Below are 288,358 nucleotides of genomic sequence, written 5' to 3' on the forward strand. Positions count from 1 at the left end.
AAATGTGCCTTAGCAACCATATTTCATAAAAGCACAACAATTATTCTCAGCAAAAACAAGACCCCAGAACAACTCCAACACTTAGCAGATCATACCTTATTTTATTAAACATATAAATACACATTTCAACAGGGAAATAAACACAGTACAGGAGAAATATCTATATAAAAAGTTGGATTAGAGAGATGTAAATGAGGGTCCATGAGAAGTTCTTGTTGTTTGACTTAAGTTACTGCAGATTGCTCGGCATCAGACTTCGCATTCTGCACATCTTGTATGGGTGAACATGACGATCAAACATTTCATAACACCCAGTTTGTACAGATATCATGGGGGACCAAACTGGTCTACTGTTGATCGAGGAGAATGGAGACCGGGTCACATCACCACAGGAACCATAATCACCCAACACTACTGTGTCTGGGTGTGTTAGTTACCACAACAATACTGAGGAGGAGGAGCCAGTAATCCACACAGCAGGAAACACTCATTATGGGACCACCCTCCATTCCCACCTTGTTAAAAACACAGAACTGGAAAATCACCAACCAAAACTCATGCAGTTGACAACAAACGTTCCCCTTAATAGAACACATGAGTTAATGAATGAGGTGGTGATATGAACACCCCAAGAGGAACCACCGTTGAGTTTCTAATGTCCATCTGAAAAGATCCATGGATTTAGAACCAGAACAGACCACATGGCAGCACAGTGGAGCAGTGTCCCTTCTTTCTGGTGACATTGACAAGGGTCCACATTGGCCAGGTGGCATCTGGCCAATGCTACACGACTGTCCATATTGTACATTATAAAATCATCCTCACAAAGGTCACAGCTTGACAAATGTGATTTGACATGTATTCAACCAGAGGGATCGTAAAATATGATTGTCTGAGTGAAGACGTGGCAGGCAGGCATAATATTAAAGCATCATTTATTGAGGGCATGAATGAATGTGACATTATTTCAGATAAAGTACTTCTCTGTATACAAACTTCAACCTGTTCAGACTCCTATTCCTCTTTATTGTGATAATTATAATGAGAATGATGGGGTGAAATGGCTACCTTTCCATCTGTCACCATTGATAGATTTGCAAATGTTCTGACATGGGCTGTTGTATGAAGAGCTCACCTATAAGTAAGACTCTGGGTTATGAAGCATTGTTCATCAGTACACTGAATCTCATATGTAAACATTGCCTGAACAATCATTTAGTAAATATTTGCAACCCGTACTAAATTCATATTCTATAGTTGACAAGACACTCAATTCATCATCAGTCAATCAGCCACTATTCTAACGGAGGGAATTACACACGTTTTGAGCACTAGGAGAGATTCTGCTAATCTGACCCATTGAAACCGACTGTTTCTGCAGGGAATACATTCGGCCTCTCCTATTTAACCAGAGGTAGAACCAGTTGATCTTCTGCTAGAGGTTGTGTAGTAAATCACTGAGTTGGCCTCCACTTCCCATAGAAACCTGAAGAGGTAGCCTACTGATGGCTCACACCCATCTATGTTAGTCAAAACATTTGCAAACCAGATTAAGTTCAGTGTTGACAGATAACTTCTGAGATCTCAATCTCGTCCCCAGCCAGGTTACGGAGTTCAACGCTTTTGCACTTTGTTTCTGCTGAGCCTTTATTTACAATGGAGTTTAGAAGATGTTTCCATAATTGTCACTGAAAACCAGTTTACATTATCAGTCAAAAACGTTTATTAGGCAAGTCAGCGCGGGAACAAATTCTTATTTACAATGACTGACCTGCCCTGGCCAAACTAACCCGACGATGCTGGGCCAATTGTGCGCCACCCTATGGGACTCCCAATCACGGCCGGTTGTAATACAGCCTGGAATCAAACCAGGGTCGATAGTGACGCCTCTAGAACTGAGATGCAGTGCGCCCTGGAGTTTGACATCCATAGGTAGAAAATGTTCCCAAATACAAGGATAAAAATGTATCAGCCTTTAAACTGGCTTCAGGCTTCCATCAAATGATTGCATACTTTGCTGTATCTCAACACAAACTGAATTACAGTATTAACATTTCTTTACACATCTCCTTAAAACACTTCTGATGTAAAGGTCAGGTTTCAGATATCTTAAACCAAAGCTTCGGAGTCCACATACTGAAGAGCCCACTTCCCTCCAGACAACAGCATGCAGTGGAGCCACTTTGAGTCAGGTTTCACTAAGCTACATAGTACTTACAAAATAACATTTTAAAAGGGATACATGGCTACATGAAACTTGACAAAATGGCTACAGTGTTTCTCCATGATCTGTACTATACAGATCCCCATACCACAAACAATATTGAAAAATGTTTTTTTCTGGGCCATAAGATCAGCCGAGAACACAAACCATCATCATTTGTGTTGCAGTCCCATTTGATTTTGTCTGCTGGTTATTGTGAAATCCCTGGTCCACATCTCTGGAGCGTTATTGAACCCCAAAGGGAGAAAGTTTTGAAAAACAGCCAATAATCAAGCACTTTAACCCAGATCACATGGCTCCCTATCCCTAAGTGCTCTGCTGGGTCAGGGCTCAACTAGCATTGACAAGAAAACTGCCTTTCCCAGAGTCCTTGGGGGGGTTAGAGACTCCACCCCCTTCGATCCATATTCCACTTCCTCATATTGTTATTAATTAGTTCTCTCCCGGTTCTTCCCAGGCTTTGATGAGTTGTAATGAAGAGAAGAGAGCAGAGACAGGCGTCCTCCAAAGAAGGAGAACGTCATTTAGAAAAAACAGAAGAAAGGAAGGAAAACAACAGTGGCGTGTATTTTCCCCTTGGCCAACAAGACCCTTCAATCCTGACACCCAACCCACCTAGTAGATTCATTAGGCTGCACATAGCCCAGCCCAGCCACAGCCCCACCCTATCCTCCCCAGCCCCCTCCTTCCCACACCTGGGTAGAGTCTCATCTCTGGCCATGCAGGACCGATACAACAGGGGTCTGCTGGGCGCTGCCGGGCTGGGACACAGGGGGCCACATGGGGGTCTGGTGCATGTGGTGGTGGTGCTGGTAGCTGGTACTGGTGCATGTGGTGGCCTGTGGGCGAGGAGGGGGCAGCCAGACAGGCTGGTGGTTGGGGGTGATGAGGCCCAGAAGGATCCGAAGCCAGCTGTGGAGGAGGGGGGAGCAGGCCATGGACACCTGGGTGGGACCTCCGCCTCCGGAGCTCCCGAGCAGTCTGACGTCCTCAGCTTGGAGAACATGGTGATGGTGTCGGGAAGTTAGGCGGCGTGGCTGGGGTGTTTCTTGGAGTGCACATCTGGAAAACAGAAGACACGTGGGGTTTAAAATGAGTGACTTACATTGAGTTGAATGCAAACACTTCATTTTAACATTCTGTCCCAATGATTTGGTCCCCATGGGGTGCTTCCATTGCTGCTGCCTGCTGTGAACTCTATGTACCAATAGAAGGCATGATTGGTGAGTTCATAAAACAAATAGCCTAGATTAGTTAGTTACTGTTGTGGGAGGCAGTTCACTTGTAGACTTGGGCATTGTGTGCAGTACAACTGCTGAACATTGTGACGACAAGGTTTCTAAACACTGCAGCCACCTACATCCATTCACTGTGGTAAACATGGCAGCTTAACATGCTGTGCAGTTGCACAAAATGTCAGATGTCCCCACTGAGGCCATGAATGGCTTTATAATTTGTAAGACTGAGTGTGGTGCCTCAGGATAGAAACACCCCCACCACCAACAGGGATCAGGTAGCAGGCTAGCAGCCATTACAGGACAGAGGACTTCTTAGCATTGCAGCAGGAGGTCAGGGCTGTTTTATTTCTAACACACAGCCACGGCCCTGCTGACATGAGGTCACGCAGCACCGAAATGTGGATCTAATAGTATGAAAGAGGTGTCTAAAGTTGAAAAGGTAAATTGATTCGGTCACCAAACCAGATTATAGCCTGGGACAGGCATGGTCATAGCTAGCTAAGATACTAGACATTTTGAAAGTGGAGGGAGAAGAGTGTAGTGCAGCATACAGTATAGTATTGAGTATCGTGAGAAGTGAGGCACAGTCTTAGTGTTGATGTGAGGTGACTGGTCTGTCAGAGTGAGCAGCAGCTGCTCCAGTTAGGAGATGGACAAGCATGGTTTCAGTCTGTCTAGGTCTGTGATGGTTGACCACACTGAAACTGCCCCTCCTGCAGGACCCAAGATGGTGGTCCATACAGGGGGTTTCCTGTTTTTCTTGGGAGAGACGTGACTGAGTTCATGCTTTAAGCTGTGAATTATTCAACTTGTTTGTTATGGAAATTAATAGTAAAGGAGAGATATTCAAATATGAGTTATCTAGTCAAGTGATCAAATTTAGCTATAAAGCAATGAAGTCGACTCAGAAGCACTACAGCTGCTTAGACTGTCCAGATGCAGCTGTACGGCTATAAGGCTTGGTCCTAGTGAAGCAGTGAGTAGGTAGACAGCAATAACAATAACAACCGTATGCTGGGCAGTGTTGAGCTACAGTGCTGTGCTGGGAGGGTGAGGCTAGGGCCTTGTCTAGCATGTTTGGCTGAGAGGAAGGGCAGGTCTGGACTGGACCCCATCTGCCGCCACGTTACACAAAACACATACACACATTCACAAGGGAGTTTTGAACACCACATACTTTCAAGTTACAACTGTTGCGATATCATCCTTAATGTTTACAATAGTGGTACAGCTAGTAATAGTATTAGTGGTAGTGGTGATAATAGTAGTGGTAGTGGTGTTAATAGTAGTGGTGATAATAGTAGTGGTAGTGGTGTTAATAGTAGTGGTGATAATAGCAGTGGTAGTGGTGATAATAGTAGTGGTAGTAGTAGTGGTGATAATAGTAGTGGTAGTGGTGTTAATAGTAGTGGTGATAATAGCAGTAGGTAGTGGTGATAATAGTAGTGGTAGTGGTAGTGGTGATAATAGTAGTGAAGTAGTAGGGATGATAATAGTAGTAGGTGATAATAGTAGTGGTGATAATAGTAGTGGTAGTGGTGTTAATAGTAGTAGGTGATAATAGTAGTGGTAGTGGTGATAATAGTAGTGGTAGTGGTATTGGTGATAATAGTAGTAGGTGATAATAGTAGTAGGTGATAATAGTAGTAGTGGTAATAGTAGTAGTGGTAATAGTAGTGGTAGGGATAATAGTAGTAGTGGTAATAATAGTAGTAGTAGTGATAATAGTAGTAGGGGTAGGGATAATAGTAGTGGTGATAATAGTAGTGTAATGGTGATAATAGTAGTGGTGGTATTAATAGTAGTGATAATAGTAGTAGTGGTAGTGATAATAGTAGTGTAATGGTGATAATAGTAATGGTAATAATAGTAGTAGTGGTAGGGATAATAGTAGTAGTAGTAGTAGTAGTAGTGGTAGGGATAATAGTAGTGGTAAGGATAATAGTAGAGGTGGTAATAATAATAGTGGTAGGGATAATAGTAGTGGTGGTAATAATAAGTGGTAGTGGTAGTGATAATAGTAGTAGTAGTGGTAGTGATAATAGTAGTAATAGTAGTGGTGGTATTAATAGTAGTATTAATAGTAGTGGTGATAATAGTAGTGATAATAGTGGTAGTAGTGGTAGTAGTAGTAGTAGTAGTAGTAGTAGTAGTAGTAGTAGGGATAATAGTAGTGGTAGTGATAATAGTAGTGGTAGTAGGGGTAATAGTAGTGCTAGTGATAATAGTAGTGGTAGTGATAATAGTAGTAGTAGTAGTAGTAGTAGTAGGGATAATAGTAGTGGTAGTGATAATAGTAGTGGTAGTGATAATAGTAGTGGTAGGGATAATAGTAGTGGTAGTGATAATAGTAGTGGTAGTAGGGATAATAGTAGTGATAGTAGTAGTAGTAGTGATAATAGTAGCAGGAGTGATAATAGTATTAGTAGGGATAATAGTAGTGGTAGTGATGGTAATAGTAGTGGTAGGGATAATAGTAGTAGTAGTAGGGTAATAGTAGTGGTAGTGATAATAGTAGTAGTAGTAGCGATAATAGTAGTGGTAGTGATAATAGTAGTAGGGATAATAGTAGTGGTAGTGATAATAGTAGTGGTGGTAGTGATAATAGTAGTAGTAGTGATAATAGTAGTAGTAGCGGTGATAATAGTAGTAGTGGTAGGGATGATAGTAGTAGTAGTAGTAGTAGGGATAATAGTAGTGGTAGTGATAATAGTAATGGTAGTGATAGTAGGGATAATAGTAGTGGTAGTGATAATAGTAGTAGTAGGTAGTAGTAGTAGTAGGGATAATAGTAGTGGTAGTGATAATAGTAGTGGTAGTGATAATAGTAGCAGTAGTAGTAGGGATAATAGTAGTGATAGTGATAATAGTAGTGGTAGTGATGCTAATAATAGTAGTAGTAGTAGTGATAATAGTAGTAGGTAGTGATAGTAGTGGTAGTAGTGATAATAGTAGTGGTAGTGATAGTAGTGGTAGTAGTGATAATAGTAGTGGTAGTGATATTAGTAGTAGTAGGGATAATAGTAGTGGTAGTGATATTAGTGGTAGTCGTGATAATAGTAGTGGTAGTGATAATAGTAGTGATTGTAGTAGTATGATAATAATAGTGGTGGTAATAGTTGTGGTAGCAGTTTAATTAGTTTATAGGAAGGTCCTAGTAAAGGAGTAAATCATTATATTTGGCCAGGCTATGGGCTCAAACCAGAACTTCTCCTACAGTATTTATGGTTACTTGTTTTGTCATCAGAAGGGGCAGGGTAGAGCTTGTACTGCCCCACAGCAACACAAACAGTTACATCCCTCATGGGCTCACACATCAGAGGGGAAATAGGTGATATGACAAATGTCATGTGCTACCATGTGCTACCACAACCACTACTACCACCACAACAACTACATCTACTACGACTACCACCACAACTACTACGACTACCACCACCACCACAACCACCACCCCTACTACCACCACCACCACAGTGCACTACCCACTTTCCATTAATTACATTATGTACAGAGTAATGAAAAGAAACAATGTAATTAAATCGATATAGGAATGTCATCCTCTCTAGGACTTACTTATTATGACTTGTCGCTGTACTCGCCTTACGGCGAGGATAGCTGTGCTACAAGCCCAGCTTCAAGACGCAATCGTTAGGCAAGGGTAATTTCAGTGTAGGAAAGGATGAAACAGCGTCTGTGCCACCAGTAAGTAAAGATAGTAGTATAAATCCCCTGGCACAGTCCCCGCAGCCGGACAACTTTCTCACGGTTTCTGGAAGGAAATGCTGTAGGAAAGCTCAACCAGCCGACAGAAACTTTCAACCGGTTTTCCCCATTAAGCAGCGGGTCGGAGTCAGAGGCCGAGTCTTCTCTGGTCTCTACTCCTCCCGTTACGGGGTCTGAGACGCCGAAGCTTCCCACCATTAGCTCTGACAAATTGAAAACTCTAGTCATTGGCGACTCCATTACCCGCAGTATTAGACTTAAAACGAATCATCCAGCGATCATACACTGTTTACCAGGGGGCAGGGCTACCAATGTTAAGGCTAATCTGAAGATGGTGCTGGCTAAAGCTAAAACTGGCGAATGCAGAGAGTATAGAGATATTGTTATCCACGTCGGCACCAACGATGTTAGGATGAAACAGTCAGAGATCACATAGCTTCTGCGTGCATGTCAGCTAGAAAGATGTGTCGGCATCGAGTAATTGTCTCTGGCCCCCTCCCAGTTAGGGGAGTGATGAGCTCTACAGCAGAGTCTCACAACTCAATCGCTGGTTGAAAACTGTTTTCTGCCCCTCCCAAAAGATAGAATTTGTAGATAACTGGCCCTCTTTCTGGGACTCACCCACAAACAGGACCAAGCCTGACCTGCTGAGGAGTGATGGACTCCATCCCTAGCTTCGGAGGGGTGCTCTCATCTTATCTACCAACATAGACAGGGCTCTAACTCCTCTAGCTCCACAATGAAATAGGGTGCAGGCCAGGCAGCAGGTTGTTAGCCAGCCTGCCAGCATAGTGGAGTCTGCCACTAGCTTTAGTCAGTGTAGTCAGCTCAGCTATCACCATTGAGACCGTGTCTGTGCCTCGACCTAGGTTGGGCAAAACTAAACATGGCGGTGTTCGCCTTAGCAATCTCACTAGGATAAAGACCACCTCCATTCCTGTCATTACTGAAAGAGATCATGATACCTCACATCTCAAAATAGGGCTACTTAATGTTAGATCCCTTACTTCAAAGGCAATTATAGTCCAATGAGCAGGATCACTGATCATAATCTTGATGTGATTGGACTGACTGAAACATAGCTTAAACCTGATGAATTTACTGTTTTAAATGATGCCTCACCTCCTAGCTACACTAGTGACCATATCCCCCGTGCATCCCCGCAAAGGCGGAGGTGTTGCTAACATTTACGATAGCAAATTTCAAATTACAAAAAAAAAAAAAAAAAAGATGTTTTCGTCTTTTGAGCTTCTAGTCATGAAATCTATGCAGCCTACTCAATCACTTTTTATAGCTACTGTTTACAGGCCTCTGGGCCATATACAGCGTTTCTCAATAGGTTCCTAATTCCCTATCGGACCTTGTAGTCATAGCAGATAATATTCTAATCTTTGGTGACTTTAATATTCCATGGGAAAAGTCCACAGACCCACTCAAAAGGCTTTTGGGCCATCATCGACTCAGTGGGTTTTTGTCAACATGTCTCTGGACCCACTCACTGTCACAGTCATACGCTGGACCTGGTTTTGTCCCCATGGAATAAATGTTGTGGATCTTAATGTTTTTCCTCATAATCCCCTGGACTATCGGACCACCATTTTATTACGTTTACAGGTGCAACAAATAATCTGCTCAGACCCCAACCAAGGACCATCAAAAGTCGTGCTATAAATTCACAGACAACACAAAGATTCCTTGATGCCCTTCCAGACTCCCTCTGCCCCCAAGGACGAGAGGACAAAAATCAGTTAACCACCTAACTAGGGATCTCAATTTAACCTTGCGCAATACCCTAGATGCAGTTGCACCGCTAAAAACTAAAAACATTTCTCATAAGAAACTAGCTCCCTGGTACACAGAAAATACCCGAGCTCTGAAGCAAGCTTCAGAAAGGTAGGCACGAAATGGCACCACACCAAACTGGAAGTCTTCCGACTAGCTTGGAGCGGTACGTGCAGTATCGAAAGAGCCCTCACTGCTGCTTTCGATCATCCTATTTTCTAGCAGTGGGGAAAATAAGAACAATCCAAAATTCCTTTTTGATGCTGTCAGCAAAGCTAACTAAAAAGCAGCATTCCCCAGAGGATGACTTTCACTTTAGCAGTGATAAATTCATTAACTTTTTGAGGGAAAAGATTATGATTATTAGAAAGCAAATTACGGACTCCTCTTTAAACCTGTATTCCTCCAAACCTCAGTTGTCTGAGTCTGCACAACTCTGCCAGGACCTAGGATCCAGAGACACGCTCAAGTGTTTTAGTACTATATCTCGACACAATGATGAAAATAATCATGGCCTCTAAACCTTCAAGCTGCATACTGGACCCTATTCCAACTAAACTACTGAAAGAGCTGCTTCCTGTGTGGCCCTCCTATGTTGAACATAATAAATGTCTCTCTATCCACTGGATGTGTACCAAACTCACTAAAAGTGGCAGTAATAAAGCCTCTCTTGAAAAAGCCAAACCTTGACCCAGAAAATATAAAAACTATCGGCCTATATCGAATCTTCCATTCCTCTCAAACATTTTAGAAGGCTGTTGCGCAGCAACTCACACTGCCTTCCTGAAGACAAACTATGTATACAAAAAATGCTTCAGTCTGGTTTTAGGCCATCATAGCACTGAGACGGCACTTGTGAAGGTGGTAAATGACATTTAATGGCATCGGACCCGAGGCTCTGCATCTGTCCTCGTGCTCCTAGACCTTAGTGCTGCTTTTGATACCATCGATCACCACATTCTTTTGGAGATTGGAAACCCAAAGTGGTCTACACGGACATGTTCTGGCCTGGTTGAGATCTTATCTGTCGGAAAGATATCAGTTTGTCTCTGTGAATGGTTTGTCCTCCTGACAAATCAACTGTAAATTTCGGTGTTCCTCAAGGTTCTGTTTTAGGACCACTATTGTTTTCACTATACATTTTTACCTCTTAGAGGATGTTATTCGAAAACATAATGTTAACTCACTGCTATGCGGATGACACACAGCTGTACATTTCAATGAAACATGGTGAAGCCCAAAATTGCCCTCGCTAGAACATGTATTTCAGACATAAGGAAGTGGATGGCTGCAAGCGTTCTACTATTAAACTCGGACAAAAACAGAGATGCTTGTTCTAGGTCCCAGAAACAAAAGAGATCTTCTGTTGAATCTGACAATTAATCTTAATGGTTGTACAGTCGTCTCAAATAAAACTGTGAAGGACCTCGGCGTTACTCTGGACCCTGATCTCTCTTTTGAAGAACATATCAAGACCATTTCGAGGACAGCTTTTTTCCATCTATATTGCAAAAATCAGAAACTTTCTGTCAAAAAAATGATGCAGAAAAATGAATCCATGCTTTGTCACTTCTAGGTTAGACTACTGCAATGCTCTATTTTCCATTACCCCGGATAAAGCACTAAATAAACTTCAGTTAGTGCAAAATGGCTGCTAGAATCCTGACTAGAACCAAATTTTTTTATCATATTACTCAGTGCTAGCCTCTCTACACTGGCTTCCTGTCAAAGCAAGGGCTGATTTCAGGTTTTTACTGCTAACCTACAAGCATTACATGGGCTTGATCCTACCTATCTCTCTGATTTGGTCCTGCCGTACATACCTACACGTACGCTACGGTCACAAGACGCAGGCCTCTAATTGTCCCTAGAATTTCTAAGCAAACAGCTGGAGGCAGGGCTTTCTCCCTATAGAGCTCTATTTTTATGGAACGGTCTGCCTACCCATGTCAGAAGGCAAACTCGGTCTCAACCTTTAAGTCTTTACTGAAGACTCATCTCTTCAGTGGGTCATATGATTGAGTGTAGTCTGGCCCAGGAGTGGGAAGGTGAACGGAAAGGCTCTGGAGCAGAACCGCCCTTGCTGTCTCTGCCTGGCAGTTCCCCTCTTTCCACTGGGATTCTCTGCCTCTAACCCTATTACAGGGGCTGAGTCACTGGCTTACTGGGGCTCTCTCATGCCGTCCCTGCAGGGGGTGCGTCACCTGAGTGGGTTGATTCACTGTTGTGGTCATCCTGTCTGGGTTGGCACCCCTCCATAGGTTGTGCCGTGGCGGAAGATCTTTGTGGGCTATACTCAGCCTTGTCTCAGGATGGTAAGTTGGTGGTTGAAGATATCCCTCTAGTGGTGTGGGGGCTGTGCTTTGGCAAAGTGGGTGGGGTTATATCCTTCCTGTTTGGCCCTGTCCGGTGTCCTCAGATGGGGCCACAGTGTCTCCCCTGACCCCTCCTGTCTCAGCCTCCAGTATTTATGCTGCAGTAGTTTGTGTCGGGGGGCTAGGGTCCCAGTTTGTTATATCTGGAGTACTTCACCTGTCCTATTCGGTGTCCTGTGTGAATCTAAGTGTGTTTTCTCTAATTTCTCTCCTTCTTTCTTTTCTCTCTCGGAGGACCTGAGCCCTAGGACCATGCCCCAGGACTACCTGACATGACTCCTTGCTGTCCCCAGTCCACCTGGCCATGCTGCTGCTCCAGTTTCAACTGTTCTGCCTTACTATTATTTGACCATGCTGGTCATTTATGAACATTTGAACATCTTGGCCATGTTCTGTTATAATCTCCACCCGGCACAGCCAGAAAGAGGACTGGCCACCCCATAGCCTGGTTCCTCTCTAGGTTTCATCTCTAGGTTTTGGCCTTTCTAGGGAGTTTTTTTCTAGCCACCGTGCTTCTACACCTGCATTGCTTGCTGTTTGGGGTTTTAGGCTGGGTTTCTGTACAGCACTTTGAGATATCAGCTGATGTACGAAGGGCTATATAAATACATTTGATTTGATTTGTTCTCAGGTCAAGTACTAGGCCTAATTAAATAAATGAAAACCCAGCCCCATGTTTACAACAAGCAATGCAACCCTGGATGTCAAGTGGTTGTGGAAATGTGACCCTTCGGTGTAGGTTTAAGGCTATAGAGTCCTTTACATATACACATCTTTGTTCTCCCTGTATAGTCAATAGTGTTTGATTGAGGGCAGTGTTGTGTACATTATTGTTGCTACACGGAGCTCTATCTTCCCCACACCCACTGTTTCCCCTGTGGCTCCCCCAGGCCCCAAGGAGTGCAGGGCAACCTAGAAGAGAGGGGGGGAAGGACTAACACCCACAATACATGGAGATGGCTTGCAGCTGCTGATGATTGCCTCGTCCTCTCTCGCTCTATCCTTTAACAGCCCTTCCTCCTCCTCTGTAGCAGATAGCTCTCTTACATCACTCCTCCTCCCAGCATGCACATGCCCGCCTCACACAAACACACTTGTACACATACACCCTCACCCTCCAGCGGTATGATGTAATGGCTGCACCGAAAATAATAACAAACCCTGGCCCCCGCCACTCACACACCTCTCCTCTCGCTCAAGCTCGAACATACTCCTCCCACCCAAGAGGAAGGGAAAAAGAGAGAGAAAACCAAAAAGTGTTGTAGCAGCAGAGCAGCAACAGACAGATGATAAGGGGATGGCTGGGTTCAGTGTACACGTCAACACTGCATGCTCACAGCACAGCCTCCATGTGGTAAACGTACATTACATTTCCAGCTCGCCGCTCCAGGGCTTTTACTGGTCAGTTGAAGCAGAAATGGTTTCATGCACGGACCACATGATCACTATAGCCGTTGGGAATAGCATTGCGTAAATTGGCTTGAGCCAGGAGGGGCCAGCCTTGTGCCATTGCTATCATTGCGGTTAAATTAGCTGTGGGACCCAGCTACTTGGCTGTGCCTGACAACCAGGTTGGCATAACAATGCATATTTTCATGCAATACATGTTGAAGGAAAAGGTTTCAAAAATATTGTGTAGGGTTTAAGAATTCATGATATGAAACATATGTTGCACTAAAAGCATGGTGCCGGTCCATGTGGCAGTATATCTTAAGTAAGTTTACCTAAAAGGCAGTGTTGAAAACCAATAAGCACCGTGGAGTAGTATAGCAGGATGTAGACTTTACTACTCAGGAGTAATAACTCCAGTGATGTCCTCTGCCAGACACAGCTGTATTACTATGCCCATGGCTCTAGTCCTGTCCTGTTGGTGAATCTGTCCCTCTGTCTGTCTGACTGAAAGAGGAGGAGCAGACTGGCCTGGTTACTGACGCTGCAGCCATGCCCCGTATTAGCTCTGACCACACTGACAGAATGTAATACATGCCGTAAGCCCCTTTTTTTTTTTAAGGGAACAAAATGCACTTACCATCTGGTGGTGGTGACTAGGGATGTTGGCCTCCTGGAAAAGGAGCTTAAGGCTGTCTGTGGAGGGAGAGAGGAGAGACAGAACGAGGGAAGAGAGGAAATTGTCTGTGAGAACATTGTGAGCACTTGAACCGTCATTCTTGTTAAGATGGGCATTTGACCTTTGAGTGTTCAAGTACTCGCATTATTTTTTCTGAATATTCGGGAAAAAATACTTTTTAGAACTAAAGGCCCACACTGGAAAAAATGTGTGCAGTTAGCTATGCCAACAGTGCGCAACAAAGCGTAAATTTATCAGAACCAGTAAAGATAACAAATCCTAATTGCTAAATTGCCTCATATATATACACTGAGTGTACAAAAAAATTAAGAACACTTTTTCTAATATTGAGTTGCGAATGACCCCCCACCCCCATTTGCCCTCAGAACAGCCTCAATTCGTCGGGGCATGGACTCTACTAGGTGTGGAAAGTGTTCACAGAATATGGCCCATGTCTCCAATGCTTCCCCACAGTTGTGTCCAGTTGGCTGGATGTCCTTTGGGTGGTAGACTATTCTTGATACACAGAAAACTGTTGAACATGTAAAAACCCACCAGCGTTGCAGTTCTTGACACAAACCATCTCAATTGTCTCCGGGCTTTAAAAAAAACGTATTTAACATGCCTCCTCCCCTTCCTCTACACTGATTGAAGTGGATTTAACAGGTGACATCAATTAGGGATCATAGCGTTCACCTGGATTCATCTGGTCAGAGCTGGTGTTCATAATGTTTTGTACACTCAGTGTATATTGAATCAATTTAAAAAAAAAGTGCTATTTAAGATACATTTACTGAACCTGTAATATCAAGTGGTTGTATTATATATTGGAACTCAATCTTCAAAAAGGTAGTAACCTCCACAGTGTGGCACTTTCTTGTAGAAGCATATAGCTGTGCAATGGCATAGCCTTGTTTTGTTAATTTAGCAGACAAGACTTTTATTTCCCGAGCCCTTATCAGTCAAGACACATCTATTTTATAGTAGCAGTTAAGAGCATTGGGCCAGTAACCGAAAGGTTGCTGGTTTGAATCCCGAGCTGACTTGGTGAGAAAATAAATCTGTCGATGTAACCAAGAGCAAGACACTTAAGCCTAATTGCTCTGGATAAGAGCATCTGCTAAATGACTCAAATGTAATATAACAGAATCAAATAGAACCGAATAGTGCAAAGTGATGCACATCTGATCATTTAAAGAGTTACAAACCAAAATATGTATTTTTTTCTTTTGATATAGACTGTTGTCTAGTTTATTCTGCCTGTTCTTTGGAATTTTCTAAATGGAATAACAATTCCACTTTGAACACTGCAATGGGATGAATTATGACCATGACATCTGTTTGGTAGGCCTAGGCTTAATGATGCTGGTGAAAATACGCTCGGTCTTTCTCAAACTAATGCTGTAGCATATTTCAGAGTAGAATCTGAAATATGTTTATGGGGGGTATATTTAGCCAAGGCTAACCAATCCTAAAATGGCACTAGCAGTTCAAAGTGGGGTCACGTTACACTAGTTACCACAGCCACAAGGTCAGGCTTTCGAGTGGGGCCGAGTGGCACTGCATCTCAGTGCTAGAGGGTCACTACAGACCATGGTTCGATTCCAGAGCTGTATCACAACCGGCGTGATTGGGAGTCCCATTGGGCAGCGCACAATTGGCACAACGTCGTCGGGTAAGGCCGTCATTGTAAATAAGAATTTGTTCTTAACTGACTTGCCTAGTTAAATAAAAAATAAACTATGCCTGTTTCTACAACGTCTCTTCTTAAAATCAGATTTTAACACCTTATGCCTAACCTTAAGACCAAAAAGCGATTTTTTGTTTTCATGAATTGTTCAGTACAGTCAATTTTGACTTTGTGGTAACTAGTGACAACCGCAATGCAGCATATTAAAGCGGAAAATGACGCGGTTATTACAAAATTGCAGCGCATTGTTGGAACACATATTTCCCTACTTCAGTTTTATCACAAATTCAAAATGGATTGGTTGACTGATGTCATTTGGCAAGGAATGTAGCTTGTGTATCCCATCAGTTAGATCTGTTTTTATAGACGTTTATTTCTGTAGGCCTAACGGGAGCTTGTGTGTGCACCAGTCACGCCGTGTCTAGAGGAGCAGGTCAGAACACAACTGAGTGAGTGAGACAAGGAGGGTAAAGGGAATTTAGGAGCAGAACTTTGTAATGCTTGGCTTGGTTTATTTTTTGTTGTGTTACGCAAATGAACAAATCTAACAGAGTCAACAAAAAAATGGACCAAATAGTTTTACAGTATAAAAAAAGTATAATCTCTGGTTAAATATTGAGTTTTGACGTCCGTTCAGTACTCATGCCCATCTTAGTTTGCAGACCACAAAACAGTAGTTACACATTTCACCTTCCAATCCGCTCACCGTGGAGAGTCTGACCCCATCCCCCTCTGCTAACATCGGCCTATGGGTCAGTTGGTACAAGTAGATCACATGACTCTGGGGTTAAAACTATTATCCTCCACTGTCTAAAACAGGGTTTGTAAACCACGCGGAGAGATAGGCAGTGGCAGACAGGCTAATGACTTAGTGAGAATGTACACACTACACAAGCTTGTTTAAAATTATAATTAGCATGGAAAAGAAAATCGCTAGTAGTCTAGTACTGTTCCTTTACCTAAAACTAGTGTTTACAACTCAGTGATATGTAAACAGTTTAGGCTATATAAACTACCGTGAATAGGGTATGTGCTATTTTCTCAGAGACAATTCACATAGGCCACAATAAAACCTTGTTTGTGACAGCCTTCTTCTGACGGGCTATGAGGAAACACAATGTAAACAAGCAGTCCTACTTTCAGTTGCTGCCCTTGAACACAAACAAGGAAATCCATAGGCTACTTCTATTGTTTCACTCTGTTGTGAACACAAAGGCCAGCCTGGTAAGGACACCATGGGCCGGAAACAAAAATACACTCATACCAAAACATATCCTTAGTAGTTTATCAGATTTTATTGCAAGATACCGGTTTTATGATTCACGTAGTCTGACTGGCCCATGATTCATGTTCTTTTTTAAGAGGTGGAAAATTGACAAATGCTGTGTCATTCCTTCGTATACAAATCGCCTCATATGAATGTGTCTTAGTAACTGAATTAAAATAATTACATGCAGCCTACTACTAAAATGACAGCATGTCTAGCTAAACCTTAGTCCCTTGCCTAGCCTCCATTTCCTTTCACTAGAATCTCTCTTTGCAAACACTTCAATGAATGTGTGGTTTCCCCTCACGGCTGAAGTCGACCCCTCCCCCACAAACCATGCTCTGTGGTTGTTTGACAACAGCAGCAGTAGTGCAGGAATGTCTGCTGCTCAACGTGACACACATATCAACATGAATGTGCTGCACTGCCATTGTCTACCAGGCTGCTGGGATCACACTGTTATTTGTCTATTTATGTTAAGTGTGTTTCTGTGTACATCAAGACCAATCAACAACGGTTCCGTTTCACACACAAATAATGTAGGTTACAAACACACAGTGCAACACCATATCTAAAAGCATTGACATAAAGGTTCAGTACTACTCATGGGCTTTAAGTGAGAGCATCCATTACCTGACGGAGCAGAAAACCTAGCAATGGAGCAGAGAACCTAGCAGTGGAGCAGAGAACCTAGCAATGGAGCAGAGAACCTAGCAATGGAGCAGAGAAGAGTCATGACAGTGTTGCTTATGTAACATGACTGACAGAACACTGCAATGAAGCCCAGCACTAGGCCTATATAAAAAAGCATAATAATTGAACAGGTGTCTAAATGAGGGCACAGCAAACAATACCAAAAACATATTTTAAAAAACAGCCTGAAATAGGATAAAATAGGTGAACACAAAAAATACTTAGGGTGATACAGAATAAAAGTCCATTAATACTTGGTGGTAACAGGGATAATGAGGCTGAGTGGGGGCTGTGCCCTGAAGGTGAGAGTACCCAACATGCCCATGGACACAGCCTGCCCTGCAGTGAACCATAGTAACAGGGATACAGCCTGCTCTGCAGCCATGAGCAGTTAGGGGCTGTCTGCAGCCATGAGCAGACAGACGACAGACGACACAGCCTGCTCTGTAGCCAGGAGCCATGAGTAGACACGACGACACAGCCTGCTCTGTAGCCAGGAGCCAGTAGACATGACACAGCCTGCTCTGTAGCCAGGAGCCATGAGTGAGCCTGCTCAGCCAGGAGCCGCGACGACACAGCCTGCTCTGCAGCCAGGAGCCATGAGTAGATATGACGACACAGCCTGCTCTGTAGCCAGGAGCCATGGCAGACATGACGACACAGCCTGCTCTGCAGCCAGGAGCCATGAGTAGACATGACGACACAGCCTGCTCTGCAGCCAGGAGCCATGAGTGGACACAGCCTGCTCTGCAGCCAGGAGTAGACACAACGACACAGCCTGCTCTGCAGCCAGGAGCCATGTAGACACGACGACACAGCCTGCTCTGTAGCCAGGGAGCCATGAGTAGACATGACGACACAGCTGCTCTGCAGCCAGGGAGTAAGACGACGACACAGCCTTCTTAGCCAGGAGCCATGGCTAACAGCCTGCTTTAGCCAGGAGCCATGAGTAGCCAGGTGAGAGGGACATTATACTGATATCATAGAAAGATGACTAGCCACAAAGACAATCAATTAACCAATAAAGGCTAACATTTTGAGATTGTATTATACATAAATATTTTATATAGAGACTCTACATATACACATACAGTATATACAATATATACACAGAGCACTAAACATTAGGAACATCTTCCTAATATTGAGTTGCACCCCTTTTCCTCAGAATAGCCTCAATTCATTGGGACATGGACTCTACAAGGTGTCGAAAGCATTCCACAGGGATACTGGTCCATGTTGACTCCAATGCTTCCTACAGTTGTGTCAAGTTAGCTGGATGTCCTTTGGGTGGTGGACCATTCTTGATACACACGGAAAACTGTTGAGGATGAAAAACAGCAGCATTGCAGTTTTGACACACTCAAACTGGTGCGCCTGGCACCTACTACCATATCCCCATTCAAAGGCACTTAAATATTTTGTCTGGCCCATTCACCCTCTGAATGGCACAATGTCTCCACTTGTCTCAAGGCTTAAAAATCCTTCTTTAACCTGTCTCCTCCACTTCATCTACACTGATTGAAGTGGATTTAACAAGTAACATTAATAAGGAATCATAGCTTTTACCTGGTCAGTCTATGGAAAGAGCAGGTGTTCCTAATGTTTTGACCCTCCACTCCTTAGCCAAAAGCATCTGGGAGAGCTCAGCCCAGCCATCAGCAACTAGCCCTTTGACCTTGAGCCGGACAGGTTTCACAGAGGAGGTTAAGTTGTCTCTGCAATGCATCTGCTCCAATCAAGCTACAGGCTGACTCTGCTCTCAGAAGCCTGGGAGGAGATGAGCAGCCTCCTCAGCCCCTTCAAACCACCTGGCCTTGACACTTCTGCCTAGCACTAACAAAAGCTTGGCCATTAGACAGAGCAGGGTGTGTTTGGGGAAACCATCTGAAAGCAGAGGCCTGAAGCCTCAGATCTTCTCAGCATCTCTCTGTTGTCCATACTTAGGGCCTTTGTTGAATATTTCAAACCAGTGGCCTTGCATACTTTTTCATTATACATTACTCTAGGGTGTGCTTCAACATGAACTGGATGTTTCTTTCATATCATGTAGTGAATTATGTATTCACTAAAAAAGGTATGTTACTATTACGCTCATTCAAATGACAATTCCACCTTGCTGCTCTGGCTGAAACCATGATTGAAAGGGTCACGCTGTGTGTCAGCTTAGAAGAAACGCCTGTTCATACGGTGTGCATGGACTAGGGTACTGGATATGAACAACTGGAAGGATAAGGCACCGTAATCTGCCTAAAGATAGATATCCCCTATGAATACTCCTGGACAAGAGTAGGGTCAATCCAGGAGCTGTGTCACCTTTCCTAACCTTGTTCAACAAGCAATCATAAACACAATGTTCTTTAAATGTGTGTTGTGAGTGTGTTTATTGGTGCACTACTCTTACGCAGCCAAATATGGAAAGTAATAACTAGTAGCAGCTTGTTCCAAAATGGGAAGTGTGTATTGACTGGCCATAAGTCATACCTGTTGGGAATGAGGTATGGTGCTGTGCTAGCTGTGTAACATACATGCTATTACACTAAAATAGCCTAAACATTTTCAGAGCAGCGGCAATATTCAAAAAACAAAGGCAACGTTTGAGACAACTTTTACTTACTACAACAATGGGGTCTGGACAGGAAGAGCCTCTGCGTGTTTGGTGGTGTCAAGTCAGAATGTAAACAAAGTTAACCTTATGGATTCAAAAACCTCAAGGTATTTTCTTTTTCTGGACACACCTCAGACGCTCTGGATGGCCAGTTAGTTAGTTATCAAAAGCCGGGTTTGCATTATTACTGTATCTAGCTAAATTAGACGTTCGAGATTGATTATGTTCAAATGGCATTGAAAGAAATCAGATCACTATCAACTGCAACCATGGCTAGTTAGATAATGCAAATTGATATTGAATAGGGTCAAATGAAAACCTAACATAAAATAACCAACGTAGCCAATACATATTTCAAAACAATAACGTTAGCAGCATCGATTTCCCATCTAGTTAACGTTAACTGTGTGAACAGTCAAAGTAGAAATTTGGCAAACACCGCATTTCCCTAATGTTAGACCACAGGTCTTCCGGATTTATCCGTCGTATGACTGGGTTTATTTACATGGTTGTAAAAAATCGCCATTCTCTAATTTCGAGAACTTCTCATTATTTGCCTTTGTTAGCTAGCTAAAGTGGCTAGTTAGCTGCATCGCTATGAAACCAACATATAAACACACATCGCATACCTCGAATTGCCAGTGAGCCGCTTGAAGAAGCTGTTTTCGCTTGATCAGCAGCACAACCAGCAGTCAAACAAAACTGGTTGATCATCACTTGATGCCTGAGTTCGTCCATATTCACCGACATAACCGCTCTTCACCCCACCTCAGTTATTTTATCGTTGAAACTCAGAAAACAAAGCCTCCTTTTTTCTTCGAAATTTCGAATACAATCGCTCAAACCTGATCCTCCTTACCGCTCTACCTCGCCTTCAGTAACAACAAATATGTCCATGTCATCACCAACAACAAAGCCAAGCACAACAGCTGATTGGATAAACAAGTCAACAAGATTGTACGGGCTGGTACACCATTGGCTATCACGCGAGCCAGCAAGCCGTTGGAGTAAAGCAATTGCAGCGTACATATATTCATGGATTGGATAACAGAGGGTGAGTAAATCACACCTATTGGCTTATTTCTATAAGAAGGTATGAGGGTCGTTCAATAATTGGTTAATTTAGAGATAACGTATTGAAAAGGTCCAGGTTTGGTATTTATATTGTAAATATTTACAGCAACGTTATGATGGCTGTCTTTGTGCCAGACCAAACAGTCAGAGACATATTGTACTGGTTACAATATAGGCACGTTTCAAATGCTGTACATTTGATCATAATAATAGTCATTAGTCGATAATATAACAGCTTATGGACGGTGAGCAAAGCCTACTGTTCATACTTATTTTTGAAAATACATCGATAATAATAAATGTGCTGTGCTTTCGGCGAGTCTCTGAATAGCTGATACTATGTTATGAGACAGCATATACAGAAGAAAAGTGTATTAATTTCTGGCTGCATTGGTGATCAAACACGTTCCGTGTGTTATTCTCTGATTATCTCTGAGTACTATCCACTAGGCAGTGGGACGTCAAACTCCCTCCCTGCAAGACTGAATAATTCAGCTGAGGTGTAGCTATACAGTATATTAAAGGTGAAAGCGTGACAGAGAAGACTATCTATTATGTATTGTAGGTGGGTGTTACCTGGATAATGTGAATTTTATGGTGTATATTAATAATTAGATTGGAGACTACACACACAACTCTTCAAACAGTCAATTATTACAATATTAATTGTGTTTCAAAATCTATCATCTGAAATCGGGTTGTAAATAGGGGCCCCAAAGGTTCCCAGAGGATTTCAAATCCCACCTTTCCTCTATTCTTTCAGACTTTTTCCGGCATAGCAACATAGCACTCCATCATTTACTTTAATACTTTGTCTGTGTATTTTAAATAGGCTCCCAAATTACATGCATTTTGGCCCATTTATTTTGAGACTGATGAGTAAATTCACTTAAATAATAACATTTGGAATGAGGCTTTCGGAAACATGTTCTTTCCGATGGAAAGATAGCTCTGGGAATAGTGACTTCATGTTCCAGAATGGTCTAATGAACTATTCAAGGAAAGAATTTATGAGATTTTTGTTGGTCAGTTATGAGCATCTGTTGGGTGTTTATCGTGATGACTTTCAACAAATGACTTATTCTGTTAATTCTGCACCACACTGAGGGGGGTTATTTTAATAGGCAATTTGCTTCAGCAAATAAATCATTACACTAGAAGGTCATGGGACTTTTTTTATTAAAACTTGAAACAAAACATACAGAAGATAAGGACATAAGGACATTTCTGCCATTTTTGACATTACACAACCAGAAAGTGAAAGTCACTCTGTTGTTTAATTTTCATGAAACAACAAGTCATACATTGTGACCATCAAGCTTCAAGGTTACCCATGTTTTATCTTTTGGGGATAATAATTTGAAACCAAAAACAACATTTCCTCTCAAAATGGGCAGCATACAACATTATCCACACAAAAAAGCTCAATACTTGACGCTTGCTTTAAATGGTCAGACCAAATGATCTGGGCTCAATGTGAGAGGTCAGTCAGTTCAAAATACTGAAAAGTAGGTTACTGCTGAATGGCCACCTATCTGTTCTTATGCTGCATATTTTGTCCCCTTAAAGCTTATCTGGACAAAAATGCCTGTTTTAAATGGGTGATATATTCTGTATAACTGTATATTACTCACACTGCAGGAGACATAACCTAAATTGTTATTGTCTCATGCAGATCACCATCTGCTTTCAGATACCAGGCTCTCCCAAAACACAGAGTAAAGGAGGTGGAGCCATACTTTCATTGGTCAATGATTAACATGATCTTTGACAGAGTGGACTTTGTTTTCAGAGATATCAGGATGTCTTGCTTTTTTTTTCTTGCCCACGTGTTGACCTCCATCTTGTTTCCACCACCAACCTGAGCTGTGACTCACGAGTATGTCACCATCTTCCTTTTTTGGTCGCTGTCAGAGCTATGAATGCAGGTTCAGTGTAAGTAGCACACAGCCAGGGTTCCTGGGAAAAGGCCCTTCACTATAGCTTTGGGGGCCCACTGGAAACAGTGAATAAACTCTGTGTATAACAGGCAGGGGTTTTGATGAATATATATACAGTACCAGTCAAATGTTTGGACACATCTACTCATTCAAGGGTTTTTTTCTTTATTTTTTAAACTATTTTCTACATTGTAGAATAATAGGGAAGACATCAAAATGATGAAATAACACATATGGAATCATGTAGTACCAAAACATATATTTTATGTTCTTCAAAGTAGCCACTGCTTGCCTTGGATGACAGCTTCGCATACTCTGACATTATGTGTAACCTTTTATTTAACTAGTCAAGTCAGTTAAGAACAATTTCCTTATTTACAATGACGGCCTACTCCCGGACAACGCTGGGCCAATTGTGCTAACCTTATGGGACTCCCCAACCATGGCCAGATGTGATGCAGCCTGTATTTGGCACACTAGTTAATTTAAATGAATTCCAGATGACTACCTCATGAAGCTGGTTGAAAATGCCAAGAGTGTGCAAAGCTGTCATCAAGGCAAAGGTTTACATTGAAGAATCTCAAATATAAAATATATTTTGATTTGTTCAAACACTTTTGGTTACTACATGTAATATGTGTTATTTCATAGTTTTGATGTCTTGTACTATTATTCTACAATGTAGAAAATAGTTTTAAAAATAAAGAAAAAAACCCCTGAATGAGTAGGTGTGTCCAAACTTTTGTCTGGTAGAGTATCTATAGTATAGTAGATTGACTTCGAAAGTATTCAGTCCCCTTGACTTTTCCACATTGTGTTATGTTATGGCCTTATTCTAAAATTGTTTATATTGTGTTTTTCCCCTTTATCAATCTACACACAACACCCAAATGATAAAGAAAAAACAGGTTTTCAGAAATGTTTGCCAATTTATAAAAAAAAATAAAAATGGAAATATCACATTTACATAAGTATTCTACCCGTTACTCAGTACTTTGTACAAGCTTGGCACATCTGTATTTGGGGAGTTTCTCCCATTCTTCTCTGAAGATCCGTCAAGCTCTGTCAGGTGGGATGGCGAGCATTGCTGCACAGCTATTTTCAGGTCTCTCCAGAGATGTTCGATCGGGTTCAAGTCCGGGCTTTGGCTAGGCCACTCAAGGACATTCAGAGATTTGTCCTGAAGCCACTCCTGCGTTGTCTTGGCTGTGTGCTTAGGTTGCTGTCCATGCTTCACCGTATGAATGGTTCCAGGTTTCTTCCAGACATGGCGCTTGGCATTCAGGCCAAAGAGTTCAATCTTGGTTTCATCAGACCAGATAATCTTGTTTTCATTGTCTGAGAGTCTTTAGGTGCCTTTGGCAAAACCCAAGCGGGCTGATATGTGTATTTTACTGAGGAGTGGCTTCCATCTGGCCACTCTACCCATAAAGGCCTGATTGGTGGAGTGTTGCAGTGATGCTTGTCCTGCTGGAAGGTTCTCCCATCTGCAACAAAGGAACAATAGCTTTGGGTTCTTGGTCACCTCCCTGACCAAGGCCCTTCTCCCCCGATGGCTCAGTTTGGCAGGGTAGCCAGCTCCAGGAAAAGTCTTGGTGGTTCCAAACTTCTTCCATTTAAGAATGATGGGAGGCCAATGTGTTCTTGGGGACCTTCAATGCTGCAGACATTTTTGGTACCCCTTCCCAGATCTGTGCCTCTGACATAATCCTGTCTCGAGCTCTACGGACAATTCCTTCGACTCTCATGTCTGTTTTTGCTCTGACATGCACTGTCAACTGTGGGACCTTGTATAGACAGTACGCAGTGCCATTCCAAATCATGTCCAATCAATTTAATTTTACCAAAGGTGGACTCTAATCGTTGTAGAAACATCTCAAGGATGATCAATGGAAACAGGATGCACCTGAGCTCACCACGATTCTCCTAGAAAAGTTCTGAAAACTTATTGTAAACAAGGTATTTTGCTTTTAGATTTAATAGATTTGCAAACATTCTAAAAACCTGTTTTCATTTTTGTCGTTATGGGTATTGTGTGTAGATTGCTGATGTTTTAAAAACGTTTTAATCCATTTTAGAAAACGGCTGTAACACATTTTTTGTTGGGGGAAAGTCAAGGTTCTGAATACTTTCCGAGGGCACTGCATTTGTGTGTATAATATTTTGTTTCAAATATTTTGTTTTAGAATATTTTTTCAGAACACAAATTATTACACTACAAAAACTATATTTGAGGATTTAAAGAAAGTACACATCAAACTATTTAATAAGAAATGTCATATTTGTTCAAAAATCACCATTGGGCTGTTGTCCTCTTGAGAAAAGAGCCACCCGTAATCTTCTATGATCTAGCGCCATCTCCTGTCAATGGAAAGGCATTGTCACAAACCCTAACTTTGCCTGAATAAAGTTCGAGGAGAGAAGTTTATTTTTGTGATGTGATGCAAGTCATTCTTATACAGGGGATTAAACATTCAATATTCAGATGTTGATCATGTTTGAGTAAGGAAACATTTCTAAAACCTGTATGAATTCAAAATCGGTGGCCTATGCATATTTATTGTGTGTGTTCCTGTCCGCGGTGTTGGTCAAGTTTACTAAACTCATATGCATCAGGTTTAGTTTCCCAATAATTCACTTTTTTTACATAGTTTATCTTGTTTGAGTTGATGATTGATGATAGCAACAAAGACTGTAGTTGTGCTGAGGTCTGTTGGCATTCCCCAGCTTTGTCCAGCCGTGACCCCAAGCCAATGTCATTGGTGTCTAATCTCTGTCCCTTCCCTATTTCCCAGACAGCCTCAACTCATCTCCCTGTCAGCATTACTGTGATTGGCTGCTCGCTTTTTCTGACCTCTGACTTCTCATGGTGGGCAGGAGGGCCGGGGCTGGTTCAGAGTCTGACATGAACAATCAGGTCTGGTCAGAACACCAGCCCTACAGGGCGCAACAATGGGCCGTGGATTTACGGTTGAGTGGCAAAAGGGCTGACTGATACTAAGCAGAAAGTACTCAGAGAACTGGCCCTGATCCTATCCTCCATCACTCTCTCTCTCACTCTCTTTGTCAGACTGATCTTCGCTGATTGGTCTGTTGTTTTTCCTTGTCTGCCCTCCCAAAACTTGGAGAGTGCGAAAAGCACAAGAGTTTTTCCCTTGGTGTAGGCTACATGTATGGTAAAATGTCTAATCTGTGATTGATTCATTTAGTAGTAGTCATGTAGTCATTTTTACCATATTACGACAACAAGTTACAACGATGGAGGATTATAAAATCGTAACTGGTTATGATTGAATGAATTAGCACCCTGCGATAGGGTCCTGGAACTTGATGTACCTTTGGACATCCAGGAGGGTGTGCGTCTGTGAAGGAATGTACTTTTGTTAATAAGACAGAAAAGGAAAAAAAGAGAAACAAAAAGGTTTGGCCCCTTGGACGCTCTATTAGTGTGGCTGAGTGGTTTCCTGAGACTCTTGACAAAAGCAACTGTAAAGCAAATAAAGGCTTCCTCATCTCTTGAGTTCTGTCCCCACTCAGAGCTGGATGTCTGCTTTTTTGTTTATATTTTTTTGACAACTTTGTCACATTTACAGAACTGGGGTTAACACTCCAAAATGTCTTATCTTCAATGCCAACACCACTCAGAGTTTACTCTCTGCTCCCCATTGCCTTTCTCTGCAAAGTTTAGGATGAACAATTCATGTACAATTTTGGGGACAAAACCCCCAGATTTTTTATTTCCAGAATTCACTTCCAAAGGTTGTCGCAAAGTGCATTGTCTGCAAGGTATTGGGTTAAATAACCTACTCAAATTAATATAAATATATTGTATTATTATACCAACTCAATCTGCTTGAACATTTAGATAATGTCTATTTATGCTTTTATGTCAAAACCGTTCCATTCAACACATTTAGTACATTTCCATTTTCCATTTTAAACTCATCTGATGGGATAAAAGATCAAGCTGATTTGTAGAAAATAAATAAAATACAAAAACCTATCAGTCCTTCCAACTCCTTTGGGACACCAGACTGGGATTTACTTGCGTGACGAACAAACCTGAGTGAGACTGATTAAAAATGAAGCACTATAGCAACAACCAAGCCAATAGTCGAACGGGAAGCTGTTTACAAGGGGGTACTGTTTCTATGGTTGCCGGACAAACCTCCCGTACCAGGTATTAAACTGCCCCGGAGAGATCCTTAGCCGCTGCCACCGTTATAAAGACCTTGCTTTTGAGACGTTGGGTTGAACAAGCGCGCATCAGAGCGCCAAAGACATCTCGGAGGTATTTTTTCATACATTTTCAACAAAGTGCAAATCCTCAAGGCTAAAGTGAGATTAATAATTTATCAATTGGCCATTTGGATTGTAAGGTATTTTCTCAGCATTATATCAGATCAAGGTAAGTTTGTCATGTTTTTACATTATTTTAATTAAAAAAATTAAAACATATTAGAATTAAGTAGGTTATCATTAAATTGTAGCAAATTATTATTGATATCTTGCCATAAATATACAAAGTTGTTAATTGTAACTATTGTAAGGTTTTGTTGTTAAATTTAAGTTAAATTAAATTACTAGCTAGCTATAAGCATCTTCATATTTTTTTAAATAATTGAAACACTTAAATTAAATCATCTCAAATATCTGATTTGGCACAATTCATTCATTTGTCAATAGCCTACTCTATTTGATCACGTTTTGAGTCGTTTATCATAAATTCACTCTACATATATAAGTTTATAACTGTGCCTTTGTCTCAGCATTTGTGTGGAGAGTCCCGTTTTATGGCTATAAGCTATTACGTGTAGATAGGTAGGCTAGACTGCGCTCCAATCACTTTTCACAAAAGTTCTATGACCTCCAGACAGTCAACATCGGAACAAGTAAGAATAAACATTGCAGGTCTTTCGCACATAATGTCATTAATAACAATCTTTATTCTGGGATTACAAACCCATGCACTCCTTTTGTTAAGCAGTTTCTAATCAAATATCAACATTTGAAAGATCTCAACTACATGCAGCTATTGTTCCTACAATTTGTTTCCCTACAAGTCACTGAATAGAACGTGCCATTACCACAGAGAGAAACTATTTCACTTACCCTGACATACCTCAAAGGGCTCTGTTTTCAAATAGGGCTATCATTGTCCTTTTCAGCTTTGTTCATGTCGGGTGTATATTTTCCTTGTCAGGCTGTTGTCTGGTGGTATAGGGGAGCTTTAGCCATCGGAGCGGAGGGAGGACCATGCTGTCTCTAAGCTGTGCAGACCCCTGGCCCGAGGGCTCGGTGGGGCTGGAGGAGGAAGTGGTGACTGCCGCTGCTCATTCTGAGGAGCTGGACCTGGACGACAGTTCAGCCTCTGCAGGCTCCAGCAGCACTGGGGTCTCTGACAACCTGGATGACAGCCTGACCAGCCTGCAGTGGCTGCAGGAGTTCTCTATTCTCAATGCCAATGGGCCTCAACAGGCTCCTCTCTCCACTCACCACCAGCCTCACTTCTTCGGCCATCAGCAGCTGGGCTCAGAGGCTCCCGCTTCCCTCTGGCTGGTGACCCTGCATCCATAGGGATGCCCTCACCCCAGGCAAGCCCACAGCAGCAGCCTATTGTAGGATGCAGTCCCTGTCAGCCCTCCCTAGCCTTGTGTCCCATGGTCACTGCCCCGATGAGGTGGACTACAAGACAAACCCTCATATCAAACCACCTTACTCCTACGCCACACTCATCTGTATGGCCATGCAGGCCAGCAAGAAGATCAAGATCACCCTCTCCTGCATCTACAAGTGGATCACTGACAACTTCTGCTACTTCCGCCATGCTGACCCCACCTGGCAGGTAAATGTTGCTAAAGTCACACCCACACACACACTTGAAAATGGCTCTAATAGTATGCTTTAGACTAGGTCCTGTGAGAGGCTCTCAGTCACGTTCGTAACTTGACTATGTCTCGAGCAGCCAGAGAGTGAGAGACAGAGAGAGAGAGTCCTCTTCAGCATCTGCCACAGAGGGTTATGTGTGTTTTGGAGTGGGGCCAAGATGCAGCTTTGCACAGTTTTTCTTTAACAGGAAAGAGTAAGAGCACAGTTTTTTCCAAAGTCTGTATATTGAGAGCCCTGGGCTGTCTGCCACACTCTGATCAAGCATTAGCAGCTATGGTTTATGGGAATTAAGGTCTCTCATGATACAAAGATGGCAGCAAATACTCCCGTAACTTACAAAGATTGTAGCAAATACTGCCTTGGACGTCCCCTTACTTGGCAGTAGGCATCTTGCTTAAGAAGAATTCATCCCCCCACAACACACATTTTAGTGTGTGTGTGTGTGTGTGTTTTTAAACCCATTACATTATTTTTCAGAAATAGCTCCCAGGTTTTCTGCTTGAGCAAGGAGAGGCAATGGGGGAGTATGGGGAGGGGCAGTATGGCATCAAAAGTGCAGATTCCCCATCAAAGGGAAGAAATTCCCTGGAAAAAGTGTCTGGATAAATGATTAATTAAGTCGTTAGCCATACTCCCCGGTTCCAGAAGTTATACTAATTTCCTGAGCATTCTGTTATTGTAAGCCAGTGCATGGGGCAGATAATATTTAACAAAGGTCAGTAGGTCACTCGTCTAGTGGGGGGGGGGCAGTGTTGAGCTCTGATAAGGCTGAATGCAAGAGTACACAAGCTAATATATTTGATGGACCAGGACTGAATGTGTACTGCCATGTCAATCCTGTCCCCCTCATGCGCTATTTCAGAACTCCATCCGGCACAACCTGTCTCTGAACAAGTGTTTCATCAAGGTTCCGCGGCAGAAGGATGAGCCAGGGAAGGGGGCTTCTGGAAGATCGATCCGCAGTACGCAGAGCGCCTCCTCAATGGGGCCTACAAGAAGAGGGGGATGCCCCTGTCCAGATCAACCCTGCCCTGCAGAACAGGCTTAGGGCCAACTCCCAACCCCTGCCCAGGGGCCTCTGCAACCCCACAGGCAGCCAGAGTGGGCTGTGTGTCAATCCAGAGGCTCAGCAGCTCTCAGAGAGTTTGAAGAGGCCACTGGAGCCGACCAGAACTGGGACCCCTGTCTGGCCGAAGGCACCATGCTGGGGCATGGCCCATGAGAAAGGGAGGCCCTGGACACAAGAGGAAACACACACTGGGCTCCAGGACTGCCATGGTCAAAGTCCCCTGGCGCTCCAGCTCTCCTTTGCTGTCTGTGGAGGAGTAGGGAACTGGGCTCCCTGAAGGGGAATTTTGACTGGGACGCCCTCCTGGATTCTGCGCTGAGCGGGAGCTGAGTCTGGACGGAGGGGGTCCACTGAGCCCCATCCCCCAGGAGGAGGACCTGATGGTGCGGGGGACCCACATCTGCCCCCTGGAGGCCCCCGGGACAGCAGACAGCAGCCACGTGCTGGCGGAGACCCAGAGGAGCAGCGGAGCAGACTTTGAGGAGACGTTCCTGGCCACAGCATTCCTGCAGAGCCCCTGGCCAGAGGAAGAGGAGCAGGGATCTACTCAACCTCCTGTGCAGCTCCACAGTCAACCTGGAGCAGCTCTTTGACCTGGGAGACTCGGAGGGGACCTCAGCAGTAAGATAGAGTATCTTCTCTAAAGACATGTTCTCCAATTCTTTGGCCTTCAAGACCGCTGACTATACTGTGATGATGACACTACTAGATTATTGTTTAAAAGAGAGGCACCATATGAACTAAATGGACCTTTTACACATACACATTTTTTAAGATTTCTAGATTATGTTTTTGAAATTGGTACAATAATGGATGACATCATTAATACCAACAGAGCAAAAATGCCACAATGAACTGCAGTATTCTAAATGATTACTGGACAAAACTATATCAAACCTACTGTTGGGACCATGACATTGATAATAGACATGATCAATAAGACTTCGCTCACAAAGAGAAACAAAAATATTCCTGTCTGAGGACAGGAAAACCACCAATATGTCTTTGTTTACAGTCTGAATATATATGTGGTATTAAATGGATTGCAGGTTGACATGGATAGAGGAATTGTCATCCAGGCACAAGGGTGAACAACAGAACATTGGAATTGACATTTTAGAAATTTACATTTATTTTGCATTAGATGAAATTACAAAGTAAGACTTTACAGTGACTGTACTCTTTGAAAGTTATGGACAGTTTCGAGATGCAAGGCCAATAGCAAATGATGAGTTGAGGTGTTGTACCTGACAGTGATGCAACGTTTTAGCTGCTTAAGAATAGTTGGTTTAGCATGCTGAATATTTCATAAAGGTTTAGATGAATCCACCTCACAGGGAATACTATTATTTGTTGTGAAGATCTTTGGAATGTATGCATCAGACTTCAGGAATTTCGGTCCTTAACTGAATTCTACTGAAATGCTGAATGATCTGACTTTTAACGATCTGTGGATGCATTTGGATGACATTCTGAAAATAGTGTCTATTTAATATCAATATACAATATCTGTAACTGAAGTGAAAGGGATACTATGATGATCAACGAAGAGATATTTGCCAAATTACTACTAATTAGAAGAGTTTTTAGACTTAAAATAGTTTTATGTCTGGGGTTTTCTATAATGACTACTTTCTGAATGCATTCTTTGAATAATGAGCTTTTCACTTTAAATGTATGCAGAACAATTTAAAACAGGTTGTTTTTAGCAAGCTTTAGATTGTCATATTATCAGCAGAGTGTAAATTTATATTTAATATTCATTAATTCAACAAATTTCAGTGAGTTAACCAGTTACAGAGAGCAGTAGAGGACAGATCTGGATGTCGTAAAGACAAGTTCATTCCAATGCAGAATAGCTCAAGGCAAGCTTCTCCTTTGCAAAGGTTTCAGTGGCTTGTCAATGAATACCCGACCTTCAGGTTAGATGTGCAAAGAACAACACTTGGGACCAGAAGACCAGCAGTGTTAGAGGCTGGGTTTTCACCAAGGAAAGCTGATGGAAGCCTATTGGTCAACAGAAGGACACAATGCAAAAAAGATGACATAAACAAGCAGGAATTACATTAACAAATGTTGAGTTATGAGATACTCTCTTGTTTTGTTTCAAGTCTACCTTTACCTGGAAATGGTTGTCTTTCCTCTGGTCTTACTAAACCAAATCACACGGTTTCAAGACATGAGTGAGTCTTAAAGGTCGATTTATGGGACAAAAAAACGGTACATTTTCAAACAGAAATGGGGTGTACCTTTGGTGGTTCGTCGAAGTGTCATTCTTGTCATGCATGCCGTGACCGATGTAGACAGTTTGTTAGCTAAGATACCCACTTTAGCTAGCCAGTAACTCCTCCAGTGTGTTGACGTCATTTCACAGGATTTGTGTTTGGAAAGAAGCTGTAGAGGTCGGTAAGAAATGGCCCTTCTGTAGCCAAATATCTTGTTCATAAATTGTGGTTGTGTTTTTAAGCATTAAATGACCTAGTATGATGGTGCATTGATCAGTTATACAGTTTAAAGCCGCTATTTTTCTGTTTTTACCCAAAGTCGACCTTTAACATGTATATTAAAATGTACTAATAGTCGTTATCTTGCAGAAGAACTACTCCTGGTTTATTAGTGTTGTAAATCCACCATGAAGTGTGAAAGTGCAATCAATGTACAGTGAGTGATACTTGGTCTATTTTTACATTACATTGAAGGTTAGTAATGCAGTGGACTTCGTCAGACCCAGTTCATGGTTTATTGTGGTACGGTATGGATACATCCTGATGGAAGGAAACTCCTCCTTTAAAAGTGAATTAACTACTACAATATTTTGTCAGTTATGTATTAGCTCTTCCAAAACACTGGTCATCCAAGTTGACCCTATTGGCATCATACCTCAAGATTTCTTTTTATGGAGATATGCATTCATACTCTGTTTATTTTTCTGTTTTTCCTTGACAATAAAAAAAACCTTCAAACTTGAATGAGTTTACATGAGTGCGGTGCTTTTGAAGATGTCTATCTGTCTTTCTGTCTTTTTATCTCTGTCTCTATTTTCTCTCTGTACATTCCTGATTCCACCCCATTAGTGTGTCTTCTGTGTGTGTTGGTGTGATTAACGCTTGCCTTTTCCTGCTCATCTCTTTTCGGGGGTGACTGGGCTCAGGCAGTGGATTGGGGTCTTTCTCTGGCTTTTGTCTGTGCTCAGTCAGACACTTGTCCCCCTCCCAGGGCTCTGCTCTGTGCTCGTCTCACTGGGTCAGTGTGGGGTCTAACAGGAACAAGTGTCCCACGCCTCCATATATCACTATCCTGTCTGTTCTGGACCACACCGTCTCTCTCTACTTCCGAGGATTAGCTAAGTACCACGTTCAGGGTACGAATGTTTCCCTGTGGCGTTTTCAAATTAAGCCCAGTGTATAGCTAGCATGTCATGGTGTCAAAGACTGAGACTGTCTTTACCACACAAATGCCTCATGAGGTAATCAGGAAAAAGTTGGAGCACACAGGTGAGAAATCCTATACCTCTGTATGGTGGACTGGACACCCAACCCTCCACGGGAAGGGTACGGTTCTCCATCTCCATCCGTAGTGCTCTCTGCTTGGGAAAGGAGAGCTGACAGTCTGAGTTAGCCTTCTCCCCCAGCCCAGCTCCACAGAGGCCCCCTGGACAGCAGTTATCACATGGTACATTTGTCTGTCCAGGTGGAGTGTAGGGTTCATAATTATAATGTGGCAGGCTGGTTAGATGAGAGGCTGTTGGTAACATGATGCAGCCATTCTTCCCCAACCCTGCTGATGGCTGCAGGTAAGGAGAGCTCCCTGGTGAAATGCTAACCCTCCCTGCCACTCGCTCGCTTGTCCCAACCCAGGAACGCTCCAAACTGAAAGTGCAAAAAGGCAACAACAGGAAAATGTGAATACCCAACGTATCTTAGGTGTAGAGATACATGTGCAAAGCTTCCATTTGTTTTATGTGATAAGCAAAAATGTAGTGAAAAACAAGTAGGAAAGGGAGAATATATATATATTTTTTATAAAAAAAGAAACATCCAGCTAGTTTAACAAGAGGACTCGACCCAGGAGGTCACAAACTGAAGAACATATCAGCCACTAGAACGAGGGCACCAGGGCGTTGCCTTCACAATGTATTTCTCCCCGTTGCCCCCACAACTCCATTGGTATTCAACCAGGCTGTGTACTGCAAAGGAGGAGCGAGCCGCTGATGGCTTGGGCAGCTCTACTCGTGAGTTCAGCTTATCCATCGGCTCCAGAAAAGAGGGAAAAAGGGAAAAGTGTTAAGAAGAGAGGGGGAATACATCTTTTTTATCACACGGCCAATGAAAGGCTGGTCTCCAGGGTAACTGCTGGTGCCATTGTTATGTAGACTGGAGGGAGAATGGGAGAGTGTATGTTACTGGTCCCTGCAAGGCCCAGGGAGGGGTTGATTAGGGTTGTGGACGGATGGCGTGGAAAGAGAGGGAGGTGGACAGCCCGCTCAGATTTATTATAGTGGCGGTGTAAATCTTTGTAAAAGTGCACTTACCTTACTAAAGTGAACCTCTACTCACACCCCCCTTCTGGGTGGGGAGGGGGTGGATTCACAGGGTCTGCCTTAAAACACTGCACTGTCTTGTTCGTTAACCCCCTTTTATACCCTGCCAGGGTATACTATGTATTGGAATAAGGCTCTTATGTTGTTCAGTCAAGTGAATGTCCTAGATAGTGCTCTGAATAGCCAATCATATGGGTAAAAATGATGCACTGTGCCATACACAGCACTGATAAGATAAGTGGATCACTACAGACCACTTTATTTTGTTCCGTTTGTTGCTAGTTTTTCATCTCTGTTCAGTGGGTGTGTGGAGGCGGAAGTAAAAATGTACCTTATCACATTTTCACTATGGTGCCTGAAAAATCAACAAGGTTACCTACCACACACCATACAACACATCAGAAAAGCCCTTAAGTTTTATGGTGTGTTTTTGTGTTGATTTTACTATGCTCTGAAACAACCTCTAGAAACACATATTTCAGTACAGGTTCACTGCTGTGAAATGATACAAAATACTGGTAAAAGAGGAATATGTCAAAGGTCAAATAGAATCAAAGTCAATATTAGGCTGATGACATATGTGTTTGATATGTTGAGGTCAGGCGAACACTGTGGATCATTGTGAGAGGGATGTGTGGTGGTGAGTGTATATTTGGTGTGACAGTGTGTGTTTGTGTTTTCCTGTGCTGCAGCAGTGTGGGTCGATGTCTCTTTGTCAGTGAGACACAGGCAGAGGGGTAATCTGACATCCATCAGTGGCTTAGTGAGCAATACACGCAGTGTGTAACCACAGGGAAACAATACCCAGGGAAACAGTGGGAGGGCCCAGCATTCATTACACAAGGCTGGGGAAGGTCTTTTGTAGGTGTTGAAGAAGACAGAATGAGACAGCAAATGATTGCAGTGACAAGGACATTTCTGGGGTTTTGCAGTAAACTTGAACTTTTTCCCCTAATGCTGAGAGAGGATGTTTCTAAGGGAGTTATCTTTCATAGAGGTTACTATTAGAGATAGAAAACCAGCCAGTCAGTTTAAGGGTGCCACGCTTTGCTGTTAGGAAGAGGGAACCAGTCGGTTGTACTAAAATGAATATGGGGGAAACAATAGCTGGCTCAAAGTGTATTTGTATTTATTATGGATCCTCATTAGCTGGTACCATGGCAGCAGCTACTCTTCCTGGAGTCCAGAAAAATTAAGGCAGTGGCCCAAAACATTACATTACACAACATATTAAGTGTCTACTACCACATATCTACAACACAAAATCCATGTGTATGTGTGTACAGTGCGTATGTTATCATGTGGGTGTGTATGCGTGTGTCTGTACCTGTGTCTCTTCACAGTCCCCGCTTCCATAAGGTGTATTTTTATCAGTTTTTCCAATCTGATTTTACTGCTTGCATGAGTTAATTGATGTGGAATAGAGTTCCATGTAGTCATGGCTCTGTAGTACTGGGACAGACCTCTACCCATCTTAGCTACTGTTACATCAATATGTTTTGACCACGACAGTTTACAATCCAGGATTACTCCAAGCAGTTTAGTCTCCTCAACTTCCACATTATTCATTACAATATTTAGTTAAGATTTAGGGTTTAGTGAATGATTTGTCCCAAAGACAATGCTTTATGTTTTTGAAATATCTAGCTTATTTCTTGACACCCATTCTGAAACTGACTGCAGCGCTTTTGTTAAGTGTTGCAGTGATTTCACTTGCTGTGGTAGCCTACGTATATAGTGTTGAGTCATCAGCATACATAGACACACAGGCTTTACACAGAGCCAGTGGCAGGTCATTAGTAAAGATTGAAAAAAGAAAGGGGCCTAGGCAGCTGCCCTGGGGAATGCCTGACTCTACCTAGATTATGTTGGAAAGGCTTTCATTTTGGGCTGCAATCCCGTTAACGGGATGATATGACAACAGCCAGTGAAGGTGCAGGGCGCCAAATTCAAAACAACAGAAATCTCATAATTAAAATTCCTCAAACATACATGTATTTTATACCGTTTTAAAGGTATTCTTGTTGTTAATCCCACCAGTGTCCGATTTCAAATAGGATTTGCGGTGAAAGCACCACAAACGATTGTTAGGTCACCACCAAGCCCAGAAAACACAGCCATTTTCCCAGCCAAAGAGAGGAGTCACAAAAACACAAATAGAGATAAAATGAATCACTAACCTTTGATGATCTTCATCAGATGACACTCATAGGACTTCATGTTACACAATACATGTATGTTTTGTTTGATAAAGTTCATATTTATATAAAAAAATCTGAGTTTACATTGGCGCGTTACATTCACTACTTCCAAAAACATCCAGTGATTTTGCATAGCCACATCGATTCAACAGAAATACTCATCATAAATGTAGATGATAATACAAGTTATACACATGGAATTATAGATATACCTGTCCTTAATGTAACCGCTGTGTCAGATTAAAAAAAAGCAAACCATGGCAATAATCTGAGATGTAGCTCAGAACAATCAAGTCAAAATAGACGCCATGTTGTAGTCAACATAAATCATAAATTACATGCTAAATATTCCCTTACCTTTGATGATTTTCATCAGAATGCACTCCAAGGAATCCCAGGTCCACAATAAATGCTTGATTTGTTCGATAATGTCCGTTATTTTTGTCCAATTAGCTACTTTTGTTAGCGCGTTTGGTATATATATCCAAACGCTCATTCTAGTCAGCGTTACGTTGGACAAAAACTTCAAAAAGTTATATTACAGGTCGAAGAAACATTTCAAACTAAGTACAGAATCAATCATTAGGATGTTTTTAACATTAATCTTCAATAAAGTTCCAACCGGAGTATTCCTTTGTGTCTTCAGGAGCCATGGAACACAGGTTATGTGTAATGCGCGTGACCAGAAAATGGCTGACTGTCAGACACCTGTTTCATTCTGCTGTCATTCAGTCCCAAAACACAGTAGAAGCCTCATTCAAATTTCTATAGACGGTTGACATCTAGTGGAAGCCCTGGGAAGTACAACATCATTAATATCTCAAGGGGATTTCAATGGGAACTGTGTTGAGTACATACCAGCCTCAGATTTCTCACTTCCTGTTTTGATTTCTCCCTCAGGTTTTGCCTGCCATATGAGTTCTGTTATACTCACAGACATCATTCAAACAGTTTTAGAAACTTCAGAGTGTTTTCTATCCAATACTACTAATAATATGCATATATTAGCAACTGAGACTGAGTAGCAGGCCATTTACTTTGGGCACCTTATTCAAGCTACTCAATACTGCCCCCAGCTATAAGAAGTTAAAGAACACCCTCTGTGTTCTGTTAGACAAGTAACTCTCGATCCACAATATGGTAGGGGATGTAAAGCCATAACACATCGTCAAAATCGTGTGTATAGGTGGCAGGGAAGTCAGGCGCAGGAGAGTCAAACGGAGTGTAAAATGGAGTCTTTTAATGAATGTCCACGTAACATGCTCCATAACACTAATAAGAATAGAATATAAACAAACATGGGTACAAGGACCCGTTGCGCACCTATACAATAAACACAACACGGACAATAAACAATCTCTGAAAAAAGGCATGAGGGGAAACAGAGGGTTAAATACTCAACAGGTAATTCATGGGATTGAAAACGGGTGTGTGGGAAGGCAAGACAAAACCAATGGAAAATGAAAAATTGATCAATGATGGCTAGAAGACCGGTGACGTCGACCGCCGAGCACTGCCCGAACAAGGAGAGGCAACGACCGGCAGAAGTAGTGACACACATACGTTTTTTTAGCAGAATATTATGATTGATAATGTCTAAAGCTGCACTGAAGCCTAACAAAACTGCTCCCACAACTTATTCTTTACTAGAGAGATCTAAGACAACAGCATAGCAAGGCAGCAACACATGACAACACAGCATAGTAGCAACACAACATGACAACAACATTTTAGCAACACAACATGGTAGCAGCAGAAAACATGTTACATTAGCTAAGTCATTTGTCTAAGTTCCGTACATGTTGAATGCCCTTCTCAATAAGTGTGCTGAAAATCTGTTGTTAATTTGTTTACTGTGAAATAGCATTGTATCTGGTCAAACAGCATTTTCCCTAAAAGTTTACTAAGGGTTGGTAACAGGCTGATTGGTTGGCTGATGATTTTGCTTCCCCTCCAGGCCTAAGGGCACACACTTTCCTGTAGGCTTAGATTGAAGAGATGGCAAATAGGTGTGGCAATATCGTCCGCTATCATCCTCAATCATTTCCATCCAAGTTGGCTTGTCATTGTTGATAGACAACAATATTTTTCACCTCTTCCACACTTACTTTACGGAATTCAAAATTACACCTGTCTTTCATAATTTGGTCAGTAATGCATGGATGCGTAGGTTCAGAATTTGTTGTTGCCATGTCATGCCTAAGTTTGCTAATCTTTCCAATGACAAATCACTATGGTAGTTTGCAATATCAGTGGGTTTTGTGATGAATGAGCCATCTGATTTAAGGAATGATGGAGCAGAGTTTGCCTTTTTGCCCAAAATGTCATAAGGTGCTCCAAAGCTTTTTACTATCATTCTTTATATAATTTATCTTTGTTTCATAGTACAGTTTCTTCTTCTTTGGTTCAGTTTAGGTCACACGATTTCTCAATTTACAGTACGTTTGCCAATCGGCTGTGCAACCAGACTTATTTGCCATTCCTTTTGCCTCAACCCTCTCAACCATCAAATGTTTCAATTCCTCATCAATCCACAGGGATTTAACAGTTTTTACAGTCATGCTTATTAGTAACCGGTGCATGCTTATTAGTATCTGGAATAAGTAATTTAATAAATGTGTCAAGTACAGCACCTAGTTGCTCCTCATTACAAACCACATTTTCAACATCGGAATAACTATAAAACTTATTGTATGACCTCTTATACACTATATTAGGCCCAGCCTTTAGAACTTTGGTTTTCCTAGATACTGTATGGCTACTATAAAGTGTATAAATGAATAATGTTAATAAACAAATGAAATTGCAATTAAAGTTCTGCATTAGGGTTAGCTGTACTAATCATTTTATAAATGTGCACCTGTCAAGAAGTGTTCCCTACTTGGACATAAGTGTTATGTGTCATGGTTCCTGTGTTTCCTAATTAGCATGTATGTTACGCTGTCCAGGTAACAGCCAGCAAGGTGAGTCACTCAGAAGAGAGAACAATAGTCCCGGAGATCTAGTCCCTCTGAAGCCGCTTAAAGCAGAATCAGTCTCAGTTTACACCTCTGTGTTCAACATCTCACATCATCGTTGTTCCCCCTTAGCAAGGAAGAAATGCATCTGACACGATGTGGCAAAAAATATACTGTGTAATGTTGGGAGGAATTAATGAATTGGTTGTAGCAGTGGAAGCTGGAGTGTGGGCATTCTATGGATTTCCCAGCAAGCCTTGCGGCAGTGATAAACAAAAGCACCCTGTCGGCCCTGAGCAGGTGACGCAGGGAGACGGAGAAGCCATTGTGGAGACAGACAATACAACAGCAGCGATGCACACCTTGGCCACATACCTCTGGAGGAAGTGACCAGGTCAACTGACACCTGATCATGCCGTACTCTAGAGAGAGCTCAGACTGTCCCTCCCTTGGGGGTGGAGGGGAGGGACATTTACTGAGAGGAACAAAAACAAACATAAACAAGGTCCATGGCAGCTGGGGGCAGGTTGAGCCGTATGCGTTCCTGGCAGCCGTGGCCGACCTTGGCCGGGCAAGCCCAGACCTGCCTCTCAATGCTGGGTGGGAGAAGCACCAAGCCGCTTGCAGGACTTGGCCTGACTCAATGAGAAAAGAAAATAACACTCTGGGCAAACAAGAGCATAGTAAGCTCTTTCCACCTCACTCCCTTTTTATTGATTCCTTTATTTATTTATTTCTCAACACTCATCGGATTCCAGCGAACAGCTTGGCTACTGCCCCCTTTTGCTTTTTACTACAGAGGATACTTTCTTTTTCTCTTATTCTACTCTTACTCACTCCTTTCCAGACTTTAATTTGATTTCTTTATTTCTTTGTTTTTCACAGTGGAGATGAGGCTTTGAAACGTTGCTGTTTTACATATCTTAGGGGCTCCACTCAATAGGTGAGCTGCCGTGGCGACAAAAGCCATAAAAGCCCCCAGGCCTGGTCGAAGCGTAGGACCCCTCACTGCTTGGCTCAGCCAGAGCTTTCTCTCAGCACCCCTCCACAACTCTGTCCCTCCATTCATTGGTGTTGCCTCTCACCCCCAGCAAAGAGCATGGCGGTTTGCATCGGGTGCATCCACTAAATGATTTGATCGGAGGAGACGTGGGATGGAGTGAAACAGAGACCTCCCTGGTCATTTCCCACACCACATTACAGCCCCAGTGTGAATGTCTGGGTCCCCCCCATCTGTCTCTCACTTTCTACCTCTCCGTTTTTTCCTCTCTCTCCGTTCTCCTCTCTCTGTCTAGGGGTGAAGATAGATGTAATTTCTTACCGAAATGACATCAAAGGGCTCCTTTAGGCTACCCGCGCACGTTCATTCTCTCGCAAAATATTTCTAGTCTCCAAACAGTTGTGAATAGAAAGAGACATCTGTTCCACAAAACACCACAAAGTGTAATGACATTTTGGTGATTGTCATTAGGCCAGAATTTATGCATCCACTACTGTCCTTGCGTGTTTCAGTGTCGGCCATTAATCTCTGCTGTGGCAAAATGTCAATATTCTTGTTGAACCACATCCCTTTTGAGCATAGGCCATACCACCCGTTTTGAAGTCCATTCGCGCATTTTTCATGCCTCTGACATGTGGTAGCCTAATGATAAATCATGGTGTAATAGCTACAGTTTTCTTGACATTTTGTTTTAATTATTGTGATAGGGTCATGTATTTTGCCAGGACGCAGTACTGGACTGTACCGCCTTACTTTCACCCCTGTCTTCCTCGCCATCTCTCTCTCATCGCTCTCTCTCTCTCCTCATCTCTGCTATTACTCATTTGCAGTGTGGGGTGTTATTGGGACTAGGTTGATTTGTGTGTGACGATGGGAATGCTTTATTACCTTACCGGCCAGAGCTTGTCAGGATTTCACATTCTTTTTTGTGCAGAATTATAGGATGTGTGTACTGTTCAAAACAGGTCAGAGGATACAAAATGAAGCATAACATAGGCCTACGTTTACTTTTAACTGCTGGCTTTAAGGTCATTAGTCAGTTGACAAACGGTGGTTGGCTTGATGTGTCAGCTGTGTAAAGGAGTTGATCAAACATTCAAACGGTGTGTGTTTGCGTGTGTGTCAGAATGCCGTTGCTACACCTGACTGGCTGCGGTAGATTGATCTGGCCAGCCACCTCTTGCTGCTGTCTTTAAAGCTTGGCCATGGGAGGGGCCAGGGTGTTTGCGTGAGTGATCTTTAGCCTCCTGTCAGGGATCAGAAAAACACTTATTAACTGAGAGGAATGCAAACAAGCGAGAGCTAGAGCTGGAACACAGGACAAGACATGGGATGGAGGAGTAGGAGGGGTGCCCCCATCTTGTAAACTCCTCACACAGGGATTCATCCAGAACATTCTAGAACAATGGAGTTCCACTGGGGAGTAGGTCCTAGAACACCGTGACCTTTTATATGTTACAGAATACAACATATTACACAGCATGTTGCTCTTACATAGTTTTAGTAAGTTGCATTTGTACTCTTTCTGTTACTCAGGTTAAAAGCATCTAATAATTGAATTCATGTGTCATATGTTATCACCTGACACAACTTCATTTACAAGGCCACGAAGGTATGTTCTCTTGCAAGGTACCCTGTAGACTGTTGAGAGAGGTGTGAGGGAGAATTGCCACCTGTTTTGTCTCTACATCCCTATAGTCACCATGTTATAACTTGTGAAAGTGGCTTGGGAGTAGAGCAGGCAGGGAAGGGCCATGGGTCGTGCAGTCAGTTTTACCACTGCCCTCAAGATCTGTTTGCAAACCATCCTGATTGCTGGATATGTATAGCCTATAAACAGACATCCTGAACTTTTCTTTCGTTTGAATGTGAACGTATGTTTTGGTGGACGGTAGTGAGGTTGGTACAAAGGTAGCCAGGCCTGTCAAAGGTAGTGGGGTTGGTACATTTGGTTTAGTATTTCATTGCAGGGGGCTGGATTATTTCCTACATTTTACTCGTTACATCTCCACAATTTTATTGGACTGGTAACTCAAGTAAATGAAATGTAAAAGGCCCAATGTACCATACCATAGTAAATACTGGATGTTGACTTTGTGTAAATTCCTCTGTCTGTATTTTGTCGTTACATTTGTCTATTGCTGGCAGCACCACATCACTAAGTCAAATTCCGGGTATGTTTAAATGGACTTGGTGAATAGAAGTGATTCTGATCCTAAAGAATTGTAATCTTCAATCTAAACATCTACTTCTCTTCACTGAACGCTATAACTTTGCAAGCAATAAGGATGACCTTTTATTATTATTATATTATTATTTTAGTGTGACCTCTGGCAGTCAGCCCCTCAGTGTTACAGTTACTGGGGTCCTTAGGGCAGGTTTTGCAAGTCAACAATCCACACAAAGCAGAAATACCCTGCTCTGGCCGATTGAGAATGCAAAGGCCCAATTCAGTGTGTTAAACAGCAGATTAAAGAGTCAGGCCAACTGAAAGGCCACAGCGCTACCCCAGACCCAGGAGTTAAGGACCCATGAATAATATGTGGAGACTCACACACAAAGGTACTGTGTCACTCACACCAGAGACGGGAATGTTGACGTCATGTCTCGCACGGGAATAGGTCAAGGTGTAAAACATGCTATGCCACGGTTGACTGAAACGTTTTATTACATGTTTGAAGTATGTCCACAAATATCTATAAGTGCAGCTCATTTTTGAGGATTTTTATTTTACTCCAGACTACAGATGTCATAGCAGCATTACGGAGCTTTAATAATCTGATACATATTGTTATATCAGAAGTCTTTACGCATGGGTGGTCTAGCTAGGCGAGAAGACACAGCATTGTCAGGTCTGGTAGTGGTCACCATGGGGATGGGCTAGACTTGGGGAGCTATCCGGCTTACTGGAAACGTGGTTTATTGTTGACTTTCAAGGAAGGGGAGGGGGCCTGCTTGTGGGGTGAGGGGTGGGAGGGGAGCATGGTCTCTTACTTCCTGGTAGTATGGATGTTTGCTCAGCGGGGCATTCTCTCATTGTCCATGCATCTAAATGCACCTCTCTCACCTCTCACGTCAGGTGTGATGACTCGTGGCTAGGCCTGTCAAAGGGCAAGTCGTAAGGAGGTTGCACATATAATACATGCACCCTTCCAAGAGCCCTTTCATTCACAACATTGGTAAACTATTTACATTACAAAGTGAGAAAATCAAAGGCATTTATCAATATGAATAAAAATAAGGTTATCACATATGAATTAAATTCCAGTGGTACTACGGCACAATAAGATTGTGTTTAACACTTGTCTATTTAGAGAATTGCAAGACATTTTTAGCCAGGTGATATCAAATGTTTTTTTTTTATCCTCATGCTTTGTTTATCAACTAAGCTGCAGGTCTGGGAGACTGTTTTCCCTGTGGCCTCATCACAGCAGATAAAAAGCCTTATTTCCCAGACTTCATTAGCATCAGTGATATAAGTGTATTGTGGCATTACTGAAATAAAAATGTAAAATGTTGTGCTTTGCTGCCCTCTTGTGAACTTCTCTCAAAAATGTACAGTTGCGTGCACCAGGACCCGGTCGTCACTAGTTAACACAGCCACAAAGTCAGAATTATTTTTATTTCACCTTTATTTAACCAGGTAGGCAAGTTGAGAACAAGTTCTCATTTATAATTGCGACCTGGCCAAGATAAAGCAAAGCAGTTCGACACATACAACAACACAGAGTTACACATGGAGTAAAACAAACATACAGTCAATAATACAGTATAAACAAGTATATATACAATGTGAGCAAATGAGGTGAGATAAGGGAGGTAAAGGCAAAAAAAGGCCATGGTGGCAAAGTAAATACAATATATCAAGTAAAACACTGGAATGGTAGATTTGCAGTGGAAGAATGTGCAAAGTAGAAATACAAATAATGGGGTGCAAAGGAGCAAAATAAATAAATTAAATAAATACAGTAGGGAAAGAGGTAGTTGTTTGGGCTAAATTGAAGATGGGCTATGTACAGGTGCAGTAATCTGTGAGCTGATCTGACAGTTGGTGCTTAAAGCTAGTGAGGGAGATAAGTGTTTCCAGTTTCAGAGATTTTTGTAGTTCGTTCCAGTCATTGGCAGCAGAGAACTGGAAGGAGAGGCGGCCAAAGAAAGAATTGGTTTTGGGGGTGACCAGAGAGATATACCTGCTGGAGCGTGTGCTACAGGTGGGAGATGCTATGGTGACCAGCGAGCTGAGATAAGGGGGGACTTTACCTAGCAGGGTCTTGTAGATGACATGGAGCCAGTGGGTTTGGCGACGAGTATGATGCGAGGGCCAGCCAACGAGAGCATACAGGTCGCAATGGTGGGTAGTATATGGGGCTTTTATGGCTAACCCCCGTCGATTTCTACAATTTATCTTGTTATAATCAGATTTTAAACCTAACCCCATGCCTAACGCTAACCTTAAATTAAGACCAAAAAAGAATGTTAGTTTAAATATTTTTTTTACGATACAGACAGTTTTAACTTTGTGGCTGTCTTGTGGAAACTGTAGGGTGATTTGACAGCAGTCTACCTAGCAAATATGGCTGACCAAAACAAAACATCAGCTAAAGTAGAATTCGGCAATGAATTACTAAAGTAAGTGCACAGTTTAAACGCCGTGTCTTTGAATAGGCACCGGGTTAATCGTTTCTTACATAATAGTTTTTGTCAAATAAGTTAGCTAATTTAGTAGTTTTGTTGTGAAATTAAAGCTGTTATAAACGTGTTAGCAGCTAGCTAGCTAACCCATTCATAGACGCTAATGTTAACTGCTACGGACAACGCTAGCTAGGCAATCTGAATGTGATTGTCCTGTCTTTATCAGCGCGGTCAAATATTTTTATGTTTTTCTAACCGAGCTAATTAAATGTAAGACCGGCATTTTTTTTTTTGGGGGGGGGGGGGATTTCTTACCATATATAGTGCGAAAGACGTGCAGCCAGTGCTGAGACCGAGTCAGTTCTTGCAACTTGTTGTGCTTCTGATTCAATGACAGCCCATCTGAGCTCTGTTCGAAGCCCGCACGCGCAGCCACAAGATCCCGGTGCGCGGGCAGAAGGATTTCATTCCCACAGGGTCGGATCAGCAAAGGGATAGGCTTCAGCAGAGTTTGGACGAGCACTGGAATCTAGTATCTGAGGAGCGAGTGGAGAGGTTGTGAGTAATGGATGGAGGAACCAAGGACGACTAGAGTGACAGCTACTAGTAGAATTAGATAGTGTATGTGTCATCAACTTTAGACTGTTGGTGTGGTTAGATGATTATACCTAGTCCATATGTATTTGCAGCTAAACAAACATTGGTATTACTGTGCTTTACAGCTGGTGGCATGACTGACTCCTTGTATGTTTTTGTGCCTAGGGGGAACCTGGTGAAGGCAGTGTGGATTCCCAGGGACATGATAGTGGGGCTGCAGTCACCAGCAGTGAGTAATGGTCCATCAGAGATACCGAAGGACCTTGTCATGACAAGCTCTCTGCCTCTGCTGATGTCTATTCGAACTCATCTAGAGCTCACCTCTCATTAACATTTAGTATAGGCTAATGTCTAAAGATTTCACATGAAAACTGACATTACATCCATTCTCTGTTCTGCTGTAGGGGAAGTTTTGGGAGACTATGGGGTTTTCTGCCCATGGTAAGCAATGTCTACATCCAGAAGAGGCTCTCTATCTAATGGAGTGTGTAAGTGCATGGGCTCAGCATTGCCAATAAACATGTTAATCAGGGAATTGTTATCAGCTCACACCATTCAGGTTATAATTATTCCTGGTCGGATTGTTGTTCACCAAATAAAGACATTTCCATTAGTTTGATACATGTGGATCCAAATAGGACAAACACAGTTTGTCATTTTTATCTTAGAATTGTTATCCCTTGTGATCCTCAAAATGAATAGGGAAACCTGCAAGTTTTCTACCAAGACCTGCCACTGTCCATCCAAGAGGGTTATGAGAGATTTCTATACTCAAAGACAATGAGTGTACAGCATTACCAGGTATGAGAAAAGACAATATAATACAATTCCAGCAAGTCTAAACTTATGATTTGATGTAACGGGATGATTTTATTTCTTCTAAAGGTTTTTGGCCATTTGAAGCGACTTGGTTATGTGGTGAACAGATTTGATCCCAGGTAATTGTCTCCCTCATGGACATGAACTAGTCTAGATTCTAAGGCCATTCCTTTCCTTTTCCTTAGTTGCATGCAAGCGACTGTATTTATGATCTGAGGATTGGTGTGGTTCCCTGTAGTTCTGTGCCATCGCAGTATGAGAGGCAGTTGAACCTGCCCCAGTCCCGAGACGGCTCAGGAAAACTTCGGAAGAGGAAACGCAGCCACAGCCCCACCTCCAGGTGAGTGAGCAGACACAGACATACCCAGTTTATATTTAAACATGGTTTAATCACTCAGTCAACCCACACACCTCAAAGCGATTACTGTCCAATGGGAAACCCTGCCTTTCTGCCTCTTTTAATGCGCTCCAGGCACACAGGAACACAGGAGGGCCCCACTTCTAAGAGAATGGAGGAGGAGAAAGACTGCAACAGAGAGGAAGAGGACAAGAATCCTGACTCTCTTCCAGATCTTTCAGCCCCAGACATTGACGAAATCCAGACAGCATCACACGTTGACCCCACCACTTCAACTGTGGGTGGCCAGGGCAGGAGCTGGTGGTCAAAGAAAGGCTCCCCAGACCCTGACTCTGAGCTGCCAGGTCAGCCCCAGAGGTCCCCTCGCTGGGACTTCAGCTCCATCCCTTTCCCAGACCTGGGCTCCAGATGCTGGCTCCCCAGCAGCCTGACCTCCCCAGACCCCTGCCTGCTGCCCGGGGCTGTGGGGTCAGTGGGGGCCTGCGATGTGGCCCCCTGGCTGCAGAGGCTCAATCTGCGTGAGGTGAGGATGTCCCGGCATGAGTGGGAGAGAGAGCGGGATAGGGACCGGTACCGGAGGGACATCAACCAGGACAGAGAGGTACGACGTTGCAGGAACTGGGCGGAGTACCAGGAGCTACAGGAGAGAAGGATTCAACGGAGCCGCAGAGATAGGCCAGCACACCTGTGGAAGGGGCCGGTCACACCCCTACATGACCCTGCACAGGTCACTTCAACTGGTAAAACTAATCTGGACTTCATTGCTGTCAATGACAAGTTCATATAAGTTCCAATATCTGTTTACTCTCTTCATTGTTACATTAACTCATTATCCCATGTGGTTTACCAAAGTTGGATTACATTTTTCATAAGCAGCATCTTGAATGGTTAAATGTCTAAATGGTTTGGACTTTTCTTCCTTCTCGGATGCAGGTGAGCTGCTGGATAAAATCAGTGTGATCAAATCCACACGGCTGCTGGAGGGAGCATCCAGGTATTCCTCTTTAGGATCTTATCACGAACCCTGAGTTGATTTTAGTATGACATGCTAGCTGAGTGTTCCATCCCGGTTAGTGGTAATTGTATCTCCCTGCTCATTCATCATACCATCTATTAAGATGAATGAAATTACAGTTAACGAAAATGCACGCTTAATCCAGTATAATCTAATGTATAGGATTTATTATACAGGAGACAAAATTAACTAATTCTACAGCTCAACGGCAGAGTCATGTCTTAAGTGTAAAACTAATAATGACTCAATAATCCATGCTTTCTGGGAATGCTGTACAATTTTTTGCATCTAAGTTTTTGTATATGGAGTAAAAATGTAGAAATAATAAGACGAGTGAAACCCTATACTGTGGGTTTGTTAAATATGATTAACATTATGTCCTAGGATGATATATACAATATGACATAGAGGTGCATTTTATATATTACATCTATTTCTATGCTGCCTGCCTTGTGTTTGACTTTGGGCTTTGTCTTCTCAGTTTGAAAGGTTCAGAGTAGTGGAGAATCTGTTTCAACATTTACCAACCCGACACGGTCGCTGAATTCAAGAAGAGCGCTCCTGGAAAACCCTATTCTCGCATGTGTGTGTGCAGGTAAACATCCCAAAACTGTCAGGGGGTGTTTGTATACTTTAAAATCAGTTTAAAAAATACACAAAAAAAGAATACCATTTTCAAAAGAGATGACACAAGACCACCTGCCATCAAAAGTAATCCTAAATGCACTATTATCAAATGCTACTGCACGCTGAATAATGTCTGCTGTCTTCTCCAAGTTTCGATGGTCCAGTGCCTGACTTGTGGACACTGAAATTGCTGGCTTTCCAGAGTGGGGACGTCCCGGTCACCTATGCAGTGGTGGACCACGGGGACATCTCCTACTCCTTCAAGGACTTCCAGATACCCACAGATGTGTCCTTCTGAGGGCCTGACCACAGTAAACAGTCACACGCCCTGGTTTAACTACTGCACCATGCCAGGGCTGCCTGCGGTGGATCTGAAACTCTGCAACTGGAACTAATGCCAAAGAAATGAACTAAACGTAATTCTCTTAGTGAATTGATGGACGGCAGTCCTCACACTGTTTGATGCTGTAGTATGCCTTCCTCCTGTGTTGCAGACTTCTATTCGTGGCATATGATCGTCTGCATCTGATTGAAGGTAACCTACATTGTCACCTCTCCAAACAATGTCACCATGTCTTATACCAAGCATGGTTTTGTAACGCCTCTGAAGATTTTGAACCGAATTGGCTCGGTTTTCTTCTGCCTTTATCTCATCACCACCATTGGTTTTCTGGTATTCATATACTGTATCACGAGTGGCTTCACTATGTATGCACTTGGTATAGATGCAGTATGTGTAGATCATACGTATATCTCAGCCCTTTATTTTTGTCTATCTGCCCATATTTTAGATCCAATCAGCTTTACTGACTGGCCTTTTGTTGTTGTTACTTGACTCCTGTTCTCTTGTTTTTGTTTCAAATTGCTTGTGAACTCTACAGATACAGGCCACCATTTATCTTCACATTGTCTTTGTGGTTGAGTTATTGTTGCATTGTTCTCATGGTTCTTCCTAACAAAACCAATCCCCCCGAACCCAAGTAGTGCCTACCATACACTTCTACCCATTACATAAAGAAAACAACGTTTATTCTACTTTTATGACATTCTGTCTGAAATCTATGGGACTAGTAAGCCTGTGTAAAATAACATTTTCTTTCTATTTCCTTTGTGTGGCCTAATCTGAAGATGTAAAGCACAGACTCTTCTCTCTTATATCAGTCCACAAACTCAGTGGTGTTAAAACATTGAGATGAGGTTACTGACCACAACCGGCTCCTCTCAGCTCTAACTTACCAGCAAACCCTGTACATCAGTCCTTCTGTGATGTGCAGTACAATAAATACACTGGATCTCCACCCTTCAGGATCACATTGTCTCTGTCAATAGGTTAGGAGATTTGATCCATAATAGAAGGACCCTTCCAAGTGCCTTTTGCATCCTTTTGTTATTTTAAGTAGAAATTGTGCACCAATATTGCATTTTAAAATGAAGTGCCCTTAATATAGACCACATGGAGAATTCATTTAATTTGAAGAAAGGCTTGCTAAGGTGCCAAAATGCAGTATCAACCCTGTGCTATTTCTAGGAAGATTTTAACCCACTTTAATCCCCAAATTGTTTTGTTGTTTCCACCATCGTTTTAAAGCCCTAGTTATTTTGTTGCTTTGACGAAGTCATTGCTGAAGATTATGATTTATTTTACATAACAGGTCAACCCTGTTGTGTGAACCGAACTCTCATTTTTTTTTTATTTTTTATTTGCCATCTTCTGGTGTTTTGTGGTGGAAAACTGAGCGGGTCAAACATAACACGCCAACCCTGTTACCCATAGACAGGCTAGAATAACACGTCAACCCTGTTACCCATAGACAGGCTAGAATAACACATCAACCCTGTTACCCATAGACAGGCTAGAATAACACGTCAACCCTGTTACCCATAGACAGGCTAGAATAACACGTCAACCCTGTTACCCATAGACAGGCTAGAATAACACGTCAACCCTGTTACCCATAGACAGGCTAGAATAACACGTCAACCCTGTTACCCATAGACAGGCTAGAATAACACGTCAACCCTGTTACCCATAGACAGGCTAGAATAACACGTCAACCCTGTTACCCATAGACAGGCTAGAATAACACGTCAACCCTGTTACCCATAGACAGGCTAGAATAACACGTCAACCCTGTTACCCATAGACAGGCTAGAATAACACGTCAACCCTGTTACCCATAGACAGGCTAGAATAACACGTCAACCCTGTTACCCATAGACAGGCTAGAATAACACGTCAACCCTGTTACCCATAGACAGGCTAGAATAACACGTCAACCCTGTTACCCATAGACAGGCTAGAATAACACGTCAACCCTGTTACCCATAGACAGGCTAGAATAACACGTCAACCCTGTTACCCATAGACAGGCTAGATTCTAGACAATTTTTTACAATTTCATTTTTGTGAAGCTTGCATTTAATTGCTACTCCCTGTTTCACCAAACACACTTCCATTCCCGTTGCATGGGGATTTATGGCTGATTTAAAAATACATATTAAACCCTGTTACAGTCCACGTTGTTACTTTATTTGGCCTTTAATAAGCACTTACTCTAGTAATTTATTTAACTTGTTTAGATGAGAACATGTTTTATGAAGTTGAACATGCTCTTTATGACAGATTGCTAAAAGGAGGTGAAATCAACAAAATAATTTGACTAAGTTACACTTCTCAAATGGCACTGAATTTGTGGAATGACCCAGAAGGTTTTGGCTTGAACACTCTGTACCTCTGACAATGGCCCTGAGTAAAGTCAACTAGCCATGTGATTGGGCCACACTCACATAATGTTCTCCAACACATATAAAACACAGCCCTCTCCCACTTGGACACCATTCTGCTGGACCTGTGAGCCTAAACATACAGCAATGAGCACTCTGTGGCTTCTGTGTTCACTCGCTCTAATGGGTGAGATCTCATTTTTGATTTCTCTCAGCTCCTCTTTCTCCTTGTTTGTCTTTGGCTTCTAAGAAAATAATACATTTTTGAAAATGGAACTTGTTTATGAGTCCCATATTCTACCACGTACGGATAACCCATCCATTGTACCACCATTTGTATCAGTTGTGATCCATGTCTTCTGTAATCTAAGATAGGGTTTACTCTCCTAAGCAGGTGGCGTCTCCACTATGGAGGACTGTTCCTATCATCGCCTTCAGGAACACTTTGGTCTGTCACAGAAAAATGAAAGTACAACAGGTCTGCGGCCTGTGGTGTACTGGACCAATGGTAAGTGTTTGTCTATAAACCCTCTGCCAACATTTTGTTGGGTGAGCTCTGCCCTGAACCTCTGCAACTGAGATATATATATATATATATACACACACACACACAGTGAGTAAACAGTATACAAATATGATATGTTGATATCAATATTATAGTATATCAACAATTAATATAAAGTATAATAATATATCAATCAATATAAATAATGATATCAATCTGATACCCAACTGTGCAGTTGATAACATGGCAACCATTGGTTGATGCAATGTAGTTGGTCTGGAACAAGACCTGTTTGATGCAACACTTGGAGGATCATCCATATAAATTGTCTTACAGGAGACACACATGCTGCGTGTATAAGGAGAGAAGTATTTTCATTTTTTTTCAGTAATATATGTATTATGACTACGTAATCTATACAGTGCCTTCAGAAAGTATTCACACCCCTTGACTTTCTACATTTTGTTGTGTTACAAAGTGGAATTAAAATGGATTTGTCATTTTTTTTGTCAACAATCTACACAAAATACTCTGTCAGTGGAAGAACAATTATAATATTGGTAAAAACTTTGAGAAAGAAAACACTAATATATCTTGGTTAGATACATATTCAACGCCTTGAGTTTAGAATCACCTTTGGCAGCGATTACAGCTGTGAGTCTTTCTTGGTAAGTTTAAGAGGTTTCCACGCCTGGATTGTGCAAAATTAGCCCATTTATTATTTTCAAAATCTTTCAAGCTCTGTCAAATTAGTTGTTGACCATTGCTAGACAACCATTTTCAGGTGTTGCCATAGATTTAAGTAGATTTCAGTCAAAACTGTAACTCAGCCACTTAGGAACATTCAGTGTCTTCTTGGCCTTGTGTTTTAGGTTATTGTCCTGCTGAAAGGTGAATTCATCTCCCAGTGTCTGGTGGAAAGCCGACTGAACCAGATTTTCCTCCAGGATTTTGCCTGTGCCTAGCTCCATTACGTTTATTTTGTTATCCTGAAAAACTCCCCAGTTTTTAACAACTACAAGCATACCCATAACATGATGCAGCCACTGCAATGCTTGAAAATATGGAGAGTGGTACTCAGTAATGTATTGGATTTGCCCCAAACATAACACTTTGTATTCAGGACAAAAAGTTAATTGCTTTGCCACATGGTTTGCAGTTCTATTTTAGTGCTTTGTTGTAAATCCCTGATCGGTTTCCTTGCTCTCTGGCAATTGAGTTAGGAAGGAGTTCATGCATTTTGTGAAAGTGTGATATGTGGTGCACTTATGTGTGTTATCTGGCAGTGTATTCCAGACATGGGAAGCTCTCACAGAGAAAGTGGATTTACTAAAGGTGCTTTTCCTTAAGGGAACTATACAGTCACCTCATGGCAGACCTGGTGGATCTGCTGCCATATGTATGGGTTTTCTATTTAAAAATAATACTGAGTGGCGGGGGAGCCAGACAATTTAGGATCTTGAATACAAGACATGCGTCAGTGTATTGCACAAGATTTTCCCAACTCAGGAGCTCATGCTTTCTAAGGATGTAACAGTAATGATGGCCATTAGGCTTCCTATCAAGCACTTTGAGAGCCTGTTTGTAGACAGACTGAATCGGTTTTAATGTTGTACAGCAAGCTTGGGCCCAACTAGCCAAGCAGTATGTTAAGTGGGGAAGTATCATAAATTTGAAGTACAGTTTTGCTACCTCTGTAGTCAAACAATTTCCTATAAATCGGAAATTAGCTAGGTTGAATTTGGTTATCTAAATTACTCTTGTCACATGCTTTTTAAAAGAGCGGTTGGAATCAAGTATGATGCCAAGGTACTTAAAATCAGATACCACCTGGAGCTTCTCCCCTGACACACAGACATCTGGCTCAGTAGCATCTGTTGCCCTCTTTGTGAAGAACATGCAAACAGTTTTTTTCACATTGAGATGCAAACATGAGTCACTGAGCCACTTTGTAACCTGGACCATTACAGTAGTGAGTTCTTGTGCAGCTTGTTGTTTGCTCTTTGCATGCACATATCACTATCATCAGCATACATTTGAACTTCAGACCCAGTACAGACAGAAGGAAGATCATTAATGTACAGGCTGAACAGGAGGGGCCCCAGTATTGACCCTTGGGGCATGCCCACATCATAGCTAAGAGTGGGCGACATCTCATTGCTCACTCTGACACACTGAGTTCTGCCTTCAAGGTATGATTTCATCCATCTCAAGGCATCGGGGGAAAAGTTGAACTTGGACAATTTTGTGATGAGAATCTCATGGTTAACAGTATCAAAAGCCTTCCTTAGGTCCAGAAACAAAGCCCCAACAACGCCCCCATTATCCATCTTGGACATCACATTTTCCAGAAAAAAGCAGTTGGCCGTTCCTGTGGAGTGTTTCGCTCTGAAGCCAAACTGCATGGAGTGTAATGTTTTGGTGGAAGGTGGCCTATACAACAGTCCTGCACCCCCCACAGCAAATTGCCCAAGCCTCCCCCATTTCTTCTTCACCCAAACAAATCCAGATAGCTGATGTTCTGAAAGAGCTGCAAAATCTGGACCCCTACAAATCAGCCGGGCTAGACAATCTGTACCCTCTCTTTCTAAAATGAATCGCCGCAATTGATGCAACTCCTATTACTAGCCTGTTCAACCTCTCCTTTGTATCGTCTGAAATCCCCAAAGATTGGAATTATGCCGCGGTCATCCCCCTCTTTAAAGGGGGAAACACTTAGACCCAAACTGTTACAGACCTATATCTATCCTACCCTGCCTTTCTAAGGTCTTCGAAGGCCAAATTAACAAACAGATCACCGACCATTTTGAATCCCGCCATACCTTCTCCACTATGCAATCTGGTTTCTGAGCTGGTCATGGGTGCACCTCAGCCACGCTCAAGGTCCTATACAATATCATAACCGCCGTCGATATAAGACAATACTGTGCAGCCGTATTCATCGACCTGGCCAAGGCTTTTGACTCTGTCAATCACCACATTCTTATCAGCAGACTCAAAAGCCTTGGTTTCACAAATGACTGCCTCGCCTGGTTCACCAACTACTTCTCAGACAAACTTCAGTGTGTCAAATCGGAGGACCTGTTGTCCGGACCTCTGGCAGATCTTATAACATCTGGATAGGTATTTTGCGTATCAGCTAACCACATCATGGTCGCGTTCCCCTGCTCACACGTTGTATGAAACAACCAATGGTTGCATGCCATTGCTACAACATATGATGTGGTTAGTTGATATGTAAAATGCCTATCCAGGTGTTGTAAGATCTGCAAGGAGTCAGCAATGCCTGGGCAGAGGAACACACCCAATATATTATAGCAATCTGGTGCCCAATCTCACGTAACCATTGGTTGATGCATGCAACGTCTGAGCAGGGCAACGCATCCAGTGCATACAAAAAAAGATGCCATTACTATAGCCAAAGCCAGTACAGTATTGTAATATTTGTGTTGTGGAGAAATGACCAGGCAGGAGACAGGAGTACAGTTAGTTTTCATTTAGTCAAAAACCCCTCGTGCTCTACAGTTCCCGGCACCCTAGTGCGCATGTGCATTTCCTATTAGGTGTTGTAACGTAACACTGCCGTAATACATTACTGCTTAGTAACAGCATAGTAACTAATATAAACAGATGTAGATCCCAGATACTACATGTATGAAGATAGAAATCCCTTACCATGCTTGATCAGACTTGTAGGCGATGTCATGGCGACATTAGCTGGCTAAACTCATGCCCAGAAACAAGTCATCAGGTCTAACCAATTATCTATATGAATCTTTATCTACATAAAGATTGATGATGCTATGTATTGGCCATTGAGAGGCTTTGAAGCCACCTGTCAGCCATATTGGCACTCCCCAATAGGAGCAGTCCTCCATAGGGATGAATGGAATTCTACAGTATTTACATTCAATGTTTCAAGGACAAAATTAAATGTTTTCAAGTATTTAACATTAGTCTTCTCTAAAAAGTATACATTAAGGACATTTATAAACAGTACCGATCGAAAGTTCGGCCACCTACTCATTCCATTTAAAAAAAACTATGTTCTACATTGTAGAATAATAGTGAAGACATCAGCACTATGGAATAACGCATGGAATCATGTAGTAACCAAAAAAGTGTTAAACAAATCTAAATATATTTTATATTTGAGATTCTTCAAAGTAGCCACACTTTGCCTTGATGACAGCTTGGCACACTTGGCATTCTCTCAACCAGCTTCACTTGGAATGCTTTTCCAACAGTCTTGAAGGAGTTCTCACATAAGCTGAGCACTTGTTGGCTGCATCTCAGTGCTAGAGGCATCACTACAGACCCTGGTTCGATTCCGGGCTGTATCACAACCGGCCGTGATTGGGAGTCCCATAAGGGGGTGCACAATTGGCCCAGCATTGTTAGGGTTTGGCTGAGGTAGGCCGTCATTGTAAATAGGAATTTGTCTAAACTGACTTGCCTAGTAAAATAAATAAATAAATATCAATAATATTCATGCAATTACAGAATACAGATACTCTTATACCTGAATCATGCCCTCTAGGAGGATATCTGTCTATGCTATTGTGTAGAACCATATTAAAGTCTCCCCCAAATATCAGCTTTGCAGTAGGAAAATGATCTTGGAGTGAATTTGTATTCTCTTTTAGGTCTTCCAAAAGTTTTTAAAATTTGCATTTCTTGAGTTATAACCATAAATATTACAAAGTAAGAACTGTTTACCAGCAGTTTCAATTACTAAAAATACCCAGTGACCTCTTGTATGAGTTTTAGTTGTTAATACAACAACAACAAATGCCCATGCTGAAGACGTCTATATCGGTCCACTAATACAGGACTAGTAAAAGCCCAGTGCACTAGTTTTGTGAAAACATTTGAACTAACTGTATTTTAGTGTTTACCAGCATTTGTAACCTGAGTCGGATAATTATCTGTACAAAACAGTTAATATGATAATACTTGTGGAATATAAAAATACTTGCTTGATATATGTTTTCCAGTTTATTTAAATACTTTGCAAATGCATCTTATTTCATACTTTTCCCACATGGGTATAGAACCCACAAATCTAGCATTGTAAGTGCCATGCTTTACCAACTGAGCCACATTATCACATAATCACAAACCACTTGATGTCTCAATGTACTCAATTACTGTATTGTGCATTGTTTTTCTTCATGGGGATGGGAAGTCTTCAGTTACAAACCTAGATGACCAGCTGTACAATACGGTAATGCGCATTTACATATGGATTTGTTGGCTCTTTCTATATTTCCAGAAGACCTTTGACACTGTAAGCCATACTGTTTTTTATACCCTCCACAAAATTTGGACATTTCTTTATTAACTCAATAAGAACTCTATACAATGGAAGTAATAGCGCTCTAAAACTTGCCAATGGTACATCACCTAAATTTGAAGTCAACAAAAGAGTGAGGCAAGGTTGCCCAATAGTCCATTCCTCTACCTCTTGACAGCTCAGTTTTTACATCTACTAGTATCCCAGAATTAATTTACAGGTATTAAGATAGATAGATGAAAGAGAAATTAAGATATCCCAATTGGCAGATGATACCACTATTTCTTTTAAACCATTTGGAAGTTTCTTTAGCCTTTGATGTAATCATAACTTTTTCAAAGATCTCATATTTAAATCTGAATTTGGAAAAAGTGTGACATTCTAGCATTGAAAGGTACTGATATCACTGAAGCTGGCAGTATTCCAATCAGACACAAACGTATTTAAGGATAAAAATGACAAAAGAAAAGGAGAGAAGAACAGTAATCTTTGCCCAGTTGTCTCAGCTATAAAAAAAAACAAGTTTAACTCATGGTTAGGCAGAGATTTGTCCATTCAAGGAAGAGTTTTGCTGACTAAGGCTTGTCTAGAGCCTCTTATGCGTTCTCTTGTCTTTATTTATTTTATTTTTATTTCACCTTTATTTAACCAGGTAGGCAAATTGAGAACAAGTTCTCATTTACAATTGCGACCTGGCCAAGATAAAGCAAAGCAGTTCGACAGATACAACGACACAGTTACCCATGGAGTAAAACAAACACAGTCAATAATACAGTATAAACAAGTCTATATACAATGTGAGCAAATGAGGTGAGATAAGGGAGGTAAAGGCAAAAAAGGCCATGGTGGTGGCAAAGTAAATACAATATATCAAGTAAAACACTGGAATGGTAGATTTGCAATGGAAGAATGTGCAAAGTAGAAATAAAAATAATGGGGTGCAAAGGAGCAAAATAAATAAATAAAATAAATACAGTAGGGAAAGAGGTAGCTGTTTGGGCTAAATTATAGGTGGGCTATGTACAGGTGCAGTAATCTGTGAGCTGCTCTGACAGTTGGTGCTTAAAGCTAGTGAGGGAGGTAAGTGTTTCCAGTTTCAGAGATTTTTGTAGTTCGTTCCAGTCATTGGCAGCAGAGAACTGGAAGGAGAGGCGGCCAAAGAAATAATTGGTTTTGGGGGGGACATGTTCTTACAAACAGTGTGTGAGGATGGTCTTAACATGTTGGACTTTACTACTTTTAACCAAGTCTTAAAAATGTATTGGATAAAGCATTACTTTAAAGACCCAAAAAGCTTTTGGTTTACAATACCAAATCTTACTTTCAATACATTTGGTGGTTTAAGTTTCGTTTTGCAGTGTCCTTATGCAGTTGAAAAATGTCCTGTTAAACTGGCTGATTTCCACAAACAAGTGCTTAATTGTTGGTCCCTTTTATACAAACATCACCCCCCCATAAGTATGTTATGGAATAGTCTTGTCATAAAATATAAAAGCAAGTCACTGTTGGACATCTGTACATGTACAATCACTTTTTGAGAATGTATCAGCTCCCTGTCTCACTAAAGGAATATGAAATGGTGTGAAAAGCAATACCAGATGGTGATCTAACACTTTTGAAACAAACTAGGGTCAATACAGATCCATCACTTGTAAATTCAACCATAGTAAATATGATCAGTTTCTCAATCATTGATCAAAATGTCAATAATTAATTCATTAGAGAAGCTTTTTATTTTATATAGCAAAATGTTGGTGGGACTTGCAATGTGTTGTAAATTGGCCAAAATAACTCATATTACCCCTCCAATGAAAGTATTTGTAAACATTATACATGTTGATGAGAAATGTCAATCTGGGACAGAATCACTTGGGCATTTGTATGTGTGTATGTGACTATGTTCTGGGTGTATCTTCGGCTGGACTTGGTAGGGACATCCATCTGCAAGTGATTGTCTTTTTGATTTTGATAGTCCAAGATTCTCCACTAGAAGTATGTGATGAATTTGATTGTAATTCTTGCTAAACATTACATCAATAAAATGCATTTTTTAAAGAACAAAATCCTATTTTAAGATTTAAATAATGACTTTGCTATGCTCAGTAAGAATAAGAAGGTAAGGAAATAAATTCATACTCGTTTAAGCTTTTCAAATAGATTTGTCTGTAAAAACCCTCTTTGTTTTTGTGTTTGTTTGTGATGTTTTGTGTTACCATTTTTAAGAAGGATGTATAGATTTTTGTAACACATTTGAATTTGTATCCTTCAAAATGTATGGAATTTCAACAAAATTATAATAATAAAAAATACTGAGGTACTGTAAGTCACTTCGGTATGGAAGTCTTTCCACAGAGTTTCTAAACCCAGAAGCGCAACATCGCGAGACTTCCGGGAACGCTTGAGAAACAGACGAGCCCAAGGTTCCGGGTTTGGAGAAGTCAATGAAAGAAGTGAACATTTTGTATTTTCTCGAAATCTAAAGGCACTACCTAACTTCGAGCCAATGTCTTACGTAGCTGAACTTATTACTCCAACCTCATGAGAGTGACAAACTGATACGTTTTCATTTTTGTCAATAAAGAACTTTATATACAAGGTTATATCAAAAAAGGTTGCTAGATTGAATCCCCGAGCTGACAAGGTAAAAATCGGTCGTTCTGTCCCTGAAAAAGCTAGTTGACCCACTGTTCCTAGGCCGTCATTGTAAATACGAATTTGTTTTTAACTGACTTGCCTAGTTAAAGGTTAAATACATAAATAAATGATTACATGCCTTTGATTTGACGGCTTGTACAAGCGCAGTACGGCGCGGAAGACCGTTAGACCCGAGGACATTTTCTATGCATGATCTTAGCTAACCAACTTCGCCATGACCACGCCTATATGTGTGATCGGGAATTTCAGTTTTAGCTGAAACAGGCGTCTCGAAATAGCTATGCATATTCATAGCATGACGAGTCTAGTTTATGCCGCATTCAAACACAACTGTGAACTGGAAAATACGAGGTCAAATCATGATGTCAGTGATCTTCAGGTCGGAGTTCTAGAAAGCGGCCCGAGTGATATATCAGTGATATAGAATCTAAACAGTGTGATGAACCCATCAAAGTTGAAGAGATGAGAGTCTATCAAACATCTAAAGAACAATAAATCACCAGGTGTTGATGGAATTACATCCGAATTTTACCAATTATTTTCTGAACAAGTAGCTCCCTTCCTATTTGAAGTCTTTTTTTTAGAGAGTATTAAAAACAATGTTCTCCCTCCTACAATGAGTCAGGGGTTAATAACACTGATACCTAAACCTAAAAAAGAAGTGCTGCTCATCGATAACTGGCATCCAATTTGTCTTCTTAATAATGATTATAAGATATTATCCTTACTACTTGCAAAAATAATTTTAAAAGTCCTGGATGCAATCATTGATGAAACACAGTCTGGCTTCACGAGGAACAGACATATTTCTAACAATGTCAGACTAGTATTAGACATACTTGACTACTCGACTAAATAACTTCATATTATTTTTTGATTTTTATAAAGCATTTGACACAGTAGATTTCAATTTCTCTTCCACTCCCTTGAGAGATTTGGCTTTGGGGATTAAGACTCTATGCAAATGGTAACAGCTCTATCAAATTGAAATATGGCACCTCACCTAGATTTGAGTTAAAGAGAGGAATTAGGCAAGGTTGTCCTATCTCTCCGTACCTGTTTTTATTAATCACCCAACTTCTTGCTAATTCTCCTCACCACGCGCTCTCACCACTGGTGTCCCCAGGGCTCTGTTCTAGGCCCTCTCTTATTCTCGCTATACACCAAGTCACTTGGCTCTGTCATAACCTCACATGGTCTCTCCTATCATTGCTATGCAGACGACACACAATTAATCTTCTCCTTTCCCCCTTCTGATGACCAGGTGGCGAATCGCATCTCTGCATGTCTGGCAGACATATCAGTGTGGATGACGGATCACCACCTCAAGCTGAACCTCAGCAAGACGGAGCTCCTCTTCCTCCCGGGGAAGGACTGCCGTTCCATGATCTCGCCATCACGGTTGACAACTCCATTGTGTCCTCCTCCCAGAGCGCTAAGAACCTTGGCGTGATCCTGGACAACACCCTGACGTTCTCAACTAACATCAAGGCGGTGTCCCGTTCCTGTAGGTTCATGCTCTACAACATCCGCAGAGTACGACCCTGCCTCACACAGGAAGCGGCGCAGGTCCTAATCCAGGCACTTGTCATCTCCCGTCTTGATTACTGCAACTCGCTGTTGGCTGGGCTCCCTGCCTGTGCCATTAAACCCCTACAACTCATCCAGAACGCCGCAGCCCGTCTGGTGTTCAACCTTCCCAAGTTCTCTCACGTCACCCCGCTCCTCCGCTCTCTCCACTGGCTTCCAGTTGATGGCTCGCATCCGCTACAAGACCATGGTGCTCGCCTACGGAGCTGTGAGAGGGAACGGCACCTCAGTACCTCCAGGCTCTGATCAGGCCCTACACCCAAACAAGGACACTGCGTTCATCCACCTCTCTGGCCTGCTCGCCTCCCTACCACTGAGGAAGTACAGTTCCCGCTCAGCCCAGTCAAAACTGTTCGCTGCTCTGGCCCCCAATGGTGGAACAAAACCCTCACGACGCCAGGACAGCGGAGTCAATCACCACCTTCCGGAGACACCTGAAACCCCACCTCTTCAAGGAATACCTAGGATAGGGTAAGTAAAGGGTAAGTAATCCTTCTCACCCCCCTTCTCACCCCCCAACAAGATTTAGATGCAAGTGGCTGTTCCACTGGTTGTCATAAGGTGTATGCACCAATTTGTAAGTCGCTCTGGATAAGAGCGTCTGCTAAATGACTTAAATGTAATGTAAATGTAATTCTTTAAATAATAGTCATGTACAAGTTATTTCCATAGCTGGTAAAGAAATTATTATAAGCCAGATGCCTGATGATACTACACTTTTTCTGAAAGATGCTAACCAAATTCCCATATCGATCAATGTGATACAATCCTTTTCCAAAGCGTCTGGTCTATATCTTAACATTAATAAATGTGAACTCATAGCTGTCAAAGATTGTGTGACACCTTCATATTATGGTATTCCAGTAAAAGAAGAACTTACATATTTAGGCATAACCATTACAAAGGATCAGAAGTCTAGAGGCTTACTACATTTTAACCCTCTTATTAAAAACCCCCAGAAGAAGCTAAATCAATGGCTACCGAGGGACTTATCTTTAATAACCAAGGTCAAAGGTATCTCTAGACTAACATATGGTGCTCTATCTTTATATCTTGACAGTAAAATAAGCAAGGAGAAAGACCAGATGCTTTTCAACTTTCTTTGGAGAAACCGTACCCATTACATTAGGAAAACTGTTGTAATGAACACTTATGAGAATGGTGGACTGAATTTTCTGGACTTTACTACTTTAAATAATACTTTTAAGATCAATTGGATAAATCAATTCCTAAGAAGACCCACTTCTATCTGGAATTTTATTCCTCATCATGTCTTCTATACTTTTGGTGGCCTTAACTTCATGTTGTTTTGCAATTATAATATTGACAAAGTTCCAGTGAAACTTTCTGCTTTTCATCGGCAGATTTTCTTGTCATGGTCCTTAATTTACAATGGATTAATTGATAATATCTGTTGGAAAAAAGTTTGGATGTTGCCACACACATACCTACTTGTTAACAAAATTAAGGAAGTTTCCTTTAAAATTATTCATAAATATTATCCTGCCAACCACTATATGAAGAAGGTTAAGGAAAACATCAACTCAAATTCCAACTTTTGTAATGACCACCCAGAAACAGTGTTGCATCTTTTTTGGGCATTATATGCATGTAAGAACTGTGGCAAGACATCAGTAGGTTTATAATTGAACACATTTATGAAGATTTTACACTATTGTGGAGAGATGTACTGTTTGGATTCTTTACATATGATAAAAATAAGCTGAAACATTTTTATGTAATTCATTTCATTATTCTTTTGGCCAAATTTCATATACACAAATGTAAATTTACAAACAGAAAACCACATTTTCGTACCCTACAAAAAGAAATTGAACTGTATTTTAAGACGGTTAAATGCTCTACTAACAAAAAAGCTGTTAGAATTTTAAGTATATGTGTGTCCCTTAAGGTCCTTGTGTAATTGTAATGTGATATTGTACCCCCTCGCTCGATTGTCCATTGTTTGTAATCTATTTATGCTTGTGTTCCCTCGTGCTTTATGTATTGATTTGTTGTTAATAAATAATAATAAAATAAAAGAAAGCGGCCCGAGTTCGAATTCAGAGTTAGATTACCGTTTCCCAGTCGGAGCTAGTTTTTTTCCCCAGGTTGCCAGTTCTTTGAACGCACGGAAGTCAGAGGTTTACGAGTTCCCAGTTGTTTTGAATGCGGCAGTAGCATATCTCTCCATTTAATACAGACATTTGACGTCAAATACAGTCATCAAATATAAAAAATATGATTACAATAATCACATGTATCCACCAATGCAAAGATAATAGGCCGCTAGACAGCCCACCGTGCCGCTTTATGGACACCGACTCAATCGTTAGGGTGGAGAGACCTGTATCTTGTCAGTATATCCAGAATCTTTCATTTGACTCACGGTGACGTTCCGAATTTTGTTGTCTCGTGACCTACTAAATACTAGATAAAGTCATAAACCCCTAAAATTGTTATTTTAAAAATATAATTTTAACCTTAGCCACAATGATAACCATAACCTTAAATTAAGACCAAAAGCACATGTTTGTTGTCATACATTTTCACGAAAAATTCATTACGCCAATTCTGTTGCAAAACATTTATTTAATGGCTGCAAACGGAACGAAACGGGGGAGGGACCTACCTTGATTTGTCCAATAGAAACTCTCGTTTTGCAACGGTTTGGCTAATAATTACACCCCTGTTGTGCACACAGCCACTGAATGTGCATGAGACAGAATGGACAAAACAAGTTTATTGGCGGAGGATGTTTCTTTTTTGCACGAGTTATTTATTATTGCCATTCGCTGTCTTGTTGGCTTGAAATTTAGCTTTCTGGTTTAGTTACCCTGAAAAAGATTCACTGAACGCAGGTGCGTGTTGTTTACATCTTACTTTGACTTTTTAAAATACTGTTGCAAGTGCTTGAAAACAATGTCTAGAGGTGATACACGTAGCTAGATAACCAGTTCAACGCTCATACTACATTTAGCTACAGTACACATTATGGTACTAGCTACAGTAACATTAACGTTAGACTGGAGAATGTGTCTAGACAGTGCTAGCTACTTACTGCTGTAGCTCAGTTAGGGCAGGTTGTTTAGCTAGCTAGCGTTAGCCAACTAACGTTACCTAGTGAGTGCAATACATTTATGCCATATAGCAGCAGATCTAATGGCCTTAGCCAACTACTCAAGACAATGCATCACTAGTGTGATGGCATGGAATAGTTATCAGTGCTAGCTAGCTATCTGCTCTCTCACAAGGTGTCCTGCATTTTTCCTGACGGCTGTCAGGAAGCTACAGTCAACTAGATTTGTATAAAAGCGGTATCTATGAAAGTGAAACATTTATATAATTGGTAGGACACAGTTTTGTGAATAATTTGATTTAGGATTTGCCATTACTGTATCTCCCAGGTTGTGATTTCCAGTATTGTTGCCCATCATGGCAGGAGGCATCACAGAGACCGGGGAGCTCTACTCCCCTTATGTGAGTATCACTATTAGACCCTGCTGTGTTATGCTCATTCTCCTGTTTCATGTCAGGTATTGGTGTGCATTATTTTTTATTTTACAGTCATTCCATATACGAATTTATACATAAGAACAACAACTTCCAGACACACACTAAAATGACTACATCTCATCTGCCCAGACCCGCATGCTCACACCCCCATCCCTAGTGCCTGTATTATTGTTTGCCATAGTGCCTGTATTATTGTTTGCCACTTGCCCTGAAATTGTATCAATTTGTTTGCTTTTCTCTGTCGGCCATGCTATTTCAATATTTACATAAATAATTAGATTTAAAAAAAGTGTTAACGATTGGTGTATTGATTTGATTTCCAAGTCTTCAGATAAAGTTTTTTGAAGATGAGTGTAAAACTAATAATGACTCAATAATCCATGCTTTCTGGGAATTATATAGTCTGGAAGTTGTTGGCTAGAAATTTGACTGTTATAGGTATTACAATGTAAATGTACTTTTAATCCTTCTGTCTGCATATTTCAAGACATGACATAGGGGGGTGTAGTGAGAGACCCAATGGGCTGGACAATTCTCTTCTCATCACTCAAGACATGACTCTGCCATTGTGCTGTAGGATTTGTGAATTTAGTCTCTCGTGGGTATAATATATTCTATATATTAGTTTCTACTGGATTAAGTGTAAATGTTAGTTAACTGTAATGTCATTAGATATGCTCCAACTTTCCCTCCATCTTGTTTCAACATATCTTTTTATTATGGTTGACAAATGAATAATGGATAGCAAATGCTGAAACATTATGTAGGCTAAATTAGTTCAAGTTACCTGCATGAGTCCAAAGTCTACACAATATGTGACAAAATCATTTAAAATAGTGATGTGCACCTACTCTCGTATATATTACATTTTTATCTCTAAAAATGTTCATGAATTCTGCCGCTTGAACAATCAGACTTTCAGATCATGCCTTTGTCCGCCTCTGCTTTGACCTTTGTAAAAGCATCCCTTGATCAAAGAGCTGGAAATTCAACACCTCCATGCTATCAAATGAAGCATTCCATACATTGGTCACTACATGGACAGACAACTACACACAATTATAATCACAGCCGCATATATTCTCCCCCAAGCAGACACATCGACGGCCCTAAACGGACTTTATTTGACTCTATGTAAACTGGAAACCACATCCCTAGGCTGCATTCATTGTAGCTGGGGATTTTAACAAGGCTAATCTGAAAACAAGACTCCCTAAATTCTATCAGCATATTGATTGTGTTACCAGGGCTTGTAAACCCCTGGATCATTGTTATTCTAACTTCCACAACGCATATAAGGCCGTCCCCCACCCCCCTTTTGGAAAAGCTGACCACGACTCCATTTTGTTGCTCCCAGCCTATAGACAGAGACTAAAACAGGAAGCTCCCGCGCTCAGGTCTGTTCAACACTGGTTCGACCAATCTGATTCCATGCTTCAAGATTGCTTCTATCACATGGATTGGGATATGTTCCACATTGCGTCAAACAACAACATTGACAAATACGCTGATACGGTTAGCGAGTTTATTAGCAAGTGCATAGACGATGTCGTAACCACCGCAACTATTAAAACTTTCCCAAACCAGAAACCGTGGATTGATGGCAGCATTCGTGTGAAACTGAAAGCGCAAACCACTGCTTTTAACCAGGGCAAGGTGACCGGAAACATGACCGAATACAAACAGTGTAGCTATTCTCTCCTCAAGGCAATCAAACAAGCTACGCGTCAGTATAGAGACAGTGGAGTCGCAATTCAATGGCTCAGACACAAGGTATGTGGCAGGGTCTACAGTCAATCACGGATTACAAAAGGAAAACCAGCCCTGTCACAGACCATGATGTCTTGCTCACAGACAGACTAAACAACTTCTTTTCTCGCTTTGAGGACAATACAGAGGACACGGCCCGCTTCCAAAACCTGTGGACTCTCCTTCACTGCAGCCGACGTGAGTAAAACATGTAAACGTGTTAACCCTCGCAAGGCTGCAGGCCCAGACGGCATCCCCAGCCGCGTCCTCAGAGCATGTGCAGACCAGCTGGCTGGTGTGTTTACGGACATATTCAATCAATCCTTATCCCAGTCTGCTGTTCCCACATGCTTCAAGAAGGCCACCATTGTTCCTGTTCCCAAGAAAGCTAAGGTAACTGAGCTAAACGACCACCCCGTAGCACTCACTTCCGTCATCATGAAGTTCTTTGAGAGACTAGTCAAGGACCATGTCACCCTGGGTCTCGACCCCGCCCTGTGCAACTGGGTACTCAACTTCCTGACGGGCCGTCCCCCAGGTGGTGAGGGTAGGTAACAACATCTCCACCCCGCTGATCCTCAACACTGGGGCCCCACACGGGTGCGTTCTGAGCCCTCTCCTGTGTACTCCCTGTTCACCCACGACTGCGTGGCCATGCACACCTCCAACTCAATCAACTCAATCATCAAGTTTGCAGACGACACTACAGTGGTAGGCTTGATTACCAACAACTACGAGACGGCCTACAGGGAGGAGGTGAGGGGCCTCGGAGTGTTGTGTCAGGAAAATAACCTCACACTCAACGTCAGATGATCATGGACTTCAGGAAACAGCAGAGGGAGCACCCCCCTATCCACATCGACGGGACAGTAGTGGAGAGGGTAGTAAGTCTTAAGTTCCTCGGCGTACACATTAAGGACAAACTGAATTGGTCCACCCACACAGACAGCGTGGTGTAGAAGGCGCAGCAGCGCCTCTTCAACCTTAGGAGGATGAAGAAATTCGGCTTGTCACCAAAAGCACTCACAAACTTAACTCCAGCCACTTTAATAATGGAAAAAATGATGTAAAAATGTATCACTAGCCACTTTAAACAATGCCACTTAATATAATGTTTACATACCCTACATTACTCATCTCATATATACAGTGCCTTGCGAAAGTATTCGGCCCCCTTGAACTTTGCGACCTTTTGCCACATTTCAGGCTTCAAACATAAAGATATAAAACTATTTTTTTGTGAAGAATCAATAACAAGTGGGACACAATCATGAAGTGGAACGACATTTATTGCATATTTCAAACTTTTTTAACCACTTAAGCCTAGGGCTCTATACTGCCCCCGTTGGAGAAAGTGCGTGCCCATAGTAAACTGAAAATATTTTTTCCCAAAATTTCTAATATATGCATATAAAAATTATTATTGAATAGAAAACACTCTAAAGTTTCTAAAACTGTTTAAATTATGTCTGTATGTAAAGCAGAACTCTCAGGGCAGCCTTTCTCCCAAACTCTCTCTTGTGAAGAGAAAAGTTGGGTCAACTTTGACGTCATCGCTCCCACCCTTCCCAGGCAGCTACCGATCCAGGAACAGTCTCTATCTCTTCAGCGCGATGCCTGCTTTCAAATGGCACGTTCATTGTGAGAATCCCACGAGCCCTCGACGTTTGGCGGGCGAAATTGCTCGTGTCCCTATGGAAAACAGGCACTCTATTGCGCGCGGCCGATTTGGAGTACGTTCTTTTCCATGATCCAGCATTTGAAGCCGGTTTGTCTGTTCGCGCTGATCTTTGTTCTACATGCTAAAAACATCATAAAGCTCGATTTTTCACATAGTTTGACCAGTTTAGTCGACATATAATATGTAAATTGGAAGTTTTGATGCGCAAGAGTGCTGGACCAGAAGTCATTTTGGATGCATTTCAGCCGAAGCTGTTAACATATGCTAATACAGAGACACACAACATGAAACCAAACAATGTATTGGGTAAGTATGACTCCTTCTACGTCTTCTGATGGAAGAACATCAAAGGTAAGGGAATATATATGTGGTTATTTTGGGTTTCTGTGGACTCCAAACGTAGAGGAGACATACTGCTAATATCTGAGCGCCGACTCATAGTATAGCCCAGTGAACGATGTCTGTAACGTTAAAAATAAATGTAATACAGCGGTTGCATTAAGAAGAAGTGCATCTTTGTAAATATATGTAGAACATGTATATTTAGTCATGTTTATTGCTTGTTATCTGACGTTATCTGTCGGAGCTATCATCATTTCTCCGGACATTTGAGTAGCATTTTTTGAAATGTCGTCATTGTAAACAGACATTTATGGATATAAATGGCATATTATTGAAAAAAAATTAAATGTACGGTGTAACATGTAATATTACTGTCATCTGATGAAGATTTTAAAAAGGTTAGTGAATTATTTATTTTTTAATCCTACTTTTAAATTTGATTTTTTTCTGGGACAAAATGGCCGCCGCTTGTCTTTTGTTTCGGTGGTGATCTAATATAAATATGTGCTATGTTTTCGCCGTAAAACATTTTAGAAATCTGACTTGCTGGGTAGATGAACAAGGTGTTTATCTTTCATTTGAGCTATTGGACTTGTTAATGTGTGGAGGTTAAATATTTCTAAGAATATTTTTTTGCATTGTGCGTTATGGTAATGAGCTTGAGCCGTAGTCACGATCCCGGATCCGGGATGGGGATCAAAAACGGAAAAATTGGGCGTGCAAAATTATTCAGCCCCCTTAAGTTAATACTTTGTAGCGCCACCTTTTGCTGCGATTACAGCTGTAAGTCGAGAGACTGAAATCCAACCCCGAAGCCAGCCGCACCAATGTGTCGGAGGAAACACCTCGCGGCCGGTTACGACAGAGCCTGGGCGCGAAGCCAGGGTCTCTGGTGGCACAGCTGGTGCTGCAGTACAGCGCCCTTAACCACTGCGCCACCCGGGAGGCCTTGAGACAGGTACTCTTTTGATAACATTCGCTGTCTTTTTGATATTATAGATCAAGTAAACGCATGAAAAACCCCTGTTCTGCTGGCTTCACTGGATGCTGAGAAAGCATCCAGTGGGCTCCCGAGTGGCGCAGTGGTCCAAGGCACTGCAACTCAGTGCTAGAAGCATCCAGGCTGTATCATCAAATCAAATGTATTTATATAGCCCTTCATACATCAGCTGATATCTCAAAGTGCTGTACAGAAACCCAGCCTAAAACCCCAAACCGCAAGCAATGCAGGTGTAGAAGCACGGTGGCTAGGAAAAACTCCCTAGAAAGCCCAAAACCTAGAGAGGAACCAGGCTATGTGGGGTGGCCAGTCCTCTTCTGGCTGTGCCGGGTGGAGATTATAACAGAACATGGCCAAGATGTTCAAATGTTCATAAATGACCAGCATGGTCCAATAATAATAAGGCAGAACAGTTGAAACTGGAGCAGCAGCACGGCCAGGTGGACTGGGGACAGCAAGGAGTCATCATGTCAGGTAGTCCTGAGGCATGGTCCTAGGGCTCAGGTCCTCTGAGAGAGAAAGAGAGAATTAGAGAGAGCACACTTAAATTCACACAGGGCACCGAATAGGACAGGAGAAGTACTCCAGATACAACAAACTGACCCTAGCCCCCGACACATAAACTACTGCACCATAGTGTGGTTCACAATTGGTCCAGAGTTGTTAGGGTTTGGCCGGGGTAGGCCGTCATTGTAAATTAGAATTTGTTCTTAACTGACTTGCCTAGTTAAAGAAAAGGTCAAATAAATTAAAAATAAACATTCGATAGGATGGAGTGAAGCTTTCTGTTCTCAGTCTTAGAAAAGTTGAATATGGGCCCAAACTTTATCAAATTGATGGTGGTGTCTACTAATGGTCTAAACTCTGAGAGATTTTCTTTGGGATGGGTTACAAGACAAGGATGCTCGCTGTCTCCTCTCTCTAAGTGGATGATGTCTTACACTACATATCCAACCCTGAGAAATTCCACCCTTCCATTTGAGACACAATTTCTCAGTACATCAAGTTTTCAGGATATAAGATCAATTTGAATAAATCCATTGTTTGCCCTCTCAATCTTACCGGCTCTATGGAGACACTCAGCCCGTTACAATGGAAGACACAGGCTTTCAATACCTTGGAATCTTTGTAACACCAGATCTGAATTGCCTTTTCAACTACTTCTCCTCGATCGAATCAAGAATCACCTCCGAACCTGGATCTCCATCCCAATTAGCTTAGTCAGAAGAATCAATGTTATCCATATCAACATCCTCCCTAGATTGAACTATTTATCTCCCTCACCAACTTTAAACATCTGGTATCTGAGCAGCTAACCGATCGCTGCAGCTGTACATAGTCCATCTGTAAATAGCCCACACAATTTACCTACCTCATCCACATACTGTTTTTATTTATCTACTTTTCTGCTCTTTTGCACACCAGTATATCTTCTTGCACATGACCATATGATCATTTATCACTCCAGTGTTAATATGCTAAATTGTAATTATTCGCCTACCTCCTCATGCCTTTTGCACACAATGTATATAGACTCTCTTTTTTTTCTACTGTGTTATTGACTTGTTTATCGTTTACTCCATGTGTAACTCTATTGTCTGTTCACACTGCTATGCTTTATCTTGGCCAGGTCGCAGTTGTAAATGAGAACTTGTTCTCAACTAGCCTACCTGGTTAAATAAAGGTGAAATAAATAAATAATTTATTTCAGATGCTGCCATGCTATCTCCCAGTTTCATTTTTCAAAGGTTTTTAAGAAAAGCACTTTTTTTGTTAATTAAAATAATATAAAATTGATCAGAAATGCAGTGTAGATATTGTTGTAAATTACTATGGCTGATTACTATTACTAATTATTACCAATGATTAATTACTAATGGATGACTTTTAATGGAATATCTACATAGGCGTACTGAGGCCCATTTATCAGCAACCATCATTCCTGTGTTCCAATGGTACGTTGTTAGCTAATCCAAGTTTATAATTTTAAAAGGCTAGTTGATCATTAGAAAACCCTTTTACAATTATGTTAGCGCAGCTGAAAACTGTTGTCCTGATTTAAAGAAGCAATAAAACTGGTCTTCTTTAGACTAGTTGAGTATCTGGAGTATCAGCATTTGTGGGTTTGATTACAGGCTCAAAATGGCTCTAACCAGAATATAAAGAGTAGGGTAAGGCCCCGGTGCACAACTGAGCAAGAGGACTACTACATTTGTCTAGTTTGAGAAACGGACACATCACAAGTCCTCAACTGGCAGCTTCATTAAATGGTCACCAACAAAACAGCAGTCTCAACGTCAACAGTGAAGAGGCATTTCCTGGATGCTGGCCTTCTAGGCAGAAAAAAAACAAGGACATTTCTAAGTGACCCAAAACATTTGAACGGTAGTGTATATGGGGCAATAAAAAAAACTTAGAATCAAGTTCTCCACTTCTATCAAAACCTGAATCTAAGGGTGGTCATGCCCTTCCCTGCCTTTAAATCAAATAGGATTTGTCACATGTGCCGAATACAGCAGGTGTAGTAAACCTTACAGTGAAATGCTTACTTATAAGCCCTTAACCAACAATGCACTTTTAAGAAAAATACCCCCCCCCCCAAAAAAATTTAAAAAAAATAAAATAAATAAAAATAAATAAATAAAAGTAACAAATAATCAAAGAGCAGCAGTAAAATAGTGAGGCTGTATACAGGGGGTACTGGTACAGTCAATGTGCGGGGGCACCGGTTAGTCGAGGTAATTGAGATATGTAGGTAGAGTTATTAAAGTGACTATGCATAGATAATAACAGAGTAGGAGCAGTGTAAAGGGTGGGGGGCAGTGAAAATAGTCTGGGTAGCCATTTGAGTAGATATGCAGGAGTCTTATGGCTGTTTAGAAGCCTTTTGGACCTAGACTTGGCACTCCGGTACCACTTGCCGTGCGGTAGCAGAGAAAACAGACTATGACTAGGGTGGCTGGAGTCTTCGACAATTTCCTTCCTCTGACACCGCCTGGTATAGAGGTCCTGGATGGCAGGAAGCTTGCCCCATTGATGTACTGGGCCGTAAGCACTACCCTTTGTAGTGCCTTGCAGTTGGAGGCTGAGCAGTTGCTATACCAGGCAGTGATGCAACTTGTCAGGATGCTCTCAATGGTGCAGCTGTAGAACTTTTTGAGGTTCTGAGGACCATTCCAAATATTTTTCACTCTCCTGAGGGTAGTGGTTTTGTCGTGCCCTCTTCATGACTGTCTTGGTGTGCTTGGACCATGTTAGTTTGTTGGTGATATGGATGCAAGGAACTTGAAGCTCTCAACCTGCTCCACTACAGCCCCTTTGATGAGAATGTTGGTGTGCTCGGTCCTCCTTTTCCTGTAGTCCACAATCATCTCCTTTGTGTTGATCACGTTGAGGGAGAGGTTGTTGTCCTTACGTTACACTGGCAGGTCTCTGACCTCCCTAAAGGCTGTCTCATTGTTGTCGGTAATCAGGCCTACCACAGTTGTGTGTCATCAGCAAACTTAATGATGGTTTTGGAGTCGTGCATGGCCGTGCAGTCATGAGTGAACAGGGAGTACAGGAGGGGACTGAGCATGCACCCCTGAGGGGCCCCTGTGTTGAGGATCAGCATGGCGGATGTGTTGTTACCTAATATTACCACCTGGGGGCGGCCCGTCAGGAAGTACAGGATCCAGTTGCAGAGGGTGGTGTTTAGTCCCAGGGTCCTTAGCTTAGAGATGAGCTTTGAGGGCACTATGGTTTTGAATGCTGAAGTCAATGAATAGCATTCTCACATAAGTGTTCCTTTTGTCCAGGTGTGAAAGGGCAGTGTGGAGTGCAATAGAGATTGCATCATCTGTTGGGGAGGTATGCCAATTGGAGTGGGTCTAGGGTTTCTGGGATAATGGTGATGATGTGAGTCATGACCAGCCTTTCAAAGCACTTCATGGCTACAGACCTGAGTTGCTACGGGTTGGTAGTCATTTAGGCAGGTTACTTTGGTGTTCTTGGGCACAGGGACGATGATGGTCTGCTTGAAACATGTTGGTATTACGGTCTCAGACAGGGAGAGATTGAAAATGTCAGTGAAGACACTTGCTAGTTGGTCAGCGCATGCTCAGAGTACACGTCCTTGTAATCTGTATGGCCCTGCGGCCTTGTGAATGTTGACCTGTTTAAAGGTCTTACTTACAACGGCTGTGAAGAGAGTGATCACACAGTCGTCTGGAACAGCTGATGCTCTCATGCATGTTTCAGTGTTCCTTGCCTCGAAGTGAGCATAGAAGTAATTTATCTCATCTGGTAGGTTCGTGTCACTGGACAGCTCGGCTGTGCTTCCCTTTTTATTCTAATAGTTTGCAAGCCCTGCCACGTCTGATGAGCGTTGGAGCCGGTGTAGTCCAATTCGATCTTAGTCCTGTATTGACGCTTTGCCTGTTTAATGGTTCGTCGGAGGACATTGTGTGATTTCTTATAAGCTTCCAGGTTAGAGTTCCACTCCTTGAAAGCAGAAGCTCTACCCTTAGCTCAGTGCGGATGTTGACTGGCTTCTGATTGGGGTATGTACGTACAGTCACTGTGGGGACGATGTTATCGATGCATTTATTGATGAAGCCAGTGACTGATGTGGTGTACTCCTCAATGTCATCTGAAGAATCCCGTAACATACTCCAGTCTGTGCTAGTTAAACAGTCCTGTAGTTTAGCATCTACTTCATCTGATCACTTTTTTATAGACTGAGCCACTGGTGCTTCCTGCTTGTAAGCAGGAATCAGGAGGTTAGAATTGTGGTCATATTTGCCAAATGAAGGGCAAGGGAGAGCTTTGTTCGCGTATCTGTGTGTGGATTAAAGGTTGTCTAGAGTTGTTTTTTCCCTCTCTGGTTGCACATTTAACATGCTGGTAGAAATGAGGTAAAATGGATTTAAGTTTACCTGCATTAAAGTCCCCGGCCACTAGGAGCGCCACCTCTGGATCAGCGTTTTCCTGTTTGCTTATGGGGGTACACAGCTCATTGAGTGCTGTCTTCGTGCCAGCATCGGTCTGTGGTGGTATGTAGACAGCTACAAAAAAATACAGATAGTGTGGTCTACAGCTTATCATGAGATACTCTACCTCAGGAAATCAAAACCGAGAGACTTCCTTAGATATCCTGCACCAGCTTTTGTTTACAAATATACATAGACCGCCACCCCATGTCTTACCAGAGGCTTCTGTTCTATCCTGCCGATACAGTGTATAACCCACCAGCTGTATGTTATTCATATCGTCGTTCGTCCACGACTAGGTGAAACACAAGATATTTGTTTTTAAAGTCCCGTCGATAGGACATGCAGTGCCTTGCGAAAGTATTCGGCCCCCTTGAACTTTGCGACCTTTTGCCACATTTCAGGCTTCAAACATAAAGATATAAAACTGTATTTTTTTGTGAAGAATCAACAACAAGTGGGACACAATCATGAAGTGGAACGACATTTATTGGATATTTCAAACTTTTTTAACAAATCAAAAACTGAAAAATTGGGCGTGCAAAATTATTCAGCCCCTTTACTTTCAGTGCAGCAAACTCTCTCCAGAAGTTCAGTGAGGATCTCTGAATGATCCAATGTTGACCTAAATGACTAATGATGATAAATACAATCCACCTGTGTGTAATCAAGTCTCCGTATAAATGCACCAGCACTGTGATAGTCTCAGAGGTCCGTTAAAAGTGCAGAGAGCATCATGAAGAACAAGGAACACACCAGGCATGTCCGAGATACTGTTGTGAAGAAGTTTAAAGCCGGATTTGGATGCAAAAGGATTTCCCAAGCTTTAAACATCCCAAGGAGCACTGTGCAAGCGATAATATTGAAATGGAAGGAGTATCAGACCACTGCAAATCTACCAAGACCTGGCCGTCCCTCTAAACTTTCAGCTCATACAAGGAGAAGACTGATCAGAGATGCAGCCAAGAGGCCCATGATCACTCGGAATGAACTGCAGAGATCTACAGCTGAGGTGGGAGACTGTCCATAGGACCACAATCAGTCGTATATTGCACAAATCTGGCCTTTATGGAAGAGTGGCAAGAAGAAAGCCTTTTCTTAAAGATATCCATAAAAAGTGTTGTTTAAAGTTTGACACAAGCCACCTGGGAGACACCAAACATGTGGAAGAAGGTGCTCTGGTCAGATGAAACCAAAATTGAACTTTTTGGCAACAATGCAAAACGTTATGTTTGGCGTAAAAGCAACACAGCTCATCACTCTGAACACACCATCCCCACTGTCAAACATGGTGGTGGCAGCATCATGGTTTGGGCATGCTTTTCTTCAGCAGGGACAGGGAAGATGGTTAAAATTGATGGGAAGATGGATGGAGCCAAATACAGGACCATTCTGGAAGAAAACCTGATGGAGTCTGCAAAAGACCTGAAGCTCGGACGGAGATTTGTCTTCCAACAAGACAATGATCCAAAACATAAAGCAAAATCTACAATGGAATGGTTCAAAAATAAACATATCCAGGTGTTAGAATGGCCAAGTCAAAGTCCAGACCTGAATCCAATCGAGAATCTGTGGAAAGAACTGAAAACTGCTGTTCACAAATGCTCTCCATCCAACCTCACTGAGCTCGAGCTGTTTTGCAAGGAGGAATGGGAAAAAATTTCAGTCTCTCGATGTGCAAAACTGATAGACATACCCCAAGCGACTTACAGCTGTAATCGCAGCAAAAGGTGGCGCTACAAAGTATTAACTTAAGGGGGCTGAATAATTTTGCACGCCCAATTTTTCAGTTTTTGATTTGTAAATTTTTTTCAATATGCAATAAATGTCATTCCACTTCATGATTGTCTCCCACTTGTTGTTGATTCTTCACAAAAAAAATACAGTTTTATATCTTTATGTTTGAAGCCTGAAATGTGGCAAAAGGTCGCAAAGTTCAAGGGGGCCGAATACTTTCGCAAGGCACTGTATGTGCTTTCAGTTTGTCCAAGTAATTATCCAGCAATTGTATGTTGGCCAATAGCAGGCAGATTAGCCACTCTTTGGCAGATCCTCACAAGGCACCCCGATCTCCTTCCGCGATACCTCTTCCGTCTCTTTCTCCTTCAAATGACGGGGATGAGGGCCTGTTCGGGTATCTGGAGTAAATCCCTCTCGTCCGACTCATTAAAGAAAAATTATTCATCCAATTCATGGTGAGTAATCACTGTTCTGATGTCCAGAAGCTCTTTTTGGTCATATGAGACAGTAGCAGCAACATTATCTACAATTTGTACTACTGGTCTGCCCAAATCAGCAACATGTTAACATGGATCACAAACAGACAAGACTCAATGTGGATTCAGATAGAGGTTCAATTTCCTCTAAACTCAATTGTATTCATTAATGACTTTAGTGAAGTGGGGAACATACCCAAAACTTTTGATTTACAACACCCTACTAACATGGAAGGACTGCAAGAAATACCTTGGCATTTCATCCCAGATATGCTCTCACTTGCCTATAGGAAACAACCCAGACTCGCCAAAGCCCAGAGTGATGGCAACTTTCATCTTTGGCATACTCTCAGGATCAGGACCTATTCAGACCTGTTTCATCAGAACGCAACTACACTGAAATCCCTTGAAGAGCTCTGCAGGGAATTTGATGTGCACATTTTTTGTTCTTGATATCTTCAAATTAGACACGTAATTTCCTCATTCACTTCCAAGGAGAGGTTTAGAGCTGATCACAATTAAGTTGAGCCCCTTCTTGCTACAGCACAATCCATAAAAGGCAAAAACTCCAATATCTATATATTCCTATACGAGAGTGTGGGTTCCTCTTTACTCTTAAAATAATCTGGGGAAAGGACCTTTGTCTGATTATCAGTCATAGTTGAGGTGTACCTATGATAAATTACAGGCCTCATATTTTTAAGTGGGAGAACTTGCGGGAGTGGAAGAACTTGCACAATTGGTGGCTGACTAAATACTTTTTTGCCCCACTGTATATGCATGTATTTTGGAGTTGTAGAGAGATCTGGTCATCTATACATACTACTGCATGTACAGTTTGATATGACCCCGTGTCTCTATCTTCTTAATGTTCAGCAGGACTTTGTTCTTCATCCAGACTGAGAGAATTTGTTTAAGACTCACATACTTTGCTATAAAATGTATTATCCTGCTGGGGGCTTCTAATTCTTCCCCTGCATTTTAAAACGTGGATTGACCAGATTGTTGACTTTCTTCCTCTTGAAAAGCTCACTTACGACCTCCGCAAGAGACATCCCAGGTTTGATAGACTCTGGTCTCCACTACTCAAACTGGACAGAGTGAATGGGGTGATTTAAGGAAGTGTGTGTGTGTGTGTATACAGGAAGTGTAAGTTGCTCTAAAGCTAATTCTTTAATTGTTGTCTCTGCTAAAGCTGGAAATGTCTACACGATTACTGATAGTGCTGCTGCAATTTGTTTGTTTGATATTTTATTCTGTAATTTGTCTGCCACATCTGTAAATATGGAATCTGTTTTGTTTGTTGATTTGAAAAACAATAACTTAATATCTTTAAGTTATACAATAGTGATGTAGAGCAGAAATGTTGCGGGGAGCACGTGCGGTGGTTACTCATCTAGTCAGGACACTGAAAATAGGAAGAAGGAATGCTTAGGCACTGAAAAAGGCTACCACTGATGAACTTTGACCTAAACCATAAATTCTGTTTAGCAATGCGTTATTGTGAGGCCTGTAGGTATGTCACAAGTTTCTGCAGGGACTGATATCAGCATGGTTGTGTCTGCTTCAGCTGTTTTAAGGCTAGTTGTCTTGTGGTTAAAGTGCCCTTTCTAGATGAAATATTAACTGACTGAAGGAATGGATAGGGATAAGGGCTTTTTAGTGATGTGACCTTCTGTTCACTGGTCTACCTATATGTCACGGTGTCAGCCCTACGTCTACTGCTAGATGGGACTGTAATAGTCCACAGCTGAGGACAGTGTTTGAATAAGATCAAGATAATGTCTTCAGTTGACCAGTGCGTTGCAACTTGGCAATGTGAGGTCAACATGTTTTTCTTTACACCGGTGCTAAACTGTCACATGATTTCCAGGGTTCAAACTTCACTCTCTTGACCAGAGTGGGGTGTTACGTTAAGTGAAGGGAGGATAATGTCCAGTAAACAGGAGCGACCAGACCTACTGGCCTTTTGTGGACCCCCAAGACAACGACACCCTCTAATAGAGCACTCCCTTCGTCTTACTTATTGTTCTGTGTCTTTGCAGGTGGGCTTGGTGTACATGTTTAATCTGATCGTGGGCACGGGGGCACTGACGATGCCCAAGGCCTTTGCCCAAGCAGGTTGGGCGGTCAGCCTGGCGCTCATCTCCTTCCTGGCGTTTATGAGGCGAGTTCCTTGTAGGCTCACTGCCTTTCCATTCATTTCCACAACTGTTGCCTTACATCCACTTCCCCAGCTCTCACTTTAGTTTAAGCACACCATAGCACAAGAGGAATTTACCATATTTAATCCTTATCGTCCACACCTAAGGTCCTCCCAGCCACCTAAGTGGAGAGTTATTGCCCTCCCTATCACATGGGATGCCACTGATGAGGCGTGTCAGTAATCTAGCAGGGAACAACCAGAGCAGGAGGAGTTGCAGATGAGTTGATGCAGCGTGTCAGTCAGCAGGAGGAAGTTGATGATGCAGGATGTGTTTCATTAGGGTAGTATGTGAGGAAAAAGGGGAGACAGTGGACACACAGAGATGCAGATCAGAGGCCAGTACTTTAGCTTTGTGATGTGGATTTAAACATACACTGTGCCTTTTAACAGTTTCATCTTTTTATATCGCTTTGTTTTTATATGATTGAGATCTAGAGATCCTGTTTTATCACCAAGGATAGTGTGCAGTTAGGCAAGGTCACAGACTACAACAAATACAACACAATGATATTATTTGACAGTTGTTGACAATGGGTCATACAATTCTACATTTGTATAAAATTGTTATGCTCAGTATATAATGTGTAGACTTTTCAGGGCTAGTTTTTGTCATCTGAATATATTTTTCTGAACCCACTTTGTTTCATTTTCATCAGTTACATGACCACTACGTTTGTGATCGAGGCCATGGCAGCGGCCAACGCTCAGCTGTGCTGGAAGAGGAGGGAGCAGGAAGAGGTGAGTTAGCACATATAAATAACCAACAGGTGGAAGTAATGAAGAAAGAGTGATAGTCGACACTCATACATACTGTCTTTTCCAGTGATCCCTACTCATCAAGTGAAGGCCCAGATTTGCTAGTTCACTACCCCCTTAAACCTCAACACCTTTATGTGAAGAATAACCTCAAGGCGGTCAATAGACCATTAAAGAATAATATGGGGAATGGAGCGCTTGCCACTCCCACAAATGTGTGATTAAACAAGCCCTGTAGTGTCCTCTACTGACTCACTGGGGGGGCAGTTTAGTTTTTAGTCATTGTTACTTTAGTCATTTTAAATAGTAAGGGAAAGTCCTCTCGTGCAGAGATTGATAGAGCTGGTGGAGTTCGTTTTCTTTTTTTACAGAAAAGCAGCAAGTCATTTTGCCTAATGCCGAAAGGTTTCCGCTGGAGGAGTTATGAGCGTAAGGACAATGGGTCTGGCTTTGACAGCGCCCCAAACCCCATGGCCTTGATTCATGGCTCACTTAGTCTTCCTCCAACATTTCCTCCCACATAATGGGAAGAAGGGAGGCACAGAGTGGGAATGTTTACCCTTGAACATTCTTTATTTCTTTCCGCTCGAATGAAGCACATAAAAAAAGTTAAGCAGTTCCTTTAAAGTCATATACTGGCTGACATTTTCTGAGAAAGTCCCATAAAAGTGTATTAGTTTGAATTTGGGGGGGACTGACTCTGCATCTCTCGGAAGTGACTGAGAAATAGGATAGATCTGCTCTTTTGACTCAGCCATCTGTCACTTTGATGTTAGATGCTTTGTTTCTGTTGCTGGCATATTCTGTTCCAGTGAGCCACCCACTTTTTAGTCTCTCCCACACCCTGCCCAACCAGCTGTAGCTGCTCTTGTTAATTCAACTGATAATGACATCCTCAATGTCGATTGTAATTGAGCATTAATTAATATAAATCTGTAGTGAATTTGGTAGATGAAGAGTTATGGGAGGGCGTCAGATAGGCGCTCATATCTATTGTATATGAGGGGAACAGCTCCCTCATCCTCCCCAGCATATCCCAGCTGTTCCAGACAATTTCCAGATGCTGCTCCCCTCCACGTCACATGTCCAGCAAATAAAACAGTGTTAATAGGTTGTAAACTGACTGTTGTAGGCACTGAGCAATAGGATTTGTAGATTAGGAGTGAAGTCAGTGTTGGGTGGAGGCAGGCTGGTTATCCTCTTTCCATCACCCTCATCTTCAGGTCCAAGACAGCGACTCCACCTCTGATTATTCAGATGATGATATCCGGGGACGATCAGAGCCAGAGATGAGGCCCATTTTGTCAGGCCGTGAGTATAGTGTTCCTCTCATCCCTCCCGAAGACTAGACACACTGCTAAGTTCGTGTTAAGAATGTGTTGAAAATAAGGTACACTACATGGCCAAAGGTATGTGGACATCTGCTCGTCGAACATCTCATTCCAAAATCATGGGCATTAATATGCAGTTGGTCCCCCCTTTGCTGCTATAATACCCTCCACTCTTTTGGGAAGGCTTTCCATTCAGCCATGAGCATTAGTGAGGTTGGATGTTGGGAGATTAGGCCTGACTCAGTCATTCCAATTAATCTCAAAGGTGTTTGATGGGGTTGAGGTCAGGCTCTGTGCAGGCGAGTCAAGTTCTTCCACACCGATCTCGACAAACCATTTCTGTATGGACCTTGCTTTGTGAATTTGGGGGGCATTGTCCTGCTGAAACAGGATTGGGCCTTCCCCAAACTATTGCCACAAAGTTGGAAGCACAGAATTGTCTAGGATTTTATTGTATGCTGTAGCATCAATATTTCCCTTCACTGGAACTAAGGGGCCTAGACTACTGAACCATGAAAAACAGCCCCAGACAATTATTTATCCTCCACCAAACTTTACAGTTGGCTCTATGCATTCGGGCAAGTAGCATTCTCCTGGCATCCGCCAAACCAAGATTCGTATGTCAGACTGCCAGATGGTGAAGTGTGATTCATCACTCTAGAGAACGCGTTTCCACTGCTGGAGAGTCCAATGTCGGCAAGCTTTACACCACTCCAGCCGACGCTTGGCATTGCTCATGATGATGTTATGCTTGTGTGCGGCTGCTCGACCATGGAAACCCATTTCATGAAGCTCCCAACTAACAGATATTGTGCTGACGTTGCTTCCAGAAGCTGTTTGGAACTCCGAAGTGAATGTTGCCACCAAGGACAGACTTTTTACGCGCTATGAGCTTCAGCATTCCTCGGTCCCATTCTGTGATCTTGTGTGGCCTACCACTTCGTGGCTGAGCCGTTGTTGCTCCTAGACGTATACCTCTGGCCATGTAGTGTATATATGAAAACATTGAGTCTTGTGGAGGATTCGGAATTCTCTTTTTTGTCGTCCCTCCTTTTTGAAGGTCTCAATTCTTAAGCATATGTTGATTGACATAATCAGATCAATCATACATTGTATGTATCCTCCATATGTCATTGGTTAATGTCAACGTTTTATAGAAGGAATGACATCAGAATGACTCCGATTGGAATGACTCACCACTGCATTCTCATGTCTATGCATTATCACAGAGCGAACAGGAGGAGGACACGTTGATCACTTTGACATTGTGGAGAGGGTAGAGATGGGTCAAATGGCCTCCATGTTCTTCAACAAAGGTAAGAGCCTATCCTCATTCAGTACTTTGAGGGGATATGATGAATCCACACACTGTTATTGAATGAAGTGCTGCTGATGCTGCTATGTGCAGGGCATGGTAAAACCTGTCCTCCTTGTCTAACAGCTATGGAGGAGTCTTGACAGTTGTGTGGGATAATTTGGGGACAGTTTCTTAACCTTTAAATGGGAATCATTGTTAGATTCCAAAAGTGAGGCTGTTAGCTCTCTAATGGGGTGTAATTTTATACTGAGTGTACAAAACATTAGGAATACCTTCCTTATAGTGAGTTGCACCCCCTTTTGCCCTACAAGGTGTGGAAAGCATTCCACAGGGATGCTGGCCCAGGTTGACTCCAATGCTTCCCACAGTTGTGTTCATTTGGCTGGTAGTAGATCTCTACTAGTAGCATCGTTCCATCTCATCCCACAGATGCTGAATTGGATTGAGATCTGGTGACTGGGTAGGCCACTGCAGTAAGCTGAATTCACTGTCATGTTCGTGGAACCATTCCTGGACAATCCTTACCTTGTGCCATTGGGTATTATCCTGATAATAAAAAATACATTTGCACATGGATACACTGCTGCCATGAAAGGATGCACCTGATTGGCAATAATGTTCAGATATCCTGTGGCATTCAAATGTTCCTCCATTTTTATCAAGGGGCCCCAATGTATGCCATGAAAACACACCCACACCATTATACTACCACAACCACCACCAGCCCGCACACAGCATGATGGATGCATGTACTCATGGTTTTCTCCATTCCCTAGTCCTCCCATCAGCAAGAACCATGGTTCATTCAGATCAGGCAATGTTTTTCCAATTTTCCAATGTCCATTGTTTTTATTCCTTATTCCTTTTTGTTTTTTTTGCTGAAAGAAGTGGAACTCTAAGGTGGTTGGCTGCCATACACCATTTGTGTCAAGGTACGACTAGTTGTGCATTCTTTTATGAGTCTTTGGGCACCAATGTGCCCGTCTGTTGTGCTGCACAATTTGTCAGCCTCCTTTGTCCTCTTTCATCAATGACCCGTTACTGACCACTGGCCTGCTATTGGCTGGATGTCGTTTGGGTGGTGGATCATTCTTGATACACACGGGAAACAGTTGAGCGTGAAAAACCCAGCAGTGTTGCAGTTCTTGATGCACACCTGCTGCGCCTGGCACCTACTACCATACCCTATTCAAAGGCACTTAAATATTTTGTCTTGCCCATTCACCCTCTGAATGGCACACATACACAATCCATGTCTCAAGGCTTAAAAATCCTTCTTTAACCTGTCTCCTCCCCTTCATCTACACTGGTTGAAGTGGATTTACAGGTGGCATCAATAAGGGATCAGCTTTCACCTGGTCAGTCTATGTCATGGAAACAGCAGGTGTTCCTAATGTTAGGTACTCTCGGTGTATATGGCTAAATGGTTGTATTTCCCAGGCCATCACACTGCTGCTGTTTTAGTCTCCCCAGCTGTGTGTGGGGGCCTCCTGCAGGCTGCACCAGCGGCGGTGAACATGTTAAAGCCTCGGCAGCCTGAGTGATGAGCTAATTGAAAGCAGAATCATGTTCACCTTGAACCAGAAACAGAACACGCTTGCTGATTTACATTACTCACCTACGTCAGAGTAGACACTCCTCGGTGTGCTGGGCCCGCTCACTACCCCCTCCCCACCCTCTCCTCTGCTGGCAGGTCGGCCTGTTTCTCAAGTATTATTAACCAGGTAGGTGACTCAACAGTCTGCAGCATACCTACCTGCAGCGCCAATACTTCAACAGCATCGCTTTTGTCATCTCTGATGATAAAAAGGTCAAACCGTTCTGCTTCACTCTGACAATGTCATCTGTGTGCAGATCTCTTCCTGTGTTGTGATCCGGCTCTGGCCACTAGGTGGTGCACTTGGCACACTCGCACACAAAAATGATTCACTGACTCACACAAAGCCAGGCAGGCATGCAACATGCTGTTAGAGAAGCAGCGTGTTGTTCCCTTGTGGAACACTCCGGCTGCTGTCTCTTCTTTCCACTTTCTCTCAGCCCTATTAAAGTGTTAAAACACTCTTTGGCGATGACCTCTCCCTGTGTGTGTGGAGTGTGTCTGGTGTGGTGTTGTCCTCGGCTGCAGGTGAGGGTGAGGTGCCCTGAGGAAGTATCGATCGGTGGCAGAGATAAGAGTCCCCTCTATCTCTCTGTGTGATGTGGGAGTGCTGCCCAGTGACTCTAATCAGAAATGAATTAGTTGGGCGCTGGGCCCAGCTCGCATGAGAGAGGAGTGAGATGCAGCTCTTTGACTCAGCTCAATGGCGCTCCAGCATAGTGAAAGTCTCGTTTGTCTCTCTACCCAGATCTCCGCTGATATGAACTCTTCTTTGTGTAATTAGTGCTGGGAGGTAATATAAGATTAGTGGTATGTCTGATCAGGGAGTTTTACTGGTGTGGCAAAGCTGTCAGGCATTAAAACAAAATCTCTTGTTTTTTTGTTGAGGGATTGGATAGTGGAGTGTTGTTGAATGTGTTGTTGGAGTTAATGGGCTTGGTTGTGTGTGTGAAGGGCAGCTCACAGAGCAGCTGGCCTCTTGAATCCTTACTACCTCGGGCCGGTTCTGGTTATTGATGGGACTGTTCGACCACACTGGGCACCACTGGCAGGAAAGGCACATTTTCACTTAATGCCCAGATGCAGATTCAGTGTGGATGTGTGGGGGAATACTTTTTTTCAATGTTTTTTTTTCTTCTCCTGTCCACTTCATGTAATTGAAAAATAATCACTATGAAAGGGCATTCGACTTCCTCCTGAGCTAAAATTGTCATAGCAGCAGAGCAAGCTTGGAATAAGGCCATGGGTATCGGCCCTGACAGAATTTTGATGGGGGCTGGTTTATCAGCGGAGCAGCGAGGAGAGTGCCTGTAGTGTTACTGTAACCTTCCTCATCCACAATTTGCAAGTTGATTAGAAGACAACTTTGGCTAATATTACAAAGGGGGGTGAACAGCAGAGGCTGGCCTGTGTGCTCCTGCTCCCATCTCAGCCCACTGTCCCTCTAGGTAGAAAAGGCAGTAGAAGTGATGTATGGGGAAATGGATGGTGTGCAGACAGAGGGAGAAGGTACAGGCTCTATAACATGCACCTACCACCCTTGACTTATGGAGACGAATACTAATCCAGTCTCTTTTATTACAGACCCCAGCTTTAATGAGTACCTAACACCGATGCATACATTTTATTTTATACTTGAATGACTTTTCTTAAATGTCATACTTGTACGCTATGAGGGGCACTGACAAAAGGAAAATGGGGAGCAGCGATGCCACTAAGAAGATAAATGGACATGTTTGTCAGCCATCCCCCCCTCCCACCACCCCAATTACATAAGCCTCAACTAAAATAGTTTTCAAGTCTCTATTGTATATGAACATAAAGGATGCGCTTTCCTTTTCAGAGGGCCTGCTGCTATTACTGCTCAACTCTATGATTACCCCGAGATCCAGATCAATATCCCAAGTTTTAGCACAGAGAATACATCTCACTCAATGAAAGCCCATTGGGGTTTCAAAATCAAACCTAAGGAAAGTAATTTCTGTTGCATCCAACAAACCGTCTTTAGTTGTCAGGCTCTCGCATTCACATTCCTGCCTGATGAAGCTCCACGATAGCAGAGCGGAGCCCAGTACAGCTGTGGCTTTCAGCATGGTTGGCATTCAACAAAATGGCTGTGGATGTTGGAAGGAAGCAACTTCCTAACATACCTCTTCTGGGAACCACTCCCTCCTCCTCCAGACCCAGCTAGAGAGGCTATCAGAGCCTCTGTCAGTCTGCAACAGTGGGGTGATGGATAGTGACGTGTGTCCGTGCCGCTAGGGGACTGAGTGGAGCTCCTAGGTGAAGAGTCATTTGCAGCAGCAGCGTGAGCCTCTGGCTGTGGGTAATGGGGAGGTATTAGTGACCGAGCCTGGCAGGGCAGCATCCTCTTGGTCATGCTGGGTCCTCACCTAGCTATCGCTCACTGACAGGGGCAGCACAGGCAGCCCTGATTCCCCCTATCCGAGGCAAAAGCTCTAACAGGCTTCCTTTCCATAGGGCCAGATGGAGACATGCAGGAATGGTAGAGAGTACTGTACAGTGCTAACCTCTGAAAGTGGGGTTGTCGGAGAGGAGGTGAAAATGGAATGTGTAGAATTGATGCAGAGAGAATCGAGTCCCCCCACCAACCTGTGAGATACTTTCATACATTGATCAGTGTGCAGATCAATACTGATAGGTACAGTATAGTCTTGAGTTATCAGTGTTTATTTTCCCCAGCCTGTGTTTTATGACCTCAGTGCACCACTGCACAATGATGTGATCTGGTGCTCCTGGAAGAGAATAAACACAACCTGGCTACCAAAGTGCCCTTTGGTTCCCTCTCCCACAGTACTTTAGCACCACATTATCCTCAATGGAGGTAAGATGAGTGGTGGTGCTAGCTAGGTAAATGTTTGCTGTCATCACCCTTTCCCACAGAATTTACCTGCTGTTAGACTCTCCATCTAACTCAAACAGGGCTGCAGCAACTTACTGTAGCAACTGTAATATAGCTTCATATCATATTGCAGTCTACTGTAAGTGTCCATCAATCCCTGCCATAAGACAGGTAATGCCTGTTTTACAACTACATGGGCTTATCTGGCTGTTGGACCAGCTAGTCCTCTTCCATATGCCTTTTCTTGTTTCCCTCAGCTCGGCTGTGTGATGGGCAGCAGAAGAAGGTTGCCATTCGTCCCTTTACTCTCAGATCAGATTAATCAATTTAGCCCTGTAAAACTATAAACCCCTCACTTTTTAATGATTTTTAATGGACTCCACACTCTAATTTCCCTGTCAGTAATGAATTGGCTGCCATGACCAGTAGGACACAGGAGCCTCCCACACGAGAACTCCAGTGTATGATGGATGCCTGGCACAACATGGCTATCGGTCTCCCGTTGTTGAAAGCTCTCAATCTCCGCTCGTTGCGCCAGCTTGGATGGGCCAGTAGTGTGAGGTGGGGGAGGTAATGAGGAGAATTTTCCTCATGAAGTGATTACTTTCTTAATTAGTGTGATTAATATTCTTCCGGAGGAGCGGAGAAATGTGCTGCTGCAGTTGTGGCTGCCATCCCGGAGGGAGAAGCAGGGGATTGATGAAGGAGTGGAGGTGTAGAGACGGAGGAGATTGCCTCTGATGGAGACTGCACGTTTAGCGGTTGAAGTTTGACACAAGTTGCATTGACCATATTTCATAATCAGGCATCTGACGGCTGTTAAAGATGAGGAATGGGTTAGCTAAGCTATCCTTGCATGTGTGTAGGCAGATTCTCTCAGAGATATGATGAACTGATAACACAGTCATATACACTAGAAATGTATAATGTATGTATAGGTCCAGGTATAACCTGCTCATGTCTTAACCCTTTGGTTTTGTCTTTCAGTTGGTGTCAACATGTTCTATATCTGCATGGTAGTCTACCTGTATGGAGACCTGGCCATCTATGCTGCTGCTGTGCCCATATCACTAATGGAAGTAGCCTGGTAAGACCAGCCAGCCAGCTTGCTGCTGATTCATTACATTCATGGGTTTCTTATTTGGGGGTGTTATTTCAAGCAACTGTATGACTAATGTGGGCACAGCTGACTTTCCCAAGTACTTGGAGCATTTACTTTTGGCAGGACAAAGCATATCCCTTTCTCTCAGTTCTGTTTTTATCTCTGCACTTTGGCTGTTCCCTGACCTTCTGCCTCAGTAAAACTTTCTGATGAGGGGGCCTTTAGCCTTCCTGACCTCCCACCAGTGCTCTTGGCATTTACTTTTTGTTGACTGGCTCCCAGACAGGTTTTTATTACAAGTCCCCTCCACTGGCCCGGTGGGGCTGGGTGAATATCACATATTCCATATTGTCTAAGGGAGGCTCTTCTCTAGAGAAACTATTGTCCTGGTGAGACCACCTTAACCGTCAGGATCACAATTCAATTTTGTGTAGCTTTATGACAGAAAGATGATTTGACTTTCTCATGGTGTTCCAAAAAGTACAATTTCAACCAAAGACCCCTCCCCAAACACAAAAGCGCTCTCCCATTTTGCCCAAATGACATTAGATTATCAGTGACTTTTTAAGGGTTCAGTGAGCCCTGGGAGTGCCATATAGGGGTATCTTATGAACATAATGTTGTGAGGATGAGATCCTTAAACATTTAAAGAGATACTTAACTTTTAAAGGACAAGGTGAGTGAATACATTTCAATTCAAGATTACAATTTAACCACTTACCACATCAGAGGAAGTTCTATTAACATACCACCATAATAGCATAAAAAATATACATTTGTCCCTCTCTGACTCAGCGGGCTCGAAAAGCCCCGTGGTAACTTTCTAGCTAAAATGTGAGGCGGAACAGACACTTAAAAAGGAATTACCCTATGGCACAGACCGGAGCTCCCCGCTCGACTGGCTCTGCCACTGAGGAGAGCCAGGCGATTGAGATCGTAGAGCGGTATCTCTTTGTAAAGCCTTGCCGCAGCAGACTTCTCGGTGGCAGAGGCAGATTCTAATGATTATGTCCCATAATTGATGCTCAGTCTGCCGCACCTTGTTGGCAGCACTGAAAGGGTTTTGTGATTGCCTCAGAATGACAATGTGTAATTTTCCACCAGGAAGACTGGATCATCAAGTCTAATGCAGTGATATAACTTTTACTGATACTTTTCTTACTGATAGTCTAACCGCTCCGAGGTAGTAGGAACTGACCTCGCTGATAATCTAACCGCTCAGAGGTAGTAGGAACTGACCTCGCTGATAATCTAACCGCTCCGAGGTAGTAGGAACTGACCGCTGATAATCTAACCGCTCCGAGGTAGTAGGAACTGACCTCGCTGATAATCTAACCGCTCCGAGGTAGTAGGAACTGACCTCGCTGATAATCTAACCGCTCCGAGGTAGTAGGAACTGACCTCGCTGATATTCTAACCGCTCCGAGGTAGTAGGAACTGACCTCGCTGATAATCTAACCGCTCCGAGGTAGTAGGAACTGACCTCGCTGATAATCTAACCGCTCCGAGGTAGTAGGAACTGACCTCGCTGATATTCTAACCGCTCCGAGGTAGTAGGAACTGACCTCGCTGATAATCTAACCGCTCCGAGGTAGTAGGAACTGACCTCGCTGATATTCTAACCGCTCCGAGGTAGTAGGAACTGACCTCGCTGATATTCTAACCGCTCCGAGGTAGTAGGAACTGACCTCGCTGATATTCTAACCGCTCCGAGGTAGTAGGAACTGACCTCGCTGATATTCTAACCGCTCCGAGGTAGTAGGAACTGACCTCGCTGATATTCTAACCGCTCCGAGGTAGTAGGAACTGACCTCGCTGATATTCTAACCGCTCCGAGGTAGTAGGAACTGACCTCGCTGATATTCTAACCGCTCCGAGGTAGTAGGAACTGACCTCGCTGATATTCTAACCGCTCCGAGGTAGTAGGAACTGACCTCGCTGATATTCTAACCGCTCCGAGGTAGTAGGAACTGACCTCGCTGATATTCTAACCGCTCCGAGGTAGTAGGAACTGACCTCGCTGATATTCTAACCGCTCCGAGGTAGTAGGAACTGACCTCGCTGATATTCTAACCGCTCCGAGGTAGTAGGAACTGACCTCGCTGATATTCTAACCGCTCCGAGGTAGTAGGAACTGACCTCGCTGATATTCTAACCGCTCCGAGGTAGTAGGAACTGACCTCGCTGATATTCTAACCGCTCCGAGGTAGTAGGAACTGACCTCGCTGATATTCTAACCGCTCCGAGGTAGTAGGAACTGACCTCGCTGATATTCTAACCGCTCCGAGGTAGTAGGAACTGACCTCGCTGATATTCTAACCGCTCCGAGGTAGTAGGAACTGACCTCGCTGATATTCCCGCTCCGGTAGTAGGAACTGACCTCGCTGATATTCTAACCGCTCCGAGGTAGTAGGAACTGACCTCGCTGATATTCTAACCGCTCCGAGGTAGTAGGAACTGACCTCGCTGATATTCTAACCGCTCCGAGGTAGTAGGAACTGACCTCGCTGATATTCTAACCGCTCCGAGGTAGTAGGAACTGACCTCGCTGATATTCTAACCGCTCCGAGGTAGTAGGAACTGACCTCGCTGATATTCTAACCGCTCCGAGGTAGTAGGAACTGACCTCGCTGATATTCTAACCGCTCCGAGGTAGTAGGAACTGACCTCGCTGATATTCTAACCGCTCCGAGGTAGTAGGAACTGACCTCGCTGATATTCTAACCGCTCCGAGGTAGTAGGAACTGACCTCGCTGATATTCTTCAGAGGTAGTAGGAACTGACCTCGCTGATATTCTAACCGATCAGAGGTAGTAGGAACTGACCTCGCTGATATTCTAACCGCTCCGAGGTAGTAGGAACTGACCTCGCTGATATTCTAACCGCTCCGAGGTAGTAGGAACTGACCTCGCTGATAATCTAACCGATCAGAGGTAGTAGGAACTGACCGCTGATAATCGAACCGCTCCGAGGTAATAGGAACTGACCTCGCTGATAATCTAACCGCTCCGAGGTAGTAGGAACTGACCTCGCTGATATTCTAACCGCTCCGAGGTAGTAGGAACTGACCTCCCTGATAATCTAACCGCTCCGAGGTAGTAGGAACTGACAAGTCTGCAAAGTTTTAGTAATTCTGCCCTGTCATATTTAATCTTTTATCATTGCTTCATGTTCTTTTGCAATATTGTAAACTAGTCTTTCCTGTCGTATGTTATTCTTGGACTGACTTGATCTGATCATGAAGGGATCTGTAATGATCACCAGTCTGTCTGTTCTCTCTGTAGTGGAAACCACTCATGCAGTGCTGGCAGTGTGAAATACGACGACACCGACTTGTGCTGGGGGCCTGTCACCAGGAAAGACGCCTACAAGGTGTTTCTGGTGAGTACATACTGCACCCCTGTTTCTCACCCCTGTCCTTCTACCCTCGTCCCAAAGGCCCCTGGAGGACACATGGTGTACCACACCTCTCTCTGTCAGCCCCTGCCATCGTGACTGAGCCCCAATGTGCCAACCCCTGTCTGTGTTAGTGTCAGAGAGCCCCTTCCAGCTCGGTCTCCCTCTCACGGCCTCCACTCTTGCAGCCCTGAGCAAATGTATGTGCCCTTGAAGTCTTAAGAGAATGAAACTCCTGCGACTTCCACTTTTGCTTTAACTTTGCCGGCCGACAGTGATAGATGTGCTGATCTCCTCCTGTATTATTTCCCCCCTCCACTGTTCTCCCTCCACCCTCACTCATTTTCAACACAACGAGCATACCCAAACAATTCTCCAATAGATGCATTGTTGTTTTTTATCTCGTCTGGATAAGCCTCTTACATCATGTCAACGAATTGAAATTATGCTGATTTATAATCTCCTCCTGTATGTTTTGTTTACCTTGCAGTTTCACAAAGTTTCCTTTTAGGGAAAGGGACATTTCCACCTCTGTGTTAATGTATCTAACTGATTGCTTCTTATTATAGTAGATGTTGAGATTATTTCTGCTTGGTAATATTTTAAAATAATTGATTGTATCTGACAAAGTCAACTGTTCTCTGGTGTTTCTTAAAGAAGATGTTTCCTGTTATTAGTTTTGGTCTCTCCTGCGTACAGGCATTTGGACTTCTAGGGGCTTAGTTGTATTTTCTCCCATTTTCTTCTCCATGAAACCTTATTAGATTCCTTCCTGTGGTGGACTCGTCCTTAAATAAATAATTGGGCTTTGATAAAACATTCATCAGCTTCTGTTAGCACACAGGGAGTGGAGTGTCTTCCTTCTCCTCAGCCCCCCTTTGTCTTTGACGTGCCTGGGTCAAACGCTCTGGCCCCTTAGCCACTGCCCACCACTCCCCATGATCACTTTAAATAATTGATTGACTATTCCTTTTAAGCCCAGCCGCTCTCCATACACCGCTCTGTCCTGCCCAATGGAAATACCTCTCCTCTCCCCCCTACGCTATGCCTGCTTATGCTCTCTGACACGTCTCTGTCCCACCTCAAAGACCAAGGTGCCCTTCGTCCTAATGATGGGTCTATCCAGGCACAATGTCCACAACATCTAGAGTCTTTGCCATCTGGAGTCATTATGGAGCCCAGTATTTTCCCTTTTCTTTACAACGTCCATATCATTTCACTGGAAGGCTTCAAGCTCCAAACTAAGTGACCTGCTTTATCACCCTACTGCCAGTCTCTTTATGAACTGAGTGAGTCAGAGGGTGCTTTAGTATTGACTCCTATTATAATATGCTCAATCAGACTTTGGAAAACATTGGAACAGTTGTCAGAAAGGCTGACAATACGGCATTGGGAAATGCCCCTTTATTTTGTTTTGGTTTAGAATTCAAATGAGCCTATTCATTTATTATGCCGTCCCATTCTTTGAGTGTTTGAAAAAGGCATTACAAAAAGAACCATAATTACAATTCCTAATTACTTTTTTGTTTTGGTAATGCAATTAGTTTGACTTAGTTTTGAGGCTCTAAGAGGGCGTAGGCATTAGCAAACACACTGCGTTCAATATGTTAGCATTAGTTGCTGCTCAGTTGTTGTATACCAATGGAATTGCTCAAAGCTGGTCTTTGAACTATGTTCTGGAGGTTCTGTGTTTCAGTGGTCATTACATTCTATCTGTTAATGGCTCTTCTCTCCTGTCCTCATCAACCACATTTCTCTCCCCACCATCACATCTTCTCAACCTCAAAATCTTGTAGTCTCTCCTGGCAACAGATTGTCAGTTAATCCTCCATTTTTATCTTGACCAGGCATTTGTAGCTCCCAGTTTTATAGGTGTCATTGATAAGGGGCTTTAATCCCTTGCTATGGGGCGGCAGCGTAGCCTAGTGGTTAGAGCGTTGGACTAGTAACCGGAAGGTTGCGAGTTCAAACCCCCGAGCTGACAAGGTACAAATCTGTCGTTCTGCCCCTAAACAGGCAGTTAACCCACTGTTCCCAGGCCGTCATTGAAAATAAGAATGTGTTCTTAACTGACTTGCCTGGTTATATAAAGGTAAAATTAAATAAAAAATTATCCGTTTCCTTAAGGGATTTTACTGTGGTAACTGTGTACCATACTTATTCATGTGTGTAATGTGTAAGTTGTGGTTTTGTGCTAAGCAGTAATGCAACCTGAACTTCCTCAGTTGGGTGCGTATTTGGTCTGCCTGGGCTGCTGTGTAGGGCACCACTGGCTACCACAGGGGGAGTGGGATTGATGTTGGACACATTAGTCCAGCCACAGCGTTATTAGGGTTTAGAAAAGGAAGCAAGGAAAGATTAAAGGGCAGCCCGCATTACATCATAACGGTGCACAGCTGTAATCCCCGTGTGGGTGGCTGTTTGAGAGAGAGAAGGAAAGAGAGAAGGAGAGAGCATGATATAGAGAACTCAGGCTAATGTCACAGACAGACAGAAGTAGGGTTGGCCTTCTACCCTCTGCACCCTCAAAAATGGACTGTTGCCCATACAGACAGGCCTTTTAAGAGCTTTTTTCACCTGCCCTGTATTGTGTTGGTCTGAAAGTTACAACCCTGGGCGTTGCATGTTTCGGGCCACCGGCCTCATCATCAGACTAGGTTTTTATAGATGCCACCTACATATCAGTGGTCTGCCTGGCCAGACCGCTCTAATCGTCATCAACTAATCGTTGGTCGATTTTGAATGTGCCAGTCCCTTTATCAGAACAAGATACAAGACACATTTCAGTTGAAGGCATTTGAATTCAGTTCTAGGTATCCCCCTTTCCCTGACATGACCAAAACTGTGGACACCTGCTCGTCGAACATCTCATTCCAAAGTCATGGTCTGCGCACTTCTAGACTCGGCGGTCCCATTCTTTGAGCTTGTCTGGCCTACCACTTTGCGGCTGAGTCATTGTTGCTCCTAGACGTTTCCACTTCACAATAATAGCACTTACAGTTGACCAGGGCAGCACTAACAGGGCAGAATTGTGACGTACTGATTTGTTGGAAAGGTGACATCCAATGACGGCGCCACGTTGAAAGTCACTGAACTCTTCAGGACGGGCCATTTTACTGCCAATGTTTGTCCATGGGTGTTGCATGGTTGTGTACTCTATTTTATACACCTGTCAGCAACAGGTGTGGTTGAAATAGCTGAATCGACTAATTTGAAGGGGTGTCCACACTTGTGTGTGTCTGTGTGTGTGTATATATAGTGTACCTCACATTATGCTTGTAAATCTCTCATTTCATTTGTCATTTTTTTTCCAGACAGTTGCCCCACGGTGGTTGCAGCAGTGTTTGTTGTGCTTGGACAACAGATTGTGGGTTATTTTTTAGTATGTGACAGAATAGTTGTCCCAGTTCAGAAAAGTAGTGCTGCTCTACTAGCAGACCCACAAGGTTCTGGGGATCAGCACAGAGAAGGGGAGAAAGGTGAGATAAACACTGACCAAATCAAGGATAATCTATTATATAGGAGGGACTATTTTGATAACCACTGTCAATAGATTTCTTTAGCTTATCTGAACAAGCTATCGTCTTCACAGCCTGTCCAAGGCTGGGAATTTCCAGGGACCTCACGTTGTTATCACGATACTTAGGTGCCGATATGTATTGTGATTCTATATGTATTTCAATTCGATAATGCTGCGGAGAGACGAGAGCATGAGAAAATTAGTTTTGATCAGTCATTGAAATAAGTGCTGAAAACATGTTGGCACATATTTAAACATATTTAAAAAGATGGAGAACAAGCCGTAGGATGAAAAATACCGGAGTTTTGACTTGCTCTAGCTTATGCTACCAAGAAACAAAAAAGAGTGTATGTATGTATGTATGTATGTATGTATGTATGTATGTATGTATGTATGTATGTATTAAATGTTTGTTTTTTTACAGATTGATTCTTGAAGTCAGTATCAATATAATATTGTCCAAAAATAATGTCCCGTATGTAACTGTATCGATCCCCCCCGTCACTAAGCCTGTCAAACCACTCTCTCTAGGATTGAGAGGTAGTGCCTACACAGTATGAACTTTGCACCTCATACATACATGCATGCAGAGGACATGAGTGAAACTCAATAACAATATTCACTGGATTGCACGGAATGGAATTCACAATTCTGGAGGTTAGCCTCACACTTTACCCTGAGGTGTCTGGACTATTTGTCAGTTTGACTTATCGTCAATGGCCAGCTCTGCGAGTTCTTTTGAAACTTGGTCATATCAGTTTATTCAGTGACTTTGTGACTGAAATGATAAAGGTATTCCAGGTGATCAAAGGTTTTCTCATTCTGTAAACCTTCAATGGACGTCAAGCTTTTCACACAGCTCGTGCTGGGCTGTACTTTGTCAGTTCCTTTCACATTCTTTAGTCCCTTTCAGACGGAGCTCAGACGACATTGATTGTAAACACAACAGGCTTTTGTCATAGCAAGACGGACTAATAACAGCATACAAGCTGCAAGTTGGGTGGCCTTTTGGTTTGCTCTGACCTTTGGTTAGATCAATGGTATCCACACAAAATGCTATGTATCATGCTGTGGAGCATGGTAGCCGTTTTCTCCATCACGATCTGCAAAACCTCTTAACCCTTTTACACTTGTAGGAATTGGCCTATATGGATAGGGCTACATTTAAATGTTTCTGACAGAAGAAATATGACAATGATATGCATAATCATGGTAGCAATTGAAAGGGAACAGTTTGGATATTATTGGAAAATGATTAGACCAAAGGTGAGGACACAACAGTTCACCTGACACAAAACTGAATCCAAAAATGACACTGAGTTTTATGTTCATTTTACATTTATTGTACTTCTGTTGCATTTGTTGATACCAAAATCTGAAAAATACTCTGAATATATTCAGTAACATGAGAATATTCCTGGAAAATGTGGGGTAGGTGCAACATAAGACAAATAATTCCAAGTGTTTGAGTGAGAGGACTAACTGGTGTATCCACTTGGCCACAAACCTCTCCAAAGTGTGCACGTATCCTAAGTAATTTTAATGCACTTTTATTACTCAGAGAAGCGTCTTCAAATACAGTGGGGAGAACAAGTATTTGATACATTGACGATTTCGCAGGTTTTCCTACTTACGGCGGCAGGGTAGCCTAGTGGTTAGAGCATTGGACTAGTAACCGAAAGGTACAAAATCTGTCGTTCTGCCCCTGAACAGGCAGTTAACCCACTGTTCCTAGGCCGTCATTGAAAATAAGAATTTGTTCTTAACTGACTTGCCTAGTAAAATAAAGGTAAGATAAAATAAATAAATTACAAAGCATGTAAAGGTCTGTAATTTTAATCATAGATACACTTCAACTGTGAGATACTGAATCTTAAACAAAAATCCAGAAAATCACATTGTATGATTTTTAAGTAATTATTTAGCATTTTATTGCATGACATAAGTATTGATCACCTACCAACCAGTAAGAATTCCGGCTCTCACAGACCTGTGAGTTGTTCAATAAGAAGCCCTCCTATTCTCCACTCATTACCTGTATTAACTGCACCTGTTTGAACTCGTTACCTGTATAAAAGACACCTGTCCACACACTCAAACAGACTAAAACCTCTCCACAATGGCCAAGACCAGAGAGCTATGTAAGGACATCAGGGATAAAATTGTAGACCTTCACAAGGCTGGGATGGGCTACAGGACAATAGGCAAGCAGCTTGGTTAGAAGGCAACAACTGTTGGCGCAATTATTTGAAAATGGAAGAAGTTCAAGATGACGGTCGATCACCCTCGGTCTGGGGCTCCATACAAGATCTCACCTCGTGAGGCATCAATGATCATAAGGAAGTTGAGGGATCAGCCCAGAACTACACGGCAGGACCTGGTCAATGACCTGAAGAGAGCTGGGACCACAGTCTCAAAGAAAACCATTAGTAACACACTACGCCGTCATGGATTAAAATCCTGCAGCGCAGGCAAGGTCCCCCTGCTCAAGCCAGCACATGTCCAGGCCCGTCTGAAGTTTGCCAATGACCATCTGGATGATCCAGAGGAGGAATGGGAGAAGGTCATGTGATCTGATGAGACAAAACTAGAGCCTTTTGGTCTAAACTCCACTCGCCGTGTTTGGAGGAAGAAGGATGAGTACAACCCCAAGAACACCATCCCAACCGTGAAGCATGGAGGTGGAAACATCATTCTTTGGGGATGCTTTTCTGCAAAGGGGACAGGATGACGGCATCGTATTGAGGGGAGGATGGATGGGGCCATGTATCGCTAGATCTTGACCAACATCCTCCTTCCCTCAGTAAGAGCATTGAAGATGGGTCGTGGCTGGGTCTTCCAGCATGACAACGACCCGAAACACACAGCCAGGGCAACTAAGGAGTGGCTCCGTAAGAAGCATCTCAAGGTCCTGGAGTGACCTAGCCAGTCTCCAGACCTGAACCCAATAGAACATCTTTGGGGGGAACTGAAAATCCGTATTGCCCCGAAACCTGAAGGATCTGGAGAAGGTCTGTATGGAGGAGTGGCCAAAATCCCTGCTGCAGTGTGTGCAAACCTGGTCAAGAACTACAGGAAACATATGATCTCTGTAATTGCAAACAAAGGTTTCTGTACCAAATATTTCTGATGTATCAAATACTTATGTCATGCAATAAAATGCAAATGAATTACTTAAAAATCATACAATGTGATTTTCTGGATTTTTGTTTTAGATTCCGTCTCTCACAGTATATTTAGACACTAAGAGAAATCTTACATCCTAACTACTCACTTAGATTGGGCTTTGCCTCAGTCATGCATATCCCAGCGTAAGGTTGTAGGTCATTGTGTGCTTGACCAATCCTAGCCGTTGACCTGCCCTTTACATTGGACCGCAGTTTTAATTGTAAGGATTATGTTTCGGAATGAAAGTGCAACAATGGAATCTTTCTGGGGACTGGCCTAACCCCAGCAGAGAGATTTCCTGAGACCTTGATTAAATTAGGTTTACCTTTTGATTTTCAATTGCAATTTGCAACACCATTGGGCCTTTACTGCATAAAAAAAGGCCCAAGCTGTCCACTGGTTCAATAATGCATACATATACTGTTGCATAACCCAGCTGTGATTTAAATGGCTGATTTTATATTGAGAATGTTTTTCTTGTGGTTGAGAAAGTGATGGAAATCAATACTGTATATCAGCTCAAAATTAGGTTTTGCTGACACAGCGTTCTTTCCCTGTTTGTCTTTATGCATATTAGCGTATTAAAGGATTTGTCTATTAGACCACTCAAAGGGAGTGGATGCCCAGTGAATTGAAATATTCTCTCAGCGGGCGCCACCCACCATGAAACGAGGCCACCTTTATGTCAACCATCTGTTTAGATTCATCCCATTGAACGAGTCAGATTCACTCACACACTCGGGGACCCACAGAGAGAACAGACTCAGATAAGCCCAGATAATACACAGAGGTACAGTATTTGATGTGATGCTTTCTTCAGAGGTTTGTGTGTTTCACTTTGGAGGAGAGGGAGCAAGGGTGCCGTAGTGTAGCTCTGTTGTGGTACAGCCACCCCAGAGCTGCAGGGAGATGACGACAGTGCAGATGGTTTAATAGAGATTACCTCAGCAGGGGGAAGTGTTGGAGTTGGGAACCACACAAGTAGAGTCCACTCCACACCAACACGAGGCAGAACCCAATCAGAGCTGCAGATCAGGACACTGCAGAGGAACACAGCCGTACTGGGAGAGGACTGGAGGGACTTGGAGGTCATGCAGGAGAGAGGATACAGCCTCTCTTAGTCAGAACAATAATGTAGGCTGAGGATCCAACTGATCATCCAGTCACTTTCAAAGACTTTTGAAAGACTAGAACCTATACTTACCCTGTTTAGGAAGAGTTTGTCCCATCTGTGTTTGGTAACTACAGCATATTGCTTCCACTCCAGCAGATTGAGCAGTTGTTAACCTTTTTTTGTGTGAGTGGTGCTGCTGTCACATTACCATAAAGAGTGGCAGTTAGCCACATGAGAGAAACTGCTAACGCCATCAAATGTGCTTAAGGATCTCTTTGGCAGCTGTCACTACAGAACTCAATGTCGCTTGTGTGCCTGTGATTTGTAACCACGGTAATACATGGTTTAATTATTGCCTTCAGCCTGTCCATTTAACTCAGTTTTCCCTCCGTCTTTTTGCTTATAGACAATCATCATTTGAGAAGTTATTTCACTCATTGGTTTTGAGAAAACAAAACAAGGGAGTGGTGTAGCCTATTGCTTTCTATTAGCTTTAATGGCATTGTCTATGTCAATTGTTTATTCTTTCCTTTTCTCAGGGGAGTGAGATAAAATAGACTTATTTGGCCTGTCTAACACGTTGGTAAAGTCCGTGCCTCGTGTTTAAGGAGAGAATCTACATGCTGAGTACAATATTGTTTTGAAAAGCTGGTTATCTGGTACAAGGACATTGCAGAATGATGTAAGGGTCTTGCTCAGTGGGTGGCTGAACGCTAACAAACGTGATTCTCATGGAATTAATCTTCCGCTTAAACGGAACACAGGCTCCCATTTAAAAAGGGACAGGTTTCAATAGACGTTTACCTTCAGACCCTGTGACCTTGGGCTGATTGCTTGTATGGCTGTGTGTTGGTGTATTTGTCTGGGCCTGCTGGTTAGGCTGACCAGACCCAGCCTCCTATTTAAAGAATGACCCAACCGTTTGCACCCTTCTCCAAAGCCAGGAAATTAAAAGGGACAGTCCGCTTCCTCATATTCAGCTTGTCTTTTTCAATTACACTGTGACATGGAACATATTCATGACAAGGCCCCTTAGTTGATGTATTATTTAATTTATTCTTCATGGGGTCAATCGTCATAATTTAATGAGACCTTGTTCTCTGTGCGATATGGCACCCCCTTCTCCCCATCCCCCACATCCCCTACTAAAAGTTATAACGATCGGGAGAGTGAAATAGCTGAGGTCCTATTAAACCACAGGCAAATTATCATTTCGAATTTGCTCCCAGTTATGTCCCTTGCCTGTCATAAATCTTCCCTTTGCGGTGTTGCTCGTTATTTTTTACCTAGGTATATAATTGTTTCTTTTGAGGAGCCAGAGATTTTAATTAGGCGAACCAACTGGAAGGCAACTGCACCACAGGTCCCCATATGAAGTCATAATGGTTCATTGTAGCAAATGAATGCTATGCTCATCATTGTTTACTTATTTTTATTATTAAAAATGAAATCAACTGCTCATCATTGTTTACTTTGACAACTGATTATTGTTCCCAATTTCCTGTGGCTACCCAAATAGAGGCTGCTGGCACAAATGTATCCGCAACAGTTTTTTGGGGGGTATGGATAAGCTAAACCCATATTTCTGGGAAGTTGTGAATGATAAAGTAGGGAATTGTTTTAAATGTTGGCTAAGAGTTTAGCTCATGTCTTATTCTTGTTGTCCTCTCATCTCTCCAGAGAGAAGTGAATTTTGAGATCCAGTGTAAAGTCAGAGCTTTAGATCAGCCCCTCGATTGATCTGTTGAACTAAGAATGACCTATACAGGTCACACCCACGTTCAGTGTTTGTTTACGCTGATGTTATGCCTGTTCAGTGATTGTTGCATGCCACAGCATTCTCTGATAGACTTCAAAGGCTTGAAACTCTGAACATCAGAGGGGTTTTGAAGCCAGGATAAATGGAGTAATACAGTCTTATCTGTACAGTATCGAGTTGATCATCCTCATTTCCTCTCCTCATTGCTTCAGTCTCTTTCTGTTTCAGTAATGGCTTGGTGATATCACTGAAGTTACTAACTCATATCTATCAAATCAAACTTTATTTGTCAAATGCGCTGAATACAAGTGTAGACCTTACTGTGAAATGCGTACTTACAAAGCCTTAACCAACAGTGCAGTTCAAGAAGAGCTGAGAAAATATTTACCAAATTAACGAAAGATAAAAAATAAATAAAAAGTTACACATTAACATGACAGTAACGAGGCTATATACAAGGAGTACCGGCACCGATTCATTGTTCAGCAGTCTTATGGCTTGGGGGTAGAAGCTGTAAAGGAGCCTTTTGGTCCTAGACTTGGTGTTCCGGTACTGCTTGCAGAGAAAACAGTCTATGATTTGGGTGACTGGAGTCTCTGACAATTTTTTTTTTATGGGCTTTCCTCTGACACCGCCTATTATATAGGTCCTGGATGGCAGGAAGCTTGGCCCCAGTGATGTACTGGGCCGTACGCACTACCCTCTGTAGTGCCTTACGGTCAGATGCCGAGCAGTTGCCATACCAGGCAGTGATTGAACTGGTCAGGATGCTCTCAATGGTGCAGCTGTAGAACTTTTTGAGGATCTGGGGACCCATGCCAAATCTTTTCAGTCTCCTGAGGGGGAAAAGGTTTTGTTGTGGCCTCTTCACAACTGTTGGTGTGTTTGGCCCATGATAAGTTCCTTGGCGTACACGTCACCAATGACCTAACTCTTGACCCGCTCCACTACAGCTCCGTTGATGTTAATAGGGGCCTATTCGGCCCGCCTATTCCTGTAGTCCATGATCAGCTCCTTTGTCTTGCTCACAATGAGGGAGAGGTTGTTGTCCTGGCACCACACTACCTGTTCTCTGACATCCTCCCTCTAGGCTGTCTCATCAATGTCGGTGATCAGGGCTACCACTGCTGTGTCATCAGCAAACTTAATGATAGTGTTGGAGTCGTTTGGCCACGCAGTCGTGGGTGAAAAGGTAGTACAGGAGGAGACTGAGGAGCCCCAGTGTTGAGGATCAGCGTGGCAGACGTGTTGTTGCCTACCCTTACTACCTGGGGACAGCCCGTCAGGAAGTCCAGGATCCAGTTGCAGTGGGTCTAAGGTATCCGGTAGGATGCTGTTGATGTGAGCCATGACCAGCCTTTCAAAGCACTTCATACCGACGTAAGTACTACGGGTTGGTAATCATTTAGGCAGGTTACCTTTTCTTCCTTTGGCACAGGGACTATGGTGGTCTGCTTGAAGCATGTAGGTATTACAGACTCGGTCAGGGAGAGGTTGAAAATGTCAGTAAAGACACTTGCCAGTTGGTCCACGCATGCTTAGAGTATACGTCCTGGTAATCCATCTGGACCTGCGGCTTTGTAAATGTTGACCTGTTTTTAAAGGTCTTGCTTACATTGGTTACCGAGAGCGTTATCACACAGTCATCCAGAACAGCTGGTGCGCTCGTGCGTGCTTCAGTGTTGCTTGCCTCGAAGTGAGCATAAAAGGCATTTAGCTCTTCTGGTAGGCTCGTGTCACTGGGCAGCTCATGTCTGGGTTTCCCTTTGTAGTCTGTAATAGTTTTCAAGCCCTGCCACATCCGATGAGTGTCAGAGCCGGTGTAGTAAGATTCCATTTTTGGGATAGGGGGCAGCATTTTCACTTTTGGATGAATAGCGTGCCCAGAGTGAACTGCCTCCTACTCTGTCCCAGATGCTAATATATGCATAGTATTATTAGTATTGGATAGAAAACACCCACGTTTCTAAATCTGTTTGAATTATGTCTGTGAGTATAACAGAACTCATATGGCAGGCGAAAACCTGAGAAAAATCCAACCAGGAAGTGGGACATCTGAGGTTTGTAATTTTTCAAAGCTTGGCCTACCGAATACACATTGAGATATGGATGAAGTTGCACTTCCTACGGCTTCCAGTAGATGTCCACCAACTTTTGAAACTTGAATGAGGATTCTACTATGAAGGAGGGGCTAATGAGACTTCTTTGAGTCAGTGGTCTGGCAGAGAGCCTTGGTCTCATGACGCGCGCTCCTGACAGAGTTGCCTCGCGTTCCATTGCTATTTCTTCAGACAAAGGAATTCTCCGGTTGGAACATTATTGATGTTTTATGTTAAAAACATCCTAACGATGTATGGAATCAATCGTTTGACATCTTTCTAAAGGACTGTAACGGAACTTTTAGAGTTTTTGTCTGGATGAAGTGCCTGCGCCTCATGAAGATGGATTACTGGTCTGAACACGCTAACAACAAGTGGCTATTTGGACAAAAATGATGGAACTTTATGGAACAAATCAGTCATTAATTGTTGAACTGGGATTCCTGGGAGTGCCTTCTGATGAAGATCATCAAAGGTAAGTGAATATTTATGGTGTTGTTTCTAATTTTGTTGATATTCCTCTGGCTGTTTTGGGCTCTGAGTGCCGTTCTCAGATTATGCTTTTTTCCTAAAGTTTTTTTTAAATCTGACACAGCAGTTGCATTAAGAAGAAGTCTATCTTTCATTATGTGAATAACACTAGTATCTTTTATCAATGTTTATTATGAGTATTTCTGCAAAATCACTGGATGTTTTGGAATCCAAACATTACTGCCTGTAAGGCGCCAATGTAAACTGAGATTTTTGGATATAAATATGCACATTATCGAACAAAACATACATGTATTGTGTAACATGATATCATATGAGTGTCATCTGATGAAGATCATCAAAGGTTAGTGATTAATTTTATCTCTATTTCTGCTTTTTGTGACTGCTATCTTTGGCTGGGAAAATGGCTGTGTTTTTTTCGACTTGGCGGTGATCTAACATGATCATATGTTGTGCTTTAGCTGTAAAGCATGTTTGAAATCGGACACGATGGGTAGATTAACAAGAAGTTTATCTTTCATTTGCTCTATTGGACTTGTTAATATGTGAAAGTTACATATTTAATTTGAATTTTTTTATAATAATAATATTTTGCACGCTCCTTGAAAGCGGCAGCTCTAGCCTTTAGCTTGATGCGGATGTTGCCTGTAATCCATGGCTTCTGGTTGGGATATGTATGCACGGTCACTGTGGGGACGACATCGTCGATGCACTTATTGATGAAGCCGATGACTGAGGTGACTTGTTTAATTGGTCCAGCTCCTTTTGGAGGATAAAGTGCCATTAGTAATCTTACTCTCTTCTAATGTTTAAAGTTGGTCCAATGTAAATGTGACAAAGATAAAAAAAATTGCGAAATAATGCTATTTAGCCTATTAATTGATGGAAATACCAGTCGATGGAAATACATTTGACTGGTCATGCTTATCGGTCAATAGATTCATTTGCATAATGTAGTGGAATTAAATTGGCTCGCGTATTCGTTATGTATCTTATCATACAGATACAGAGCCTTTGAGTGAAAAATCTGTCAGACAGCGCAAGAGCTCCCAAGTGGCGTAGTGGTCTAGAGATGTCACTACAGACACCCTGGTTCGATTCCAGGCAGTATCACAACCGGCTGTGATTGGGAGTCCCATAGGGCGGTGCACAATTGGTCCAGCGTCGTCCGGGTTTGGCCGGTGTAGGCCGTCATTGTAAATAAGAATTTTTTTCTTAATTTAACTAGACAAGTCAGTTAAGGTTAAATAAAAACAAGATAAACAAAAACAGTTTCTATTATTATTATTATTATTATCTCATTTTACTGCTTCACGATACTCATTCAGAAGAGTGAACACTTTCATATTGGTTGTACTGTCACAATGTGCACAGTGGCCACACTTGTAATTGCCATTGGGTGGGCCTGCATGCTTCTTAGGTAGCTTCATGCTGTGCGCCATGGAATCGGCTATATTCTTGTATGGCCCCCAAAAAATGTGAGTGTAATATTGTGGAAACTCGTAGGTTTGGACTACTTTTGAGAATGTTCCAGTGTTTTAATACATTGGATTTGACGCGACCGGCACGTGCTGTAAAACACAAACATGGGGGCGTTTTGTCTATTTTTTTTATTTAACCTTTATTTAACCAGGTAGGCCAGTTGAGAACAAGTTGTCATTTACAACTGCGACCTAACCAAGATAAAGCAAAGCAGTGCGACACAAACAACAACAACAGAGTTACACGTGGAATAAACAAGCGTACAGTCAATAACACAATCGAAAGTCTATATACAGTGTGTGCAAATCAGGTAAGATTATTGAGGTAAGGCAATAAAAAGGCCGTAGTGACGAAGTAATTCAAATTGAGCAATTAAACACTGGTGTGGTAGATGTGCAGAAGATGAATGTGCAGGTAGAGATACTGGGGTGCAAAGGAGCAATTGGATGGGCTATTTACAGATAGGCTATGTACAGGTGCAATGATCTGAAAGCTGATGCTTAAAGTTAGTGAGGGAGATATGAGTCTCCAGCTTCAGTGATTTTTGCAATTCGTTCCAGTCATTGTCAGCAGAGAACTGGAAGGAAAGGTGGCCAAAGGAGGAATTGGCTTTGGGGGTGACCAGTGAAATATACCTGCTGGAGCGCTTGCTATGGGTGGGTGCTGCTATGGTGACCAGTGAGCTGAGATAAGGCGGGACTTTACCTAACAAAGACCTATAGATGACCTGGAGCCAGTGGGTTTGGCGACGAATATGAAGCGAGGGCCAGCCAACGAGAGCATACAGGTCGCAGTGGTGGGTAGTATATGGAGCTTTGGTGATGAAATGGATGACACTGTGATAGACTGCATCCAATTTGCTGAGTAGAGTGTTGGAGGCTATTTTGTAAATGACATTGCCGAAGTCGAGGATCGGTAGGATAGTCAGTTTTACGAGGGTATGTTTGGCAGCATGAGTGAAGGATGCTTTGTTGTGAAATAGAAAGCTGATCCTAGATGTAATGTTGCATTGGAGATGCTTAATATGAGTCTGGAAGGAGAGTTTACAGTCTAACCAGACACCTAGGTATTTGTAGTTGTCCACATATTCTAAGTCAGAACCGTCCAGAGTAGTGATGCTAGGCGGGCGGGCAGGTGCGGGCAGCGATCGGTTGAAGCATGCATTTAAGGGCAGTTAGAGGCCACGGAAGGAGAGTTGTATTGCATTGAAGCTCGTCTGGAGGTTCGTTAACACAGTGTCCAAAGAAGGGCCAGAAGTATACAGAATGGTGTCGTCTGCGTAGAGGTGGATCAGAAAATCACCACTATTAGTGCCAGTGAGTAGGCTTTGACGTTCAGTCTCTCTAACACGGGTATAGGCCTGTTCAATAACTCCCTTATCATTCCCACATTGCAGGAACCTAGTGTGCATACCATTAGCTTTACGCTCAAAGTCTGTCTGTGAAACAGTTACTTCGGAGTCTTAGGAATTGAGATACCGGTGTGTAAAAGTGTATTCTTACTCTGCGGCTTGCAGAAGATAGTAGACTCCAAGTCTGTTTTCTTCTCTTCTCTCTTTTGTGAATTTGAGATTTGGGTCAGATAAATTATAAGAAATCAACTCTGAGAGGAGATCTTCAGTACCGTTCCATACCAGTAGGATGTCGTCTATGTTTCTTTTCCAAAGGGTGATATTCTGGAAATATGGGTTTTTCTGGACATCATACATGGTCTCCTCCCAGTGTCCCATGAATACATTTGCATAGTTAGGAGTCAGTTCCCATTGCTGTACTCTGAATCTGTTGGTAGAAACTGCCTGCAAATTGGAAGTAATTTGATGTGATGGCTTTTCAGTATCTCCTAAAAAGGCTGGCAATGCTGGCACAAATGTTAAGATGAATAAATCACCATATTGAGATGGGTGTTCAACAGGGCTACTGTTACCTGACACTATGGGACGTAAAGGAGGTTCATCCATACTTTTATGTATTTTCGGTAAGCCATCATAAACTGGACAGGCTGGATTAAAGTGAGCAATAAGAAATCGATCTCTGCCTTTTTTGTTGTTGAGTGCCCTAACTTAATTTGACCTCAAATGAGTCCTTTTGGAAGTTTTTCTTGGTAAGCCCTTCTTGAAGTTATTCTAACATGTTCAAAGTGCACATCAGAAGTCAGAACTACAAGGACCACATATCGTTGCATCCTCGACATGCATGTTCTTCTGAATGCGATTTCTGTCACTCTGAGCACAGTGTGTGGATGCCCTAATCAGGTTACGCACCCAATGCATATGGGTCCTGTACATTTAAAATGTTGCTGGTCAAATGTCCGGCATAGCCATTTCCTAATGGTAACCCTCATGTGACATCGTTATTCAAACAAAGCGGCAGTGTGTGAGGGTATACATTTGAGAGCTCAGTGGTCCTCACCATTTAGTCTCAAATAGACTCACACAAGTGGAACCCTGCAATCACTTGCTTAATCATGCTGTAAATGGTTCTTAATAGTTGAGCGATTGCCTTTTAAAAACTTTAGGTCTACACATGGATTCTCTGTCAGACTGTCTTGAGACTGGATGCTGACCTAGGAATGCTGGTGGATTGTGAAAGTCTTGGCCTGACAGATACTAGTTGGCCATGACAAGCCCAGTCAGTGTGATTTATTAGTACTGCAGTGAAATAAATAAAGATGCATCTATATGCGTGCTTTAGTCTTCATGTTGCCCTACAGCGGTGTGTACATTTGAAATACCACAGGTTAAACTTTTTTGATTTTACTGACGTCTGCTTCAACTTCCTTCATTAGTTTTCTGTCATCTCCTACTGAGACAAAGTGAAGAGGAATTGGGCTCAACTGCATTACTGTAGCGTTGAGCAATTCTGATGTGTTGAATAGTCACAGGCAGGTGGCAAAATATCCCATCTACACTTACCTCACCCTCCTTCATGTCCTGTCCAATCCCCTTCTCTGGCTGCTGCCATCCTTCCTCTCATTACAGTCATCTTTAATTGCATAGATACTAGACGGTTGTCTCCTGGGTCATCTACTTAATTAACAATAAAAGCGTCTGTGTTGAGTATATCTCACTTCCACCGAGAGCGGGCTGTGTATGAGAAAGATGAGTGTTGAGGTGGTTTTTATTCTTTTCACACATCTCACAGTGATGGTAGCCATGAGCTAACCGTTAGGCTTATACATCTGGACATCAGCTTGACCTTGGTGAGTGTGAAGCTAATGGAATCAAGACTAAATGTGTTCCTTGTAGCCTCGTCAAAGTTGCAATTTCCTAATTTAGCATTGTACGGTCATATTTTAGACAGTTATTGAGGCAAGCTCACTTCTGGGTAGAGTCCTTGTGTACTGGGTGCGTCATTGAGTGTTTGTGGGTCAGCTGTAACACGTGGAGGTCCAGTGGGTGTTAACTCGAAATTACACAACGACAAGGTTCCAGTTTAACAAAGTTTACTATATCGTATGAACACACTACAAGGTAGCCATTCCACTCAAGGCTAGGTCCATCTACAACAAGACTTCCCACGCAGGCGCACTCTTGACTGAGTGATAGCCCATGAATAACAGAAATATAGGGATACTTAAAACAACTTAACAATCTCCTCCTTTTCTTTAAAGACAAAACATCAACAACATAATTAAATGTCCAAGTATTCTTCAAGTTCCTCATTACAAATGGGTTGTGTGACAGTTTTGTATTACTCAAGCTGCCACTTTACATTACTGAGAGCCTGTAGGAGCACAAGACCGGATGCTCCTTTTTTAGTCAGACAGTCAGCAAGCTGTTCCTTTGTGGTCGACCACAGAATCCGCTGGATTCTCTGTGCTTGAATAAGTTCCTTGATGCTGCTAATCTCAAGACAAAGTATTTTCTCTGTGACAGACTTGGTTGAATTCACAGCATCAACTAATTATTGTGTAGTTGTCAGTGACACACTGCAGGTAGAATGTGCCGTTTTGTCTCACCAGTGGTAAGCTCTTTTTAAAATGTATTTTACCTTTATTTAACTAGGCAAGTCACTTCTTATGGTATAAGGGACAGTTGCATCCTACTTGGGAAAATGCAGCGTGGCAAATTAAAAAAATTATATAAAAATCAAACTTTCATTAAATCACACATGTAAGATATTCAATTAAAGCTACACTCGTTGTGAATCCAGCCAACATGTCAGATTTTAAAAAGCTTTTTGGCGAAAGCATAAGAAGCTATTATCTGCACAATGTCAACAAAGAAAGCAGCATATTTCAACCCTGCAGGAGCTACACAAAACACTGAAATAAAATATAAAACATGCATTACCTTTGAGCTTCTTTTGTTGGCACTCCAATAAGTCCCATAAACATCACAATTGGTCCTTTTGTTCGATTAATTCCGTCCATATATATCCAAATGTCCATTTATTTGATGCATTTGATCCAGAAAAAATGCAACGTCACTACAAAACATTTCAAAAGTTGCCTATAAACTTAGCCAAAATATTTCAAACTACTTTTGTAATAACTTTTAAGTATTTTTAACGTTAATAATCGATCAAATTGTGGACGGGGCTATCTGTGTTCAATACAGGAAGTAAACAAACCATGCTCCTTTTTACGTCTTGCGCAACTCTCAATAGTGTAAAGTTGTTCCAGGATGTGCTTCTTCTTCGTTGCACAAATGAATAACCTCAACCAAATTCCAAAGACTGGTGACATCCAGTGGAAGCGGGTGGGAACTGAAAACGGGTTCCTGAGAAATATCCCTTGGCAAAGACAGGGAACAGTCAGAGGCAAAAAAAAAAAAATCTGCAGTTAGTCCTCGGGGTTTTGCCTGCTACATAAGTTCTGTTATACTCACAGACATGATTCAAACAGTTTTAGAAACGTCAGTGTTTTCTGTCCACATCTACTAATAATATGCATATCTTAGATTCCTGGCATGAGTAGCAGGAAGTTGAAATTGGGCACGCTATTTATCCAAAAGTGAAAATGCCCTAAGAACAATTTCTTATTTTCAATGACAGCCTAGGAACAGTGGGTTGCCTTGTTCAAGGGCAGAACGACAGATTTGTACCTTGTCAGCTCTGGGATTTGAACTTGCAACCTTTCAGTTACTAGTCCAACGCTCTAACCACTAGGCTACACTGCCACAACAGAGTTGCAAGAAAGATTGCATTGTCAATTCCATCCGCAAGAGCAAGGGTTTCTCCAGCAAGTGTGCTTCGGACAACCCTTCTGATCCTTTTTGACTGCCAACAGATAGGTGAGAATCTTCCTCCTTCACCCATTAACCTCTTATGGCTGCATCGCTTGTTCTCAATTTCTGCCCGAAGACATACCCTAATCTAACTGCCTTTAGCTCAGCTCCAGAGGCAAGGATATGCATACTCTTGTTATCATTTGAATGGAAACATTCTAAAGTTTGTGTTTGTGTTAATTGAATGTAGGAGAATATAACACAGTAGATCTGGTGGAAGAAAAGAGAAAGAAAGAGCATACGTTTATAGTTTTTTATTGTTGTAGCATCATCTTTCATATGTACTAGAATAGGATGCTGGAGATAATTTTGATGGATAACAAAAGAGGGCAACTGTAGGTGTGCAAGTTTCAGACTGATAACTTCAGGAATGGGTGAGCTACATGACATTTAGCATGGAGTCACCCAGGTGTCCCACACAAGTTGCCCAAATGTGCCCAAATGGCCGAATTGGTGAAATGACCTATAACTATATACAACAGTGCAAATAACTATATACAACATATCAAAAAGCAATTCTAACACACACACAAATATATTAAAATGTTTTTAAAAATATTAGAAAAAAATATATTTAAAGAATAACAGGGATTTGGAAGTCCTCTACACAATATTTTGCTGCCTGTGCCATGTCCCATAGCAGTCTCTTTCTGATGTAAAGCAGAGGCAAACTGAACAACTGGTGCAGGTGATGGGGGACTTCATGTGACAAAGAACACAACGACGACTCCATGCTTTGCCCTTTTGGCCCTGAGGCACAGTCATGCCTGCAGTAATGAACTGTGGCATATGAACACCACTGGAGGCAGGAGTAGAGCTGGCAGAGGCAGAGGGGGCAGAATGTGATGCAGTGGACTTTTTGCTATAGCCAGCAAGCTCCCAGATGAGCAGCTCCCTGAAGGCTAGCTGTGAGATGGGGGGCTGTCCACAGCTCTTCGCCATTTCCTTCTGCAGGAGGAAGGAATTCACCCCAGCAATGTCAATGAAATGGTAAAACAATGTCTTGTACCATTTCTTTGTCTTATGTAGAACATTGTAGTATCAGTGCGTCTGATAGGTCTACACCTCCCATGCTCTTGTTGTAGTCCTTGATGGCTGCAGGAATGGGGACATTTTTGGTGGTCCATGCCCCAGTAGCGTCCTTCACACGCCTGATGACGTGATCGTCACTGAAGGACTTGTGGATAGTGGAGCACATCACCACCTCTCTGGTGTCCATCCACTTCACAAACAGCAGGCCATCTTCACGGATCCATCGCATGGTACCCAGCTCATCCCGCTTATGCATGTCATTTACCTTGGTCTTCGGAAAGCCCACTCTGTTGGTCCGAATGGTGCCACAAGCCCACACATCCCGCTTCCTCAGGTCTGCAAACAGGGCAGGACTTGTGTAGAAGTTGTCCACAAAGAGTTTGTAGCCCTTCCCCAGCAGTTGAAAATCCAATAACTCCATTACAGAGGAATTGGAGTCCGTTATCAGTCGCACAAGTGTTCTTCCCTTCATAGACAAAACAATTGCATGTGTATGAACACACAGAATCAGCCAAAACAAACAGCTTGTAACCCCACTTAGTTGGTTTGTTACGCATGTATTGTTTTAGGCCAATTCTGGGCTTTGAGGCTACCAACCTCTCATCTATGGACAAGTTCTGGGCGGGCTGAAAATGGATCTTGCAGGCCTCAACCAAGCTGGGGTAGAGAGGTTTGACTTTGCAGAGCCTGTCAAACCTTGCGGTGCCTTTCCTCCTGTCATTCTCCTCATCAACTTCTGGGTCACTGATGTGAAGTGCCCGTGAGATACTTAAAAACCTTGTAGAGGACATGACAGTGGGGGGAAAGTCAGGTGATAGAGTGGGGATGTTTTTCAGTAATCCTTTAGGGTTTTTAACTTCACCAGCCCCATGTAAATTAGCAGTGAAAAGAAGCAGAAAAGGTCTGACATGGAAATGGGCTTCCATGCTTCTTTCTTTCAGTTGCATGGGGCTGTATTTTGATGTCATGTCGAGCTGAGGTCCTGGTGGCCTTTTTGGTCAGAATATTGGAGCATGTGGCTCCACAGCCTCCTCCAGCACAGAGTGCCATTGCCCCTCTACCGCCGGGCGGGGGTAGGTGTGGAGCCGGAGGCAGCAGGAGTCCGGCTGGATGAACCCGCTTTAGTGGGGGATGGGCACCTTGGCACCGGGGCCTCCCAGTCAGTCACTATCACTGTGAAGGAAAACATATATTTGTATTGTATGAGCCTTTTATCATCACATAAAATAAACAGATATGTATTGTATAGAGCAGAGGGTGAAGTGCTGTTCCATTCAACTCTGGCCGTTGTTGTGGGCCTGCCCTCCCCCCAGGCGCAGTGGCCATGTGTGTGTTTGTGGTTCTACTCCATTCCATTTGAATGGAAAATATATATATCTGACATGGAATATGTGTATATATATATATACACACACTGCTCAAAAATAAAGGGAACACTAAAATAACACTTCCTAGATCTGAATGAATGAAATATTCTAATTAAATACTTTTTTCTTTACATAGTTGAATGTGCTGACAACAAAATCACACAAAAATGATCAATGGAAATCAAATTTATCAACCCATGGAGGTCTGGATTTGGAGTCACACTCAAAATTGAAGTGGAAAACCACACTAAAGGCTGATCCAACTTTGATGTAATGTCCTTAAAACAAGTCAAAATTAGGCTCAGTAGTGTGTGTGGCCTCCATGTGCCTGTATGACCTCCCTACAACGCCTGGGCATGCTCCTGATGAGGTGGCGGATGGTCTCCTGAGGGATCTCCTCCCAGATCTCCTCTCCTCCCAGACCTGGACTAAAGCATCCGCCAACTCCTGGACAGGTTCTAATCTTTTGAAGGGTGTAAGACACTTGCATTTTCAAGAATGTTTAATGTTACGACGTATTTTTAGTTGTCACTGAAATTTCACCTGACGTTGATCCCTGTACGGGGATCGCAACACAGGACACGCTAGATAAACTAGTAATATCATCAACCGTGTGTAGTTATAACTAGTGATTATGATTGATTAAGTTTAATGCTAGCTAGCAACCTTGGCTTCTTACTGCATTCGCGTAACAGGCGGGCTCCTCGTGAGGCAGGTGGTTAGAGCGTTGGACTAGTTAACCGTAAGGTTGCAAGATTGAATCCCTGAGCTGACAAGGTAAAAATATGTCATTCTGCCCCTGAACAAGGCAGTTAACCCACTGTTCCTAGGCCGTCATTGAAAATAAGAATGTGTTCTTAACTGACTCTGTGAATGTCAGAATCTCCATGTGCTCTGTGTCAATCAGAATCTCATTTCTACATGGACTCTGTGTGATGTCTTTGTTTAAAATGTTTACACAATAGTTGCCTGAGGTAGTAAGTTCAAGAGTCACAGGTTGTTTAAACATCACTGCCCTATCATTTTTTACGTCTAGTACAGCCCCTGCCTTCTTGAGGGAAGCTTTACTTAATAGTAAGGGGATATCTGTAGGGACCACTTCTGTTTCAATGTGACACTTATTCTGACCAATTTTTGCTGGTATCTTAACTCTCTTGGTAGAATGGACAATTCTCCCATCTCCAAATTTGATCTCAGTATCAGATTCATTTGAAAACAGTGTAACGTTACACTGTTCTCTCTGTGTTTACATTTTCCTCTGTTAGTTTAACTTGTTCATTTTTATGAGGACAGTCTAACCCAATGGTAAGTGCTTTGACAAATAGCACATTTTGTTCTCCTTCCATATTTGTCCAGTGGATTTGTGCCGGGAAATGGCGCCCTCTTCTGGTTGTCTTGAGAAAGTGACTTGTTGGCGCCTTTTCTCTGCTGCTCGGTGTAATATGCTGCGTCACTCACTTGCATTCCATCTGTTATTGGTGCGACAGACGTCTTTTCACCCCAAAATATTTTTAGTGCCGACTTCATTGATGCAAAAGTCAGCACAGTACAAGCAGTCAAAGCCAACTGTTTCTCCCTACCATCTAGACAGGCAGTATCCAGCAACTTGAAAGATAACACTGCATCCAGGAGAACCATGTTGTACTTGCGTATCCTATCGTACCTCTGTTCGAAATCAATGATGTAGACCGTCATTGCAAACAAAATATCTCTCGTAACACTGTAGGCACGGTCTTTCTCTTTAATAAATGCAGAATTGAGTGCTCTGATCAAAGTTTCCATACCGTCATCCCTGTTCAAATCCTCAACGGATATTTTTAGTGCTGTATCTCTCGCTCTTCCCTCCAGTGATAATACCACCGCAAGTGCTTGCTTTTTCACGTCCAGATTAATATATATATTTAATTAAATTTTTTATTATTTTTGGAATTTTACCCCTTTTTCTCCCCAATTTCGTGGTATCCAATTGTTGTAGTAGCTACTATCTTGTCTCATCGCTACAACTCCCGTACGGGCTCGGGAGAGACGAAGGTTGAAAGTCATGCGTCCTCCGATACACAACCCAACCAAGCTGCACTGCTTCTTAACACAGCGCGCATCCAACCCGGAAGCCAGCCGCACCAATGTGTTGGAGGAAACACTGTGCACCTGGCAACCTTGGTTAGTGCGCACTGCGCCCGGCCAGCCACAGGAGTCACCGGTGCGCGATGAGACAAGGACATCCCTACCGACCAAGCCCTCCCTAACCCGGACGACGCTAGGCCAATTGTGCGTCGCCCCACGGACCTCCCGGTCGCGGCTGGTTACGACAGAGCCTGGGCGCGAACCCAGGGACTCTGATGGCACAGCTGGCATGGGGTACAGCGCCCTTAACCACTGCGCCACCCGGGAGGCACGTCCAGATTAATAACGCGTGTCCAGATTCCAAGTTAATTTTTCCAACTTTCGTACTACCTCTTCTCGTCGAAGTGAGGTGGCACATTGTAGTTATTACATTTACATTTAAGTCATTTAGCAGACGCTCTTATCCAGAGCGACTTACAAATTGGCCATCCTCTGCTACCATTGTTAACTTGAAATGACACAACGGCAAGGTTCAACTTTTAAAAAGTTTACTATACGAACACACTCCAAGGTAGCCATTCCACTCAAGGCTAGGTCCATCTACAACAAGACTCTCCGCGCAGGCGCACTCTTGACTGAGTGATAGCCCCGTAATAACAGAAATATAGGGATACTTAAAACATGAACTTAACAGTGGGAACCCTGTATGTCAGGCTACTTGGGTCCACACACCTCTGTATAAAGATCCTGTCAGAGACGCTGACCCATTCTATCTGACAGGGTTCCAACCCGTCCATAGTCTCAGCCTGGCTCACTGACCTCCTGAAGCCTCCTCCATAGGTGGACTTTTACACACAAGCCATGTCTACAGAGAGAGACAGTGTTATTTATTCATCTCTGGTGGTTTTACATCCCTGTTTTATTTTGGAAGTGTTCAGTTTCCGCTTGCCTGATAGTGACCTCGGGGCCTGCAGGGCCAGTGATGCATCCACAGTTGATGGAGAGGAGATCTGACATTGATGAGTCTATGGCTGTTCGTCACACAGGGGGATGGCAAGGCTGCTGCTACCACAAGATAAGCTCTCCTTTATATCCAATAAAGCCTCTGTCTCTGTGTGTTTCTCCTACACTCACTGAGGGGAAAATAATGAATGAGCCCAGGTCTAACATCCCTTCAAGTCATTTATGTATTTTGTGTTTGTACAGCAGAATTGCTTTTTTGGGGGGGGGGTCAAAACAAGTTGTTCGATGCAGCTCTACGAATGTATTCTTCTGAAGACTGCAGGAGTTGGGGCTCACACACACGTCACACCGAATGTGGATCTAGCGTTCGTCTGCAGATCGTTCAGCACGCTGTTTTAGGGACCACCCGCTGTAGACGTCAGACTGCCTACATTTGTCATGCGATTCTATTTATAATGACGTCTTCAACGTATCTCAATCATTGTCATGTGGTTTTTCAAAATTCTATCTAAATGAAAATGATACAAACCTAAAAAAGTAACCTCTATTGCCATTTCTAACTATGCAGAAATTGCCTATATAAAAACTATATATATATATATATATATATATAGATAGATAGATAGATAGATAGATAGATCTCTTTTTAATCTGGATATTTCTACCTGCAATGTTTTTATCCTTTAAATCACATTGGCTGCGCATGGCCTGTCTGCAACAAAGTTTAAACATGGTATCAACTATTAACTTGGGTCTGGCCCAAAGCTTGCGCTAGTGAACTTGCAACATTGAATAAAATATTCTGGGCCCTCAGTTTCCTGCGCCAGTGAGCTCGATACAGACACAGCTGAAGGTTAAGAAGCAGTGCTCGACTTGGTCTGGAGCTCACTGGAGCTGAGAGCTTTTCCTCTTATAGAATATTAGCTCAAAATGATTGTGGAACTCCTGCACCTAAATATAAACCGTACCAACTAAAATGAGTACCAGAACCTAAGTCCAGCACTGATAAGAAGCCTGTTTTCTGACTTTTCCACTGGATCAGGGCATGACATTTTTCCCTTTCATGCCGAGTGGTTATCGAAAGGGAGAGAGCTGTAAATGGATGTAAAAATAGACTTTGTTTGCTTGCTGTTTTGAGGTGAAGAAAACATCACTTTGAGAAGCTCCACAGGTCATTCATTAGTGGTGGTGTGTTAAGCCAATCAGAAATACTATCAGATCCCCAAATGGGAATATTTATATGCCTACATTTGTGCGCAGGCCAGGTGGCCTATAGGCCTACTTCTATGCGTGTGCATCCTTACTCAACATTGACAGGAGCGCTCCAAACAAAATACAATGACTAAATTGACAAAACCCGTAAATGGAATTAAACAAACCAAGAGTAGCATAGGTTGTGCACTCTGCAAACAATGTGTTCACTTTGACAATGAGAACAGGAAGACTGGAATAATATTGAATGCATTAAATTAAATTACCATACCCAAAGTAACAAACATTGTAGATCAAAACAATTATAGGAATTTACCTTACATGTACTACTGGTCATAACAGTGCATTCAGAAACTATTCAGACCCCTTCCCTTTTTAAACATTTTGTTACGTTACAGCCTTATTCTGTGGTAAGTTAATTTGATTGGACATGATTTGGAAAGGCACACACCTGTCTATACAAGGTCCCACAGTTGACAGTGCATGGCAAAGCAAAAACTAAGCTATGAGGTTGAAGGAATTGGCCGTAGAGCTCCGATACTGTGTCGAGGCACAGATCTGGGGAAGGGTACCAAAACATTTCTGCAACATTGAAGGTCCCCAAGAACACAGTGGCCTCCATCATTCTTAAATTGAAGAAGTTTGGAACCACCAAGACTCTTCTTAGATCTGGCCAATCGGGGAAGAAGGGTTTTGGTCAGGGAGAGGTGACCAAGAACCTGATGGTCACTCTGACAGAGCTCCAGAGTTCCTCTGTGGAGATGGGAGAACCTTCCAGAAGGCAATCCATCTCTGCAGCACTTAACCAATCAGGCCTTTATGATAGTGGCCTGACGGAAGCCACTCCTCAGTAGAAGGCACAGCCCGCTTGGAGTTTGCCAAAAGGACCATAAAGGACTCTGACCATGAGAAACAAGATTTCTCTGGTCTGATGAAACCAAGATTGAACTATTTGGCCTGAATGCCAAGCTTCACGTCTGGAAGAAACCTGGCACCATCCCTACAGTGAAGCATGGTGGTGGCAGCATCATGCTGTGGGGATGTTTTTCAGTGGCAGGGACTGGGGGACTAGTCAGGACTGAGGGAAATATGAACGGAGCAAAGTACAGAGATCCTTTCATGAAAACCTTCTCAAGAGCACTCAGGACCTCACTGGGGCGAAGGTTCACCTTCCAACAGGACAATGACCAAGACAATGTAGGAGTGGCTTCGGGACAAGTCTCTGAATGTCCTGGAGTGCCCAGCCAGAGCCCAGACTTGAACCCCATCTAACATTTCTGGAGAGACCTGAAAATAGCTGTGCAGCGACGCTCCCCATCCAACCTGACAGAGCTTGAGAGGAACTGCAGAGAGGAATGGGAGAAACTTCCCAAATACATGTGTGCCTAGTGTCATACTCAAGAAGACTCAAGGCTGTAATTGCTGCCAAAGGTGCTTCAACAAAGTACTGAGTAAAGGGTCTGAATACTTATGGAAAAGTGATTTTTATTTTTAATACATTTGCCAAAATTCTAAAAAATATATTTTTGCTTTGTCATTACGGGGTATTGACGAGGGGGAAACTATTTGATCCACTTTAGAAAAAGGCTGTAACATAACAAAGTGGAAAAAGTCTAGGGGTCTGAACACTTTCTGAATGCACCGTATGTAATGGGGAATTGACATACTGGCAATCGAACGTTAACAATTCACACACAGTGCATTCTTTGTGTGAATTGGAGAGAGTGCATTCTGGAGAGGGAAGTGCATTGTGCATCTGGGCACATGGTCAATCAGTCGTCAGCATTGGCCATGATGCATTTACGGTGAAATGGTCTCAGCTGAAGTCAGGGCAAGAATGGCCTCAGCAGAAGTCAGGGCATTCATACTTCTTGCCCTTCAGAGCAATGCACAGCTATTGTCAAGGAAGTGAGTTGTGAGTCTCCTGAGGGATCTCCTCCCAGGCCTGGACTAAAGCATCCGCCAACTCCTGCACAGTCTGTGGTGCAACGTGGCGTTGGTGGATAGAGCGAGACATGATGTCCCAGATGTGCTCAATTGGATTCAGGTCTGGGGAACGGGCGGGCCAGTCCATAGCATCAATGCCTTCCTCTTGCAGGAACTGCTGACACACTCCAGCAACATGAGGTCTAGCATTGTCTTGCATTAGGAGGAACCCAGGGCCAATAGCACCTGCATATGGTCTCACAAGGGGTCTGAGGATCTCATCTCTGTACCTAATTGCAATCAGGCAACCTCTGGCGAGCAATCAGGCAACCTCTGGCGTGTGCGTGTGCGTGTGTGTGTGTGTGTGTGTGTGTGTGTGTGTGTGTGTGTGTGTGTGTGTGTGTGTGTGTAATTCGTTACTTCTCTACTAAAGCAATCTCGGTCGACCAACAACTTAACGACCAAACAATCGACCAGTCGACTAATTGGGGTCGTTCCTAAAAATAGGTGCACACTCAGTTCGCAGATTAATTTCAGAGGTGCTAAACACTCTCGGCCAGCAAAAGCTATTGACGTGTCTGAGCCCTTAGTTTCAGTTTTGAAGATCGTCTGTGTGCAGTTACGGTGACACCAATGGGAAGCGTGCTTCTGATTAGAAAACTTTAGGCCTATCTGAATCAAACTCTGTTGTAACTGAATATCTACAACATAAAAAAAAACATTTTTGCTCGTCAAGAATGCAGGTTTGAACTGTCATTTTCTAATTAGAAGAAAAAATAATGTTCACGGTGTGAATAAAAACTGTACTTGATACATTTTAATTCAAACATTCCCCCTCGCTGCAAATACTGAATGGTGTTTATGATATATGCCTCTTAACACTGAATTGAGCCCCCTTGGTCCATGCAGTAGAAACATCCCAATCCTCCTACACTGTGTTAGTACCCTTCTACCCTTGTTGAATATGTGATCATGGATGAGCTTGATACACTTTCGTGACAGTCTGTGGTGTTCCTCTGCACACAGATTATCATGGAGAGGCCTAATGTTTGTATCCCTAAATCAGTTAATTCAATTTGTCTCAATAATTTGACTGAGGCAAAATATAGCCTTGTTACTTAATTGCTTTCATTTTTTTCATTAGAGCAAGGGCTGGGTGTTGGTTGTTTAGGAAATTCGGCAAGGCAATCTTTTCTATTTAAGCATCAATTTATTTGGTAATTAATTTCGTTTTTTAATTATGGCTGCGTGATAGTAATGCATTTTGGTGATTAATGATGTCGGAGGTAGTCTCTCTTTCATCTTGACAGACGCAAAGTGCCAGAACGTTTGAGAGTACTCCCATAAGCCCTCTTTCCTTCTCATATTGTGGTCCTTCTGTGGCTCAGTTGGTAGAGCATGGCGCTTGTAACGCCAGGGTAGTGGGTTCGATTCCCGGGACCACCCATACGTAGAATGTATGCACACATGACTGTAAGTCGCTTTGGATAAAAGCGTCAGCTAAATGGCATATATTTTTTTTTATTATCATATGTGTTGCCCCTCGTTTTAATCGCACTCTCACTTTCTCCTCTCATTTCTCTCCTTGTTCCCCTTGCTCTCACCATGTTCAATGAATCAATTGACTTGTTATCACCATCAGTTTGGGTTTATACATCTAATACCTTGACTTTGTTGTCCTTAAGCCATTTTGCCACAACTTTGGAAGTATGCATGGGGTCATTGTCCATTTGGAAGAGCCATTTGCGACCAAGCTTTAACTTCCTGACTGATGTCTTGAGATGTTGCTTCAATATATCCACCTAATTTTACCTCCTCATGGTGCCATCTATTTTGTGAAGTGCACCAGTCCCTCCTGCAGCAAAGCACCTCCACAACATGATGCTGCCACTCCCATGCTTCACGGTTGGGATGGTGTTCTTCAGCTTGCAAGCCTCCCCTTTTCCTCCAAACATAACCATGGTCATTATGGCCAAACAGTTTTATTTTTGTTTCATCAAACCAGGGGACATTTCTCCAAAAAGTACGATCTTTGTCCCCATGTGCAGCTCCAAACCGTAATCTGGCTTTTTTTATGGCGGATTTGGAGCAGTCGCTTCTTCCTTGCTGAGCGGCCATGCAAATAGTCTGGTGGGTAGCCATTTGATTAGATGTTCAGGAGTCTTATGGCTTGGGGTAGAAGCTATTTAGGAACCTCTTGGACCTAGACTTGGCGCACCGGTACCGCGTGCGGTAGCAGAGAGAGCAGTTTATGACTAGGGTGGCTGGAGTCTTTGACAATTTTTAGGGCCTTCCTCTGACACCGCCTGGTATAGAGGTCCTGGATGGCAGGAAGCTTGGCCCCAGTGACGTACTGGGCCGTATGCACTACCCTCTGTAGTGCCTTGCGGATCACGTTGAGGGAGAGGTTGTTGTCCTTGCACCACACGGTCAGGTCTCTGACCTCCCTATAGGCTGTCTCATCGTTGTCGGTGATCAGGCCGACGGTTGTTGCCATCAGCAAACTTAATGATGTTGTTGGAGTCGTGCCTAGCTCTGCAGTCATGAGTGAACAGGGAGCACTGGAGGGGACAACACACACCCCTGAGGGGGCCCCGCGTTGAGGATCAGTGTGGCGGATGTGTTGTTATCCACCGTTACCACCTGGGGGTGGACCGTCAGGAAGTCCAGGATCCAGTTGCATAGGGAGATGTTTAGTCCCAGGGTCCTTAGCTTAGTGATGAGCTTTGAGGGCACTGTGGTGTTGAACACTGAGCTGTAGTCAATGAGTAGCATTCTCACATAGGTGTTCCTTTTGTCCAGGTGTGAAAGGGCAGTGTGGAGAGCAATAGAGATTGCATCATCTGTGGATCTGTTCCTGCGGTATGCAAATTGGAGTGGGTCTAGGGTTTCTGGGATAATGGTGTTGATGTGAGCCATGACCAGCCTTTCAAACATTTCATGGCTACAGACGTGAGTGCTATGGGTCAGTAGTCATTTAGGCAGGTTACCTTCCTGTTCTTGGGCACAGGGACATTGAAACATGTTGGTTTTACAGACTCCGACAGGGAGAGGTTGAAAATGTTATTGAAGACACTTGCCAGTTGGTCAGCGCATGCTCGGAGTTGGGAATAACCCTGTTTTTTTTTTTTGCTCTCACATTCTCAATACATACTATTGAGGCTCATCATCAGTGTCACTTATCAGTATGAGGGAAAGCAACAGCCCAGTGATGCACAGCCTTGGCAGAGCCCACTTAGATCTCTGAGATCAGTGGGCCCGTGCTGTCAGTAGTGGATCATAGTTTCTGTGTTCGCCACTATACCTTCACACTCCTCCTGTTGCTGTATAACGTCCCTCCACTGCGTGCCAGTGGCCAGCTGGGAGAGACACTGTCGCTTCTGTGTTCATCACACATTGACCCAGGCTCCCAGCTCACACCCATCAGTCACTACAGGGCTGTAACCACAGACCTGCTCTCACTGGCCTCTAATAATGGTTCCAGTCGTACAGTCACTCCGAATGGACAAACCCGTTCCCTATCTGAATCACAGGAAATACCACCAGAGTAGAGATAGTGATGGTTCTGAGAATGAAAGGAGTCTGTATATTTAACAATGAATATGCGTTGAGTAGGGTTGAATTTGGTTGAAGGCAAATCAATGGACCTGGCGTTTTTATTCAAATATGTGAATGTTTGGTTTGTAGCAGTCGTCCATCTGGTTTGCCTATCCGCTTGTGCACCTGCTGATTTTTCCATGCGAGATGCTGATATCCTGTCAAGCAGTCTTCCATAAATTAAACACAACAAACACATTCTAAAAGATGGTACCTCGCTCCACTGTGTCTGTATAAATCAGTAGAACCGCATCCACCCAACCTCTCTTGTTTTCCCTTTTCTTTTGAAGGAAGTTGAAAGGAAACCGGTGACCTCAGTTGAATTGTTATTTAATGTATTTTATCATTTATCCTCATTAGTCAGAAATGAGCCGGAATGGAATCCTATCTCCCTCCTCCCACCCATGTAGGTTTTTCCATGTGAAATCTGTCCGGAATGAAGATTAACATCTGAAACAAATGGCTGGGGATCTTGGGACTGTGGGGATTGGGAATAGTAATCCTTGTTCGGCTGTTTTGATGGTGGGTGGATTACAGTGTTCCAGGCTGCATGACCACATGTCATTCTCATGACCACGACCGTAGAGAATTAACCATGAGTGGTCTCTGGCTTCTGTGTTTTAACCCCCTCTGCCTCCGCCTCCACCCAAACACCAGAAATAACACAATGGCCAGAACACTAAGCAATATAAAAGCAAGATGCCAAACAGCTTTGTAGCAGTCAAGTGATGCAGTACTCTATGATTTGAATCCAATCCCTGTAACCAACCTATCCTAGAGCACCAAGACAGCTGTGTGGTGGTGGTAACTGGCTGACCCCTCCAGAATGAGGTAACCAATATGGTGATTAATTATTCAAATGGGTGCATGGATCAGAGAAGTGTTATGTGGGCCAACTGTAATGGCTGAAGTGCCCACGTGAAATACTCACACATGCAGTGATTAACCAGACCAACGGATTGACTCAAAGATGACGCAAGCCAAAGTTTATCAGAGGCTGTTGCATACACATGACTCCCTCACACACAAATCTTTCACATAAAATAGTGATTACTTGTTGACATTGATTGTCAGCCACTTTTTCCACCATGATCTTTGGAGAGATTATGGACACCGGCAGATTAAACAACCCAATGATTTGGGTTTTTAAGTTTGATTGATATCAATGAATTTGTAGTTCCCACAACACTACTAGTATATTTCATGATCACACACCATCTCCCTTTCTATAACCAAACTGCGAGGGCCTTAGGAGCCATACTGTTGCACTTTCAACAAAAGCACCAAACCCAGAAAGTCTTCTTCTCCAGCACTTTGGTGACTCTAGTCCCATGGTGATTGAACTGACAGGTGAGTCATTCCCAGCACTCCAGTGAATGAGCTCACCTCCCCACCATGCACAGGAGGTGGCCTGCTCGGCTGGGGAGCTCATTACTGTAGCCACATGGCTGTCCGGAGTGGGATGACCTGCTGGAGGTACCTACTGTGTGAAGAGGAAGAGAGAGAGATGGAGAATGTGAGAGAGGAGGCGGCAGGAGATCTCCAGGCCCTCTGGCCCTGACATTGGGACATGATGAGAAACGGATGGTGTCCTTTGAGCCTTCTCTTTTTCTGGGTCACCATCAATGTTCCATCATTTCTTTCGGCACTGAGCAAATTCTTAGGTCTGCTGAGCACAAACTTGAACCGTGTAGAAATTCTGTGCAACTTCCGGCGCTTTTACTGTGAACACTGGCTGTACCCGCTTTTTAAGTTAAGTGGCAAAGTAGACGACTGTGGCTATTTGATCATAATGCAGGCCCTACAAGACTGGCCTGCCATCAAAAACAATGGAGAAATGCATCCCATAACATTTTAACATGGAAATAGCTATTGAAAGCTGTTCTATGATACAGCCTACAGTAGCAGCCATTGCGGTGTTCATTGTAAGCCTACATTCCTTGGGGCTTTTGAAAACATGCAGGACTTGACATTAACCTGTTTAGCCACTTGTCCTTCAGACAAGGAGGTGACTCGAAATGTAGTTGTATTGTGCTTAATGCAAGAAACCACTTTACAAAATAAAATATATTATTATCCCCATACATTATCATAATGAATAATCATATAAAACTCTATGCTACCCTCACTATTGGCTTCTTAGCTTGTACAAGCCTGTCTTAAAATACAACCCTGCCCCTTCAAGACATAAACAGCTCTACCTGACTCGCTTTTCAAAGATGCACAGAAAAGTACACGTTTGGGGCAAACAAACTAGTAAAGATGAAGTGTGAAGTTCAACTTTGTGCGTCTCTGTGCAGGCTGGCAGTTGTGGGCGGCAGTCCTGGGGAGCTGAATTAAGGGTCTGTGTATTGTGGTTAAAACACAATCTTACTGTGTGTTCACCTGGCAACAAACCTCATGTTGACTAATTATTATGGCAAAAACAGAACTACGACATGTTCTCCTGTCATTGTTATCAGATAGGATATTGTCCCTAGGGGGTCTGTTCGCTTGTCTCTTGCTTCCAGAAGTGCTCTAATGGTCTGTGGAGAGAGTGTGTACCCTTTCAGCCGGGGTAATAGAATAAATCAGTGTTTGTATCTGTCTTCAGCCTGGTCACTTTTGCAGTTTTCATCTCTGTCTTATTGTTTATTGCATTTCACTCAAGTGTGTGATTGTGGCAGGTTTGGTGTTGCTCACCGTTGTCTGATATTGAGGCAAGAATTGGCTGATGTTGAAGAATGTCATTGTCGTCAAAAATGAAACACTCCTAGTCATGATTGAGGGTGTCACTCTGCCAGAAAAAAAAATCATCAGCACACCGCGAAGAGAGGGAAGGAAAATAATGTTTTCTCCATGACAGGGTTTGTTCTCACTATGGATACTTTTATTGCATACGTTTGAAACGTAAGCACTCTGGGTCAGGAAAGAACATGCATAGACAAATCTATTTCAGTGCAGCGCAGGGAAGAGTGAGATGAACAAATCAGTAGAGCATCTTGAATGTAGAATTAAATGCATCGAAACCAAGTGCCAGTCAATCTTCCTAAGACATGGAACTCTACCTATATTGCCTTTGTTTTTCCCCTTTGTGTACTTGGAAGGGAGTGCTTTGCTTCCTGTGTCTCCTTGACAGTCCTAAATAAGTCCACCTGAGTGCTTGGCTGGCCCGTGGGCACTGACTCCGTCTACACCAAACCTTATTAATAGCAGAACTGCCTTTCAAATGAAAGATCACTGAACACAGATGGCGCTGAGGGCTAGGGATTTGAAAGGACATGTTTTCACTGTCATTGGTTCTGAGGATTATAATAGCTGGCCCAAAATGGATTTGAATTGAATCACAATCCCAACTGCTTTATTAGTGATGTTGTCCTCAAGTCTCAGTCAGAAGCCATGAATGAAATAGCCTTTGATTAGTGAAGACTGACATTATCCCCATTAATATATCCTGTCACAACAATTTTCAAAGGTAGTGTGTGTGTGTGTGTGTGTGTGTGTGTGTGTGTGTGTGTGTGTGTGTGTGTGTACTAGCTACACCACCAACCATCACAAAATGGTGTTATGCCGGCAGTCGGTATACATTTCATCTGTCAATCTAAAGCCTAGTTTATTGACTCTGTGAAGTTCATTGTTCAGGAGAGGAGATTTGTGTGTTGACCTGCCAGTTCAGTCAGCTATGGCGACATGACTCACTGACCACATGCAGACTACCTCCAGATGCCCCTCTCCATTTCCTATAGCTCTAAAAACGTCCGTCTAAGGCTCTGAATTTGCAGCGTTTATTTTAATGAGCTTTCTTTTGGCCTTTTCACCTCCTTGTCCCTGTCTCTAGGCTCATTTTCCGTCCCATAGTAAGATGGTGCAGTGTGTAGTTCTATGGAGAGTGACTAGGTAAGTGTTATCTCCTGCAGCAGTGCCTCTTGTCGCTCTGTCTGTTCCTCCGTCTCTCTCTGCCCTCCCCCCGTGCCCTCCTGCTCCTAAGGCCCTGCCAACACTGGGTCTGAGTCACCCTACAGCACATGGCACCTGATGCCCTCTCCCCTCACCCACACTCCCTCTGTCCCCCCCCCCCCCATACTGTACACAAGCCTCTCTTGCCTCCAGCTCTGCCCCTCTGCCAGCCTTCCCTTCCGGTCCTGGCCTTGGCATCGCTTGCCAGTGTGATGCCACCCCATTCCCCATCCCATTTGTCATTACCATCACAAAACCTTGTTGGCAAAATGGTTTCTTCCATCTCTGCTCTCTCTGTCAGAGATGAAAGGCTCTGTCCAACTCTCTGTAAATCACTGCAAGTCACTGCTGGCCTTCACTGACAAATCCTTATCAAGATACAGCACAGAGCTTTATTTGCTATTTGTATTCTTTATCCATTTCAATTGTTTTGTGTTGCTTCCTGTGGCTGTTGTGCTGTGGTTAAGTGCAGTCCTGAGGCCTTATTGTCTGGCTGTGGTGGGAGGTTGTAATTGGTTAGAGGAGGGGGTCTTGATTCATGTGTGGTGCTGACTACACAAGAAGGGTGAAATTCATCAGCCACTATGCCTCCCCACTCTTATTTTTATATTTTTATAAACAAGATCAGTTTTAAACTTTGTTTCTTTTCTCGTTTGCATCATCTCCTGTTTTCTTACTTTTTTGTTTGTTTTAAAAACGTCTTCATTTCATAGCAGACCCCTCCAGCCACATGCGCACTACTGCTTTAACACCAGAGTCTCATCCACAGAACTATCTCCTCTTCTGTAGAGACCATATGTTGCCTCCAGCTATGGCAGTGAAAAGGTCCCGTTCTAACATGCTCTTCGCGTTCATGGAGAATCTCTGTTGATATGGGTCTTTGTCCGGTCCAGTAGACTCTCTCTCTCTCCAATGTAAAGCCTTGAGGGCCCTTTTTATTTTACCTTTATTTAACTCGGCAAGTCAGTTAAGAACCAATTCTTATTTTCAATGACGGCCTAGGAACAGTGGGTAAACTGCCTTGTTCAGGGGCAGAACGACAGATTTTTACCTTGTCAACTCAGGGATTTGATCTTGCAACCTTTCGGTACTAGTCCAACGCTCTAACCACTAGGCTACCTGCTGCCCTATTCTTGACAAGCACATATCCCCCACCTCTGAGATGGCATATACCATGTCTTCTCAGGCCAAGAGTGGTAGCAGTCCATCACTTGGTGGCAGATGGATGGGAGGTATCATCAGGCCTGTGATGGACTGTTGTCTGGCTGGAGGATGAAGTATGACACGTTAGACTGTCTCATACCACAGGTACAGAGACAGACCCAGGCACCACTGACCATTCAGAGCTGAAATATGTCTCACTGTCACTCAACCTTCTTCTTTAGGACAGTCCACACTTTCCATAATACCTCCTCCTTTACACATTAATGAGTATTGCAAATTTATGTCCGTCGCTCCAAGATGTAGTACATTTTCAGGAATTCTGCACTGATTTGTAGCAGTCACTCGTAGCTGGTATTAAGTACTATTCAGCACTTTCATCTCCTGACACGTGGGATTCGCAATTCTCCTCCATAATTCAGGAAATAATAAGGTCTTAACGTCTTATGGTTGGGGGGCAGTATTGATTAGCCTGGATGAATAAGGTGCCCAGAGTAAACTGCCTGCTACTCAGGCACAGAAGCTAAGATATGTATATTATTAGTAGATTAGGATAGAAACCACTCTGAAGTTTCTAAAACTGCTTGAATGATGTCTGTGAGTATAACAGAACTCCTATGGCAGGTAAAAACCTGAGAAAATATCCAACCAGGAAGTCGGAAGTTTGTAGTCTTTCAACTCTTTGCCTATCCAAGTACAATCGGACCAAATGTACACTAAGGCTTCCACTAGATGTCAACAGTCTTTAGAACCTTGTTTGAGGCTTCTACTGTGAAGGAGGAGAGAATGAGAGCTGTTTCAACCAGAGGTCTGGTAGGCCATGAGCTCAGTCAGGCGTGCGCTCGTGAGAGGTAGCTGCGTTCCATTGCATTTCTAAAGACAAAGGAATTCTCCGGTTGAATCATTATTGAAGTTTTATGTTAAAAACATCCTAAAGATTGATTCTATACATTGTTTGACATGTTTCTACGAACTGTAACGGAACTTTTTGACTTTTCGTCTGGCCTGCGCGTCGTGAATATTGATTTGTGAACTAAATGCGCGAACAAAAAGGAGGTATTTGGACATAAATTATGGACTTTATCGAACAAAACAAACATTTATTGTGGAACTGGGATTCCTGGGAGTGCATTCTGATCATCAAAGGTAAGTTCATTTTTATAATGCTATTTCGGACTTCTGTTGACTTCACAACATGGCGAGTATCTGTATGGCTTGTTTTTGTGTCTGAGTACCGTATTCAGATTATTGGTGTGCTTTTTCCGTAAAGTTTTTTAAAAATTCTGACACAGCGGTTGCATTAATAAGGAGAAATGTATCTAAAGTACCATGCATACCACTTGTGTATCTTTTATCAATGTTTATTATGAGTATTTCTGTAAATTGATGTGGCTCTCTGCAAAATCACTGGATGTTTTGGAAGCAAAACATTACTGAACTTAACGCGCCAATGTAAACTCAGATTTGTTGATATAAATGTGAACTTTATCGAACAAAACATACATGTATTGTGTAACATGAAGTCCTATGAGTGTCATCTGATGAAGATCATCAAAGGTTAGTGATTAATTTTTATCTCTTTCTGCATATTGTGACTCCTGTCTTTGGCTGGGAAAATGGCAGTGTTTTTCTGTGACTAGGTACTGACCTAACATAATTGTTTGGTGTGCTCTCATCGTAAAGCCTTTTTGAAATCGGACACTGTGGTGGGATTAACAAGAAGTGTATCTTTAAAATGGTGTGAGAAATACTTGTATGATTGAGGAATATTAATTATGAGATTTCTGTTGTTTGAATTTGGCGCCCTGCACTTTCACTGGCTGTTGTCATATCGATCCCGTTAGCGGGATCTCAGCCGTAAGAAGTTTTTAAATAAGTCTGGTCCCACCCTTCCCTGTCGGCTGGTCTCTCTGTTGCGTCCTTGGCATTAGCATCCAGCCAGCATTGTACCCTTCCCTGTCCCCAGTGGATAGCCTCCTTGTGCAGGTAGAGGCTGTCAACATTCTCTGTCCGGTCTCACACTTATGTCACCAACACTGACCACTGTGTCCTGCCCTCACAACCCATGGGCCCACCCTGTAAATACAGCACAAAGGGAAGGGGAGAGCTACGGGTGGGGGAGGGTGGAGTTAGGGAAGTTCATGGGAGGGGTCAGAGGTCCTGGAGATGGAGAGTGACTGGAGCAGATCAGTTTTCTGAGTGGAACATTTCTCCATCTGTATCTTTCTGTCTCCACTTTGGTGTCCTGATTGAGCTCTCACCCCCAGGCCCTGTTAGAGATTATTGTGTCTGACTGTGTGAGTTCTACCCTGCAGGCTCCTCTTCAGATGACATGCCACTGAAGTGACTGGCCTTGAGATCACACGTCACTCAACCTCCACTATCAGACATGGGATTGTCAGAGAGAATGTGATAGATGGGGAATAGAGAGAGGGGGCTGAAGTCACTGATGATTGCAACTCTCGATAAGACCCATCTTTGTTATGAGGCAATCGGTACTATGATGGCTTCAAAGAATTTCAACTTAAATGTTTTATTTTGGGGTTTGGCATCTTGGTGTATATTGGGTGGAAAGGGAATAAATAGCCTCGTTCTCTATTTTCATCTTGGAAAAATCCAATTGTACCATTTGTCATTTATTTCCCATGCTGTGGAAGTATAAACACAACCCAAACACACGCTGGTTTGTGAATATGTTGTATAAAGTGATTTCCAATGTGTTTTAAGATGATCTCTCCCTCTACAGAGCATCTTCACTGTGATGTTGGGCCCTTTCGTCTTCTTCGATGCTCAGAAGACTAAATACCTCCAAATCCTCACCTCACTCATGCGCTGGATCGGTAAGAGTAACCTATCTTACCTTAGGTATATAAAGGTATATAAGGTATATAAACACCATAGGCTGATAAAGGTTGCTCTGGACAGACTCAAGGCATGCATCTTCAAATAATCACATTAAATGTGGATCTCAATTTATTTTGTAGGTAGAGCAATTCAAGCTGTGAAATTCCCAGGAACTTTATCGAAATGGTAAATCGGTCATGGGTATTTATTTAGGAAGCGCTTTAATGTGCATTATCTCTTCCAAGTTTGTCTGTATGATGGAGGGTGTGTCTTTCCTTCCATTAAATATCACACTCCATTATCCCCGGGTCACGGTCTCACGCCTTCTCCCAGATTGCTCTTTGTCACTGTTGCAAATGTTTAGGGAAAAAAAACACTTTATTCCACCTGGCTGACGGTCTGAACCTTGGTGAGAGCAGTCCTCCTCTTCCTCTCCCTCTTTCATTCCTCTCCCCTCTCCTCTCTGTGGCTCCTGTACCTGGGTCCGTCGATCATATTGCAGTCCTGCTCCGTGTCCTGATTCCCATCTCCTCTCATCCCTCAGCCTGACAGGTCTGACAGCCCGTCCCAGGCCTGATTGGACCGTCACTCACAGGGCGACGGACGAAAATAAACCGCCCGTCCTGGACCTGCTGTTAAAATCACAACACTACTGAATCATGGCTCTGCCGCCACCCCCGTGTGGGCATACTACTGGCACCCACAACAACACACAGGGCAGACACACACACACACACACACACACACACACACGCACGCACGCACGCACGCACGCACACACACACACAGTTGCGTGCACATAAACAACACACACTGTCCATTATCTGGCTATCTACAAAGCACCCTGGGATTCTGGCTACACCCCTTCCACTCCCTTTTACATCCCCGCCCTCCCCTGGCTCTACCTGTGATTGATTGGCTGTGTCACCTCTACAGGCCTCTCTACAGCACAAGCTAATGATTCAAAATGGCCGCAGTGGCAGCTCTTTGTTTCCTTACTGCACCGGTGCCATGGAGCATGAGGATAGATGGCCTGCCTTCAAAGCATAGGGCACTGAAAGCTGAGGGGTTTATGCAGCCATCAAACACAGGGTTGGAGACCGTTTTAAATCCTATAAGAAAAACATTATGGGCCAAGGTTTAGGAGGAAAAGACGGCTGAAGAAAAATTAATGGGCTGGACAGCATGCTTGAGTCCGAAATCTCTAGTGTCAATTTTTTTTTTTTTTTTTCAGTTTAGGTAAGTTTATAATGTTTAGCTAATCTCAGAGGAATTCACTTTGGAGACCTAACCTAATTGATCAATTTAAGTACTGCTTTTATTTTTTTCATGAAATGCAAGTGGCTGTCTAAAGACTTATTCAACTGATTTTGCCCTCTGAAATTTGTGTTGAAGAGTTTTCTGGCAATTTATGTGGTGCTGTTATCAGGACAGGGGCAGCATAGCCTGTCTGACCTCTCCACCCTGTCTCTACAGAGTCTCTAGTCTCATTTTGACACAGAAACAGCATCTGTCTGTACTAGATTTGCTGCTAAACCTTTAGGGCTTGTTTGTCTGGCTATACCAGCCTATCCAACCCTGAAAGAGAGAGCTCACTGACAAAGGTCTCGAGTAATTGGATGCGCAATAAAAAAATACATCCGGCAAATGGAAAAATGTTACTCCATTCGGTAACGCATAAATACACTGAACAAAAATATAAACGCATCATGCAACAATTTCAAAGACAATTTCACCTAGTTACAGTTTAAGGAAATCAGTCAATTGAATCAATTCATTAGGCCCTAATATATGGACTTCACATGACACGGACTACAGCTGTGCATTTATTGGTCACAGATACCTTTTTTTTAAAGGTAGGGGAGTTGTCAGAAAACCAGTCAGTATCTGGTGTGACCACCATTTGCCTCATGCAGCGTGACATCTCTTGTTGATTGTGGCCTGTGGAATGTTTTTCCGCTCTGCTGGATATTGGCGGGAACTGGAACATGCTGTCGTACAGGTTGTGTCCAGAGCATCCCAAACATGTTCAATGGGTGTCATGTCTGGTGAGAATGCAGGCCATTGAAGAATAGGGACATTTTCAGCTTCCAGGAATTGTGTACAAATCCTTGCGACATGGGGCTCTTCATTATGCTGAAACATGAGGTGATGGCGGCAGATGAATGGCAATGGGCATGACAATGGGCATCAGGATCTCGTCACGGTATCTCAGTGCATTCAAAATGTGATTGTGTTTGTTGTCTGTAGCTTATGCCTGCTCCTACCATAACCCCACCGCCATCATGGGGCACTCTGTTCACAATGTTGACATCAGCAAACCGCTCGCCCATCACATCTGCCCAGTACAGTTAATTATCGGGTTTCATCCGGTCTCAGAAGATCTGCAGGTGAAGAAGCCAGCTGTGAAGGTCCTGGGCTAGCATGGTTACAGGCCAGTTGGACGTACTGTCAAATTCTCTACACTGACTGCTTATGGTAGAGAAATTAACATTCAATTCTCTGGCAACAGATCTGAAGGATTTACTGTGGTCAGCATGCCAATTCATGCTTCCTCAGCTTGCGACATCTGTGGCATTGTGACAAAACATCTGTGACAAAACTGCACATTTTAATGGCCTTTTATTGTCCCCAGGGATGTAAACAAATTTGTACACAACATTTTACTGAAATACGCTATTTGTGCATATGGGACATTTTTGGGATCTTTTATGAAAAATGGGACCAGCCCTTTACATGTTGCGTATATATTTTTGTTCAGTGTATATATTAGTTTTTTATGGCATGATGCTCTGGCCATAAACTTAAAGCGAGCGAGTGGGTTCAGCACAAAGGGTACCACTTCAAGGCAAATAATTGATTACCGAGCCAATGCATCGTCAGCCAGAATGTATTCTGTGTCTTTTTCTCCATGACTGTTATTGGGTCATTTATACAATCTTTAGCTGTCCTTCTTTCAAAGTTACAGCCTCTGGCACCAATTCAATGTTTCCGAGGTAACCTATGTGTTCCAATTCCTCAAACGTTTCCCATTTAAAAGCGATTTTGATTATGTATGTGGTCATTTCGAGGGCCTTGTGGTTAAAGAGGATGTGTTATGCTCTCAAAGGCATTGATTGTCTGTCCTGTTAAAGATACTGTGCTTTATCGTTGCCCTGCAGCAAGAAAATGGGACTCGGGAGTGATTCATTTCACCTGTTATCCATTTTATCACGTGTCCTCTGACTCATCTCCTCACTCTGATTTAGCTCCACTCTTTTCACCCACTGAAGCTGCTGAATTGGACACGTTGTTGGGCTTGAATGCCGGGGCGGCAGGGTAGCCTAGTGGTTAGAGCATTGGACTAGTAACCGAAAGGTTGCAAGTTCAAATCCCTGCGCTGTCATTCTGCCCCCGAACAGGAAAGTTAACCCACTGTTCCTAGGGCGTCATTGAAAATAAGAATTTGTTCTTAACTGACTTGCCTAGTTAAATAAAGGTAAAATAAAATATGCGTGTACTGTAGCATAGCTTATGTCTTGGCGAAGGTTGTGACTTAAAGCTTTGGTCTCAAGGGAGGAATTTAATACCAACTTAACGATATAGTGAAAGTAATAGTAAACCTCTTATTTCTGTCACGATGATGGGATTCATGATTGTTTTAAGAATGTCATTAGTATGCACTGTGAATACGTCTCTGGATTAGGCCCATGGTTTTACACCTTCATGTACCAGGTATCTCTGAATCATCCTGTGACTCCTTCTCCGCACCTTAAAGCCGCCAAATAAGCATGAACAACAGATCCCCATTAATGTTAATGAAGAGTTACTAACAAAACAAAACCCTCAAGTGTAAGAATTTAAATATATATCTTTTTTATGAGACAGCTTATGAGGAGACTGAGAATGTCTTAAGACATGTTTGAAACAAGTCCTCCCAGGGTTTTTTGTTTTCAGTCAGATGATTTCCATGATGACACTGATGTTGTACAGTATGATACGTTTTTAGACAGCAATTATATTAATGTTCTTGTCACTCTGAAACCATATCACAACATCGAACCACAGGATTCTCACCTATTGACAACTCGTATATTTTAATAAGCAATTAGTACTACTGAGCTTTTCCTTTTTTTCTAGTGCCAACCAGTATGCAGTTATCCTTAAAATATAACTGCATTATAGCAAACTGTCTGACAAAACTGACAGTGCATGTTAGTCACCTTTTTCTTCATTTTTACAGTAGCCTGCATTTGCCGGATTTAATGACTTTCCACCACTATCAGATCCTTTCTTGTCTTCTAAGATACCAGATATTGATACCTGCGTAGTTATGTCCCCCGTTCAGCCACTTCCATCGCCATTCTTTTCTCAAGGCCCTTCTCTTTCATACTCATTACTCGCCCTAGACAAGGGGCCAGGTGGCCAGGCTCACCTGCCTGCCTCTCCACTCACCCATGATGCCCTGTGGGGGGGGGGGGTGATGATGATAGTGGTGGATAAGGGGTGCAGAGTAGGGGGGTGTTAGGCGAGATGTGTTGAAGCCCTGTGCCCTGCTCACTGCCTGTGGCCTTGTCAGTGTCACTCAGCTGAGCCCCCCCTGTCCAACCAAGCTCACTACACACGTTTTGTCTTCCCCCAATGAGGACATGACTTACATAGTGGACATAGTAGTCCATATGTGTATTCCTCTTGTAACTCCGTCTCCTGTCCTGGTTGTGATCCCATCACTCTGCTTGTAGCTGCTTCTGTCCATGGTCCCACTTTGCTGGAGCCATTAGAAACTTTGTGTAGCCCTGTTTCCAGACCCATTTGCGTTTCCCGTTCATGTTCCTGTTTATTATTCCTCCTACTCTATACGCGGTTCCCCTGACCCATCGTTTAATGTCACAGTTCTGTTGCCTGATGACCTCATAGGCTCTTAGTTGAATGACTATATCGCTCACATACTGCACCCAGTCTCTATGAACTCCCATAGGTGCTCACACGCTTGTTTGTTGAAACCCATCTCCATTGGGTGAGTTATGTGAATAGATAAAGCTTGCTGCCTTGTTACCTTGTCCCCATCCTCTCTAGCAGCACACTGTGATGAGAAAGAGGGGGATCATTATCTGACAGCAGACCGGGAGAAGGGTTAAGAGCCGGCACTTTAATTGATATTGAGTGGAGAGGAATAGACGGAAAGGCAGCTAGCTCGGTAAACGAGCATGAATCACCCCGCTTCTGTCTCCACAGGGATGGATGGATGGATAGGTGAAGAGCCTCCGAGGCGCTATTTATTACCCTTACAGCCATGGCATATAGATCCTACTGTATGCTGGGAATGGAGAAATCATGCATTCTGAGAACACTGTCCTCCCACTGTCACATCTGTTTTTCTAGACATGGTGAGCTACACCACCCCAGCCAGCTTTGTGTGGAGTAACCTCCAGCTCAATAGGAAAAGAGGCTGTGAAATTAACTAGGGCTGTTACTCTCTCTGGAGAAATTAATAGCTGGAACCACAGGCCCCAGCCCACAGTGATCTGTGGATCCCTATCCAGTCCATCCCACTGTCTTGGTTTAGGGAGTAACCAGGGAGCGTTACAGCTACCTATTGCCATTTCAAGCAGAGAGAGAGGGTAGTATTTGTTTTTGAAGGTCAGGGAGGGACCTCTACTAGTGGCTGATTGAGCGGAACCTAAGAGTTTGCCCAGAGAGGCTAATGTAGAGTGCGTCTCACGGGGAATGTTGAAGTATGGCTGGGCGTTCATGAACTTTCCAACATCAGCACAGCTCAGAAGTCCTGAAATTTGCATTAAAGGAAAACTGCAGATTGGAATGCATCATTCCTTTTCTTGTCACAACGGACATTACTTCTAGTCAACACTGACCATGGAGTTGTTCAGATAGAAAATATGTCTTCAATCAAATGTATTTATAATGCCCTTTTGACATCAGCCAATGTCACAAAGTGCTGTACAGAAACCCAGCCAAAACCCCAAACAGCAACCAATGCAGATGTAGATGTCTTAGTTTGACACTTCTCCTTCAGAAACAAAACATAAACCGAGCTCAGATCCTAAGTCCGCTTTACTCACATCTCTGTTGAGTTTTGATATATACAGTGGGGCAAAAAAGTATTTAGTCAGCCACCAATTGTGCAAGTTCTCCCACTTAAAAGATGAGAGGCCAGTAATTTTCATCATAGGTATGACAGACAGAATGAGAAAAGAAAATCCAGAAAATCACATTGTAGGATTTTTGTATTAATTAATTTGCAAATTATGGTGGAAAATAAGTATTTGGTCACCTACAAACAAGCAAGATTTCTGGCTCTCACAGACCTGTAACTTCTTCTCCTCTGAGTGGAGGCTCCTCTGTCCTCCACTCGTTACCTGTATTAATGGCACCTGTTTGAACTTGTTATCAGTATAAAAGACACCTGTCCACAACCTCAAACAATCACACTCCAAACTCCACTACGGCCAAGACCAAAGAGCTGTCAAAGGACACCAGAAACAAAATTGTAGACCTGCACCAGGCTGGGAAGACTGAATCTGCAATAGGTAAACAGATTGGTTTGAAGAAATCAACTGTGGGAGCAATTATTAGGAAATGGAAGACATACAAGACCACTGATAATCTCCCTCGATCTGGGGCTCCACGCAAGATCTCACCCCGTGGGGTCAAAACGATCACAAGAACGTTGAGCAAAAATCCCAGAACCACACGGGGAGACCTAGTGAATGACCTTCAGAGAGCTGGGACCAAAGTAACAAAGCCTACCATCAGTAACACACTACGCCGCCAGGGACTCAAATCCTGCAGTGCCAGACGTGTCCCCCTGCTTAAGCCAGTACATGTCCAGACCCGTCTGAAGTTGGCTAGAGAGCATTTGGATGATCCAGAAGAAGATTGGGAGAAAGTCATATGGTCAGATGAATCCAAAAATATAACTTTTTGGTAAAAACTCAACTCGCCGTGTTTGGAGGACAAAGAATGCTGAGTTGCATCCAAAGAACACCATACCTACTGTGAAGCATGGGAGTGGAAACATCATGCTTTGGGGCTGTTTTTCTGCAAAGGGACCAGGACGACTGATCCGTGTAAAGGAAAGAATGAATGGGGCCATGTATCGTGAGATTTTGAGTGTGAACCTCCTTCCATCAGCAAGGGCATTGAAGATGAAACGTGGCTGGGTCTTTCAGCATGACAATGATCCCAAACACACCGCCCGGGCAACGAAGGAGTGGCTTCGTAAGAAGCATTTCAAGGTTCTGGAGTGGTCTAGCCAGTCTCCAGATCTCAACCCCATAGCAAATTCTTGGAGGGAGTTGAAAGTCCATGTTGACCAGCAACAGCTCTAAAACATCACTGCTCTAGAGGAGATCTGCATGGAGGAATGGGCCAAAATACCAGCAACAGTGTGTGAAAACCTTGTGAAGACTTACAGAAAACGTTTGACCTCTGTCATTGCCAACAAAGGGTATATAACAAAGTATTGAGATTTATTTTCCACCATAATTTGCAAATAAATTCATAAAAAATCCTACAATGTGATTTTCTGGAATTGTTTTTCTCATTGTGTCTGTCATAGTTGAAGTGTACCTGTGATGAAAATTACAGGCCTCTCTCATCTTTTTAATTGGGATAACATGCACAATTGGTGGCTGACTAAATACTTTTTTGCCCCACTGTATATATAGAGAAATACACATGGGCAGCTTTTTTCCCTATTTGTTTTTGGGCACCTCTCCTTGATCCTTTTTAGTATTGGTGTTTGGTGTTTCATTTTGTAATGAGACCTTAGTTTTGATAGTGAACACAATTTCTAGGAGGTGATTAGGGGAAAACTTGTAGGATTTCTCTGCTGTGGTGTTGCCTGGGGTCAGTTGTAGCTCAATACCCTGACAACTAAGCCCTTAATCATGACTGTTGACTTCAGTCCCCCTCTCACCTCACTGTGTTGTTGTCATCGCCTCCATTTCCTTGTCTGGGAGGGAGGTGAGGGAGGACTGAGAATGTAAGACACAGTGCTTCTCGAATGTAGTTTTAACTGCAGTCTGGTGTTGTAGTGTACACTCTTTCTCAGGGTTTCGTCATTGATCTGCAGGAATACTAGAGGTCAAATGCACAATCTTGCTTTGAACATTTTACGTTTGTCTCATTTGAAAGAAATGTCAGACCTGAACAGGATTTGATATTGAAGACAGAAGCAGATGAGAATTTGGTTTATTTATATCTTGTCTGCCTTGTACGTCCATTGCATCACGAGCCAAGCTTTCTATGCTCAATAAATGATTTGATATGGTCAGAAGAAAAAATAAATGTATATTCTTGCACTCACTGAATGTTTAGTTACTGTTGGATGGGTGTTTTAACTAACCTGGTGCAACCACCCACTTAATTTACATAAACATTTGACTTCTATTAGTTTGTTATACAATTTTAAAAAATGTCAGCAGTAGCACAGAAGAGCTTGTTGGTTTTAAACATTTGCGGTTGAGAAGTTAAGGGGGGGGCAGCCTCAAGCGGATGTGTTTTCGAGATCCCAGTGTTTGGAGCGTGGCTTAGCTCAGCCTTATGGTAAGGAAGGTAGGTGCATTTTGTTTCTTATCTTTGGCCGAATGTGCAATTTGCAGCAGCATGGCTGAGTGATTGGACTAATTGATGTTTTGGTGAACACTGTAGATAACGTCATGGAGTTGAACTCTGCTCTGCCCGGTGGAGTTGAGCTGCTGTGTGGGGTGTTAAATGGCAGCCCTGCTGCGATACTGCACACCCTGATCGCGGGGCTTGTCTCGAAGTAGCCAGGCTAGCAGGCCATTATCACCAGCTATCACACACGCCGTGGCTGTTCTCTCCCCCTGCTTCTGATAACCAAGACTATGCCATTATAGGATATCACCAAAAAACATCTGCAGTAAAAGATTCTGCAAACCTAGAAATCGGGCAAACTGCCAGAGCTGCTCATTGCCACTGAGACTCAACCAAGTGGTCTCATCATGGAGCACCTGATTTAAAGGGCAACTCCTCCACTTTTCAAACTCATTTTCATTATCTCCAGCACAATACCAGTGTCTACATATGTGAAAACTGTGCATTTCTATGTTTTATAGAAAAAAAATGGTTAAAATGTTTTAAACACTATGAGATTCGTGGTGACGTGGGGAGCAAGAAAATACCCTCCCTCTGGCTCTACACTTGTCGCAGGTTTTAAATCTTACCCTGTGATGAGAGAATGTCCTTTCTTATTGTTTTAACCACAGATCATAGAAACACTGTTCACAAATTATGTAAACATTGGTTTGGTGCTGGAGATAATGAAAATGAGTTTGAAAAGTGGTGGAGTTGCCCTTTAATTAATGATGGGATGATTGCTGCAAAGGAGTGCTGCTGGAGTGGGACTTGGATTTGAATCTGTTAGGCAATGGAAGTAGCAAGAGGTCAGTTTGTATACCAGTAGAGATTAATGTTCCTATCTACTGTCAAAGCCTTTGCTAGAATAATATCCCGTATGTCTTTTAATGTCAGAAAGATGAAAGCACATGAAAAGCCCTTGACCTGTCAACTGTTATTATAGACACTTCTTCCCACATCAAGCGCAAAAGCAATGGTACAGGGAGTGTACTACTCACAAAATCAGAACAGTGGTGTGCTTCAAAGCTCCTCACCTGAAGTCTGAAGTCATTTTGTGCTCCTTAATGAAGTCAAGGAAACCCGTCACAGGGAGGCGGCTGAAGAGGAGTCCCTCTTCTCCAGATACTGTATTCTACAGTTCCTTGGGGGGTTGAGAGTGCCGGCCAAACTCTTTGTTTGCTACCACTGGAGATACAACTGTAAGTGCCTCCTCTGGGGGGCGTTTAAGTTGAAACATTCCCCACAAGGTCATGGCCATCCCCATTGAAGTGCTATATATCACCGGTAGCAGTTATGTGGATGTGATATGTGACTGTTTGACACCTACACAATGCACTCAGTCCCTCCCCGATGCCGTGTGACGAGTGTAACCTGCAGACAGGCGTGAAGAGCAGAGAGTGTTAATGTAAAAGTCCAGGTAATCACCATATCATCGGAGATATCTCTGCAAAGAAAATGGCTCATCCCATCTGAATTAATGAGTTTTTCACCTGAGTGTCCATCGATGGAGAGGCAAGAAGGAGTTTCCATTGTTAATTGAGGATTAGCAGGAGGGTGAAAAAAGTGCTTCAGAGTAGACTCCATCAGGAAGTCAATGACACTGCCCTTTAGAGAGAGGAGAGCAATATGGCCGCAAGAAGGAATGTAAAATGTACAATTTTTTTTAAATATTTTTTAAATCATTACGGCGGTTGAAAAATATTTAATTTGCTTTGAATTTATGATGCAATGACTTATTTAATGCTGGCTCTATGCTATTACCAATGGCTTGTAATCTGACTAACTACGTTGGATTTTCTCTACAGACACACTGTCCCCGTGCCTCTAAAGCACTCCTAGTGATCAAAGATGTCCTCCTATTCCTCGCAGTTAGACAGATAAAACATTGAGATTCTCAGCTAAGGCTCCATCAAGTACTATAAAACCCACACATGGTTGCCCTAACTCGTGTAGCATGATCCAGTTGCAAAGGAATGATGAATGAGTACATTATCAAAATGTACTTTGTTCTACTTAGTGTCCAGTTCTTTCATCTTATCAATTATCATTCTCTTTCAAAGATAAGAGGAGTTAGTTCAGTGCCTTAAGTAAGACAAATGAGGCCTTGTCTTTAATGAGCACTAAAGCATGATAGTCGGGATCAGAGCCATAGAGAAATTCTCTGTCACTCCATCTCCTCTGCCATAGGAGAGAAATTCTGTCACTCCATCTCCTCTGCCATAGGAGAGAAATTCTGTCACTCCATCTCCTCTGCCATAGGAGAGAAATTCTCTGTCACTCCATCTCCTCTGCCATAGGAGAGAAATTCTCTGTCACTCCATCTCCTCTGCCATAGGAGAGAAATTCTCTGTCACTCCATCTCCTCTGCCATAGGAGAGAAATTCTCTGTCACTCCATCTCCTCTGCCATAGGAGAGATTCTCTGTCACTCCATCTCCTCTGCCATAGGAGAGAAATTCTGTCACTCCATCTCCTCTGCCATAGGAGAGAAATTCTGTCACTCCATCTCCTCTGCTATAGGAGAGAAATTCTGTCACTCAATCTCCTCTGCCATAGGAGAGAAATTCTGTCACTCCATCTCCTCTGCCATAGGAGAGATTCTGTCACTCCATCTCCTCTGCCATAGGAGAGAAATTCTCTGTCACTCCATCTCCTCTGCCATAGGAGAGAAATTCTGTCACTCCATCTCCTCTGCCATAGGAGAGAAATTCTGTCACTCCATCTCCTCTGCCATAGGAGAGAAATTCTGTCATCCTCTGTCTCCATCTCCTCTGCCATAGGAGAGAAATTCTGTCACTCCATCTCCTCTGCCATAGGAGAGAAATTCTCTGTCACTCCATCTCCTCTGCCATAGGAGAGAAATTCTCTGTCACTCCATCTCCTCTGCCATAGGAGAGAAATTCTCTGTCACTCCATCTCCTCTGCCATAGGAGAGAAATTCTCTGTCACTCCATCTCCTCTGCCATAGGAGAGATTCTCTGTCACTCCATCTCCTCTGCCATAGGAGAGAAATTCTGTCACTCCATCTCCTCTGCCATAGGAGAGAAACTTTAGGACAGAACTACAGTAGAAGGGTCAAATATGCTTTTTTACAGAACACTGTTTACCTTTGAACCTCACTTGTTCTCTATCACAGACGTGTGTTTGTCAAGCAACTGCCAAAGTAATTATTTAAGTTGTGACCTGGCTATGGCTTCCCGATCTATAACCCAGAAGGTTGCACCAGTTATTTGGGTGGGTTCTATTCAGCCGCTCTGGTGTACCTGCTCAAAATGGAGCCAGGTCAAAGATTGCTGCCAATGTCATTCCACTCTAATACCATGTGATACATCTTGACCTGAAAGTCATGGTTAAAAAAATACATTTCACCCAAACTCTCCCTGCCCCTCACACTGTCTGATCAGCCTGTGTTGATACCCGCGGAGCCGCTATGCCTTTTTGCCATTCACTATCAATTTGAGGCGCAATGCCGACCCTCCTTGTCCCAACCTTAGCCTGTGCCGCCGTACGGTAGGAAAAGAGCAAAGTTTTCTATCAGCTTTTTAAAGCGTTGCCCTTCCCTCATAAAGGAGCCAGTCACTGACCGTGTCGCCAGGGGTTTTACAGTTCAAACCCTGCCGAGAGGAGTGCGCTGGGCTGCGGCATCAGAGGCAGATACATCAAGATGAAGAAGACTGTACATAGATACCAGTGCCATTTTCCTCCAGGCTTCCATGGGCCTCACCGAGGGGATACGAGGGGAGTGTGATGAATCACTGTGCTTGTTGCACCACGACAACCTAACATTTCAGCCTTGCTGGCAGAGAAAAGACCTGTTGCTCTGGTGAAGGTTAAGCATCTGTACACTAGGTGTGCGTGGCGTCCCGTCCTATAAGACTCTTAATTAAACGCCCTCCGCCCATGTTCCTTCCTGTATAGCCTCTTACCGTTAATGTCAGGGAATAGAGGAGAAGCGTCTCCCGCTGTCCATCCTCTGTCATGACCAGCGGGACGGCTCCTTTTGATGGCTGTTTCACACACAGCGGATGTACATTACTTCTCAGGGAGAGAGAGGGAGAGTACAGCAGGCAGACTGTCATACAGCACATTGTGTTCCATGCCTGAAGTGAGAGGGACAGCTGATAACCACCCCCACTGACAGTCTCTCATGTCCAGTCAGATGAAGATACAAAGACAACGTCACGACAATACATAGTGTATTCCCAGAGTCCCAATGTGGCTCATGTTTTCACATTGAGTGTTGACCTCACCTGCATAGTTTTCCATATGTTTTGACGTGATGTCTTAGGGGATTATACTTGTTGTGAAGGTGTTATTTGCTCTTATTTGCCGATGTCCTTGAGTGCTGGTCCACTGCCCACTGTCCCATTCTCTACATAGACTGTGTTAAAACTGGATTCTGCTCTGGCTGCTTCTCCTGTCCTGAGCCAATGTTGACAATGGATGTAGGCCAGGTATCCTTTAAATCTTGACTATCTGAGGACTTTGGCCACTGCTGGGCATCTTTATCTCAGTGTCCACCCCAAACTAAGTCCACATAAAGCACAAGGAAAAACTTGTTTTTAAGAGTATCTTGTCCTATTTTAAGATGAATAAGTAATCACATTAGTCAAAATAAGATGTTTGTATTTAGCCTGTTAGTTAACAACTCTTGTTTTATTTCTGCTTGTTCTCTCCAAAGGCATAATCCCACTACTTGTTAGCTATCCTACTACCTCTGTCATTGGTTGTTTTCCCCCATCCCCTCCTCGGAACATTTTGTCCTTGTAATTGGAGTGAATCATTTCATCCCCCTGACATACATTAAAGTGCCACGGCAGAAGTACACAGTACCTGATTAATAGGGGCAGATTAAAACTCCATGTTCCCAGCCCCTTTCCCCCTTGCTAGCTCTGGAATATTTCACCTGTGCCCTGAAGAGTGTAAAAAAACAAACATTGAAGGATTGGAGCAGAGGACTCCACTCCTGTCCCGACCTCACCTGATGCTAGTGAGAGACCTTGAAGGAGGATGAGGCTGCCGGTGGCACCCCTCTCCCCCGTCTCCTCCCTATGCCCCCTCCCACCGCCCCAGTTGCTGCAGATGAATTGGTAATCCGCTGGCCCCTCACTCAGGCCCTATCTAAAGAGCCAATCCATCCTCCCCCCTGACACTGATGGGTTGCCTCTCCTGGCAATTGGGCCCAGATAGATTCTGAGATATTGCCGGCAAGTACAAAAGAGCTTTGGCTCTAGTCTAACCTGCATAGCTACGCAGGGCTGTGTGGGTGTGTTTTGAAGTTGGGTCCTAGTGGTATGGTGTAGTGGGGTGAGTAGTGAAGCAATGTGCGTTCTGAACGTCACCCTGTGTGTGAGTGTGATGAAAGCTGAGGAGTGGGCCGTGGAGTGCGTCTGTGACTGATTCCCAGTTTAATGGCCTGATTGGGTTTGGGAAGGTGAGGGGGTGGATTGGGGGGGGGGGGGCAGGCATGACTCTGAGCCTTTAATAAGACTGGCATCCATGCTTAAAGCTCTCATTTAGTAACACCCAGCCAAACAGCCACAGAGGCAGTCGCACCAATCGATTTGGGGATGGCCTTTGCACAAACAGTAGGAGGTGGAGACGCTGACGCCTTTTGTACCACCCAGCCTCCAACCTCTGCTGACTTTAGGTTGGATGAACTGAGAGTCAGAGAGCCTTCACACACTGTATATAATCCATAGCATTCCTATAGGCTGTAGTCTTTGCCTGCGGGATAGTTTCTGGATCAGGCAACTGGCAGGCAATATCTCAGTATTATCCTCATGAGGCATAAAGCCTCCTGCCCTTTGATGGGGGGGAGTTTAGGTCATATTGTTTCTGCAGTCAGCTGACTGATGCTGGCTTGTGTTTCTACCTGGATGGCCATGCTCAGGCATTAGCAGCATGGAGGACAGAGGAGGAAGCTGAGTTATGTGTCCGTCCTGGCCAGCTCAGCATTCTTCCCACAGCCCATTAGGGCCTAAACGATCTTGCCTTGTCAACATTAATCGCTTTCAGATTAGCAATGGTAGAAGGCTTGCCCTTTAAAAGGTATTTTTAAAAACAGTGGTGCTATAATGAAAGGTAGGGGTGGATTAGGGGAGGGCTACATAAAGGGATCATTCCAGAGGTTTGGCCCTAATCTGACCTCTGGGATGTTGCAATATCTGGACCCATCAAAAGCATTCAGGGATTAAGCGGTGTGTAGCTTTGCCTAGTTGGCATGCACCGGATCACAATTTGGCATCAGAAATATGCAATAATGTGAACCCGGTGACCCGAAGTCGAATGTCCCAAAAAATTATATTTATTATCTGTATCCTTAAATGCCTTTGTGTCATTTCTTTACTCGGCCAATCCTATTACTGTTGTCATGAGATGATGTAGGTGTATTATAGATTTGGCCAATATTTAGCTTACAATTTAATTCACTTTTTACATTAAATATTTTACTTTACTCTGAGGATTTTTGTGTTTTAGTTTGCATGCAACCAAGTAAAATATGGGTTTGATTTGGTCTAAAGGAAATTTGAACTTTATTTTACCGTAACAGCTTCCCTTTCAACTCTCCTAGTAGATAGCCTCATGCAGTTTAAATCAAGGCTCCCTTGAGGCTATCTCAGTCCCTCTGTGGGAGCTGATTTTACCTTTTTGAAATGTCGTACACACAAATCAAATGTATTTATATAGCCCTTCTTACATCAGCTGATATCTCAAAGTGCTGTACAGTTACCCAGCCTAAAACCCCAAACAGCAAGCAATGCAGGTGTAGAAGCACGGTAGCTAGGGAAAAACTCCCTAGAAAGGCCAAAACCTAGGAAGAAACCTAGAGAGGAACCAGGCTATGAGGGGTGGCCAGTCCTCTTCTGGCTGTGCCAGGTGGAGATTATAACAGAACATGGCCACGGTGTTCAAATGTTCATAAATGACCAGCATGGTCAAATAATAATAATCACAGTAGTGCAGCAAGTCAGCACCTCAGGAGTAAATGTCAGTTGGCTTTTCATAGCCAATCATTAAGAGTATCTCTACCGCTCCTGCTATCTCCAGAGAGTTGAAAACAGCAGGTCTGGGACAGGTAGCACATTCGGTGAACAGGTCAGTGTTCCATAGCCGCAGGCAGAACAGTTGAAACTGGAGCAGCAGTACGGCCAGGTGGACTGGGGACAGCAAGGAGTCCTCATGCCAGGTAGACCTGAGGTATGGTCCTCCGAGAGAGAGAAAGAGAGAATTAGAGAGAGCATACTTAAATTCACACAGGACACCGGATAAGACAGGAGAAGTACTCCAGATATAACAGACTGACCCTAGCCCCCTGACACAAACTACTGCAGCATAAATACTGGAGACAGGAGGGGTCAGGAGACACTGTTGTCCTTTCGATGATACCCCCAGACAAGGCCAAACAGGCAGGATATAACCCCACCCACTTTGCCAAAGCACAGCCCCCACACCACTAGAGGGATATCTTCAACCACCAACTTACCATCCTAAGACAAGGCCGAGTATAGCCCACAAAGATCTCCGCCACGGCACAACCCAAGGGGAGGGGGGGGGGGGCGCCAACCCAGACAGGAAGATCACGTCAGGTACGTGACGCACCCCTCCTAGGGACGGCATGGAAGAGCCAGTAAGCCAGTGACTCAGCCCCTGTAATAGGGTTAGAGGCAGAGAATCCCAGTGGAGAGAGGGGAACCGGCCAGGCAGAGACAGCAAGGGCGGTTCGTTGCTCCAGGGCCTTTCCGTTCACCTTCACACTCCTGGGCCAGACTACACTCAATCATATGACCCACTGAAGAGATGAGTCTTCAGTAAAGACTTAAAGGTTGAGACCGAGTTTGCGTCTCTGACATGGGTAGGCAGAGCATTCCATAAAAATGGAGCTCTATAGGAGAAAGCCCTGCCTCCAGCTGTTTGCTTAGAAATTCTAGGGACAATTAGAAGTCCTGCATCTTGTGACCGTAGCGTACATGTAGGTATGTACGGCAGGACCAAATTGGAAAGATGGGTAGGAGCAAGCCCATGTAATGCTTTGTAGGTTAGCAGTAAAACCTTGAAATTAGCCCTTGGCTTGACAGGAAGCCAGTGTAGGGAGGCTCGCACTGGAGTAATATGATCAAATTTTGGGGTTCTAGTCAGGATTCTAGCAGCCGTATTTAGCACTAAATTAAGTTTATTTAGTGCTTTATCCGGGTAGCCGGAAAATACAGCATTGCAGTTGTCTAACCTAGAAGTAACAAAAGCATGGATACATTTTTCTGCATCATTTTTGGACAGAAAGTTTCATATTTTTGTAATGTTACGTAGATGAAAAAAAGCTGTCCTTGAAACCGTCTTAATATGTTCACACACTACTTGTTTGTTTTGGTGTTGTTACATCACTTAACTCCAGTACCCGCTGTTTTTCTGTGTGTCTTTCAGCATTCACCATGATGATTATCCTGGCTCTGATCCGTATTGGTAAAGGCCGGGGCGAAGGCCACCCCCGTATGGCCCAGATCTCTGGGGTTCCAAACCTGTTTGGAGTGTGTGTCTACTCCTTCATGTGCCAGCACTCTCTGCCCTCCCTGGTGACACCCATCTCTGATAAGAGGCGTGTGGGTACCCTGGTGGTGTGTGACTATGTCCTCATCCTTGGCTTCTACGGCCTGCTCTCCTTCACAGCCATCTTCTGCTTCGACAGCTCGCTGCTACACGACATGTACACCCTCAACTTCACTGACAACTGTGACGTGCTGGACATCCCCGCTTTGCGCTACTTCCTGGGCCTCTTCCCCGTCTTCACCATCAGCACCAACTTCCCCATCATCGCAGTCACGCTGCGCAACAACTGGAAGACCCTCTTCCACCGTGACGGGGGCACCTACCCCTGGGTGGTTGACCGCATCGTCTTCCCCCTCATCACTCTGGTGCCGCCCATCATCGTGGCCTTCTGCACCCACAACCTGGAGTCCCTGGTGGGCATCACGGGTGCCTACGCTGGCACGGGCATCCAGTACGTCATCCCCGCCCTACTGGTGTACTACGGCCGGCGCCACCTGGTGCCTATGCTGGGCACGGACGAGGTCAACAAGCACCGGTCCCCGTTCCGCCACACCTTCTGGGTGTGGTTCGTAGTGGTGTGGGCTACCTTCTGCCTCATGTTTGTCACAGCCAACATCATCCTGGAGGACACCAAGAAATGAGGACACTGACTGACTGTGAAAGACCGATTTCTCTGTGTGGGTGTCTTGTATTTCTACATTCTCTCTACCTGAGGCCTTCCAGAACTTGGTACAGGTTGGACGGTGTGCCTTTTTTATGCTGCTCTTGTAGCATGGGAACCCTTTTAATTACAGCGGTAATCAGCAGCTGAAACCATTATAAAGTGTCCTCCCCACCCCTGTGTCAGTACAAAGGATGGGACTGGAGAAATGTAACCATTATAAAGTGTCCTCCCCACCCCTGTGTTAGTACAAAGGATGGGACTGGAGAAATGTAACCATTATAAAGTGTCCTCCCCACCCCTGTGTCAGTAAAAAGGATGGGACTGGAGAAATGTAACCATTATAAAGTGTCCTCCCCACCCCTGTGTTAGTACAAAGGATGGGACTGGAGAAATGTAACCATTATAAAGTGTCCTCCCCACCCCTGTGTCAGTAAAAAGGATGGGACTGGAGAAATGTAACCATTATAAAGTGTCCTCCCCACCCCTGTGTGTCCAAACCTGTTTGGAGTGTGTGTCTACTCCTTCATGTGCCAGCACTCTCTGCCCTCTCTGGTGACACCCATCTCTGATAAGAGGCATGTAGGTACCCATCCAAAGGATGGGACTGGAGAAATGTAACCATTATCAAATTCATAGACCGAGCTATGCATGTAAGGACTAGCCATCCATGATATCAAAATTATAGTTTTAACAATGTTTTAAAGCTATATAGTGTTTATTTACATTTACTTTGTTTACAAACAGTTCCTGTTTCGGTAAAAAGCTTGAGGTTGGGGCTGGAGATGAAAACCATTATCAAATTCATAGATCAAGCTATGCATACAAGGACCAGCCTTCCATGATTTCACAATTATAATTTTAAACATGTTTTTAGGCTATATAGTGTTTATTTACATGTACTATGTTTACAACATTGGAGTACAACAAGCTTATATTATAGGTACTGATCAGTTTTGAGAGTTGAACTAAGTGGATGAGGCATTTATTTAAGTTATATTCTTCAAGAATCAATGAGCACATACATTTATTAATTATATCAACTGCAGATCACCCCTTTTAAGAGTAATCTATACCATTTGTGGAAAGGGACCAAATATCTTGTGATTGTATGAAAGCTGCTACCGTATGTAGGAACACAAGGAAGAGGACCTTGTTCACTCTGTTCCAGTGTCCCTCTAGAAAAATACAAGCTGAACAATCGGACTGTATTAGCAAGGCATTACACTACAACAGCACTGTTTTTAAGCATATACAAAGAGCTGGTCAACTTGTTTCCAAATGCCTAATTTTAAATCCAAAATAACTGAAGGAAGGATAGAGCAGGGAGGTGTCAGTGTTCCTCTGGACCTTCAGAAACTGTGTTGCGGCGAAAGACATATGCTGAAACTATGGAGAGAGGATGGAGAGTGGAGGAAAAATAGAACCTGACAACGCACTCAACGCTCCTGTTCCTAATGGCAATGCAGAGAGACTTTAATGTGGCTTTAAAATGAACTTGGGATGGTGAAAAAAGCAAGCTAAATGAATCTGTTATAATCAGTTTATTATGGCTGGTATTTCTACATTCCTCACTGGTGGCTCTGCCTCAGTTCTCCTTGTCTTCCCTGTGAACAATGAACCTTTGTCCATGACAGATCCCTGACTGATGGGCCTGATGACAGAGCTCTGTCTCTGGTCATCAGGAGACCGATCTTGAGTTCAAACTTGAGTTCAAACTGTACACAAACCACCCTCATGTTTTACTGTTCACCACCAAATCATCAGCCCTTCATCAACTCCATGTCAGCACCCGACTGCTCTCTGTTGAACTTTGACCCCAGAAAGTTATCAATGGACACAGGAAGGTTTATGTTGGCTACATCACCAGGAGCCAGCTGGTACAGTGCCTACTGTGCCACACAAAGACACCTCTACAGTAGTCCCAGTATATCTCTTTTTGCAATCACTGTTGGTTAAGGTCTTGTAAGTAAGCATTACACAGTAAAGTCTACACTTGTTGTATTCGCCGCATATGGCAAATAACGTTTGATTTGATTTTAACCATCTGTCTCGTGCTCGCTCGTAACGAGAACTTCTCAGCTGGCTGATTTGTCATCAGCTCTTTACTTGAGGTTTTATTAGAGTTTCCTGGTAGCTCAGTTTGATTGACTAATTAGATTTTACTTCCAGACATGTGGGAACATCCTCTTCGCCCTGAGCTCTGCTCATGCTAATGTCCACGTTATACGCTTCTGTCTCCTCATTGTCATGTCCTCTGGTTCTATATATCTATATATATATATATCTCTGCTCTATAGAATATATATTATGTCCCATTATAGTCATCAAGTTTGGAGCCCAACTACAGGAATCATATCTTTGTGAAACAGTATTGTTGGGTAATGTAAATCATGTTTTGTGGTGTAGGGTTCCATATTACATGGTCACATTTAGAATAGTGGTTCTCTTTTACTATGTAAGTGCTAAAGTAATAGCTAAAGTGTATCGTTAGCTGGCTGTCATGAGCACACTGCTCGTCAAAAAGGGAAATACTTATTGCCATTCATGGTTTGCACCTGCAACATTGCACAAGTTTGCACATAATTGCCTTGGGTTTGACCTTTTGTGTGTTTTACGTAGACTTTTGCAAATGGTTTGAAGATGTTGTAAGGGTTGATAACTATGGTATTTATCTAACAGTCTTCAATGGTAATTCTTAACCCATCAATATATACAGCTTGACACTATTTAAAATGCATTAGACTAATAGTCATGCATTGTAGCATATTGATGGCAGTACAGTATTGTTGAGGACTATTGAATGAGAGACCTCTGCATGTTGTTGGTATTGTGTGTGTTAGGACATAAAAAGAGTGCTGACTATTTCTGTAACACTGCTTCTCTCAATCTTGGGTTCCTTCTCTTCAATCTTGTGTTCCTTCTGGTAATTATTGTCAACATTACATTTCTGCATGCAGCTCCTTCCAAAATTCAGTAGTCAGTTGTTCCTTTAAGCCTCCAGATTGTGATGGATAGTTACTCCTCTTCTTATTTTTCCTCGTCTTCTTTTCAATACAAATGTGCAATATGCTTTGAACTGGGTTGGGGAAGTAAGATTTCAAGCGAATATTGACTGTTTCTGAGAGTGTTTGTCTGTGTGTGTATTCTTCTGTGTCAGTGTATGTGTCACTTTGAAAAGATTTTAAATGAGTGTGTCTGACTCTTCTTTGGAGTTGTGAAATGTGCCTTTTTCCTGGGGTTATTGTTTCCATTCATTTGTTGACTGCTGTTTTTCCACGTTTTTGCACGTTTTTGTTTTAAGCAGCCTGTCAGATAAGATCTGCATGTAAGCCAGTTAAACGAACTGACAACCAATGTCTCCTCAAAATAAACTGGGATATCCTTGTCTTCTAAAGTGTGGGTTTGCCTCGTCTTTGTGACTTTGAGACAGTTCTGTGATAATTAAAGAGATATAAAACATTAACATTTCCTTAATATGTCAACATTTTAATAGTGGAATGATAGTTTTTCACAATATTCTGTGTTTTTTTCTTATTGGCCAACAAAAGATGGACTGGCTCTTGTCAAATTAATTCTGAGTGTTTTTTAGACTTTTTGAGGGTGTTTAGGTTTTGCACATTTATAAAACAAATGCACTATGCATTATGTGGGTTGAATGCTGTAACACAGAATAAAACGATGAATAAAAGTCCCATGACGGTAGACTGCCCCTTACTACATATAATCTTTTAACCGTCATTTATTCACATTACTTTAATAAAATATTTCAGTCGTGTATATCACATTAGTTCTATTTCATGACTTTATTCCGTCATCTCATCTATATAGAGCTGCTGTCTGACAAAATCACTAATTTTAGTGATTCTTCAAAGTAAATAAGGTACTTTTAGGGCTCCCGAGTGGCGCAGCGATCTAGGGCACTGCATCTCAGTGCTAGGGGCGTCATTACAGACCCTGGTTCGATTTCAGGCTTTATCACAACCTGCTGTGATTGGGAGTCCCATAGCGCAGCACACAATTGGCACAGCGTCGTTAGGGTTTGGCCGGGGTAGGCTGTCAATGTAAATAAAAATGTGTTAACTGACTTGCCTAGTTAAATACATTTTATAATTGCTGATACCAATACAAATTTTGTCACGTGCCAAATACAACAGGTGTAGGTAGACCTTACAGTGAAATGGGCTTACTTACAAGCCCTTAACCAACAATGCCGTTTTGAGAAAAATACCTTAAAAAAAGAAATACAAGTAACAACAAAGGGGTACAGGGGGAACCGGTACAGAGTCGATGTGCGGGAGCACCATTTAGTCAAGGTAATTGAGGTAATATATACATGTGGGTAGAGTTATTAAAGTGACTTATGCATAGATAATAACAGAGAGTAGCAGCTTCACTTAGATCATGTATTTTCAGGGAGAGATACCTCACGCAACTGCTCTCTATCACGTGTTTTTCTGTCTCCTCTTCTCTCCCTCTGTGTGCCCCACACAGACTGGACAAGTAGGCATGCAATGGATTATGGTCATTGTAGTTAATTACAATGTTTTCTGCGCTAAACTACGTAGAATATTGGCCTGTTGGAAACTACAACAGGCCAATATTTGCTTGTCTCCAGTCAATTTGACAACGAAATCTGCTGGCTATAGTCAATTTGACAACGTGATTTGCTGTCTCCAGTCAATTTGACAAGAGATTTGCTGGCTATAGTCAATTTGACAACGAGATTTGCTGGCTCCAGTCAATTTGACAACGAGATTTGCTCTCTCCAGTCAATTTGACATGATATTTGCTGTCTCCAGTCAATTTGACAAGAGATTTGCTGGCTATAGTCAATTTGACAACGAGATTTGCTGTCTCCAGTCAATTTGACAAGAGATTTGCTCTCTATAGTCAATTTGACAAGAGATTTGCTGGCCTCAGTCAATTTGACAACGAGATTTGCTGGCTCCAGTCAATTTGACAAGAGATTTGCTGTCTCCAGTCAATTTGACAATGAGATTTGCTGTCTCCAGTCAATTTGACAAGCAATTTGCTGGCTATAGTCAATTTGACAAGAGATTTGCTGGCTCCAGTCAATTTGACAAGAGATTTACTGGCTCCAGTCAATTTGACAAGAGATTTGCTGGCTATAGTCAATTTGACAACGAGATTTGCTGGCTCCAGTCAATTTGACAACGAGATTTGCTGTCTCCAGTCAATTTGACAACGAGATTTGCTGTCTCCAGTCAATTTGACAACGAGATTTGCTGGCTATAGTCCATTTGACAAGAGATTTGCTGGCTAAGTCGCTCTGGATAAGAGCGTCTGCTAAATGACTTAAATGTAAATGTAAATGTATAGTCAATTTGACAAGAGATTTGCTGGCTATAGTCAATTTGACAACGAGATTTGCTGTCTCCAGTCAATTTGACAAGAGATTTGCTGTCTATAGTCAATTTGACAAGAGATTTGCTGGTCTCAGTCAATTTGACAACGAGATTTGCTGGCTCCAGTCAATTTGACAAGAGATTTGCTGTCTCCAGTCAATTTGACAAGAGATTTGCTGGCTATAGTCAATTTGACAACGAGATTTGTTGGCTCCAGTCAATTTGACAATGAGATTTGCTGGCTCCAGTCAATTTGACAAGAGATTTGCTGGCCTCAGTCAATTTGACAAGAGATTTGCTGGTCTCAGTCAATTTGACAAGAGATTTGCTGGCTATAGTCAATTTGACAATGAGATTTGCTGTCTTCAGTCAATTTGACAAGAGATTTGCTGTCTCCAGTCAATTTGACAACGAAATCTGCTGGCTATAGTCAATTTGACAAGAGATTTGCTGTCTCCAGTCAATTTGACAAGAGATTTGCTGGCTATAGTCAATTTGACAACGAGATTTGTTGGCTCCAGTCAATTTGACAATGAGATCTGCTGTCTCCAGTCAATTTGACAACGAGATCAATTTGACCACGAGAAATATTGCTTAACAAGTCACATTAGTTGCAAAAATTGTGTTTATTAGTGTTTAATATGATTTTTGAATGACTACCTCATCTCTGTACCCCACGCGCAATTGTCTGTAAGGTCCCTCAGTCGAGCTGTGAATTTCAAGCACGGATTCAACCACAAAGACCACGGAGCTTTTCCAATGCCTCACATTAAAAAAGCAGACATTGATTATACCTTTGAGCGTAGTGAAGTTATTAATTACACTTTGGATGGTGTCTCAATACACCCAGTCACTACAAAGATACAGACGTCCTTCTTAACTAAAAAAAACACTCAGGGATTTCACCATGGTGACTTTAAAACAGTTTAATGGCTGTGATAGGAGAAAACTGAGGATGGATCAACAACATTCTAGTTACTCTACAATACTAACCTAATTGACAGAGTGAAAAGAAGAAAGCATGTACAGAATAAAAAATATTCCAAAACAAGCCACTAAAGTAATACTGCAAAAATGTGGCAAAGCAATTACGTTTTTGTTCTGAATATAAAGCTTTATGTTTGGGGCAAATCCAATACAAAACGTTACTGAGTACCACTCTCCATATTTTCTAGCATATTGGTGGCTGCATAATGTGGGAATGCTTGTAAAATCCTAGAGGGAAAACCTGGTTCAGTCTACTTTCCACCAGACACTGGGAGATGAATTCCACTTTCAGCAGGACAATAACCTACAACACAAGGTCAAATCTACACTGGAGTTGCTTACCAAGAAGACGGTGAATGTTTGTCTAGCAATGATCAACATCCAATTTGGCATTTTAAAAAGAACACAATCCAGGTGTGGAGATCTCCTAAAGACTTACCCAGAAAGACTCAACGCTGCCACTTTGACATTATAGAATATTTTGTGTAGATCGTTGAAAAAAATATACAATTAAATCCATTTTAATCCCACTTTGTAACACAACAAAAAGTGGAAAAAGTCAAGGGGTGTGAATACTTTCTGAAGGCACTGTGTGTGGGTGTGTGTTTGCGGGTAGAGATGTAATTGGAAATGAAAACTTTGCTTGGCTTAATTTATTCACAGCTTATTTAATGTCTTCATGATTTATACCATGTTTGGATGGAGAGGGGAAGAGGGGAAGGAAGAGGGTATGGGGTGTTACTGAAATTGACTGCACTGCTTTAATTGGATCAAATTAGGATTTTTCTCTGACCTGGTTGGCCTCATCAGTACTCCCCCAGCACAGGGCCAGTGACACGTGGTTAGTTAGAAACGAGACCATTCCCAATGCTGGCTCAGTTAACAATATAATGACTCATCCTCAGACACATGCAATAGGCCTGCAGAAGAGTTGTCTGTATTTGCTACTACTCATTATGTGATCTGCATTAGGGATTGTTCAACTAGCTGGCTCAAACTGATCCCCTGATCCATGCTGATCGACCATGTCTATTCCGCTGTGCTGACCATACCAGCCTTTGCTGTGCACTGATTCCACCGTGTTTTCACCCACAACACAATCTTCATCACTGAACTTCATTTTGTGCTGTAGTCTTTGATCATGATGTTATTGATGTGGGAGAGGAGCCTCTTGATCATGTATCTGCTGTCTTAACCAGCGTTGATAGAGAGCAGCAGGCAGGTGCATGATTCTGGGTGCCAGGTAGGTAGCACAGGGAAGCATGAGGCAGGGCTCTCTGCTACTGAAACTGCTGCAGCCTTGAGACACAGAGGAGGGTACCACCTGCTCCTTATCAGTGGACACCTTCTGTCCTCCCTAAACTCTCCCTCGTTCTCTCTCCTCCACACCCTGGGGGAAGAGAGGATGTGATCAACCTGGCAATGCCAGGCTAGAGAGGCTTATTCTAGGTGTTGTATTAGGAGAGGTGCCCAAACTGACATAGCAGAGGAAGTCAATAAAGAGAAAGCAGTAGGAGCAGTTGGATAGAAGATCCCCTTATTCTAACGAGGGTGCTGGAGGCTAGAATATCCGCTTATTCTAATGAGGGTGCTGGAGGCTCGAAGATCTGCTTATTCTAACAAGAGGGTGCTGGAGGCTAGAAGGTCCCCTTATTCTTTAAAGGCTGCACTCTTGTTATTCTGGCCATAGGTTATCAGGGTATTAGAACCTGTTCCGGTGTCGACCCATCCTATATGATAGTCTAATTTTGAATACAGATAGTTTAATTGCTAAAGTGGATATTCATTAGTAGAGTAATATATTTTTCATGACATGCAGTATGCATCATGTATTTCAGCCACCTTAGCAGTCTGTGGGTTTAATGGAAGTCTGTGGGAGAGATTCAAGTCACACTGGAAGAAGTGTTTTAGGGACGATGGCCAAGCCCTGCGTGGTGAAAAGCTCCTAGCGTCTTATTGGCTAGCATCGGGAAGGGAATAGACAGGCATCGATAGTAGGGATAATAGGTTCCAACTAAATTGCCCCTCCTCTCCAGCTACCTGTCGTAAATTGTTTTTAAATTGCTCTCCCTTTTTCCCTCTCCATCGATAGGTAGGAAGCCAGCACTGGTTGAATATTCTAGAGGAGCCACTGTCTGGAAAACATTTCAGTGGTTGATTTATGACCATTACAGGACTCACAAGTGGAACACAAATACAATTGACTTACGTCTATATTGTTTACGTTTTAGGGATGTTAATGAGTCTGTGTGATCTGCCTTACCCTTCAGCTGTTCATCATCAATCAACTTTATCAGCCTACTGTCACAATACTCAATATTCATTCGGTCTGCACTGGTTCCTCAAAAGCAGCATCGTAACAGACTATAGATGGAATACCAACATGTGTGAATAGCTTATCTCATGCTGGGCTGTAGAGAGTTTCAAATGGATGTTTAATCCATGCTTGGAATACTGCATATACATGTAAAGGAATATCTGTTTGGGAAAATTGATAGTAGAAAGCGTGTTCTGTATAAGTGACAGACAGACCACATGATGGTATCTTTATGTACCATTAAATCTGTTCAGGATTCAGGACACAGGTGGCTAGAACAGGTTAATCCTATCTGCTGTCTCCTATCTCACTGCTGTCTACGGGGGGTGGGGGGGGGTTAACACACTCTCAATGGCATGAAATTGCCTGTGACATTACATGGGTTTTTCCAGTCCATACACACCTCTTACCCTTTCTCCGCCCCTACAATACAACACTGACAGTGTCCCCTCTAGGGTGTCCTAGTAGAAGATGATCTGTCTGGTTAGCTATCAGTCACCTGGAGGTCAGTGTTTAGGGGGGTAGCACTAGGAAAGGTCTCAGTCAGGATGCAGACATGCACTCATACTGTAGGCCTGCTACACGGAGCCTTACTCTCTGTCTTGTTGCGTGTTTGCATAGCTCCATGTTGACAGCATGGCGGCCCAGCCTCAGACCGGACCGGGCTCTCAATCTGCCGTATTTACCCAGGATTCACAAGGGTTTCTCACTGAGGATCACAGTGAGTGAGCAAACACCATGGGCGGGGTTGTTTCGCTGGCTGGCTGCTGTTTACTCTCGCTACAGTGTCAGGAGTGTCCTTGGGACAGTGTGCAAACAGTCAGTTATCAATCTGCAGACGCTGGCAAACCCATATTATTTCAATATAATTCTCTCATGTCTCGGATTTACCTCAATGTGTGTTATTGATGTTTTTAAAATGTTTTTAAATCGGTTTATCTTGGCGAGCCCATGTGACAACGTAATGCTTAGTCAAGATGATTTATATGGGAGTCTTAGTTACTGTCTGATTGCATCAATATTTTCTTTAGAATAAAGGTTTATCTTAAACCCCTATTCCCTCACTCTTAAGCCATTGCTGACCACAAACTGCTGTGTTTTTGGTTTAGACATTTGACCAATCGACTGGCTCCTTACAGGGAGTGCGGTCCTCTCCCTCTCCAAAAAACTGATAATAGATTGTAGATGATAGGAGGGTAGGAGGAAGAGGGGGTGGGTGCTGGTAAGAGGGGGTGGAGGTGTGTGGATTTGATCTGGGCGATAAGGCTCTCTCTCCTTCTCTATCAGTGCCCAGAGCTGTTTGAGCCCTGCCTCGTCATCCATCACTGGTCCGGGGAGCCGCCACCGCCACAATCGCACCGCCGCAATGTGTGCTGCATAGCAGATGTGGCAGAGTGCAGCAGTCCCCCGCCCCCCCCACACACACACACCAGACACATGGTTTCTTATGTTTTTCACATGCCATGTTAGTTACAGTCCCTATACACGTTTTGGCTCAACAGCAGTGCAGCACAAGGACTGGAACAGTCACTGCCTCTGACACACCTGTAGGAAAACCTGTGGCAAGGTTAATATAGTTCATTACCACAGTACTACACAATCTCTTTGAGGATGACAGTGGCAGTTGCTAATCATGCATTCTCTCAATAACCTGCTCTGTCATTATTTATAAGCTACCTTTCCCATGTAGGTAATCAGTATGGGGGAAGGTATAGGGATATTTCACACTGGGCCTGAACATTTAAATGGGCCATCACTCAACTTCTGGACAGCACTGAGTCTTTATGATCACATTTCCCACAGACACCCGTGCTTGATCACATTCCCCAGGTATGGAGAAGGTCATGGGTGGTAATATGACAGGCATGCTACATCTGTGTATGTGCTGGGTGGGTAATTGGCATGAATGAGTGATCTGAGACTAGCAGTCCAAAGCTTCTCAGACAGGATGCAGTCCATGGACTTCCCCTGGGCTAGCTAGCTCGTCTGACAAAAACGGTGAGAATTTAAACTCTGTGTGTTTGTGTGATTGTGTAAGTATGTGAGTGTGTGGATGTGATTGAGTAAGTGTGTGTACCCACCCGTTGACAATCCCTCCCCCTTCCCCAAGGGCTCTGACCGTCGGCAGGAGGAAGGAGGCAGGCCAGCATGCGCCTGGCAGGAGAGGATTAAGAGACATAGTTTGGATTGATGCGGTCCGACAGTGTCAGACAGTCAGCTCCACGCCTCTCATTAGGATACGCCGGCGGAATGTAAAATGTCTGCCGCTGATGGCAGCTTAAGCCCCGTAGAGTGATGATGTCGAAACAGCCGCAGAGGGACTTGAGAGAGACACGCGGCAGCCAGGCAGCAGCTTTGGTCACTGTCACCTCTCCTGTCAGTGTCTTTGTCCTCGTACTGTCTCTGTCCCTGTCTCTGTCCCCCTCCCTGTCCCCGTCCGTCTCTGTCCCTGTCCGTCTCTGTCCCCATCTGTCTCTGTCCCTGTCCCCGTCTGTCTTTGTCAGTGTCCCTGTCTCTGTCCCTGTCTCTGTCCCCCTCCCTGTCCCCGTCCGTCTCTGTCCCTGTCCGTCTCTGTCCCCATCTGTCTCTGTCCCTGTCCCCGTCTGTCTTTGTCAATGTCCCTGTCTCTGTTCCTGTCTTGGTCCATGTCTCTGTCCCTGTTTCTGTCCCTGTCTCTGTCCCTTACACACTGACAATTTGTCGCTTTGTCAACTGGAGTATGAATCAACTACTGTGTGTATCAACTACAGTGTGTATCAACTACAGTGTGTATCAACTACAGTGTGTATCAACTAGAATGTATATCAACGAGAATGTGTTTCAACTAGAATGTATATCAACGAGAATGTGTTTCAACTAGAATGTATATCAACTAGAATGTGTTTCAACTAGAATGTATATCAACTAGAATGTGTTTCAACTAGAATGTGTATCTACTAGAATGTATGTATATCAACTAGAATGTATATCTACTAGAATGTATGTATATCAACTAGAATGTGTTTCAACTAGAATGTGTGTACTAGAATGTATGTATATCAACTAGAATGTGTTTCAACTAGAATGTGTATCTACTAGAATGTATGTATATCAACTAGAATGTATATCAACTAGAATGTGTTTCAACTAGAATGTATATCTACTAGAATGTGTTTCAACTAGAATGTGTTTCAACTAGAATGTGTATCGACTAGAATGTGTATCGACTAGAATGTATATCTACTAGAATGTGTTTCAACTAGAATGTGTTTCAACTAGAATGTGTATCGACTAGAATGTATATCTACTAGAATGTATGTATATCAACTAGAATGTGTATCGACTAGAATGTATATCTACTAGAATGTATCTATATCAACTAGAATGTGTATCGACTAGAATGTGTATCTACTAGAATGTGTATCGACTAGAATGTGTATCGACTAGAATGTGTATCGACTAGAATGTGTATCAACTAGAATGTGTATCGACTAGAATGTGTATCTACTAGAATGTGTATCGACTAGAATGTGTATCGACTAGAATGTGTATCGACTAGAATGTGTATCAACTAGAATGTGTATCGACTAGAATGTGTATCAACTAGAATGTGTATCGACTAGAATGTGTATCTACTAGAATGTGTATCGACTAGAATGTGTATCGACTAGAATGTGTATCGACTAGAATGTGTATCAACTAGAATGTGTATCTACTAGAATGTGTATCAACTAGAATGTATGTATATCAACTAGAATGTGTTTCAACTAGAATGTGTATCTACTAGAATGTATGTATATCAACTAGAATGTGTATCGACTAGAATGTATATCTACTAGAATGTATGTATATCAACTAGAATGTGTTTCAACTAGAATGTGTATCTACTAGAATGTATGTATATCAACTAGAATGTGTTTCAACTAGAATTTGTATCTACTAGAATGTATGTATATCAACAAGAATGTATATCAACTAGAATGTGTGTCTACTAGAATGTATGTATATCAGCTAGAATGTGTATCTACTAGAATGTGTATCTACTAGAGTGTGTATCAACTAGAATGTATATCAACTAGAATGTGTATCTACTAGAATGTGTTTCAACTAGAATGTATATCTACTAGAATGTATGTATATCAACTAGAATGTGTTTCAACTAGAATGTGTATCTACTAGAATGTATGTATATCAACTAAAATGTGTTTCAACTAGAATTTGTATCTACTAGAATGTATGTATATCAACAAGAATGTATATCAACTAGAATGTGTATCTACTAGAATGTATGTATATCAACTAGAATGTGTTTCAACTAGAATGTGTATCTACTAGAATGTATGTATATCAACTAGAATGTGTTTCAACTAGAATGTGTGTCTACTAGAATGTATGTATATCAACTAGAATGTGTTTCGACTTGAATGTGTGTCTACTAGAATGTATGTATATCAACTAGAATGTGTTTCGACTAGAATGTGTATCGACTAGAATGTATGTATATCAACTAGAATGTGTGTCTACTAGAATGTGTATCTACTAGAATGTGTATAAACTAGAATGTGTATCTACTAGAGTGTGTTTCAACTAGACTGTGTATCAACTAGAATGTGTACCTACTAGAATGTGGATAAACTAGAATGTGTATCTACTAGAATGTGTATCAACTAGAATGTGTATCAACTAGACTGTGTATCAACTAGAATGTGTATCATCTAGAATGTGTATCTACTAGAGTGTGTATCAACTAGAATGTATATCTACTAGAGTGTGTATCTACTAGAATGTGTATCTACTAGAATGTGTTTCAACTAGAATGTATATTAACTAGAGTGTGTGTATACTAGACTGTATCAACTAGAGTGTATATCAACTAGAGTGTGTGTATACTAGACTGTATCAACTAGAGTGTGTGTATACTAGACTGTATCAACTAGAGTGTGTGTATACTAGACTGTATCAACTAGAGTGTATATCAACTAGAGTGTGTGTATACTAGACTGTATCAACTAGAGTGTATATCAACTAGAGTGTGTGTATATCAACTGTATTTATGTTGTATTTATGTTTAGGGACAGAGTTAAAACAATTTGTTTCAGCATGTGTGAACATGTTCATGTAGCATGAATGTGAGATGTGCTGTGCACTACATGTGTGTCAAAGTGTGGCATTGATCGTGTGTCTTCATGTTTACTGTAAGGGTGTGACAAATAACAGGGAGGTAATTTAGCTCATCTGTCTCGCAGCGCTTGATGAACATGTAATGTTCCAGTTTGACTTTCCTACAGTCCTCTATGCATCCATCTAGTGACCAGTCCTCTATGCATCCATCTAGTGACCAGTCCTCTATTCATCCATCTAGTGACCAGTCCTCTATGCATCCATCTAGTGAACAGTCCTCTATGCATCCATCTAGTGACCAGTCCTCTATGCATCCATCTAGTGACCAGTCCTCTATGCATCCATCTAGTGAACAGTCCTCTATGCATCCATCTAGTGAACAGTCCTCTATGCATCCATCTAGTGAACAGTCCTCTATGCATCCATCTAGTGAACAGTCCTCTATGCATCCATCTAGTGAACAGTCCTCTATGCATCCATCTAGTGACCAGTCCTCTATTCATCCATCTAGTGAACAGTCCTCTATGCATCCATCTAGTGAACAGTCCTCTATGCATCCATCTAGTGACCAGTCCTCTATGCATCCATCTAGTGAACAGTCCTCTACTCATCCATCTAGTGACCAGTCCTCTATGCATCCATCTAGTGAACAGTCCTCTATGCATCCATCTAGTGAACAGTCCTCTATGCATCCATCTAGTGAACAGTCCTCTATTCATCCATCTAGTGACCAGTCCTCTATGCATCCATCTAGTGAACAGTCCTCTATGCATCCATCTAGTGAACAGTCCTCTATGCATCCATCTAGTGAACAGTCCTCTATGCATCCATCTAGTGAACAGTCCTCTATGCATCCATCTAGTGAACAGTCCTCTATTCATCCATCTAGTGAACAGTCCTCTATGCATCCATCTAGTGAACAGTCCTCTATGCATCCATCTAGTGAACAGTCCTCTATTCATCCATCTAGTGAACAGTCCTCTATGCATCCATCTAGTGAACAGTCCTCTATGCATCCATCTAGTGAACAGTCCTCTATGCATCCATCTAGTGACCAGTCCTCTATTCATCCATCTAGTGAACAGCCCCCTGTCCCTGGGACCCAGGCCCTGCCTCCATGTGCTGAATGGGCTAGTATTGATTCACAAGATCTCTATCACATTCCTGACAAGGACACCTGCATTTAGACAACCTTTATTTTACACAGTTGTTAATTACGTTGATGTTTGTTGAAAGTGTCTTTAATCTACAGTATAGTGCTGAGCGATTAGTGCTTTTTGAGGTTGGTTCTGTTTTGGGTTGATTATAAAATAAAAATCACGGTTCTTATCATTTTTGAAAATGCTAAATGCATTATGAAATAATGACATTAAAATGATTTGAGAGCTTTTCTCAGCCATCACCTGCCTTTTCCATGACCCTGACAGTGGATTGAATCACCTGCCTTTTCCATGACCCTGACAGTGGATTGAATCACCTGCCTTTTCCATGACCCTGACAGTGGATTGAATCACCTGCCTTTTCCATGACCCTGACAGTGGATTGAATCACCAGCCTTTTCCATGACCCTGACAGTGGATTGAATCACCTGCCTTTTCCATGACCCTGACAGTGGATTGAATCACCTGCCTTTTCCATGACCCTGACAGTGGATTGAATCACCAGCCTTTTCCATGACCCTGACAGTGGATTGAATCACCAGCCTTTTCCATGACCCTGACAGTGGATTGAATCACCTGCCTTTTCCATGACCCTGACAGTGGATTGAATCACCTGCCTTTTCCATGACCCTGACAGTGGATTGAATCACCTGCCTTTTCCATGACCCTGACAGTGGATTGAATCACCTGCCTTTTCCATGACCCAGTGGATTGAATCACCTGCCTTTTCCTGACAGTGGATTGAATCACCTGCCTTTTCCATGACCCTGACAGTGGATTGAATCACCAGCCTTTTCCATGACCCTGACAGTGGATTGAATCACCAGCCTTTTCCATGACCCTGACAGTGGATTGAATCACCTGCCTTTTCCATGACCCTGACAGTGGATTGAATCACCTGCCTTTTCCATGACCCTGACAGTGGATTGAATCACCTGCCTTTTCCATGACCCTGACAGTGGATTGAATCACCTGCCTTTTCCATGACCCTGACAGTGGATTGAATCACCTGCCTTTTCCATGACCCTGACAGTGGATTGAATCACCTGCCTTTTCCATGACCCTGACAGTGGATTGAATTCTGTAACAAAACCAAATAAAACAATTAATGAGAGCCCCATGATGCTAGTGAATATTCATTACTGCTTATCACTTATTAACCATAATGTATTCACATTACTTATTTTATGATTCTTTATCCTTGAAGTCATCATCAAATCTCTGCTCAGGCAGTATCAGCCAGCCATTGTGCTCCCCATTGAAAGAGTCATCCTATTTAGCTAAACTAGTAGTAGTACCTAGCTGGATGACAAAATAATTTCACAAAATAATTTCACTAGTTCACACATATTTTCAAGACTGCCTATTACCAACGACCTCAACTGTCAATCAAGTAGAGCTACCTCACAAACTGTCTCTATCTGCGGCATGTAGCCTAGCGGTTAAGAGCGTTGGGCCAGTATAAGAAATCCCGCTATGCCCTCCGACGAACCATCAAGCATGCAAAGCGTCAATACAGGACTAAGATTGAATCATACTACACTGGCTCCGACGCTCGTCAGATGTGGCAGGGCTTGCAAACTATGACAGACTACAAAGGGAAGCATAGCCACGAGAAGCCCATTGACACGAGCCTACCAGATGAGCTAAATTACTTCTATGCCCGCTTTGAGGCAAGCAACACTGAAGCATACATGAGAGCATCAGCTGTTCTAGACTACTGTATGATTGCTCTCTACATATCAAATCAAATTTATTTATATAGCCCTTCGTACATCAGCTGATATCTCAAAGTGCTGTACAGAAACCCAGCCTAAAACCCCAAACAGCAAGCAATGCAGGTGTAGAAGCACGGTGGCTAGGAAAAACTCCCTAGAAAGGCCAAAACCTAGGAAGAAACCTAGAGAGGAACCAGGCTATGTGGGGTGGCCAGTCCTCTTCTGGCTGTGCCGGGTGGAGATTATAACAGAACATTATAACAGAACATGGCCAAGATGTTCAAATGTTCATAAATAACCAGCATGGTCCAATAATAATAAGGCAGAACAGTTGAAACTGGAGCAGCAGCACGGCCAGGTGGACTGGGGACAGCAAGGAGTCATCATGTCAGGTAGTCCTGAGGCATGGTCCTAGGGCTCAGGTCCTCCGAGAGAGAGAAAGAAAGAAAGAGAGAAAGAGAGAATTAGAGAGAGCACACTTAAATTCACACAGGACACCGAATAGGACAGGAGAAGTACTCCAGATATAACAAACTGACCCTAGCCCCCCGACACATAAACTACTGCAGCATAAATACTGGAGGCTGAGACAGGAGGGGTCAGGAGACACATTGTGGCCCCATCCGAGGACACCCCCAGACAGGGCCAAACAGGAAGGATATAACCCCACCCACTTTGCCAAAGCACAGCCCCCACACCACTAGAGGGATATCTTCAACCACCAACTTACCATCCTGAGACAAGGCTGAGTATAGCCCACAAAGATCTCTGCCACGGCACAACCCAAGGGTCAACATAGCCAGGTCAACATTCAGACACTGGCAAGTGTCTTCACTGACTATTTGCATTGTCCCCAACCCCCATTTTTATGATGCTACTTCTCTCTGTTTATTATCTATGCATAGTCACTTTACCAACTTGTACATATTACCTCAATTATCTTGACTAACCTGTGCCCCCGCACATTGACTTTGTACCTATACCCCCTGTATATAGCCCCCTTACTGTAATTTTATTGTTGCTCTTTAATTATTTGTTATTTTTCTATTTTCTTCTTCATTTTTTTTACTTCAGTTTATTTGAGTAAATACTTTCTTCACACTTATTTTTCTTAAAACAGACTTGTTGGTTAAGGGCTTGTAAGTAAGCATTTCACTGTAAGGACTACACCTGTTGTATTTGACGCATGTGACAAATACAATTTGATTTGATTTGATTAAACCGAAAGGTCGCTGGTTCAAATCCCTGAGCTGACTAGGTGAAAAATCTGACGATCTAACCTTGAGCAAGACACTTAACCCTAAATGCTCCTGCTAAATTTTAAATGTAATCACTCTTGCCTTTGTGTCTGTGCAGTGTTGCCAACTCCTCAGTAAGGAACGTAGCTATTGGCTGTCCTAAAAGTCGCTAGAAGTCGCTAAATAACGTCATCACCAACTTTGCATAATTGGCTATGTGCAAGTAATTGTGATGGACGCTGTAGGAGAGAGGAATAACGTTGTGGGGGTGACAAAATGTGAGTAAAAAAGGCCTCCTGAGTGATCTAGGGCACTGTGGTCTAGGGCACTGCATAGCAGTATAGCCTGTGTCACCAGAGACCCTGGGTTTGTGCCCAGGCTCTGTCGCAGCCAGCCACGACCGGGAGGTCCGTGGGGCGACTCACAATTGGCCTAGCGTCTTCCGGGTTAGGCAGGGTTTGGACGGTAGGGATATCCTTGTCTCATCAGGCACTAGCGACTCCTGTGCGGCAGTGCATGCTGGCCAGGTCGCCAGGTGCACGGTGTTTCCTCCGACACATTGGGGTGGCTGGCTTCCGGGTTGGATGTGTGCTGTGTTAAGAAGCAGTGCGGCTTGGTTGGGTTGTGTTTCGGAGGACGCATTACCTTCTTTGTCTCTCCTGAGCCCGTATGAGAGTTGTAGCGATGAGACAAGATAGTAACTACTAACAATTGGATACCACGAAATTGGGGAGAAAAGGGGGTAAAAAAAAATATATATATATATATATATAGTGCTTTGGGACAGGGTGGGGCCCACGGCAGCACCGGCTGCTTGTTGAGAAGAGTAAGAACGATACGTGCTTTCACGTCAGAGTCTCCAAAAGTCTCAAATAACACCAGAATAAGTCGCTAGATTTGTCTCTCGTAACACTGGAACAGGTGCAATGGATTATGGTCAATGCAGTTAATTACCATGTTTCTGCACTGAACTAGATTGAATATTTGCCTACAACTTCCAATTAGCCCAGCGTCCCACATAGATCTTGACTTAATTTCTCAAGTGAACGATTTGATTTCTTTCTAGAGAAACAATGTTTTGAGCTCACAAAAGACCCTAACTAAATCGAAATTCAAGTCATTGAACCAACATCAGTCAATTAGTTCTATGGGCTCGGTGTCCCTACCACGGGATGGTTGAGCTAACGTAGGCTAATGTGATTAGCATGAGGTTATACGTAACAAGAACATTTCCCAGGACATAGAAATATCTGATATTGGCAGAAAGCTTAAATTCTTGTTAATCTAACTGCACTGTCCAATTTACAGTAGCTATTACAGTGAAAGAATACCGTGCTATTGTTTGAGGAGAGTGCACAGTTTTGAACATGAAAAGTTATTCATAACCCCCCAAAATGAAAGTGACATTTTGGTGAATCGTTCATTACTATTATGCTATCTCGGCCCTATATGATAAAATGAGGTACGATAAGGTGAGGGTTGATCATGATGCGTACAGTACAAATGCAATGTAGTTTTAGTATAAAATAGGTATCAGAGTCTTTATGCTGCAATGGATCTGTACCTCCTCACTCCCAATTAAACCCTATTTTCAGGATTTCCATACACACCCAGGGTTCAATCTGTTCCTTCGTCTTTGAAATTTTATGGAGGCACTAATTGGGATTTGGGTTCCATTGTAAATTAATTGATGGCATACTGTACCCCTGCCCATTCCTCTGAAGCCATCTGTCCCTGTCCCGTATCGGCCTTGTCCCTCCTCCTCTTCCTCCTCGACAACCAAGCTGGAGGTGTGACCAGCTGGGCAGATGTGCAGTGACACTATCACGCAGCAGTCTGCAGTCCCACAGTGTTCTGCTGCCAGGGCGGTGCAGTGCAATAAGCTCACAAAGAACTCCTGCGCCGTCACTTCATCACCCTGTCATTAATTGTTTTATTTCACTAGGCAAGTCAGTTAAGAACAAATTGTGATTGTCGGCCTAGGAAAAATGGGTTAACTGCCTTGTTCAGGGGCAGAACAACAGATTTTTTTTTACCTTGTCAGCTCAGGGATTTGAACTTTCAACCTTTCGGTTACCAGTCCAATGCTCTAACCACTAGGCTACCCTGCTGCCCTAGAGAGATAGAGAGCAGAGTGGGGAGGGGAGGTGGTACGGGGTCAAGGTCATTCTTAATCTTTATCCTCTTATCGAGGAGTAGAGGAGGCAACAACAGCCCTCATTGAAATACACTTCACAGAACATATAGAAAATGTTTTAAAGGTCTAATCTTTTCTCCAAAAAGTGGTTTTATACACGGAAAATATGCATTCGAATGTTAGGATTTAATACTGAATGTTGGGGTTTATTACTCTATATAGTGAGACAGGCACAGTGAAATACCATCCACATTCCTCAATCGGTAGAGTTAAATTGCTGTCTTTACTACCTTCTTTACAGGGAAGAGAGCTGGGGGTTAGCGAGGAAGGGGTTCAGTGATGAGAGGGTCTTAATTGCATTCCACGGGGGACATCGCCTTCCCATTGTTAGGCAGAGTAAATGGCTGAAAGTCTAAATTCATTGTGAAGCTGTCGCCATAGTGATATATGCCTGTGACCAATCGCAGGAACCCTCTTCATTTACTCTCCCCCAAAGCACTTCCCTGTGATGTCCTGTTGAAATGTGAGAGCATTGGTGACGCGGAGGCCCCATAAAACAGGCCAGGGTTCAATTTAAGTCAACCCACTACATTATATAATGGCCAGCCTTAATTGCATTCAGCAAGGTGGTGTTAAAGGAGAAGTTAGCTTTTTTCAACCAAATCTCTATTTTTGATGGGATTTTGCTTGTTTTTGAAAAACTTACCCCAACCATCGATTCACTTCCTCATCCTCATTGTGCAGTACGTTGTGCAGTACGTTGTGCAGTACATTGTGCAGTACGTTGTGCAGTACTCTGAAAAAGCATGAACAAACACTCCAAAAACACCCACATACATCCTTTTAGAATCTGAAACGCCTTCAGTATAGTGATGCAGGTCTTTAGATGTTGTACACATCCCGAACATTATTTGCAATGTTATATTCCGTTTTGTGCATCTTGAGCTGTTTCCCTTATCCAGCTGTTCCATTCTCAGTGTAGCCTGCTGCTAGAGTGGATGGAGAGGTATCACTTGAGTCGGAACCAAATGGAATATAACTCATCTTGAAAAAACTTATACTAAAAACTTGGATATCAATCCGCCATCGTTAATACAATGGAAGAATCAAATGATTTATTATGTAAATATTGAAATAGCAACCGAGAAAAACTAATTGATACAATTTCAGGCAAACAATAATGCAGGCACTAAGGATGGGGTTGTGAGTATGCAGGTCTGGGCAGATAATAGTAGTCATTGTTTGTGTGCGCGTCTGTAAATTGTTTTTCTTATGTATAAATATGTATCTGGTGTGAGGAAAAAAATGGAAGAAGATGAAAATGTTGCGGATAAAGTTCCGAATTACACAATTTCATGTGTACAACTTCTAAAGACCTGCGTCACTATACTGAGAGCTTAGTTGGGTGCTTTTGGAGCCATTGCTCTTGTTTTTTCAGAGCCCCGTACTGCACAACGAGGATGAGGAAGTGAATTGCTGCTTGGGGTATGTTTTTCAAAATCAAGTGAAATCGCAAAAGAAAAGTGTCTGGGCCCTTCCATAACATGCTGTTTACATCAAAAATAGAGATTTGGTTGTAAAAAAGGAAAATTCTCCTTTAAAGCGTACTCTGTCTAAGTCATCCTTGACTTACTGTACATATCTCTTTCAAGCATACTGTAATAGATGGTCAATGTTAATTTCCACAGCCATGGCTTTCTTCAAATGTTGAAAGTGGTTCTGCAGTTGTGGCACGTGACGTATCAACAAGGTGTATTGTCTTTTCCTCCTACGTTGCCCTTCCTCTAGGTCAGTCTGTGTGTGGTGTTTGGGGTATAAATTGATAGCAGGCTTTGGATGTCATATCTAATTAGTTTCAGTGTGCCCCCAACCCCATCCTCTCTCCCCCACCCCATCCTCTCTCCCCCCAACCCCATCCTCTCTCCCCCCACCCCATCCTCTCTCCCCCAACCCCATCCTCTCTCCCCCCAACCCCATCCTCTCTCCCCCCAACCCCATCCTCTCTCGCCCCAACCCCATCCTCTCTCCCCCACCCCATCCTCTCTCCCCCAACCCCATCCTCTCTCCCCCAAACCCATCCTCTCTCCCCCACCCCATCCTCTCTCCCCCAACCCCATCCTCTCTCCCCCAACCCCATCCTCTCTCCCCCACCCCATCCTCTCTCCCCCAACCCCATCCTCTCTCTCCCCACACCTCATCCTCTCTCCCCCACACCTCATCCTCTCTTCCCCCACCCCATCCTCTCTCCCCCAACCCCATCCTCTCTCCCCCCACCCCATCCTCTCTCCCCCAACCCCATCCTCTCTCCCCCACCCCCATCCTCTCCCCCAACCCCATCCTCTCTCCCCCACCCCATTCTCTCTCCCCCAACCCCATCCTCTCTCCCCCAACCCCATCCTCTCTCCCCCACCCCATCCTCTCTCCCCCAACCCCATCCTCTCTCCCCCACCCCATCCTCTCTCCCCCAACGCCATCCTCTCTCCCCCACCCCATCCTCTCTCCCCCAACCCCATCCTCTCTCCCCCACCCCATCCTCTCTCCCCCAACCCCATCCTCTTTCCCCCCACCCCATCCTCGCTCCCCCCACCCCATCCTCTCTCCCCCAACCCCATCCTCTTTCCCCCCACCCCATCCTCGCTCCCCCCCACCCCATCCTCTCCCCACACCCCATCCTCTCTCCCCACCCCATCCTCCCCCCACCCCATCCTCTCTCCCCCCACACCCCATCCTCTCCCCCACCCCATCCTCTCTCCCCCACACCCCATCCTGTCTCCCCCACACCGCATTCTCTCCCCCACACCCCATCCTCTCTCCCCCACACTGCATTCTCCCCCCCCCATCCTCTCTCCCCCACACCCCCTCCTGTCTCCCCCACACCGCATTCTCTCCCCCCACACCCCCTCCTCTCTCCCCCACACCCCATCCTCTCTCCCCCCACCTCATCTTCTCTCCCCACACCTTTTTTCTCTCCCCCCACCTCAACCTTTCTCCCCACACCTCATCCTCTCTCCCCACACCCCATCCTCTCTCCCCACACCCATCCTCTCTCCCCATACACATCCTTTCTCTCCCCCACCTCAACCTTTCTCCCCACAGCTCATCCTCTCTTCCCACATCTCATCCTCTCTCCCCACACCCCATCCTCTCTCCCCACACCGCATCCTCTCTCTCCACACCACATCCTCTCTCCCCACACCTCATCCCCTCTTCCTACACATCATTCTCTCTCCCCACACCTTATCCTCTCTCCCCACACCTCACCCTCTCTCCCAACACCTCATCCTTTCTCCCCACACCCCATCCTTTCTCCCCAAACCCCATCCTCTCTCCCCCCACCTCATCCTCTTTTCCCCACACCTCATCCTCTCTCTCCCCACACCCCATCCTCTCTCTCCCCACACCTCATTCTCTCTCTCCCCACACCCCATCCCCTCTCTCCCCACACCTCATCCTCTCTCTCCCCACACCTCATCCTCTCTCTCCCCACACCCCATCCCCTCTCTCCCCACACCTCATCCCCTCTCTCCCCACACCCCATCCCCTCTCTCCCCACACCTCATCCTCTCCCCCCACCTCATCCACTCTCTCACCACACCTCATCCTCTCTCTCCCCACACCTCATCCTCTCTCTCCCCACACCTCATCCTCTCTCCCCACACCTCATCCCCTCTCTCCCCACACCTCATCCCCTCTCTCCCCACACCCCATCCCCTCTCTCCCCACACCCCATCCCCTCTCTCCCCACACCTCATCCTCTCTCCCCCCACACCTCATCCCTCTCTCCCCACACCTCATCCTCTCTCCCCCACACCTCATCCTCTCTCTCCCCACACCTCATCCTCTCTCTCCCCACACCTCATCCTCTCTCCCCACACCTCATCCTCTCTCTCCCCACACCTCATCCTCTCTCTCCCCACACCTCATCCCCTCTCTCCCCACACCTCATCCCCTCTCTCCCCACACCCCATCCCCTCTCTCCCCACACCCCATCCCCTCTCTCCCCACACCCCATCCCCTCTCTCCCCACACCTCATCCTCTCTCCCCCACACCTCATCCCTCTCTCCCCACACCTCATCCTCTCTCTCCCCACACCTCATCCTCTCTCTCCCCACACCCCATCCTCTCTCTCCCCACACCTCATCCTCTCTCTCCCCACACCTCATCCTCTCTCTCACCACACCTCATCCTCTCTCTTCCCACACCTCATCCTCTCTCTCCCCACACCTCATCCTCTCTCTTCCCACACCTCATCCTCTCTCTCCCCACACCTCATCCTCTCTCTCCCCACACCTCATCCTCTCTCTCCCCACACCTCATCCTCTCTCTCCCCACACCTCATCCTCTCTCTCCCCACACCTCATCCTCTCTCTCCCCACACCTCATCCTCTCTCTCCCCACACCTCATCCTCTCTCTCCCCACACCTCATCCTCTCTCTCACCACACCTCATCCTCTCTCTTCCCACACCTCATCCTCTCTCTCCCCACACCTCATCCTCTCTCTTCCCACACCTCATCATCTCTCTCCCCACACCCCATCCTCTCTCTCCCCACACCTCATCCTCTCTCTCCCCACACCTCATCCTCTCTCTCCCCACACCTCATCCTCTCTCTCCCCACACCTCATCCTCTCTCTCCCCACACCTCATCCTCTCTCTTCCCACACCTCATCCTCTCTCTTCCCACACCTCATCCTCTCTCTCCCCACACCTCATCCTCTCTCTCCCCACACCCCATCCTCTCTCTCTGTCACCCCACCCTTTTTCTTTCTCCATGACTTTGTTTTATTAATGTCAGCCTGAAACTCCAATTTGTTTTCACCCAAATTACTTGTCAATAGGCCTGCTTAAGCGCACCCCATTTGGCCGCCAAGTATAAGGAATCAGCCAATCAGTCACATCTGCAGTTCCTGGAGTTCATCCACTCACGACTCTGCCGACTGAAGGTGAGGAGCTTTGGAGAGAAGCTTCAGTGTCATTTTCAGACTTAATTCAGCAGAAGTTTTATTCATCGATTTAACGATTGAATTCACGGTGTGGTGACCCCTGCCTCTCCATCTCTCTCTCTCTCTCTCTCTCTCTCTTCTTTTGTCTCTGCTGCTGTCAACTTAATGAAAGGTCCAAATGGAAGACAATATAACACCTTCATGAACCTCCTTTACAAGCTCCTAGTTAGGTCTATATCGCCTTCTAACAGACAGCAGCACTTACCTTTAAAAGGGCTTGTTTTATAAGAGGATGGCAGTGGACTTATAACACACACATTCTGGAACTGGAATAGGTTCAATGACTCCAAAGTTGTAAATATCAGTATGGGCTACATATTGTTGTCATTTCCTACCTTGCTTTCAATTGCCTCTTGTGGCAAACACACCAGAGATACAAGTTGATACACATGGACACATAGTGCCCTTGTTGCCTCAGTATTCTGGGTTGATTTGCTGAGAGCTCTTGGAGGTCCTGAGGATGCTTCTGTTTTTACAGTCACTATTTATGGTGATGATGTGTAATGTTTGTCTGCTTCTTTGCTGCTTCTTCCACCCGAAATGCTGTGGAGATTTACACTAGTCCTTCTCATCGCCTTCCTACTCGCCCTCTCTTTTCCCATGAGCCCCATCTCTCTGTTTCCTTCCCCAGGGACACAGTGGACACCACAGCTAAATCACTTAATGCTCCTTGGCACGTGCCAGACACAGGCCGTTTTGTGGACCTGGGAATGGTACTATTTCACCCAGCAGGGCTTTGGTTTAGGTGTCCTCCTGACTGCCTGTGAGCCTCCCTAAAGCCTCTGGTCCTCATTGTCTCTTAATTGGTGTTAGATTCCCACCACCTTTGTTCCACTTAGAATTAGAAGCAGCCAATTAGAATGGGAGACAGCAGAGTAAATCTGGGTTGCTGGAGGTTTGTGGGAAGGTTTCCTAGTAGTATCAAACAGTGTTTGCTTCACATCTAATGTCTATCAACAGAATGTAACTGAGTTTACATTGCTGAAGAAGGAAGGGCTTAGTTGGTGAAATGGCAGCAACATGATTCAAATGAAATGTTGACGCGTCTTTTCTTTTCACCCCCTTTTTCATCATATCCAATTGGTAGTTCCAGTCTTGGCCCATCGCTGCAACTCCCGTACAGACTCAGGAGAGGCGAAGGTCGAGAGCCGCACGTCCTCCAAAAAACAACCCCGCCAAGCCGCACTGCTTCTTGACACAATACACACTTAACCAGCCGCACCAATGTGTCGGAGGAAACACCTTACACCTGGCGACCGTGTATACACCCGGCCCACCACAGGAGTCGCTAGAGAGCAATGGGACAAGGACATCCCGGCCGGCCAAACCCTCCCCTGACCTGTACGACGCTGGGCAATGTGGGCAATGGTGCGTCACCCCATGGTCGTGGCCAGCTGCGACACAGCCCGGTATCGAACCAGGATCTGTAGTAACGCAGCTAGCACTGTGATGCAGTGCCTTAGACAGCTGCGTCACTCAGGAGGCCTTCCACACTGTATTTGTCTTTCTCCCAAATCTCCTCCCCCTTTTCCTCTGATCCCCTCCTTCCATCCCTGAATCCCTCCTGCCCCCGCTCTTTCCATCCCTCCCTATGGATAATGTTAATCCATAACATGTCTTTCACAGCAACTCTGACACACACACCGACACCCATAAATCCACAGGCTTGTTCCTGTAGTAGCTTGGGGAAGCAAGTCGTTCGGGCACAGTGCAATGGCTCATCACTTTGCTAAGTGACCAAAGTCATTTGAAAATCGAACTATTTCCCCATTTACGTTTTCTTAAAGCCCAACTGAGAAAAGCTCCCAATGGGTTGTATATACCTACTATTACTTTCTGAAAATGACTTTTAAAGCACTTTCAAGGTCTGCTTATGGCCAGTAGTTTGTCGTTGTGGTTCTTTGGAACTAGAAATAATCTGCCACATCCACAGCCCTAAATTGGTTCATGGTAATTGCTGATGTACAAGAAAGCATAGCTTTTGCATCATATGGGGACAGATGTGTTAATTCAAAACTAAACTAATCACTCTCATGCAAACTAGCCAGTCAAGCTAAATGGGTTTTATTATGCCAGGGATTTGTCGGCTCAGGTGGTTCAACCAGGTCGCATTGCGCTGTAATGATCAATGCTAATGTATCTGTGGACTCTAATGTGTTCTGTAATTATGGGATATTCGCCCAGCAAGTTATGGATGAGCACATTATTGCTCCTCATACCAGTGTTTCCCCCATTCAATCTCAATCCTGTATGCATTAACTCAGGGTTAGACCAATGACCTCAGCACTTTGGTTATGGTTTAAGAGACAACTATAGCACTGTCAGAAGCCCACATATCCCTCCAACAAGCTGTTCAGCTCCAAACAAATCCCAAACAAATTGAACATGACATTGAATCAGGAGCAACCTTGATGTCAGCGCGTCTGTCTCTCTACAAGTTGCACAAATTAGAATGCTGATTTAGCCACGTAGTTAGCATAGACACAGTCGAGTAGACGCTGGGGTACTGAAGGATCACCTGAGGCTCTGCTACTGATTAGTGGAGCAATCTGAATGCTGCTGCTCCACTTATCAGGGAGACCTCTCTGTGGACCGATGCCCTCTGAAGGTCGCTCCTGGTGAAGGTCGCCCTCCTCCTCACGCTGATCTGACGTCAGCCATTAGCGTCTCGTTCCACTCCCTCCGAGTCCAAAGCCTGACACAATTAAGATGAATTAGCGTGAACACAACCTTTGATGTCTCTCAGACAGCCTAGAGAGCAAAATAGAGAGAGAGATAGAGAGAGAGGGAGAGAGAAAGAAAGGAGGGAGGGAGATTGAGTTTATTGGAACGTTTCAAATGGAGAGAAATCAATAAAAACACACCACACTGTGACTTTCAGCCTGGAGGGTAAGCTTGTTAGAGTGTATTGCTACTTTATAAGGTGGAAAATTGCACTGTGACATCCTGATACAGGTCAGGTGACAGCAGCAGGCAGGGAGTATGAGGAGTACTGGACATTAGGGTGGGAGGACGGCCTGTGTGGAGAAACAAACGGGTCCAGTTGATTCCAGCTGAAATGCATAATGGACTAATGGACCGCTGCATCCTAATTCTCCTTCAAAACAGTAAATGCGTTTGGTTTTAAAAGCTTTGTAGCGCTGTATAATAGCGTCCTGTCCGGTGACCTCCTTTCCATTGCCACAACACATACCTGTTGTATATTACCAATCATTCCCTCCAGTTGCAGACAGTCAACCAGCAGAGCTGGTAGCTTTTCTAATGCGTCCAAAATATCCAGTTACAGTGCCTTGCGAAAGTATTCGGCCCCCTTGAACTTTGCAACCTTTTGCCACATTTCAGGCTTCAAACATAAAGATATAAAACTGTATTTTTTTGTGAAGAATCAACAACAAGTGGGACACAATCATGAAGTGGAACGACATTTCTTGGATATTTCAAACTTTTTTAACAAATCAAAAACGGAAAAATTGGGCGTGCAAAATTATTCACCAGACAGACAGACAGACAGACAGACAGACAGACAGACAGACAGACACAGACACACAGACACACAGACACACAGACACACAGACACACAGACACACACACTGTGTGGGGGTTTAATTTCTACGTGGGCTGTATAATAACCCATCCCTTTTAATCATTTAATAAAAGTGAAGTGTTATTTTTTAATTAATTTAGTGTTAAGTAATTACCCTACTTCTCTTTGGGCTGTCAAGGTAAAAACAAAAAGTGATCATGCATTTGAGTGATGACAGGGATGTTGCATATTTTAAAAAGAAATACCCTATGGGATGTCATTCCAAGCTTCACTGTGCTATGTTAGAGTTATTGAAGACTTTTGAGTTTGGATTTCTGGCACCTAAATACTCACATTCTTTACTCACAACGGTCCACCATTTTGGCATCCACAAATGATGTGCCTGTTTGGTAGAAAGAAGTGACTAGAAGCAACCTTCCATACCACAGTATATGGTGCTGATCTGAAGGGACTGGGAGACTGAGTGGAGAAGAGGCAGAAGGCAGCTCTGTGCTGGTCTGGTTGGGCAACTCCAGGGACTTTGGCACTAATTGACTGAGGGAAGAGGATGGGTTTTGGCTAAAGGAAGGATCTGTTTGTTAACCCATCGACCCTCATGATTTCAGACAGGGAATTTATCCATTCATTGTCTGCCAGTTGATGGTTGTTGTTCTGACTCCCTGGAGGCTGTACAGTGGTTCTATGCATCTCAAAATGACTATCGGCCTAAAATTAAGCTCACTGTAAAAACATTATTTTAGTCTTTGTCATTCATAAGAAATGAGAGCAACATCAATCAGTATTGAGTATACAGTAGTTGCTGCCACTTGTTGCCAAGTGCACCTGTATCAAATCTTGAACAAAAGATTGCCTCGTTGAAAAACCCCTAACAACTAAGGAAATGGATGACAAACAACATCAATGTAATGTGCCCTAGTGAAATTAAAATAGGAAATAACCTCTCAAGAAAAGAAATGATTGACTGCATGCGTCCCATTCAAATGTGTTTCTCTCTACGGGGGGAATATGTTCATGCGTTTTTGGATAGCGAATGCAATGTTTAATTGTACAGAAATTACTTTTAATGTATGAGTTTTCATCACTGTTAGCTTGATAAATAGTGTTTGAGATAGATGACTCCTTCTATGATAGAGAGGAGCATATTGGAAACAGCACCAAGATGAGTCCTAAAACTTGGCCTCAGTTCTGCCACGTTCCTATCATGTCCATCAAGTTCACAGGCAATACTGTGGGATGGTTATTCAGACCAACTTATCACACTTTTGGTGTAAGTCAGGCTAATTCAACAAATGGAGATATTTATTTTATTTAACCATGTAAGTTGACCGAGAACACATTCTCATTTACAGCAACAACCTGGGGAACAGTTACAGGGGAGAGGAAGGGGGATGAATGAGACAATTGTAAGCTGGGGATGATTAGATGACCATGATGGTACGAAGGCCCGATTGGGAATTTAGCCAGGACACCAGGGTTAACACCCTTACTCTTACAATAAGTGCCATGGGATCTTTAGTGACCACAGAGAGTCAGGACACCTGTTTAACATCCCAGCCAAAAGAAAGCACCCTACACAGGGCAATGTCCCCAATCACTTCTCTGTGGGGCAAGTTGGGCAAGTTGAGTCCACTGTGAATGACAAACGTGCTGCCACAGGTCTGTGAGGACGGCAGTAGCAGGCGTATCAGGAGCAGAAGTGACGGGAGTGAAAGACAAGACTTGTTTCCGACTGATGAAATAGCCATTGCCTCCCTTTCCCATTTCAGCTGTCCTGTTTATTGCATCACCTAAAATGCTGGAAAAATGTATTTCGGAAAGCAGGAGGAGAGTCTCATTTTTATAGGCCGTCACATCATTTTCCTCCAGACAGTCGGAGGTAGAGGTACTTTCTCCTTCACCTAACCCCTCCCTCCCTGCCTCCCTGCCTCCCTGCCTCCCTGCCTCCCTCCCTGCCTCCCTGCCTCCCTCCCTGCCTCCCTGCCTCCCTGCCTCCCTGCCTCCCTCCCTCCCTCCCTGCCTCCCCCTGCCTCCTGCCTCCCTCCCCCTCCCCCTCCCTGCCTCCCTGCCTCCCTCCCTGCCTCCCTGCCTCCCTCCCCCTGCCTCCCTGCCTCCATCCCTTCCTCCCTCCCTCCCTCCCTGCCTCCCTGCCTCCCTCCCTGCCTCCCTGCCTCCCTGCCTCCCTCCCTCCCTGCCTCCCTCCCTGCCTCCCTGCCTCCCTGCCTTCCTGCCTCCCTCCCTCCCTACCTTTGCTCAAAGTTGTTCTAGGAATTACATTGGATCAATATAATGTTATTTGTCTGTCCATGTTCCTCAAGGTGTGAAATGAAACCTATCAGTAAGCAGGTTTCCATCCAGTCATTTCAGGCGGATGAATTACTTGATGCATAAAAAACACCAGGCCTTATGGAAACAGCTAATTTGTTGGTCAAATGTCCCAATGTCAACTAAACAAAATACACAAGACAAGGTGGGATTTTTTTGGGTGTCTGTGAAATAGATTATGAAACAATTCCAGTGGAAATGCTTTTATGGACAAATATTGATATTAAAAGCATATATTCGTAGTAAACTTGGAGTCACACGATAATTTGTTTAGATTGAGGGTAGGCTATCATTTGAATGGGGACATGATGATTGGTGCTTGGGTGCAATTATCAAATACAAATGATCTGGCTTTTATACATATCTCATCATATAACCTACCCTGTCCAATTTATCAGCGAACTGTCTATAGAGCATGCACCAAAACCAGATTGGGCAAGTTTGCAATATTATCGCAATAGGTTTTGTGACAAAACCATTGATAGAGTTGAAAATGCCATGGAAACCCATTTAACTTATATTCTTTGGTAAATGGAAACTTAACCACAAAAGTGTTTTATGTGCACTACATTATCATTCACAGCCTTTTATAACAAGTCAGTTTGATGGAAACACCCCTCTGGTGGTAAATGTGCATATTGTTTTTAATGCAGATTTTAGAATGTTCGCATGAAAATCTGTTGCCAATTGGATGGAAACCTAGATACTCCTGCCTTTTACACAACAGGAAGATACCTTCCTCTTTGTCTGTCTCTGTTTGGACTTTAATGGCTTCATTTAAGTCAATAATATGAGCCCAGTAGCCATGCATTATTTCCACGTTCTTTACGATAGAGGAGTTCCTTTGAAAAGAGATATAGTAAATACAACACATTCATCAGACAATCAGTTTGTAATTGCTATAGCACACGCAACAATGTATGTAATCCCAGTGGTATTTGTATGTACTGTAGAATAGGTAACATTGGATGTGTTTCCAAAGTGGTTGATTCCTTATACGACTTGAAGGTAATATTGTCTTCTTTAATAGCAATGCATCCCTACACTTTACCGTACATTTATATCTCATGTGGTACAATACAACAATTACATGTTTCAATGTGCTCCAAACTCTTCTCAACCTGTGACTCATCTTCATTGTGTTTCATACATTTATGCTTCTCTCAGACAAACCACTTTTACATAACGTCACACACCCCTACACACACACACACACACACACACACACACACACACACACACACACACACACACACACACACACACACACACACACACACACACACACACACACACACACACACACACACACACACACACACACACACAAACGATTCCCAATTGCGTCTTTAATGATATTCATGTTTTATTATTCTTCATATAAGGAACTATTATCTGAATACCCAGCCTGTAATGAATCCGTAGCGCAGTGCATTGATAATGTAATTCAGGAGAGAAAATATCAATATTTATTCATCACCATAATTACACTATGAGGAGCATTTAGTGCCCAAAAAATTGTGTAATTGATTGATGCAGTACATTGAGTTTCTATCTCCAGAAACATAATGTAGTACTCCATTTCCATTCTTAATTGGATCAACATACACTGCATGCACAATTATTAGGCAAATTGTATTCCTCAGGATACATTTTATTGTTGAACAAACACAATGCTTTCAGTCAATCCAAAATGTTATTGAACCTCAAACCTGAATGTTTAACTAAGGAAAAGTGAGTTTTGCCTTTCTCAGGGGAATATATACAGTTGAAGTCAGAAGTTTACATACACTTAGGTTGGAGTCGTTAAAACTAGTTTTTCAACCACTCCACAAATTTCTTGTTAACAAACTATAGTTTTGGCAAGACGTTTAGGACATCTACTTAGTGCATGACATAAGTCATTTTTCCAACAATTGTTTACAGACAGATTATTTAATTTATAATTCACTGTATTACAATTCCAGTGGGTCAGAAGTTTACATACACGAAGTTGACTGTGCATTTAAACAGCTTGGAAAATTCCTGAAAATGATGTCATGGCTTTAGAAGCTTCTGATAGGCTAATTGACATCATTTGAGTCAATTGAAGGTGTACCTGTGGATGTATTGCAAGGCCTACCTTCAAACTCAGTGCCTCTTTACCTGACATCATGGAAAAATCTAAAGAAATAAGCCAAGACCTCAGGAAAAAATGGTTGACCTCCGCAAGTCTGGTTCATCATTGGGAGCAATTTGCAAACACCTGAAGGTACCACGTTCATCTGTACAAACAATAGTACGCAAGTATAAACACCATGGGACCACACAGCCGTCATACCACTCAGGAAGGAGATGCGTTCTGTCTCCTAGAGATGAACGTACTTTGGTACGAAAAGTGCAAATCAATCCCAGAACAACAGCAAAAGACCTTGTGAAGATGCTGGAGGAAAAAGATACAAAAGTATCTATATCCACAGTAAAACGAGTCCCTATATCGACATAACCTGAAAGGCCGCTCAGCAAGGAAGAAGCCACTGCTCCAAAACCGCCAAAAAAAAGCCAGACTACCATTTGCAACTGCACATGGGGACAAAGATCATACTTTTTGGAACAATGTCCTCTTGTCTGATGAAACAAAAATAGAACTGTTTGGCCATAATGACCATCGTTATGTTTGGAGGAAAAAAGATGAGGCTTTAAGCCGAAGAACACCATCCCAACTGTGAATCATGGGGGTGGCAGCATCATGTTGTGTGGGTGCTTTGCTGCAGGAGGGGCTGGTGCACTTCACAAAATAGATGGCATCATGATGCAGGACAATTATGTGGATATATTGAAGCAACATCTCAAGATATCAGTCAGGAAGTTATCGCTTGGTCGCAAATGGGTCCTCCAAATGACCCCAAGCATATTTCCAAAGTTGTGGACAACAAAGTAAGGACAACAAAGTCAAGGTATTGGAGTGGCCATCACAAAGCTCTGACCTCAATCCTATAGTGTGGTCAGAACTGAAAAAGCATGTGGGAGCAAGGATGCCTACAAACCTGACTCAGTTACACCAGCACTGTCAGGAGGAATGGGCCAAAATTCACCCAACTTATTGTGGGAAGCTTGTGGAAGGCTAACTGAAACATTTGACCCAAGTAAACAATTTTAAGGCAATACAAGTTGAGTGTCTGTAAACTTCTGATCCACTGGGAATGTGATGAAATAAATAAAAGCTGAAATAAATCATTCTCTCTACTATTATTCTGACATTTCACATTCTTAAAATAAAGTGGTGATCCTAACTGATTATAGGCAACTATTAGTGTGCAGAATTATTAGGAAACTAAATTACAAAAATCCTTTATCCCGACTCACTTGCTTATTCTCAATGTTTTGAGTAAGTGTAACAAATAAGTAACACAAAATGACAATTAAATAACATTTTTGGCCTTTCAAAAATATTCAGAGACCAATACAGCCACCCTTCTTTTCAATAACTGCCCTGAGCCTTTCATCCATGGAGTCTGTCAGTTTCTTGATCTGTTCTCGATCAACTTTCCCTGAAGCAGCAACCGCAGCCTCCCAAATGCTGTTCAAAGAGGTGTATTGTCTTCCCTCACTGTAAATCTCACGTTTGGGAAGGACCCACTAGTTCTCAAGAGGATTTAAGTCAGGTGAGGAAGGGGGCAAGGTCACTATTTGGGCATCGTTGAGGCCCTTGCTGGCTAGCCAAGCAGTGGAGTACTTGGATGCATGTGATGGAGCATTGTCCTGCATAAAGATCCTGGCCTTCTTGAATGCTGAGGACGTCCCCCTGTACCACTGCTTGAAGAAAGTATCTTCCAGTTTCAGTCCATCTTCAACCCGAAAAGGTCCAACTACCTCATCCTTAATGATAGCAGCCTATACCAGTACCCCTCCTTCATCTTGCCTGACTCGAAGTTGTGCCCTGTGTCCATTATTGATCCAACCACGGGTCCATCCACCTGGACCATCAAGAGTCACTCTCATTTCATCTGTCCATAAAACCTTAGAAAAATCTGTCTTCGGGTGTTTCTTTGCCCAATCTTGACGCTTCAACTGTTGAATCTTATTCAGTGGTGGTCGTGTTTCAGCCTTCTTGACCTTGGCCATGTCTCTGAGCACTTGACACCTTGTAGATCTGGACACTCTAGGTAGGTTGCAGTTCTGGATTATGGTGCCACTGGAGGATAATGGGTTCCTGGTAGCTTGATGTTTAATTATTCTCAAGTCTGGATTATGGTGGCACTGGAGGATAATGGGTTCCTGGTAGCTTGATGTTTAATTATTCTCAAGTCTGGATTATGGTGACACTGGAGGATAATGGGTTCCTGGTAGCTTGATGTTTAATTCTTCTTAAATCTGGATTATGGTGACACTGGAGGATAATGGGTTCCTGGTAGCTTGATGTTTAATTCTTCTCAAGTCTGGATTATGGTGACACTGGAGGATAATGGGTTCCTGGTAGCTTGATGTTTAATTCTTCTCAAGTCTGGAATATGGTGACACTGGAGGATAATGGGTTCCTGGTAGCTTGATGTTTAATTCTTCTCAAGTCTGGATTATGGTGACACTGGAGGATAATGGGTTCCTGGTAGCTTGATGTTTAATTCTTCTTAAATCTGGATTATGGTGACACTGGAGGATAATGGGTTCCTGGTAGCTTGATGTTTAATTCTTCTCAAGTCTGGATTATGGTGACACTGGAGGATAATGGGTTCCTGGTAGCTTGATGTTTAATTCTTCTCAAGTCTGGATTATGGTGACACTGGAGGATAATGGGTTCCTGGTAGCTTGATGTTTAATTCTTCTCAAGTCTGGATTATGGTGACACTGGAGGATAATGGGTTCCTGGTAGCTTGATGTTTAATTCTTCTTAAATCTGGATTATGGTGACACTGGAGGATAATGGGTTCCTGGTAGCTTGATGTTTAATTCTTCTCAAGTCTGGATTATGGTGGCACTGGAGGATAATGGGTTCCTGGTAGCTTGATGTTTAATTCTTCTCAAGTCTGGATTATGGTGGCACTGGAGGATAATGGGTTCCTGGTAGCTTGATGTTTAATTATTCTCAAATCTGGATTATGGTGACACTGTAGGATAATGGGTTCCTGGTAGCTTGATGTTTAATTCAGTCTTTTGCAGTTAATTTGAGCCTTTTCTTCTCCATGCGTTTTTTGCGCCCCAGTTGACTGTTTTCAACAAAACGTTTGATTGTCCGGTGGTCACGCCTCAATAATTTAGCTATTTCAAGAGTGTTGCATCTGTCTGAAAGGCATTTGACCATTTTTGACTTTTCGGTGTCAGTTAAATCTATTTTTTGGCCCATTTGACCTGAGGTAATGAAGCTGCCTGGTAATTATGCACACCTTGACATAAGGTGTTATTCACTTTCACCACACCCTCCCTCATTACACAAATATATATCACCTGAAAATGGTTCAATCCAATAAGTATTCAAGTTTATATGGTTTGGAGCTGGAAAAAGTGCATAGAAATATTAATAAGATCAGAATACTCACTTGCCTAATAATTGTGCATGCAGTGCAGAAACAAATTGAAAGCATAAATGTTGACTCATTGGGATGTAAGCTTTAGGCACTGTACTTGTTTTGGGAGATTGTTAATACATGCACTTTGACATTTTCATTAGTGTACCTCTTGGGCACATGGATTTTCATTGGGTGGTGTTTGATGATTTCAAACCCAAAGGTCACGAGCAGTCCAGTAAGATCAACTTTGATCAGTTGAATCAATGTTTTGTCCCAGGTAAAACACGAAAGAGGAAGGAACTTGTCAAACCTTGTTAGAGCTTCTTTCCACTGAGATAATTAGACAGCCAGGACTGAGTCGAGTTTGTTTGCAATGATGCATGAAGATACAATTGTGTGATGGCAGGATAAACAAGAGAACAATTTCCTGTCTGAGAGACTCTTAGTTGCTCGCTCTTAGACTGAACACTTTATCAAATTGATAAGTGCCTATAACAGTAACAGGAGAGAGAGAAAGAGAGAGACCTACTTGTTGTTGAGCATATCCTGTGCACCAGTAATATGTCTATAGTTCCACATCTGATACAAACATACCCGCAATTAATGATCAAACTGACATGAAATGACCTGTCACTCATTCCATCTCTTGCAGCTGTCCTAATTTAGCTGCCTTTGGGATGCCTGTGATGTGTTCGTGTTACTGGAACAGAGAATAAGTCACAGAATGAGGTCTCTGAGTCTGGACAGTCTGCCATATAGACCAGTCCGCTCATCCCCTGACTCAATTCCATCATTACATGTTGTGTATTTAACCCTCTATTTCCCTCCATATCCTTGTCTGGAATTGTTTATTGTAGTGATTGTGCACGTTATGCTGGTGTGTACCGGGTTTTGTTTACCCAATGATTTATTGTTCTATTAAGGGTGGTTTTATTTATTAAACTGTGCCATTGTAAATCAGTTTTTGCTCTCCTGCTCCTGACTTCTCTGCCGCCAGTACGCACCCCCTACAGAATTCCGTTGTTGACTTATGGAGTCAGCAGGATCAGATACCCCGGGTATAGGGGTGGAGGAGCGTGTCCGGGAGCACGCAGCAATGCTCCACCATCTTGGCACCGCCATGGACCGCGTTGTCCAGACAATGGACCGCTGGGAGAGACAGGGAGTTCTCCCAGCGCCTCCACTAGCACAACCGGGGCCTCCACTAGGCACCCCTCCTTCTCCTGGACCCAGTAGGATTTGTCTCTCCCTTCCTCAGGAATACAATGGGACGGCTGCGAACTGCCAGGGGTTCCTGTTGCAGCTGGACTTATACCTGGCAACCGTCCATCCGGCTCCTACAGGCCGTGATATAGTGTCCACCCTCATCTCGTGCCTCAACGGGAAAGCGCTGGAGTGGACCAACGCCGTATAGAGAGAGGGAGATGCGGCGTTGGACCAGTTTGAGGAGTTCACCCCGCCACTTCCGGCGACCACCCGCCCGAGGGTAGAGTGGCAGGTGAATGCCTCTTCCATCTGAGGCAGGGGACAAGGAGCGACCAGGAGTTCGCCCTGGAGTTTTGGACCCTGGCTGCCGGCACGGAATGGAGTGACAGGGCCCTGATCAACCATTATCGCTGCAGTCTGCGCGAGGATGTCCGTCGGGAGTTGGCCTGCAGAGACACCACCCTCACGTTCGACCAGCTGGTGGACCTGTCCATCCGGCTGGATAAACTGCTGGTTACCCGCGGACGTTCAGATCGGGGTCTGTTGGTTCCATCCCTCCGCACCCCCTCTCCGATACCCATGGAGCTGGGAGGGGCGGTGCGCAGGGAGACCGGAGGGGGTTCCAGCTCGTGCACCATCTGTGGCCGCAGAGGTCACACTGCCGGTCATTCCCGGGTTGGTTCCTCTGGGTATCGGGGCAGCAGGCAGGGCGCTCTGGCGTCGCCAGGGAACCATTCTCACTTTTCTCTGCATTTCTCTGCATTAAGGAGCTCGTCAATTCAGGCGCGGCTGGGAATTTTATAGATAGATCATTCCCCCATAGTTTAGGGATCCCTATTGTTCCCGTGGCTGTGCCCTTCCCGGTTCACGCCTCAGATAGTCGACCATTAGGGTCAGGGTTGATTAGGGAGGTCACCAATCCTGTGGGCATGGTGATGCAGGGGGGTCACAAGGAGAGAATTAGTCTCTTCCTTATTGACTCTCCTGTGTTTCCTGTGGTGCTAGGCCAACCCAGGTTAGCTTGTCATGACCCCACTGTTTCTTGGCCACAGAGGGCTCTCATGGGGTGGTCGCAAGAGTGCTCGGGGAGGTGTTTAGGGGTTGGTGCTACTGCGCCTGACTTCTCTGCCGCCAGTTTATTTCATTTATTCGTTATTTTACCAGGTAAGTTGACTGAGAACACATTCTCATTTGTAGCAACAACCTGGGGAATAGTTACAGGGGAGAGGGATGAATGAGCCAATTGTAAACTGGGGATTATTAGGTGACCGTGATGGTTTGATGGCCAGATTGGGAATTTAGCCAGGACACCGGGGTTAACACCCCTACTCTTACGATAAGTGCCATGGGATCTTTAATGACCGCGGAGAGTCAGGACACTCGTTTAACGTCCCATCCGAAAGACGGCACCCTACACAGGGCGGTGTCCCCATTCACTGGCCTGGGGCATTGGGATATTTTTTAGACCAGAGGAAAGATTGCCTCCTACTGGCCCTCCAACACCACTTCCAGCAGCATCTGGTCTCCCATCCAGGGACTGACCTAGGACCAACCCTGTTTAGCTTCAGAAGCAAGCCGTCAGTGGTATGCAGGGTGGTGCCGGGTGTAGGGGGTGCGTACTGGCAAGCTAACCCTGCTTAGCTTCGGAAGCAAGCCAGCAGCATACCACCCTGCATACCACTGCTGGCTTGCTTCTGAAGCTAAGCAGGGTTAGCTTGCCAGTGCGCACCCCCTACACCCCCTTCGTCCCCTCTGACCAGCCCTGCTAGCCGACTTCTCTAGTCAGGCTTCCAGTCACATGGGCCCAAGGAGCTCCAGTCAGAGAGGCCCCATCACAGGCTCTCATCAGGGAGAAGATAGTGGTCTGTGTTCTCTTCATAATCAAAGCAACAGATGCCATTAGTCTGTGGTGGGTTGGCACAGTTTGGCCTACCCCTGGGTAATCAATTTGCAATGGCAGATGCTCACAGGGGTACAAATTTCCATGCCCTGCAGCAGCTGTTCCCAAATAAATATCAAGGATCGTTCTTTTTCTGTCTCCCTCTCTCTTCCAATCTACTTTTATCTCCCTGCACTATGTTATTTGGTATGCCAGCAGTAATCCCAACGCATGTTTGTATCTGTATTGAAAATGTTTGATCATATGCTTTTGTTTCTTTATCTTGTGCAAACAAGTCCGTCTGCAAATCACCCCCTCCATTTTCTCTCTATTCTCCTGTCTCCTCAGTCCACTCTTTCCCTCTCTCAGGGATACGTGGTGCACCTGAGATCGATATCTCTCTCTGAGCTGCCAGCAGAGGATGGGTGGAGACAGATGTGATAACTTTGGCAGCCGCTCAAAAAGTTTCCTCCAACATCAACACTGATTAATGTCAATTAAAACATCAGCAGGTCAATGGATGAATGTATGAACCCACCAGTGGAGCAAAGTAGCAAAGCAAAGGCACTCATAAGACAAACTCAAGTCATTCATGTAAAGTCCGGGTTTGTTTAGCACAACTATGTTAAATGTTAGATCAACATCAGCATGCCTACCTGTCTTTACCTCCATGACTCTGCAGAACACTGGATTCATCAAGCCCTCCCTGTATAGCGTACAGCCCCAATCTGGCAACCACGATGGTGGGCTATTCTCTGAACCTTACATCTTCAATGACTCTAAATGTCTCGTTATTGTGACGAAAAGGCAATTATTTCCAATGTGCTTGTCACACACCTGAGGAGTTTGGACAGATGGTGGTGTGTTGCCTGGCAGCCGTGTCCATCCATTCTAATGAAGTGGTTGTGTTGGTGTGGTACCGGCACAGCGGGGAGCAGGCCGCAAGGAGAGGGCTGGGGGAGTGGTGGGTCAGGGACTGGGGAGGAGTGGTCAGGAGAACAGCGCCACCAAACAGGAGGTGCCAAACCTGGCATTCCAGCTGGTACACTGGCCGTGGTGAGACCTACTGTACACAAACCACCCAGAGTAGAATTACTGAAGGTCTGGCTAGGATGGGACGTCTGCTCAACCTTTCCGGTGAAACATTTGTTAACTTTGTTAAACATGATTGGAACACCTCCGGTATCCTTTGAGTGCAGAGTGAGAGAGGGACCATGGCAAACAGACAAGGTCGTTGCATGATCCCTGCCCTTTTCTGCTCACTGCAGAAACTCTGGTGTAAGGGGGGCCAACCAAGGAGTGGGCAAATTTGTGTTGTCCTTGACTCATTGACTCCAGGAGTCAAGACCTGTGGGAATTGAGACACACAACACAGGGCTAAAGGTGGCTGAAAGAAAGGAACACACTCAGCTCTTGTTACTGTCACAGAGCAGCAAATGCTGGTGCAAGTTCTTCACCTAGACCCTTTTCTCTCTTTCTCCTCTTCTCTCGTTCTCTCACAATTTTTCAAATTAGTGATCTATTAAAGTGTGATTAAATGGAGATTAAATGGCCTTTCTTCTGTTGCTGATAAAGAGGGCCTCACTACCAATCTATCTCTCTCTCTCTCTCTCTCTCTCTCTCTCTCTCTCTCTCTCTCTCTCTCTCTCTCTCGCTCTCTCTCTCTCTCTCTCTCTCGCTCTCTCTCAATTCAATTCAATTCAATTCAAGGGCTTTATTGGCATGGGAAACATGTGTTAACATTGCCAAAGCAAGTGAGGTAGACAACATACAAAGTGAATATATAAAGTGAAAAACAACAAAAATTAACAGTAAACATTACACATACAACAGTTTCAAAACAGTAAAGACATTACAAATGTCATATTATATATATATATATATATATATATATATATATATATATATATATATATACATACACAATGTACAAATAATTAAAGGACACAAGATAAAATAAATAAGCATAAATATGGGTTGTATTTACAATGGTGTTTGTTCTTCACTGGTTGCCCTTTTCTCGTGGCAACAGGTCACAAATCTTGCTGCTGTGATGGCACACTGTGGAATTTCACCCAGTAGGTATGGGAGTTTTTCAAAATTGGATATGTTTTCGAATTCTTTGTGGATCTGTGTGATCTGGGGGAAATATGTCTCTCTAATATGGTCATACATTGGGCAGGAGGTTAGGAAGTGCAGCTCAGTTTCCACCTCATTTTGTGGGCAGTGAGCACATAGCCTGTCTTCTCTTGAGAGCCATGTCTGCCTACGGCGGCCTTTCTCAATAGCAAGGCTATGCTCACTGAGTCTGTACATAGTCAAAGCTTTCCTTAATTTTGGGTCAGTCACAGTGGTCAGGTATTCTGCCGCTGTGTACTCTCTGTGTAGGGCCAAATAGCATTCTAGTTTGCTCTGTTTTTTTGTTAATTCTTTCCAATGTGTTAAGTAATTATCTTTTTGTTTTCTCATGATTTGGTTGGGTCTAATCTCTCTCTCTCGCTCTCGCTCTCTCAAGCTCTAACCTCTGTGAGTAGGAAAATATAGAAGGTTTGCTCATTGAGCTGTCTGGACTGTTTTGCCTTATCTCTGTGTGAATTGCACTCTGAGGAAATTGGAATGGTGTCCCTGGTCTCACCGGGCGTGTCTTCCCTTCCTCAGCAGACTCAGTGTTGTAGCTAGTGGAGTCACACAGACCCATTACTGCTGTCTCAGTGGGCGCTGTGGACTAACTGTCAAAGCTCTCTCACACCTGGGACTTCTCTTGCTGCCGCCTCACACTACACTAGTAGAGGTTTACTGCTGTTTGGTGGTTACTGAAGTCTGAAGTCATTGACACATGAAATATCTGCTGTGTTTTTTGGGGTAAAATACATTAGATCTGTTTCCTTGAGTCTATTTATATCATTGTGATAAATGACATTGATGTAGTCATTCATGACAATATGTTGTATCTCATTCTCTGGTGGTTACAGTATATTTTGACTCTTCATCTCAGACTGAAATATGCTGATAGTAGATCAGAAATAGAGGGGTGTTGCGTAAGAACCATGTGGGGCAAAGAGTAGCTCTTAGCCCTGGGGTCAAGGTCGATGTGGCCCTGCTTCCAGAGATGTGGGGCTCGTATGGGATCGTTTCCCCAGTGACAGGAAGGACCGAACACATGAATGAATTTGGCTTCCCAGCTGATTTCCTCTGGGGAAACTTCTGTCCGCTGCTCCAAAAAACACTGTAAACCTACCCTGTAATCTTTCCACCTCTCTCTCTCTCTCTCTCTCTCTCTCTCTCTCTCTCTCTCTCTCTCTCTCTCTCTCTCTCTCTCTCTCTCTCTCTCTCTCTCTCTCTCTCTCTCTCTCTCTCTCTCTCTCTCTCTCTCTCTCTCTCTCTCTCTCTCTCTCTCTCTCTCTCTCTCAAAAAACACTCTCTTGATCCTCCTCCCTTTCATCCCACGGTGTCTCCACACTCCTGCTTTTTATTAGCTCATTTTCAGTCTCCAATTGAACAGGTGAAGAGCAGTACAGAGAAAAAAGAGTTGATCCTACAACGCAAACAAGGAGACTGCCCTCCTTCCCTCTCTCCTTCCTTCTCCTCTATCTGGGAGTGGAGAGGAGATTAATGAGACTCAAGCACTTCCTAATTAGACAGTCATTTGTTTCCGAGCGCTCCCCAGTAGGGTTGTGAAGTAGTGCCTCGCTCCTCAACGGGACCCTGCAGTGCTATGTCCTGGGGTTGGGTAATTCACTACTTATAAAGAGCCACGCCTTCCGCTGGGGCCCTGTACCCCACACAGGACAGAGAGAGGAGCTGGAAGGGAGACAGAGGTGGAGTTTAGGCTGCTCGCTAGCTTGCCTTATCAGCAGACTGGTGTCAGTCAGAGTGAGGTGGTGAGGCGCTAGCTGAAGCTGCTGCAGAGTCATTGACAGAGGTTGAGTTGGACTGGCCTCCATCCATGTCCTTCAACCTCTACTTAATGTATACTGCAGTGACAATTACATTAGGGGTGGTGGACAACAATACATGGCTGTTTGATGATGATGCTAGGGGGTTTTAAGCAGAGGAGGCTGCTTAAAACCATGGTGTTGTGTACGTATAAAGCCACAAAACCTTCCTACTGCATAGGAAACTTCACCGGGCTCAATAAAGCGTGTTTGGCACTGAACACATTGTTTGAGAGAGAGAGAGAGAGTTAACTTTGTGGAGTGGAACCTCCACTGTGCTGTACGTATCACAGTAGATTAATGTGGTAATTTCTCCCGAGGTGTCACAGGCCACATTTGGCCTTGTGAGGAAAATCAATAACAAAAATGATCAGGAGTCAACCATCTGGAATGTGTTTGATAGTGAAATCCATAGGAGCGTATGAGGATGAGTCGATTCCCTGTAGTCAGACTACAGGCTCATTGACTGCAGGGCAGAAAACAATAAATGTATCAACCAGCGCTGATGGATCGTGCTGCCTATAGAGAGAAAGGGAACTTGGAATGTGTTCTCGATGACACGGCTAACTGCATTTCCCTCTTTGCGGAAGGGATTTGAGATTTTAAAGCCAGTGTTGGGATGGAAAATATGGACATTTATGGATCAACAGTTGTTAATTGAAGATTGATAATTCAGGGCTGCTGTTCATCATGTCACAATACATTTTGTTCATCTAGACTAGTCTGCCACAATTGTGAATAGTAAGGCTGTGGTGAATCCATATTCAAAGAGGAAATTAATATTTGAAAACGTTTATTAATTCCTAAGTTGTCTCTTTTCTTTATCAGACCAGATTGATTGACATGTTGAGAAGTGGGACATTCATCCACTGGTAGGGATCATTCAGATGCCATTGGTTCCACTTTGATCTCTTTGACTTGGTATTACCAACACAATCTCTTTCATGCAAGCAAATACTGAACACAGTCCACCATATTCAACTCTGCTTTCACAAATGAAAAGTGAAAATGTGAATGAACGAGGGAAAGGGAATGTCCTCCTTTTCCCCTAACCTTGACACAGGCACTGTCAAATCAAATCAAATCAAATTTATTTATATAGCCCTTCGTACATCAGCTGATATCTCAAAGTGCTGTACAGAAACCCAGCCTAAAACCCCAAACAGCAAGCATTGCAGGTGTAGAAGCACGGTGGCTAGGAAAAACTCCCTAGAAAGGCCAAAACCTAGGAAGAAACCTAGAGAGGAACCAGGCTATGTGGGGTGGCCAGTCCTCTTCTGGCTGTGCCGGGTGGAGATTATAACAGAACATGGCCAAGATGTTCAAATGTTCATAAATGACCAGCATGGTCGAATAATAGTAAGGCAGAACAGTTGAAACTGGAGCAGCAGCATGGCCAGGTGGACTGGGGACAGCAAGGAGTCATCATGTCAGGTAGTCCTGGGGCATGGTCCTAGGGCTCAGGTCCTCCGAGAGAGAGAAAGAAAGAAGGAGAGAATTAGAGAATGCACACTTAGATTCACACAGGACACCGAATTGTCATTATGAGAAAGGCAATAGCATTAGGTAATGAATGAGGGGCCTGTCCGCCCTCCATGTCTCTCTGCTATGCATGTGAGTTGAAAAGTCAGGTGGAAAGTAGGAACAGTGTGAGGGAGGGAGGGGAAGGAGGGTCCGAGTCCCATTAGGGCACTCCCATTGCCCTTGTCTTGGGCACTGCCAAAGGCATGCTTGACAGGGGATTACAGTCAGTAGTAAAGCTAGCAGCCAGCAGTAGAGCCAGCAGGCAGCTGTAGAGCTAGGAGCTAGCAGTAGAACCAGCCAGCAGTAGAGCCAGCAGGCAGCCATAGAGCTCGCAGCTAGCAGTAGAGCCAGCCAGCAGTAGAGCCAGCAGGCAGCCATAGAGCTAGCAGCCAGCCGTAGAGCCAGCAGGCAGCTGTAGAGCTAGGAGTTAGCAGCTAGCAGTAGAACCAGCCAGCTTTAGCCCAGCCAGCAGTAGAGCCAGCAGGCAGCCATAGAGCTAGCAGCTAGCAGTGGAGCCAACCAGCAGTGGAGCCAGCATTCAGCCGTAGAGCCAGCCAGCAGTAGAGCCAGCAGTGGAGCCAGTCAGCCGTAGAGGTAGCCAGTAGTAGTGCCAGTAGTAGAGCCAGCCAGCAGTAAAGCCAGCAGTGGAGCCAGCCAGCCGTAGAGGCAGCCAGTAGTAGTGCCAGTAGTAGAGCCAGCCAGCAGTAGAGCCAGCAGTGGAGCCAGCCAGCCGTAGATGCAGTCAGTAGTAGTGCCAGTAGTAGAGTCAGCCAGCAGTAGAGCCAGCAGTGGAGCCAGCCAGTAGTAGTGCCAGTAGTAGAGCTAGCCAGCAGTAGAGCCAGCAGTGGAGCCAGCCAGTAGTAGAGTCAGCCAGTAGTAGTGCCAGTAGTAGTGGTCCTTCTGTAGCTCAGTTGGTAGAGCATGGCGCTTGTAACGCCAGGGTAGTGGGTTCGATCCCCGGGACCACCCATACGTAGAATGTATGCACACATGACTGTAAGTCGCTTTGGATAAAAGCGTCTGCTAAATGGCATATATTATTATTATTATTATTAGTAGAGCCAGTCAGCAGTAGAGCCAGCCAGCAGTAGAGCCAGCCAGCAGTAGAGCCAGCCAGCAGTAGAGGCAGCCAGTATTAGTGCCAGTAGTAGAACCAGCCAGCAGTAGAGGCAGCCAGTAGTAGAGCCAGCAGTATCAGTGCCCTCTGTATTATTGGCCAACGTGCAATGATTGGAAAACAAACTGGATGATCTACGAGTAAGACTGTCCTACCAACGGGATGTGGCTGAACGACGACACGGATAATATAGAGCTGGCTGGCTTCTCTGTGCATCGGCAGGATAGAGCAGCTACGTCTGGTAAGACGAGGGGTGTGTCTATTTATCAATAACTGCTGGTGCGCGATGTCTAATATTAAAGAAGTCTCAAGGTATTGCTCGCCTGAGGTAGAATACCCCATGATAAGCTGTAGACACTGAAGCAACACTGAAGCATGCATGAGAGCATCAGCTGTTCCGGACTACTGTGTGATCACGCTCTCTGTAGCCGATGTGAGCCAGACCGTTAAACAGGTCAACATTCACAAAGCCACGAGGCCAGACGGATTACCAGGATGTGTACTCAAAGCATGCGTGGACCGACTGGCAAGTGTCTTCACTGATATTTCAACCTCTCCCTGACCGAGTCTGTAATACCTACATGTTTCAAACAGACCACTATAGTCCCTGTGCCCAAGAAAGGGAAGGTAACCTGCCTAAATGATTACCGCCCTGTAGCACTCGTGTCGGTAGCCATGAAGTGCTTTGAAAGGCTGGTCATGGCTCACATCAACACCATCATCTCCAATTCGCATACCTCCCCAAAAGATCCACAATAGACACATTCTCAATCGGTGGTCCACACCACCCTTTCCCACCTGGACAAAAGGAACACCTATGTGAGAATGCTGTTCATTGACTTTCAACACTATAGTGCCCACAAAGCTCATCACTAAGGTAAGGACCCTGGGACTAAACACCTTCCTCTGCAACTGGATCCTGGACTTCCTGATGGGCCGCTCCCAGGTGGTAAGAGTAGGCAACAAAACATCTGCCACGCTGATCCTCAACACTGGGGGCTCAGGAGTGCGTGCTCAGTCCCCTCCTGTACTCCTTGTTCACCCACGACTGCGTGGCCAAGCATGACTCCAACATCATCATTAAGTTTTCTGACGACACAACAGTGGTAGGCCTGATCACCAACAACAATGAGACAGCCTATAGGGAGGAGGTCAGAGACTGGTAGATGGGGCCAGGACAACAACCTCTCCCTCAATGTGAGCAAGACAAAGGAGCTGATCATGGATTATAGAAAAAGGAGAGCCAAACAGGCTCCCATTAACATTGACGGGGCTGAAGTGGAGTGGGTCAAGAGTTTCAAGTTCCTTTGTGTCCACATCACCAACAAAATATCATGGTGCAAACACAACAAGACAGTTGTGAAGAGGGCACGACAACACCATTTCCCCCTCAGGACACTGAAAATATTTGGCATGGGTCCCCAGATCAAAACTTCTACATGGAGAACATCCTGACTGGTTGTGTCACCACCTGGTATGGCCACTGCTCGGCATCTGACCGTAAGGCGCTACAGAGGGTAGTGTGTACGGCCCAGTACATCGCTGGGACCAAGCTTCCTGGAATCCAGGACCCATATACTAGGCGGTATCAGAGGAAGGCCCAAAAAATGGTTAAAGTCTCCAGTCACCCAAGTCATAGACTGTTTTCTCTGCTACCGCACGGCAAGCAGTACCGGATCGCCAAGTCGAGAACCAAAAGGCTCCTTAACAGCTTCTACCCCCAAGCCATAAGACTGCTTAACAATTACAGCTTCTACCCCCAAGCCATAAGACTGTTGAACAATTAATCAACTGGCCACCCGGACGATGTGCATTGACCCCCCCATTAGTTTTTACACTGCTGCTACTCGCTGTCTATTATCTATGCATAGTCACTGTACAAATGACCTGCACTAACCTGCACCCCTGTACATTGACTGGGTATATAGCCTCGTTATTGTTATGTCATTTTATTGTTTCACCTTTTGATTTTATTTAGTCCATTTTTCCTTAACTATATTAACTGAACTGCATTGTTGGTTAATGGCATGTAAGTAGGAATTTCAAGGTAAGATCTACTACACCTGTTGTGTGACAAATACAAATGGATTTGAATTGAATTGGAACGTAATTCCATTTTTATTCACCTTTTCTCTCTACTATACTATTCACCTGCTTTGGTTTGGGGAGGAGATACACTATATGAAGGTGTTTAAGCGCAATGAAATGATGAATGTGGTCGAGCAACCTATCGGCTCCAAGTGGATCTGACAGGTTGGATCGAAATAACACTATTTTCCATGCACGCTCATTTACAAGTTGCTACTCTAAGAGTTTTGGATAAGATCTAGGTAAATGAGTAAGCCATTTGAATAAGGGGATTGTAAATATATATGACAATTGTTTTAGATATATTTTACCTTCTGATCGCTGGAGACAAATGTGAAACCAGTCATATGACAGCAAACTGAAGTACATCAACATCTTTTCCACAGTGAAGTTTATGAAATGTTGGCCTTATAACTTGCATTTGCAGGCCACGGACGCAATTTGGAGACCCAAGCTATAGGCGTCTTTAGTCAAGCGCAAATGACACTAAACCCACGGAGTTGATTTATGATTCAGAGAATGTTTTAATTATATGCCCAGACTTTTCACTGTATTTTTTTTAAATATTAGCTACTATCCACCATCAGTTATACCCACATACATTTATATCTGTCACTGACTTTAGTGTTAGTTTCCTTACATTTTGCATCATTCCATTCCATCGTTAGTTTTTTCCTCTGTCAGGTTCGCGTGGTTGTTCCTGAGGATCGTTAGCAATAGTGGATCATATTAGGCTAACGTATTACAAGTTGTGTAATAATTCAGGGCATGTAGCCTTATTGAATCATTATAGAATGTAGACCATATGTAGCAGTTTAAACCTGGAGCCCGGCGCACTGTTTACGACTGGACCGTTGTCATCACAGTTCCTTGGTTAGTGAGGATTATTAGGGTAGATTTATAAAACTACTGTTCAACACATATTGTACTTACAACACCTATTGTACTTGTATTTAATGGATTGAATAATTGAATATGGTCACTTTCAGGATTAATCAAACCACTGTATGTTTTATTCACCAATATATTTAGTGCATAAAGGCTCTACAAACCTGTTTTTTTATTAATAAATACTTTCCTAACCCTAAATAATATACAAGATGCTGTAAAGGAGACTAATATGTGTGTATTTATATGGCTTTCGTTCATCTATGCCAAATATTCTGAACGTTCTCTTCATATATTCTAGTGCAGGGCTCTCCAACCCTGTTCCTGGAGAGCTACCTTCCTGTAGGTTTTCACTCCAACCCTGTTCCTGGAGAGCTACCTTCCTGTAGGTTTTCACTCCAACCCTGTTCCTGGAGAGCCACCTTCCTGTAGGTTTTCACTCCAACCCTGTTCCTGGAGAGCTACCTTCCTGTAGGTTTTCACTCCAACCCTGTTCCTGGAGAGCTACCTTCCTGTAGGTTTTCACTCCAACCCTGTTCCTGGAGAGCTACCTTCCTGTAGGTTTTCACTCCAACCCTGTTCCTGGAGAGCCACCTTCCTGTAGGTTTTCACTCCAACCCTGTTCCTGGAGAGCTACCTTCCTGTAGGTTTTCACTCCAACCCTGTTCCTGGAGAGCCACCTTCCTGTAGGTTTTCACTCCAACCCTGTTCCTGGAGAGCCAACCTTCCTGTAGGTTTTCACTCCAACCCTGTTCCTGGAGAGCCACTTTCCTGTAGGTTTTCACTCCAACCATGTTCCTGGAGAGCCACCTTCCTGTAGGTTTTCACTCCAACCCTGTTCCTGGAGAGCCACCTTCCTGTAGGTTTTCACTCCAACCCTGTTCCTGGAGAGCCACTTTCCTGTAGGTTTTCACTCCAACCCTGTTCCTGGAGAGCTACCTTCCTGTAGGTTTTCACTCCAACCCTGTTCCTGGAGAGCCACCTTCCTGTAGGTTTTCACTCCAACCCTGTTCCTGGAGAGCCACTTTCCTGTAGGTTTTCACTCCAACCCTGTTCCTGGAGAGCCACTTTCCTGTAGGTTTTCACTCCAACCCTGTTCCTGGAGAGCTACCTTCCTGTAGGTTTTCACTCCAACCCTGTTCCTGGAGAGCTACCTTCCTGTAGGTTTTCACTCCAACCCTGTTCCTGGAGAGCCACCTTCCTGTAGGTTTTCACTCCAACCCTGTTCCTGGAGAGCCACCTTCCTGTAGGTTTTCACTCCAACCCCATTTACAGCTAACCTGATTCAGTTTATCAACCAGCTAATTATTAGAATCAGGTAGTGCTCTAAGACCAGTGAGTCTGTCCAGAAAGTTCAAATTAAAGCTACACCAAATTTAAATGGATGGCTTTAGATAAATGTACTGAAAACCCTATTGAATGAAAACTCCATGAGAAAATCTATTGGCTAGCAAGTGGGAGGGTTTTTAGTACTGTTTTCATCTCATTCCAACCAGTGCTGTAAACATTGAAATTAACTACAATGACTTAACCTGACTAACAGGTTGTCGTCATCAGAAATATGTATACATTGAAATTGCATTGAAAATAACACATAGAAATGTAAAACATATTTTTCATTCTATATTCAATATATATTGGGTGGTTGAAATTAAGTAGAATTTTACATGTGATTATACATTTTATTTGACCTTGTTTCAAGGTTGATAGTAAAATGTTGTGCTTGAATCAACATCCCATTTCTTCCTAATCAGAGACTCCTACTGATGTAGGAGGAGTAATTCATTTCAGTGCGATCAAGTCCACCATCCAGATGCCTACCTCTATATACCCTGCTTAGCTAACAAGCTGGGTTTGTTTCAGCTGAGCTGTCATGTCAACACATTTAGACATTGATCAGCTTTCATACTCCTTTGTGTAGACTACCTAAATAACATAGAATAGTTGACAGTAATTCATCTTACTTCTCATACCCAAGCTGTATGTGAATGTCAATTCAGAGTGAGTTTGGCTTTATGTCGGCTACATTGACATCTGATTTGCCCAACAAAGGACACCATCATTTCAACGTGTAGCTAGGTATACTATCATTCATCCATGGTAATTGGATTATGGGAAGTTTAGAAGTAGTTACCATTAGGCCTGTAAATAGGATGCCAAATTCATTATATTAATAATACACTTTTACCATAGGCGATGGTTGGCCCCAGGTAGTATCAGGATAATCGAATTACATCTTCCAATTACTGCGACAGCAGATAGGCTGCTACGGTGTGTGTTGCCCTCCACTGTGGTGTCTGGGCTGTGATGAGAAATGAGGAGGAACAGAAAGCAGTAACCAAGTGTTGCCAACTTTATTACTATGCCCTGTTGGCATAAGCAATGGCCCTGATTAGATTTAGAGCAGTCCTCCACACAGAGGCCTTTTCAATGCCCCATGAATCATTAGCCCATTTACAACCCAGGCTACGGTCTGAGGAGGATCCTGTTGTTTTAATGCATTTGTTTACTGTGTGATGGATTCATATTTCATAAAATATTGGTGAAATGTTACAATTTGATCGACTTTAAGATAATTTACTATTCAGTCTAGTAAAATATTTTATGGAAGAAAAATATTTCTCACTACTTGATTGCTACTTCACTGGGTGATATTGTAATGGTCAGCCTAGAGGATCTTTTCTGTAGCCTACACAGACGGACACAAATCTACTGTGCCCTTGCCATTAGAGGAGTTACACAGAATTCTATGGCTATTTTATTAAAATGCTCCACTACAAACATAGAGAAAGAAAGATTTATTCTGTAGTGTCCTGTTGTATATGTTTGAGGGATAAGTGCAGATTAAGTTATAGTCCTCACACAGTCATGTGGTTGGCTTGGCGTTTTAGCCCTCCTGGATACAAAGTTTATGGGTGTGTATTTTTCATTTGCAAACATTTGACAGCCATTTTCAGCTGCTCATGTTAGCTGGACTCTCTGGCTCCCCCCCGCCACCACAACTGATAGGATCCCAAGCCCCTGTTCTCAAGGTGACTTAGTGTCTGGGAAAATGTATGGAGTGTGAGGTACTGTAATTAATTCAAAGCACGGATGTGCTGAGAATGCCGTTACACAGCCCTTCTGTAGATGGCGCAGGACTCCTGGAGTGTAGGAACGTATTAGCCAGCAGTGTGTGTGTGTGTGTGTGTGTGTGTGTGTGTGTGTGTGTGTGTGTGTGTGTGTGTGTGTGTGTGTGTGTGTGTGTGTGTGTGTGTGTGTGTGTGTGTGTGTGTGTGTGTGGGCGTGTGTTTTTGAGTGTGTTAGTATACATGTTTACAGCTCACTGATCCACATTAGAGATAAGTAACATGACATGAGCATGGTGAGAGGGGGAAGGGAGCGCAGCAGAAGGGTAATACAATGAAATGCGTTTTGAAACAGTCTGACTGTCATACGGATTAGAGGTCGACTGGTTAATCGAAATGGCCGATTAATTAGGGCCGATTTCAAGTTTTCATAACAATCGGTAATCGGCCTTTTAGGACACCGATTATGGCCGATTGCATTGCACTCCACGAGGAGACTGCGTGGCAGGCTGACCACCTGTTATGCGAGTGCAGCAAGGAGCCAAGGTAAGGTGCTAGCTAGCATTAAATTTATCTTATAAAAACAATCAATCTTAACATAATCACTAGTTAACTACACATGGTTGATGATATTACTAGTTTATCTAGCTTGTCCTGCGTTGCATTTAATCGATATTGTGCCTGTTAATTAATCATTGAATCACAGCCTACTTCACCAAACGGGTGATTTAACAAGCTCATTTGCGAAAAAAGCACTGTTGTTGCACCAATGTGTACCTAACCATAAACATCAACGCCTTTCCTAAAATCAATACACAACTATATCTTTTTAAACCTGCATATTTAGTTAATATTGCCTGCTAACATGAATTTCTTTTAACTAGGGAAATGATGTCACCTCTCTTGCCTTCATTGCACGCAGAGTCAGGGTTTATGCAACAGTTTGGGCCCCCTGGCTCGTTGTGAACTAATTTGCCTGAATTTTACAAAATTATGACATAATATTGAAGGTTGTGCAATGTAACAGCAATGTTTAGACTTATGGATGCCACCCGTTAGATAAAATACAGAACGGTTCCGTATTTCACTGAAAGAATAAACGTTTTGTTTTCGAAACGATAGTTTCCGGATTCGACCATATTAATGACCTAAGGCTCGTATTTCTGTGTGTTATTATATTATAATTAAGTCTATGATTTGATAGAGCAGTCTGATTGAGCGATGGTGGGCACCAGCAGGCTCGTAAGCATTCATCCAAACAGAACTTTCTTGCGTTTGCCAGCAGCTCTTTGTAATGCTTCAAACATTGCGCTGTTTATGACTTCAAGCCTATCAACTCCCGAGATTAGGCTGGCAATACTATAGTACCTATTAGAACATCCAATAGTCAAAGGTATATGAAATACAAATGGTATAGAGAGAAATAGACATATAATAACTACAATCTAAAACTTCTTACCTGGGAATATTGAAGACTCATGTTAAAAGGAACCACCAGCTTTCATATGTTCTCATGTTCTGAGCAAAGAACTTAAACATTTGCTTTTTTATATGGCACATATTGTACTTTTACTTTCTTCTCCAACACTTTCTTTTTGCATTATTTAAACCAAATTGAACATGTTTCATGATATATTTGAGACTAAATTGATGTTATTGATGTTTTATATTATGTAAAAATAAAAGTGTTCATTGTTCATTCAGTATTGTTGTAATTGTCATTATTACAAATATATATATATATATAAATCGTCCGATTAATCAGTATCGGCTTTTTTTGGTCCTCCAATAATCGATATCGGTATCGGCGTTGAAAAATCATAATCGGTCGACCTCTAATACGGATTAATGGATGAAACTGGTAGTTAATTGATGGCATGCCACTTCACTGGAGAATAAATAGCCATGGAGTCACAGGGCCAATAAGTCAACCTGACTTTGCCTTAGGAAATAATATGCAAGTATCATCCTCACCATTAGCACCATTAGCACCATTAGCACCATCATCATCATCATCATCATCATCATCATCATCATCATCATCATCATCATCATCATCATCATCATCATCATCATCATCATCATCATCATCATCACCAGTCTTCTTCTTCTTCACATTCTTCCCATACTCATGTTGTGTCCTTTCCTGTGTGCCCTTTGGCTGTTGTCCTCAGTAAGTGGTTCCACTTACGCCCCTGTGGGAGTAGAGTGACCCATCTGCAGGGCCTGGGTAATGAATGATCATAATCAGCCTCCATCAGGACCCTTAATCTGCTACAGTGAAGACTGCATGCCAACGCACCACCAGCACCAGCACACCCTGATGGGCTCGCACTAACCCTGGGCACAGATGTCAGGGCATCTGCCCCTCACAAACCCAGAGTAATGCTCATACCCTGGGGGACCAGCTCAATGTGGACAGCCTGGACTGGGGGCTTGATCATGAGAAGCCACCGGCCGGCTGGTCAGCCCAGAGACAGTCCCATGGTCTGATGGGGTTATGGGTCGGCAGTGCAAGAGAGGCTAATATGTGCTCACTACAGTATGTGTTCAATCCAGACTCCTTTCAACTTGGGCAAGAGATGAGACAGGATGAGATGGACCATGAGGATCACATTTCATTGTAAGGAATTTCAGTTGAATAATCTCAGAAAGAGTACAATCTGTTTTGGTTAGTATCTGTCTGCTCAAGGGCAACTGTCCATTAGACGTGATAAAATCTTCAGTGTCAATTTCAAAGTCAATGTGAATCATCAAGGTTTTCTACTACATGCCTCACTAATCTACAGGTGTCCTCTGTATGTTGTGCCACCCTGTGCCACCCATACTCAACAAGATCGGGCTAACACTGGCAGCGTCTCAGATCTCATCACCCTGACAGCCTTTTAATGTCCAGTAAAGCCTGGTAATGCCCCATAAACCTGATTCCCTTCTGGCCCTGGCCCTGCCATTCAACTGCCACTCAACACTGGCACCTCCTGTCACTGTTTGCCTCTGGGACTGTGAGCCAAGAATCAATAGTTTCAGTATGTGTTGAGGGAGCAACAGGTATCAGTCTCTCACATGGATGTATGTATGCCTTCTATATTTAAGAAATGTCCATGGTATTCCCACTTGTCAGAAATGCATTAGCCAACAGAGCTAAGTGAGAATTTTTAATCTGAGCCTAAATGCAACCCAGCTATGAAAAATGATAATTCATATACTGTAGATATTTTGTATTGATATTTTCTCCACAGAGCAGTTCCGTCCACACATTACTTTAAACCTGAGGTTTGATGAACAGGGGCTGATTTGGTGGTTAAAATCATATCTGTTCCCATTCCCAACATCCTTTCCCCCGTTGTAATTCTTGACCTTTAACCCCTTCATCCTCCCTGCACCTCCCCAGCAGTATGTTTCTACTAGAGCCCTGTATAGAGCCAGGTGAAATAGATCCATCCATCAACAGCCAGTTGACATGGTGTCCTCTACACCACCACACTTAGTCATGTAACTCTTTATCCCTTCACTTAGCCTCGCCTGTCATTACCACATGATTTATGTTGCATGAAAGATACATTCATTCCATCATGAGAATACAATGTTGATGATAATTGTTGGAGCGAAATAGAAAATAAAGGGTAGGGGGTTTTCACATGGGATCTAGATTGCTTCTCCCCCACTATGAGGATATTTATCTTCAAGATGAGACAATATATCAGGAGAAAGTATCAATTGTAAAATCCTATGGAAATTAATTTCATAGTTACGTTCCAGAGGAAGATATAATCTAATGAGCATCTGTGTCTGTTTGGATGTTCTCATCGCATTTGTATGGAGGTGGTGGTAGTGTGACTACAGTAGTAGTAGGAGGAGGAGCAGTATCAGTATCAGTAGTGATAGTAGTAGTAGCAGTAGTAGTAGTAGCAGTTGTAGTGTAACGGATGTGAAACGGCGCTAAATAGCGTTTCAATCGGTGACATCACTTGTTCTGAGACCTTGAAGTAGTAGTTCTCCTTGCTCTGCAAGGGCCGTGGCTTTTGTGGGGCGATGGGTAACGATGCTTCGAGGGTGACTGTTGTTGATGTGTGCAGAGGGTCCCTGGTTCGTGCCCGGGTATGGGCGAGGGGACGGTCTAAAGTTATACTGTTACAGTAGCAGTAGTGATAGTAGAAGTAGCAGCAGTAGCAGTAGTAGCAATAGTAGTAGCAGTTGTAGCAACAGTAGTAGTAGTAGTAGTAGTAGTAGTAGCAGTAGCAGGAGTTGTAGCAGTAGTAGCAGCTGTAGTAGTACTAGTAGCAGTGGTAGTTGTAGCAGTAGTAGTTGTAGTAGTAGCAGTAGTAGTAGCAGTAGTAGCAGTAGCAGTAGTAGCAGTAGTAGTAGCAGTAGTAGCAGCAGTAGCAGTTGTAGTAGTAGCAGTCGTAGTAGCAGTAGCAGTAGTAGTAGTAGTAGTAGTAGCAGTTGTAGTAGTAGCAGTAGCTGTAGCAGTTGTAGCAGCAGCAGCAGTAGCAGTAGTAGTTGTAGTCGTCGTACTGTGTAGCATGAACAACTGTCTTTCCCACCTATACTTGCACATGTATATGTAGCTAGCTGTAATCAGTGTGATAGAAGGAGAGTTGGTGTGGTGGAAGGAGAGATTCGTTAGACAAACTCCCAGCAGGGCCTGGTTTTGGTCTCCATGGTGACCTGCCCTGTTGGTTAGCTTGGGTCAACACATCATGGCTGGGCTAATGAGGGAGGGCTGCACAGGTCCGAACATGTTGGTTAAACATACCACAAACCCTGTCCCAGGGTTAATCAGTCTATTCATCCAGCCATGCCTCATTGACCCCCTGTGTTCTCAGATCCCTGCTCTGGGCCTGCCTGGGTGGGATTATACATTTGGGACTGACCAACCTGTATGTTTTGTACACTCCAGCCCAGCACATGTAGTGCCAACAGAACCAAAACCATGTAGGAAGCAGCAGTCAGTGTGGCTGGGATAGGATGGGGTGAGGGGTAGTACTAAGGCAGAATCAAACCTATTTGCCACAGGATAAGGGGGTTATGGTTTGCTGCAACTCTCACAGAATGAAAATCCTGTTTTGAATGCCCTCTAAAGTAACTGTGCATTAAGAACAGATAGATATATAGACCTGACTTCCCCTGTTTCTCTGACTACCCCTGTACATCAGGAGGGCTTCAGGCATCATCTTTCTTGTGTGATCTGGGCCTGAATGAACAGTAAAATATGTAGCACCATGCTGAGGGAATCAAGAGTGAAATTGTATTCATAAAATATTCCCTCAGGTTGGATATAATCTTGTCCTATATTTATGTGGTAATTCTGAGAAGTGAATTGGCAGGCATTGACCGCCTTTGTAGGCCTACCCCTCGTGAATTTCAACATTTCAAAAAGGAGGGAGAGAGGGAGCACATTTGTCACATTACAAAGCACGCAGATCACAGAATTAGTCATTAATTACTGTGTGAAATGAAAAAGATTGTTCTGAGCAGCGAGCATGCTAAAAGAGTGCCTATATTGCTTTGAAAAGGCTCATTTTGGGGAACTTGAAAGGGTTTTATCGAGCCGCGATGCGTTTCTCACACTTATTAAGTGCTGACGGCATTAATCTCTCTTTGTTGAATTAGAAATCACGTTTCAATTATATTTGGCCTAGCTGAAAAGCACTCATCGCTCAGTGATATCAGTGAAGGGATCCCAAGAGCTGGAGCATATTATATTACCTCAATATCATATCTTGATTTTCCCTCTTTGTATTGTACTGTATACAGTGCAATCTTTCATATAGTATCTAGAATACATAAAACCTATTGTTGAATAATAATGTTTTTTACTAGACAAGTGGCATTCACTCTCACGTATTATAAAAACACCCAAGACTTAGTTGAACTAGCAGAGGAATGATCATCTTTCCAGAGTGTTCAAAGCTGTCATCAAGGCAAAGGTTTGAAGAATCTACTTTGAAGAATCTAGAATATATGTTGATTTGTTTAACACTTTTCTGGTTACTACATGATTCCATATGTGTTATTTCATAGTTTTGATGTCGTCACTATTATTCTACAATGTAGAAAATAGTAAAAATAAAGAAAAGCTCTTTTGACTGGTACTATATAAACTCATCAAAAAAAGAAACGTCCTCTCACTGTCAACTGCGTTTATTTTCAGCAAACTTAACATGTGTAAATATTTGTATGAACATAACAAATTCAACAACTGAGACATAAACTGAATAAGTTCCATAGACATGTAACTAACAGAAATGGAATAATGCGATCCAGTTTTAGTTTTGTTGCCAATCCCTGGCTCATATCTGTCAGCACGTTTTTCTGGACCATATCTTGTGGAAAAGAAACTCAGTGACCAATTATGTGATAAAGACCCCAGATCGAAGGCGTTCTTCCCGAATGTGTCATGTTGACATGTCATGTTCACATGCTAAAAACATATTATGTGCGTGATTCTCCCAACAGTTCCTCAGGAAAGCCGGTCCAGCCCGCTGTCTCCAGTGTGACTGCGGTGGTGCTGATGCCTGGCTGGGACCTAGAGGAGGCTAAGGAGGATTGGTTGGAGTTACGCCATACGTTACAGCAAGGTGAACGCCTATGTAATTCAGAGATGCTGAAGAAGTTACCCTCTCGAATGGAACATTTGGATAACGATCAAACTAAGGATATTATCCGATTGATAAACAGTTTTCTCAATGTGTTTCATGACGTTCCAAGTCGCACGTCCATCTTGGAACATGACGTGGATGTGGGCAACGCTGTTCCTATACGTCAGCATCCGTACCGGGTTAATGCAAAGAAAAGGGAGGTAATGAAAAGTGAGGTAGCTTATTTATTACAGAATGACATGGCAAAACCCAGTAACAGCTCCTGGAGTTCCCCGTGTATTCTTGTTCCTAAGCCTGACGGTACGTCTCGCTTATGTACAGACTATCGTCGAGTAAATGCCATTACAAAGTCTGATTATTTTCCTCTACCTCGCTTAGATTACTGCATTGATATAATTGGCTCTGCTGCTTACAGAGCCAATTATTAGTTAGTAAGTTATTAGTTAGTTAGTATTAGTTAGTAAGTTAGATTTGCTAAAAGGTTATTGGCAGGTGCCTCTGACTTCTCGAGCTTCTGACATCTCATCTTTCGTTACGCCTGAACTTTGTACAATACACTGTGATGCCCTTTGTACAATACACTGTGATGCCCTTTGTACAATACACTGTGATGCCCTTTGTACAATACACTGTGATGCCCTTTGTACAATACACTGTGATGCCCTTTGTACAATACACTGTGATGCCCTTTGTACAATACACTGTGATGCCCTTTGTACAATACACTGTGATGCCCTTTGTACAATACACTGTGATGCCCTTTGTACAATACACTGTGATGCCCTTTGTACAATACACTGTGATGCCCTTTGTACAATACACTGTGATGCCCTTTGTACAATACACTGTGATGCCCTTTGTACAATACACTGTGATGCCCTTTGTACAATACACTGTGATGCCCTTTGTACAATACACTGTGATGCCCTTTGTACAATACACAGTGATGCCCTTTGTACAATACACTGTGATGCCCTTTGTACAATACACTGTGATGCCCTTTGTACAATACACTGTGATGCCCTTTGTACAATACACTGTGATGCCCTTTGTACAATACACTGTGATGCCCTTAGGAATGTGTAATGCACCTGCTACTTTTCAGCGCCTAGTTAACATTGTATTGTGGATGTACCAAATTGTACTGCTTATCTTGACGATGTGGTGATTCATTCGTCTACTTGGTCTGATCATCTTGCCACCTTGAAAAGTGTGTTTCAGCGGTTGGAGAATGCTTCTTAAACCCTCAATTTGGCCAAGTGTGAGTTTGGGAAGGCTACTGTGACTTACTTAGGGAAAACAAGTGGGACGAGGTCAAGTGCGCCCAGTATCTGGCAAAGTGGAAGCAATTGTTGCTTTTCCTGCTCCCACGACTCACGGCCAGTTGCGCAGATTCCTAGGGATGGTAGGGTACTATTGTACATTCTGATAGAATTTATTGACGGTAGTAGCTCCCCTTTCATCTCTGCTTAGTCCCAAGGTACCATTTAAATGGTCCAAGGACTGTACCTATGCATTTAAGTCCGCTAAAGCGCTACTTTGTAGTGCCCCAGTGCTTGCCGCCCCCAACTTTGACAAACCTTTTAAGTTGGAGGTAGACGCTAGTATAGTGGGTGTGGGTTCGGTTCTCTTGCAGGAAGATGAAGATGGAGTGGATCGGCCCTTCAGTTTCTTCTCCCGTAAGTTCAACTCGTGTCAGTCAAGATACTCCACAATTGAACAAGAGACGCTGGCTTTATTGCTAGCCTTACAGTTCTTTGAGGTATATGTGGGCTCTAGTGCCTTGCCGATACTGGTCTTCACGGACCATAATCCTTTAGTGTTTTTGAAGCAAATGTACAATCAGAACCGCCGCCTTATGCGGTGGGCTCTGATTGTACAAGGATACAATGTACAAATAGCCTATGTGAAGGGTTCGGCGAATGTGGTTGCCGACGCTCTATCACGGGTTTAGTAACTGGGGATGTGTTGTTTTTTCTTATTGCAAACTGTATGTTTGCATTTTTTGTGGTGGGTGTGTTATGTTCCCCAGTTTCAGTGTTGTAGTTTGTGTATTTGTGAGTGTGTGTTTCAGGAAATGGCTTCCTGAAATTCTCCCCAAGCAGCTGATTGGTTGGCCCCCATTGATGATTGGAGAGCTGACCCCGCCCCCTCAGTACACAGCTGTCTCCAATTACCAATTCCTTCAACAGCCATATAAGTCAGTGTTCTGTTGTTCAGAAGATAGTTTAATTGTGATATAGAGAGATTGATTGTGATGTCCAGAGATGATTGCTGCGAGAGGAGGCTGATGGCTGTGGGTTATGTACTATTTTGGTGGTTCTCAGAGGTATAATTTGTTGCTAGTATTTTGTAGCCGGTCCTACTAAGGTATGTCTATGACAAAAGGACTGTGTTTTTGATTGTGAAATTGTTTGTAATATTCTGTTTCATTTGTTCTTAGGGGGGAAAGGGAAGGCACCTAGGGAGTGCTTAGGCAAGAGGCCCGCAGGCATACAAGTCCAACGCTCTAACCGCTAGGCTACCTGCCACTCCCAATTGCCTACTGTCTGTAAGCTGTTAGTGTCTTAACGACCGTTCCACAGGTGCATGTTCATTAATTGTTTATGGTTCATTGGACAAGCATAGGAAACAGTGTTTAAACACTTTACAATGAAGATCTGTGAAGTTATTTGGATTTTTACTAATTACCTTTGAAAGACAGGGTCCTGAAAAGGGGACGTTTCTTTTTTTTGCTGAGTTTATATGGGTGGAGACTTAGTCGTGGTCTCAACTTAATGTTGAGGGTTAGAATAGTAGAATACACAAGCAAAAAATGTTATATATACTGAATGTACAAAACATTAATAACACCTGCTCTTTCGATGGTGTAGACTGACCAGGTGAATCCAGGTGAAATGATCCCTTATTGGTGTACTAAAGTGTGCTAAAGCTCCCCCTAGTCATTGGTAAGTAAGTAAAGTGAGGTGTTGATGAACACCGCCCTTTGAAGCCAGTGTGAAAGTGTGTGTGTGTGTGTGTGTGTGTGTGTGCGCGCGACATGGCAGAATCACTGATGGGCTAATGTCATTGGAATCCCATGATGAGCCCTGAGGGAAGATTTACAGTCACAGGTATCACTGCTCAGACAATAGCATGACCCTCCTGGTCATATAGACAATCCAAAGCCTCTGTTTGGATTTGTTACCTAACTGAACATGTTTCTATTCAATCTTTTTAAAATGTATTTATGATGTTCAGCAGAATACTCATACAGTGATTTGATAGATTGATGACATATCACAGTTTCTGAACAGGTTATGTAGGGTGTTAGTAAAATACAAATTTGTCTGCCCTATTGTTGGCATGTGAACTGAACACAGCGCTGTCTATTGGATCTGATATCCAGTGACCTTTCTGGATGAGTCAACAGAGGTGGCCCACTTAATCAACTGAAGCAGACAAACATCTAGAGTCCTGGGACCTGACCTGCTATTCCATTCTGCTGGCATTACAGACCATATGTGGAGTTTTACTCAGAAAAGGAAAATATAGACAATTCCAAAAGGGCCTTGAAGTGGCCTTGTCATTTATTAAAGTGTAGAGTAACAATGGAAATACAGATGATAATTAAACATTTTCCCTTTTAAAATCCAAGTCAAATTATATCAGTGACCAGAGCTCCTGGACTTACAAAAGTCGTGGAAGACATTTTCTGTGGTTTGATAACAAAAGTATTCTCTTTTTATGTGTCTAAATTTAAATGGAAGGATACCGAAATGATTGAAGAGAAAAGTAAAATGTGTCTTAACTGAGTGAGCGGCTAGTGTATTGTCATCCAGGTCTCTCTCTCACAGCAAGACAGCATTTAAAAATATTTTAAATAACAATCAACAGGTTAACTTTGAAGGTATTAAATACTATTCAACATTCTTTTCTTATCGTTTAATGTTTACTTGACAATGTCCCAGCAGTAACAGCCTTTCAATGTCCTCTACTTCCTTCCATCAGCCAAGGATATTATTGCACTGAGTAAACACTCAAGTCATCCATGTTGGTAGCTAATTCATTAGTTTTTGCCTAAACCAATGGCTGAGGGGGAGGCCGCAGGTAGGCTTTCCCCTCCCCAGAGGGAGGGATAGTCCATCAGCCTGAAGATATGGAGGGGGAGGGCTCAGACCTCAGACTCCAGACTGGATACCCTGCCCCAGGTCTTTGGCACATAGGGACTGTTGACTCTTCTGGCCACCAGGACCTCCCTCCGATCCCTGCTCCCAGACCCGGGCAGGGGGGGCTCCTCTCGCGACCGCCCCACCGCGCCCTCGTAGCCCCCAAACATATTGTTCTGGTACACTACCTGTTGGTCCCCCATACGGGGCACAAGGGCATTGTTGTTAGGGCAGTGGCTTGCACAGGGGAATAAGTGGCACATGTCCTTGTTGTAGAATGGCCCGGGCCCCTGGGGCAGTGGCCCCACGTATACAGGCAGGTCTGTGTAGGAGTTCAGGTAGGTGGAGTAGTGTCTGTGCACCACAGTGGAAGAGGAGCGCCGCAAGGCGGCTGCGTTCTGCAGGATAGCCTCCCTGTAGGATGGTAGCCGGGTGGACTGGGAGCACTTGAGCTTCTGCTGCTTGTAGGGGTAGGAACGCATATGAGCCGGGTCTAGGTAGGCAGGCTCAGCGGCCAGGGGGTAGCACAGGTTGTTCCCCTGGCTGCCATACAGCTTGTGGGGCTTGGGGTTGGCCACCACTACGCGGGGGAACAGGTCAGGCATAGTGGAGGTGGAGGGCTTCTCGCCCAGCTGGCGGATCCTGTCACTGCTCCAGGAGGCCTTGAGAAAAGAGGCCCGGCGGTTGACCTTGTCCTTCCCCAGCAAGGGCACATCCTCCATTTCAGGCTCCAGGTAGGGCTTCATGCAGGAGTTGCAGCTGGCGCTGCCGCTGGGGTAGTGGCCCCCCATGCAGGCCATGGTTGATGTAGAAGGGGCGTGGTTGTTCAGGAGGTGGTTGGCCCTCAGCTCAGCCAGACAGGAGGTTGGCTCATCATAGTCGTTCCTCCCCCTGGTGTCTTGGGCCTCAGAAAACACGTAGCTGTGGGACCTCTTCTTCCTGCCCATGTGGTCAGGGGGGTAGCTGAACTTCCGTCCCAGGGGCCCCTTGTGGTGTTCCACATAGATGTCAGGCACCTGGAACTCTCTGTAGGGGACAAATGGGGAGGTGGGGTGCCGGGGCTGGCTCTCCACATACAGCCTGCTGCTGGGGTGTGGGTTGTGACTGGAGGTGCTGGGGGGAGCAGGGTCCCTCATGGCGATGTGGGGGCTGCTGAGGCTGGAGATGGGTAGGGTTCTCTCGTAGAAGTGGTGGCTGCCACGGGCCGGAAGGGTGTAGCGTAGTGGGGTAGGCCGCGTCACCACCCTGGATTTGTCCAGCAGGGGCTGGGTGGCGCTGTCCGAGTAGTGGATGGGGAAGGTGGAAGCGAGCGCCCTCTGGGGGTAGGGCGAGTGGTTGTCCGTGATGCTGGAGATGTAGGGCAGGCGGCTGTGGCCCATGTCTATAGTGGTTGCCACCCGAGGCGGCAGGCCAACCCGCACATTGTCGGCTCCTCGCCGGCTCCAGCTCTCTATGGTCTTGGTGGCATTGTCCAGGGAGTTCTCCACTCTGGTCGAGGTCACGATGTCCTTGGCTGTCTGCAGCATCTTCAGCATGTTGGCCTGGTTGTAGTTGGTGGTGACGTCAGGGTTCTGCAGGTTTCCGTTGCGGTCAGAGTCTTCCACACCGTTGAAGCAGCTGTAGATTCCCTGCAGAGATAGCGAAGGAGGAGGAGATTAGCATCCATCAAAAAGCCTTGTCAGGTTTTGGAACAGATCCACATTTCTCACCCTACACAAAGTTTGACAAGATTAAATCCCACAGGTGTTAATTATCTTTGGCTATTGTGTCTAATCATGACTTTAGAAAACATTATTGCTTGTGTTGATAACATTCACTTTGAGCAAATACAATTTCTATTAACCTGTCTGACCAATGAAGTGAAGACAATTACACAGAGAAGTGTGAAAGCCAAATTAGATTCAGGATTGTCCAAAATAGTTTATAGACAATTTGTTTTGAAAGCTTGTATGCATTCAGGTCGGTGTTAAACACACAAACTATGCAAGACAGTAAATGAAAAGGCAGCAGCTGACCATGCACTTGCTAAATTAGTTTTCCAATTTTTATTTGGACGGCTTTATTTTACTTTGAAATTGGGTCTCAGTCTAGAATGCTTAATCTCACCTCACCACTGAGATGGATTGTTAATGGGCCTATTTAAATTCAATGTCAGACGGATCAGGACCGTAACAGTATTGCACGGTCTCCATAAAGTCATTTTATGGCTTTTTACTCATTTTATTTTTGCATCATTTTTATTTTAGTGCCCTTGAAATATCCTGATCATGTAAATCTTTGACATAGTGCATTACCAATATTTCCCAAGTGTTACTGTGAGGCAAAAATCTAAGAAAGACTGAGAACTTTATGGTCAGGAAGTCAAACATTTTCTGCTGTGTTTGTGAAAAGAGAAACAACACATTTTAATTATGTCGTTGTTGCTGCTTTCATTGAATTGTTGCTTACACTGTATGTCATTTCTTTATGGAACTCATTACTATAAAAAAGGGTTTTGTACCTTAGATTAACAGATCAACTTTCCCATGGTGATTGGACCACATTCTCTGCAGAACCCAAGGACTTCGCAATCTAAGACATGCCTCAGTGTGTACATCTCTATAGATTAGGCCTATGTACCCTTTCCACCCCTGTCCCTCGGAAGAAGGGTCAGCCACACCTACCCTGCTGATGGCGAGCAGGAAGTCGAGGCGTTCAGACTTGCGTACTGAGTGTCTCAGCTTCCAGTAGAGCAGATGTTCCCAGCTGAATACCAGGAGACTGAGCCCCATGGCCACCAGCAGCATGTAGAAGACGCCCGCCATGTTATCAATGTCCAGCTTACTGCTCATCACCTCCTTCTTCTCGTTACGACAGATCCCTGTGAGCCACACCGTCTGCAGCTTCTGTGTGTCACCTGCAGCGAGCGGGAAGAACAGAACACAGAGAGGCTTGAAGGTGTTCATTAAAACACTCTTGCGCCGGTTGTTGTCATTGTGTGTCAATGCCAATCTCACACCCTCATCACTCCCCTCGATATACCCTGACTCAGCATTTTACACTTGTTGTTCCCTGGATTACAGTCAACTCTGTTACAGTATCTCTGAGTGGTCCATCGTGCAATGTACGCCAGTATTTTCATTAAAGTTGAGTTTTTTTCTAATCTCGAGGCTCTGCGGGCCTTCACAAGCTTACTTGTGTGAGTTACGCATTTTTATCATTAATGGGCAGTTTACCAGTTTAGCAAATTTGGGAGTATTTGGGACCTAAAAGGATAAGTACAGCTAAGATTTACAGTTAGCCACCCATCCCACTCCACACAGGGTTAATTGTAATTTACCATCCGCTAGGAACTGGAGCAGGGCCAGGTCTATAGGACGTTTCCATCGGGACTCCTTCTGCAAGGCGATGCCGTAGCCCGTGGTGGCAAAGACCTTCCCACTGCCGATGGTCACCAGCTTACAGCCCTCGTCTTTACCTGCCATGTAGTTCAGCACAGCAGCGTCATAGATGAAGGCATCCAGTTTCCTATCGATAATAACAATAGGGATTTATCTTGTGGGGAAATGCAATTATAGACAAATGTCTTTTTAATTACTATTTAATTACCATGTAATAATTTATCTAATGAATTATAATTTCATCAAACATAAAATATTTGCTTAGACATTTTAGAATGTGTTACGCTGATGTCTGTTTTCTGTCACTGACTGTGTATAATGATTATTTACAGAGTGTTACCCTGATTTGAGGCTGTTGAGGGCGTCCTCCACACCCTTCTGGTTGTATTTGACCATGTGGGCATGCATCTCAGGGTAGTTGCTCCGGATGTTCCTCTCTGTGCTTCCATTTGGGACCGTACCAAAACGAAACGGTGGATACTGCTCCTGTGGCTTCTGGAACTGTTTGGGAAATGTAGAAGTTTGAATTATACATGCATGAACAAGAAACATTTTGATCAGGATACCCAACATGTCTAGGAAGAATACATGCACTATTCATTAAATATTTTGTTTTTTAATATCAAATACATTGACATACTTCCATATTAAGTAATAAAAATGTCCACCCTCTCCTAACATTTACATTTAAGTCATTTAGCAGACGCTCTTATCCAGAGCGACTTATGATGTCTCAACCCTTTTAGGTTCTAGATAGCATTTTATTTCTAAGAGTGTATGATATGCCAGGCAAACCCAGAGGCATGAATATAAACCTCAAAGAAACTAACACAATGACACTGATCACCTTGTCCTTGACTACACTAGACCACTGTCTCTTTGATATCTGCCTGTACCCTCAAGTGCTGTTTACTCAATTAAGTGGTCAGCTAAGGTTACCCTCTATAATTCCTCTCTCAATTCGACGATTAGAGGGCACAATGAACAGAAATTAAGTCCAGGCCATACTTTCCAGAGAATTAGAGAATGACTTCGTCCCCCTTGACTGTAATAAAAACCCCTAATTTCTCTTTATTTTGCCATGCCCCTTTGACGCAGAGTGGACCATGTTCATTTAAATACCCTGACTGTGCAATATACTGGAAATAAATTGTACTTGTTCATTAACGCAAATACTCCAGTGAGCGATAATTGCTAGTAACCTTGGCTTGTCAGAATGAGAGAAATGTCCTCTGAGCCATTTCACATGAATTAATGAGACCCTTGGTGCCAGTCTTATGCATCCCACGTCTCACTGCTGTCTGGTGGAGGAGTTGGAGAGATGACAGAGCGTTGTCCTCGTTCCCATTTGTCCTGTATCCTGTACACTGCCTGCATTAGGATACTCAGCCTGTGTTCCTCATCTCACCCAACAGACCAAGGTTGCTGCTATGTGAATGAGGGAATGCTGTAGCAGTGTGATAGTGCCCCCAGGCACAGGATGTCATACAATGCTCTGTGTTGTAAATGCCTGTTGGGAAGCAATGAAAACCCTGACTAAAAGCATGGATGATGGTTGACCCATAGAGCTTGAGTCTAGCTGGCCAAAGTTAAGTGTATAGGATTCTTACAAAAATCTGTTAACATCTGACAGCTTGTACAGAAAGGAGAGACTAGCACAGACAGGGTCTAAAGAGGGAGGTGCCTGTCTGTACATGATGTCACTCTGAGGAAATGGCAAGGTCTTGTCCATGCATGACTCCATGCCTCTGAAGTGAACAGTCCCAGGAGGAGAAACAATCATCTGTCACTACATAAACACCAGTTACTGTCCTTTAACCAGTTTGTATTCCGCACAAGCCTCTTGTTTGAAACACTTTCAGAAAACGTCCCTTATTAGAGATCATACAGCTCAATTTAAATGTTCCACCTGCAGTGTCCAGTCTGTCTATTCTCTCTGAGCTTCTGTGGATTCTGCTCTGGTTGATCTGTAGACTCACTGTCAAAAGACATTTTATGGGTTATCGTCTTTTTTAGACAAAGTAGAGTTTTAAAAGTTTTAACATGGACTTCCTTGTCAATACTGGTGTAGAGCACCTCCACAGGCCACACAAATATGCATAAGTTAATACTAGAATATATAATCACTGGCAGCTTGGCAAATCCACTGGTGTAATACAATCCAGGGGATTTTCAGACATCATACCTAAAGACTTCAGGGATCTAATTTAATTTCACCACAGACGCTGGGAATCCTATTATGTTTTTAGTATGAGTGGAAAAAGTCACAGTCATGACATTGAGGCTCTGCCGTGGTTATTTGTATTATCTCAAACCGTTCGCAGCCAGGCACTGTTTGCTCATCAAAAATAGGCCACTCTATATTTTCCCTAAGCCTAACATCAAACACTACAGCATGTCCATCACCCCCCCCCCTTTCATAGACTGAACACAGACAGAATTACCAATGACTGATGAATCCTCCTACCTTTTTGTCACTCAGTCCAGAGACTGTGTCAGTGTATTGCTCCTGGATCATGAAGGCTGCCAGGTTGGCAGTGTAGGAGGCCAGGAAGATGACAGCGAAGAAGGCCCATACCAGGACCATGACCTTGCTGGTGGTGCCCTTGGGGTTCTCAATTGGAACAGAGTTGTTGAAGACGATGCCCCACAGCAGCCACACAGACTTCCCAATAGTGAAGGTGGGGCCTCCGGGATCTGGAGAAGGCAGGATGGTGGTTGTGGTAAAGACAGAAGGGATTCAGAGAGGGCGTATATAACATGCGTTTGCATTCCATTTCAATGTAATTTAATATTTTCTGTGATATAATATAGAGTTCTTTCAACCTACTTTTGCGTGACTTTCTACCTTTGCTGATACGGGAGGGTAGAGGTAGAGGGAAAGGTGGTCGGAGCTGACACTCACCCTTGGCGCTCACCAGACTCCGGTTGTACCCCACAGGGCTGCAGTACTCAAAGATAAACACTGTGACAGCTACCACCGTTAAGCACATCACAAACATCATCACCCACACCGCCGGACTGTAGGGCTCTATAGAGGAGGAGGGAGAGAGGAATCAGAACACCTATAGAAGAATCAGAACATCTTTCTGGCAAATGTTGAAACCATGTGCTCTGACAGCTGCTTGCTAGATAATGGCAAGGACAACGTGGTATTGTATTGCCAAAGTAGCACATTGTCAGCAGCATCTGAAAGGGATGCTCTTTAAGAAGTATTAAAGTAAGTAGCGTAGCCTTGAACGAGCCTTGTCTTTTGCGAGTCAAACCACTCATAGGAGATGAAGCCTTTCTCCTGTTTCTGTAGCGTGAGGCACCTTGTTGTACGATATATTCAGTTGTGAGTTCTAAACTCTGTCCAGAGAAAGTACTATTTGCCATCTCTGTTTTCAGATGGTAAAACAAGCTTTTTTAAGCCAAGTCATTTGTTATCTCTGTAGAGAAACGTTTTGTTTGTTTACATGAGCAGGTTAAACATGCTCACCAAGAAAGGCAGAGGGTGAGACGGTCCCATTGCTCCTGGCGACCATCACACTGATCCCCGTCTCCACAAACGGCACGGAGAAGTCGATAATTTCTGAGCGCTCTTCGTTTATGGTCAGCGAGCCAATGGCCATGTCCGCCCGCTTGTATACCACCTAGGGAGAACGGAAGAGGACATTTTTATGACATAGAAAGTCTACAGTCTATATGTTCCATGATCTGTAATAAATCGAACACTGTAGTAGGTGGGATTAGTGATGCCCCCTGTTGACCTGTTTGATTCATTTTATCTATCAACATTGATATGCAAGACTTAAATCCCTGTAGGTGATACACAGTGTGTACAGTATTATCCCTGATATACTACACAACCCATCCAGACAGATGCAGATAACAGCCCGTGGCATCTACCCACCCATTCATGCAATGTCATCCATCATACAATATCAATCCTAATTCCTAATCCATTAGATATTGTTGCATATAGCATAGACCTAATACCGGTTACATAAGTCCCTGGCTCCGGGTGACAGTGTTACCAGCAGCAATTGTGCATTGTAAACACTGGCATACCAGATATAAATTGGCAGATGCAAACAGATGATCGTCTTTAGCAGACAACAGTTCTTGAGGGCTTGAACAAAAACAATTGTTTGCAACTTCGTTCATACTGGTGAATTGGCGTTTGACTTGTGTGCCTACAATATCAAGAGTCCCTTATCTCGGGTATATCTTGGCCTGCATCGTTCAAGACTAAGTTTAAATTGTGTGCAGCTGTCTTTCCTGACAGTCTTAGGTTGGAAATACTGTGCTGGAAATACTCAGTAGAGAAAAGCAGTCAGGCCCGCAACCTGGACCTATAGTCTGTGTTGAAAACATTTACAGACAGAAAATGAGGACTTCAGGACACCAGGTTCAGGACAGAATTAAGGTAAATTTAATTGATTAAATTAAATTTACCTTGAATATTGCAGCCCAATTGTGTAGTCTATTAGCCAGACAAAACCCGCTGAGTTCAACAATAAAGAGTGACTGAATTTATCCTCAAGCCGACAACTTATTTTCCTATTGTTAGGCTATTTGATGTGTCATTTTTAAAATGTTTATAAATAGCAGCTAAAGACGGTATATAGCTATAGATAGTACACTGCATAATGAATCAATCCCTAGTAAGTGTTTTCACGGTGGACAGGCTGTATTGTTTGGCATTATTAGTCTGGTTTCATGCACAACTTTCTATCTAATCTGGGAGAGAGCGTGAGGATGTCTCATGTCATGCAGGTTAAGGTAGCCTATACAAGATAGTTGTATATTTCAAAACAATCTATTGGTAGCTGATTAGTATGCTGTTGCATCTAATATTTATTTAACAATCTGCAATGGTTGAATTTCCAAATGTAATTACTGTAATTACATTATTGCCACGAGCCAGCAGTCTCAATATTACAGCATTGCGACTCCGTGTGTAGCTTTGTGAAATGTTAAGCTTAACATGAGAAGATAATGACCAAATAGGCCTACCAATAAACATTTATCCATTAGCTAATGCAAAGCTAAACCCTGGCACCACAGAAAGCCTATCATTGATTAGATAGGCATGCAGCTGCATAGACCTTGCGGAGATCCAGAGAAACTGTGTCATGCCAGTGGTTGTGAAGCTGATAACCCTATATAAAGGTTGTTGCTAGTCTAGTCAGAGTCAGTCCTGTTGTTCTACCCCTGGCAGATCCTCCCTCCCTTCCCCGCAGTATGATATCTCCTCTTAATAACCTCTACTAACGTTTCCCCAAAACAACTGTAATGTTTAACATGCTGATGGACTCGCCAGTGGGTTTACCGTCCAGGCACTCTGCCTGGCATTATGTCAGCCGTTACTGGAGCTACTGTGGCCAATGCCCCAGTGAGAACAATACTTCCCTGAAAACTAATGTTGTAACCTCAAACTCTTCCCGAACACGGTCAGCAAGAAGAATGAACTTTCAACAAGTTCCTTCTGGAAAACGTCCCTGGTATTCCAGAAATTATGGTTGGAGAGGATTCCAGATTTCCTGCTTAAGCCCTCCTGAATCTGAAAATACACCAATGGGATTTCGGGAAAACCAGGGAATTTATTGAAGTGTTGCAACCCTACACTATAGTCTAGTTTCCCTTTATTTGGATTTGGACCATAATAACTATTTGTGTTTATTAAGGGCAATTAATTCATTGTTATTCATTACTTTTTCTTTTTAATGTTGATCTGTTTATCTGCACCAACATTGTCACACCCTGATCTGTTTCACCTGTCTTTGTGCTTGTCTCCACCCCCTCCAGGTGTCGCCCATTTTCCCCATTATATGTATTTATTATACCTGTGTTCTCTGTTTGTCTGTTGCCAGTTTGTCTCGTCAAGTCTACCAGCGGTTTCCTGTACTCCTGTTTTCTCTCTAGTCCCTGTTTTCTTTTTCCCCCGGTTTTGACCATTCTGCCTGCCCTGACCCTGCCTGCCGTTCTGTACCATTCAGACTCTACTCTAGATTACTGACCTTTGCCTGCCCTGACCCTGAGCCTGCCTGCCGTTCTGTACCATTCAGACTCTACTCTAGATTACTGACCTTTGCCTGCCCTGACCCTGAGCCTGCCTGCCGTTCTGTACCATTCAGACTCTACTCTAGATTACTGACCTTTGCCTGCCCTGACCCTGAGCCTGCCTGCCGTTCTGTACCATTCAGACTCTACTCTAGATTACTGACCTTTGCCTGCCCTGACCCTGAGCCTGCCTGCCGTTCTGTACCTTTCGGACTCTGCTCTAGATTACTGACCTCTGCCTGCCCTGACCCTGAGCCTGCCTGCCGTTCTGTACCTTTCGGACTCTGCTCTAGATTACTGACCTCTGCCTGACCTTGACCTATCATTTGCCTGCCCCCTGTTTTTGTAATAAATGTTTGTTACTTCGACCTGTCTGCATCTGGGTCTTATCATGAGGTCTGATAAACATAAACCTAAATCACCAATGTCAAGAATTGAAACACGACCACTTTTGAATCGTGTTTCTGAGCTCAGAGGAGGCAGAAAATGCTCTGTCATCAGTTATATGAAATGGAGCTAATTGATCATATTTATTTTACAGTTATAGGAAATTTGAAATCTTATAGTAAGTAATTTATAATTTCTTTGTTACTATATTTAGAAAGCATTTCAGTCATTTCAAGCCCTATTCTCCCACTTTTGATGATTAGGGGGAAAAAAAAAGATTTGTACTATATACTTGCGCTTGTCCTCAAAATCGGGTACACCTCAGCAATTTACAACACCTTTTTACCAGAAAGGTGAGTGCCAGACATTACTAGAACTATGCAGCAGTACTAGTTATTGTTTATGGCCATCTCATGAAAAATAATTACTTTTGGGTATGTCTATATAATGGAAATAAAAGGTTTGTATTATTCTTCAATTTTATTGGCTAAATCTAATGTATTTAATATGCTAACTTTTTACCAGGTGTCAGGAAAATAACCTCACACTCAACGTCAACAAAACTAAGGAGATGATTGTGGACTTCAGGAAACAGCAGAGGGAACACCCCCCTATCCACATCGATGGAACAGTAGTGGAGAGGGTAGCAAGTTTTAAGTTCCTCGGCATACACATCACAGACAAACTGAATTGGTCCACTCACACAGACAGCATCGTGAAGAAGGCGCAGCAGTGCCTCTTCAACCTCAGGAGGCTGAAGAAATTCGGCTTGTCACCAAAAGCACTCACAGACTTCTACAGATGCACAATTGAGAGCATCCTGGCGGGCTGTATCACCGCCTGGTACGGCAACTGCTCCACCCACAACCGTAAGGCTCTCCAGAGGGTAGTGAGGTCTGCACAACGCTTCACCGGGGGCAAACTACCTGCCCTCCAGGACACCTACACCACACGATGTTACAGGAAGGCCATAAAGATCATCAAGGACATCAACCACCCGAGCCACTGCCTGTTCACCCCGCTATCATCCATAAGGCGAGGTCAGTACAGGTGCATCAAAGCTGGGACCGAGAGACTGAAAAACAGCTTCTATCTCAAGGCCATCAGACTGTTAAACAGCCACCACTAACATTGAGTGGCTGCTGCCATCACACTGACACTGACACTGACTCAACTCCAGCCACTTTAATAATGGGAATTGATGGGAAATTATGTAAATATATCACTAGCCACTTTAAACAATGCTACCTTATATAATGTTACTTACCCTATATTATTCATCTCATATGCATACGTATATACTGTACTCTATATCATCGACTGCATCCTTATGTAATACATGTATCACTAGCCACTTTAACTATGCCACTTTGTTTACATACTCATCTCATATGTATATACTGTACTCGATACCATCTACTGTATCTTGCCTATGCTGCTCTGTACCATCACTCATTCATATATCCTTATGTACATATTCTTTATTCCCTTACACTGTGTATAAGACAGTAGTTTTGGAATTGTTAGTTAGATTACTTGTTGGTTATTACTGCATTGTCGGAAATAGAAGCACAAGCATTTCTCTACACTCGCATTAACATCTGCTAACCATGTGTATGTGACAAATAACATTTGATTTGATTTGATTTGAATTATAATGCCTGTCAGAATAACCATCATCTCCTTACCTCTCCGATCATGCCGTTCCAACTGCCTCTGACCAGCTTGCCGTGCTTCCCGTTGGTGACCAGGTAGAGGTCGTATGAGAATTTGGTGGTGCGGGACAGCTTCTTCAGGATGTCTATGCAGAAACCCTTACAGCACAGTTTGGTGTAGGGCTCAGTATGACCTACAATACTGGGGAGACAGAGGACAAAAAAATACACTAGAATGTTTGTATAAAACATTTGCCCAATGTTGCAAGAACATTCCTAGAACGCATTTAATCTCTTCTTTAAAGCTTCTCCGATTTTTTTTTAGGTTGTGGGAACAATCTGGTGAGAACATTGTGTGGCCATAAGAAAAGATCTGTTCCCAAAACACAAAAAGTGTCCAGTTGTGCAGACAATTCTACAATGTTTCTTTTAGGGTGCAAGAAACATTCACCTGAAGTTGCAAGAACGTTGCTAGAACCTATTTCGTCTGTTCTTTAAAGGTTCCCAGAATGTTTCCCTTGGTTGTGGGAACAGTCTGGTGGGAACATTGTGGGTAATTAATTCATTGTTATTCATTACTTTTTAGTTTGAATGTTTATCTGAACTCAGCGCCAACATTGTCACACCCTGATCTGTTTCACCTGTCTTTGTGCTTGTCTCATTTTCCACCAGAATTTGCAAATAAATTAATAAAAAATCATACAATGTGATTTTCTGGATTTTTTTTCTCGTTTTGTCTGTCATAGTTGAAGTGTACCTATGATGAAAATTACAGGCCTCTCTCATCTTTTTAAGTGGGAGAACTTGCACAATTGGTGGCTGACTAAATACTTTTTTGCACGACTGTAGCCATGGCAGTGTGGTCAGTCAGGATTTCCATTCTTCCTTTTTAGTCTGAGACGTGACTAAGCCAGGGACATACTGGTAGCTGGGTTATACACCATCACATCACCCATTCTCTTTATATGCTGCGTACTTATTTACAAAGTAAATGACTATGAGTGCTGATCTAGGATATCTTTTGCTTTTCAGATCGTGAAAATAGGGCAGGGGGACCATGGGAAGCGTCTCAAAATAGGAATTATATCGGATGTGTTTTTGAAAAGTTGAACGGTCAATTTTTACACAACGTTACATTTTTTACGGTTATTCTAAATTCTGCATTTCTGTTGGATTTATACATTTCTGCAAAATAAAGACAATATCTGTCATTTCTGCCGAAGTCGATGCCTCTCCTTGTTCGGGCGGTGTTCGGCGGTCGACGTCGCCTGTCTTCTAGCCATTGCCGATCCATTTTTCATTTTCCATTTTCCACATATTTGGTAGCAAACTGGAGCCTTTTATTTGGCGAACCAAAAGTACACGGCACAAACAAGCACAAAATAAAAATACGGGTTGAACATAACCCAGCGCAACCAGCCTAACGTGCGCATACATGAAAACAGATAAACAATACCACACAAAGACATGGGGGAAACAGAGGGTTAAATACACAACACATAATGAGGGAAATGAGAACCAGGTGTGTGGGAAAACGAGACAAATCAAATGGAACATGAAAAATGGATCGGCATTGGCTAGAAGACCGGTGACGTCGACCGCCGAACACCGCCCGAACAAGGAGAGGCATCGACTTCGGTAGAAGTCGTGACAATAACTTTTATTAGATTATTTCTGAGCCTCAATTTCAACATCTTTTTAAAGGAAACGTGGTTAAAGAAAATGTGGGATTGAACCTGCAATCTTGTAGCCAAATAATGAACCATGTGCCACCAGGAGATAGCTGTGGTATTGTCGGGGGTTTCAGTCTAATATAGTCAATCAGGACACAGAACACAATTTCTGAGTTGTTTAAAAATGTTCCCATCCTCTTCATAGTACTTGTAAAATATGGTTGTATTTGTCTGATTAAATGTTGTTCAAGTGAAATAATGTGCATTTTGTCATCAAATTAAGTGTAAAAAATATGGTTGTCTTTGTATGATAAACAAATGCCCTATGAATTCAATTAAAATGCCATGTATTACCTTGTAGTGAGCCTACAATACTGTCACACCCTCATCTGTTTCACCTGTCCTTGTGATTGTCTCCACCCCCTCCATGTGTCGCTTATTTTCCCCAGTGTATTTATCCCTGTGTTTCCTGTCTCTCTGTGCCAGTTCGTCTTGTATGTTTCCAAGTCAACCAGCGGTGTTCCTGTTCTCCTGCTTTTTGCATTCTCCTTTTTATAGTCCTACCGGTTTTGACCCTTGCCGGACTTTGTACCAGCCTGCCTGACCATTCTGCCTGCCTTGACCACGAGCCTGTCTGCCACTCTGTACTTCCTGGATTCTGATCTGGTTTTGACCTTTTTGCCTGACATTCTCTTGCCTACCCCTTTGAATTAATGAAAATGGTAAGATTCCAACCATCTGGCTCCTGTGTCTGCATTTGGGTCTCACCTTGTGCCTTGATAAATACAGTCTCAAATTTGGACTCATCAGACCAAACCACAGATTTCAATGGGTCTAATGTCCATTGCTCGTGTTTCTTGGCCCCAGCAAGTCTCTTCTTATTATTGGTGTCCTTTAGTAGTGTATCTTTGCAGCAATTCGACCATGAAGACCTGATTCACACAGTCTCCTCTGAACAGTTGATGTAGAAATGTCTCTGTTGCTTTAACTCTGTGGACTCTGTAACTCTGGGTCTTCCTTTCCTGTGGCGGTCCTCATGAGAGCCAGTTTCATCATAGCGCTTGATGGTTTTTGCGACTGCACTTGGAGAAACTTTCAAAGTTCTTGAAATATTCATTACTGGTACATTGTGTTATTACATTACCTGGAAACGTAATGAGAACTTTTGGAGAATGTTCTGTGGTGGTTGTTCCATATGCTGTTCACAACATTTTAGTGAATGTTAGGAGAACATTACAATGATGTTTATTTTATAACATAAAATGGTATAAATATATAAAAAACATTCATAAAACTATTTTTGATTGTTATCAACCCTAACTGGATCTTAAAGGGAATCTTCGCTAATGTTCTGGAAATGTTCCCAGTTTGCTTGGAAGTGAGTCATTTTGACTCAATATGAATTTAAAATTGAAATATCTTATCATTTTTGAAGTCATCCCCCACTCCGTACTTGACCTTTAATTTCAAATGATCACTTTTTCCAAGCATAACCACTGTTCCAGGAGCTCCACACTTGAGCAAGAGGCAACAGATATCCTACAGTAAACATAAACTAATGAAATGAATATACTTTGTTCTTTGAAATAATACTTTTTTCATTTTCCAAGGCCTTCATTTACACAACCCAAATATTTTATTCCCGATAGCATATATGAAATGTATGATCATATCTCCCTCAATGTGATCAAGACAAAGGAGATGATTGTGGAATACAGGAAAAGGAGGACCGAGCACGCCCCCATTCTCATCGACGGGGCTGTAGTGGAGCAGGTTGAGAGCTTCAAGGTCCTTGGTGTCCACATCACCAACAAACTGTCATGGTCCAAACACACCAAGACAGTCGTGAAGAGGGCACGACAAAGCCTATTCCCCCTCAGGAGACTGAAAAGATTTGGCATGGGTCCTCAGATCCTCAAAAAGTTTAAAAAGCTCAAAAGGTTCTACAGCTGCACCATCGAGAGCATCCTGACTGGTGGCATCAAAGCCTGGTATGGCAACTGCTCAGCCGCTGACCGCAAGGCACTACAGAGGCCAGCCGCCCTAGTCATAGACTGTTCTCTCTGCTACTGCACGGCAAGTGGTACCGGAGGTTACCAAGTCTAGGTCCAAAAGGCTTCTTAACATTTTCTACCCCAAGCCATTTTCTACCCCAAGCCATAAGACTCCTAAACAGCTAATCAAATGGCTCCACAGACTATTTGCATTGTCCCCCCCCCCCCTCCCTTTTACACTGCTGCTACTCTCTGTTAATTATCTATGCATAGTCACTTTAACTCTACCTTGCTGTACATATTACCTCAATGACCTCGACTAACCTGTGCCACCACACATTGACTCTGTACCGGTACCCCCTGTATAATTTGTTATTTAAATGTTTTACTTATCTATTTTTTAACTTAAAACCTCTTAAGGATCCGTGGCTTTAATTTTATTTTTTGCCTAAAATGACGTAACGCAAATCTAACTGCCTGACCTCAGGCCCTGAAGCAAGGATATGCATATTCTTGGTACCATTTCAAAGGAAACAATTTGAAGTTTGTGGAATGTGAAAGGAATGTGGGAGAATATAACACAATAGATCTGGTAAAATTGTAATAGTGTGTGTGTAGGTGGTAGGGAAGTCAGGCGCAGGAGAATCGAACTTGGTATAAATGGAGTCGTTTAGTAGACTTAACAAAACTCCAAAACCAAAATTACAAAATAAATAAAAGTGGGTACAAGAACCAGTCGCGCACCAACACATAATACACAAAACATACAATCAAAAAATCTCCGAAAAGGACATGATGGGAAACAGAGGGTTAAATAGGCAACATGTAATTGATCGGATTCAAACCAGGTGTGAAGAAAGACAAGACAAAACCAATGGAAAATGAAAAATGGATCAGTGATGGCTAGAAGATTGGTGACGTAGACCGCCGACACCACCCGAACAAGGAGAGAGACCAACTTCGGCGGAAGTCATGACAAAAATATAATACAAGGAAAAAACAAACGTTCTTTTGTATTTTTTTTACCATCAACTTTGAAATGCAAGAGAAAGGCCATAATGTATTATTTCAGCGCAAGTGCAATTTAGATTTTGGCCACTAGATGGCAGCAGTGTATGTGCAAGGTTTTAGACTGATCCATGGCATTTCTGTTCAAAATGATGTATCAAGACTGCCCAAATGTGCCTAATTTGTTTATTAATAACTTTTCATGTTCAAAATTTTGCTCTCTCCTCAAACAATAGCATGGTATTCTTTCACTTTAATAGGTACTGTAAATTGGACAGTGCGGTTAGATTAACAAGAATTTAAGCTTTCTGCCTGGAAAATTTTCTTGTTACTTACAACTTCATGCTAATCGCGTTAGCTCAAACGTCCCGTGGAGCGGACACTGATCCCAAAGAAGTTTTAACACTTATTTTTCTTAAAACTGCATTGTTGGCCTGTTAGACCTATAGGGGCAGTATTTCATTTTTGGATAAAAAGACGTGCCCGTTTTTAGCGCAATATTTTGTCACGAAAAGATGCTCGACTATGCTTGGAATTGATAGTTTTGGAAAGACACTCTGACGTTTCCAGAACTGCAAAGATTTTCACTGTGAGTGCCATAGAACAAAATCTACAGGCAAAACCAAGATGTTTGAGTGACCAGGAAATCAACAGGATTTCTGGAGGCACGTTTTCCATGATCGCCTTATATGGCTGTGAATGCGACAGGAATGAACGGACACTTCCTATCGTTTCCCCCAGGTGTCTGCAGCATTGTGACGTATTTGTAGGCATATCATTGGAAGATTGACCATAAGAGCCTACAATTACCAAGTGTCCCGCACGGTGTCTGCGTGGAAATTGGTGCGCAAAAGTCAGGTACCAGTATTTTTCCATCCGAATCAGAGAAGAATGCACGCTTCCAGGGACGGCATTTCAATGAAGAGATATATGACAAAACACCTTGAGGATTGATTCAAACAACGTTTTCCATGTTTCAGTCGATATTATGGAGTTAATTCGGAAAAAAGTTCGACGTTTAGGTGACTGAATTTTCGGTTAGTTTCGGTAGCCAAATGCATAGTAACAAAACGGAACGTTGTGTCCTACACAAGCATCTTTCAGGAAAAACTGGACATCTGCTATGTAACTGAGAGTCTCCTCATTGAAACATCTGAAGTTCTTCAAAGGTAAATTATTTTATTTGATCCCTTTGCTGGTTTTTGTGAATGTTGCGTGCTAAATGCTAACGCTAAATGCTAAGCTAGCTATCACCACTCTTACACAAATTAGTGATTTTCTCTGGTTCTAAAGCATATTTTGAAAATCTGAGACGACAGGATTGTTAAGAAAAGGATAAGCTTGAGGGCAGGCATATTTATTTCATTTCATTTGCAATTTTTAGAAATCGCTAATGTTGCGTTATGGTAATGAGCTTGAGGCTGTAGTCACGATCCCGCATGCGGGATGGGGCGGCCTAAGAGGCTTGTAAGTCAGCATTTCATTGTAAGGTCTACAACTAAAATTTCTAAAATTTGATTTGATTTGATATTTATTGGTCCGTTAGAATGTTGGAGTCAAAATGACTGACGGAGCATTGGCTAAGCCAAATGGCATCACCAAGTACTTGTAGTGACCAGACATTGTGCTAAAAGCTGTCTTCCAATCATCCCCCACCCAGATGCGGATGAGATTGTATGCATTCCGCAGGTCCAATTTAGTAAAGAACTGGGCTCCGCGGTCAAATCAAGATTTATTTGTCACGTGCGCTGAATATAGACCTTACAGTGAAATGCCTACCCCAAGAGATGGAAGATCGCGTGACCGTCCCTCTACTCCCGTGGGTCCTGAGTTGGGATGTACCGGACACTGTTGGAACTGGTACCCTCCTTGACCACAATAGAGACAGAGCCCCAGCTGTCTCTGTCTGCGTTGCTGCGAGGGAGCCGTGTGACCTTTACCTCCATGGGTTCCGGCTCTGATCCAAAGTGTTCACTGAGGGAGGGAGAGAAGCAATGAGTGCCGACGTGCCCGAAGAAGTTTATTCGTGAGGATGACCATCGCGAGGATAGGTTGTTGTCTCAACAGGCCAGTTCCGTCTGAACCTCCTCGCACGGGCCTCTTCTGAATAGCGTACGAAGCGCCGTCTTTCTGAGATCCCTGGAACTGGGCATGTGGCTGTGTGCTAACGTCATATCTCGTCGTAGCCATGTCTCTCTGTGAGGCGAATTAACACGGTGCTAAAGTGCCCCACACCTTCACTAAGAGGACCTGAGCCCTGGGACCATGGCTCAGGACTACCTTGTCTGATGACTCCTTGCTGTCCCCAGTCCACCTGGTCGTGCTGCTGCTCCAGTTTCAACTGTTCTGCCTGCGGCTATGGAACTCTGACCTGTTCACCGGACGTGCTACCTTGTCTCAGACATGTTGTTTTTGACACTCTCTCTCTACCGTACCTGCTGTCTCTTACTCTGAATGTTCGGGATGAAAAGCCAACTGACATTTACTTCTGAGGTGCCGACCTGTTGCACCCTCTACAACCACTGTGATTATTATTATTTGACTCGGCTGGTCATATATGAACGTTTGAACGCTTGGCCATGTACTGTTATAATCTCCACCCGACACAGCCAGAAGAGGACTGACCACCCCCCAGAGCCTGGTTCTTCTCTAGGTTTCTTCCTAGGTTTCTGCTTTTCTAGGGAGATTTTCCTAGCCACCATGCTTCTACATCTGCATTGCTTGCTGTTTCTGGTTTTAGGCTTGGTTTCTGTATAGCACTTTGTGACATCGACTGATGTTAAAAGGGGTTTATAAATACATTTGATTGATTGATTGACTAGTTTTGGCTTGAAGGGGTTCCCTCCAGGCCAGGTTTTCTAGTGTTAAGGCCAATACAAAGGCAGTACAATTCTTTCCTAGATCTGAAAGGAACAGCTATGATTGAATCAAGAATGCAGCCAATAAAAATATTGTTGTGAAATGTAATTAATCTCTTCACGGCTATCGGTTTTCTGTATATAAATATTGGTTTGTTTGTTACCATTGCAGCTTGTTATTGATTGAGACGGACAGGTGTGAGTTGATTAATATAAAGGTGGCCATTTGTCGCTCATCCAGGGTTATTAATCAGTGGAGAAATGCTATTGGCTGAGAGTTTTTGGGGATATTCACAAGTCTTCACCTGATTCATGTTCTTATTGAATAACGACTACAGAGCTCCTGTACATGGATTGGATGTGAATGGAAGAGCTGAGTGACCAATGGCATGTCATAATGATTCAATAATACATGGGGATGAATTAGGAACTCAGCTAATGTGGCCATTTTCAATCAAGATAGTCGATACACCAATTCCACCCATCAGGTTACAAACACTAATAACATTATTATAAACACATCTATTCTCATTTCATAAAAGCCCATCGTTAACTTCATGCTCCTGGAACAATAGATCAAGAGGCTTCAGTTTATATGGCAAACATCTCATTAGCATGATTTCCTAAAGGAGATGAGGACATGATTTCCTAAAGGAAGAAAGGAGGGAGAGTGACAGAGAGAAACAGAATGGTATAAAAAGACCTCCTTGATGTGTGCCCAGGAGCTGACGTCAGGAGTGGGGTTGCAGGGAGAACTGGAGGGACTGGGCGGCTCCATAGGCCTGCGCATTATGTCATGGCTGTGACAGATGGACGGACAGCTGGGGCTGACCAAAACAAATCTGACACAAATTAATCACAAACAAACAAAGGCAGGAGTGAAACACAATGCTGGATTATTTGCTGCCTGGCTAATGGCGGGCTCGTCCATGGCAGATAACCAGCCTACATACTCAATCCTGTAGACCTTGCCCCATTACCAATGTCTTTGGGGTTTAAAACAATTCTTCCTCTTCAGGCATTGCTCTGTCTTTTTATCTCGACCCCCCCTTCCCTACCCTGGGTGAAACGATTTGACCTAAACCTCAGTGCAACATACACATCCTTATGCTAAGCCATGGTAACGAAGTGTACACCGGCATGGGGCCCACTACATGTGGAGCGGCTGGAATGACCCTGACAAAGTGAGCTTTACCTGTATACACAACCACTGTAATGATCTACAGACAGAGACAGAGAGAGAGACAGAGATAGAGACAGAGATAGAGAGAGAGAGAGAGAGACACAGACAGACAGACAGACAGACAGACAGACAGACAGACAGACAGACAGACAGACAGACAGACAGACAGACAGACAGACAGACAGACAGACAGACAGAGAGAGAGAGAGAGAGAGAGAGAGAGAGAGAGAGAGAGAGAAATCCAGGGGAATCCAGGGGAACTAAATGGACAGCACTAGCTGTGCATATCAAGTGGAGGAAGCTGACGCTGGTATAATATTCATTCCTCTAAATTATCAACAGGATTACCAGGAACGTGATTAGGAAAATGTCCTCCATTTTCACACTAACTGGATTATGGGAGGGTCTTTGGAATATGTGGGTGGAAAACATAGTGACGTCATTAACAGTGTGTTGGAGACTTGAACAGGGTTCAAATTAAACATTGACTCTTGGGGGTCCCCAGCGTCTCTTAGGGAGACACAATGTCTCTTGGAGGCGCACAACGTTGACATATTTGACTTTTTTCAAGGGACCACATTGATATTGCAGCAGTTCGAGGATGTTAGACACCTCCAGTATAGAGACAACAGACAGTCAGAAATAGGAGGGGCTCATTCCATAGCTCACTGACAGTGGCACATAGGGAGTGGCGGTGTGGGGGACCAATTGAACCATGATGAGATGCAGAGAGCACTAATGACACATCACCCTTAACCACCCTCAGATCTTCAGACTAATGGAGTGTGCCCTCAGCCCTCAGACACAGGGAAGAGTAGGAGGGCGAGGGGCAATGAGACGCACACAGCCGATGGAGGCGCAGAGCTGCAGCCGCAACAAAAGGAAACAAATGAAGTGTTTGGAGGAAACGAGCGGGTGGTGTGAGACATCACAGAGTAAACAGATAGGTCCCAACATCCCCTGTCTCACCAGCTGCCAGGGATCACCGCTGGGAGGTTAAGTGGGCTTCTGATTGCATCCTAACAGGTTTGGGAATATAAGAGAATATGTGTGTGTGTGTCTGTGTGTGTGTGTGCTTGTGGTGTGTGTGTGTGCGCATGTGTGTTCACGTGTTTGTGTGTTTGCTACAAATGTTTGTGTGTTGTTGTCACCACAAAAACAATTATTTGTGTAAATGGGTATCTGCTTGTTGTCTGAAGGAAATCCAAAGGCACAGTTGTTTTGGGTCCCTATATCCAGCAGGAATCCCTTGAAACATTCACCTTTGAAACAAACTTAATTGGACCACGGTGCTGTGCATTGTTCCTGCCAATGTGTGGCTCGGGGGGACTCACCCACTGCTGAACCCAGTCTCAGTTTTAATCAAATCAACCTATTATCATCTCGCTCTCATTAGGCAAAATGGTTATATGATGACATCATGGTCTAACGTCAACGCTACTGTTCACCTAGGGATCACCAGCAATGGCAAGAGGCTAATGCACTGACGTGTGGTCACTGTAAGGGTCTGCAACAAGCTAGTGAAGTGAAAAACATTACAAAGAGCTTTACAGAAGAATAGGACTCTCTGGACAACCTGACACATAAGGAGGTGTTATATCAGTCTTACCACAGTGGAGCAGATTGAACATGTGACTGTTTGTTTTGTCTCTTCAAGGAGGAATAAGCATGTCTCCATGCGAAGCAGCACAGATGGTCCGGTACGCAGGCTTCCTCGTTTCTCTCGTCTGCTGAGGGCTTGAGGGATTGGAACAGAGGGCCCAGAAAAACTCCCGCCTGACGGATGGCTCGTGGGGTTGGCACCCAGCTCGGACGAGTCGTGTAGGTTTGAGTTATGGGCGATATGGGCCTCGGCGGGAGTCTTGGGGCATGGAAGCGGTTTCTGAGAGAGGCCGCTGATGGTCCTTAATAAATGAGAATGCCAGGTCCTCTAGCTCCCTGTCCTGCTGGCCAGGAATTATGACTGGCGGCCATGATTTAAAAAACACCACAGCCCTGGGGTCCATTATTAGCATCAGCCCCCAGGGGTGGTCTTTAGGGCATGGCTGTTGGTGTTTTACCATTATCAATAATTGGGCCTCTATCTCAACCCACTAACTGCATCATTTAGTTGCTTACTTGGTTTAGCCAATTTCTCCCATATGAACTCAAGGAAAATGTTTCCTTGTTCAACATGGCAAACTGAAATCTAAGTCAAGACAAAGCACACTAGAACTATGCAGATGATAATAATGGGGTGTTTCGGTCAGTGCAAGCTAAAAAAAGATCTGGTCTGCTTCCCAAGCAGATTTTCACTGATCTGAGCTCATCCCCTCTTCTCATTAACAACCATTGTCAGTAATGGATAATGTTTCCTTTCCCATATCCATTCACACATTTCAGGCTCTAACTGTCCAGGATTGATGAGGCAGCCTAATCGGCCCATCTAATTGATATCCCAGCAAGCAGCACATATATTTCCCTTATTGGGTCACACTGTGATGACTGTGATGTCGCACTCTGGCTGTCTGCTTTACCCGTTGTATGATGGCTGGGCTAACAGTAGGGGAAGAGACTGTTCATCCTATTCACACCTAATGTCACTCCACAGCATGATCTACATGTTGGAGCTGTCATTAATATGGTGTCTGTGGTAGTTCTTAGCTCAGTTTACGTTTAACATGTAGTGGCAACACGTCATTCAGGGAAGGTGGGGGAGAGCCCCACCTGATTTGAGCCCCACCCGTTCTGCTAAATAATGTGTTGCCTGTTTTGCATGTTTTGCATGATTGGGATTAATATGTGTCAATATGTGTCTATTTTCTTGATTTCTTGAGTAAGGCAGCTCCAAAATGCAGTTGTTTCAGCCTAGCTCAGTGATTTCTGTGGTGGTGGGGCAGCCAGTGGAAAATACGGAGAGTTGGTGATGTTCTTTAGTTGCGCCGTGATATGCTCAGTGTTCTGTCACTCATGGGGACACTACGTTACCGCAAAATCTACAGGGAGAGCTCGAAAATTCAAACCCCATTGGGTGCTGCAATAGAGTTACATTAGAAGTGCCCATCCAAGAAGGCTCAAAGTCATTGGCCACAGATAAAATGATGTCAAATCACATTATATCTACCATAGCTGTGATTGGACTGATCATGTCAACATCATACTTTCAAAATCTTAGCTAGCAAGCTAGACAAGCAGCCATCATCATGAATTACATCAACAATCTACTGGCAAATTATTTTCAATCGGTCACGACTCCTACCGAAGGTGGCTCCCCTTCCCGTACGGGTGGCGCTCGGGGGTCGTCGTCCTCGGCCTATTAGCTGCCACTGATTCCCCCTTGTCTGTTTATTGGTTACACCTGTTATGTATTGTGGTGATTAGTTGGACTTTATTAGCCAGCCGGCCCGCCTGTTCTTTGCGCGGGATTGTGCATGTTTGAGATGAACGTGTTTTTTCCTGTTCATGGGTTTTGCTGGACTGTTTTAGTCCCCGTGTTTAGGGCATTTGTTTTTGTGAGCAACCAGTGTTTCGTGGGGTGGCTTATGTTCGCCGTGTGTGCATTAAAGAGCACTACCTTGAACTCTCTGTTTCCTGCGCCTGACTTCGCACCCACTACACCCAGAGCGTTACACAATCCTTGTAATATGAAGACAAATTATAGATAAAACATATCGGTGCTCATCGGCCATTGGACATGAACATTACACAACAAGTTGGAAATCGCAAATTCAACAATGAGGGGTTTGGAAGAAATCAGTGGATAATTGCATGCATTGCAAAGCAATCACTAGCCTGCTATTTAGTGGAGTGGGTGTGTGGTCCAAGTCTGGGTTTAAGGGTCTCTTTCCAAGCTTAAAAGGATAAACACTCACATGCCATGAGCCAGAAACAGTTGAATACATTGGTCATGCTGGGAACTCTGAAACAACTGGGAACTGGGAGCTCCGACTGGGAACTGGGAGCTCCGACTGGGAAAATACGTTTTGAACGGTCAACCAACTCGGCCTCTTTCTAGAGCTCTGACCTGAAGATCACTGACTTCATGATTCAACCTTGTTTATTTCAGAGTTCCCAATTGTCTTGAAAGGACCATAAATCCAGAGAATGCCAGACTTTGATGACAAAGTTTGATGACAAAATTTGCCCACAAAGATTGCCGCTTCACCTTCCTGTTCAAGTGAGCACAGCACAAGACGTTGACGTATTGTATGCTGCTGCAAAATGATGTAATATACTGTAGCTAAGAAAGTAATACTAAGTGTATGTTGTGAAGTAATCTGTTAGTAGCCCATGTGCCTTACCCTAATAATTTGGTCACTTTCCCCATCATAATTTAGCCTACTGTTCTGACTTGGTGATGCACATGTAGCCTATAGCCTGTTTTAGAGAAATGTAATAATTTAATATTGCAAGAGCTTTCATTGTCTGCTTATATGCCCCCTTTATTTATCCTATGGTTCTGACTTGGTATACAGCGAGAATACTGTAAGAACGACCCATGTTCTGAATTATGTCACTGTACATTTCAAAAGTGCTGAACAAATAGTTATATTGACTAAGTCCGTCCTAGATCGCTCATTATTGTCTTAATCGAAATTATGGATTGCCTCTTATCCGTTGTCGTCCACTTATGCCATAGTTGTTTTTTGTGTGTTTTTTTTGTAGTTAGTTTGTATATCAGTTATGTTTTTTTTAAAGGCAGTAAACAAGGCTGAATTAACTGTTTTGCTGCCAGACAAAGCTCCGCTGATAGCCAGGTGTAGCAGTGTTAAGGATTCACTCCATGGTGCTGAACAGGTTTATGTAGGCCCTAATGCCACTCTAAATAATGTCACTTTAATAATGTCTACATATCTTACATTACTCATATCATATGTATATACTGTATTGAGACCCAATCACTGGACACTTTAATAAATGGATCCTGAGTCACTTTAAATAATGCCACTAATAATGTTTACATATCTTACATTACTCATATCACATGTATATACTGTATTTTATACCATCTACTGCACCTCGCCTATGCCACTCGGCCAACGCTCATCCATATACTTATATGTACATATTCTCATTCACCCCTATAGATTTGTGTGTATTAGGTAGTGTATTAGGTAGTTGTTAGGTAGTTGTTGGGGAATTGTTAGATATTACTTTTGGAACTAGAAGCACAAGCATTTTGCTACACTCGCATTAACATCTGCTAACCATGTGTATGTGACCAATAGAATTTTAATGGATTTGAACAGTTTGTGGGCACTGTTTGTCACCGTTATAGTGCAATTAATGTATTATTTAGTGTTGTTTTGTGTTGTGTAGTGGCTTTGCTGACATGCATCTAAAAATATTTTGGGGAGTTTGCCCCACCAAGATATACTGTACATGCTAAAATCGCCCCTGACAACAGGTAATGGTGAAACAGGATAATGGATGTACATCACCATAGTAGTACGCTACACTTTTATGCTCTGTTTCATTCTTCTCATCAGAAAAAGTTTGTGGTCATTAATATCAGAGAGGAATACTGTTCCACTCACGTCTCTGTCTTGTTGGACTGGCGGCGGCAGGGCACAGTGTTGCTGACACAGGTCCCAGTCATGGGGTCGACAGCCTCCACTATGACAAAGGGACGTTCCTCCAGTGTGGCCACAGTCAAGTGTCTGTTATCTGATACGGGCTCCAGATAGGTGCCGTAGCGAGGCCACACCGGGTATCTCATCTGCAGGATCCCCATCTCATAGTTCCCCACCTGGAAGAGGAGAGAGAGAAGGGAAAATAACAGGCATGAGTCATACTTTAGCTTATCGGTAGTCATACCTGCAATACAATCACATCTCAAAACTACTCCTCAGAGATTCGTGTCTGATTTCCATGTAGCCGTGTGGGAAATGCCAGGATAGATTAAGACGAGGAAATGTTATTTCCAGGTCTGCATTTTTTGTTATCAATTTTCCTGTGTATTTTACTATAGAAAAAAACGAAATACATTTTACTGTTGAATGCTAAGTGATGGATTCTCTCATTTCCACAAGGAAAACATACAGTCGATCAAATATATATCAGGATGCAGAAAGACAAGATCTTTGCCAATTTTAAATAGACCTCAACAATCCTGAGGCACACACTGTGTAGTTGCACCAACTGTGACGTCTCCTTGCACTAAGTTAGAGAGGTTTGTCTTGTCTCACTCTAAACATCTGTACTTAAGCTGTGAGGATCAGCCGGTCACAGAGGACCAAACTCTTTATCTGTTCTTTCCTCCATTACCAAACACAGTTGTCCATCTCAGTGGTGAGGAAGTAGTTCAGTATGCTGAACAGCACTTCTCTGCGTCATTGCAGTGACTCAGAAAAAAAGTGATCACACAGTAATTAAACTGTGGCTTTCACAGAGCCCAAAGCAGTAACACTTCTATTATTGTTCTCTATGGTTTTATGTGTTGAGAATGAGGTTGTAAACTTTGACATAGAGATGATGATTTAACCGTTCTTAATGGCACATATTGTGCTTTTAATCAGTGAAGTTCCATATAATTAAGAGTGGTTTAAGGTTAAACAAAGAGTCAAATACGTTTTCTCTCCAGAATTAGTTTGTGTTAATTGTTGCTTATGCCTCCTAATTACTACGGAGCGACATTAAAATGGATCGTGAACTGTGTTGATAATTGTATTCATTGTTACTGTGTTGATAATTGTATTCATTGTTACTGTGTTGATAATTGTATTCATTGTTACTGTGTTGATAATTGTATTCATTGTTATTGTGTTGATAATTGTATTCATTGTTATTGTGTTGATAATTGTATTCATTGTTACTGTGTTGATAATTGTATTCATTGTTACTGTGTTGATAATTGTATTCATTGTTACTGTGTTGATAATTGTATTCATTGTTACTATGTTGATAATTGTATTCATTGTTATTGTGTTGATAATTGTATTCATTTTTGACCATATTGACCAACTTTTATGTTTCTGTCAATATATTGGCTGATTGTCACACGTATCAGCAACAAAAGACTGCAGGGTAAAACCATTTCATTGCTCACATTAACAACATTTAACAACATGTTTGTGTTCAATCAACTACCTCTACAATGGCAGAATACTGGTCAATAACGTTTTAGAATGTATGGATTGCACTGCCATCTTTAATTCATGTCAGGGGTCACTAAAATAATGCTTGGCCAACTCTGAGGCATCTAAGATGAAATAAAGTGAGCATTGAAAGTTACAACCTTACAATAACAATAATAATATTTGACATATCCTGGCTGCCGAGTGGGGCAGTGGTCTAAGGCACTGCATCTCCGTGCTAGAGTAGTCACTACAGACACCCTGGTTCAAATCCAGGCTGTATCACAGCAGTCTAAGGCACTGCATCTAAATGCTAGAGGAGTCACTACAGACACCCTGGTTCAAATCCAGGCTGTATCACAACCGGCTGTGCTTGGGAGTCCCATAGGGCGGCGCACAATTAGCCCAGCAATGTCTAGATTTGGCCGGTGTAGGACACCATTGAAAATATTTGTTCTTCACTGACTTACCTAGTTAAATAAAGGTTACATTTCATTTAAAAAATACATTATTTTACAGCAGTCAAAGACTGCATAATTCTGCTTACTTTGGAAAATGATTGGCTGTCCTAAACGTTTTATCAGGAGGCCAACCCATACCACTGACCAATGCCTTTGTTTCATTATAATCTCTCTTACTAATACTGGAAGTTATCTGATTATTGCAGTCATTATTCTCAGATGTCACAAAGGACAACAAAATACAACTATTAGAATAGCCTATGTTTTACTGGTATTCTTAGTTATTCCTGTCTCTCCTGCCTGACTTTCATTAATCCTCTTTTTTCCGTTTATGGGCCTTGTCAATGGATCACAATGGTAAAAGAGAGCATAAGATTGTCCCCTCACTAAAGCCAAAACTATTTGTTTGTGTCAAAGAACAGACTTGTTAGTTTGCCTTTGTAACATATTGGAGATGAGAGAGGAAGCTAAGATCTCAAATACCTATAGTCTGTCTGGATCCCCAGACTTCTTCTCCTTGTCTTCTTCCCCTTCTTCTCTTCATCTTCTTCTCTTCTTCTCTTCTTATCCTTCTCTTCTTCTCCTTTTCTTCTTCTTCTTCTTCTTCTTCTTCTTCTTCTTCTCCACCTCTTCTTCTCCTTCTCGTCTCCTTCTCTTCTTCATCTTCTTCTCTTCTCCTCCTCTTTTCTTCTTCTTCTTCCTCTTCTTGCTCTTCTCTTCTCCTTCTCTTCATCTTCTCTTCTTCTTCTCCTTCTCTTCTTGTTCTTCTCTTCTTCTTCTTCTCTTCTCATTCTCTTCTTCTTCTTATCTCCTTCTCCTTCTCTTCTTCTTCTTCTCTTCTTCTTCTTCTCTTCTTCTCATTCTCTTCTTCTTCTTATCTTCTTCTCCTTCTCTTCTTCTTCTTCTTCTCTTTTCTTCTTCTTCTCTTCATCTCCTCCTCTTCTTCTTATCCTTCTCTTCTTCTTATCTTCATCTCCTCCTCTTCTTCTTCTCCTTCTCATCTCCTTCTCTTCTTCATCTTCTTCTCTTCTCCTCCTCCTCTTTTCGTCTTCTTCTTCTTCTTCCTCTTCTTCTTCTCTTCTCCTTCTCTTCATCTTCTCTTCTTCTCCTTCTCTTCTTCTTCTTCTCTTCTTCTTCTTCTCTTCTTCTCCTTTTCTCCTTCTCTTCATCTTCTTCTCTTCTTCTCTTCTTATCCTTCTCTTCTTCTCCTTTTCTTCTTCTTCTCCTCCTCTTCTTCTCCTCCTCTTCTTCTCCTTCTCTTCTTCTTCTCATCCTCTTCTTCTCCTTCTCATCTCCTTCTCTTCTTCATCTTCTTCTCTTCTCCTCCTCCTCTTTTCGTCTTCTTCTTCTTCCTCTTCTTCTTCTCTTCTCCTTCTCTTCATCTTCTCTTCTTCTCCTTCTCTTCTTCTTCTTCCCTTCTTCTTCTTCTCTTCTTCTCCTTTTCTCCTTCTCTTCTTCTTCTTCTTCTTCTCTTCTCCTCTTCTTCTTCTCCATCTCCTCCTTTTCTTCTTATCCTTCTCTTCTTCTCTTTGTCTCCCCCTCCTCTTCTTCTCCTTCTATTTTTCTTCTTCTCCTTCACTTCTCCTCTTCTTCTCCTCTTCTCCTTCTCCACCTCCTTCTCTTCTTCTTCTTCTCTTCTTCTCCTTTTCTCCTTCTCTTCTTCTTCTTCTTCTCTCCTCCTTCTTCTCCTTCTCTTTTTCTTATTCTCTTCATCTTCTCCTTTTCTCCTCTTCTTCTTCTCCTTCACTTCTTCTTCTTCTTCTTCTTCTTCTCCTCCTCTTCTCCTTCTTCTTATCTTTGTCTTCTTCTTCTCTTCATCTCCTCCTCTTCTTCTTCTCCTTCTATTTTTCTTTCACTTTTCCTTCTCTTCTTCTCCTCTTCTTCTCCTTCTCTTCTTCTTCTTCTTTTCTCCTCCTCTTCTTCTCATTCTCTCCTCTTCTTCTTCTCCTTCTATTTTTCTTTCACTTTTCCTTCTCTTCTTCTCCTCTTCTCCTTCTTCTCTTCCTCTCCTCTTCTTCTCCTTCTCTTCTTCTTCTTCTTTTCTCCTCCTCTTCTTCTCATTCTCTCCTCTTCTTCTCCTTCTCTTCTTCTTCTTCTTTTCTCCTCCTCTTCTTCTCCTTCTCTTCTTCTTATTATTTTCTCCTCCTCTTCTTCTCATTCTCTTCTTCTTCTTCTTCTTCTTCCTCTTCTTCTTCTTCTTCTCTTCTATTTTTCTTCCCATTCTCTTCTCCTTCTCTTCTTATTCTCTTCTTCTTTTCTCCTTGTCTTCTCCTCCTCTTCTTCTCCTTCTCTTCTTCTTCTTCTTTCCTCCTCCTCTTCTTCTTCTTCTTCTTCTTCTTCTTCTTCTTCTTCTTCTTCTTCTTCTTCTCTTCTATTTTTCTTCCCATTCTCTTCTATTTTTCTTCCCATTCTCTTCTTCTCTTCTTCTTTTCTCATTGTCTTCTCCTTCTCTTCTTCTCCTTTTCATCTTCTTCTCCTCCCCTTCTTCTCCATCTCTTCTACTTCTCTTCTTCTTCTTCTCTTCTCTACTTCTCCTTCTCCTTTGAGCCTCAATTTGTTGGGGCATGGACTCTACAAGGTGTCAAAAGCATTCCATAGGGATTCTTGCCCATGATGACTCCAATGCTTCTCACTGTTGTGTCAAGTTAGCTGGATGTCATTTGGGTGGTGAATCATTCCTGATTCACATGGGAAACTGTTGAGTGTTAAAAACCCATCAGCGTTTCAGTTCTTGACACACTCAAACCAGTGCGCCTGGCACCTACTACCATACCCTGTTCAAATGCACTTAAATATTTTGTCTTGCCCATTCACCCTCTGAATGGCGCACAGACACAATCCATGTCTTAATTGTCTCAAGGGGAAAAAAGTATTCTTTAACCTGTCAACTCCCCTTCATCTACACTGATTGAAGTGGATTCAACAAGTGACATCAATAAGGGATCATATCTTTCACCTGGATTCACCTGATTGGTCTATGTCATGCAAAGAGCAGGTGTTCCTAATGTTTAATACACTCAGTGTAAGTTTGCACCATTGATCCTTGTTGATCTGCAATTGATCTGCAATGAGCTGAGCTGTGGTGGGTTGTTTCCGAGATGGCTGAACACAATGCGATGAGCGGTTGGGACTTCTAGTAGAAATGACAAAAGCATTCAGAAGGAGAGATTGATTCTAAGCTCTTGGTGAAAAGACACAAATAGTTTATCAGCTTTAAGAGGAAAAGAGAGCATAAGATTGTCCCCTCACTCTTTTTATTGGCTTTACAGAGCCAAACCTCTTTGTTTGTGTCAAAGAACAGACTTGTCAGTTTGCCTTTGTAACGTATTGGAGATGAGAGAGGAAGCCAAGATCTCAAATACCTACAGCCTGTCTGGATAATACTTGGAGTGAGCAATGCTCCTAATGATTAGGTATTTTTGGTATTTTATTAGGATCCCCATTAGCTGTTGTCAAATCCAGAAACATACATTAAGGCTCAGACTGGATAAAATTAAGGAGAGAGAAGTACTTTTTCTCCTTCTCTTCTTCACTACAAGGTGTCGAAAGCCTTCCATAGGGATTCTGGCCCATGTTGACTCCAATGCTTCTCACTGTTGTGTCATGTTAGCGGGATGTCATTTGGGTGGTGGATCATTCCTGATACACATGGGAAACTGTTGAGCGTGAAAAACCCAGCAGCGTTGCAGTTCTTGACACACTCAAACCAGTGCGCCTGGCACCTACTACCATATCCTGTTCAAAAGCACTTAAATATTTTGTCTTGCCCATCCACCCTCTGAATGGCAAACACACACAATCCATGTCTCAATTGTCTCAAGGCTTAAAAATCCTTCTTTAACCTGTCTCCTCCCCTTCATCTACACTGATTGAAGTGGAATTAACAAGTGGCATCAATAAGGGAACATATCTTTCACCTGGATTCACCTGGTCAGTCTGACATGGAAAGAGAAGGTGTTTCTAATGTTTTCTACACTCAGTGTAAGATTGCCTCATTGATCTGCAATGAATGAGCATGTTTTCTTGTTATTCTTTTGAAGTATCACTTCAGGTAATTTTTTGAGTAGCTCAGAAATTTCCAGTAACAGAGTTTAAAGATGAGCCTTTCAGATCACGTCCAGCAGTAAGCTTGTTGACCTCTCAACCTGAAAGTGGACTCACTACACTGCAGCAGCTACAGCGCATTCATTTTCTGTTGTATTTTTAAATGCAACCTTTCCATTGGCGCAAGCTGTCAATAGACTACCACTCTCTCTCTCTGACCAACCACACATCTGATAGCCTTCAGTACAGCGCGCTGTCAGACCCTCCAATTACAGAGGCATAGGCCTCAGCTTCAATAACATACCTGAAATGAATAGGAACCAACCTTGAGAGAACATCGATGGCAGGTAATAAGCTGGAGAAGGCCCGGAGCTGTTTATCCAGAGATGTGGTTGGGTCCAACATGCTCTGACACACATCAACCTCCATTCAACCACTGACTACATTTAAGGAAGAAAACCGACCTCCACCTCCCTTCAGTGTCTACTCCCTACTGGGAACCTCCTGACAATATCAACCGTCAATAAGAAGGTTATTAAAGGTAGAGGGAAGTTGTGTTGTGAAGGTGGGATGAATATTACATTTACATTTACATTTGAAGGTCCAGGGATGAATATGACAACCAGTGACTTGATCAAGGGGGGTTCCCGTTCGCTAAGAGTCGGTGGCTCTGAGGTAGTGGAACGCTAGGCAGGCTCATTTGAATAGCTGGTGTTTATAGGGAGATCAGTCAGACATGTAAACACACTAGGCCTGTGGTATGGAGAGACACCGGGTATAGTGGCCGGTTAGGACACTGTGATTGGTAGGAGGCAGTCAGACGTGTTATCACACTAGGCCTGTGGTATGGAGAGACACCGGGTATAGTGGCCGGTTAGGACACTGTGATTGGTAGGAGGCAGTTAGACGTGTAATCACACTAGGCCTGTGGTATGGAGAGACACCGGGTATAGTGGCCGGTTAGGACACTGTGATTGGTCGGAGGCAGTCAGACGTGTTATCACACTAGGCCTGTGGTATGGAGAGACACCGGGTATAGTGGCCGGTTAGGACACTGTGATTGGTAGGAGGCAGTTAGACGTGTAATCACACTAGGCCTGTGGTATGGAGAGACACCGGGTATAGTGGCCGGTTAGGACACTGTGATTGGTAGGAGGCAGTCAGACGTGTAATCACTCTAGGCCTGTGGTATGGAGAGACACCGGGTATAGTGGCACGGTTAGGACACTGTGATTGGTAGGAGGCAGTCAGACGTGTTATCACACTAGGCCTGTGGTATGGAGAGACACCGGGTATAGTGGTAATCACACTAGGCCTGTGGTATGGAGAGACCGTGGCCGGGACACTGTGATTGGTAGGAGGCTAGGCCTGTGGTATAGGACACTGTGATTGGTAGGAGGCAGTCAGGCGTGTAATCACACTAGGCCTGTGGTATGGAGAGACACCGGGTATAGTGGCCGGTTAGGACACTGTGATTGGTCGGAGGCAGTCAGACGTGTAATCACACTAGGCCTGTGGTATGGAGAGACACCGGGTATAGTGGCCAGTTAGGACACTGTGATTGGTCGGAGGCAGTTAGACGTATAATCACACTAGGCCTGTGGTATGGAGAGACACCGGGTATAGTGGCCAGTTAGGACACTGTGATTGGTCGGAGGCAGTTAGACGTGTAATCACACTAGGCCTGTGGTATGGAGAGACACCGGTATAGTGGCCAGTTAGGACACTGTGATTGGTCGGAGGCAGTTAGACGTGTTATCACACTAGGCCTGTGGTATGGAGAGACACCGGGTACAGTGGCCGGTTAGGACACTGTGATTGGTCGGAGACAGTTAGACGTGTAATCACTCTAGGCCTGTGGTATGGAGAGACACCGGGTACAGTGGCCGCTTAGGACACTGTGATTGGTCGGAGGCAGTTAGAGCAAAATGCTAGCCTATAAGGTGGACAGTCTGTATTTTGTAACAGCCCACAATATGCCCAAGTCAAGGCCTGTCAGTGATAGTTCATGAAAATACACAGTGAATGAGGCAGTAATTCATGTGTTGTTAATAACACTTTTTTGAGTTTTTCCTTTTTGTAATGAACAGGTTATATAGCCTTATTAACTTGTAGTCAGATAACACAAAGACAATCCCTAGTTTTACTGATTGGGAGGGATATAATGAAGTGTAATGTCTCACCTTATCCCACTGTCTCTCTCGATCTAAGGTGATGATGACCATAGCTGGGTTGATCAGATACCCTTCAGGGTTGAACGAGAAGTCGTTGTGTTCCCATGTTACGTTTAACATGTGCCTGAAAACAAGGGAAATCAATCAAAGAGTTAAATACTCATTACAACATAGTCGTTAATGTCCATTAATCCAGTCTTCCGATGGTTTCATCCTATTTCTAAAGCACTACCTGCTGCTTGTTGTGCACATAGCTATCGACATGTTGTGAACTCCCTGTCATCACGCACTGCAAGGCTGCTCTCTCACCTCTCCTCCCTTTCTCTCTCAGTCCAGCAGAGGTGATGAAAGCATGCTGGGTAATGAACGGGCCCTCTGTCTAGTCCATGTGAAAGGCTCGTTTAATCTGGTAATCTGTGATAATCTTATGAACAGGCGGAGTGATTTACAATCAAAAGCTCATTAAAAAGAGACCTAATTAAATGAGTTGTTTAGTCTATTGACCGCCGAGGAGAGAGCGAGGCACTGCTCCCTTTGAATAGGGAGGTCTGAGAGAAAGAACAACATTGTGCCAGGGAGGGAAATAAAAGAGTGGAGAGCAGATGGAGAGTGCTGTTTCCAACACCTCATATTACCAATTTTGGTCATTGGTATTTCACTCATGATTATTTTGTCTTTAAAGTGGAAAATTGTAGGGGTTGGAAACAGCAGCATGACTCAAATCAAAGGCTGAAATATAGCTGCCGAGACGGTTCTCCTTTTTCATGCAGGATTTCGATTTACAAAAAGAGAAGTTCTCTTTCCCTCAGGCTAGCCACTTTCAGAAAAGAGAAAATTACTTCTGAGGAGAAAGTGATGTTTTAATACCATTGAACTGTGTCAGATTTCATATTACCATCCTGGTCCACAAAAATGCACAAAGAAATCCCCCTGTACCCTGCCTGGAAACTCTCCAATCCTCCCAGTCCAGTCTCAATGACCTTGGCTAGTGCCAAATGCTGACGCTAAATCTGTTTTCCCTACAGAAGAGAAGCCTCCCTTTGGCTGATTAAAAATGTTCTAGAACCAAATAGGATTTGCTCCATGTTCCCAGGCACGGATGGCACCAGATTGCTCTTTTGGGCTGGGCTGGGCTGGGCTGGGCTGGGCAGGTATGACAGGCCACATCATCTCTCTGTGATGCCAGTGCTTCTAACAGTGAGGTCATGGGACAGAGGTAGGATGGATGAGTTGGCAGACAGGGGTTAAGGGAGTGACAGTGAGAGTGCCATGTTGCCCCCTACCACAACATTAAGCAGATGGAAAGCCACAGCTAAATGACTGTTGAGCAACTGTTGACTGATGTTGCCAACTCTCTCTCTCTCTGTTTCAAGTCAGTCCTTCTCAATCTGCAACAGTTACAGTTGAAGTCGGAAGTTTACATACACTTAGGTTGGCAACACCTAGGTTTCAACCACTACACATTTCTTGTTAACAAACTATAGTTTGGCAAGTCTGTTAGGACATCTACTTTGTGCATGACATAAGTCATTTTTCCAACAATTGTTTACAAGACAGATTATTTCACTTATAATTCACTGTATCACAATTCCAGTGGGTCAGAAATTTACATGCACAAAGTTGACTGTGCCTTTAAACAGCTTGGGAAATTCCAGAAAATGATGTCATGGCTTCTGGTAGGATTATTGACGTCATTTGAGTCAAATTGGAGGTGTACCTGTGGATGTATATTAAGGCCTACCTTCAAACTCAGTGCCTCTTTGCTTGGCATCATGGGAAAATCAAAAGAAATCAGCCAAGACCTCAGAAAAAATTGTAGACCTCCACAAGTCTAGGGAGCAATTTCCACATTCATCTTCCAAACCACATTCATCTGTACAAACAATTGTATGTAAGTATAAACACCATGGGACCATGCAGCCGTCATACCGCTCAGGAAGGAGACGCATTCTGTCTCCTAGCGATGAACATACTTTGGTGCGAAAAGTGAAAATCAACCCCAGAACAACAGCAAAGGACCTTGTGAAGATGCTGGAGGAAACAGGTACAAAGGTATCTATATTCACAGTAAAACGAGTCCTATATCAACATAACCTGAAAGGCTGCTCAGCAAGGAAGAAGCCACTGCTCCAAAACCGCCATAAAAAATACAGACTACGGTTTGCAACTGCACATGAGGACAAAGATCATACTTTTTTGGAGAAATATCCTCTGGGCGAATGAAACAAAGAATAGAACTGATTGGCCATAATGACCATCGTCATGTTTGGAGGAAAAAGGGTGAGACTTGTAAGCCGAAGAACACCATCCCAACCGTGAAGCAGGGTGGTGGCAGCATTATGTTGTGGGGGTGCTTTGCTGCAGGAGGGACTGGTGCACTTCACAAAATAGATGGCATCATGAGGCAGGACAATTATGTGGATATATTGAAGCAACATCTCAAGACATCAGTCAGGAAGTTAACGCTTTATCGCAAATGGGTCTTCCAAATGGACAATGACCCAAAGCATACTTCCAAAGTTGTGGAAAAATGGCTTAAAGTCAAGGTATTGGAGTGGCCATCACAAAGTCCTGACCTCAATCCTATAGAACATTTGTGGGCAGAACTGAACATATGTGTGTGAGCAAGGAGGCCTGCTAACCTGACTCAGTTACACCAGCTCTGTCAGGAGGAATGGGCCAACATTCACCCAACTTATTGTGGGAAGCTTGTGGAAGGCTACCCTAAAGGTTTGACCCAAGTTAAACAATGTAAAGGTAATGCTACCAAATACTAATTGAGTGTATGTTAACTTCTGACCTACTGGGAATGTGATGAAAGAAAGAAATGCTGAAATAAATGATTCTCTCTACTATTATTCTGACATTTCACATTCTTAAAATGAAGTGGTGATCCTAACTGACCTAAGACAGGGATTTTTTACTCTGATTAAATGTCAGGAAATGTGAAAAACTGAGTTTAAATGTATTTGGCTAAATTGTATGTGAACTTCCGACTTCAACTATATCACTTTATCTCTCCGTTTTGGTTGGCTTCTCTTATTGCCTTCTCTTATATTCTCATTTTTGTTGTCTTCTCTTATATGAACAATCTCCAACCTACAGTATGTTAGTATGCCCCCCTTCCATCCCCCCACCTCCACTCACCTGAACAGTGTATCATTAGAAGATGCCCTAACAGGGCTGTGACAGTCGTTGTGGCCCTCGGGGATGAAGCCCCTCTGTTTGTGGAAGCTCTGCACCCCTTTGACCACGATGGCCACCCCATCCCGCACCCTCTTCCTCAGGCTCATCCGCCAGTGGTCGGTGATGATGCTGATGAGGCCCACAGGGAAGCTGTTTGGTGGGGGCATGTCTGGGTTCCCCACGGCAAGGCTAGGGAGGATCCAGATGTAGCCAGGCCCCAGCAGGCCGGCCTCTCCGGCCATTCTGAACAGGTACTGGGCCTCCTCGTGGGAGCAGTATACCAGCAGTACCTGGGCGTCGATCTGCTGCAGCAGGCGCCGTGCCCGGATGTCATTCATGCCATCGGCAGACATGTCGAAGGTCAGCACGTCCTGCAGTTCCCACATGAAGTAGCTGGTGTCAGTGAAGGTCTTGACATAGTCCACGTAGACCTCGTAGCCCGGGTACAGGCTGGTGATGACCACGAAGCTGTCCCAGTTGTACTCCTCCATCACCTTGAACATGCCGTTTATCTGCTGCTCGATGGAGGAGCCCAGCTGGAGGAACGTGGAGCCGTCGCCCTGCAGAGAGACACAGGCATCAGAGTGAGCACAGATAACAGCCCTTAATGCATAGTTAATTTAAGCTCAATCAATTTGTTCAATTTATCTAACAAGCACAATTAAAACCTTCTAATTATCTAATGCAATGACTTTGTTAATAGCCTGTTTAGTGGCAATTATATGATTGTGTTTTATGTAATTCAACCAGTCAGATGTAAAAAATAAATAATAATCAAGAAATGACAGTAGAATCCTGAGGGTAGCTTGACAGTGTGTCTGTGTGCCACCTGTCCACACCATCCAGCTGCTGACCACCAGCCAGCCCACCCAGAAGTGGTGTGTAGTCTTTGGGCTGAGAGGCAGTACTCTGCAGTAAGTGATTCTGTTTGGTGTTGCTCTCCCTGTAGCCCAGGCACCATTCATCACTTTAACCCATGTGTCTCCCACTTGCCACAGCAACATTGGCCCTCATATATACTTGGCATTATCACTGAGCCCACTGTCACTGAGCCCAGCCCCTGTTTTCTCTTTTTATCTCTCACTTTTATCAAGATGTCTCTCCTCTTTGACCTTGGAGAGAGGAGTATGAAAATGCTGTGTTGTGTTAACTAAAGTGATCCAGGAATTCCGAGGAAGATCAGAGCTGTTTCTAGTCTGTGTGTGATTGTAAGAGTGTTTGTCTTGTTTAAGTATGTTCAGGGAACAGAATAATATATGTTTTTTTCCATAAATCTTGTTGAAGTATTCATATCAGTAGTGGTCTTGGCATAAACATGCTTCTGCAACATGAGAAGGCTATGGGCTGACACAGAGCAGGGTTTTATTTTTGAGTTTCTTACTAGAAAATAACAGAATCATTGTTTTTAAAACTGCATATGACCCATACAGTACATTTTCAGGTTGGATGCCATTGATATGTCTTGAGAAGAGAAGGTAATGATTGTTTAATAGTTTTGAATTAAGCACGCTGCTCATAGAAATCATTGCACCATAATTGCTTTGTAAAACAAATAGCATCGTAAATCATGTGCAACCCCAGTGAATTGTAATGATAAGTGTAATAAAAAATGACATCAATTACAGAGATTTCACTGGTTGCATATCCGGGGTGATCATTAAGACTTTCACCTTTTAAATGACGTTGTATAAACGGCAACTTTATAATAATAAAAAGCGTAAAATGTTCTTTATCACCCCAAATAAATCTATAAAGTAGATTTGATGATAATCATTTTTACTTTTTCACCTGCTAAATGAGAATGATTTTGGTGAGGCTCAGTTTCTTGATATTAAGCCATTTACACATACAGTTCCTTCAGAAAGTGTTCACACCGTTTGACTTGTTCCTCATTTTGTAGTGTTAGAGCCTGAATTTAAAATGGATTCAATTGAGTTTTTTTGGTCACTGATCTATACAGTATACCCCTGTAACGATCGTCGTTGGAATGAGACCAAAGCGCAGCGTGGAAATTGTTCATATTTAATGTTCACAAAAAAACACTGAAACAAAATGACAAAACGGAGAAAACGAAAGCGCACAGTTCTGTCAGGGAAAACGAACCTAAACATAAAACAATCACCCACAACTAAAATGGGGAAAACTGGCTACCTAAGTATGATTCTCAATCAGAGACAATGAATGACACCTGCCTCTGATTGAGAACCATACTAGGCCAAACACATAGAAAAAAGAACATAGACTACCCACCCCAACTCATGCGCTGACCAACCTAAAACAAAGAGATAACAAAGGAACTAAGGTCAGAACGTGACAACCCCATAATGTCAAAGTGGAATTATGCTTTTTAAATGTTTACAAATGAATAAAACATGAAAGTTGAAATGTCTTGAGAAAATTAATCAACCCCTTTGTTATGACAAGCCTAAATAAGTTCAGGAGTAAAAATGTGCTTAACAAGTCACATAAGAAGTTTAATGGATTCACTCTGTGTGCTACAAAAGTGTTTAACATGATTTTTGAATAACTACCTCATCTCTGTACCCCACACATACAATTATCTTTAAGGTTCCTCAGTCAAGCAGTGAATATCAAACACAGATTCAACCACAAAGACCAGGGAGGTTTTCCAATGCCTCGCAAAGAAGGGCACCTATTGGTAAATGGGTAAAGGAGGGGGAGGAGGAGGATTATTTAAGATACTGTTTGAAGAGGTAGGGTTTCAGATGTTTTTGGAAGATGGGCAGGGACTTAGGGGGAAGCTGGTTCCTCCATTGGGGTGCTAGGACAGAGAAGAGCTTGGACTGGGCAGGGGTGGGGTGGGAGGGCCAAGAGACCTGAGGTGGCAGAACAGAGTGCTCGGGTTGGGGTGTAGGGTTTGAGCTTAGCCTGGCGGTAGGGAGTTGCAGTTCCCCTTGCTGTTCCGTTGGTAAGCACCATGGTCTTGTAGTGGATGAAAGCGTTAAACTGGAAGCCAGTGGAGTGTGTGGAGGAGCGGGGTGACATGAGAATACTTGGGAAGGTAGAAAACCAGGCGAGCTGCAGCGTTCTGGATAAGTTGCAGGGGTTTGATGGCACAAGTGGGGAGCCCAGCCAACAGCGAGTTGCCATGTGCCTGGATTAGGACCTGTAGCGCTTCCTGAGTGAGGTAGGGTCGGACTCTACGGATGTTGTAGACCTGCAGGAGTGAGTTTGCAGAGAACGACCAAGGTTTGTTGCGCTCTGGGAGGGCAACACTAGAGTTGTCCACCGTGATGGAGAGGTCTTTGAGTGGGCAGGCCTTCCCTGGAAGGAAGAGCAGCTCCGTCTTGTCGAGGTTGAGCTTGAGGTGGTGGGCCGACATCCATGTTCAGATATCTGCCAGGCACGCAGAGATGCATGTCGCCACCTGGTTTCAGAAGGGGGGAAGGAGAAAAGTAGTTGAGTGTCATCCGCATAGCAATGATAGGAGAGACCATGTGATGATATGATGGAGCCGAGTGACTTGGTGTATAGAGAGAAGAGGAGGGCGCCTAGAACCGAGCCCAGGGGGACACCAGTAGTGAGAATAAGTTGTGCAGACAGATCCTCTCTACGTCACCTGGAGCAGCCTACCAGGAAGGATGCAATCCAAGAATATGCAGAGCTTGAGACGCCCAGCCCTGAGAGGGTGGAGAGGAGGATCTGATGGTTCACGGTGTCAAAGACAGCGTATAGATCTAGGAGGATGAGAACAGAGGGGACAGAGTCAGCTTTGGCAGTGTGGAGAGTCTCCGTGACACAGAGAAGGGCAGTCTCAGTTGAGGGACCCATCTTGAAGCTTGACTGGTTAGGGTCCAGAAGATAATTTTGATAGAGATAACGAGAAAGATGATCAAAGAGAGCACTCTCAAGTGTTTTGGAAAGAAACGGCAGAGGGAACACCCCCCTATCCACCCCCCTATCCACATCGATGGAACAGTAGTGGAGAGGGTAGTAAGTTTTAAGTTCCTCGGCGTACACATCGCAGACAAACTGAATTGGTCCACCCACACAGACAGCATCATGAAGAAGGCGCAGCAGCGCCTCTTCAACCTCAGGAGGCTGAAGAAATTAGTCTTGTCACCAAAAGCACTCACAAACTTCTACAGATGCACAATCGAGAGCATCCTGGCGGGCTGTATCACCGCCTGGTACGGAAACTGCTCCACCCACAACCGTAAGGCTTTCCAGAGGGTAGTGAGGTCTGCACAACGCATCACCGGGGGCAAACTACCTGCCCTCCAGGACACCTACACCACCCGATGTCACAGGAAGGCCATAAAGATCATCAAGGACAACAACCACCCGAGCCTGTTCACCCCGCTATCATCCAGAAGGCAAGGTCAGTACAGGTGTATCAAAGCTGGGACCGAGAGACTGAAAAACAGCTTCTATCTCAAAGCCATCAGACTGTTAAACAGCCATCACTAACATTGAGTGGCTGCTGCCAACACACTGACTCAACTCCAGCCACTTTAATAATGGGAATTGATGGGAAATGATGTAAAATATATCACTAGCCACTTTAAACAATGCTACCTAATATAATGTTTACATACCCTACATTATTTATCTCATATGTATACGTATAAACTGTACTCTATATCATCTATCATTTATTATTATTATTATATTATTATTATTATTATTATTATCTACTGCATCTTTATGTAATACATGTATCACTAGCCACTTTAACTATGCCACTTTGTTTACATACTCATCTCATATGTATATACTGTACTCGATACCATCTACTGTATCTTGCCTATGCCGCTCTGTACCATCACTCATTCATATATCTTTATGTACATATTCTTTATCCCCTTACACTTGTGTCTATAAGGTAGTAGTTTAGAATTGTTAGCTAGATTACTTGTTGGTTATTACTGCATTGTCGGAACTAGAAGCACAAGCATTTCGCGACACTCGCATTAACATCTGCTAACTATGTGTATGTGCCAAATACATTTGATTTGATTTGATTTGATTTTTAGGAACAAAAGAAAAACATTTACAGAGTTTAATGGCTGTGATAGGTGAAAACTTTCAGTATTAGTCATTTTAGTTACTCCACAATGCTAACCCAATTGACAGAGTAAAAAAAGTAAGCCTTTACCAAAACAAGCATCTTGTTTGCAACAAGGCACTAAAATAATACTTAAAGAAAATGTGGCAAAACAATTAACTTTTGTCCTGAATACAACGTGTTGTTTGGGGCAAATCCAATATAACACATTACTGAGTACCACTCTCCATATTTTCAAGCATAGTGGTGGCTGCATCATGTTATGGGTATGCTTGAAATAGTTAAGGACTGGGGAGTTTTTCAGGATAAAAAAGAAGCTGAATGGAGCTAAGCACAGGCAAAATCCTAGAGGAAGACATGGTTCAGTCTGCTTTCCACCAGACACTGGGAGATTAATTCACCTTTCAGCGGACAATAACCTAAAATACAGGGTCAAATCTACACTAGAATGCACACAAAGAAGACCGTGAATGTTCCTGAGTGGCCGAGTTACAGTTTTGACTTAAATCTACTTGAACATTTATGACAAGACCTGAAAATGGTTGTCTAGCAATGATCAACCACCAACTTGACAAAGCTTGAAGAATTTTGAAAAGAATAATGGAAAATGTTGCACAATCCAGGTGTGGAACACTTTTAGAGACTTACCCAGAAAGACTCACAGCTGTAATCGCTGTCAAAGGTGATTCTAACATACTTATCTAATCAAGATATATGTATATTTTTGTTTTGTTTTGTGTGTAGATTGTTGATGAAAAAAATTACAGTTAAATCCATTTTAATCCCGCTTTGTAACACAACAAAATATGGAAAAAAGTCAAGAGGTGTGAATACTTTCTGAAGGCACTATGTGCCATTTTTCCTTGATGCTATCAGAGCAGTACCCAGAAGTCACTGCTTCACTCAAGCTGGACCTTACCTGTCCCTTTCCTTCTCTAGGGGGACTGTGCTCTGTCTCTGTCATGGTCGTGAAGCTTGTTGAGGTTTGGGGTTACAGAAAGCCAGGTATCCAGAGAACAGGACTACTCTGTTCTCTTGTTCTGCTGTTTCATTCTGTCTCCTTGTTGTCCTTCAGAGAAGTCTAAAATAGGTTAGAACCATCTGTGTGTCTCTTGATGTCAGACATAATACTGGTCTATTCCTCTGTGTGTCTCTTGATGTCAGACATCATACTGGTCTATTCCTCTGTGTGTCTCCTGATGTCAGACATCATACTGGTCTATTCCTCTGAGTGTCTCCTGATGTCAGACATCATACTGGTCTATTCCTCTGTGTGTCTCCTGATGTCAGACATCATACTGGTCTATTCCTCTGTGTGTCTCCTGATGTCAGACATCATACTGGTCTATTCCTCTGAGTGTCTCCTGATGTCAGACATCATACTGGTCTATTCCTCTGTGTGTCTCCTGATGTCAGACATCATACTGGTCTATTCCTCTGTGTGTCTCCTGATGTCAGACATCATACTGGTCTATTCCTCTGTGTGTCTCCTGATGTCAGACATCATACTGGTCTATTCCTCTGTGTGTCTCCTGATGTCAGACATCATACTGGTCTATTCCTCTGTGTGTCTCCTGATGTCAGACATCATACTGGTCTATTCCTCTGAGTGTCTCCTGATGTCAGACATAATACTGCTCTATTCCTCTGTGTGTCTCCTGATGTCAGACATCATACTGGTCTATTCCTCTGTGTGTCTCCTGATGTCAGACATCATACTGGTCTATTCCTCTGTGTGTCTCCTGATGTCAGACATCATACTGGTCTATTCCTCTGTGTGTCTCCTGATGTCAGACATCATACTGGTCTATTCCTCTGTGTGTCTCCTGATGTCAGACATCATACTGGTATATTCCTCTGTGTGTCTCCTGATGTCAGACATCATACTGGTCTATTCCTCTGTGTGTCTCCTGATGTCAGACATCATACTGGTCTATTCCTCTGTGTGTCTCTTGATGTCAGACATCATACTGGTCTATTCCTCTGTGTGTCTCTTGATGTCAGACATCATACTGGTATATTCCTCTGTGTGTCTCTTGATGTCAGACATCATACTGGTCTATTCCTCTGTGTGTCTCCTGATGTCAGACATCATACTGGTCTATTCCTCTGTGTGTCTCCTGATGTCAGACATCATACTGGTCTATTCCTCTGTGTGTCTCCTGATGTCAGACATCATACTGGTCTATTCCTCTGAGTGTCTCCTGATGTCAGACATCATACTGGTCTATTCCTCTGTGTGTCTCTTGATGTCAGACATCATACTGGTCTATTCCTCTGTGTGTCTCCTGATGTCAGACATCATACTGGTCTATTCCTTGAGTGTCTCCTGATGTCAGACATCATACTGGTCTATTCCTCTGTGTGTCTCTTGATGTCAGACATCATACTGGTCTATTCCTCTGTGTGTCTCCTGATGTCAGACATCATACTGGTCTATTCCTCTGAGTGTCTCCTGATGTCAGACATCATACTGGTCTATTCCTCTGTGTTTCTCCTGATGTCAGACATCATACTGGTCTATTCCTCTGTGTGTCTCTTGATGTCAGACATCATACTGGTCTATTCCTCTGTGTGTCTCCTGATGTCAGACATCATACTGGTCTATTCCTCTGTGTGTCTCCTGATGTCAGACATCATACTGGTCTATTCCTCTGTGTGTCTCTTGATGTCAGACATCATACTGGTCTATTCCTCTGTGTGTCTCCTGATGTCAGACATCATACTGGTCTATTCCTCTGAGTGTCTCCTGATGTCAGACATCATACTGGTCTATTCCTCTGTGTGTCTCCTGATGTCAGACATCATACTGGTCTATTCCTCTGTGTGTCTCCTGATGTCAGACATCATACTGGTCTATTCCTCTGTGTGTCTCCTGATGTCAGACATCATACTGGTCTATTCCTCTGTGTGTCTCCTGATGTCAGACATCATACTGGTCTATTCCTCTGTGTGTCTCCTGATGTCAGACATCATACTGGTATATTCCTCTGTGTGTCTCTTGATGTCAGACATCATACTGGTCTATTCCTCTGTGTGTCTCCTGATGTCAGACATCATACTGGTCTATTCCTCTGTGTGTCTCCTGATGTCAGACATCATACTGGTCTATTCCTCTGTGTGTCTCCTGATGTCAGACATCATACTGGTCTATTCCTTTGAGTGTCTCCTGATGTCAGACATCATGCTGGTCTATTCCTCTGTGTGTCTCTTGATGTCAGACATCATACTGGTCTATTCCTCTGTGTGTCTCCTGATGTCAGACATCATACTGGTCTATTCCTTTGAGTGTCTCCTGATGTCAGACATCATACTGGTCTATTCCTCTGTGTGTCTCTTGATGTCAGACATCATACTGGTCTATTCCTCTGAGTGTCTCCTGATGTCAGACATAATACTGGTATATTCCTCTGTGTGTCTCTTGATGTCAGACATCATACTGGTCTATTCCTCTGTGTGTCTCCTGATGTCAGACATCATACTGGTCTATTCCTCTGTGTGTCTCCTGATGTCAGACATCATACTGGTCTATTCCTCTGTGTGTCTCCTGATGTCAGACATCATACTGGTCTATTCCTCTGAGTGTCTCCTGATGTCAGACATCATACTGGTCTATTCCTCTGTGTGTCTCCTGATGTCAGACATCATACTGGTCTATTCCTCTGTGTGTCTCCTGATGTCAGACATCATACTGGTCTATTCCTCTGTGTGTCTCCTGATGTCAGACATCATACTGGTCTATTCCTCTGTGTGTCTCCTGATGTCAGACATCATACTGGTCTATTCCTCTGTGTGTCTCCTGATGTCAGACATCATACTGGTCTATTCCTCTGTGTGTCTCTTGATGTCAGACATCATACTGGTCTATTCCTCTGTGTGTCTCCTGATGTCAGACATCATACTGGTCTATTCCTCTGTGTGTCTCCTGATGTCAGACATCATACTGGTCTATTCCTCTGTGTCTCCTGATGTCAGACATCATACTGGTCTATTCCTCTGAGTGTCTCCTGATGTCAGACATCATACTGGTCTATTCCTCTGTGTGTCTCCTGATGTCAGACATCATACTGGTCTATTCCTCTGTGTGTCTCCTGATGTCAGACATCATACTGGTCTATTCCTCTGAGTGTCTCCTGATGTCAGACATCATACTGGTCTATTCCTCTGTGTGTCTCTTGATGTCAGACATCATACTGGTCTATTCCTCTGTGTGTCTCCTGATGTCAGACATCATACTGGTCTATTCCTCTGAGTGTCTCCTGATGTCAGACATCATACTGGTCTATTCCTCTGTGTGTCTCTTGATGTCAGACATCATACTGGTCTATTCCTCTGTGTGTCTCTTGATGTCAGACATCATACTGGTCTATTCCTCTGTGTGTCTCCTGATGTCAGACATCATACTGGTCTATTCCTCTGTGTGTCTCCTGATGTCAGACATCATACTGGTCTATTCCTCTGTGTGTCTCTTGATGTCAGACATCATACTGGTCTATTCCTCTGTGTGTCTCCTGATGTCAGACATCATACTGGTCTATTCCTTTGAGTGTCTCCTGATGTCAGACATCATACTGGTCTATTCCTCTGAGTGTCTCTTGATGTCAGACATCATACTGGTCTATTCCTCTGTGTGTCTCCTGATGTCAGACATAATACTGGTCTATTCCTTTGAGTGTCTCCTGATGTCAGACATCATACTGGTCTATTCCTTTGAGTGTCTCCTGATGTCAGACATCATACTGGTCTATTCCTCTGTGTGTCTCTTGATGTCAGACATCATACTGGTCTATTCCTCTGTGTGTCTCCTGATGTCAGACATCATACTGGTCTATTCCTCTGAGTGTCTCCTGATGTCAGACATCATACTGGTCTATTCCTCTGAGTGTCTCCTGATGTCAGACATCATACTGGTCTATTCCTCTGTGTGTCTCCTGATGTCAGACATCATACTGGTCTATTCCTCTGTGTGTCTCCTGATGTCAGACATCATACTGGTCTATTCCTCTGTGTGTCTCCTGATGTCAGACATCATACTGGTCTATTCCTCTGTGTGTCTCCTGATGTCAGACATCATACTGGTCTATTCCTCTGAGTGTCTCCTGATGTCAGACATCATACTGGTCTATTCCTCTGTGTGTCTCCTGATGTCAGACATCATACTGGTCTATTCCTCTGAGTGTCTCCTGATGTCAGACATCATACTGGTCTATTCCTCTGAGTGTCTCCTGATGTCAGACATAATACTGGTATATTCCTCTGTGTGTCTCTTGATGTCAGACATCATACTGGTCTATTCTTCTGTGTGTCTCTTGATGTCAGACATCATACTGGTCTATTCCTCTGTGTGTCTCCTGATGTCAGACATCATACTGGTCTATTCCTCTGTGTGTCTCCTGATGTCAGACATCATACTGGTCTATTCCTCTGAGTGTCTCCTGATGTCAGACATAATACTGGTCTATTCCTCTGTGTGTCTCCTGATGTCAGACATCATACTGGTCTATTCCTCTGTGTGTCTCCTGATGTCAGACATCATACTGGTCTATTCCTCTGTGTGTCTCCTGATGTCAGACATCATACTGGTATATTCCTCTGTGTGTCTCTTGATGTCAGACATCATACTGGTCTATTCCTCTGTGTGTCTCCTGATGTCAGACATCATACTGGTCTATTCCTCTGTGTGTCTCCTGATGTCAGACATCATACTGGTCTATTCCTCTGTGTGTCTCTTGATGTCAGACATCATACTGGTCTATTCCTCTGTGTATCTCCTGATGTCAGACATCATACTGGTCTATTCCTTTGAGTGTCTCCTGATGTCAGACATCATACTGGTCTATTCCTCTGAGTGTCTCCACTGACCGTTCTCATTGCTTTGAATATCACATCCTCTCTGTTTCTACTTCAATTAGTAACATTGAACATTTAGCAATTTGTGTTCTACCCTTTTCCATATACAAAATACCTCCTATATTATCTTGGAGGTTCTGTAGATGAGATACAGTAGAAGGGACAATAAAATATCTTGCAAAATTAGCTTAGCAAGAGCAAGGGTGTTATACAGGTTAGTAAAGGAGCAGTTTGCCAATATGACATAAATCTGCAAATGTTCTAACACCTCTCAGTGTCCCACAGCAAATCTGTTTAAGTTCCTGCCTTCTTTCTGTACGTGCAGTCTTTTTCCACCACTTGTATGCCACGAGTATTCATCTGGCAGAGTGTAAAATCAATTTGCTCCAGGCCATGTGTGTGTGTATGTGCCTGTGTGTAGTATGTGTACACAATCACACTGTGACTCTCAGCCAAAAACACCCTAAGGTTCTATCTAGAGAAGTGTGGTAGTAACCACTCAATTAGAACTGTACTGTAGTCCAAATGAGCCCTGAGCATGGACAGCGGACAGCCATAGGCTCAGCTACAGCCGTACCCGGCATGCTAAAGCTCTTTTTATTTATTTAACTAGGCAAGTCAGTTAAGAACAAATTCTTATTTACAATGGCAGCCTACCCCGGACAAAATTTTGCCAATTGTGCACCGCCCTATGGGACTCCCAATCACAGCCAGTTGTGATACAGCCTGGAATCAAACCAGGGTCTGTAGTGACATATCTAGCACTGATATACAGTGACTCAGACTGCTGCGTCACCCGGGAGCTCTTAACCATGATGCATCAGGACACAACCCATATCTGATGATACATTCTGTTGGACATGGACAATACTGTCCGAATCACATGGCTTGGGGGGATTTAAGAGAATCTGGTTGGAAACAGGTGTCCATTACTAATACTACGTTCTCCTATAGGTGTAGGGCCAGATGTTTGCCAGATCAAATCAAATCAAATGTTATTTGTCACATACACATGGTTAGCAGATGTTAATGCGAGTGAAACTAAATGCTTGTGCTTCTAGTTCTGACAATGCAGTAATAACCAACGAGTAATCTAACCTAACAATTCCACAACAACTACCTTAAACATAAAAGTGTAAAGGGATGAGGAATATGTACAAAAAAAATAGAGGAATGAGTGATGGTACAGAACGGCATAGGCAAGATGCAGTAGATGGTATCGAGTACAGTATATACATATGAGATGAGTAATGTAGGGTATGTAAACATAAAAGTGGCATTGTTTAAAGTGGCTAGTGATACATTTTTACATAAGTGTCTGGATTTGAGTCAGTATGTTGGCAGCAGCCACTCAATGTTATTGATGGCTGATTAACAGTCTGATGGCCTTGAGATAGAAGCTGTTTTTCAGTCTCTCGGTCTCTGCTTTGATGCACCTGTACTGACCTCGCCTTCTGAATGATAGCGGGGTGAACAGGCAGTGGCTCGGGTGGTTGTTGTCCTTGATGATCTTTATGGCCTTCCTGTGACATCGGGTGGTGTAGGTGTCCTGGAGGGCAGGTAGTTTGCCCCCGGTGATGCATTGTGCAGACCTCACTGCCCTCTGGAGAGCCTTATGGTTGTGGGCGGAGCAGTTGCTGTACCAGGCGGTGAAGTTTGTGAGTGCTTTAGGTGAGCCAAATTTCTTCAGCCTCTTGAGGTTGAAGAGGCGCTGCTGCGCCTTCTTCAACACGCTGTCTGTGTGGGTGGACCAATTCAGTTTGTCCGTGATGTGTACGCCGAGGAACTTTAAACTTACTACTCTCTTTACTACTGTCCTGTCAATATGAATAGGGGGGTGCTCCCTCTACTGTTTCCTGAAGTCCACGAGCATCTCCTTTGTTTTGTTGACGTTGAGTGTGAGGTTATGTTCCTGACACCACACTCCGAGGGCCCTTACCTCCTCCCTGTAGGCCTTCTAGTCGTTTTTGGTAATCAAGCCTACCACTGTAGTGTCGTCTGCAAACTTGATGATTGAGTTGGAGGCGTGCATGGCCATGCAGTCATGGGTGAACAGGGAGTACACAGGAGAGGGTTCAGAATGCACCCTTGTGGGGCCCCGGTGTTGAGGATCAGCGGGGTGGAGATGTTGTTACCTACCCACACCACCTGGGGGCGGCCCGTCAGGAAGTCCAGTACCCAGTTGCAGTCGATGAACAGCATTCTTACATAGGTATTCCTCTTGTCCAGATGGGTTAGGGCAGTGTGCAGTGTGATTACGATTGCATCTTCTTTGGACCTATTGGGGCGGTAAGCAAATTGGAGTGGGTCTAGGGTGTCAGGTAGGGTCGAGGTGATATGGTCCTTGACTAGTCTCTCAAAGCACTTCATGACTGCTACGGGGCTGTAGTCGTTTAGCTCAGTTACCATAGCTTTCTTGGGAACAGGAAAAATGGTGGCCCTCTTGAAGCATGTGGGAACAGCAGACTGGGATAAGGATTGATTGAATATGTCTGTTAACACACCAGCCAGCTGGTCTGCGCATGGTCTGAGGATGCGGCTGGGGATGCTGTCTGGGCCTGCAGCCTTGCGAGGGTTAACAAGTTGAAATGTTTTACTCACGTTGGCTGCAGTGAAGGAGAGCCCGCAGGTTTTGGTAGTGGCCGTGTCAGTGGCACTGTATTGTCCTCAAAGCAAGCAAAGAAGTTGTTTAGTTTGTCTGGGAGCAAGACATTGTGCTCCGCGACGGGGCTGTTTTTTCTTTTGTAGTCCGTGATTGACTGTAGACCCTGCCACATACCTCTTGTGTCTGAGCCGTTGAATTGCGACTCCACTTTGTCTCTATACTGATTCTTAGCTTGAGTGATTGCCTTGCGGAGGGAATAGCTACACTGTTTGTATTCGGTCATGTTTCCGGTCACATTGCCATGATTAAAAGCAGTGGTTCGTGCTTTCAGTTTTGGGTGAATGCTGCCATCAATTCACGGTTTCTGGTTGGGGAATGTTTTAATAGACACTGTGGGTACAACATCACCGATGCACTTGCTAATAAACTCACTCATCGAATCAGCGTATTCATCAATGTTGTTGTTCAACGCTATGCGGAACATATCCCAGTCCACGTGATCGAAGCAATCTTGAAGCGTGGAATCCGATTGGTCGGACCAGCATTGAACAGACCTGAGCACGGGTGCTTTCTGTTTTAGTTTCTGTCTATAGGCTGGGAGCAACAAAATAGAGTCGTGGTCAGCTTTTCTGAAAGGAGGGTGTGGGAGGGCCTTATATGCATTGCGGAAGTTAGAATAACAATGATCCAGCCCGGGTTGCGCAATTGATATGCTGATAAAATTTAGGGAGCCTTGTTTTCAGATTAGCCTTGTTACAATCCCCAGCTACAATAAATGCCGCCTCAGGATATGTGGTTTCCAGTTTACATAGAGTCAAATGAAGTTTGTTCAGGGCCCTCGATGTGTCTTCTTGGGGGGGAATATACACGACTGTGAATATTATCGAAGAGAATTCTCTTGGTAGATAATGCGGTCGGCATTTGATTGTGAGGAATTCTAAGTCAGGTGAACAAAAGGACTTGAGTTCCCGTATGTTGTTATGATCACACCACATCTCATTAATCATGAAGCATACTCCCCCGCCCTTCTTCTTACCAGAGAGATGCTTGTTTCTGTCGGCCGATGAGTGAAGAAACCAGGTGGCTGTACCGACTCAAATAGCGTGTCTCGAGTGAGCCATGTTTCCGTGAAACAAAGAACATTACAGTCTCTGATGTCTCTCTGGAAGGCAACCCTGGATTTCCTCTACCATGTTGTCAAGAGACTGGACATTGGCGAGTAGTATGCTCGGGAGCCGTGCGCGATGTGCCCGTCTACGGAGCCTGACCAGAAGACTTCTCCGTCTGCTCCTTCTGCGGCGCCGTTTTTTTTGGGTTGCCGTTTGGATCCGATCCATTGTACTGGGTGGTGGGCCAAACAGAGGATCCGCTTCGGAAAAGTCGTATTCCTGGTACCTTGCTCTTATACCTTGCTCTTATATCCAATAGTTCCTCCCGACTGTATGTAATAAAACCTAAGATTTCCTGGGGTAACAATGTAAGAAATAACACATAAAAAAACAAAATACTACATAGTTTCCTAGGAACGCGAAGAGAGGCGGACATCTCTGTCGGCGCCGGATGAGAGATAAAGCCATATATATCACTACACAGATGATTTTATAGGACCACTGGTCAGTGGTCAAGATCCCCAATACATCAGATTTTCTTTTCAGAATACAATGCTCTCTACACACAAAGTTTAGCCTACTGATTTTATTTTTATCTGGACCAATGGCGTGCATTTGAAGGACTCTCACAAAAACTAAGAGCTGTCGCTAATTATTGATAGAGATGGAATGGAGATGGGATGGTGTAAAAAAAACTAAGGAAAAGAAATGAGGCTTTTCAATAAAACACAAAGTTGCAACTGCAAGGACACCTGAAATTGTGGTCCTAGGGGCTTGAGAGATTGGAGCAGGGGGTCTGTACTGTGCTGTAAGTGATTCTGAAGTTGCAAAATAAATCTGAGTGAGGGAGGCCGGCAGCGAGTAGCCGTTCCAGAAGGGCCGATGGAGAGAAAGAGGCCGAGACATGCTCTCCCTTGTACTCTCTCTTTTCTCTCTTTTCTCTCTTTCTCTATTCTTCCTCTCTTAGTGCAAGAGGAGCACATGGCAGCCTGCTCTCTCTCTCGCTCTCTCTCTCTCTTTCTCTCTCTCTCTCTCTCTCTCTCTCTCTCTCTCTCTCTCTCTCTCTCTCTCTCTCTCTCTCTCTCTCTCTCTCCCCTCCCCCTCTCTCTCTCTCTCTCTCTCTCTCTCTCTCTCTCTCTCTCTCTCTCTCTCTCTCTCTCTCTCCTATGGTGAGTGACTTCTGGACATGGATCTTTGCTGCGGCATATGTTCGCCTGCAACTCCCAGCGTGATGTGCCCTGGCACTGTCATCATGTGCTCGTCCTATGTGCTGACGTCACAGGGACCCTGCGCAGGGCCGAGGAACAGACGTACACTGCCGTAGTCATTTGTCCTTCCTCACAACGATAGAGGAGATCCAAATGCAGTAACACATAACACTGAATTGCAATCATATTGTACGTGTGAGCGTTATTATATCAATGTTGAACGCATTTATATTACATTGTAACACTAAAGTGAGCACAAATTCATTAGTCTGTCTGAATTGTACTGTACTCTGTAATTCTCATGCTAAATGATCTAGTATTATATGCCTTTGACTTGCAGAAAACCAGGACAAAACCTATATTAGGTGATTTTCTTATGTATTCATGCATCCCTACTGAGATTGCAGATTCCCATACAGTTCCTCTGAATACCATCCCAGCCTATTTAGCCCTGTCTAGACAGTTCGTACTGTATCTGTGTCACTGACCCAGGATGCAGAGCAACGAGGTAGAGAAGGACACAAGTAGGTTAAGGATGTGAAGAAAGGAAGGGAGAAAAAGGTTGCTCTACTTTAGAGAAACGAGGTCTGCTGCTGCTGCTGCTCGTCCTGCTTCCCACACCTCTCTTGACCACTGAAACAAAGAGACTCTGGACCCAATCCTAACTTAAGATACATTTAAACATATGCATAAATTATGCGTTCATGTCAACGGGAGATCTAAGATGTAATAAAAACATGTGGGTTACATCCATAAATCTCAAATTAGGATTCGGTCTTAGTCAAAAATCACATGTAATATAGTACATATAAAATCACAATTTGGGTACCGTTGTTTGTATCACAGGAGGTTGGTGACACCTTCTTTGGGGAGGAAGGGCTTGTGGTAACGGCTGGAGCGTAATGGTTGGAATGGTTTCAAATACACCAAACACATGGTTTCCTGTCATGCCTGCCCCCGCTTCCCCTCTGTCATGTCTTTGGCATCATTCAAACTGAAGACTATTTATCGAATAACTCTCTGTAATTATTATTACGTGATTAAACTGATTAATCATGTAACTGTAATTAACTAGGAAGTCGGGACACCAAGGAAAATATTCAGATTATAAAGTTAGAATTTTCCTAATATAACTTTCAGATATATGAATATCTGATCACTTAGTCTTCAAATTAATTAATTATTATTTACCTCATGTTAGTCTCATTCCAAACGTCGTTAATTGTTGGTTATCTGCACGAACCCAGTCTTCACTATGAGTCATCCATACATCAATTGTCTTAAATCATTTATTTACTAACTAAGGAATTCACAGAAATGCATAAACAAACATTAGATAGTTACAAGTAAATGATAGCGGAGTTTCCCTAATGGGATAAACCGGTATCGCAGCTTGGTGGACAAAAAGGGAAGTGGGGGTCAACTGAGATGAGACACTACAAAGTTGATAATTATGACAATTGAAATGCGAATCCTTTGCACATGAACGCTCACTGTTTGTTTCTGTTGGAGAGTTTGTCCGCCCTCTCTCTGTCATGGTTAGAATGGATAGTTCAGAGAGACATTCATTCATGTCCTTATAGAATAAATGTTTTGGCGGTTGTCGGTCTTCGCGTTCAATGATACTGAATTCCTAGCTGCAGGCAAGTAATTAATATCAAAAACTTGTTCTATTCTGTCGATATCGATAGTCTAAGAGTTTAACCACGTGGTATGGTTAAAAGATTCAGCCATCTACTCAAACCTTAAGCTTGGTCTCCTCTCAAACCTTGGCCCTCTTGTTTCTGTTGAGAAATTCTCAAGGTTTGGGTTTTATTTGGAAGAGCAGAAAGGGGCCTGTCCCAGGACGCCAGACCATAACTGTGCTCATGGGCGGTCCTCTGATTTAGTTCAACTCAAAAGGGAATTGAAGTTTCCTTCATTAAACAGTCCAAAATCAAATTACACAATTTCACAAACAGTGTCTTCCTCACTCATTCATCGTATACAACAATTTGATGTAAACCTCATATCTGAGGCAATTATATAAACAACGTTATGGTAATGTGGCCATATTGTCTCCCATGAGTTTCACAAAATTGTACTAAACGAACCAGTTCGTAGCTGGATTCTTCACTGATCTTTTATACCTTCTCCAGAACATAAATGTTGTTCGGACCTCAAGTTCTGTGAGGTGGAAGAAATTCCTTTGTTCTCTCTATGAAAACTCCTCTCTCTCTCTATACTGTGGCCATGAGGAGATCATCTCCTCCAGGAGTTTACGACCTGAGGTCGCAGCAGCCTAAGTGTAGTAGACAGAGAGAGGGGGATGGTGCTCGCTGTACCATGTCATTTTGTTTTTCCCTGTCAAGACGCTGTCCTTGTTTGTTTCTTGTCTATTATCCATTACATTTTCACTCCCTGTACTTGCTTCTCGTCTCCCAGAGTCGGTCCTTACAGTTTCCATGTGTTTGATGCCATTCCATTTGCTCCGTTCCAGACATTATTATGAGCCGTCCTCCCTTCAGCAACATCCACTGGTTTGTAAGTGCATTTCCCCAGTATGTATCTGATTCTGTGTTTGTCCTACATATTTAGGATCTTAATTTGATCACCCTGTTGGTGCAGGAAATGTCCCGTATAGCAGGAAATGCAAACGTGTAGTGTATTCAATGTTTAAAAACGCTTCTAAAGTTTGTAATTACCACTTAAAAATGTCAGACTTGATTTGCCCTAACAAAAAATGTATCAACCTCTACAAAAATGTCCATTAATTATAATCCACACAATAATAATAATTTCCTGTTGCTGCAGGATTATTTTCCAGCTGTGAGAAACTGGTCAAATGAAGATCCTACATCTGTATTTAGTCCTGAGAAGGAAGTGGAGGATAAGGCTGAAGCATCTCTACTGTCGTGTAGTACATAGCAGCTACCAGTCACCCCTGGTTGTAAATCCCCAGTGGGAATGAATGCACCAAAGCCCCCCTTGCGTTTTAACATTCCAGGCAGGCGTGCGTGTTAGCCATGATTGATTGGCAATGGTGAAACAGATTTTATTTAAATTCCATCAGAAGGTGATATATGGCTGCATGCCTCACAGTTAGATTAGAATCCTCTGTTAAGGAAGCTCTCTCTCTGTTCGATGACTGCAGACAGACAACAGACAGACAACAGACAAGCACATTCAGTTGGGTTTGTCTGAATTTGTCCTATACTTCTTGATAAACCCTGTTTGTCCTCACCCACATACATTCCATTGATTGGATTCTTTGTGTCTGCTAGGATATTGATTATGCAATGATTGTTCTAACTTTTTCTAATTGCGAGAAAAAAAAAGGGAATAATAGGTTTCTAATGGGTTATTGTAATTTAGCTAATCAACATGCTAATTGAGCAAAATCTCCTCAGGATAGGAATCTGTTCTCTGTTAATTTTCCCCTTCCTCTTCGAGCGAGATCAAACTCCAGGCTTTCTCAGAGACAACATTGTAAGTGATTGAGTTGGCTTGTCGACCAGCGTGGATGGCGTCCCACTAATCAATCAGTGGTGAGCAATCGCTCAGCCTCATTGAAAAGCTAATTTAAAGGTATCTTAAAGGTTAATATAAATGGCTACATCTGAAGTGGTGACATTTAAGGGGCATCACATTTGAAATGAAGTGCATAAGCACACAAACACATATTGTGAGCATTTATTTCCATATTCTGTAAATTAACTCACTTTTCCATAGGATTGTTTCTTTGAACATTTAAATCACTCTGTTTGGTACTGGCACACATCGTGTAAGTAACATATAGACCAGCCCAAGCCTGGATTTGAGTCCATGGTCCCACCAACAGTTAGTTAATTCTGTGTAACACTAATTGTTCCAGTGCAGACAGTTAAGTTGACTTAAGCCATAGTAAGGATGACATCACTGCACAAGGCTACGCTAGCAGCAAACTACCTCTGTTTCCTGTGGAAAGGTACCATTCATGTTCAGGCTCAGGGACACGAAACAGATGTGCTGATGGACATCACATCCCGCCATACTTGTCTCCACCTGCTCTGGCAAGGGCTGTTGGTGGCCTTGGTTTTTATAAAGACAGAGCTCTTCTAATCAGTCTGAGCCCGTGAGTGCCACCATGCCGTGGGTAAGGCTCTGTGCCAGCCTCTAATGAGATCTGTGCCACTTCAGTTTCTCTCTCTGTCCTCAACTCTGGATCCAACAACATTAAGTGTTCTCTGCTCTGCATATAAGCCTTGTGTTTTGTATCGTACTATTGTTATTACATGATCTAACATTCCTATAACTGATTATAAGCCAAGTCACATGGTCCATGTGTCATTACGAACTAGCCTTCAAAGTCTTGTACATACAGTTAAGTCGCAAGTTTACCTAAAATCAAATACATTTAAACTCAGGTTTTCACAATTCCTGACATTAAATCCTAGCAAATAATTCCTGTCTTAGGTCAGTTAGGATCACCACATTATTTTAAGAATGTGAAATGTCAGAATAATAGCGGAGAGAATGATTTATTTCAGCTTTTACATTCTGACATCACATTCCCATTCTGACATCACATTCCCAGTGGGTCAGAAGATTAAATACACTCAATTAGTATTTGGTAGCATTTCCTTTAAATTGTTTAACTTGGGTCAAATGTTTTGGGTAGCCTTCCACAAGCTTCCCACAATAAGTTGGGTGAATTTTGGCCCATTCCTCCTGACAGAGGTGATGTAACTGAGTCAGGTTTGTAGGCCTCCTTGCTCACACATGCTTTTTCAGTTCTGCCCACAAATCTTCTATAGGATTGAGGTCAGGGCTTTTTGATGGCTACTCCAATACCTTGACTTTGTTGTACTTAAGAGATTTTGCCACAACTTTGGAAGTATGCTTTGGGTCATTGTCCGTTTGGAAGACCCATTTACGACCAAGCTTTAACTTCCTGACTGATGTCTTGAGATGTTGCTTCAATATATCCACATCATTTTCCAATCCGTAGTCTGGCTTTTTTATGGCGGTTTTGGAGCAGTGGCTTCTTCCTTGCTGAGCGGCTTTTCAAGTTATGTTGATATAGGACTCGTTTTACTGTGGATATACATACCTTTGTACCTGTTTCCTCCAGCATCTTCACAAGGTCCTTTGCTGTTGTTCTGGGATTGATTTGCACTTTTCGCACCAAAGTATGTTCATCGCTAGGAGACAGAACGCGTCTCCTTCCTGAGCGGTATGATGGCTGCATGGTCCCATGGTGTTTATACTTGCGTACTATTGTTTGTACAGATGAACGTGGTACCTTCAGGCGTTTGGAAATTGCTCCCAAGGATGAACCAGACTTGTGGAGGTCTTGGCTGATGTCAAGCAAAGAGGCACTGAGTTTGAAGGTAGACCTTGAAATACATCCACAGGTACACCTCCAATTGATTCAAATGATGTAAATTAGCCTATCAGAAGCTTCTAAAGCCATGACATAATTTTCTGGAATTTTCCAAGCTGTTTAAAGGCACAGTCAACTTAGTGTATGTCAACTTCTGACCCACTGAAATTGTGATATAGTGAATTATAAGTGAAATAATCTGTCTGTAAACAATTGTTGGAAAAATGACTTGTGTCACGCACAAAGTAGATGTCCTAAATGACTTGACAAAACTATAGTTTGTTAACAAGAAATTTGTGGAGTGGATGAAAAACTAGTTTTAATGACTCCAACCTAAGTGTATGTAAACTTCGGACTTCAACTGTAGTACACATAGTAATTACCACATACTCTCAATTAAACTGATGCCAACCTTTAGATAATTGCATTTTTACTATTTTATTTATGTTGAATTTGATCATGAATGATTAGCTGTTGTGTTCCCCAGCTTGGCGTAATTAAATGTGTAAATGACCTGCTGGAGGTATTAGCTAGCCAATGACACCCCTTTTATTGCCCATAAGAAGCAATGCCCATGCCCTGATTGCCTAACATGTTTCCTTGAATTAATGTGGCTATTTGACAAGGGAGCAGTCCAGTAATGTGTGGACTGGAATAAGGAAATTCCAATTACAATGACAGCTGTTGGGAGACGAGGTTGCTGGATGTAACCAAGCACAGTGTCTAATACACCAGCCAGTCTGTTGGGCCCTATATTGATTACTGTTTTGTAGATGGACCCGGGTTACTTCTAACAAATACACTTTCCCTCTCAATCATCTCGGCCACACAAAAAGTAAAGATTGAATCAATGAATCAATTTTTGGTTTAGAAAAATGTATCTAAATTCAATTGAGTTGGAACGCATCCATTTTAACCAGCTCTCTATTGAACAGTAACCCCATGAGGATTTGTATGAATGGGAATGCATAATCAAGGTACTGTGAGTCCATGGCCCTGGCCGTCTCCTGTTGTGGAGGAACACGTTTCTCACGTTTATTAAGAAAATCTCACAAACACGAGGGAGAGAAAATCCTATTTGAGCTGTGGATTAACTGATGGAAATCGAGGGTGGCGGTTAGACCTCATATTTTCCACTACTCAGTTCCCTGTGTGCCGCATACTCAAACAGCCAGCTACCAGAGCTGAAATGACTAGAATTGATTAAACATTACAATGCAGCAGTATTCTCTTCTTGCTCTGACCGGCCGAGGTCAGCCAGCCTGCTTTATCACCCTCCATTTTCCCCCGCTGAATAAACGCTTTGTTTATGGTCTCTGGATTGGCGAGCTATGCCCCACCAGTCCTCTGTATCCTCAGCCTACATCAATTTGCATAGAACCAATAAAGATGTGATGCTCATAATGTGCATTCTCTGTCTCTGTGAGTTGTATTATGATGCTGAATACGTGCATTCGCTGTCTCTGTGAGTAGTATTGTGATGCTCATAACGTGCATTCTCTGTCTCTGTGAGTAGTTGTATTATGATGCTGAATACGTGCATTCTCTGTCTCTGTGAGTTGTATTATGATGCTGAATACGTGCATTCGCTGTCTCTGTGAGTAGTATTGTGATGCTCATAACGTGCATTCGCTGTCTCTGTGAGTAGTATTGTGATGCTCATAACGTGCATTCGCTGTCTCTGTGAGTAGTATTGTGACGCTCATAACGTGCATTCGCTGTCTCTGTGAGTAGTATTGTGATGCTCATAATGTGCATTCTCTGTCTCTGTGAGTAGTATTGTGATGCTCATAATGTGCATTCTCTGTCTCTGTGAGTAGTATTGTGATGCTCATAACGTGCATTCTCTGTCTCTGTGAGTAGTATTGTGATGCTCATAACGTGCATTCGCTGTCTCCGTGAGTAGTATTGTGATGCTCATAACGTGCATTCGCTGTCTCCGTGAATAGTATTGTGTTTCTTTGCAAAACGCAGAGCTGTGTTTGTCCTATGGGAAGATTGATGGTGATATAGCTGGAGAATACAGCCATTTCAGTCTAATTAAAGTTTCTCTCTGTGGCTGAGCCCTTTGTGTAACGCTCTGGGAGAAGGATCATTGCTCCTAAACCTATGAGGCTTTACTCTAAAAGCAATTTAACGGCAGTCTAATCTGTATCACAAACATCCCTCTGACAATTTACTGGTGCCAAACTCCAGTGCGTGATGCCAGGTAATACAACATTTCAAATCATTGCACAACTCTATTGACATGAGGGGTCCAACTGTAAACTGTACATTTGTTACCAGCGAATACCAATAGATTTCTCTAGTTGAACATCTTTGTGTCTGGTGGGACCAGAAGTTTAAAAATAGAACAAGGATGAAGTGGCAGAGGCTAACAGGTTTTGATTTTGACCTTCATATTTTAATGAGTGTATTCGATGCAGTATTTGGACATCCCTCTGCTTCCTGGTTTAACACCTTATCTTGTTGTTTCAGTCTTTCTGGCCTAAGACCGCCAGACACATAAAACCCACAGTGTCTGTATGGGCAGCATTAACATTCAGTGAGTTTATAATCATGTGCTGTAAGTCACCTGGAAATGTCAATGTGTGCCTGCTAATGTTCATTATGACTCTGATAATCACCAGACAAATGACGGTTGGCCTGTGTGTGTGTGTGGTGGAGAGCTTTCAAGATCTGAGTGCTTTGCTCACCTTGGAGGACCTGTGTTGTTGAGATTGTTGTTTTGGTTTTATTATTTGTACTGTGAGTTGTGACAGGGGTCTTTCCCAGTTCTTTATTTCACAGTCACTAGAATATAAAGGGTTTAAAACCTCTGATGTAATGAGACTGTGTAGTCATAAACCACACATCAGTTAAGCTGCTACTCTCTACAGCAGTTTGGGGAAACAAATAATGTGGTCTTCAAGGTTATTTCAAAAATAAAAAGAAGATGAACTTAAGCATGTTCCTCAGGCAGCCTAGACACTAGCAGCCAAGTGTCCCCCATCCCAATCCTGGTCACTGACCTTGTGTGGCAGGACCATGGCGGAGCCCCCGCTGATGCCCACGATGGGCACGGCCGTCTGCAGGGCAATGAAGTCCAGGATCTGTGCCACGGCTTCCGAGCCGATGTTGTCTTCAAACACCACACCATGTACGCGGTTGGCCGCCAGTGTGTCACAGATGCGTGTGAGCAGGGCCCGAGGGTTGGTGTTGTTTACCAGCACTGTGATGGGATTCACCTCCAAGGGCAGGTCCATGAAGTTCTCCCTGCTGAGACGCCCCTTGATCTCCTGCTGGTAGGCCGATCCACTGAACACCACCGCCACGTTGACTGCTGGCAAGGGCGTTGCGAAAGGCCGACCTTGGCACCAGGGGGCATTGCAGAGCAGCAATAGCAGCAGTAGCGGCCACCACCACGGGGAGTCGCTCAAGTGGCCTAGACGAACGCCCATCTCAGTCACCTACTGCCTGAGAGAGGGGACGAGGGTGGGGATGAGAGGAGGAGAGAAGAGAGATGAGTAAAGACATTTGTATTAGATACATGGGACCGTTTAGTGTCATTTGTGCAACGTTGTGATAATGCTTAGTAATCCCTCCAGGCAAGCCAACCAAACCAACTGCCTGTAGTTTAGAGACATTTTAGCTTCATCTGTGAGTCATGTGCTTCATGTACAGGTGTGTCTCTATGTAAGCGGCCATGAGTGGTGGGTTGGGTCAGGTGGATGATGAGAGACCCAGGGTACTATTTTTTTGCGTGAGTGTTTGGCGTGCAACACAAGGCAGTGAGCAGGTTGCTGTGCCTGCGGATGGCAGCTGCGGCTCCACTACTGTTGTACTCTGCAGTCGAATACAGCAGATGGTGCCTACTGTTTAATGCAACAAATGGAGAACAAGGATTTACCATTTATCTCTCGTGATGTTTTTACCCCCTCTGAAATAATGCTGCAGAGCTATTCCAATTTAATCTGCAAAACGTCTGAATGCACGGGTATTATGTGCTGTGAATAGGTGGAGACCTGGTTTTGGCCATGGAGGCTGATTTTAACGGCAGCTACATGCTGTATTTCTAAGGCATTGTTTACGGGAAAAACCTAATGTAACTTAACTTGGATGACAGTTTTCCCTTTGAAATGAATTGATATGATCAGTGTTTAAAAACACTGCATTGCTAATAGACTTCAATGCAATTTTCCCAAAGTACAGCGACACAGTGACAGTAACAAAGTTTGTTAAGGGATTCACTTTTAGTTTGAAATCATAAATCCTACATTCATGTTCCAGGTAATGAATAAATGATCAAATCGACCAGAAACTCTTTAGCTTGTTTTGATCTTCCAGATATTTATAGCTGTAGGGCAAAGTAGAAAGAATGATGTATTTCACAATGCAGTTGAATGGAGTTAGATCCTACAGCATTACATTCACCAATCCACGTAATGTCTGGTCAGATACTGTGTCCCTCTGTCAGACAGAGTCATCCTCTATGACTTATCTGTCACACTGCCGCTTGCCGGCCTGACTCTGTGTGGTGTGTGTGAGTGTGTGCATGTGTGTGTGTTATCCTGTCAAGGGGACCTGATTTAGCATGTGTTTGAATCACAGTGGGGTGATTACAATGTAATTCTCAGTATTCCTTGGCAGGTGTCATGGCCCACGGCATGATTGTGTCTCCCTATCAAGACATGTAGGATAGCTGGGGACCCACTGCAGTCCCCATTCCTCAACCCCTGCCTGACAGAGGGAATGGGACGAGGGGCTTGTGTTAGCATAGATGGAGTGTACCAGTAAACTGGCGTGACGTTCCCATGGGGTAATTGGTTGGACTACAGTGATAATATAGTCTCCACTCTGAAAAGCTGCCTCCCAGAGGACCGTAGGGATTTCTGCATCGCATTGCTGGTCAGGGACCTTATCAGCAGCACATGGCTGAGAAAGGACCATTATAGATTGTCATTAGTAGTGGAGCAGCCTAGAATACCAATGATAGTACGGCTGCTGAGAATGGAAAGGCATTATGAAAGTTTCTAGATATTGACTATGTCAAAACATGATGGATTTGTTGTGCTGATTGACCTACATATTTTCCTTTTATGACATCATTGCCGAGTTTCCTCTGTCATAAAAATAGGCAATATTTCTGTCATTGATCATGCAGGCTGATTGATAATCCCTTAAATTGTTAAGAACACAGAGCAGGAATGTATTGCTTTCCTTCAATGACATTACCCATGTCTTTTCCGGCCATTGTATGATGGAACACGTTAGGGTTAATGTCTTTGAGGAGGATCTCATTAAAAGAGCTTGACCTTCCACATGTTTAATCAAGGCAGTGAAACAGCTGAGGTGGATGTCTGAAGGTCACCTACATGGGTGGATTACTGTGGTAAAATGGGGATGTGGAATTAAACACAACAGCCAATGAGTCATCATCGACTTAATCAGATGACTTATGTTTGTCGATATGCCCCCTATTACCAAGGTGTATTCCAAACAGACACACAGCTATCGGGAGGTAATTACAGCACAGTGGAAACATTGATTTGACCATCTAGCCCAATTTGACCTTGCTGACAACAAAAGTGGAACTCACACCACTGTGATTTGCAATAACGCTGGGCAATATAGTCAAGAAACCTGTTCAAAGTTGTTGAACATTGCAGTCGTTCTGTAGCTTGGTCACAACCCAAAGTCTCCAAAACACAGGAAAGAGGCTTTTATTACTGTGCTACATGGAGCTAAATCCACCCCCAAACTCGTACAATGGCTTGAGGCTTTATTCCAATGTTAGGGATCAAAACTCACTGTGGATATTTATTTTAGTCAGGGATATTGTAATAGAAAATGCAGGTCTGGGTACATCATTTACACTGTTTTATATGTAGATCTTTTTTCAGAACACAATTTATTTGGTTCTTAAGCCCGGTTGGAACAGATGAGTGGTAAATACTGTAGTTTGGGACCATGGGAAAGAAACAGGTCGCTGTTTACGTCATGATGCAGTAATGAAAAGCTTGTTTTAGGACTTTTGTGTCATGTTGAGTCAGTAGAAACAAATAAAATCCCACTGTGAAACTATTGACCATGAACAGAAGCATACTCTATTACAATATATCTATGATACTCTAAGTATGCAAACAGTCATTACTGTGAGACATGCAGGTATTGGGAGAAGATGTGCCTGAAGGAGATTTTCCCCAATCTACACAGACAAGAGATCATTGTTTTCTACGCTATGACCTCTGTAATCTGGGGTTGGATTTTGGAATGCACTGCCATGTCAAATTATTTGCTCTCGAGAGTTGTAATCTCTGTGAATCTGCAAGTCCCCAATTTTCAGCGCCTGGATTTGATATGTGTTAGTTGTCTGCTCGAGTTTTCACCGCTCCAGCTCCCAGCCTCCTATCAGTGGGAATGTGTTCAGCTTAGCGACCTCTCTCTCTCACTTGACTCTGCCCAAGTCACCGCTGGCTGGCGCGAGGGCACACAGACCAGATTAGATCAAAGCTTCTGCCACTGTTCCAGTCTGGCACTTAGAAGGGCTCAGACCGTTTCCCCATGCACCGTTACTACTGAGCAAATCCCTTGTGTGACCGCAAAGATTATGCCATGCCTTTTTAAAACTGTCATCCAGCTAAAAGTGTTAGGGAGAGGGAAATGACAGAGTGAAACAGATACCAGATCTAACTACGTGACAGTTGATATTCTATCTCTGTTTAATGGCAGACAGTTCTAACAGAATCCTTCAAGATCTTCACCTTGGCTTTCAGACCAGATGGGTTTACAATGAGGAATTGCTTAGCTCCCTCTCGTGGGTGAGTTGGTTAAAGCAGTTCCCTTAGAATATCAGTTGTCCTCTGCTGTTTCCTTATCAAACCAGAGAAGCAAATTATTTCCGTCCCTGTCCCACTTCTCTTATGTAGTCTGTGGGAGAACTGTCTCTACTGTAACACATGTGACTAAATAACAGGGGTCAAGGGTTACATGTGTTATTGTATTAACACCTGCCAGATGTGTTTTGTTTTGTTTGGACTGGCCTGAGAAATTACATGATTTTCTTTTTGTTGAATTTTTACCCCTTTTTCTCCCCAATTTCGTGGTATCCAATTGTTGTAGTAGCTACTATCTTGTCTCATCGCTACAACTCCTGTACGGGCTCGGGAGAGACGAGGGTTGAAAGCCATGCGTCCTCCGATACACAACCCAACCAAGCCGCACTGCTTCTTAACACAGTGCGCATCCAACCCGGAAGCCAGCCGCACCAATGCGCCTGAGGAAACACCGTGCACCTGGCCACCTTGGTTAGCGCACACTACGTCCAGCCCGCCACAGGAGTCGCTGGTGTGCGATGAGACAAGGACACCCCTACCGACCAAGCCCTCCCTAACCCGGGCAACGCTAGGCCAATTGTGCGTCGCCCCACGGACCTCCCGGTCGCGGCCGGTTACGACAGAGCCTGGGCGCGAACCCAGGGACTCTGATGGCACAGCTGGCGCTGCAGTACAGCGCCCTTAACCACTGCGCCACCCAAAATGAAATGATTTTAGTTTTACACCTTTTCAGCTATTCCTTTGTCCTAAAGGTGATTGGTTGAAAGTCAGCTGAGATGACACATTTATTTACTTACAGTGTTACTATTATCACATCTGTTCAGGAGCCTCTGCTCAGACATGACTGCACTCTCCTCATGCCCAATTCCCAGCCCTGCTCAATATCTTAAGACCATAGTGGTACAGTAAGTACATCTGGTTGTGGGGTGGGGGGTTGTTGTGCTCGTCACTGCTGACGTAAGGGCTCATTTCCTATTCAGTGCATGAAACTGCTGCTAAGACTTACACCTGTCTCATCCTGGGCACAGTTTGATCAATATGCTCCAAGGCTTGGAGAGGCATGCTGGTGCCTCGTGGCTCTCTGCTGGTAACTTTACCTCTTCTCTTGATTTTCATCAATGAAACATCAGCAGACCAGCCCAATGTTTAACACCTATCACATTTTAGACTTGATTAAAGAAACCTTATAATTTGTAGGTACTCAACAATGGGTTAACATGAAAAAGACATACTTACATTAAATCCTATTAGAATTCCTTTATAATAAACCCTTTCAAGTCTAATCAGTATAAATCTCCTTTTCATTCCCATATATTATGCATGTGTTCAGTATTAAGGATTAGTTTAACCCTACACAGTGTAATTTACAATTTGACCTTCGCTAAGGTCTGCCAACTATTTCATCCGATCATTATGGTCACAGTTCATTTCCCATTCACCTGTGATTATGGGTTTAGCTAAGCCATGAAGATAAAATACTGTCATTCTAATCCCCAAAAATCCATTACCTTTCAACTAATCTGGTAATTCATGAGCATTTTTTACACTTAAACAGGAATAATAAAATGCTTTTGTGAAAACAGTGAATCGGCTTCTTCCAGTCATGCATTGTCGAGTAAATTAGAATCAATTAGGCTTTTACTGTTGAGTATCCTCTCAACTCCTATTCATTGGCCCTCACTGCTACCGTGGTTTCCAGACTCTGTTTAGCTCGGCTCTATCTAAAGAGCTTTGTGGACCATCTGATAAACAAAACAATACTTGTAGCCAGAACCCAGGCTTTAGCTGCGACCCAGGAGGATATAGCTGCGACCCAGGAGCATATACTGTAGCTGCAACCCAGGAGGATATACTGTAGCTGCAACCCAGGAGGATATACTGTAGCTGCAACCCAGGAGGATATACTGTAGCTGCGACCCAGGAGGATATACTGTAGCTGCGACCCAGGAGGATATACTGTAGCTGCGACCCAGGAGGATATACTGTAGCTGCGACCCAGGAGGATATACTGCTGCGACCCAGGAGGATATACTGTAGCTGCAACCCAGGAGGATATACTGTAGCTGCGACCCAGGAGGAGCTATACTGTAGCTGAGACCCAGGAGGATATACTGTAGCTGTGACCCAGGAGGATATACTGTAGCTGCGACCCAGGAGGATATACTGTAGCTGCGACCCAGGAGGATATACTGTACTGTGACCCAGGAGGATATACTGTAGCTGCGACCCAGGAGGATATACTGTAGCTGCGACCCAGGAGGATATACTGTAGCTGACCCAGGAGGATATACTGTAGCTGCGACCCAGGAGGATAGCTGTGACCCAGGAGGATATACTGTAGCTGCAACCCAGGAGGATATACTGTAGCTGCGACCCAGGAGGATATACTGTAGCTGCGACCCAGGAGGATATACTGTAGCTGCGACCCAGGAGGATATATACTGCGACCCAGGAGGATATAGCTGCGACCCAGGAGGATATACTGTAGCCCAGGAGGATATACTGTAGCTGACCCAGGAGAATATACTGTTGCTGCGACCCAGGAGGATATACTGTAGCTGCGACCCAGGAGAATATACTGTAGCTGCGACCCAGGAGGATATACTGTAGCTGCGACCCAGGAGGATATACTGTAGCTGCGACCCAGGAGGATATACTGTAGCTGCGACCCAGGAGGATATACTGTAGCTGCGACCCAGGAGGATATACTGTAGCTGCGACCCAGGAGGATATACTGTAGCTGCGACCCAGGAGGATATACTGTAGCTGCGACCTAGCCTGGGTCCCGGTCCACCATCTGGGGAACACTTAACTAGTCCATTGCCAATAACATGGCTCCCTCATTGTGATGTTAAGTAATGTAATATCAAGCTGGATCTATAATCCTCAGTGCCAAAAGCCTCTGCCTCTTTTTTCAATACTTTAGACAACATTCAATATACGCTATATTGCACATCATATAATATTACCTGTATTCCTGATACTACTACAGCTACACATGTCACGTTCTGACCTTAGTTCTTTTGTTATGTCTTTGTTTTAGGTTGGTCAGGGCGTGAGTTCGGGTGGGTTGTCTATGTTCGTTTTTCTATGTTGTGTTTTGTGTTTGGCCTGGTATGGTTCTCAATCAGAGGCATGTGTCATTAGTTGATTGTTTCCTGTTTTGTTGTTCGTGTCACCATTCAGGACTGTTTCGGTTTTCGTTTTCATTCACTTTGTTATTTTTGTATTTTGTCGTGTTCAGTGATTATTAAAGTATCATGGACACTTACCACGCTGCGTATTGGTCCGATCCTTGCTACTCCTCCTCAGACGAAGAGGAGGAAATCCGTTACAGAATCACCCACCAACCAAGGACCAAGCAGCAGCAGAAATCTCTGGACTCATGGACATGGGAGGAGATTCTGGACGGAGAAGGACCCTGGGCACAGGCTGGGGAATATCACCACCCCAAAGCAGAGCTGGAGACAGCGAAAGCTGAGCGGCGGTGGTATGAGGAGGCAGCACGGCAGCGCGGCTGGGACGAGAGGCAGCCCCAAAAATGTATTGGGGGTGGCACACGGGGAGTGTGGCTAATTCAGGTAGGAGACCTGAGCCAACTCCCCGGGCAGGCACCGTGTTGTGCCGTGAGGCGCACGGTGTCCCCGGTGCGCAGGCATAGCCCGGTGCGTTACATCGCAGCGCCTCGTATCAGCTGGGCTAGAGTGGGCATCGAGCCGGGTGCCATGAAGCCGGCTCAACGCGTCTGGTCTCCAGTGCGTCTCCTCATGGCACCAGCCCTATGCACGGTGTCCCCGGTTCGTCAGCACAGCCCAGTGCGGTCTGTTCCACCTCGCCGCACTGGCCTGGCTAGGAGGAGTATCCAGCCAGGTAAGGTTGTGCAGACTCGGTGCTCGAGACCTCCAGTGCGCCTTCACGGTCCGGTCTATCCGGTGCCTCCTCCACGCACCAGGCCTCCGGTGGCAGCCCCACGCACCAGGCTGTCTCTCCGTCTCCTTCCTCCAGGTGTTCCCGCCTGTCCAGCGCTGCCAGTCCCCCTCCTGTCCAGCGCTGCCAGAGTCTCCCTCCTGTCCTGAGCTGCCGGAGTCTCCCGCCTGTCCTGAGCTGCCGGAGTCTCCCGTCTGTCCTGAGCATTCGGGACCCGTTGCTAGGGTCCCCAGTCTGAGGTCGGCGGCGAGGGTCGCTGTTCGAAAGGTGCCACGGATGCGGGTTAAGAAGCGGGTAAAGACTATGATGGAGTGGGGTCCACGTCCCGTGCAAAAGCCGCCACCGCGGACAGACACGTCGGTTTTCATTTTCATTCACTTTGTTATTTTTGTATTTTGTCGTGTTCAGTGATTATTAAAGTATCATGGACACTTACCACGCTGCGTATTGGTCCGATCCTTGCTACTCAGACGAAGAGGAAATCCGTTACAATACAAGGATAAAACAAAGCACTCTGAGAATATTTTGACTTGATATAGTCAATAGTTTAGTTCACAGAAGTATTACTGTTAAGTGACATTTGTTTCCTGCCTTTTCAGATGGTGACCAAAACAAATGGGGGAAGCAGCTTTGTGACAATACTGCACAAGGATAAAAACAACAGAATACTAGATAAGCCACACTCACAGAGTGCTTATATTCTATTTCCACTAACAGAACAACATGGTAGCTTGAGAGTTAGTATTTTCTCTTAAAGACAACTTAGCCTTTAGACATGCTGCCTCATCTAGTAGGATGTGACTTTGACATATCTGCCATGTCTCAAATCAGACACATGCACCTGCTTGTCCCCTCCACCAAGACGTAATGGCTTGTATTGTTGTCACATTTTATCTAGGTCAATATTCAACTCAATTTTACATCCCGATGCCAGGTGTCACCACAATATTGGATGCAGTGCAAGGTGAGTCCCTCTAAGCTTTGACTCTATGTCTGGTGATTTGATCATCATGGGCCCTAGTGGAGCGCGGACAGGGCCTGTCAACCTGTCATATCCCTGACACCTCCATGTAGATTTACTTCTTTAGTCCTGATGAAATTATTCTCCATATCATGGCCTCATAATAAACTGTAGCTATAGGCTGTCATAGTAAAAATGTATCCTACTGTCCAATATTCAGCCCCATGTTCCCTCTACCCTACCTGCTTCCATACACTGATCTCCCAGTCTGCATGTTTCCAATCCCAGCAGCCTCTGATTTATCTCTCACCCCATGACCCCGGGGAAGAAAATCACATCAAACTGATACACTCAATGATATTAGTTTATGTCACCATCCAAATCAAGATCCCTGCTCTGCTTTGCTCTCCTAAGCCACAAGCATGCTGGACATAATTCATACATGCTGTTGCAAGTGTACATGACAAGTGAATGATCCGCCGTGGAATAAAAACCCAATAAATCTGAGAGTAATGATCTCTCTAACCGTCTCTGCATGGGGGGAGTTTTGGAGATAGGTTTCTCCTAACATGCCTGTGCTTTAAATCAGAAATCCACAGGTTGTGGGCGACCCCATGCCGCCTCACTTCTTGTGTAGTGTTTTCACTTTGAACTGAAAAAGCAAGTCGAGCCCTGAGCCGCCATGGTCTGGCCTTCTTTGCGCTACTTGAATGGCCCTGCTGCCCCGGAGCTGGAGAGGAAGTCATTTACAACCTAACGTTACCACTGCCAGAAACAAACACAGTAGATGAAGCAAACATAATTCTATGTTCTTGGATCTGAATCAACTCGACCCCAAAAAATAAAAAGAAGCGAGAAAAAGACTGCTCAAGACCAATCCATAAACCGGAAAAACATTGGAACTGCCCTATCCCATCTGGACAAGATGTTCATAATGCTGTTCATTGACTGTAGCTCAGCATTCAACACCAGAGTACCCTCTAAGCTCATCATTAAGCTTGGGGCCCTAGGGTCTGAACCCCGCCTTGTGCAACTGGGTCCTGGACTTCCTGACGGGTTGCCCCCAGGTGGTGAAGGTAGGAAACAACACTTCCACTTCGCTGATCCTCAACACAGGGGCCCCACAAGGGTGAGTGCTCAGCCCCCTCCTGTACTCCCTGTTCACCATGACTGCGTGGCCACGCAAGCCTCCAACTCAATCATCAATTTTGCAGACGACACAACAGTAGTAGGCCTGATTACCAACAATGACGAGACAGCCAGCAGGGAGGTGAGGGCCCTGGGAGTGTGGTGCCAGGAATATAACCTCTCACTCAACATCAATAAAACAAAGGAGTTGAATGTGGACTTCAGGTAACAGCAGACGGAGCACGCCCCTATCCACATCGACGGGACTGCAGTGGAGGTGATTCCTTGGCGTTCACATTACTGACGATCTGAAATGGTCCACCCACACAGACAGTGTGGTGAAGAAGACAGAACAGTGCATCTTCAACCTCTGGAGACTGAAGAAATTTGGCTTGGCCTCTAAAACAAACTTTTACAGATGAGATCATCCTGTCCAATTGAGAACATCCTGTCGGGCTGTATCGCCGATTGGTAGAGCAACTGCACCGCCCACAACCACAGGGCTCTCCAGATGGTGGTGAGGTCTACCCAACGCATCACCGGGGGCAAACTACCTGCCCTTCAGGACACCTACAGCACCCGATGTCACAGGAAGGCCAAAAAGATCATCAAGGACAAAACAACCCCAGCCATGGCTTGTTGGTGCATCAAAGCTGGGACCGACAGATTGGTAAAAAACAACTCAGACTGTTAGATAACTATCACTAGCCGGCTTCCACCCGGTTACGCAACATTGCACCTTAGAGGGTGCTGCTCTATATACATAGACTTGGAATCATTACCCACTTTAATAATGGAACACTAGTCACTTTAATAATGTTTAAATAATGTTTACATACTGCTTTACTCTTCTCATATGTATATACTGTATTCTAATTTACTGTATTTTAGTCAATGCCACTCCGACAAAGCTCAATCTAATATTTATATATTTCTTAATTCCATTCTTTTACTTGTAGATTTGTGTGTATTGTTGTGAATCACTTTTAGATATTACTGCACTGTTAGATACTACTGCACTGTTGGAGTTAGGAAGACAAGCATTTCGCTACACCCGCAATAAGATCTGTTAAATATGTGTATGTGACCAATACAATTAGATTTGATTTGAATACATTTTGAAAGGTCGAACAGTGATGCTGAAATGGTCACCGTTCTCATGGACTGGTAACACAGGAGGTTTCTGGCACCTTAATTGGGGAGGAACGGTTCCTGGTAATGGCTGGAGCGGAATAGGTGGAATGGTATCAAATACATCAAACACATGGTGTTTGATGCCATTTCATTCGCACCGTTCCAGCCATGAGCAGTCCTCCCCTCAGCAGCCTCCACTGACTTACCAGTCAGTAAGTGTTAGGTTGCGTGTTTAGCCTGCTAGCTACGTTAGCTGCTAACCTTAGTGTGTTCGATGTTCAAGCTAGCTAACAAGGCTACTTAGCTAGCTAACATCTTCTGTATTCAGTCTTTTTTGTACTCAAAGGAATCTAACAATGGCATCATAAATCTACACTGCACAAACCCCCCAATGCCTGTATTTCAACTAACTAACATTAGCTAGCAAAAGCTAGAAATGCAGATTGTTGACATGATAGTGTTTCATTTGTAGATAACTAGCTAGCTAGCTAGGTGGACAACAGCATTTTCGGCCCATGTACACCCCAAAAAATGCATCTATGCATAACATTTGGTAAAGTAACATCACACAAACATCACACCAGAGATACTGGTGGAGATGGTCTGATTTCGAGGGAATCTGAGGCTGTTCAAATTGTGGTTGTGCAAACCCCAACACTGAAAGAGAGGTAAGAAATGCTGCATGCATTTACTGTTCTGCTTTTGTGATTCAATAATTATTTTGTTGTTAATCAACCAAGGTAAGAAATGCTGCATGCATTTTCTGTTATGCTTTGTGATTCAATAATCGTTTTGCTTGAAATGGACCAAAATAGTTATCTATGTTTGCCTGTTCAGCACATTGCCTACCTATATACATCATTGATTCCTACTTAGTGTGAACAAACCCACCAGAACGGCTGAATGAATATCCAGCGTGGTCAGTCAAGTAAACAATGGTTCATCTTCATGACGTATTGGTGTATTGGCCATCAAGTGATAGGATGGTTACATTAGGATGTAAGACTGGTTACTGCAAAACACCACATATTCCATCCATATTATGTTATCAAAATCAATGTTTATTTGGCATATGCTCAGGATACAGTGGGATGTATACAGGAATATAGCATTGCATTGTACTGTGAACTATTGAAGTAAAAATGGATCTTGTGTTTTTCCACAGTGCCAACAATCCCCACAGACAGACTGGTCCCTCCTGTCCCACTACCAACCAAGCAAGAGTATCTCCAGGAGCATCAGTGCTAGGCTTGGTAGGAACCTTTTGTTCATACAGAATGGCAGACATTACACTCGTTACAAGAATTACAAAGTTAGTATATTACCTACCCTCTCTTTCAGGCGAGACCATGGCCAGTATATTATTACCTACATCCTCTCTGTCAGGTGAGACCATAGCCAGTATATTATTACCTACATCCTCTCTCTCAGGTGATACCATGGCCAGTATATTATTACCTACATCCTCTCTCTCAGGTGAGACCATGGCCAGTATATTATTACCTACATCCTCTCTCTCAGGTGAGACCATGGCCAGTATATTATTACCTACATCCTCTCTCTCAGGTGAGACCATGGCCAGTATATTATTACCTACATCCTCTCTCTCAGGTGAGACCATGGCCAGTATATTATTACCTACATCCTCTCTCTCAGGTGATACCATGGCCAGTATATTATTACCTACATCCTCTCTCTCAGGTGATACCATGGCCAGTATATTATTACCTACATCCTCTCTCTCAGGTGAGACCATGGCCAGTATATTATTACCTACATCCTCTCTCTCAGGTGAGACCATGGCCAGTATATTATTACCTACATCCTCTCTCTCAGGTGAGACCATGGCCAGTATATTATTACCTACATCCTCTCTCTCAGGTGAGACCATGGCCAGTATATTATTACCTACATCCTCTCTCTCAGGTGAGACCATGGCCAGTATATTATTACCTACATCCTCTCTCTCAGGTGAGACCATGGCCAGTATATTATTACCTACATCCTCTCTCTCAGGTGATACCATGGCCAGTATATTATTACCTACATCCTCTCTCTCAGGTGAGACCATGGCCAGTATATTATTACCTACATTCTCTCTCTCAGGTGAGACCATGGCCAGTATATTATTACCTACATCCTCTCTCTCAGGTGAGACCATGGCCAGTATATTATTACCTACATTCTCTCTCTCAGGTGATACCATGGCCAGTATATTATTACCTACATCCTCTCTCTCAGGTGATACCATGGCCAGTATATTATTACCTACATCCTCTCTCTCAGGTGAGACCATGGCCAGTATATTATTACCTACATCCTCTCTGTCAGGTGAGACCATGGCCAGTATATTATTACCTACATCCTCTCTCTCAGGTGAGACCATGGCCAGTATATTATTACCTACATCCTCTCTCTCAGGTGAGACCATGGCCAGTATATTATTACCTACATCCTCTCTCTCAGGTGATACCATGGCCAGTATATTATTACCTACATCCTCTCTCTCAGGTGAGACCATGGCCAGTATATTATTACCTACATCCTCTCTCTCAGGTGAGACCATGGCCAGTATATTATTACCTACATGGGTATATTATTTACCTACATCCTCTCTCTCAGGTGAGACCATGGCCAGTATATTATTACCTACATCCTCTCTCTCAGGTGAGACCATGGCCAGTATATTATTACCTACATCCTCTCTCTCAGGTGAGACCATGGCCAGTATATTATTACCTAGAACCTCTCTCTCAGGTGAGACCATGGCCAGTATATTATTACCTACATCCTCTCTCTCAGGTGAGACCATGGCCAGTATATTATTACCTAGAACCTCTCTCTCAGGTGAGACCATAGCCAGTATATTATTACCTACATCCTCTCTCTCAGGTGAGACCATGGCCAGTATATTATTACCTACATCCTCTCTCTCAGGTGAGACCATGGCCAGTATATTATTACCTACATCCTCTCTCTCAGGTGAGACCATGGCCAGTATATTATTACCTACATCCTCTCTCAGGTGAGACCATGGCCAGTATATTATTACCTACATCCTCTCTCTCAGGTGAGACCATGGCCAGTATATTATTACCTACATCCTCTCTCTCAGGTGAGACCATGGCCAGTATATTATTACCTACATCCTCTCTCTCAGGTGAGACCATGGCCAGTATATTATTACCTACATCCTCTCTCTCAGGTGAGACCATGGCCAGTATATTATTACCTAGAACCTCTCTCTCAGGTGAGACCATGGCCAGTATATTATTACCTACATCCTCTCTCTCAGGTGAGACCATGGCCAGTATATTATTACCTACATCCTCTCTCTCAGGTGAGACCATGGCCAGTATATTATTACCTACATCCTCTCTCTCAGGTGAGACCATGGCCAGTATATTATTACCTACATCCTCTCTCTCAGGTGAGACCATGGCCAGTATATTATTACCTACATCCTCTCTCTCAGGTGAGACCATGGCCAGTATATTATTACCTACATCCTCTCTCTCAGGTGAGACCATGGCCAGTATATTATTACCTAGAACCTCTCTCTCAGGTGAGACCATGGCCAGTATATTATTACCTACATCCTCTCTCTCAGGTGAGACCATGGCCAGTATATTATTACCTAGAACCTCTCTCTCAGGTGAGACCATAGCCAGTATATTATTACCTACAACCTCTCTCTCAGGTGAGACCATAGCCAGTATATTATTACCTACATCCCTCTCTCTCAGGTGAGACCATGGCCAGTATATTATTACCTAGAACCTCTCTCTCAGGTGAGACCATGGCCAGTATATTATTACCTACATCCTCTCTCTCAGGTGAGACCATGGCCAGTATATTATTACCTACATCCTCTCTCTCAGGTGAGACCATGGCCAGTATATTATTACCTAGAACCTCTCTCTCAGGTGAGACCATGGCCAGTATATTATTGCCTACATCCTCTCTCTCAGGTGAGACCATGGCCAGTATATTATTGCCTACATCCTCTCTCTCAGGTGAGACCATGGCCAGTATATTATTGCCTACATCCTCTCTCTCAGGTGAGACCATGGCCAGTATATTATTACCTACATCCTCTCTCTCAGGTGAGACCATGGCCAGTATATTATTGCCTACATCCTCTCTCTCAGGTGAGACCATGGCCAGTATATTATTACCTACATCCTCTCTCTCAGGTGAGACCATGGCCAGTATATTATTGCCTACATTCTCTCTCTCAGGTGAGACCATGGCCAGTATATTATTACCTACATCCTCTCTCTCAGGTGAGACCATGGCCAGTATATTATTACCTACATCCCTCTCTCTCAGGTGAGACCATGGCCAGTATATTATTGCCTACATCCTCTCTCTCAGGTGAGACCATGGCCAGTATATTATTACCTACATCCTCTCTCTCAGGTGAGACCATGGCCAGTATATTATTACCTACATCCTCTCTCTCAGGTGAGACCATGGCCAGTATATTATTACCTACATCCTCTCTCTCAGGTGAGACCATGGCCAGTATATTATTACCTACATCCTCTCTCTCAGGTGAGACCATGGCCAGTATATTATTACCTACATCCTCTCTCTCAGGTGAGACCATGGCCAGTATATTATTACCTAGAACCTCTCTCTCAGGTGAGACCATGGCCAGTATATTATTACCTACATCCTCTCTCTCAGGTGAGACCATGGCCAGTATATTATTACCTACATCCTCTCTCAGGTGAGACCATGGCCAGTATATTATTACCTAGAACCTCTCTCTCAGGTGAGACCATGGCCAGTATATTATTACCTACATCCTCTCTCTCAGGTGAGACCATGGCCAGTATATTATTACCTACATCCTCTCTCTCAGGTGAGACCATGGCCAGTATATTATTACCTAGAACCTCTCTCTCAGGTGAGACCATAGCCAGTATATTATTACCTAGAACCTCTCTCTCAGGTGAGACCATAGCCAGTATATTATTACCTACATCCTCTCTCTCAGGTGAGACCATGGCCAGTATATTATTACCTAGAACCTCTCTCTCAGGTGAGACCATGGCCAGTATATTATTACCTACATCCTCTCTCTCAGTTGAGACCATGGCCAGTATATTATTACCTACATCCTCTCTCTCAGGTGAGACCATGGCCAGTATATTATTACCTAGAACCTCGCTCTCAGGTGAGACCATGGCCAGTATATTATTGCCTACATCCTCTCTCTCAGGTGAGACCATGGCCAGTATATTATTGCCTACATCCTCTCTCTCAGGTGAGACCATGGCCAGTATATTATTGCCTACATTCTCTCTCTCAGGTGAGACCATGGCCAGTA

The 288,358-nt window shown here is 43.4% G+C and overlaps 3 protein-coding genes, 1 long non-coding RNA gene and 2 pseudogenes across 11 annotated transcripts in view; 4 read left to right on the top strand and 2 right to left on the bottom strand.

Moving 5' to 3' along the window:
- Positions 1-2,931: 2,931 nt before the first annotated feature.
- LOC127914518 (UBA-like domain-containing protein 2) lies at positions 2,932-20,447 on the bottom strand (annotated as a pseudogene).
- Positions 20,448-27,000: 6,553 nt separating this feature from the next.
- Positions 27,001-30,315, top strand: LOC127914517 (forkhead box protein J1-A-like; annotated as a pseudogene).
- A 15,075-nt stretch (positions 30,316-45,390) lies between these two features.
- Positions 45,391-49,687, top strand: LOC118365612 (tRNA-splicing endonuclease subunit Sen54-like). Of its 3 annotated transcripts, XR_004821792.2 has the most exons (10): positions 45,391-45,531; positions 45,736-45,799; positions 45,975-46,058; positions 46,273-46,371; positions 46,456-46,508; positions 46,628-46,729; positions 46,862-47,487; positions 47,681-47,741; positions 48,244-48,357; positions 48,540-49,687. XR_004821792.2 is itself a non-coding variant. In XM_035747976.2 (9 exons), the coding sequence occupies exons 2-9, from the start codon at positions 45,773-45,775 to the stop codon at positions 48,260-48,262; spliced, it is 1,071 nt and encodes a 356-aa protein (XP_035603869.1). In that variant the 5' UTR covers positions 45,391-45,531; positions 45,736-45,772; the 3' UTR covers positions 48,263-49,687. The 3 variants fall into 3 exon arrangements, 2 of the variants coding, with proteins under 2 accessions (XP_035603869.1, XP_052347302.1); XM_035747976.2 differs by having other exon boundaries at positions 48,244-49,687; XM_052491342.1 differs by having other exon boundaries at positions 46,862-47,474; positions 48,244-49,687.
- A 14,152-nt stretch (positions 49,688-63,839) lies between these two features.
- Positions 63,840-151,367, top strand: LOC118364669 (transmembrane protein 104-like). 6 transcript variants are annotated; one of them, XR_008088721.1, is made up of 11 exons: positions 63,840-64,020; positions 64,567-64,639; positions 78,679-78,800; positions 79,496-79,577; positions 80,819-80,906; positions 82,156-82,242; positions 87,692-87,791; positions 91,091-91,187; positions 130,068-130,161; positions 147,187-148,134; positions 148,196-151,367. XR_008088721.1 is itself a non-coding variant. In XM_052491343.1 (10 exons), exons 2-10 carry the CDS (start codon positions 64,595-64,597, stop codon positions 147,948-147,950), a joined length of 1,479 nt encoding a protein of 492 aa, XP_052347303.1. In that variant the 5' UTR covers positions 63,840-64,020; positions 64,567-64,594; the 3' UTR covers positions 147,951-151,367. The 6 variants fall into 6 exon arrangements, 1 of the variants encoding a protein (XP_052347303.1); XR_008088720.1 differs by having other exon boundaries at positions 148,258-151,367; XR_008088722.1 differs by having other exon boundaries at positions 148,320-151,367.
- A 58,496-nt stretch (positions 151,368-209,863) lies between these two features.
- Positions 209,864-288,358, bottom strand: part of LOC118364670 (glutamate receptor ionotropic, NMDA 2C) — a 93,890-nt gene continuing 15,395 nt past the window's right edge. The window contains exons 2-13 of the mRNA XM_052491344.1: positions 272,067-272,511; positions 247,872-248,470; positions 244,734-244,848; positions 236,507-236,718; positions 222,308-222,476; positions 217,666-217,819; positions 217,090-217,215; positions 216,652-216,881; positions 214,525-214,685; positions 214,124-214,311; positions 213,468-213,700; positions 209,864-212,432 (exon numbers count right to left, since the gene is read on the bottom strand). Of these exons, the coding sequence (XP_052347304.1) occupies positions 210,810-212,432; positions 213,468-213,700; positions 214,124-214,311; positions 214,525-214,685; positions 216,652-216,881; positions 217,090-217,215; positions 217,666-217,819; positions 222,308-222,476; positions 236,507-236,718; positions 244,734-244,848; positions 247,872-248,470; positions 272,067-272,495 (4,239 nt within the window). The 5' untranslated portion in view covers positions 272,496-272,511 and the 3' untranslated portion in view covers positions 209,864-210,809. The remainder of the gene's footprint in view (positions 212,433-213,467; positions 213,701-214,123; positions 214,312-214,524; positions 214,686-216,651; positions 216,882-217,089; positions 217,216-217,665; positions 217,820-222,307; positions 222,477-236,506; positions 236,719-244,733; positions 244,849-247,871; positions 248,471-272,066; positions 272,512-288,358) is intronic.
- LOC118365613 (uncharacterized) overlaps positions 283,197-288,358 on the top strand; it is a 42,956-nt gene continuing 37,794 nt past the window's right edge. The window contains exons 1-2 of the long non-coding RNA XR_008088727.1: positions 283,197-283,688; positions 284,186-284,273. This is a non-coding gene — a long non-coding RNA (uncharacterized LOC118365613). The remainder of the gene's footprint in view (positions 283,689-284,185; positions 284,274-288,358) is intronic.

Source organism: Oncorhynchus keta, chromosome 32, assembly GCF_023373465.1.
Source record: "Oncorhynchus keta strain PuntledgeMale-10-30-2019 chromosome 32, Oket_V2, whole genome shotgun sequence".
Classification (NCBI taxonomy): Eukaryota; Metazoa; Chordata; class Actinopteri; order Salmoniformes; family Salmonidae; genus Oncorhynchus; species Oncorhynchus keta.

Coding starts and splice junctions, on each gene's coding strand:
- LOC118365612 (XM_035747976.2), top strand. CDS start 45,773: ATGATAGTGGGGCTGCAGTCACCAGCA. Junction 45,800..45,974: donor TGGGGCTGCAGTCACCAGCA/GTGAGTAATGGT, acceptor GTTCTGCTGTAG/GGGAAGTTTTGGGAGACTAT. Junction 47,488..47,680: donor TGCACAGGTCACTTCAACTG/GTAAAACTAATC, acceptor TCTCGGATGCAG/GTGAGCTGCTGGATAAAATC.
- LOC118364669 (XM_052491343.1), top strand. CDS start 64,595: ATGGCAGGAGGCATCACAGAGACCGGGGAGCTCTACTCCCCTTAT. Junction 78,801..79,495: donor TCCTTCCTGGCGTTTATGAG/GCGAGTTCCTTG, acceptor CATTTTCATCAG/TTACATGACCACTACGTTTG. Junction 130,162..147,186: donor CTCACTCATGCGCTGGATCG/GTAAGAGTAACC, acceptor TGTGTCTTTCAG/CATTCACCATGATGATTATC.